The sequence below is a fragment of the Micromys minutus genome (assembly GCF_963924665.1).
Source record: "Micromys minutus genome assembly, chromosome: 10".
In the NCBI taxonomy this organism is placed as follows: domain Eukaryota; kingdom Metazoa; phylum Chordata; class Mammalia; order Rodentia; family Muridae; genus Micromys; species Micromys minutus.
Genome location: NC_137979.1, coordinates 26192925 through 26476943, shown reverse-complemented (window position 1 = coordinate 26476943; position 284019 = coordinate 26192925). Strand labels below are relative to the sequence as shown.

The 284019-nt window shown below is 47.6% G+C and overlaps 11 protein-coding genes and 1 long non-coding RNA gene across 19 annotated transcripts in view; 8 read left to right on the top strand and 4 right to left on the bottom strand.

Annotated features, from left to right (window-relative positions):
* Positions 1-3076: 3076 nt before the first annotated feature.
* Positions 3077-5075, bottom strand: TLCD2 (TLC domain containing 2; the record flags this gene model as incomplete). Its single annotated transcript, XM_080922411.1, has 4 exons — positions 3077-3577; positions 4312-4394; positions 4607-4689; positions 4903-5075. 4 exons carry the CDS (start codon positions 5073-5075, stop codon positions 3077-3079), a joined length of 840 nt encoding a protein of 279 aa, XP_080778537.1.
* Positions 5076-6576: 1501 nt separating this feature from the next.
* LOC308425699 lies at positions 6577-11283 on the bottom strand. The gene is made up of 3 exons (XR_013975166.1): positions 11178-11283; positions 9088-9252; positions 6577-8285 (listed from the first exon to the last, which is right to left on the bottom strand). It is a non-coding gene; the product is annotated as an uncharacterized lncRNA (long non-coding RNA).
* Positions 11284-19352: 8069 nt separating this feature from the next.
* Positions 19353-31798, top strand: WDR81 (WD repeat domain 81). Of its 2 annotated transcripts, none has more exons than XM_080922555.1 (10): positions 19353-23119; positions 23848-23955; positions 24219-24409; positions 24493-24683; positions 25373-25538; positions 25621-25777; positions 27179-27865; positions 28392-28537; positions 28796-28975; positions 30992-31798. In XM_080922555.1, exons 1-10 carry the CDS (start codon positions 19474-19476, stop codon positions 31310-31312), a joined length of 5793 nt encoding a protein of 1930 aa, XP_080778681.1. In that variant the 5' UTR covers positions 19353-19473; the 3' UTR covers positions 31313-31798. The 2 variants fall into 2 exon arrangements, with proteins under 2 accessions (XP_080778681.1, XP_080778680.1); XM_080922554.1 differs by having other exon boundaries at positions 25612-25777.
* Positions 31799-34453: 2655 nt separating this feature from the next.
* On the top strand, positions 34454-40321 carry SERPINF2 (serpin family F member 2; the record flags this gene model as incomplete). Of its 2 annotated transcripts, none has more annotated exons than XM_080922817.1 (9): positions 34454-34516; positions 34642-34680; positions 34795-34857; positions 35153-35336; positions 35794-35937; positions 36076-36279; positions 36582-36724; positions 39125-39329; positions 39909-40321. In XM_080922817.1, 9 exons carry the CDS (start codon positions 34454-34456, stop codon positions 40319-40321), a joined length of 1458 nt encoding a protein of 485 aa, XP_080778943.1. The 2 variants fall into 2 exon arrangements, with proteins under 2 accessions (XP_080778943.1, XP_080778942.1); XM_080922816.1 differs by having other exon boundaries at positions 35135-35336.
* A 9686-nt stretch (positions 40322-50007) lies between these two features.
* SERPINF1 (serpin family F member 1) lies at positions 50008-62245 on the top strand. The gene is made up of 8 exons (XM_080924265.1): positions 50008-50119; positions 53943-54030; positions 55496-55694; positions 56193-56348; positions 56812-57015; positions 57880-58022; positions 60458-60668; positions 61880-62245. The coding sequence occupies exons 2-8, from the start codon at positions 53950-53952 to the stop codon at positions 62137-62139; spliced, it is 1254 nt and encodes a 417-aa protein (XP_080780391.1). The 5' UTR covers positions 50008-50119; positions 53943-53949; the 3' UTR covers positions 62140-62245.
* Positions 62246-66609: 4364 nt separating this feature from the next.
* SMYD4 (SET and MYND domain containing 4) lies at positions 66610-259501 on the bottom strand. Of its 3 annotated transcripts, none has more exons than XM_080922740.1 (11): positions 259370-259501; positions 108441-108586; positions 87612-87756; positions 84174-84263; positions 80465-81626; positions 72063-72245; positions 71402-71565; positions 69589-69721; positions 68684-68800; positions 68396-68519; positions 66610-67179 (listed from the first exon to the last, which is right to left on the bottom strand). In XM_080922740.1, exons 2-11 carry the CDS (start codon positions 108572-108574, stop codon positions 67026-67028), a joined length of 2406 nt encoding a protein of 801 aa, XP_080778866.1. In that variant the 5' UTR covers positions 108575-108586; positions 259370-259501; the 3' UTR covers positions 66610-67025. The 3 variants fall into 3 exon arrangements, with proteins under 3 accessions (XP_080778866.1, XP_080778865.1, XP_080778867.1); XM_080922739.1 differs by lacking the exon at positions 259370-259501 and adding an exon at positions 109415-109550; XM_080922741.1 differs by lacking the exon at positions 259370-259501 and adding an exon at positions 109237-109256.
* Positions 109821-157786, top strand: RPA1 (replication protein A1). 2 transcript variants are annotated; one of them, XM_080922213.1, is made up of 17 exons: positions 109821-109922; positions 115852-115902; positions 116850-116928; positions 117545-117653; positions 128307-128395; positions 138145-138237; positions 141275-141407; positions 142505-142607; positions 143989-144057; positions 144181-144373; positions 144518-144657; positions 144989-145137; positions 147175-147307; positions 149755-149931; positions 150798-150905; positions 155550-155636; positions 156802-157786. In XM_080922213.1, exons 1-17 carry the CDS (start codon positions 109890-109892, stop codon positions 156898-156900), a joined length of 1845 nt encoding a protein of 614 aa, XP_080778339.1. In that variant the 5' UTR covers positions 109821-109889; the 3' UTR covers positions 156901-157786. The 2 variants fall into 2 exon arrangements, with proteins under 2 accessions (XP_080778339.1, XP_080778340.1); XM_080922214.1 differs by lacking the exons at positions 115852-115902; positions 116850-116928 and having other exon boundaries at positions 109866-109922.
* Positions 189375-259493, bottom strand: RTN4RL1 (reticulon 4 receptor like 1). Its single transcript, XM_080922742.1, has 2 exons — positions 259370-259493; positions 189375-192309 (listed from the first exon to the last, which is right to left on the bottom strand). The coding sequence occupies exons 1-2, from the start codon at positions 259380-259382 to the stop codon at positions 190985-190987; spliced, it is 1338 nt and encodes a 445-aa protein (XP_080778868.1). The 5' UTR covers positions 259383-259493; the 3' UTR covers positions 189375-190984.
* Positions 224360-224473, top strand: LOC308426413 (dolichyl-diphosphooligosaccharide--protein glycosyltransferase subunit 4-like; the record flags this gene model as incomplete). Its single annotated transcript, XM_080924151.1, has 1 exon — positions 224360-224473. One exon carries the CDS (start codon positions 224360-224362, stop codon positions 224471-224473), a length of 114 nt encoding a protein of 37 aa, XP_080780277.1.
* Positions 259502-263147: 3646 nt separating the features above from the next.
* On the top strand, positions 263148-274701 carry DPH1 (diphthamide biosynthesis 1). 3 transcript variants are annotated; one of them, XM_080922611.1, is made up of 13 exons: positions 263148-263235; positions 266542-266694; positions 266817-266880; positions 268441-268562; positions 269031-269188; positions 269301-269422; positions 271706-271774; positions 272025-272181; positions 272305-272405; positions 273205-273283; positions 273607-273747; positions 273901-274005; positions 274564-274701. In XM_080922611.1, the coding sequence occupies exons 1-12, from the start codon at positions 263172-263174 to the stop codon at positions 273988-273990; spliced, it is 1320 nt and encodes a 439-aa protein (XP_080778737.1). In that variant the 5' UTR covers positions 263148-263171; the 3' UTR covers positions 273991-274005; positions 274564-274701. The 3 variants fall into 3 exon arrangements, 2 of the variants coding, with proteins under 2 accessions (XP_080778737.1, XP_080778736.1); XM_080922610.1 differs by lacking the exon at positions 263148-263235 and adding an exon at positions 264498-264590; XR_013975153.1 differs by lacking the exon at positions 273205-273283 and having other exon boundaries at positions 263172-263235; positions 273611-273747.
* On the top strand, positions 274029-275201 carry OVCA2 (OVCA2 serine hydrolase domain containing). The gene is made up of 2 exons (XM_080922612.1): positions 274029-274333; positions 274564-275201. The coding sequence occupies exons 1-2, from the start codon at positions 274150-274152 to the stop codon at positions 275055-275057; spliced, it is 678 nt and encodes a 225-aa protein (XP_080778738.1). The 5' UTR covers positions 274029-274149; the 3' UTR covers positions 275058-275201.
* A 7840-nt stretch (positions 275202-283041) lies between these two features.
* HIC1 (HIC ZBTB transcriptional repressor 1) overlaps positions 283042-284019 on the top strand; it is a 4503-nt gene continuing 3525 nt past the window's right edge. The window contains exon 1 of the mRNA XM_080922320.1: positions 283042-283198. The gene's annotated coding sequence lies outside the window, so the exon portion shown is untranslated. The remainder of the gene's footprint in view (positions 283199-284019) is intronic.

Here is a 284019-nt window from a genome sequence, read left to right as displayed (position 1 = left end):
CTCTCTTTTACTGTAGCCCAGGCTGGACTTGAATACGTCACACACTTGAGGCTAGCCTTCAACTCCTCATCCTCCTAGATCAGCCTCCCAAGGGCTTAGATTACAAATGTGTGTCCTCAGACCTACCCTGAGTCTCCTAAGTGCTGGAACAGTTTGTTCTTTTAAAAATAATTTTTAGAAAAAACAAAGAACGAAAAGAAAAATAAATCTTTAGCCAGGCAGTAGAGGAACATTCTTTAATGTGCACTTGGAAAGCAGAGGCAGGTGGATCTCTGTGAATTCAAGGCTCATATTTCTTTTTTTAAAAAGACTTACTTATTTTATGTATATAAGTACACTGTAGCTGAAGAGAGAATCAGATCCCATTACAGATGGTTGTGAGCCACCATGTGGTTGCTGGGAATTGAGCTCGGGACCTCTGGAAGAGCAGTTAGTGCTCTTAACCACTGAGCCATCTCTCAGTCCCTGCCACCTTTTTAAAAAAATTTTACATTTATTTTTTTCCTTTGGAGAAGGGCCATGCAGCAGGGCACATGTGGAAGTCAGAGGAGAGCTGGTGAGAGTCTATTCTATCCTTAGTACCAGTGGGCACTGAGGCTCAAACTCAGGCAGTTAGGCCAAGTCTGGTGGTACATGCCTTTGATCTTGGTACTTGGTGGGCAGAGGCAGGTGGATCTCTATGAGTTCCAGGCTAGCCAGAGCTACACACACACACACACACACACACACACACACACACACACACAAACACACAAAAGAACAAAATGAGAAACTCAGGTTATCAAGACTGAAAGCAAGTGTTTTTACCTACTGGGACATTTCCCTGTCCTCTGGGTTTGCTTTCCGATCATAGAGGATCTAATAACACTCTAGATATTTGTAGGTCATGGAGAATGTTTTAGCCTGCCCTGGTGCAGTGGTACACTTCCACACTCACAGTGTCTAAGAAGTAGAGGCAGGAGGATCCAAAGAAATCTAATGCCAGCCTTCACTACATCCATGCCAACTTTCAACACACACACACACAGCCCAGAGAACCTCACAAGATAAACAAAACAAAAACAGGGAAGAGAGGGAAAAAGACTGAGAAACCTTAACAGGAAACCCTCTGAACTCAAAACTTCCACAACTTCACATCACATCGAAGACCAGGATACCATTGGAGCCAAGAAAAATGACTCAAAGCAATCACATTCACAATAGACTGATGAAATCATTTGCATAGCAATTTATTCATATACAATAGGGATAGTGTTCTGAGACCTTAAGGCTCAATGTTCTCTCTGCAGTAAAGCTCCTCCCTTTTGCTGGAAGAAAAAGACTATCAGCAAGTTGCTGGGCAAGATGGTTAGTTAGCTATGGTATTATCAGGGTAACCAGAACCTAATCAAACAAAACACTGCCAACCTGGGCATTGAACCCAGGACTCATGAATGCCAGAGAATGTTCTGGCTGCCATGTCCAGTTTTCTTCTCTTTTTCTTCTTTGGTTTGTTTGCTGAGACAGGGTCTTATATAGCCTAGACTGGCCTTGAATTCCTGATCCCTCTGCCGGTCATTCCCAAGTGCCACCTTGCCAGGCTCTAGTCTTTGTTATTTGCTGCCCCCCCCCATCCCTTTGATCCTCCTCTTTGCTTCCTTTGCATGTTACTTAATTATCAGGTCCCCATCCTGTCGCCTATCCCCCATAGTTCACCTCTCTTCTGGTTGTCCCTGTCTGTGTCTCACAGGCTTGTGCTTTGTCCTTCTGCCCATCCTGCTTCCTGTTCTACACAGCAAACCTTCCTGGTGCCTGCCTCTCCCACCTCGGCCCACTTCCACCTCTCCTCTCACTGTGAATCTCTCCATTTGCTACTGTCTCCCCATCTCTCCTGAGTCTGTTTTTAGTATTCTGATGTCTATGTGAGCTGGTCCTTTCTTGGGGTCCCTTTCTGCCTACAATCCTATTTTTCTTGCCTTTTGTGTTTGTGATCATGTTACTAATGCTATGATTTGGGTTCCTCTCAGCTTCTGTAACAACTTTTCTCAATACATCTGCTGAAGCTTTGCTTTTCCTTACCCTTGAGATCTCTTTGCCTGGATTCTCTATGGGATGGGTTTAATATTTCTTTCTTCTTTTCAGACCTCTCTCTGTGCACATGTCTTCATCATCCTCTTTGTCTTTCTCTCCCTTCACTTCTTAGCAGTGCCTTTGTTCCTTCCTTCCTTCCTTTTTCAAGACAGGGTTTCTCTGTGTAACTTCAGCTGTCCTGGAGACTACTCTGTAGATCAGGTTGGCCTCAGAGATCTGCCCGTCTCTGCCTCCCTGGTGCTGGGATTAAAGGTGTGTGCCACCACTGCCCAGCTTGGTATGCTTTTTAAAAGCCCTTCCTGCCTCTTCTTTTTGTTCCTGTATTTTTTTTCTTTTTTAAAGATTTGTTTATTTATTATATATAAGTATACCGTAGCTGTCCTCAGACACACCAGAAGAGGGCATCAGATTTCATTACAAATGGTTGTGAGCCACCAGGTGGTTGCTGGGATACTTTACTCCTTTCTGTGGTTCAGGGCTTCTGTGTACCTTTAGGAGACATACTATGTTCATCTGAGAATTTACATTTCTTAAAAAAAGGTCAGGAGAGACACAAAAGTTAGAAAGGCTTACACAGTAGAGTAGGGTTGTGTATAATCTGGGCACTTGTAGTCTGTCTAGGGGATTGGAAGTATCAGTCATAACTGCAGTGGCCTGGCTTCTTCTGTCACTGGCAAATGCTACGCCCCTTCCTCCTGCCAACAGATGTTTCTTGTGCTCTTAACTCATTTCCAGAATTTGATCATAAATGAGGTCTCTCTGCTCCTGGCTCTGCCCCCTCCATGGCAGGCCTCTCTGATTCTAGAAGGACTTCTTCTCTCATTGTCCATCCTTACATGGGAGCAAAGGAATTCAGGGAGCAGTAGCCTAGGTTCACACGAAGCTACTAACATTCACATTTCTTCTTGGATCTTGGGAAGGGGTGACAAATGAGTTAGCTGAAAAAGGTTCCCGAGATGTTGATGATACAGTCTAACCCTTGCTACACAGTAGATTGTGCAGTGGGCTACCATCTCCTCTTCCCAGCCCCACCTCCTTGAGGGCTGACAGAAGAGAAAACCTCCACACCTTTCAGACTGAGAGTGGAATTGTTCCTGGTGACAGGCTCATATGTCTTGGTTTGCAGAGACTCCTTGTGCATAAGGATAAATGGATAGGGCCGAGACTGCAAGACATCCTTGATCAGAATTCGGATTCCCAGTGAGATGCTTATGCTACCCACCGTGACCAGCCCAGTTCCACAAAGGATGACCAGAGCAAGAGGCACCTGGTAGTGCTGCTGAAACAACCACAGACTCATCCATCCCAGCGGCAGAAGGCGGAAGAGGGCCAGGGTAGTCAGGGTGGCCCAACTGCTTACTCTGAAGGCCAGGGATGAGGCCTTTCGGGAGAGCAACAGCAGCTTCCTTAGATGCAAACAGACGGAGTTCAGCTCCAGAAGTAGAGATACCATAGAGAAGCCCACAAACTGGCCAGACACAACGGCGGTGCTGAGGCAGCTCACTACCTGAAAGCAAGGTTCAAAGTCAGAGGGCTTTGCATGACCTGTACCCAACATGTCCCAGCATCCTAATCCTTCTACTAGGGATACCCAAGCATTTTTTCCACGTTCTGCCTCCTCTTTCCAGGTATCTGCTTTTCTTTTTTCCCCCCCAAAAATTATGAAACACTTCACGAATTTGTGTGTCATCCTTGCACAGGGGCCATGTTAATCTTCTCTGTATCGTTCCAATTTTAGTATATGTGCTGCCAAAGTGAGCACCAGGTATCAGCTTTTTAAACATTATATTATTTATTTATTTATTTATTTTTTATTTACTCACTTTATATTACCCAAGCATTTTTTTAGAACTCCTTCCAATCCTGACCTTTCTGCTGACCCTTATCTAGGGGGCATGAGCAGCCCTGGACCAGAGGCTCTCTTACCTGGAAGCCACACTATCTGCATACCACATCCTAGCTTTCGTCCCTGGTCTTTTCTGCCTCATCCCCACCTCCTAAACTGGATTCAACGATTTCATGATCAGCCGGAGGTTTGTGAGGGATCGAAACTCCTTGGGCAGTGCCCACGAGTGGTTAGCAGTCAAAACCGCCCTCCAATTCAGTCCAAGACCAGGGAAATAGGTTTTTGGGGGGGGGGGCTTTGTGGGAAAGTCAGAGGACAGAACACTCAAGAGAGAGGTTGGGCTCTTGAGTTGGGCATGCTCCCTTTCTATCTGGCCTCTCTCTTCAGAGTCTTACCACCAAATGGTGACAGAGAAGGTCCCAAGCCTGGGCCAGCGTCTGATTCCACAACATGTCAGCTCCATCTGCCATGAAATAGCCTGTGGGCACCGGAGAGGGTTATGAGGCTCCTTTCTAGGAGCCGGCCGCTGCATAACCCAGAGAGATGTCTCAAGTCCCACTTTTCTCAGGTCCTTAATTTCTTATAGCAAACCTCCAGCAACATCTGCTTTATTCCAAAGAGGAGGAGGAGGGACCTAGAATTCCCGTTCCAAAAAGGCCTTTCCTGATTCAGTCTTTTCTGTACACTCACCCACTGACACTGCTACTAGGACCCGTGCCCACGATGGGTGATCATGAATCGGGTCGGTGACCATCTGAGGAAATTGCCATAGCCTGGAGAAGAGGAAGAGCTAAGATCAATTTCTCCAAGACCTAGATCCATTCTCCCACTGGATACTCCCATCCATCTACAGCCCAAACCAGTTTCAGGCTTTGAAAACCTCTCATTCATTCCAAAAGGTACCCACCGGTGTTCCAACCTCAGTCTTCCAGGCCCTTTTCTCCACCCCCGCCCCTCAGTGCTTTGTCAGTCCCCAAGCTCCGCACCCGACCAGCGCTCCTACTCCAGAGAGTAGGCTGTGTATCAGCGAAACGAAAATGTTCCGCCACATCCAGCGGTCCCGAACGGATTCCGGAGTGGGCAGCAGCTGTAGTCCCCAATGCAGCCCCCGAAACACCGCGAAGGAGGCGCCAGCCACAAGGAGTCCCTCGGATGCCATCGTCTGGCGGGTCAGCTAGATTTCAGTCTGTGTCTTTGATCCTGGTGCCAAATGCTCGGGACCTCGAAGGGCCCCGGCGGAGTCAGGATCCGGCTTTTCCACCCGGCTATGCCAGGGGCCATCCTGGACTGCATTATCTAGAGTGTTGTAACTTTCCCCAGCTTGTCCACGCCCCTATCCCTTGGCTGCACACAGTGATTGGTGCAGCCGTGGGGCCACCGCCTGTGGAGCCATGGAAGTGATGGCGTCCCGCCCCTGCCTGGAGATAGCAGTTTGGGGGCTTCCTGGCATCAAGTTCGGCCACCGAGTGCAGAGGCCTTCCAACATAACAACTTCAACGCCACTAGTCTCCAAATCCCTTGGAGTTCCAGTAAGCCATTTAGTCTACCCCCACCTGACAAGTCTGGGGCTCCGCCTCACTACCTTTTACCTTTAGTTCCGGTTCCCTCATCTCTCACCGAACTGGTTGGTCATCCTTACCCACAGACCAGAAGGTACGAGGCCAAAGGGAGCCAACCCTTGAGGGCCCAAATCTTGCACCACCTCACCTTTACCTGAGAATACAGCAGTCAGGCAGAGCTGCCCTCTGCCTACCATATCCGGTATTCCCCAAACAGAGCAGCCCCTATCTTGGAGCAGTCTATTAGGGAATCCCTTTCTGAGTCCCACCTCCACCCCCCATCCCCACTAAGGATCTTTATTAGGTAGGGGAGGCAAATGGAATATACTACGACATTCCCCTCCCCTCCCCAGGCCTCAAGAAAAAGGCCGACTCAAATGAGAAAATCAAACAGGATATCAACAATAAGACTGTTCAGATTCTAGACCCCTTTGCCCTTAAGAGGAACATCCTTTCCAACAGCAAATCCCCCGAAGAGTGACAGGTTTTGAACATTTCCCTTCTTTCTTACTCTAAGGCACACCTACTTATCTGGCTGACAGCCAAAGTCGGAAGAGTGCTTCCTGCGTGTAGAGAGTAGGTGGATTCAGACAATTAATGAAGTTCATAGAATTGACTTTAGTGTGGTGAAGCACCTACCTTGCTTGAAAAGGCCCTGGACATGATTCTCAGCTCCTGGCGAGCGCGCGCTTGTGCACTCTCCCCCCTCCCCCAAGAAGCAATAGGTACCCCCAAGGAAACATTTTCAGTTGACACTTGGTACAGCCCATTCTCCTACAGCAAATTCTCCAAAGTTTAAAAATTACAATGAAGACTGGAGGGAGTGATGGCTTTAGTGGATAGGAGCACTTGCTGCTCTTCTAGAGGTCCTGAGTTCAATTCCCAGCATCCATATCAGAAGGTCCAAACAGCATGTAGCTCCAGCTCCAGAGAATTTGATGCCCTCTTCTGGCCTTTGCAGGTACCCACACTCAGGTGCCCTACCCACAAAGACACATAAAATAAAAATATTTTTCTGCTCTTGCAGAGGATTGTGTTGGATTCCCACCACCCACAGGCAAAACACTCATACACATAAAAAAGTAAAAATGTAAAAACATTCATCTTTTGTATTTTATTTAACATATGAAAGCAATATACAATTAATATTAAAAACATAGAAAGACAGGAAAAATCAGGGGGAAACTCACAATTGTATTGTCCCACCATACAAAAACAACCACTCTTAACATTTTGAATCTACTTTCAGTAGTTTAAAAAAAAACAACCAATCAACCAACAAACAACCCAACGTATTAAAAGTATGCACTCATATTTTAAAAACAAAATCAGTCACAAACTCATGCTTTTTATAATCTTTTTAGTATTCAATATTTAATATTTCCATTCAATTTTTTCTTCTACAAGACTTTGGATAGCCACGTAGTAATCTACTATCAGATGAATATAATAATTTACTCAAGCAATCCCCATAAATTTTCATGATAGTAGAAAAAGGAATGGATTTCTAAACAAACAGTTGCTTTTGATTTTTCTCTATTACAACCCTGAGATGAACATTTTATAGCCAAATCCTTATTTTAAGATACATTTCTAAGACAGAAAGTAACTAGGTCAAAAGGCATTTCTTATAATCATTGATACTGTCACACACAAAGCATAGGACCCTTCTTTTGGCTTTCATTTACTTGTATTATGATCAGGGAAAATGATTTCAGTGACATCTACTTTTTTTGAATTATTAACCAATGTTTTTAAAAAAATTTTCTTGACAGTTTCATGTAGTCCAGGCTGGCTCAGAACTCACTGTGTAGCAGAGGATGACCTTGAATGTAGGCTCCTTTGCCGTCACCTCCAGAGTGCTGAGATTGCAAGCCTGGGTCATCATGTCCAATTTTATGCAATGCAGAAGACAGAACCAGGGCTTGGTGCATTTTAAGCAAACCTTCTACCAACTGAGTTACAGCCCCAGACATAAATATATTTTTCCATAGTGTTACATATTTGAATATCCCTTTGAATTTGCTGTGTATTTCCTTTCAGAGATGGCTCATGATCCTTGAGGCTGCTTATATAGAAACTTCAGGGTAGAGAAGAGATGGGACCATAGTTCCTTGAGGTCCTTCATCTCCCAGAGAGGTAGGTCTGGAGAGGAGATAGTTGGAAGTGTGTCCTTCACTGAGGCTGGCTGGCTGTTCTCTAGGCTTCTATGTGCCCCTCTGACCAATGTTCAGTGACCTGTGGCTCCAGGCCAGGTCCTCCACTGGTCTTCTGTCTGCCTCTGCTGTTCCCAGGCTGCCTTTCCTCACCTCTGAGGCTCCGTGTTGGATGAAGACAGCAGAGCCATGCACCAAGTGCTGGAGGGACACACTGTGGCCAGTGAAGTGAGGAGGAAAGAAATCGAGGTCTAGGGACAGGGGAATCTTTGTTGCAGTGTGTGAGCAGACTCAGCCTCCCCTCCCTGTTTGCTACAGTCCCTTACACATCCTATCCCTCATCTTAGACTGCAGTGGGGCTAGATTAGATGATCTAGTATCCCCTATGACTTTCAGTTTCTCATAAATAGGGAATAGGCTAGAACTCCTCCTCCTTCTGCCAAATAGAACAAACAGCTTCCTGTACCCCCTGAACCCATCTTCTGTTAGGAAGACTGGGCCAAAGGTGAACCACAATCAGAGACCAAGCCCATACATGAGAATGAATCAGGAGCTAGAGGCAGCTGGAGGGACTCATATCATACAACCCATCTCCCCTGAAGGCTGCAGGAGACAATTTCTTGCCTGCACAGTATTGAGCAGAGTCTCACTATCCTGGAAAGCAAAGGCAGAAAATAAATGGCAGTGGTTGCTAGAACCCAACCAAGAGCTACAGTTTTGCTTTAGGTAGAGGGAAAGCCTTCGGCCACCCATGCATAGTGAGAGGTCAGTAGAGGGCTAGCCTCCCACTGGCTTGCCTGGGCCTTGACCACAGCCTTTCCTTCCATCCCAATCCCCCAGAGCTGGGTGAGTAGTCAGGGGACAGGGGGAGGGACAACAGTTCATGTGAAGAACTGTTTTGTTTCCATCCATAGAAGAGAAGAGCCCAGGCTCTGAGTCACTGAAGGTAGACTTCTGATGCCCTCCTGCCTATTTATCTATGGGATTCCCCATTGTACAGGTAAGCACCACTAAACCCAAAATCTGGGCCAGCCTAAAAATAAGTAGAGACATGTAAATACATAAATGACTAGTTAGATCCGAGTTTCAGTGTCCCCTTTCTCCAAGTTCATTTACTTTTGGACCTCATGGAAAGGAGAGTGTATGTATATGTGTGTGTGTGCGCACACACACACACACACACACACACACACACACTGGGGTGGTGAAGATAAGAAAGGCAGGCCTATAACGACATCTCAGGAAACAGACAGACTTTCCTTCTATTTCTTCCCATTGCCACACAGATAACTAACCTTGGGGAGGTGGAGCCACCTATTCCCCAATTTAGGCAGTGCCTTTAACCTAAATCTTTTGCTAGGCCAGTGTGGGTAAGGGCTCCCTAGAGGCCCAGGATTTTCCTCCCATAAAGCCATTACCCCAGCTGTCCAGACCTTCCCAACCCCAGTTCTGTCACCTTCCAGATGATAGGCAAAGAAGCTGCTCCTCCTCTTCCTCCTCGAAGCCAGGGGCAGAGGGCAACAGTTCTTCAACTGGCAGCTTTAGCTGGGTCAGGACATAAAGCTTGCCACTGAAGAACTACTGCGGCTCAGCCAGGTGAGGGTGTGGGAGGCACAGGTTCCTAAAGAGAAGGGGAGGGAAAACAGAAAAGCTGGGTGACAGGGACATCAACCCACTGGCCATCCAAACCTAGCTCTAGCTGACTTTTAGTACCTTCTAATGAGGGGTTCTTGAGTAAGAAGCAAGAGGCTTCTAAATGCACTTGCCCTGTGTCCCTTTACAGACCAGGAGACACTAGTAACTCTTGGCAACCTGCTAAAGACTCCAGCATCTTCAAAGGGTCAGTTCTAGAACCCAGGTCCCAAGTTAAAAAACTGTACTTCAGAAATAGGAGTTCTGTGATCATCTCAAATGACTTGTTCTTAGGGAATTCAGCTGCAAGGAGGGTTTGTGGAGGGTTAGAAAGGGGCGGGGGGCTATAGTTTGGAAGGTCAGCAGGGGCTCTCAGAAGTATAAGGGAGAGGACAGCTGACCAAAGGGAGGAGGGGGGTGATATGGGTAGGGTGGCTGGGCAGCTTCCTCATGACTTTGAGATGCCAGGCATTCCGCTTGCACATTCCGGGTACATCTGGTATGAATTCCAGGCTGTCTGCCGGCCCCTCCACGTCTGAACTTTGTTCCAAGTTCCAAGCCCCGCCCCCACAGTTCCAACGCGTGAATCAGCAGGAAAAGCTAGGGGCCCTGCAGCATGGTCCAGGGAGGGGGCTGGGGGTGTGGCAGGCTAGAGGGCTGGGAGCTGAAGAGGGTGGTTCTGCACAGTCAGTCCAAGGGCATGGCCACTGCCAGATAGAAGGGCCAAGGAGATTTTGCCTTGGGATTTCTATTTTCAGAGAGTGGAAAGATTACGGTAGGGTGGGCGACTTTCAAATTCCAAAAGCCTCTTGGGAAGCATAAACTTTGTGGTATCTTTCTTCTCCTAGGTGATCAGTCTCTGTCCACTTTTCTCTGCCCAGGATGGCTCTGTTCAGGCCACAGGGTTCACTGGCTGCTGAGAGTTTGTGCCAAGCAGGTGCCCTTGGCTGCTGGGCGGGGTGGGCCCAGGGCACTGACCCTCTGACCAGCAGCTCCATCAACTCTCTGGCACCATGACAGCTTCTAGCCTACTCTGACAGCCAGGATGACAGGCCAAATGAGTTGGAGGCTGAAACTAGGGCCAGAGGGAGGTGGGGACATTAGCCTAACCAGAGGCCGTGGGGAGGGGCCAAGAGTTGGCGAGGAGGTGGGGAGAGAGGGAGCCCAGCGATGACTAACCCAGGCGCCCCACCCAGCCAGCCGGCTTCCCAGGCGGTCAGGCCAAGCCGGGACTAGGGGCCTCTCTACCGGACATACTGGGGGGAGGTGCAAAGGTGACCTTCTCTCTGTCTAAGACGGCCAGTTAGGCTGGGAGGGGGGGTGCGGGTAGAGTTTCCAGGCACTCCTCCTGTCCGCCCCCCCAACCTCCGCCCAACCGCGGTGAAACCCTAACCTTTGGGTTGCATAAGGCCTCCACACCGCCGCCCCCTACTCCTTTCCCCTCCCCCCTTACATAACATCCGCGGGAGGGAACGAGAGGAGGGGCCGGACCGCCCAGCGACCCCTTCCCTGCCAGGGACTTGAACTGGCCCTGACCCAGTCAGCACCGGTGGAGGCAGTGTACCTCCGCACCACTTGCTCGCCCGGATTCTACCTAGGCTAAATGGTCAGCTCCCGCATCCTTAAACCAGAGGGCGTTGGGGTTAGTCGCCCCCGGCCCTCCAGCCTCTCATATTCCTCCCCAGTTACTTCTCCAGACCTTCTGCCACGACTCCTGTCCGGGACTCTCTCTTTAAACGTCCAGACACACTACTCGGACCAGTTCAGGCTCCTCTCTCAAGAGCGCCCCTGTCCCTGCCGCCCCCTCTCCCCTCCCCCAGAAGGGCAGGGTGTGGCCGTCAGGACCCTACTTTCCCCCTTTACCCGATTACCGCAATTCCCTCCGGAATGATCAGGTCCCCAGATCACACCCACCTGATGCTGGGTGCGGGGGTTGCTTAGGACAGAGGAGCAAAATCACTGCGACCTCTCCGCACGGCCGACCGCTCTGTCTCTTCCCAGCGCCCAGCACACACCGGCTCCAGTCTCCGATCAGCTGGCGGCGTCGTGACGCACGAGCTGCGAATGCACCACCCAGGGCCAATCACCGCCCACTGCTGGACAACGTGACCACACCCACTCGGGGCGCCAGTATCTCTGCTTACTCCCGCCCATTCAAGCGTCTAGGCTCTGATTGGCAATGAGGCCACCCCTTTGCCTGTAGGAGCTGTGCTAAACCACGCCTACCAACTAACCAGCTGGCCAATAGCTAAAAAGGTGTGGTTAGCCCTCGGCTAGGGCAACTTGCTTAGACCCAGTTCTACGTCCAACTACAGTTTAAAGAGCAGAAGGAAGTGAAGGCGTGTGTTTTTGCAATGCATCCTGGTCAATGAAGTTCTTACGGTGACACTCGGCTTCCCAGAATGCTAGGCGCTCTGTGAGTTGGCATTTTTAAACTGATCTCTGAATCCGTCGCGGGGAAGTCCTTAAAGGGCTACAACCCCTCCTTCTTTGAATTTCTTTTAGACAACCTCAAAACTGATTCACCAGCCTTCACTGGAGACCTAAGCTAGGCGAAGGTGGAGCATGTGAAGCAACCGGAGGGGGTAGAAATGAAAATGGAAGCCACTGATGCAGCGGAACTCCCGAGGTCTTCGGGGTATAGAGACCAGTCACTTGCACAGCCCCAGTCCTCACTGGAGAGCTAGCCCGAGGTCTTCGGGGTACAGAGACAACTGTTTCCCGCACAGGCCCAGTCACTGGAGATCTAGTCCGTCCTTCGTGGGTTTAGTGGAAATCTTTTCTAGTTAATGTCTCGTCCTAGTCGCCGAAGAGCCCCCGGCCTCTCAAGGGGCACCCACCTAACAAAGGATTTATATCACAGCCCTCGCTTTTAGAGAGAAAGCGTCTTTCCAGAAATTAGGGAATGATCTTTACCAAAGTAATATCAGCCATAAACCCCATCCTAAGATTAACACCCATTCAGTCCCGCCCTCCGAAGCTTTTTCTCTGACTCAGGCCTACTTAGGGAAGTGATTTCAAAGGTGGAGACCAATGAAGAGGCGGCTCCTTCCCTAGGGGCCAATCAGAGTCTGAAAGGCGGGGGATGGGCAAAAACTGAAATGAACTCAATGACTTGGCAAAAGCTGTTGAATTGCTTATTTAAAGGGACAAGCCTGGGACCACCTCATCACTCCCTCCCCACCCCAAAGAGAAACTTGTGGCCTGGAATTCATGACTTTTGGATCATCTCTAAGTTGAGGGTGAGAGCAACTGAGCAGAAGAAATGAGAGTGGAGCCTGAGATAGCTCTTTCTGTGTTAATTAAGTATGGGTTCCACTAAGGTGACTGCTAAGGTTCCTTCAAATCCTGAGTTCAACGTTCAGAATGTTGTGTCTTTAAGGAGATTTCCTGCCTTCCGCCCCAGTAACAGCTGATTGTTCGACCTCAGGGGACGAATCAGCCTTAACCACATCCTTCTTCTTGCAAGTCCTTCTCCATCTCCTTTCTCCCCTCACCCTCAACCCCGCCACGGGAGTAATGGAAGGTAATGGAACCCCAAGCATGGGTGTTAAAATTTATGCTTTTTCATGATCTTTTCTCCATCATTCCAAGAGTGCCACCTCTCCCCAACGTCTGTCCCTTACTTATTCAGAGTTCTGAGGAGATTGGAACAGGAGATATTTCCTGTCACCACCATGGTCATTTTAGTGGGGAGGCCACTACTGGGGAGCCTGTTATGGTGGCCAGCTGAATGTGGGTGCTCCAGAGGCTCCTGGGAATGATACAGGGAAACTGAGCTCAAGCCTAAAAAGGAAAGGTTGTGGAAAACAAGCCTAGTGAGTCAGAATCCTATTTCTTGGGCCAGCTCTCCACTGCTTCAGTTGCTCTCTTTCTTCCTAGGTCAGGTGATTGATGGGGTCCTCCTGCCTTTAGCCACTCACCCCGCTCCTAACTTCTCAGATGGCACTTATCTTTGACATTTAGCCCACTCCCGAAACAAGCATGCCAACATTCTGTTAGTTCAGGTACTATAGGAAGAACACACGGGTCCTAGAAGCCAGGAATTCCTACAGGAAGACCCAGGTAAATATGTTGCCCCAGCTCTGAGCTTGAGTCAGGGTCACTCCAGGACAAACTTAGTGTGATGTCCCAGGACTGACTTGGCAGGGTTGGGGGAAATTGAGCAGGGCTCTGGCCAAGCTTGGAAGAAAGAAAAGTCTCAACAAGCTGCCCTATTCTCCATTATCCCTAGCATAAGAGCCCCAGTCCCTCCTCATTCAAGGCCCTTGTGGTGGCCCTTCTGATTTTATTCCACTCTAACCTCCTTCCACTCACCTCAGGCCAAAAGCACAGGGTTTCCGCCTGAGACTTCTCAGCCTCAGCACTGGTGATGTTTTGAGAGAGGGAATTTTTTATGTATATGGCCATCCTCTGAATAATAATATAGGAATAATAATAATATCACCCTGGCCTCTACCCTAGGTGCCAGTCACACATGATCCCAATTATAACTACCAGAAGTGTCCCCAAATGTCCCCTGGGGAATCCAAATCCACCCTAGTTGAGAACCACTGAATTAGCCACACAGATTCCAATTCCAGGACTGACTGGCAGTGAGCTTAAGAATATGGCATTTTCTTCATCTACAAAACTGTAGATAATAAATCTGCGGTCTCCTGTGGGGGTTAAGAAGAAACTCCTTGAAACCACTTAGCACAGTACATATCCAGCAGACCCACAGTTGGCACACAGGGTGTCAGCTTCTTTCTTGCTGACCTCACTTGGCGCGGGCTAGTGGCCCACAGGCAGCTGCAGTTTTCCTCAGTGACTAGCCAAAATGGGTACTTCTGGAAACACAATATTGAAGGGAAGTGACTAACGTTCCGCTCCAGATTCTGCAAACCCCATGGGTGCTTGAGCAGGGATTCGCTAGATAACAGCCAGGGTGAGGGAGCGGGAAATGGGGAGAGCAGTCACAAAGCATTAATTATCGTTATTATATTCATGGGAAGCATGTCCTTTGTCACTGTTCATCAGAGTTCAACTACTACTGCCACCCAGGGCACTCAGCAGAAGTGCAGGTTCCAAGGTCTCACTCCATACTAAGTCAGAAGTCCACCTGTAATGTTTGAAAAGCCTTTCTTTGGGGTTGGAACTGGGGAAGTTAGTTCAATGGTAGAATACTTGCTCAGGTAGCATGTACAAAGTCCTGGGCCCCCATGATAACAAACTCAAGTTTCCTAAAGTTCAGATGGAGGAAGGCTCAGTGCCCTAGAATTTTCTGAGCCAGGTACCTGCTGGGAAAGGACATCTGAAGTGTAGACAGAGAGAGCCAGAGGTAAATTGAAACATTCAAGATCACCACTGTAGTATACAGCCAGCACCACTAGAGGGCAGGGAATACAGACTTAGAGGAAAGAAAAAGTAGTTTTTGATAATCTAAATGTTAGATAAACTGAGACCAGCGCAAAGAGCAAGCCGATCCAATTCTGTTAGTGGGAAGATCATACCAGTGGGTCTTCATGGAGGACGGTGATGAAGCCTGAGACCACAACACTTGATCTTGAATTCAAGATACACCTTGGATACATAATAATTTTTTAAAAAGGCTCTCTTCTGGGTTCCATCCCTTCTTCCAACATGTGTGTTGGAATAAGCAAAATCTCTGTGTCCTTTGGTTTCAGGCTCTTTTATCTAACATGAAGATGGAAAATTGTCTTGGGCCACCTTGTTTCTCAGTTGAAAGACAATAATGTACAAGTACAGGAATACTTTAATTGCTTAATTAAAATGTTTTAGTTAATTAATTTAAAGAGAATATAAGATTGCTTTTATGTGTTTTCTCTCTTTTCCTCTCACTCTGAGACAGGTCTTACTATGTCACCCTGGTAGCCTGGAACTTTCTATGTAGACCAGACTGACCTGGGACTCACAAAGATTCTCCTGGCTCTGCCTCTCTAGTGTTGGGATTAAAGGCAAGTGCCACCATACCTGGCTTTCTCTTTAAAAAGAAATTTTTTATGTGAGTGAATAGTTTGACTACATATGTGGATGTGCACCATGTATGTGCCTAGGGCCTATAGAGGCCAGAAGAAGGCACCAGGTTCCCTGAAACTAGAGTTACAGATGATTGGAAGCCACCTAGTATAGGTGCTTGGAACCAAAGCCAGGTCCTCTGTAAGAGCAGCCAGTACTCTTAACCACTGAGTCATCATTCCAGCCCCCGACTTGTTTGTTTTTATCGAAATGAAACAATAATTATTCCCATTAACTTCACTTTATTTTTAGATTTTAAAAATATTTGCTTTTATTTTATGAATATGGGTGTTTTGCCTGTATGTGTGTCTGTGTACCACATGTGTGCAGTGCCCGTGGAGGCCAGAAGAGGGGTCATCAGATCACCTTGAAACTGGAGTGATAGACAGTTGTTAGTCATGTAGTACTGGTAATTTGAACAGTGTTCCTCTGAAACCCCTTGGTGCTCTTAATCACTGAGCCATCCATCCCTTTAACTTCACTTCATAGCTACAGAAAAATATGCTTGGAAGTGACTTCAGCAGACTCATTGACTCAAGGAGAGCTTCAAGGCTTTCCCCTCTGCAGTGATTTATGGGTGGTTTCCTACGGCTAGTGTGGCTCTCCATGATTGTCTATGGAGTTGCATTAGAGACCTCAAGAGTGAGGAGAGGTGTAGGCAGATACAACCAGAGCAGTGTGATGTTTGAAAATCCACCTACTCCCACAGACTAAAACACCAACCTCTGCACACATTGAGAGACCTATTGATCCAGTTGCATATGTAGCTGAAGATACCAGTGTCTGGCATCAATGTGAGAAGAGGCCTTTGGTCCAGGGAGGGCACATTTTCCTAATGTAGGGGAATGCCAAGGCAATGGGGTGGAGAGGGTGATTAGGAGGGAGTGTACCTTCGTGAAGGCAAATTGGAGGGAGAGGGGGGGTGGGAGCTGGGCTGGGGGAAAGGGGGATAACATCTCAAATGTAAATACAGAGTATCTAATAAAAAAATCCACTTACTAGGTCCTACTTCAGCCATCTGTATAACAAATACCAACTAATCTCTTGACCTCCCAGGGCGTGTTTAGAATGAGAGTCATTATCTTTGTCACTTGTGCACAGCTTGAGCCTTTCACAATCCACTCCAAGGTCATAGGGATGTTTGGCCAAGCAAGTAGACTTAGTACATCTTTTTCTTTGTCTCATCTCTTTATTGAGGATACCCAATTTGTAATCGTTACTTTTTCTGTTGCTGTGTTGCTATAATAAAACATGGTGACCAAAGGCAGTTTAAGACAGAGTTTATCCAGGTATGGAGTCCCACACCTTTGATCCCAGCACTTGAGAGGCAGAGGCAGACAGATCTCTGTACGTTTGAGGCCAGCCGGGTCTACATAGTGAGTTCCAGGACAGCCAGAGCTACATAGAGAGACCCTGTCTCTCAAGAAGAGGAGGATTATTATTTTTGTTTTTTGTTTCCAGAGAGATAAGAGTCCATCCTGCCAGGGAGACTGCATAATAAGAAGCAGGAAGCATGAGCAGAATCAGGAAGCCAAGAAATCAATCAGACCTTTAACCACAAGCACAAACCAGAGAGAACAATCTGGTCTGGTAGTGAGGCTAAGCTTCAAACCCTCAAAGCCCATCTCCACTGAAAGGCTACACCTCCCTTCACCTCTCCAAACAATACCACCAACTAGGGACCAAGTGTTCAAATACCTGAGTTTATGGGGAACTTTTCTCATTCAAACAACCTTGTGGATACACCTGGGTTTCATAGCTGGGTAAGCAGAGTTGAGAGGACACTTAGGAAAGACACCATAGCATGTCTGCCATTACTGTTGAGTTTCACATTTTTGTTAAAGTCAATAATGAAGTCACATTTCATGATGTTCAACCAATGAATAACTACAATCCCAGCCCTTGGAGGGAGAAGACAGAAGAATCTGAAGTTCAGGGTCATCTTCATCGACAAAGCAGTTTCAGGCTAACCTGGAATAGAGGTTCCTCATGGCAGGGAAGTCCTGGGAGCAGGGACTTAAAACAAGCAGTCCCACTATCTGCAGCCAGGAAGCAAAAGACGATAGATATATTTATTTCTTTTTGAGCTAGGGTACCATGTAGCCCAGGTTGGTCCTCAAACTCAGGATGACTTTGAATTTCTGATCCTCCCACCTCCATCTCCCAAGTGGAGGTTTACACCACCAGTATATCATCCCAGCAGGAGGCAGAAGCAAGTTCAAGGCCAGCCTGATTCACACATTGAGTTCTAGGACAGCCAACACTACATCATACCTTGTCACAAAACAACAAATCATGCTGGCCTTGAACTTGCTTCTGCCTCCTGCTGGGGTTGCAGGTTTGAGTCACCATGACAGGTTTAACAATAACTTTATAAAGCCACTATGTCAAGCTGAATATGTTGGCACATGCTAGCAAAATTAACCTTCAAAGATTCCCTGAACGTAGTGGAATGGTCCATCAGGTAAAGTAGTTTGCTGCACAAACCTGCGTTTGATTCCCTGGTCCTATGGTATGAGGAAAGAATCAACTTTCCAAAGTTGTCCTCTGAGTGCCATGTGTGTGCCAGTGCACACTTGGAGCCTCCCACCCACACAAATGTACAGTCTTGTACAGTGAAAACAGCAAGCAAGCAAACAAGACACACAGAGTGAAATGAAACTAGATATGTAGAGCCCTTGGCAGGTGGCTTGCTCCTGGTAAATACTTTGTAAATGAGGAAGTTAACCACATGCAAGGTCATGTGATTAAGTACATCTGGGGCTTTCTTCTCTCTCTCTCTCTCTCTCTCTCTCTCTCTCTCTCTCTCTCTCTCCCTCCCTTCTTTCCTTCCTTCTCCTCTCCCCCTTTCTCTTTTGAGTTAGGTCTTGTGTAGCCCTGGGTGACATTACCTTAACTACATTGGCTTTTAACCTGCAATGATTCTCTGCCTGATCTGTCATTCATTTTAAGATAGGGTCTCACTATGTAGCCTTTGCTGGTCTGGAACTAACAGACATCTGCCTGTTTCTGCCGTACAAAAGCTGGGAATAAACTTGTGTACCACCACACCTGGATTTTAAGATTTAAAACCGATTTATTTTTATATATGTGTATATGTTTGGGTGTGTGGGTGCTTGTGGAAGTCAGGTGTCAGATCCCCTGGTGTGGAAGTGTTCTTAACCAATCAACCTCCTTCTTCCCTAACCCTGCACACAAACCTGCACGCACATACGTGCCTGAGCACACAAAGTGGTTTTATTGCTGGTCTGGACTGTATATGAACTGGAACCAAAACATTTGTCGGGACATCCAACGTTTGAGCACAGGCTGGTTTCTGTTCTGTCTTGTGTCGTACCTTGCCTAGAGCTGTAGTAGCATTTGCAAGGCTGTGACCACCACACTAGCTGGTTCTCTGCCATCTACCTTTTCAACAGGAAGTCTCGGGAGACTATTTCCTCTTAAGAACTCCAGGCTTTTGTGCCTGGGCCACTTCTCTACTTCCCAGAACACTGTGGGCCAAGTGGCAAGTAATTAACCAAGTGCTTTGGAAAATTAAACTTGTTTTGCAGAGTAGCATGGGAGCATTTCGAAGGTGTATGTCTAAAGGCCTGGTTCTGTTGCTGACAGAGCTGACACTTGGCTAAAGGGCTGCCATTTCTGAGATGAGCCTCACTAGATCCGCGTCTCAGAGCCTGCAGGAAAATTCAGAGAGGAAAAGAGATCCAGTGGCCTGTTCAGGATGGTCTTGCTCTGCGCCTAAGGGCGGCTAGTTTGTCCAGGTAGCCCCGGAACCAAACGTGGTTAAGACAAAGACCCCTGAGGGCAGCAAGAGAGAGCGCGCCTTGGCTTATCAGCCAGCAGGGGTGGGGACAGGAGCAAGAGGCGGGACCTCGCTCGGCCCTTCTTAGACACGTGCGGTTGTTTCCGTGTCTGGGAGATCACATGACCTGCATCAGCTGACCCGTCACGGTGGAGCTCAGCACTGGCGCTTCGCGCTCCCCGCCCTGCTGCGCCCCAGAGCGCAGGACCCTGCGGAGGGGTAAGAACACCCCCAGCTTTTCTCTCCTTTGTCGCTGGTTCGCCCAGTCACCTGCACCCCACCTCCCGCTCCTCGCCTATCCCAGTCTTCCCGGCCTGGCACCCCGGAAGCCACTGCGAGGAGGGCCGTGGCCAGGTTCAGCCTTGCGCTGCCCCCAGGTGGCCAGGACCAATGGCCCAGGGGAGCAGAAGGCGGAAAGTGGTTCTTACTGCAGGGACCGAGGGCTGCTCCCCCTCCTCAGAACCTGATATGGAGGAGCTGCTCCGGAGCGTGGAAAGAGATTTGAACATCGATGCCCGGCAGCTGGCCCTGGCCCCGGGGGGCACCCACGTGGTGGCCCTAGTGTCCACGCGTTGGCTGGCTAGTCTGCGGGAGCGCCGTCTGGGACCCTGTCCCCGACCTGAGGGCCTGGGTGAAGCGGAAGTCAGGACTCTACTGCAACGTTCAGTACAGAGGCTACCCCCGGGCTGGACGCGAGTGGAGGTGCACGGGCTGCGGAAACGGAGACTGTCCTACCCGCTGGGCGGAGTCTTGTCCTTTGAGGAGGGGTCCTGTAGCCCTGAGACTCTCACTCGTTTCATGCAGGAGGTGGCTGCCCAGAATTACCGGAACCTGTGGCGCCATGCATATCACACTTATGGGCAGCCTTACAGTCACAGCACTGCCCCCTCAGCTATACCTGCCCTAGACTCTATCAGACAAGCCCTACAGAGGGTCTATGGATGCACCTTCCTGCCAGTGGGTGAATCCATCCAATGTCTATCAAATGTCAGGGATGGGCCCAGTGCTCCTCGGGGTAGTCCTGCCTGCCCCAGCCTTTTGCGAGCCGAGGCTCTGCTGGAGTCACCTGAGATGCTCTATGTGGTACACCCGTATGTGCAGTTCTCCCTGCATGATGTAGTTACCTTCAGCCCTGCCAAGCTGACCAACAGCCAAGCCAAGGTGCTTTTCATTCTCTTCCGTGTCCTGAGGGCCATGGACGCCTGTCACCGACAGGGGCTGGCCTGTGGCGCCCTGTCTTTGCACCACATTGCTGTGGATGAGAAGCTTTGCAGTGAGCTCCGATTGGACCTGAGTGCTTATGAGATGCCTTCTGAGGATGAAAATCAGGAGGTCTCTGAAGAGAAAAATGGGACAGGTGTTAAGTCTGAAAAAGAGGGGGAAGGAAGGCCTCGCTGTCCCACCTGCCAGAAAGAACTTAGGGGCCTTGTGCTAGACTGGGTCCATGGCCGCATCAGCAACTTCCACTACCTCATGCAGCTGAACCGGTTGGCCGGTCGACGGCAGGGGGATCCCAACTATCACCCAGTGCTGCCCTGGGTGGTGGATTTTACCACACCTTATGGGCGCTTCCGAGACCTTCGTAAATCCAAGTTCCGACTCAACAAGGGAGATAAGCAATTGGACTTCACCTATGAGATGACAAGGCAGGCGTTTGTAGCAGGTGGTGCAGGAAGTGGGGAGCCACCTCATGTTCCTCACCACATCTCCGACGTGCTCTCTGACATCACATACTATGTGTACAAGGCCCGTCGCACACCGCGCTCGGTGCTCTGTGGACACGTCCGAGCGCAGTGGGAGCCCCACGAGTACCCTGCCACCATGGAGCGGATGCAGACTTGGACGCCGGATGAATGCATACCTGAGTTCTACACAGATCCCTCCATCTTTTGCTCGATCCACCCTGACATGCCTGACCTGGATGTGCCAGCCTGGTGCAGTTCTAACCAGGAATTTGTGGCTGCCCACAGAGCACTGCTGGAGAGCTGGGAGGTGTCCCAAGACCTGCATCATTGGATTGACCTCACTTTTGGCTACAAACTTCAGGGCAAAGAAGCTGTGAAGGAGAAGAACGTGTGTCTGCACCTGGTGGATGCTCACACCCATCTGACCAGCTATGGCGTAGTACAGCTGTTCGATCAGCCACACCCCCAACGCCTGGCTGGGGCTCCTGCCCTGACCCCTGAACCTCCACTCATCCCCCGGCTATTGGTCCAGCCTATTCAGGAGGCCACAGGCCAGGAGGACATTTCAGGACAACTTATAAATGGTGCGGGCAGGCTTGTAGAGGCCACTCCATGTGAGACTGGCTGGACTAGAGATAGGCCCGTGACAGGGGAAGATGATTTAGAACAGGCTACAGAAGCTCTGGATTCCATCTCCCTCCCTGGGAAAGCAGGTGACCAGCCAGGCTCTTCCTCCAGTCAAGCCTCACCTGGCCTGTTGTCTTTTTCTGCACCCTCGGGCTCTCGGCCAGGCCGCAGGAGCAAAGCTGCTGGGTTGGACCCTGGGGATGGCGAAGAGGGCAAGATTGTTCTTCCAGAGGGCTTCAGTCCCACACAGGCCTTGGAAGAGCTGGAGAAAGTGGGTAACTTCCTGGCCAGAGGCCTAGGGAGCCAGTTGGAGGAACCTGAGAAGCCTCAAGCCCATCCACCTGTGTACCTGCAGAGCCTCTTCCATCGAGACATGCAGGTTCTGGGTGTCTTGTTGGCTGAGATGGTGTTTGCCACCAGGGTCCGGATACTGCAGCCTGATGCACCTTTGTGGGTCCGCTTTGAGGCTGTTAGGGGTCTGTGCACACGCCACTCCAAGGACATCCCCGTGTCTCTGCAGCCTGTGCTGGACACACTCCTGCAGCTGAGTGGACCCAAAAGTCCCATGGTGGTGAAGAAGAGCAAGCTAGACCCACTGTTTGAGTACAGGCCTGTTTCCCAAGGATTGCCCCCACCCAGCCCAGCCCAGCTCCTCAGCCCCTTCAGCTCCGTGGTCCCCTTCCCTCCATACTTCCCAGCACTGCACAAGTTCATTCTTTTGTATCAGGCCCGGCGCGTGGAGGATGAGGTCCAGGGACGGGAGCTGGTGTTTGCTCTGTGGCAGCAGCTGGGTGCGGTGTTAAATGACATCACTCCCGAGGGCTTGGAGATCCTCCTGCCTTTTGTGCTGTCGCTCATGTCCGAGGAGCACACAGCTGTGTACACAGCCTGGTACCTATTTGAACCCGTTGCCAAGGCCCTGGGCCCCAAAAATGCCAATAAATACCTCCTGAAGCCACTCATTGGTGCCTATGAGAGCCCCTGCCGCCTGCATGGCCGCTTCTACTTGTACACCGACTGTTTTGTGGCCCAGTTGGTGGTGCGCTTGGGCTTGCAGGCCTTCCTCATCCACCTGCTGCCCCATGTCCTACAGGTACTGGCTGGGGTGGAGGCCTCCCAGGAGGAGGGAAAAGGCCTGGTTGGGACCACTGAGGATGAAGAAAACGAGCTCCCAGTGTCTGGGCCCGGCTCCTGTGCCTTTGGGGAGGAGATCCAGATGGATGGGCAGCCGGCTGCTTCCTCAGGATTGGGGCTCCCAGACTACAGGTCAGGCGTCAGCTTCCATGATCAGGCCGACCTGCCAGACACAGAGGACTTCCAAGCTGGACTCTATGTGGCTGAATCTCCACAGCCCCAGGAGGCTGAGGCTGTGAGCCTGGGCCAGTTAAGTGACAAGAGCAGCACTAGTGAGGCCTCACAGGGCGAGGAGAAGGGTGGGGACGATGGGGGTGCCCCTGTGGACAAGAACAGTGTGAAGTCAGGGGACAGCAGCCAGGACTTGAAGCAAAGTGAAGGCTCTGAGGAAGAGGAGGAGGAGGAAGGCTGTGTGGTGTTGGAGGAGGAGGAGGAGCAGGATGAAGTCACGGGAACATCCGAGCTCACTCTGTCGGACACAATGCTGTCCATGGAGACGGTTGTGGCTCCCGGTGATGGGAGAGACAGAGAAGAAGAAGAGGAGCCCCTGACAGAGCAGACAGAAGGCAAAGAGCAAAAGATCCTCCTTGGTGAGCCCTTGGGCTGAGGGGGCATGGGTCAGCTGCTTTTCCTTCAGTATTTCACGTGCTGGGCATGGGTCCATCTCTGTCCACTGTAGCACACACAGTGCTCACAGCCGTGGTCAATGGACTGTTACTGTGTAATGTGTTAGTGCTGTGTGTGAGTGGAAAGTGGGGCTTATGTTTAGCTTTCAGGAGTCAGAGAAGGCGCCTTTAAAAGGGGGTGGAGTTTAGTGGTAGAGCGCTTGCCTAGTATAGTGGAGGCCCTGGGTGTCTTATCTCTAGCCCCAGAAAAAGAATTAAGAAGTAAAAGTGGTGGTTGAGGTGCAACTGGAGCGGGACTTAGCAATAACAGGTGTGACGTGGGAAGAGTATTCCAGACAGAACAGCCTGTGGGCACCTCTGAAACTCTCATGGTTCCAGCAGAGAGGCGGGCAAAGGCTAAGACGGTTTTCTTAAGAGAGGCCAGAAGAGTAGTAGCTAGGGACAAGCCTGTATTCAAGAACTTGGGAACATTGCTGAAAGGACAACCTTAAAGCAGGTCCTCCCTGAGGAGCCTGTGTTATGGGTCATTGACTGGGGACTTCAACCATGGCGAAGTGAATGGGCCCAGTACAGTTAGGCTCAGACTCACTAGCAGAGCCACAGCCAGAATTAGCTGGGTAGGGTGGGGTGTAGCGGGTGGGGTGGAAAGGGTGAGTTATCTGATGAGCTCAGAACCTTTTCCTGCCCTGCAGATACAGCCTGCAAGATGGTCCGCTGGCTGTCTGCCAAGCTTGGCCCCACAGTAGCCTCTCGCCATGTAGCCCGGAACCTGCTGCGCCTGCTGACGTCTTGTTATGTTGGTAAGGTCTGTGGTTAGTGCTGGACACCAGGTTCCCCACTCAGGCTTCTGTCCATTCTTAGCCTTCTTTAGGGAACTCCTTCCCTAATTTCCCATTACTTCCTGGGCAGGCCCTGGGTCTCACCCGGTAAGATTCTTTTCTTAGGTTAAGAATGGGGAAGAGCCCAGTACAGAGTTGACTAGAAGCTGCCCCACAATCTCAGAAGGCCGACTTCCCTCCTGCCCTCCACTAGCTTCTCAAGGCTGCTGGCCCTTCCTTGGCAGGGCCCACTAGGCAGCAGTTCACAGTCAGCAGTGATGACAGCCCCCCACTGAACGCCGGCAACATCTACCAGAAGAGGCCGGTACTAGGTGACATCGTGTCCGGGCCTGTGCTCAGCTGTCTCCTCCACATCGCCTACCTATATGGAGAACCCGTTCTCACCTACCAGTACCTGCCCTACATCAGCTACCTGGTTAGTCTTTGGTTCATCAGGCCCTGGATTGGGAAGCCAGGGATCTAAGAACTGGCCCTCCCTCATCTATTCTATGGTCCTAGGTAGCCCCGGGGAGCAACTCAAGTCCCAGCCGACTGAACAGCCGCAAGGAAGCCGGGCTGCTGGCTGCGGTGACACTGACTCAGAAAATCATCGTGTACCTCTCCGACACTACCCTCATGGACATTCTGCCCCGCATTAGCCACGAGGTCTTGATGCCTGTGCTCAGCTTCCTCACCTCCTTTGTCACAGGGTAGGCTCCTGCTCTTGGGAGAGCCACCTAGCTGAGGGCCCCCAGGAGGGGCTAGGAAACTTAGGGGAAAGGAGATAATACAGGCCTGGGTCATGGTTCTGGTTGGGTGTAGTGGCACAGGCCTTTAATTCCAGCACCCAGAGGAGGGCAAGTTTCTGTGAGTCTGAAGCTAGCCTGCTCCAGGTTAGCTAAGGCTGCATAGTGAGACTCTGTCTTTAAAAAAAGAAAAGAGTAGGTTCTGGGTTGTGGGTGTGGCTTGGTGTTAGGACACCTTCCCAGCATACAGCAGGTGCTATGTTTGAGCTCTAGCACCTCAGAAAAACAAAAATGAGGGTGGAAAGGAATAGCTAAGGGCTTAGGAGCACTGGCTACTCTTACAGAGGATCCAGGTTTGATTCTTAGCAGCCTCGTGGCAGCTCACAACCACCTGTAACTGTAGGACCTGCCTTCCTCTTTTGGTGTCTGTGGGCACTGCAAACATGTGCCCAGACATACATGCAGGCAAAACACCCATACACATGAAATTAAACAAAAAATAATTCATGTTCTAGTCTACCTTTGACTAAGCCACACTCTTTCCCTGTGCCCGATCTGGACTGATCAGCCTTCAGCTTCTGTTGTTTGAAGTTCCTGGTAAATTGGTCAAGTCCTTCAGGGAAGGGCTTGGAACTCACGGGCTTTGTTTCTAGGTTCCCAAGTGGGGCCCAGGCCCGGACTGTCCTGTGTGTGAAGACCATTAGTCTCATCGCCCTCATCTGCTTGCGCATTGGACAGGAGATGGTCCAGCAGCACCTGAGTGAGCCGGTGGCCACCTTCTTTCAAGTCTTCTCTCATCTGCATGAGCTTCAGCTGCAGGTAGGCAGCTTCTGGGCAGGCCAGCCAGGGCACGGCAGTTGACCCACTGAATCTGTGGGCTTCCTACCCGTAGGATCTGCAGCTGGATCCCAAGGGCTGTGCTGAGGGCCAACTGCCAGAGGCAACCTTCTCTGATGGACGTCGACGGCCAGTGGACCCCACCCTGCTGGAAGAGCTGCAGAAGGTGTTCACCCTGGAAATGGCGTACACAATCTACGTACCTTTCTCCTGCCTGTTGGGTATTGCCCATCACGTTCCTTTGCACAGAGTTGGTGACTACATCTCTTCCCTGGGGGTGGGCCCCAATGCTTCTACCTCCAGAGTCAGCAGTGGATGCTTTTTTTTTTTTTGACTTGGGGTCTTGTTTAGCCAGTTGACCTTTAACTTCTGGCTTCCACCTGTTTCCTGCGGGCACCACTCAGCTTCTTCATGGTCTTTTCTTATCTAAGTGACTTTGGTGGGTGGGTACGGTATCTGTGTGAGTGTAGGTGCGTGCTGTGGCACGTGTGTGGAGGTGAACCCTGTGCCGTTTGTTTGTTTTTATTTTCTTAGACAGGGTCTCTCTGTGGAACCTGGCCTTCCTGGAACTCATTCTGTGGACCAGGCTGACCTTGAACTCACAGAGATTCACCTGCCTTTGCCTCCTAATGCTGGGATTAAAGGCGAGGCCAGGCTTTGTTTTTGTTTTTTAAAGATGAAATCTTACTGTGTAGTCCTGGCCGCCCTCATACATACCATTCTCCTGCATCTGGTGGGATTACAGCTGTGCACTACCACACCCAGATAACAGTGGATTTAAACATAGGAATTTTAGGATCAGAGCAAACAAATTTGGCCCCAGAGCCAAATTCCATGGTGATTATCTATCTTAGGGTTTCTATTGAGCACCACGATAGAACGTTATTACCAAAAGCAACTTGGGGAGGAAAGGGTTTATTTCATCTGACAACTCTCAAACTCAAAGATCCCCCTGCCTCTTAAAGACATGGCCACCACCCATGTGAGTGGGGCCACCTCCCACATCAATTGTTAATTAAGAAAATTCCGTCGTAGGCCAACCTGGTGAGGGGATTTTCTCAGTTGAGGGTCTCTCTTCTCAAATGACTGTAGCTGGTGCCAAATTGACCAAAACAAACAACTAACCAGGACAGTGACTTTCCAGCAGGAAAGGCTCAGGAGCTGGCCACCCACATCTGGGGAATGGAACGTAGGGGAATACAATGGTCTCCAGATCTACCTGCAAAGGAATGAATGGCCTGCCAGGTTTTGTGGCTTCCCTTATGGGATGGGCCTGGGTTTCTCTCTGAATAGGATGAGCAGCCCTGTGGTTAGGTGCGTTATGTTCCCACAGAATTCTAAGCCCCAAGAGGCAGGACACATTTGTCTTATTCTTCATCATGTGTCTTCTGCCAGAATGGTGCCTGGCATATATGTGTGTCTCTATAGACACATATGTCTACATATTGATAAAGGAAGCTGCTTTGGAAGGAAGAAACTGAGGCTTACAGACGAGGACTTAATTACCCAGAGTAGCCCAGTCAGTACCTTACCTTGGCTTCTGTGGTTTCTAAGCCCTGGGTAGGTGGTAGCAGCGACCTGCAATCTTTCCTGATCTTAGGACTTGTCCCACTCCCCTACAGGTGACATCATCCGGAAAATTATCCCCAACCACGAGTTGGTCGGGGAGCTGGCAGGGCTGTATCTGGAAAGCATGAGCCCAAGCTCTCGAAACCCAGCCAGCATGGAACCCGCCATGCCTAGTGCTGGCCCTGAATGGGACCCTCAGAGTGGGAGCTGTCTCCAGGACGATGGCCACTCAGGGACCTTCGGGAGTGTCCTGGTTGGAAATCGAATCCAGATCCCTGACTCTCAGCCCCAGAGTTCCGGGTCCCTGGGCTTCATCTCTGGAGTGGGCAGTGGAGGTCTCAGCAGCCGGAATGAAGACAATGCCCTGAAACGGGAGCTGCCCCGGAGCGCTCATGGGCTGAGTGGGAACTGGCTGGCATACTGGCAGTACGAGATTGGTGTGAGCCAGCAGGATGCCCACTTCCACTTCCACCAGATCCGCCTGCAGAGCTTTCCAGGCCACACGGGGGCTGTCAAATGTGTGGCCACCCTGAGCAGTGAGGACTTTTTTCTGAGCGGCAGCAAGGACCGTACTGTGCGCCTTTGGCCACTGTACAACTATGGGGATGGGACCAGTGAGACAGCTCCCCGCCTCATCTATGCCCAGCACCGCAAAAGTGTCTTCTACGTGGGCCAGCTTGAGGCCCCGCAGTATGTGGTGAGCTGTGATGGGGCAGTGCACGTCTGGGACCCCTTCACAGGTGAGCGGGCCCAGGTGAGGCCTGTTCTGTAGCTGCTTTACTGTGCCAGGCCTCCCGGAATGGGGCCTAGTGGGAAACACATAATGGCATATTTGACGGGGAAGATTCAGTGAGGCAGGACAGAAGAACAGTCAGGACTTAGAATCTGTGGGGCCCGAGTTCGAATCCACTCCCCCAACTTTCCAGCAAGTAGCTCGGCTGCTGCAAGCATCTGCTTTCCACCTGTGAGAATCCAAAGTTTAGAAGATTCTGCGAGTATGGCTGTGCTTGTACATTGTCACCTGCCATCATTGTAAAGAGAAATATGAACGGAGGGGCGTCAGGGCAGACAGCGGTGGCAGCTGGTTAGAGCAGGCGGCTTCGGGGGTGGGCCCTTGGCCTCACTGTGGAAACAGCTAGCCGAGAAGGCCCTGAAATTGTTTGCATTTCCTGAGGGTCACTGGGGAATGGGATGCAGGTGTGGGGCGAAGTAGCCAGGGCTCTTTGATAGCCACTAGGTCTTCAAATATATTGTGTCTTTTCTCAGGGAAGACCCTTCGCACAGTGGATCCTTCGGACAGCCGGGTGCCCCTGACTGCTGTAGCTGTCATGCCTGCCCCCCACACCAGCATCACCATGGCCAGCTCTGATTCTACCCTGCGCTTTGTGGACTGCCGGAAGCCTGGATTGCAGGTCAGGGGGCGTGCAGTTCTCTGCTGCTGGGGGTCCCTAGGCAACAACACTCAGAGGACTCCACCAGGAACACTGCAGTAGCAGCCCTGTGGGTGGAGCTCTGGAATGGACTGGATTTTCCCTTCATGGATGCAGTGAGAGGGTCAGGCCAGCTGGCTTTGTGGGCTCGAGTCGGGTGGGCTGCAGTGGGGTGGATGGGCGGCAGTAGGGTGGGTGGGTAGCGCTTAGCACTTGAACGCCATCTTCTTCCGCCTGCAGCATGAGTTCCGACTCGGCGGGGGACTGAACCCTGGGCTTGTTCGCTCCTTGGCCGTCAGCCCCAGTGGCCGGAGTGTTGTGGCTGGCTTCTCCTCGGGCTTCATGGTGCTCCTAGACACCCGCACGGGCCTGGTTCTACGAGGCTGGCCAGCCCATGAAGGGGACATTCTACAAATCAAGGTGACTGCCTGAGGTCCCATCCTTTTATTTCTGCTTAGGGCCTGGCCTGAGTGAGGACAGGTTTATACTGGTGTTCCTTATACCTACTCAGGAATGTTCAATCGGTGGGAAAGTGGCCCTTGTAGGCCAGCTTAGGAACCAGCTGCATAGGAGGCAGGCTAGGGGCAGGAACCAGGGCTAGAACTGACCCTGATACTCCATAGAGATGTTCTAATGAGTAACCCTTGTCCATATTTGTCTTGCTTGGAGGATCAGGGGTCGCGCCCTGTCCATGACCCAGTTCAGGTTAAATAAAGCTCAGCCTGGAGGCTGTTTACTGCCTAGAGACCACTGAGCAGAGTCCATGCCCCCTGCTGGGCTGTCCTGATGGGGGCAGGAACAGGCCTAGGTCTGGGCATCATTTCCCTGCCTCCTATATTCAATCACATGCCTCAGGGCATGCTCAGCAAGTTCTGGGAGGGGAGAAATAGAGATGCTTGTGGGAGGGTTTCTCCCAGCAGTTGGAACTCTCCTCCACAGCCCAGATGGAGGTGTAAAGGGCCTGCACTGTCGCTACTAGAGAAGGGCAGATCGCCCCCAGCTCTGTCTAGGACCCCAGGGGACCCTGAGTCACAGTGTCTCTAAAATTCCAAAATTCTAAGGAAGTGTCAGAATGGCTCTGGGGTGTCAGTCCCAGACCCCTTGGAGGCTTCTCTGAGCCTGTCCCCCCCTCCCCCACACACACACATAAAGTGAGGACAGTGCCAAGTACTCTTTCAGAGAACCTGAGTTTGGTTCTCAGCGTCTACACTGAGCACTGGGCAGCTCAGCGCTGTCTAACTCTAGCTCCAGGGGACTCAACACCCTTTATGGCCTGTGTGGACACATCCTCATGTGTCCTGCACACACACAGGAACACAAAGACAAATGTTAAAAGAGAACAGTGGCGCCTTGTACCTCACATGTTAGTAAGGTTAGATGTGGCAGTGCCTCATAGAATCTGTTGGATTTTTTTTTTTTTCCTTAAAAAATTTAAAAGATTGGTCCAGGAGTGGTGGTACACACCGCTAAGTGCAACACTCAGGAGGCCGAGGCAGGTGGATCTGTATAGGTTTGAGGCCAGCCTGGTCTACAGAACAGGTTCCAGGTCAGCCAGGGCTGCTCAGAGAAACCCTGTCTCCAAACACAAAAAGAAACTGTTTAAAAGATTTGTTTGCTTGTTTGAGCTAGGATCTCCCTATCAGCCCTGGCTGTCCCGGAACCCATTTTATAGACCATGCTGGCCTCAAAGCTCACAAAGATCCTCCTGCTTTTCCCTCCTAAGTACTGAGATTACAGCGGTGTTGTACCATGCCCCACTGTTTTCTTTATAGATTGGGTGGTTTGCCTGCTGTGTGTATATACACTACCTTCGTGCAGTGTGAATGGGGGTCAGTGAGCATCAGCTCCTCCTGGGACTGGATGGTTGGGAGTCACCATGTGGGGGCTGGGTCATTTGTAAGAGTTACAAGTAGTTTTGAGCCATCTCCAGCCCCCTATAATATTTTGGTCCCCCCAACCCACCCTGCCCCGGCTGTCCTGAAGTAGAATCCGTTCTTAAATGAGAGAAATGAGAGTAATAGTTACAAAATTTTTTCTTCTGTTTTGGTTTTTTTTTTTTTTTTTGGTTGATTTTTTTGTTTGGTTTCTTTTTATTTGTTTTGTTTGTTTGTTTTGAGACAGGGTCTTACTCTGAACCCCTAGGTGGCCTAGAGTTTGCTATGTAGACCAGGCTGGCTTCAAACTTGTTTTCTGAGTGATGGATTTATGGGTTTGTGCTATTTTGCCCAGCCTCTGATGGTTGTTAACAGAGTCTCACTGTATATCACCCAGGCATTGGCTGGCCTGGAAATCGCTGTGTAGACCAGGCCGACCTTGAATTCACAGAGATCTGTCTGCCTCCTGAGTTCTGAAATTAAAAGTACTGTGGGTTGGCTTTGGAATTTGGTGATTACCCAGGCCCTCATTGAAGCTCTCTGTCCCTCTTCCTCTCTGCAGGCTATAGAGGGCAGCATGCTAGTCAGCTCCTCTTCGGACCATTCCTTGACTGTTTGGAAGGAGCTGGAGCAGAAGCCCACACACCACTACAAGTCTGCATCAGATCCAATCCACACCTTTGACCTGTACGGCAGTGAGGTGGTCACTGGCACTGTAGCCAACAAGATTGGTGTCTGTTCCCTGCTTGAACCACCCTCTCAGGCCACCACAAAGCTCAGTTCCGAGAACTTCCGTGGAACACTCACTAGTCTGGCTTTGCTGCCTACGAAACGCCACCTCCTGCTGGGCTCAGACAATGGCATCATCCGACTCCTGGCTTAGGTCCAGGCAGGAGTTGGCTGAGGGCAGGATGAGATGACATCTCTCAGGTCCAGCTCCTCATCCTTGATCTCACAGCTGATTCTCCTAGGCAAACCCCAGGCTCTGGGTACCCACATGGCCTGCTGTCTGGGATTGCACAGCTTCTGAATCTCCAAAGCCATGAAGTGGCTTCATCATAAAACTTGGGAAATGCTGTTTCTAACCAGCAAGAAGGGGGACAAGGAAAAGTACTGTGATCCTCATTGCTTCTCAGTTCTGCCTTCTGGATTCACACGGGGGCAGGGAAGCTCTAGGAAATGAAAGGAGATGGGCCTTTGCTCAGCCAGCTTCTAGCCAAGCTCTGCTTAGGTCTGTCTCCCAAGGGTAGGAAACTGCTCCTATCTAGGGTTCTGATGGAACTGGACTCCAGCCTCAGGGCTGGCCATGACCCAGGAGTTTCAGGGCTTGGTCTGGGATTTTAGTATCTGTTCAGCCAGGTCTTCCCAGTGTGGGACCAGAAAAAAGGGGAGGGGAGGGGAACAGGGCCAGGGAAGGGGTTATATGGGCCCAGCTGGTCTAGGAATGAATCCATGCCTTGCCTTGGTACCCCTAACCACAGTGTTTGTGCCTTCAGCCGGGGAGGCAGCCCTTGGGACCAGCACCTCTAGGGAGACGAGTCAGCAGGGATCATCTCTGCATCTTGGGCTCCTTCCAGGGGATGGGAGGACCCTGGCATCTCTTGAGTCCCCATTTGAAGAAGAGAAGTCTGAGGTATGGCCCCTGCTGCCTTCCTCACTATTTGCAATCCATGTATATAAGGTCAATAAATTCTTTGGAAGATCCGTGGAGCTGTGTTGTATTTTGTTTTGCCTAGGCTGGGCTCAGATAATTCTGCCTTGGCCTTCTGAGGATCTGGGGTACTGGCATATGTCACCATGCTTGGCTTTTTTTTTCAGATGGTCTCATGTGTCTCAAGCTGGTCTTGATCTTAGGATGACCATCCTTCCTGAAAGAGAGTACTAGGCTTATAGGCATGACCCACCAGGCCCAACCTTTTGTTCTTTAAAGACATTTATTTTTGTATGTGTATGATTGTTTGGCCCATTTGGATGTATGTGCACCATACTTGTGTCTGGTCCCTTTGGAGGTAAGAAGAGGGCATCGTATTACCTGGAACTGGAGTTAATGAATGGTTATGAGCTACATCTGGATGCTGAAAATTGACTCTGATCCTTTGCAAGAGCAGCCAATGTTCTTGACCACCAGGCCATCTCTAGTCCCCATGCCCAGCTTTTTCTGATACAAGGTCTGGTAGCTCAAACCACTTGCCTTGAACTTGATATGTTGTGAGGGTTGACCTGGTTGGTGTTCCCTACCCTCTTACCTTTACCTCCCAAGTGCAATATAATACATAGGCTTCTATAGTCATGCCCACCAGTTTGTCTTGCCAGCACCAGAGTGAAGAAAGCCAAGACCTGGTAGTTTCCAGAGCTGTGAAGAGCATAGAAAGAGGGCAGAGAGACAGCTATTGTCCTCTGGCTGCCTTGGATGCAGAGCTTGGTTTGGGTTGCCTCAGGCCAATTTTTAGACAGCTCATCCTTGGGAAAAGTGAACACTGCTGAAGAGGTGGGACCCTGGGAGGGCCGGCCTCCATCTGAGTCTCTCCACCCCTCACCTTGGGGTCTAGGCTGAAGGGAGCCAACCAGGATTCTGGGCTTGCTACAGTTGGGTGCACAGGCTCCTGCAGCCTCCCCTTCCCTGGGGTAGCTGTGGTGGTGGTAGAGACTTCTGGTTGTGACTGTGGACCCAGTTCTGTGTACTTACACAGGTTACACAGCCTCTCTGAGTCCGACTGTGTACAATTCCCCCATGTTGAGGGATCACTAGAAGGCTTGCCAAACCCTTGAGCTCCCTAGATCTATCCCCTTGCCTGGCTAGATCCAGCCTCCTCAACTCTCGGCTCCTGTAATCCCCTTCTCGGGCTCAGGCAGAGTTCTGGGTAGCTGTATTAGGATTTGTAGCCTTGGTGGGAAAGGGGCTTCTGGACCCCATATCAATGTTTAACCGGATGTGCAGGTCAATATTTACCAGCACAGGACACAAGCTGAACGGGGGTTGGCTAAGAGCAAAGGTCCTGTGGGAGGAGAGAGCGAGGCCGTGCTGACTGCACCAGGTGGAGGAGCGTGGGGAGCAAGCGTGTCCAGGAGAACATCGTGTGCTGCACTAAGAAGCCTGAAGAGGTAAGATGGGGTGGGGGTGGTCTGGTCTGTTCCCTGCCAGCAGAGGAAGTGGGGAGCTGCCCCCTTGGCAAGGGTCTGGCTGAATGTATTCAGGGAGCCAGAAGCTTCACAGCATCCTGGGGTGGTGAGGAGCGGAGGTACAGGCAGCTCCAGGAAAAGTCTCTAGAACCTCAAAACCTGGAGGGCTAGTCTTGGTGGGAAGAAACATATTCCCAGATTGGAGATAAGGCCCTGGCTGAAGGTTCTCGGACACAATGGGGCAGGAGTGTCTGAGGATAACAGAAGGACCCATTAGAAGAGCTGGCCCTGAGACAAGGACTGGGTAGGGGCTGAGGGTGGGAAGGAAGCCTTTGTTGGAGGCCCCAGTCTGAGGGCCTCCCCCATCCACCAGCTGGGTTTCCCTGAAGCAGAACTTGGGACAGAGGTGGGATTGGGTTTGTGGTTCCTGTAAGTCCAAAGGTGTCTGGACCAGTCATTCACTGGTCAACAAAGCAGTTTCTGGCTGCCCTGCCACCCTGAGGGTGAGAAGCCTTCCCAGACCTATCACTGAGGGCCAGGCACCAGGCTCGGTACTTACAAAGGTTCTTATTTTCGTCCTCAAAATCTCCATGGGGGTAGGAAGGGCTTCTGCCATGAATTTACAAGACAAGGTAAAGCCCAAAGGCATTAAGGGAAACACACAAGGTCCTCTTGCAAGATTCAGAGTCTAAATTTGAACCCAGGACTGATCCACAATGTGAGATCTAAAGAATGAAGACTAAGTGAGAAACGGTACGGGTGGGAAGAAGTACTTATGGAAATCCCACCTCTCAGGGCGAGGTCCACAGCTAATGTGTTCTGAGTCCAGGTTGGAGGGGCAGTCCACTGCCTGGCCTTGGAGTGTGAGATAGGAACTAACCCTTCCTGTTCTGGACACAGGAACATGGCATTGCTCCGGGGGCTCCTGGTACTCAGTTTGTCCTGTCTGCATGGTCTCTGTTCCACGGTGAGGCAGGGCTGAGGTCTGAGTGGGAAGCGAGATGCTGGGGGCAGGGGCAAGTTTGGGAGAGGCCAGAGGGGTGGTGAGGGAGGAAGGAACACTGAGTCCTCTGCTCACCCTTCTTCCAACAGCTCTCTCCTGTGGGTGCCATGGATCTCCCAGGCCAGCAGGTACTCCAAAGCGAGGGGCTTGGGGGGAAGAGCCTAAGGGTCTCACCTATGTCTTGGACAAGATGGGGACCCATGGGGAGGGCCTTTTCTTCATCTACTTTTTCCTTTCTCCAGCCGGTGAGTGAGCAGGCCCAGCAGAAGCTGCCTCCACTTGCTCTCCTCAAGTTGGGCAACCAGGTACAACCAGGTGGGGCTGGGGACGAGTAGGTGGGGCCAGAGGGAGGAGGAGGACCAGATCAGTGGAAGTAAGAGAATGGGGGATGGGGAGAGACGTAGGTACGGGGCTGATGTTCAGGTGCTCAGAGAGATGGGGCAGGAAGTACTGTAGCGTGACTTCACACCTCAGACCTGGGACGAGACCATTACTGCCCTGTAGCGCTGCCCAGACTGTGAAGGAAACAGAGAACCTGGAGCTGACTCCTTGACCTCACTGACTTCTGATCTGTCTTTGTAGGATCTTGGTGACCATGCTACCCTGAAGAGGTCCCCAGGAGATTGCAAGAGTACCCCAACTCCAGAGGAGACTCGCAGGCTGGCTCAGGCCATAATGGCTTTTACTACCGACCTGTTCTCCTTAGTGGCCCAAACATCCATCAACTCCAACCTTGTCCTGTCACCCCTTAGTGTGGCCCTAGCACTCTCTCACCTGGCACTAGGTACTGGGGTCACACCGGTCCAGAAGAACTAGGAGACCACAAAGGGTTTGGTGCTGCAGAGGTTGTCCGTGGGTGGGTGGTTCTTCTGTCAGGAACACATGGATATTTGGTAGAATGCAGATGCCTGAGCTGTCACCACCCTCGATGAGTCAGAAACCTAGGGATAGCTTGAGAATGTGACTGGCAAGTTCTTTTAGCACAGGGATTTGATGGCTACCGTATCTTCCAGTGTCTCACTATGGGATGCTGCGGTTCAGAGAGGAAAGGTACCGTGAGCGAGGTGACATTGCTCAGCTTGTTAGCTGCAGAGATGAACGTAGAGTTCTATGGCTCTGAGGTTCTGGGAGGAGAGCAGAGCACTGATCTCTGTCCACGTTCATCGTGGGGATGTGGGAGGGTGCGGGTGGGCAGTGAAAGAACCCATGGCCTAAGCGTCAGCCTGCTTGGTCTCCTTCAGGTGCTCAGAACCAAACACTACGGAGCTTGCATCGAGTATTGCACGTGAACACGGAATCCTGCCTCCCGCATCTACTGAGTCATTTCTGCCAGAACCTAGGTCCTGAGACAATGCGACTGGCTGCCAGAATATACCTGCAGAAAGGTAGGTGCTGATGGCAGCCAGCTGCCCAGAAAGAGCCCCGCCTCTAGTGCACACGGGTGAGGGGGAGGGGCTCGGCCTTGGGTAGCACACTGGTGAGTGTGGAGGCTCTGGGATCAGCTTGTGGCTCATCGCATGCAGGATTTCCCGTCAAAGACGGTTTCCTGGAGCAATCGGAAAAGCTCTTCGGTGCGAAACCCGTGAAACTGACTGGAAGGCAGGAGGAAGACCTGGCGAACATCAACCAATGGGTGAAGGAGGCCACAGAGGGGAAGATTGAGGATTTCCTCTCTGAGCTGCCGGATAACACCGTGCTGCTTCTCCTCAATGCCATCCACTTTCACGGTGCACTGTTCTTTTTAGCCGCTCACCCTCACAGCCCCACCCGCCCTTTCGGGTGCAAGCTTTGCTCTGAGGTTGCTAGGCCATGAAGCAGGGGATTGTCTGGGAGTGTGAAGAGGAGGAAACTCAAGCTGTAGAGGCCACAGAGGGATGGAGAAAGGCAAATCCAGGTGTAGGGAAGGTTCCTAAGATCAACCGGCCAGCGCCTCTGGGAGCTTGGCTTCCACTCCTTGAATGGGCTCTAGGCAGGACAGGAAGGAGGCTGGTCTTGTGTTCCATGGTTCCCGCCCTCTGCCTGGCTGCAGGTTTCTGGAGGACCAAGTTTGACCCGAGCCTCACCCAGAAGGACTCCTTCCACCTGGATGAGCAGTTCACAGTGCCAGTGGACATGATGCATGCACAGTCGTACCCTCTTCGATGGTTCCTGCTGGAGCAGCCTGAGATACAGGTCATTCTGGAGTTTGGCTTTGGCTAACAAATTAGGCCTAGTGCTGGGAGGTAAAGTCTGGTCCCTGGGGTAGATAGATCCCAAAGGGTCTGTTAGGCCTCCACCCAGGACACCGCCTCTTTGACGTTCATCTGCTCAAAAAAAAAAAAAAATACACACACACACACACACACACACACACACACACACACACATATTGAGTTTTTGTCACATGCTAGGTAACTGTTCTCTGTGCTGGGGTTTTGGTGAAGCCCAACACCCGGGCTCTGCTCCTGAGGGAACATAGGAGTTCCCACACAGTGCTTCATATATGGGAGTTGGGTTTCAAAGCTTATTGTTCAGAACACTGATTGGGTGGAGCTCCGTGCCCAGCTGTCTCTGCTAAGGCTTCCCTTGGTTCTAGCCTAATCATGACTCCTTGGCTAGAATACTACTGACCCCTGGACCCATCATCTGTGGCTGAGATAACAGTATGGGCTAGTTTTGTTTGTTCGAGGGTCTGACAATGTTACACAGGCTGGCTTTGAACTCATGACCCTCCTGCCCCAGCTGTGTGAGTGCTGGGGTCCCAGGTGTGTAGCACACCTGCCCATCCATTCTGTTGGTAAGTTTTACTAGGCAAGCCAGGCACAGCATTGCCAATTCTGCAGGGAGGAGCCATGTGGGCAGCCAGGCTTCTCTCTAGCTGGCAATGGCCAGTTGAGAGCCTGCTCAGCTCCGCTTAGCTCCCACCTTCCTGTTGTTTCTTTCTTGACGCCCCGTGCTACCCACTGTTCCTTCATCCTCTGGCTCCTATCCTCCCATTGGCAGAGGACCTGCCTGCAGGCTCTGTGCTGGAACTCAGAGAGCCATGAGCCTAGTGATGTCTGTGCTGCCCAAACTCAGGGATTCTTCAAAAAAAGGTCACGTGAGCTGAGTGTGGTGGGTTACACCATAATCCCAGCACTTAGAAGGTTAAAACAGGAAGACTGAGGTTGAAGATAGTCAGGGCCTGTCTAGAGAGAGAGAGAGAGAGAGAGAGAGAGAGAGAGAGAGAGAGAGAGAGAGAGAGAGAGAGAGAGAAATCTCATCCCACATCTTGACATATATAGCAGACTCTAGGTGAGGGTGAAAGGTGAAAGACAAGCTTCCTACTCTCTGCTGTGGCTCCTTGTTTTGAAAGTCAGCAGCTCCACCTAGTTCATGCAGGGAGAACCGAGGCAAAGCCAGGAATGCCCGTAGTTTGTTTGTACAGCTAGTTGATAGCAGATGGAGAACTCAGTCTGCAGTGAAGACACTACTAGAAGATTCAAAAGTCTGGCTGGACATGTAGCTCAGTTGTTGAGTGCTTGCCTGGCGTGCACAAAGCCTTTTGTTCAACCCCTAGCAACACATAAACTAGGCACACGGAGGCACATCCGCCATCCCTAGTTCAGAGACAGGAGGATTGAGAGTTCAAGGTAGAGAAATGGCTCAGCAGTTAAGAGTACTTACTGGCTGTTCTTGCAGAGGACTAGGGTTTGATTCCCAGCACCCACCACACAGCTCACAACTACCTGTAACTCCAGTTCTGGGGTATATGGTGCCCTCCTCTGGACCTTGAGGGTACTGCAAGGACATGATGCACAGACATACACTCAGGCAAAATACCCATACACATCAATCAATCAATCAATCAACCTTAAAAAAGTTCAAGGTCATTCTGAATTACATAGTGTGTCTGAGGACAGTCTGAGTTACATTACCCTGTCTAGAACAAAACAAAGCAAAACAAAACTTGGGCTTGAGGTTCAGCTCTGTAAACCCAGCACTCAGGAAGCAGAGAGGCCACGGAGTCAGAAGTTCATAACCATCCTTGTCATTTCAAAGCCAGCTTGGGTTCCATGAGGCCCTGTGTCCAAAAAAGAGGGAGTTATGGGTAGTTATACACATCTTAAACCCTAGCACTTGGGAGGCAGAGGCAGGCGATCTCTGCAAGTTCGAGGCCAGCCTGGTCTACAGAGGGAGTTCCAGGGCAGTCAGGGATACACAGAGAAACCCTGTTTAGAAGAAACAACAACAAAAAGATGGCAAAAAAAAAAAAAAAAAAAAAAAAAAAGGTGGAAAGCAATGTAGGAAAAGAGCGGATGTCTACCTACTTCTGCCTCTTATACCCGTGTGCAAACACTGTCACAGCCATGCAAAGATGTATGCTGATATATGCACACTAGCGATGTAAAACCATTCTCATCTGGTCACGAGTCAACTTGCAAAGGGGAAAGTGGTATAATTTCACTTCACAGGTGAAGTGAAGGCATGCTGATGCTGACCTTGAATCTCTCTGGCTCTGGTCTCAAAAGTACAGAAGTTAATTTTGGCCCACACGCTAGACAGGTCCAGGTGCTGTCTGGTCCTCATGTTCTCTCCTTTTCTTATCTGTAGGTGGCTCATTTCCCCTTTAAGAACAACATGAGCTTTGTGGTCATGATGCCCACTTATTTTGAGTGGAATGTGTCTGAGGTACTAGCCAACGTGACCTGGGATACTCTGCACCAGCCCTCGCTGCGGGAGAAGCCCACCAAGGTGCGGCTGCCCAAACTCCATCTGCAACAGCAGCTGGACCTGGTGGCCACTCTCAGTCAGCTGGGTAAGGAGGTTGGGGATAGGGTGCCCCCAGGTGGTCTGGAAAGAGTATGTGAGCTGCCAGTGTGAGTCAGAGGTGGCCCTGCTTCGTGGATGGAAACATTTGATGTGCTCCCCTAGACTGGAGTAGATTGGGGTGAACTACTCTGCTGCCCGAGACTGATTCCTGGGTAAAGCAGTACAAGAGTAAAGAGTTCAGGGCTATGTGTGAACCTTGCTGGCTAGCTTGGAAAGGGGAGGAGAAGCTGGGGTCACCATGGTGAAGAGCCACAGATGTTCTGCACTAGGCACTGAGAGCTCACTGTGTACAAAGTCTAATGGAGTGGGCACCTGGAGTCTAGTATGAGTGGGAAGTCCGAGAGTGTCTCTCTAGTTTACCCCAGAGAATATCAAGTACCTGGTGCAGACCCTGATCAAAAAAAAAAAAAAAAAAAAAAGAAAAAAAAATGCTTCTGGAAGTGTGGTCTCGGCTGAGACTTGGAGGTTTAACAGATCCCAATCAATTTCTGGGTTCAAGGGTTCCCTTTAGCACATCCAAATAGCCTTGGGGCAGCACTGACTAGTCATCTGCTTCTCTGGGCAGGCCTACAGGAATTGTTCCAGGGCCCAGACCTGCGTGGGATCTCTGACCAGAGTCTGGTGGTGTCTAGCGTGCAACATCAGTCTACCATGGAACTCAGTGAGGCTGGTGTGGAGGCGGCCGCGGCTACCAGCACAGCCATGACGCGAATGTCCCTCTCCTCCTTCACTGTGAACCGACCCTTCCTCTTCTTCATTATGGATGACACCACAGGCATGCCCCTCTTTGTGGGCCGTGTGAGGAACCCTAACCCCAATGCACAGCCCCAGCTCCAGGGACAGCAAGATTCCCCTGACAACAGGCTCTTACTCCAGAATGACAAAGCTGACTTCCATGGAGACAAGACCTTTGGTCCTGACTTGAAACTTGCACCCCGTCTGGAGGAAGATTATCCCCAGTTTAGCACCCCCAAATGAGGAGGGGCCCTGGGCAGCATCATCCTGAGTCCCCACTCGGATCAGCCTCTCAATTCCTGTGACTCCTTCCAACCAGTTTTGTGGGACAGGGTGGGACCTGGGGACAGTCACCAGGGATAGGAGATGCTCTCTTGCAACAGCTCCTGGGGATAGGAGGTGGGGTGGGGGCTGGAGGAAGGCGGGCACAGGGAATCTTCATTTCTTCTGAAAGGGCTCAGGGGGTGACCTTTTGTGGGCTGGCTCTCATGGATACAGTTTTGGCTAGAGATAGGCTAGGCAAGTCTCTAGCTTAGAGTCCCTCCACATTTGTAAGCAGAGGCTGGAGAGGCCATCTTTAGACATATCCCCAGATACCCTGGGTGGGAAAAAGAGAGTCAAGTGTTGGTCTCCTGAGCGTAGACTGGCCTTACTGTTATACTCCATGGGTTGAGGCTGACCTTACCCTGCCTCTGATGTACCTAGCTGAAGACATTCAGGTCCTTAACCTGTGTTCTGCCACCCAAGTTACCCCTCTGGTTTTTGGAGATGCCAACACTGCCAGGAGCCTTCCTCTTTCACCTCTTTCTTGTCCTCCTCTGCTGGGAAGCTCAGGGGCTGAGGCAGGAAAGGGCCCCTTTCGCTAAGACTCTTTTGTAAAGTTTTTGTAGTGATTTTTATGCCACCCGAATAAAGAATGAATGGGCCGGGCCGGTTTGACGTCACAGTTCTGGGCAAGTGGATGTGGCTGGGAGGTACCCACAGGGCAGATTGCACTGAGCCCTCTCTGTGCCACGTTTGGTCTCTGGCCACATGCCAGTTCTCTCTAGGTCTACTTGGTCTATCTCCATGCCAGGCTGGCTCAGCTCTCAGCCCTGCCCTCTATGTGTGCCTCGGGCAGCTGGTAACAAGGACAGCTCAGAACTGGCAATTAGGGAGCTAGCGGGTTTCTAATTACACCCTAGCCGCTATGCCAGAAGCAGGCGCCCGCCAGCCGGGGCCAGGATGACAGCTGGAGGCTGGCAGTGTCTGAGGATTTTGGGGATGTAGTTGGGGATACTTGGCACCAGGCTGGCTACTTCCTGTGAGAGAGTAGGAGCTGGAGGCAGAACTGGGGTGCTTGTGGATGGTGAGGGCTTCCCTCTGGGGTAGGCACATCTCCCTCATGGGATCTCCTGTGTGTCCATGTGACAACAGCCCTCTGGAGCCCTAATGTTCCTGGGCAGGGTTGGGTGGGGAGGATGAGGAAGGTTAGAGGTCTCTGGTGGTAGGATCCTGATGCTGCTATGAATGTATGTGTGCATGGGGTAGGGGGTAGTAACACACTTCGGAAATGTGTGGTATGTCAGAGGGTGAGGGGCTCTAATAGAGACATGAACAGTGGACATCAACCAGAGCAGGAGCCAAGGTGATGGAGACGATCTCAGAAGTTTCAGGAAGAGAGCTGGAGAGCTGCTTGGGAGAGGAGAAGCAGGAGCAGAGGGTCTGGGCTAGGAACGTGTGCAGACGCTCACAATGAGCCGAGCATGGGTCTGGGGAGGAGGGAGAATGAGTTAGTAGCTGGGTACAGAAACTGCAGTACTCCAGGACCATGGAAGGGAAAAGAGGTCTGCTGCTTACTTTTATTCTGTGTGTGTAAGTATTTTATCTGAATGTGTGTTTGTGTGTCATATGTGGTCAATGGCTATAAAGACCAGAAGAGGACATCAGATCATCTGAAACTAGGGTTGCGTGTTTCTGATACACCATATGGGTGCTGTGAACTTAACCTGGGTCACTGAGAGAGCAAGTGCTCTTAACTGATGAGCCATCTTTTCTCAATTTCCCCCTCCCTCCCTCCCTCCCTCCCTCTCTTCCTTTCTTTTTCCTTTCGGTTTTCTGAGTCAGGGTTTCTCTGTGTAGCCCTGGCTGTCCCGGATCCTCTGTAGACCAGGCTGTCCTCTTGCTCACAGATCTGCCCGTCTCTCCCTCCCAAGTATCAAGGTTAAAGACTTGTGCTGCCACTGCCTGGTATTCTCTGACTTTAAAAAAAAAATATTTTTAATTATGTGTGTGTGTGGTGGGAGTATGTGTTCCTTAGGGGATAGAAGAGGGTGTCAAATGCTCTGCAGATGGATTTACAGGTGATTGAGAACCATCTGTTCTGGGTGCTGGGAACAGAACTCCAGTCCTTTGTGATAGCACTACACTAACCACTGAGCAAGCTCTCCAGACCCCTGGTTGCGTGTGTATTTAATTTTAATTTTTTACATGTATTTATTTTGTTTGTTTGTTGAGGGTCTTTTTAAAAAAGATTTATTTATTTTATATGAGTACACTGTAGCTGTCTTCAGACACACCAGAAGAGGGCATCAGATCCCATTACAGATGGTTGTGAGCCACCATGTGGTTGCTGGGAATTGAACTCAGGACCTTTGGAAGAGCAGTCAGTGCTCTTAACCTTAATCACTGAGCCACCGCTCCAGCCCTGCTTGTTTTGTTTTTGAGACTAGCTCCCACTATGTAGCCTTAATTTACCTGTTACTCATTATGTAGGCCTGGCTGGCCTCAGACTCACAGAGATCTGCCAGCTTCTGCTTCCCGAGTGCTGGGATTAAAGGTGTGCACCAACACAGCTGGCAATTTACTTACTTATCTACTTATGATTGTGTGTGTGTGTATGTGTGTGTGTGTGTGTGTGTGTATGTGTGTGTGGGGGGGAGGTGAGAGATCAACCTGCAGGTATTAGTTCTCTCATTTTACCATGTGGGTTTCAGGTATCAAACTCAGGCCCCTCAGCCTTGGCAGCAAGCTTCTTCACCTGCTTAGCCATCTTGTCATCTCTTTCCTCCCAGCTTTTTGTTTTGCATAAATGAATTATGCATTTATAATTTATAATCTGTCCCCATGCCCTCTCCCCAGCCTGGCAGATCTGGGGACTGGACCCAATGCTCTACCACTGAGCTGTGGCAGGTTTCTTGCCTCACAGTTTGGAGGTTAGCCATGTTGTGTATATCAAGGCCCCTTCACCTGGAAGTCTTGGACTTGTGAGATTCTGGGTCTGAGCCTGGCTGTGGAAGGCCCGTGTGGCTTCCGGATGGGATGAAGTGGGAACAAGAAGACTGGGTGGTTTGCCCACCCAGGGTGCAGATCAAAGTGATAGAATCTGTGGCTAGACCACAGGGGATAAGAGAAGGAAGGACTCAACGGTGATGGAATTTGTCCTTGCAATTCCTAGGTTCTTGTAAGAAATGGGTAAGGGTGGTGCTTTTGACCAGGCCAGGAAGCAGGAAGATTGTAGGGTGGTTGGGAGATTTGCTCTTTAAACACTTTATAATGGCAGTGTTATGCTAATACAGGCCAATCAGATGCACTATTTTGCCTGGGAAAATTAGAGTTATTTTTATCGCTTGAGCTAATTAGTAGCATCCAGACTTGCTGTTTGAAGGGTTGATCCCTGGGCTACCCTGTGGATCTGGAAGGCACGGAACCGCTGACTATGGCTTCGAGGTCACCCATTTTGAATGTCAAGGAGTTGACTGAATATTTTGGTAAGGGCGGGAAGTGTATATTTGATAGTATAGAGATGCTTTAAGTCTTGGAGCTGGGGGTGGGGTGGGTGGAGCTCCTGCTGAGCCCGTGCAAGGTCCTGGGTTTCATCCCCAGTTGGGGAGGGGGCTCTGAACTAGAAGAAATCCCTTAAGGGGAGATTCTGTTTATAGAAAAGAAAAGGGTCCAAGGATCAGCAAACAGACACAGGAAAGATAGGGTGCTTAAGGTGGGAGAAAATGGCGACTAGAGAGAAGGGGTTTGGAGAAGAAGGAGCTCTTTGCTCTGCTGCCTGCTACTGAGGAGAGTTTCCATGTGGCAGTCAGCACAAGTCACTTGTTGCAGCAATTTCAGAGGAGACGGACACAGAACCACAGAGGTGAGGAGGAAGTGGGAGCGAAGCTTGTGTAAACCTAAGAGCAAATAGCTTTTCCTATCATGGAGGTGAGGGAAGTGAGCAGTGATGTTAGGGGTGTGTCATAAAAAGGGGAATTTGAGATAATCAAAGTTCGTTCCCCCCTCCCTTTTTTTTCTCAGTGGTTTGGTGGACTTCCGATGTTGTCTAATTTCCTGGAATCCCACGGAACCAATATTGGAACAATGAGGTTCCTCCACCCTTCCGGTAGAGGGAGCTCTCTTGTCAGAGCCTTAGGCAGCCAGTTGCTTCCAGCTGGCTTTCCCATCATGCATCTGTGGAGGTTGACTTGGTCGGAGCCATGGTGGACACAGAGCCCTCTTAAGCAGTCCCCCTTCTTCAGGTGCAGCCCTCAGGAGGCACTGGGACTGGTAGAGCAGCAAGTGTGAACACAGTGAATCGAGGGCACTCTAGACAGTTACGACGTTCCTGCGAATAATGCCTTGTGTCCACAGATCCGTTTTATTCTTCGGCAGAGTGGGCGATGGAATCTAGGGCTTCATGTGTACCAGGCAAGGGCCCTATCACAGCGACACCTCTGGTCCTGTGGGAGGCTTTTGGTGCATGCATTTAGAAGTAGGACATTGGGGGTGGATTGAGAGGACGTCCTCGTGGAGATGGGAAGGAGGGGAGGAGAGGAGGCATGGGGTGTGGAACAGTCAGAGAGTGGACTGAAAGGGGGTTAAAATCTGGATTGTTAAAAAAAAGAAGAAATAAAATTTCACTTCGGGGTTGTCTACTTTTAATGGTCAGGGTTACTGCCTGCGATCACACACGATGTGTGTCACATTTTTCTTCCCAGTTATGAACATACCCTTGTGATGGGTAGAGTTCTTCAGTTTTCACACCCATGTAGACAAGGGTGTTGTTGTCATGTAATTAAAATTTATCAATTCGATAAGAGCAAACAACTGGGACTGGAGAGATGGCTCAGCGGTTAAGAACACAGACTGCTCTTCCGAAGGTCCTGAGTTCAATTCCCAGCAACCACATGGTGGCTTACAACCATCTGTAATGAGATTTGATGCCCTCTTCTGGTGTGTCTGAAAAAACAGCCACAGTGTACCCACATAAAATAAATAAATAAATCTTAAAAAAAAAAGGACTGTGTAACAGGACTTCTTGTGGTTTTAATTTGTTTATTAGCAATAACATTTTTTTCTTGGTGATTTGGAAAATCAAACCCAGGGCACCTTTTTTTTTTTTTTTTTTTGGTGGTGTTTAAATAGGGTGTTTCTATTATAGTCCTCTGGCTGTCCTGGAACTGGCTATGTAGACCAGGTTGGTCTTGAACTCACAGAAATCCTTCTACTTTTGCTTCCTGAGAGCTGGGATTAAAGGTATCACACCCGGCTGAGGGACTTCTCATATACCAGGGAAAGTGATCTCCACTCGGCCACATCCCAGCCCCATGGAAGGCCTTTGTGTAAATTTATTGTCGCCTTGGGATTCTTTCATGAAAGACTTGGCCTTATTTTTCTCTTAAATTATTAGTTTAAAACTTTTTGTTAAATTTGTTTTATCTTATCAATGTTTTGCCTGTGTGTATGTCTGTGCACTATATGCAGTCCTGGTGTCCACAGAAGAGGGCATCGGGTCCCCTGGAAGTGGAGTCATGATGTTGTGAGCCACCATGTGGGTGCTGGAAACTGAGCTGGGGTCCTATGCAAAGGCAGCACGTGCTCTTAACTGCTGAGCCTCTCCAGGTCCTCCTGAATTTTTATAAGTATTTTGTACAAGTTCTTTGAGAATTCCATACAATGTATTTTGATTGTATTCACCCAATGCCTCTCAGCTCCTCCCAGGTCCACCTCCTTATCTCCCCATCCCCAGTTTTGGTTTTGATTTTCATTGATGTGTATGTGCATGTACCTGTGATTGATGCTGGTGGAGTCCGGAAGTGAGTGTTGGCTCCCGGGGAGCTGGAACTACCGATGGTTTTGATTCTCTAGGCTTGATTCGGGTACTGAGAAGGAAATTCAGGTCCCCTGCATGGGCCACAGTGGTTCCGCCCACTGGTCAGCCCTCCAGCCTCCTCTTGATTTGTCTCTGGTTTTCTTGTTCATTTATAGTTCTGGGTGTTGGCTGCATTTTCTCTTCCTTTTACATTGTCTCTACAGTGTAAAGAGCGATTTTTAACTTTATTTTTTTTTAAAGAATTATTCATTTTATGTATATGAGTACACTGTAGCTGTCTTCAGATACACCAGAAACGGGCATCAGATCCCATTACAGATGGTTGTGAGCCACCATGTGGGTGCTGGGAATTGAACTCAGGACCTCTGGAAGAGCAGTCCGTGCTCTTAACTGCTGAGCCGTCTCTCCAGCCCCGAGATTTTTAACTTTAATGTCACATTGGTTGTCCATCATTTTTCTCAAAGTTTGTACATCTTTGGGCGTAGGCCTTTCCAGCTACTTATTGTTTGTATGTGTGTTTCTGTATATGCCATGGATTGTATGCATAGATCAGAATATAACTGTGGGAGTCATTTCTCTCCTTCCACCATGTGGGGCCTGGGGTTGACTCACATCCTCATGCTTAGTGACAAGTACTTTTCACTTTCAGAGCCATCTCTTTTCTTTCTTTTGCTTTTAAAATTTTTTAAATTTTTTTTTTTTTTTTGAGACAGTGTCTCACGTAGCCCAGGTTAGCCTCCAACTCTTTTTTTATTTAAACATTTTTTTAAATTAATCATTCCATTTGTTTACATCTCAAATGATATCCTTCTTCTTGGTTATCCCTCCACAACCCTCTCCATCCTGTCCATCCTCTCCCCCCTGCCCTTTGCCTCTATGAGGGTGCTCACTCACACCCACTCCTGACTCACCGCTCCAGCATCCACTGTGCTGGGGCATCAAACCTCCACAGGACCAAGGGCCTCCCCTCCCATTGATGTTAGACAAGGCCACATGTATCGGGAGCCATGGATTTCCTCCACATATACTCCTTGGTTGGTGGTCTAATCCCTGGGAGCTCTGGGTAGTCTGGTCAGCTGATGTTGTTGTTCCTAAGGGGTTGCAATTTCCCTCCCCTCCTCCAGTCCTTCCCCCAGTTCCTCCACTGGGGTCCCCTAGCTTAGTCTGATGATTGGCTGTGAGCAACTGCATCTGCATTGGTCAGATGCTGGCAGAATGTCCCAGGGAACAGCCTCACCAGCCTCCAACTCTTATGTGGAAGATTGATGTGAACTCCTGATCTTCCTTTTCAAGTCCTAGGACTTCGGGAGTGCGCTGTCCTGCTTGCCTAGACTTGGTTTGTAGAGCATTGCGTAAGTAACGTGTTGGACATGATGGGCTCATTTTGCGGAAGCAAGAGGATCGCTGTGAGTTCTAGGCCAGCCTGGGCTACATAGTGAGGCACGGTCTCAAACATCTGATCAACCAACCAGGAAAGAAATCAGTGCCACCGGTGCTCAGAGTGTGGCACTGGGCGATGGGAGACTGAATGAGACATTTCTACAGGGCGTCTTTTGTTGCTTTTGACACTGTGCGTGGGTGTGCGCATGCACATGTATATGCATGTGTGCATGTACACATATAGATGTGTGTGTATACACTTGCACATGTGTGTGGATCAGAGGACAACTTTGTGGAATTAGCACACTCCTTCCACTTGGGTTCTAAGGATTGAACTCACGTCGCCAGGCTCAGACTGAGAGTGTGTTTGCCCTCTAACAGAGTGCTTTGCCTGGAGGAGCTCCACAGGCTTTAGTGAAAGCTGGACTCTGACTGTTGACACTCTCCTTCCTACAGAGCTGAACCTTGCCCACTACAAAGTCTCACTGGCTCAAGCTTTGCTTTCTGTGCTGTTCCGGAGGATGGTTGTAGAGTCTCCTACATTTTCTGTCTTTTGAGCTTTCTCTGAATGCCTTTGTTAGGTAGTCTAGAAAACATTTGTTATATAGGTTTAGGAAGGAAGTTTTTTTTTTTATTAGTGGTTTTTAGAGACAAGATTTCTGTGTAGCCTCTAACTCACAGAGATCTACCTGCGTCTGCCTCCCAAGTGCTGGGATTAAAGATATATGCCACCAGTACCCAGCCCAGAAAGCAATACTTTTAATCAGAGTAGCTGTAACATGAAGCGTTCCAAAATCTTTACCTTCCTGGAGCAGATCCCATACTACACAGCTGACAGTTCAATGTACACAAACTTTGCTCCCTAAACAAGATTAACAGAAATATTTTTCTTTAAAAACTAATCATTATGATTATTTATTTATGTAGTGTGCGTGGGTGGATGTGGGTGTGTGCACAAGCCATGGCAGCACACACACACACACACACACACACACACACACACACACACAGAGGTCAGAGGACTACATGTTGAAGTTGGTTTTCCCCTTCCATGTGGATGCCATGGTTACACTCAGGTTTTCAGGCTTCGTGGCCAACACCTTTTATCTGATGAGCCACCTTACTGCTCATTTTTCCTTTTCTTTCATTGTTTTATGACACAGGTTTTCGTGTAGTTCAGGCTAGCCTCAAATTCACTTCATAACTAAGGCTGCCCTTGAACTTCTGCCCTATCTTCCAAGTGTTGGAATCACGAGCCAGTGGCACCAACACCAGTTATGAAAATATTGATTACCGTCAGCCGTCAGCCTTTGTGTATTCAGCGGTGTATGAAACAGATGAATTTCAAGTTTAGAGTTGGATTTCATCCCCAAGATCTCTTATGTAGATGCAACTGTTCCGGATCCCACTTTTGTCTGTCTGTTTAGTTGGTTCCTACTCATTTTGTATGGGGGAGGGGCTCAACCTGGGGTCCCTGTTACCACTCATGGCAGTGCTTTAGATTTGAAACCGCATTCTGAGTCCTAAGACCCCAGGGCAAGCTGAGGGCAAGTGTTCTCCTGTGCAGACGGCCTTGAGTGAGTGCTCCTCCGAGGATGGGTGTTCTGCACACCCCGAGCTCTTCCTCTGCTCAGATGTTTCCCCACCAACCTTTCTTTTTTTCTTAAGATTTTATTTGTTTGTTTGTGTATGTATTTATTTCTTTTCAAGACAGGATTTCTCTGTGTAGCCCTGGTTATCTTGTAGATCAGGCTGGCCTCAGACCCATAGAGATCCACCTGCCTCTGCCTCCCCAGTGCTGGAATTAAAGGTGTGAGCCACCACCACTGGGCTAAGCTTTTATTTCTCTCTGTCTCTCTCTGTCTCTGTCTCTCTCTCTGTCTCTCTCTCTCTGTGTGTGTGTGTGTGGTACTTGAGGAGGCCAGGAGATGGCGTCAGAGTCTCTGGATCTGGACTTACGGGCAGTTCTGAGTGCTGGGAATGGAGCTCAGATTCTCTTCAAAAGCAGCCAGTGCTCTCAAGCGCTGAGCTAACTCTAGTCCCCACCCCACTCTTCTTTGCAATCTTCAAAGAGCAAAGAACTTCAGAGCAGTCACATTTTCCAGGAGAGGGAGGAGAATTATCTTGCTCCCCAAATGCAGGTAGAGCCAGAGCCAACCACCCGGAAGAACCCAGCACCTTCACAGTGGCTCCTCTCTATGTAACTTGCCTCTCAGCCAATCCTCTCAGATGTTTAAGTTCAGACTCATGACCTGCCCCAGGTTGGTCCAAGTGGCTCTGAAGTTAGCTATCATGTGGAGGGTCCCTGTGAAGAGAGACAAAGGTCCAAGGGAGATGTGGCAGAAGAGGAGGGTGATGTGAATGTGGTCTTGGGACCACATGGCAGAAAGGCAGCAGTGGGTTAAAGTTAACACTAGACAATGATGCAATCACAGATTCCAAATGGAGTCAGGTCACTTTAAGAAAGGAGTAGCTGTAATCTGAAGCCTGCTGGACGCTGAGTAGAGAGGCAGCTACTCCCTTCACTGCTTCCTGGAGCCCCTCAGAGTGCAGGGTGTGTGAGGAGCTGCAGCAGACCACAGGTAAGGCAGCTCCTGGTCTAGCCTGGGGAAGCCAGATATGAGAGAGGCTCCCTGGCTAGAGGGACTGAGAGTGGCAGGGGCACCCCTGAGAGCAAAAAAGAGGGGTGCAAGGAGGTGGAGGTAGGGTTGTAGTAGCCCCTACAGTTTAGGAACCAAGGTGAACAGACGACAGGGAAGAGAGACCTGGGGGACAGAGGGCCAGGACTCACTATATACCACTGTGACAATAGGAGAGGGTGGATGGGGTGTGTGTGTGTGTGTGTGTTTGAATGGAGTTGGGAAACAGTATGGTGGTGGGAAGCAGGGAGTTAAGTTTGGACTGGACTCAGCAGCACCCTGAAGGGGCTACAGTCCTACGGCAGGGCTCTCTCTGGAGTTGCTTCCACCAGCAGTGAGCAAGGAAAGTGATCTTCCTGCAGCCTGGCTCCGTTCAGATCGCTGCTTTTCAGAGCCATGGGTGCTGCTTCCCTTACAGCAAGGAGCAGCAGGCTGGGATGGGGTGCCCGCTAGGCTCTCCGTCCAGCTTCCTCGCATTCTCTTTTACCAGGAGCTGGGAGACCAATGAGGTCACGGCCTCTAGCAAACAGGAAGCACCGTTTAGCCTAGCTGGTTTGTGGGGTCTGGCTGCCCTCCTGGAGCCCTTTTACCTCCTGAGGCAAGCCATGGCAGGGAGTGGCCTTTCCAAGAGCCAGCCACTGTCTGGACCTTAGCTGCCCATCAGTTCAGCCCCCAGGCTGAGGGGGATGGGTGGGGACCAGAGAATTCTGTACTCCAGGGCTGGCTTTTCTGGGGTGTTGGGAGGTACAATTATGGGATGTGTCAGGCTGATTCAGATTCCAAGATTTCAGGGAAAACACACACACACACACACACACACACACACACACACACAAAACCAGTCCCCGGGGGTGAGTGGTGTAGCCCTGAGCCACCCAGACTGAACCCCTGGAAACAGTTCTTGAGCCAGTGGAGAGGGAGGTGTCCTCCCCTGCACTGTCCGCAGCTTGGCTCTGGCAGGAGGAGGAGCAGCATGTTTGTCTCCCGCCTGGGTTTAATCTGAAACACATGTACTGGCTCCCATTTGTCTTCTCAGCTTGGATGCGGGGCCACAGCATCCCAGTTTCTGTGCCTCTTCATTTGGAGCACATGAGAAGGCCGACCTTGGCTCAGAGGGAAGATTCTTGAACCCCTCCCCATGCCCTCCTCCACCTGTGGGCTAGAAATCCGGCTTGGACACTGCCCTTTGGACAGGATGGCATCATTAGCTCGGTGCCTCTGGCTAGCCGCTGACTGTCTACCCAACTCAGTTATTGCAACCAGGGCTTTGCAAGTGTTCTGTACAGCCCCTGCTGCAGAACCTCACTTTCTGCCCTTTAGGGTCTCCACTTCCCTTACTCCTGTGGCTTGAGGTGGGGGTGGAACATTCAGACACTCCCCTAGCACCTGTCCCTGCTTACAGCTCTTGGGCCAGCACTGGACCGCTGTGTCTCCCCATGCACAGCAGGTTTCCCACCTCAGATTCAGTCCTCAGCTGAACCACGTGGCAACAATGACCTGTGACTTAGACCCTGGAGGAGCTCCAGGAGAGCCTACCCAAGAGTGTACCTCATTTACTTCCTGGAAGAGGATGCCAAGGGAGACCATCTCTTCCCTTCTCAGTTGTTACCTACCCAGAGGGACCAGGGGTGCTTTTCTGTCTGTGCACCTCTCTGATAAATCAGCCTCCTGAGGCTCAGCCTGTGATGGGAGGGGCTAAGGAGAGAGGGCTGTAAGCCTAGATCTGCATTGTTTTTTCTGTTGTTCTAATGGGATTCCGCCCTGAGCAGCTGGGTGGCTGTGGATGGGAACACAGAGGTCCCTAAAATTCTCACTAGGAGATCTGCTATAGATGAGGGGTCAGAAAGAGTCAGGTTGGTTCCTGCTGGTGGTACTACCAAAAGCAGAGTAAACACGGAATCTTTCCCTGGTTGCCCTTCATGACTACAGCTGTCCTGTGTATTATCTGACTTAATTTTAAGGACTGTAGCCGACAATGGTAGTAGACTCCTAACTTTTCAGATCAATTTTTTTTTTTTTTCTGGGAAGTCCGAAAAGTGAGGGACGGAGCAGAGGGGCGCACTACAGGACAGGTGGAGAGCGCACTAGAACAGTCAGTGGTCTTTTCTGACTGGAGGACTCTGCCCCCCTCCCCTAGACCTGACTCTAGGGGATCACAGGAATAATGTACGAGGACACACAGCCCAGGTTTCAATTTTGTCTTGTGGTCCAGTTGCCAGGCCAGAGTCTGAGCAGAAAAGGTCATTGTTTAGGGAGAGAGGGGGAAATGGGAGGTCCCACCAAAAACCTATGTTGTTAACCTGAAGGAATGATGGCTCTGAGGTTAAGAGCTGTTCCCATGCTAGGAAGGGGAAGAAGACATGGCCTTTCACAAAAAGCCATCTGAAGGGGCAGTTGAGGGCTTCCTGACCCCTGGCGCTGCTAATGGCTGCTAAGACATTGTCTAGGCAGATGTGACTGTGCATACCTGTAACCTCAGCACTTAGGAGGCAGAGGCAGGAGGGTTACATGTCCAAGGCTAGCCAAAATATAGTATGTTTGTCTCAAAAAGGCAGGAAAAAAAGAGAGATGTTCTAAAAATTAACCCTCATAGAAGTAGGTCAATATTACTATATTATATACAGAGAACTCTACTATATGCAAAGAACTTTATAGTATACTATACTATATACAGAGAACTTTATACTATACTATACACAGAGAGCACATACTATACTATATACAGAGAGCACTATACTATACTCTACACAGAGAACTCTATACTATATACAAAGAACTTTATACTATACTATATACAGAGAGCACTATACTATACTCTATACAGAGAACTCTATACTATATACAAAGAACTTTATACTATATTATATACAGAGAACTTTATACTATACTATATACAGAGAGCACTATACTATACTATATACAGAGAACTTTATACTATACTATATAATACTATCCTATATACAGAGAACTCTATACTATACTATACTATATACAGAAAATTCTATACTATACTTACTATACTATATATACACTATACTATACTATACTATACTATACTATACTATACTATACTATACAAGGAGAGCTTTATTCTTTAGAAAGCTATGAAGACCCAGAGTCAAGGTTTGATCCCAGGCAGTGGGGCCCTAGTTCCCACCCTCTTAACTAAGAATTGCTCTTGAAATAGAAGAAGGGAGTCAAGCCAGGCATGGTGACTCACTCCTGGAATTGCAGTACTCAGGAGGAAGAAGGTAGCTGTAACTTCAAGGCCAGCCTTGGCTACATACACCAGCACTTTCCTAAAAAAGGTGTGTGAGGGGAGGGCAAAGAAGCAGGACCACATATCCTTACCACAGCCTTTGGTCAGAGAACCATTGGTGGATAGCAGGACTAGACCAGATGTTCTGTAAGTCTGACCGGGGCTCTGCTCCCATCCTGAGACAGGGTTCCAAAGCCTCCCAAATGAGCTGACTGTATGCCTCTGTGGAAAGCCTTGGTGTGTGTTTGTGATAGAGCATTTTCTTGAGGTCTGGAGAGCCTGCTGCTGGGTCTTCACTGCTCTGCAGCTTAGATTGGAAGGTGGGTCTTCTGATAGGAACCACTATGGAGGGCAGGGGCAGGTTAGGGATGGCAGGCCTCAAGGTAAGGGTTCACTTTGGGGCTGAGAGCTCCGGGAGGGGAAGTGCTCACCCCGCCTGACTCTTGTCCCTGTGCAGTGGCAGGGTGTGGGTGAGGGGAGTCGTTCGCTCTCTTGTTTCTCTTGTAGTCCCGGGATGCAGGCGCTGGTGCTACTCCTCTGGACTGGAACCCTGCTTGGGCACGGCAGGAGCCAGAATGTCCCCAGCAGCTCTGAGGTCAGTGGGTAGGTGGGGCAGCAGCTCTCCCAGCTCCTCCTCAGCAGTCAGCAGGAGAGACAGCGCAGGGAGGGAGCCCTGGGTCCGGGGTGGGTTCTGGCCTTCACTCTTCTAGGCCTTGGTTACTTTAGCAGCAAGACAAGATATCTCCCTTCTCCTTTTAGGGTCTGGAGAAGCTACCACTATATGGAGGAAGTAGGAGTGGGGTCATGCCACACAAGGGACAAGGCAGCTGAGCATATTAGGCCTGGGTTATGGGCTCTAAGTTTGGATTAGGGCTTAGTGACCTTAGATGATACTGTCTTGCCATTGGCCATTCACTTATGCCTCACCTACTAACTCCCGCCTCTGTTGGGGGTAAAACCCAGGACCCCAGATGCTACACACATGCTGTAATGCTGAGCTCTATTCATGAGCACTTACTCTGAGGTTGGTAGGTATGGAATGAAATATAAAAATCCCAGCGCTCAGGAGACAGATGGATCTTTGTGAATCTAAGGCCAGCCTGGTCTACATAGTGGGTTCCAGAACAGCCAGAGCCACACAGTGAGGTCCTGTCTCAAAAAAACCAAAATCAAGAGAACAAACACAAAACTAAAGCAAAAACCCCAAACAAAAGGGCAACAGGGACAGGAGATAGAGCTGCGTAGCCAAATATTTCCCTAGTGTATGTAAGAGCTCAGCTTTGATCCAAAGCCCTGGAAACAAAACAGAAAGCAGAAGGTCCCTCGCAACAGCAGCTAGATAATAGGGAAGAGGCTGACGCTGAAAACAGGTCAGAAAACTGCAAATTCCCTCAGGTCTGGTCAGAGGAGATGGCTTGTCAGGAAAGAAAGGGAGGGTGTCACAGATTAGGACCAGTCAACAAGCTGAGTAGGGAAGGGTGGTCTGAGGACACTCTTTGGTGATGGTGGTGGGGAGGTCCCCTGCAGAGGGAAGGAGGGATGGAGGGAGACAGACAGACAGACAGACACAGATACAGACAGACACCTAGTGTATTTGTAGGCTAGAAATCAATCCAGTCATTCCTCAGGTCCGTCTGCCTCGGTGTCTGAAACAGGACCCCTCACTGACCCGGAACACACTGATGGGTTTAGGCGGACTGGCCAGTGACACTCAGAACCTGCCCACTTCTCCTCCCCAGTGCTGGGATTATAAGCATGCGCCCTCATGCCCAGCTCTTTTCCCATGGCTTCTGGGGATTGAATCCAGGTACTTTATCAACTAAGCCCTACTATCGTTATTTTAATGTAGGCCAGGCCTCAGGATCTCAGGTTAAGTTCAAGTCTGGCAAGCCATTTTCGTGTTGCCCCCACCCCCTCCTCACCTCCCAGCACAGAGGTTATGTAGTCAGAGAGCCACACTCGTTCTGACCTCAGCCTAATGGCCCCAGGGAACAGAGGACAACTCCGGGAGGTGATGCCATTTACTGTGCCTCCCCACTGGTCCTTTTATTCTAACCCAGGGTTCCCCAGTCCCTGACAGCACGGGGGAGCCAGTGGAGGAGGAAGACCCCTTCTTCAAGGTCCCTGTGAACAAGTTGGCAGCAGCTGTTTCCAATTTTGGCTACGATCTGTACCGTCTGAGATCCAGTGCCAGCCCAACTGGCAATGTCCTGCTGTCTCCTCTCAGCGTGGCCACAGCCCTCTCTGCCCTCTCTCTGGGTGAGTGTCAACTGAGGAAGGATGTGGGTGGGCCTGAATTTCCCCTACCCAGAGTCTCCATGCCTCTGCTGCCAGGGGAGCAGGAAGGGGGTGGTGGGGGCTACACACAATCCCTACCACTTTGTAAGTGGCACTCAACCCTTGGTTCCTTAAGTGGCCTCCTATTGTGTTTTACGTATTTAACCAGGTTCTAGGGGCAAACCTGCCATGAGCAGACCTGGGCTCCTCCTCAGAACAGTGTAGGTTATGGCAGGAGAACTTCAGGACCGAGTCCCACTCTTCTCTCTGTAGGTTTGATGACCTTGGCCTATCGGAGAGATTTTCCTAGCAATATGGTCATTGTTTCTCTCCATGCCCCGAAGCTCTTGTTCAGCTAGAACATCTGCAATACTGGCCTCCTCAGGCTCTCAGAGAACAAGATGACCGGTGTCTAATATCCCTACCCTGATGTGGCCCCACGGGCAGTTACGAAGCTTGACGTCCTTTCCTCTCCGGCAGGAGCTGAGCAGCGAACAGAGTCTGTCATTCACCGGGCTCTCTACTACGACTTGATCAGCAACCCTGACATCCACAGCACCTACAAGGAGCTCCTTGCCTCTGTTACTGCCCCCGAGAAGAACCTCAAGAGTGCTTCCAGAATTGTGTTTGAGAGGAGTCAGTAGCCCCCCTCCCCCAACACCTCTCAAAGTCTATGGAGTCCTAGCTGGTCCCCCAACTCACAATGCTGCCTCTGCTTCTGAAGTGCAGGCACGCACCATTATGCCTGGAGCTCAGTTGCTTTTCTGGCCTGGCTTGCCTGTGTGCTCCATGCTGTCTAAACAATAGCCTGTGTGTGCTCAGGCCAAGCCTGGCACTGATGGGCAGGAAAGGGCCTGTGAGACCACAGGGGAACAGAAAGAGGAAGTGGGCTGTGGGAGACAGCAGGAGGGTCAGGGAGCTCAGTAACATGAAGGGGAAAGCAACGGGTGGAATCCATTGTTCTCTAGCCAGGGTTTGGGCAAGCGGGCAGATGCCCCAGCAAGTCAGGGGAAGATGCTGGGCAGGAAGTTGGGGTCTGGCATGCTTTCAAAGTGAGGGTGCTGGTTCAACTCTCATCTTTGATCTGTTTCCTCTTCAGAACTTCGAGTAAAATCCAGCTTTGTTGCTCCTCTGGAGAAGTTATATGGGACCAGGCCCCGAATCCTCACTGGCAACCCTCGAGTAGACCTTCAGGAGATTAACAACTGGGTGCAGGCCCAGATAAAAGGGAAATTTGCCCGGTCCACAAGGGAAATGCCCAGTCCCCTAAGCATCCTCCTCCTCGGCGTGGCTTACTTCAAGGGTGAGGGCTTTCCCATTTGTCTTTGGCCGAGGTAGGGCAGTGTGTGTGTGTTGATGGTAGTGACCATAAGTGCAGGTATGAGGCCAGATAAAAATCTGAGTGCCACACATGCTTATAGCATATGGGCATATCATACCAAGTGTTTCTGCATCATCTGACCACTGAAGTGGCTGCAGGGGGCTGGACGCAGATCTCTGGCTTTTGAATCAGACCAGGTATGATACTGGCTCTGCCCCATGAGCTGCGGAACCCTGTAGACATTTCTCCTGAGCTCATCTCCTCGTCTTTACTGTAAAGACTACATATCTACTTCTCAAGACACTCCACAATACATGCTGTCTTGTTCTCAGAGCAGCCCTGTACTCCTGGAGTCCCACCCATGCTCAGGAACTGCTGTAACTTACCTGTTTGTCAACATCCTTCTAGGCAGTGGTAACGTGTCAAGGGACCCTTTACAGGCCTCATCTGAGATCTATTTTACTCAGAAAAGGGCTTGGGTGCAGGAATGGTTTGACCAGTCTCACAAATTGCTTTGTGACCATTCTATGGAGTAATAGCAAGAGTGGGTCCTAACCTAGAGGAAAGCCCTGGAGCTTCCTACACCAGGTCCACATGGGATGGGAGAGCAGGCATACACTAGCATATTGAAGGCTACTTTAAACAGAAGGAGCTTGGTGATCCAAGTCAGAGAGAGAACACCCACTTATTTCTGGCTAGGGGAGAGAAACCACACATGCTGGGACCCAACAGCTCCTGTGCTTTTGCTGCTGACAGCTCAGGTTGCTTTGGCCAGTGGGGACACAGCATGGTCCTGTGGCCTTTCTGGTGACAGTGGCTCAGGATGCTCCCTCTGTTTCCTTCCAGGGCAGTGGGCAACCAAATTTGACTCGAGAAAGACGACCCTCCAGGATTTTCATTTGGATGAGGACAGGACTGTAAGAGTCCCCATGATGTCAGATCCTAAGGCCATCTTACGATATGGCTTGGACTCTGATCTCAACTGCAAGGTCTGTAGGGATGGAGGTGGGGAGGTCAGAGAGGGGCAGGGTGGGTATGGAACAGGTGGCCACCGAGATCTGCAGGCTATCTGAATTTTGCTGTGTGACTTTGGGCAAGTTAGCGATGTTTCTGGGGCCTTCTTTTTCTTGAAGAGGAGTGAGAAGTAGTTATCATAACTCATTCTCCCAGGGTTTGTTCTAAGGCCAAGGTCATGAAAATGGGTTTTCAAGATCTGGCACTCAGAGATGAGGACAGTGATACACACCTGTAACTCCAGCTGTCAGGTGGCTGAGGAAGGCGATCAGAGCCCAGACTTTGAAACCATCTCAAAACACAAAAATGGGCTGGAGTGATGGCTCAGTGGTTGAGAGTACTAGCTGCCTGCCTGGAAGTGGTGTCATACAGCTTGAACCCCAGTACTTGGGAGGCAGGGGCAGGAGGCTCTCTGAGTTTGAGCCTGGAGAGCAAGTTTTAGGACAGCCAAGGCTACATAGAGAAACCCTATCTTAAAAAACAAAACAAAACCAACCAACCAACCAACTCCCCACTCCTCAACAAAACCAACAACAAGAGCACTGGCTGCTCTTTCAGAGCACCAGGTTCAGTTCTCAGCACCCACTCAACATCCTCTTCTGGCCTCTGCAGATACCAGGCATGTCTGTACTGTACTGATAGACATGTAGGCTGCCACTCATACAAATAACAAACAGACAAACAGACTAGGCGCTCACCAGGTTGTGCCTCAGTGGAGAGTGCTTGCCAAGTATGAGCAGGGGGGGTTAATCCTTGGTACAGTCAAAAACAAAGCAAGCAAGAAAGAAAAAGACTCAACACTCAAATGTTTTACATTCATTCATTTCTTCCTTCCTTCTTTCCTTTCTGAGACAGAGCCTCATGTGGCCCATGCTGGCCTCAAACGTACTAGCCAAGGATGACTTTGTACCCTGATCTTAACTCTTCCTCCCAAATGCTGGTATTGTAGGACTGTATGTCTTAGTTAGGCTTTTATTGCTGTGAAGAGACACCATGACCAAGGCAACTCTTATAAAGGCAAACATTTAATTGGGGCTGGCTTACAGTTTCAGAGGTTCAGTCCATCATCATTTTGGTGGGAAGCATGGCATTGTGCAGGCTGAGTTGGTGCTGGAGGAACAATGAGCTCTACCTCTTTATCTGAAGGCAGCTAGGAAACTATGTCTTCTGCAGATAGCCAGGAGGATGCTCTCTTTCTACCCTTGGCAAATTGACACAGTTCCTCCAACAAGGCCACACCTCCAACAAGGCCACACCTCACAATAGTGTTATTCCCCACGGGGTAGTGCTCTACCAACTGAGCTACTGTCCTAGTCCAAGCCTTTTAACAGCTTCTCTCTTTAGAATTAGGAGCAAAATTTTGACAGCTTGTCACAAATGCCACACGCTGACATTCTACAGCTCTAAGTGTACCTAATTTCTTTCTGTTCTAAATCAGTACTTATTAACCTTTTCTAGGCTATGGCTTCTTTGGAAATTTAAGTGCTTGAAATACTAGGGTGTGGTGACACATGCCTTCAATACCAGCACTTGAGAGGCTGGATGGATCTCTATAAGTCTGAGGCTAGCCTGGTCTACATATAAAGTTCCAGGGTAGCATAATAGAGACCTTGTCTCAAAAAAAAAAAAAAAAAAAAAAAAAATCCCAAAACACTCTAGAGAAATAACATTTCTACTTATGACTCCACGGGGCTCCAGGAAGCCCTGATACTGTTTCATGGGCCCGAGGATCAGCACCTCTGTTCAAAGGATCTACTTTACTGTTTATTTGTAGTCCAATGCTCTGCACAAAGCAAGTGGTCAGTAAACACTGGTAGGCAGGCTCTGGAGGACATTCAATTTCAGTTCCTAAGAATCAATCAGGTCCTGGTTAGTGTGGTCAACTTGATACAAGTTAAAAATTCATTCAGAAGGGTGAAACTCAATTGATAAAATGCTCTGACCAGACTGGCCCCTGGGAAAACCTATGGGTCATTTTCTTTATTAGTGATTGATGTGGGAGGGCCCAGCCCATGATGGGCAGTGTCACTCCTGGGCAAGTGGTTCTGGATGGTATAAAAGAGCAGGCTAACAAGCCTGAAAGCAGTGTTCCTCCTTGGCCTCTGCTTCAGCGTGGTAAGAGGGTGACCTGTAAAACCCTAAGTTGCTTTTGGGCATGTTTTATAACAGCAGTAGAAACTGTAGACAAACCACAAGCAAAAACGTGTTCATTGAACTTCTGTGGATTTTAGGCTGAGAAAAAAACTGCCTACTTATAGAAGGACTTCCAGTAACCAGTGGCCTGTAGCACAGGCTGGGGCTGGGGGAGCACAAGGCTGGAGCCCCATCACAGGAGAGGGGAAGGCAACTGCTGGTGTACAGGGTTTTTTCCTGGCTCAAGACTAACCCACATGCACCTCTGTCACGTTAGATTGCCCAGCTGCCTTTGACAGGCAGCACGAGTATCATCTTCTTCCTGCCCCTGACGGTGACACAGAACTTGACCATGATAGAGGAGAGCCTCACCTCTGAGTTCATTCATGACATTGACCGAGAACTGAAGACTATCCAAGCTGTGCTGACTGTCCCCAAGGTGAAGCTGAGCTATGAAGGCGAAGTTACCAAGTCTCTGCAGGAGATGAGTATGTTTGCAAGACCACTTTGCTCTTGGGGCTGAGTCTTGGAGCCTTCCATCTTGCCAAGAGAACTGAGTCCCATGACTTTGTAGGGTGGCTCAGGGAACATGTGACATTATTACAGGGGAGGGAAACAAAGAACCACCTTCCCATTAGATTCAGTCCTTGGTGTACTTGTGTGTGTGTGTGTGTGTGTGTGTATTCCCATATTCCTGTAACAGCCTAAAACATTCTCTCTCAGTAGGCCAGGTCTGGCTGTATGTTCTCGGGTAGGCCACTGAGTCTGTCACAGAGTGCCTCATATCTCACAGGTCACTGTGTGAGGTGCTCCACTCTTAGCTTTCTTTCTTGAAAATCAGCTTACACAAACCGGAAGTGTGTGTGTGTGTGTGTGTGTGTGTGTGAGAGAGAGAGAGAGAGAGAGAGAGAAAAGAGAGAGAGAGAGAGAGAGAGAGAGAGAGAGAGAGGGAGGGAGGGAGGGAGGGAGGGGGGAGGAGAGAGAGAGAGAGAGAGGGAGGGAGGGAGGGAGGGAGGGGGGAGGAGAGAGAGAGAGAGAGAGGGAGGGAGGGAGGGGGGAGGAGAGAGAGAGAGAGGGAGGGAGGGAGGGAGGGAGGGAGGGGGGAGGAGAGAGAGAGAGAGGGAGGGAGGGAGGGAGGGAGGGAGGGGGGAGGAGAGAGAGAGAGAGGGAGGGAGGGAGGGAGGGAGGGAGGGAGGGGGGAGGAGAGAGAGAGAGAGAGAGAGAGAGAGGGAGGGAGGGAGGAGAGAGAGAGAGAGGGAGGGAGGGAGGGAGGGAGGGGGGAGGAGAGAGAGAGAGAGAGGGAGGGAGGGAGGGAGGGAGGGAGGGGGGAGGAGAGAGAGAGAGAGAGAGGGAGGGAGGGAGGGAGGGAGGGGGGAGGAGAGAGAGAGAGAAAGAGAGAGAGAGAGAGAGAGAGAGAGGGAGGAAGGGAGGGAGGGAGGGAGGGGGGAGGAGAGAGAGAGAGAGAGAGGGAGGGAGGGAGGGGGGAGGAGAGAGAGAGGGAGAGAGAGAGAGATAGAGAGAGAGAGAGAGAGAGAGAGAGGGAGGGAGGGAGGGAGGGAGGGAGGGGAGGAGAGAGAGAGAGAGAGAGGGAGGGAGGGAGGGAGGGGGGAGGAGAGAGAGAGAGAGAGAGAGGGAGGGAGGGAGGGAGAGAGAGAAGGGCATTGTGTGGTGTTAATGGAATCTCTCTCAATCTCCACAGAACTACAGTCCTTGTTTGAGTCACCTGACTTCAGCAAGATTACAGGCAAACCCGTGAAGCTCACCCAAGTGGAACACAGAGCTGCTTTCGAGTGGAATGAGGAGGGGGCAGGAACTAGCCCTAACCCAGGCCTCCAGCCTGTGCGCCTCACCTTCCCACTAGACTATCACCTTAACCAACCGTTCATCTTTGTTCTGAGGGACACGGACACGGGGGCCCTCCTCTTCATAGGCAGAGTCCTGGACCCCAGTAGCACTTAACGTCCCAGTGCCCTACAGAAAACCCCGAGGGAGGGCTAATTATGCATTCCAGGAAGGTGGTTGATAGCTTTAATGTAGCCTCTGCAATAAAAGAGATTTTCCTTAATTTTTGCTTCTTCCTTCTCCTGTCTGAAGCTATGTTTAGTATGGAGAGAAACTGGTCTTTATGAATTTACATACTTGTAACTGGAACTGGTTCTGCTTAAGGTCTACAAAAGTCACCATTTCCTGCTCTCTGAGTGCTGGTGAATTAGGATGAACATCCCACCCCAGGAGGGCGCCTCCACACACAATTACTAACTCTTGCTGTGGGGTTCCTCATCTTTCTCTTCCTACCACAAATATCTGTGGAAATCAACAGCTGTGTTAGAGGCCCTAGCCATGACCACTCCTCTTGCTTTTGGGCATATGGGGAAGCAGCCTTGTGACTTGTCTTAGGATCTGAAAGCAAAGAAAAGATGAAGTCAGAGATTGCCCTTGGTTGGCATTGCCTTTCTATCTACGGCCTCTCACCACCAGGCCTAAACCCTAACAGTTCTACTGTTTTCCAACAGTGCTACATTGGGACTCAATTTTTGCCTTGGGGGACACAATCCAAACCATAGCATATATTCCATAACAACCAGAGTAGGTTTACTTATGTATTTATGTGTGTTTATGTAGGTATGTTTATACATGGGGTCATGTAGGGGCCAGAGGACAATGCTGGGTGTCATTTCTCAGGAGATGTCTGCCTTTGAAAGTTAAAGAAATAGGCAGTGGTGGTGGTGGTGCATGCTTTGAATCCCAGCACTTGGGAGACAGAGGCAGGTGGATCTCTGAGTTTGAGGCCAACCTGGTCTACATAGTGAGTTCCAGGGCAGCTAGGGCTGTTACACAGAGAAACCCTGTCAAAAAAACAAAAACAAAACTACCAAACAAAATTATAAAAACCTTGGAATTAAAGAAATATATATTATTTTTTTCTCTCTTCCAAGTTGTTGCATTAACCTTTGTATCAGTTTATTTTATATATATATACACTGTAGCTGTCATCAGACACACCAGAAGAGGGCATTGGATCCTATTACAGATGGTTGTGAGCCACCATGTGGTTGCTAAGAATCAAACTCAGCACCTCTGGGAGAGCAGTCAGTGCTCTTAACTGTTGAGCCATCTCTCCAGGCCCTGAAATATGTATTGTTGAGGGAATGGAGAGATGATGGCTCAGTGATTAAGAGCCTCTTTTGGAGAATCCATGGTTTTGTTCCCAGCATCTGTATGGTGGCTCACAACCCTGTGTAACTCTAGTTCCATGGGATCTGATGTCCTCTTCTGGCCTCCATAGGCATTGCAAACATGTGGTGTACAGGAAGATATACATGTAGGCAAAACACCCATACACATAAAATTAAAAATTTAAATTATTTGTATGCACATGCATGTATACAGTGTGTGTGTGCCACAGCATAAACATGTGGTCAGGAGACAGTTCAGTTGCTTCTCTTCTTCCACCTTTATGTGGTACCTGCGAATTGAGGGTTGCTAGGATTGAATGCCAAGTATGTTTTCCCACTGAGCCACTGTTACCTCCTCTTCTTCTTCTTTTTAATTGAATATTTTCTTTACTTATATTTCAAATGTTATCCCCTTTCCCGGTTTCCCCTCTGGAATCCCCCCATCCCATCCCACCTCCCCCTGCCTCTATGAGAGTGTTTTCCCACCCACCTGCTCCCTCCCATCTCCCCGCCCTGGCATTCCCCTACACTGGGGCATTGAGCCTTCACAGGGCCAAGGGCCTCTCCTCTCACTGATGCCTGATAAGGCCATTCTCTGCTACATGTGCACTGGAGCCATGGGTCCCTCCATGGGTCCCTCTGGTTGGTGGTTTAGACTCTGAGGCTCTGGGGGTCTGGTTGATTGATACTGTTGTTCTTCCTGTGGGGTTGCAAAGCCCTTCAGCTCCTTCAGTGTTACCTCTTCTTAAGTAGACTAGCTAGCTGGCTGGCCAGCGAGCCCCATGGATCTATGTCTCCACCTTGACAATGCTGGATTTTAAGCAAATGCCACCATACCTTGCTTCTTTTTACATGGCTTCTGGAGTTGACTTTGGGGTCTTATGCTTGAAGGGCAAGCTAAATTTTAGCAACTGGATCTATTTATTTTTTGAGAAAGGGTCTTACAATGTACCTTGCTAGACTGGAACTCGCTATGTAGATAAAGCTGGTCTCAAACTCAGATGTCCATCTGCTTTTGCCTCCTGAATTCTAGGATTAAAGGTATGCACCACCATACTTGGCCTCAGTCCCTATTTTTTGACACAGGGTCTCATGTAGCTCAGAATGGCACTGAACTCCTGATTCTCTCCAGCCTCTACTTCCCACATGCTAGGATTATTGGCTTGTGCCATTATACCTGGCATGGTTTTATCTTAAAAAAGGATTTATATTTTTAGTTATATGCATATGTATGTGTCCGAGTGTGGACACATGCAGAGGTCAGAAGCATCTTCTTGGAGCAGGGGTTACTGGTGGTTTGAGCTACTTGTCACTGAGGCCAGGAATTGGACTTGGATTCCCTGTAAGACCAGTATTTGCTGAATTGCCCCCTCTCTAGCCCTTCCATCCATTTGTCTGTCTGTCTGCCTATCTGCCTGCCCACCTACCTACCTACTGACAGGGTCTCTTTATGCAGCCCTAGCTGCCCTGGAACTCATTTCTGTAGACTAGGCTAGCCCAGAACTTAGAGATCTGCCTGCCTCTGCCTCTTAAATGTTGGGATTAAAAGTGTGCACCACCTTACTAAGCTTAAATGCATAGTTTTGTTTTGTTCTTCTTTTTTACTCTGAAAGATTTTCTTAAAATTATGTATCTCTTTCTCTCTCTCTGTCTCTCTCTGTGTGTATGGAATTGAGTATACAGGTACTTATGCAGGTCAGAGGTGTTGGATCTCATGGACCTGGAGTTACAGGTGGTTATGAGTCACTTAGTGTGGATATTAGGAACTGAAATGAGGTCCTCTGGAAAAGCAGTGTGTGCTCTTAGCTGCTGAGACGCCTTTCAGCCCTTTTACTTTTAAGACAAGGTCTTCTGTGCCCCAGATTGCCCTCTAACTCTTGACCATCTAGTCTCAGATGATATTATAGTGATATAATATATAATGATATATATATATATATATATATATCTGATATAGTGTCTGATTGCTGACAGTATAGGTGCGTTGCTACCAGGGCCAGCTCACAATACATTTTAATATAAGCACATTCTCAAGTTAGGATCACATGAGACAACGAGACACTTTTGGATTTTATTTTATGTATGAGTGTTTTGCCTGCATTTGTCTGTGCACAATGTACATGTAGTGTTCACATAAGCCAGAAGAGGGCATCAGATCCCAGGAATTGAAATAACAGATGGTTGTTAGCTGCTGAGAATCAAACCCAGGATTTCCAGAAGTACATGCTCTTATCTCCTGACTGTAATGCCACAGTAACCAACAACTAGTTCTTGGGCATAGCTAGGATGAGCAAGTTCCCACTAATTCATCCAAACCAATTGGTCAGCATCAATAATGTAATAAAGATGAGTCAGAAAACCCCATAGCTATCTGTCTCTGGTGGTCTGGACTACCACTAACCATCTTTGGGGAAAGGGACAGCCCTTTCCTCTGTCTTGGTTGGAAACCATAAGCAGCAGTGTCCACAGCACAGCACTCGGGGCATCTGGAGATGAGACCACAAGCCTCCCAGTTACCAGTGAGCGACACCCACGCTCCTCCTGGAGTGCCCTGTAGACCCTTGACCCCATTCTTTGTACTCCTATAGTTTGTACTTCATGTGTGAGCCTGAGGAGACATGGCAGTAAGAAGTGGTCTCAAACTCTTACCCTCTTGCTCTCCCACCCTTACCCCTCCTCTCCTCCTTCCCTTCCCCACTCTCTCTCCACGTGCTCATGGCCTCTACTCCTCTACTTCTCTACTCCTCTCTTCCCTCTCTCTGCCTCTACTACCCTCTTAACTCTCCCCATGACCTGAATAAACTCTATTCTGTACTATAAAAAAAAAAAAAAAAAAAAAAAAAAAGAAGTGGTCTCAAGCTGGGCAAGGTGGTCTTTGCCTGTAAACCTAGTACTTGGAAGGCTGAGGCAGGAGGATGATATGCTTGAGGCTAGACTGGCTTACAGAGCAAGACTCTGTCTGCAAGTGAGACAACCCAAGTAGTTTGCTTTCAGGTGTGCTAACAAGGAGGCCTAAGAGTTATAAAGTCAGGCCTACAAGGGTGACTTGCACCAGTGCTTGAACAGTGAGTGCAGAGAAGATTCAATGAAAGCCACTGAGTAAGAATTAGGACACTGGAAGGAAACAAATGGAGTTGCCATCCCAGGAAGAAACTGCCCAGATTTATTTCTCCATTCACAAATTACACATCACCAGTCTTAATGAAGAATTTAAGAAAGCAGGATATGTAAGTGGAATTGTGTGTCTCTTGAGGTGAGAAATCATACTGATTTCTTGCTATATATTACCTTTCAATTATAACATAGACTAAGAGTTGAAGTTCCACTGAAGTGGAACACAGCACTTCATTACCACTAGAAACCATAGGAATGTTCCAGGGAAACAGACTCATCATCTAGGCTAGCATCAGCTGCCTGCAGATCAGTGACAACCCTTTAAAGCATGCAGCCTCTGCAGAGACTGGATTTAGTCTTTTCTGGGGATGGGTTTCCATCAGAGGACAGTTAACTCCTGCAAGCAGCAGCCAGCAGGACAGGGTGAGTGTCTCCCTATGCCAGACACCAGGCTAGGGTCAGTGGGGTAGGTCCCGTCCTTTCTGATGAGTGCTCCAAGTCAACAGACCTCTAACTCCTCATCAGATCTCTTTCTTGAGGATGAGAATGTACACTTTACACCAAGGGCCCCATGGGGATGAACGCTGAGTCCAGTAAGCAGGACCTCATCTCCCGGAGCTCCCGTACCTCATCACTCTCGGGACCACAGTGCACCAACAGGATCTTTTCTGCCTTCCATATGGCATTCAGAGCTTCCGGCACTGCCAACCTGAAGCAAGAAAAAAAAAAAAGCCTGTCAGTCCACTCCCTCAGTCCAAGTGAAAGCTCACTCCTTTCTGTACAGAGGACACAAAGGACCAGGTTCACTGCATCCTCCAGGGTCTTATGGAGAGCGCAAAGGGTCTGAGGTCCCTGCCCTTCAGGGTCTTACCATCTGAAAGTATAGATAAGAAACTTTTATGAGCATACTGAAAGCAAATTTGAGAAAACTGTATGTGTGTGATAGACTCTGGGATCCTGAGAAAAATGGGTAACTTCAAAACGTTTTTAAAAAGCTTTATGCAGAGGTGTGCATTTTGGAGTGCCCATGCCTAACCTGACTGACTCCCTCTCTGACCAAACATGTTGTTTTCATGTCTGGGTATCAGGTCTATGCTTCAAACCCTTCCTCTTACCAATGTACACCATGAGATTTTATCAAGGCTGGAGGTGTGGCAGCCACATAAAATGCTAGACTGGGGATATACGTCACTTCAAGTGACCTCAGTGGCTCACAGGATGAGGGACCAGCTTGTTAGCACTACTTGTATTCTGTTTTTTTTTTTTTTTTTTTTTTTTTGTGCAGAGCTAGGGACAGAACCAGGGCCTTGTGCATGCCACCAAGTGTACTACCAACTGAGCGGCTCCCTCAGCTTCTTTTCATAATCTCTAAAGCAGGAACTCTCACCTTCCACATGACTTGGATCTCTCCACTGTGGAGGCTGCCCTGTGCACTGTAGGTTTAGCCTTTACCCACTAGATACTGGCAGTACCCTCCTCTCAAGCCATCACAATCAAAGCTGTCTCCAGATATTGCCAAATGCCATCTGAAGGCAAAATCCCCTCTGGTTGAAAACAACTGCTTTAAAAGGAATAGGAGGCAAACCAGGGAAAAGGCAGAGCCAAGGAGCTGAGAGAGCTGGGAATGAGCCAGCCAAGCTCCCTTGTGATTATTAAGCAGGGAGGAATGCTAGAGTCGGGTGAGGTTGCCTGGAAGTCCTCCCTGGGACGTTCAACACAGACCTAACTGTTTTCTCCACATCTCTCAGGAGGAAATTCAAAGCTTAAAGTCTATCAGTGAAACAGAGGGCAAAGATATGTCTTAAAGAGGAAATAAAAGAGTTTCAACATGCTTCAAAGCACTGTAGCAAAAAACCATACACAGAAGCACTTAGTAAAATACAGAGCACTGTGTACCCTGGCCAAATGGAAAAGGAAAGACCTACCCATTGAACAAGACTTGTGCCAGTTTGAAGAGCTCATGGCCAATTTCAACACTGGATGGCCCATGGCGAGCCTCAACCACCTGGAGACTCTTCTGTATATGGGCAGCAGATTTTTGCCAGTCTCCTGTGAGAAAAAAAGTCTCATTCTAGAAATGAACAGACTCTGAGGGTGAGAAGAAAAGAATGGGAGGGAGAAGAGTACCAATCTGTATGGCAAGAGAACCAACCAAACAGACTAGGCAAGGGCCGTACTGAACACATGGCAGGGAAGGAGAACTCTGGCCATACCTAGGGTAGCATAGGCCTGGGCCAGGCTGTCTTCAATTTCTCCCAGCACAGTGTGTTCTAAGGACAAGAAGTTCTCGGCAGCCTCCTGGCACTCCAGCAACTGTTGAATGGCTTGCTCTATGGATTCAAAGGAAAAATGCTTCACAACAGATATTGACCCAGTCCTGGACATGAGAGACCAGGTCACAAGGTCTCTATCGGCCAGGCCAAAGTGAAAATGCCCTTTATCTCAGAGTCAACAAGCCAGAATTTCAGGGAAGCTGTTGGTTGCTTATGTTTTTTGTTTCAGTAGAAAAAAGTATTAAAATAAGGCCTCCCCACATTTACTCTGGACTCCTAACATCCATTTTCCAGTACAACCAACTTTACATTCCTCCTGTAACCATTAGTTTTCTTGACTCTAGGCTAAAGGTCAACTTCAGAATCTAGGCTAAAATAGTCAAAATAGATTCCTACCATGTGAGGGTCTAATATCAAGTTCTGCAAATCCCTTTCTGAAGAGAGGAGTCCTTTCCTTCCTTCTCTCAGCTCAGGCTAGCGACCAAGCTCTACTCCCGAGCTACACCAACAGCCAGAGCAGGACTGACAGCTGTTGAGGGCAGAGCAACGTCTAGGAGCTCAGGTTGTTAAGATGGGAATTACAATGATGACATGGGACTTCTGGAGCCACACAAAGCCCATGGTGGTCGGACAGCCTCTCTGGTGCTCAAGCTGCTGGAACTGGCTGGTGAACAGAGTAGCAGCTGGGCAGAGTGGTCTCACTGGCCAACATAGCCATCTTGTGGCTGGTGCTGGGATAATTAAATTCAAGTCCTCAATCATTGAGGATGCTCAGTAAGGCAAGATGATACAGAATAAACCAGGGAAGGGCTGAGGCTTAGTTAGGGCAGGGGAGCCAGGCTTACCTGGTTTACCACTTCTGAGAAGCTTCTGGGCTATGCAAACCTGTTCCTGAAGGTCTTGCAGGCGAGAGACCAAAAAGTTCCTGCTGACAAATTTTGTGCAAGATTCGTTGCTACAGCTCAGCACATCATTTCCCTGTGGAAGTCAGTTCTATTTTTATTCCTAAGCCAGAACAGTTATCAAAACTGCATGTTGCATGTACATGAGCTAAAGGGTCACTGACCTGATGAGGAAGAGACTTCTACAATAACATGCAAACAAGGCCTGAGTGAATTTGGTCTGATAGCAATTCTAATGAAAGCAGTAGCGGATCCCACTCTGAGATTTAACTTTTGAACAGAACTGATATATTTTGTAATCCTTTTCATCCCCTCTCACCTCTTTTTGGGACCAGGCTTCAAGACAATGAACACATGTATAATAGTTATTTTTAAAAGCCATAAGAAAACCAATATAGAAAGCTGGAGGGGTGGTGGGAGCACACACCTTTGATCCCAGCACTCTGGAGGCAGAGGCAGGCAGATCTCTGGGAGTTCAAGGGCAGCCTAGTCTACAGAGTGAGTTCCAGGACAGCTAGGGGTACACAGAGAAACCCTGTCTCAAAAACAAACAAATAAACACAGAAAGTTGGATGTGGTGACACACTGCAGTCAAGTGGTACTTGGAAACTAAAGGCAGTAGGATGGCAAGTCTGAGGCCAGTCAGAGCTATAGAATAAGTTCTAGGTCAACGCTGAAGGGGAAGGAAGAGATGATGAAGAATAAGAAAAAAAGAGAGATAGAGCTCAAAGGATAATTATCTTTCTAAGAATCTATCAGAGAAAGCTAGGTATAGGCCTATAAATATTGCTGTACTTGAGCAGCTGGGACATGGGGATCTCAAGTTTGAGGCCAGCTTGGGCTCTGAAGTGAACTGTAGGTTAGTTGGGGTTATACAGTGGAAGCCTGTCTCAAGAGTGAGCAGGAATGAAGGAACTCAAATACAAAGGGCACTTGAGCCCAGCATGGTGGAACACTGGGATGCAGAGGGCAGGCCAGCCAAGGATACACAGTGAGACCCTGCCTACAACAACAAAACAAAACAAAGTGCTAGAGAAGGCTTCGTGTTTGGCCCTTGGGCTGACCATTTTAGCTTTTCAACACAGCCAGTTCTACTTACTGCATCCTAATGAGAAGGCCACGTGCTGGTGTGGAGACCCAGTGCCTACTCCATTACCTGGCAATAGCACGTCTAGAAGGCTCTGCTCTCCTGCTCTCCACTATGGCTCTTTCTTCTGGGTCGAGGGCTGAGGGAAGACTGTGTGGGTCAGATTTTCTACGGTTACTACAGAGTGTGTCTGATGAAGCCAGCACAGAGAGATGGAACTGAGCAGTCAGAAAAATCCATGATCTGAGTCCCTAGATGAAGCTGTATCTGAAACAGTTCCTTGGAATGTTGTTCTCTTAGATGGGGTCTCACTTGAGATTGGCCTGAGACTGGAGATCCTCCTTCCTCAGTTTCTTGGGTGCTAGGATTACAGGCCCGAGCTACCAAGTGCCAGGCCTGATATAGAAGTTTTGATGACTTATTTAAGCAGGTAAATTTCTAGTGTTTTTTTTTTTTTTTTGCACCTTTGAGCAAGTTAAGATTTTGTGTCATTTATAAGGAAAATATTAGGAAATCCAGCCCGTGGTTGTTTGTAGGGTCAGGGGATATGTGGATGAGCTACAGGAATGGAAGCAGTAATAGTGCTCGTTATAAACCTGGGTGGTTTCCCCTACTGACTGACAACCTTCAGCTGGAGCACTGGCCCTACGAACAGTAGAGAAGATTTACCTGCATGGGCATTCTGCAAATGTCACAACAGAAGGCTTCCCACCTGGGTGCTGCAGCTGTTCTCAGTGTCTCAGTATGACAGGCTAGACAGCTGCAGTCAAAGAAGTACTGAGAACTCAGCCTCTGTTGCCTCTCAGTAACACCCATCCGGCTCTCATGAGGCCCTGGAGAGAGATTAGCCACAGTTCCTATTCACATCAAGAGAGTCAAAGCCTACTCACCAGAGGGGCTGGGATAGTCATCATGTGACTGACACGGTGGTGCTGGGTTGTGGTTCTGACTCAGTGATAGACACTTGCCTAGCCTATGCAAGGCTGGGTACTATCTCCTGTCATCTCAAAAGAAACAACAAAACACGGGTAGAAGTGGATAAGTTTGCAAGCTGCTGGGGCAGGAAGAAAAAGAAGCTGAGAAAGTGCTCCTTGCCAATTTTCAGGATAGGCAGTCTACAAGGCTTCAGCATGGAGGGACATAGCTCACTGCCCTCAACAGGCCTTTTAATGACAGCCAGAAGACCTTTTGTATTGGCCTAAGGATGCATTGTCTTTCTAGGAAAGATCTAGAGGATGAGTGGAGGCACCGGTCCAGTACCTGCTGATTCCTGTCCCCTATCCTTTTCACATGAGACACGGCAGGGCAGTGGAAAGAAAGGCTGGCTCACCATAGCAGTGCAGAATCTCTTGTCCTTTTGCGATCTGCTGTGCTGCCCGGATGGTGGCGACAGTGCTAGTGAAGGACACACTGGTGTTAGGGCTGCAGGAGTGGTTCAGGAGACTGACAACAGGGAAGACGCCTGTGGCAAGGCGTACCTGCCTGCTGTTGGTAATGATGCTCTCGTTAGACCCTGGAAGTGCAAGAACAGAAGGAAATATGCGTCAGGACATTTGTCCTGTCCTTGTCATCTATTCCTTAGAAGATGAACTGAACAGCTGGGCCTGAAGCCCATCTGAGTCATGGCTCCACAGCCGGATCCAATATAATCAGATGGAACATGACTCATAGCAAACTCTGGTCCCCAGGAAGCAAAGTGAATGAGCACACAAAAAGCCCGCTGGAGCCCAACCATTATGCCTGCATGCCACTCAAAACCCCAAGATTAAAATTTATAAAAAAATAATCAAAAAAGGATTACCAGTAGGGTGCTTTCTAGATAGTTTCATAATGCTCACAGGACACAGACCATAGCACTCCAAAGATTATGTCCCCAAGATGTTTGAAGTCCAAGTGCTTTGGTTTAACTGTTCTTTGGATGGTATTTGGAATGAGCATTCTGTTAGTGTAGCTCACTTTATTTACTTATCAGCCAAGTGTGTACACAAAACCCACAGCCTTCTTCATCCTGCCCTTTGTCTAAAATTTTTAGAAACTGCTCACAGTCTCAGGTAAGCAAACGGTCTGTGCATGTTTTACTGAAGGCAGTCTTATGCCCCAGACAACCTCTTTGTAGTACAGTCAGCTAGCAAGACAGCTGCAAATCTGGAAGGAAGAAAAGGGGCCTCTAGGCATGATGCTGGTCTTCATGAACTTCCATTCACACATATGTGAGTTAGGCATACCATGTGCATAGCTATGCTTAGTTAGGTTACATTTTTGTTGCTATGGCAAAAATTATTTTTAAAAAAGCAAAGGAAAGGTAAGCTGAGGGATGTATGCTTGTAATTCTAGCATTGAGAGGCTGGGAAGAGAGGATAAGCCTGGGTCATATAACTGATCTTGGCTTAAACAAAATCTCAAAAAAACTCGGGGAGAGGGAGGGCTGAAGAGATGGCTCAGTGGTTAAGAGCATAGACTCCTCTTCCAGAGGTCCTGAGTTCAAATCACATGGTGGCTCACAATCATCTGGTGTCTAAAGACAGCTACAATGTACTCATATAAAATAAATAAATCTAAAAAAAAAAAAAACCAAAAAAGACAAAAACAGGCAGCAAAAGAGGAGTTGGGGAGGTTTCCTCCTCTATACTCTCCTGTCAGAAGTTAGACAATGGTCAAGGCTTCAGCAAACAGGCCTGGGTGACATGTAAGACCTAAGCTCTAACAGCCTACATGTTCTTCAAACAGAAGGCTAATTGATTTGGTTATATAGTTTCTCAGGCCAGACAATTCAGAAGCAGAGAACCCCACATGGGAACACACAGCCGGGGTTTCTAGCAATGGCAGGAGAGTGACAGACTAGAGGAGGCAGAAAACACTGTGTAAACACAACAGCCCTGGGACAAACAAAATGCCACGCCCACTCCAGGTTTATCACATACACATTTCACTTAACCAGAGGCCCCTAGGAAGACTGCATACCTACGGGGGCTTTTGTAGTAGGCAAACATATGCCAGGAACAGGTATGTAAGATTGGCTACCTAGAAAAGCTTAAATTATGATCACAACCTTGGTTTAAGCAGGAGGGAAATAATATTTCCAATAAACTGGGTGAAATGTGCAAAACACTGATACTTAAATGGAAATGGTTTTCTAAAAAAGTGGAAAACAATCAGATAACTGTGGTGTCACTGTCCTCGTGCCAGGAATCCTAACTAATCACTTATCAGAAGTAACTAGTCTGGATATAAATGTAATGAACAAAGACAACACCACAAACCATCATGTGAAAATGTTCAACAAAGAAAAAAATTAAATATAAGAATTATGTTGTCTCTCTGCAGACAATCCTGTTATCTGTTGCTATGGGGGACGGGAACAGGACATGTAAATACAATTCACAGGGAATCCAAATGACTCAATTTTAGTCAGTAATTCTACAAACTGCATTAACATCTTTCATCAGAGCTTCTCTAAGTGTTTAGCTGGTTTGAGTGTCTGTCCGCGCCTCCAATGCCTACCTTCTGGAACATGTGCTAATGAGGACTGAAAATGTTTAAAGGTAAGCAGCAGGAAGGATCTGTGCAGGCACCAACAATTTGTCGTCTGAATAATCAGCGTCTGCATAATTAAAAGTTGACTTGCATTCTCAACTACTGATAACTGGCAGGCTCTATTAGAACAGTTGCTAAAATTTTCTCAGAAAAAAATGACTGCAACACAGTGAGTAATGTCAGCCTCGTGAGTTATTTATAGATTATCTTCCAGCAGAGGAAGGCTCAGGAACTGAGTAGGGTGCTGGTGTCAGAGTTGAATGTCTCTCTAATTATTTCTAAAAAATTGAGTATTGATTTTTAAAAATTACTCAATATTTCCCATTAGTCATCTATTAGTGGATAATAGGAAGAGAGAATATGTATGTACCATATCAGCCACAATTAATAGGTGACATTTTGTATATAAAAATAAGTGAGTGATTCTTTAGCAAAAGTGTACCTTGGATTTAAGTGTCCCTGGTACACTTCATATGGGATTTAAGTAAAAGAAAAACAACATAAGGACTCATTCATACTTCCAGGACACAGTTGCCCTGGTAAATAGTCTGCAAAATGAGAAATGTGTGTAGGTGTCAGGTAATCAAGGGAAAGCAAAGGGCAGTTAGCTAACTCAGGACCACAGAGAGCCTTCGCAAGGCTTGTTAGACAGGAATCCTGAGACATTACAGATGTACCCTCCCCACAAGCACAGGGTCATACACATCTGCACCATGGTCTGGACACTTGGGATGGGAACACAGAGAGGCTGTTGAGGAACTCTGATGAAAAAGAATTTATGCAAAGATAATAAGATACATTCTTACGGTTCTTTGTCAAAGTCTATCCTAGTTAACACTGTAATCCCTCTTCTGTGCTACTAATGAAACAGCTGCTAATGAAATTCAATGAGAACACTAAACTGAGGGTGTTGGAACCCAAGGAAACAATAAAAAGGGATATAACAAGATCAGAACCATGAATAGACTGAAACAGAATCAGATGGTAGGGGAAAAAAAGAAAGTGAACATTGCTGGTGCCATGTAATTGGTACGACTCACCTGGAGGGCAAATCTGAGGTATGTATCAAGTGCCTTAAAACTGTTCATATGAAAATATTCTTAGCACTTAGATTGTTTCTATTATGAAAAACTAATTAAAATTACAGAAGAAATACATGGTAGTTATATAAAAATTAGAAAGTAAAAATTACAGAGACAAGAGACAAGGACAGTTATTTAAAATACAACTAGGCAGGGCCAATGGTTTTGTTGTATTGTCTCTGCAGTGGCCTCTTCTAGTTCTATATATGAGATTATTACTGTTGTTATTATTTGGACAGGTTCTTGCTATGTACACAAAGCTGGCCTTGGTCTACATCTTCCTGCCTCTGCTTTAGGCTCATGAGTGCTGAAGTTGTAAGCATGGGACTGATGTCCATACTTGCTGTTTGGAAATTTTAACATAATTTACGACAAGGGCACATGGTGATTTGTAAGCACTTGTTTTTACATTGTATGTCATGGCCATTTAAAAAAAATATCCCAATCTAAAATGCATTAAAATGTAATTAAAAAGAAAACCAACCAGCTCAGAGCTTCCATTGTTGAGATACAACATCATGACCAAAAACTATCTAGGGAGGAAGGGATTATTTCTGCTTACAACTCTCATGTAACATGCCTTCATTGAGGGAAGTCAAGGTAGGAACCTGGAGACAGGAACTAAAGCAGAAGCCATGGAGGAATGCTGCTTTGTGGTTTTCTCAGCCTATGTCTTATATACCTCAGACCATCTGCCCAGGGTGGCAGCATCCACAGCGACCTTCCACATCAATCATTAATGCGACGTGCCCATGGGCCTATCTCATGGAGGCACCTTCTCATTTAAGATTCCTTCTTCCAAGACATGTCTAAGATTTGTATCAGGTTAACAAAAACTAATAAGGACATTAACAAAGTAACACTGCCAATCTCACAGACAAAATGGTACTTTTATTTAACTTCTAGAGAGAGGATACAGACTGTAATTTTTATCATGATAATGTGTTTGATAGTGTGCATTTATGAAGTTTTGTGAAGAGGGTGTGGGTGTAGTTCAGTTGCCAGGCAAACATCAGGCTCTGCATAGATTTGAAAAGTCTCCTTTATAAAATAAAATCATTTATTTTATTAGATATCTTGAGTTCTGCTATTTCATATTAACACCAATATTTGTAATTCTTTTTTTGCTTTTTTTTTTTGAGACAGGGTTTCTCTGTGCTGAATTCACTTTGTAGATACTTGAACTCAGAGATCTTCCTGCCTCTGCTTCCTGAGTGCTGGGACTAAAGGTATGCACCATTACACCTGGCTGTTTGTGTTTCTTTATTTTTTTTAAAGATTTATTTATTTATTATATATAAGTACACTGTAGCTGTCTTCAGACTTACCAGAAGAGGGTGTCAGATCCCATTACAGATGGTTGTGAGCCACCATGTGGTTGCTGGTAAATTGAACTAAGAGCAGTCAGTGCTCTTAACCACTGAGCCATCTCTCCAGCCCGCTATTTGTGATTCTTGACATGCTCACATACTCCTTATTATTATTATAGCAGACACTTTCGTGGAACACAGAGGATCTTTTGTTTGTTTTTCAAGACAGGGTTTCTCTGTGTAGCCTTGGTTATTCTGGAACTTGATCTGTAGACCAGGTAGCCTCAAACTCATAAATCTACCTGCCTCTCCCTCCTGAGTGATGGAATTAAATTTGTGCACCATCACACCTGTCGAAAATACATTTTATGGGGCTAAGCAAGGTGGCTTAATGGGTAACTCTCCATGTAAGCCAGATGTCCCTAGCTCAGTCCTGGTGCCCATGCTTATGTGGTGGCTGGCATCAGTAAGCTCAGCATGCTTAGGGCAAGATGAGAGGTGGAAATAGAATGATTATCTTGAAGTTCATGTACAATGTGTAGGGGCAGGAACAAGAGAGACTGTGCCTTAAAAACAGGTAGAAGGAGACTCAACTCCTGAAAAATTGATTCCTAACCTAGATACATGTGTGGTAGCCTTTCTGTAGCCTCTCTTTTTCTCACACTAAAGTTTAAAAAGCCTTTTCCCCTAGAATGAATGGTGGGCTATTTTAAAGTTTCCTAGTGTACTGTTGCGCCTTGTGAATAGTGTTCTTAATTCACAGACACAGAGGACCTCAAAGAAGATAGTAACAACACTTCCTATTGCAGAGATTTTTGGATATTCCTCTGTTCTGTGGGGGCAGGAACACATGTCATGATGTGTATGAAGGTCAGAGGACAGCTCGTATAGAAGGCACTGGTTCTCTCCTTCTACCACATGGGTCCTAACCACATAACTCAGGCCCTCGTGTTCCGTTCTGCAGCATATATAATAAAATTGAATGTAAAGAGACAATTAGCATGGCCCCTGCACAAGGTGACACGAAAATTTGTAAAGTGTGGCATATTTTTTTTAAGTTGGGCAGTGTTGGCACACAACTTTAATCTAAGCACTCAGGAGGCAGAGGCAGGTGGATCTCTGAGTTCAAGTCAAGCCTGGTCTACGGAGTGAGTTCCAGGACACCCAGGCCTATGTGGAGAAACCCTGTCTCAAAAAACAAAAACCAAACCAAACCAAACCAAAATAATTTAGGTCTTCAGGCTTAGAGGCAAGCACCTTTACTAGCCAAGCCATTTTTCTGGCCCAGTTTTGGATATTTTTGTAGCAGTGGCTCAAAGAGCCAAAGAAGGCAGAAAGCACACTTGTTGGGCCCTGCTAATTAAGGTCAAAGTCTATCATTGTCTCGATAGCCTTCTGAAGCTTGGCTCAAAATGGGAGACTTCCTTTACCAGCAGGGCTTCTTCTCTGACTTTGTCTGGGAAGCCTATATCCTCTGCCATACATAGCCTTGGTGAAATTACAGCCACTCCCCCAACACCTTAAAAACCTGTTCAGCAAGCAACTACGATTCCTGGAATGCCTTCCCACACTGACTAATCTCAGTACTTTAGCTTTTAGCCAATGACCTTTGCCCATCCTGGATATTCTTATTCTCTTTCCTAAAACTATACAACTCTTGAAAGAGCTGTAACACTAAGAAGGTCCTTGGAGAAGGCCTCTCCCCATCCCCTCTTGCCCCAGCATTCACTCCCAGCTGGACCAGGATGCTGCACAATTCCACTCACTCTGGACTGCACTTCATCCTTCCAGCCCAGGGTACAGCAGCATCTGGACATCCTTAGAGGGAAAAGTGTTAAGATGCAGAACCACAGACACTGACTTGAAATGTGATTCGATAGGACCATGGGCCACATAAATGCTAGTTTTCAAATCCCATTGCTTTAAGATGAGGAAAAGATCCATGTCACAAAGAATACCTACATATTTTGTAAATTGGCAGCTGAATTAAGATCATACAAAAAAGGATATCAAAACCTGGACAATGTAATGTGAAAAGTCTGGGATTTGAACTCAGGGCCTCTGGAAGAGCAGTAAGTGCTCTTAACCGTTGAGCCATTGCTCCAGCCCCAATGTAAAAAGTCTAAAGAGTAAGCTTCTTTTTTTTTTTTAAAGTTTTATTTGTTTTTTTTTTTTTTTTTTTTTTTAAGATTTATTTATTTACTATATATAAGTACACTGTTGCTGTCTTCAGACACACCAGAAGAGGGCATCAGATCTCATTACAGATGGTTGTGAGCCACCATGTGGTTGCTGGGATTTGAACTCAGGACCTCCGGAAGAGCAGTCAGTGCTCTTGACCACTGAGCCATCTCTCCAGCCCAAGAGTAAGCTTCTATAGTTAGGCAAACGGTAATAACCTCAATAAATCCTAGGTTTAGGTAGCATCTACCTTCCTCCCTTTCAGCATTAATTAACCAGAAGAGGCGATAGAGAGATGGTCCAGCAATTAAGGATACTTACTGCTCTTCCAGAGGATCTCAGTTTGCTTCCTAGCACTCAGACAGCACTTTATCAGTGTCTGGAGCTCTAGCGCCAGGGGATCTGATGTTCTCTTCTGGCCGAAAAGGGCACCAGACATACATGTGGTCCACAGATATACATGCAGGCAAAACACTCAAACATAAGATAAATATTTTTTGTTTGTTTGAGACAGGGTCTGTCTATGTTATCCTGGCTGGTACGGAGCTTGCTAAATAGACCAGGCTGACCTCCAATTCACAAAGATCCTCCTGCCTCTTTGTCTCAGGTGTTGAGATTAAAGGAGTGTGCCACCACAATGTGGGGGTGGGGGACAAAAAAACAAAACAACCTCCCCCAAAACACAACAAGAAGAAAACCTTCAGAAGAATGTTTTTTCTTTGTGCATGTCTGTGGGCTCAGGCGTGTGCTTGCCAATGGAGGAGGGCCATTCTCCACTATACACAGTAAGCCAGGGTTGCTCCATTCAACACACAACTCAGCTATCTGTCTAGCCTGGCTAGCTAGGGATCCTGTCTGCCTCCACTGTCCTGATATCACAGGCAGGCCACCATTAGCTCAGCATTTGCCAGGGTGCTAGGGATCTGAATTCCAATCTGCATGCTCACACAGCAAGTGCGATGCCCACAGAGCCATCTTCCCAGGCCCTCAAAAGCATTTGTTGATAAATAAAAACTACTTAATAAGAATACTAGAAATGATTGGGGAGATGGCTCAGGAAGTAAAAGTACTTGCTCCCAAGCCTACCAACCTGAGTTTGATCTCCAAGACACACACGGTAGAGGAGAACTGACCATGGACTCATATTAGAGTGTGAATACCACACACAAAATAGATAAAAGTTTAAAATGCTCTAGCTTTTACATTTTAATTAATTTCTCATTGTTATTATTATTGTTCTTGTTATATATATTTATTTGAAACAGGATCTCACTATATAGACCAGGTTAGATTTAGAGATCTGCCTGCTTTTGCCTCTTGAGTGCTGGAATTAAAGACATGTTCCTTTAACTGGCTCTGGCTCAAATTTTTAAGAGACTAACCTCAAACTTGCTGTATAGCTAAAGCGGTCTTGAACTCCTAATCATCCTGCCTCCACCTCTCAAACTCTGGGATCACAGCAGTATGCTCAAAGCTTCTTAATAACATAACAATGTATAAGACACCTGTGCTTTCCTTTCAGGTCACTGATTTGTTTGATGAGTCTTCCTTTATAGTTTTTTTCACCCTAAACATTAGCTCTCACAATACCAATAATATAAGTAAAACCTAGATTTCTGACTTACCTGTGTGGCATATGGAAGTTATCGCCTGGGCATTACACTGCAGTTGTAGCATGTGTCGCAGCATGGCTACTCCCCAAATAGTCAAATCCGCACACAGCCCTGGAGTCACTGCTCTCAGCTTGGGGGACTTGAAGCCTGTGGTTTGGGCCTGCAAGCTGGCGGCTTTGAGCTGTCTGCACAGTGCGGAGACACTAATGGCACAGATGAATCTGTGTTCTGGGCTATGTTTTTCAGTATGGGGCAAAAGGCTGAAGACAGCATTATAATTACTTTCATACTTCCCATTGACATTACAACCAGGAATTGGGGGTTCACCTATTTTGCTGTTCCCTTCACTCTCCCCCTGATTTGTGTAATCAAATGTTTTGACCAGATTCTTGTTTTCAGGTAAACAGGTATCTCTGCTGCCAGTCTTGTCACTAAGCATCCTTACAACTCTGTCAACATCTTCAAATCTGGCTAAAAGAGTCATCCTCAGGGCAACATGGCAGAAGACCCCAAGTGTGAGGAGCAGCCCCCCTAGAGAACACTCTGTGCTATGGTAGTGGTCCCATGCTTGCTGCATGCATTCCTGGCTGCAATACTTGGCATAGCTGCAGCCACCACAGGGTACAGTGGCCAAAGTGTGCTTCAGACATCGGTGACAGTAGAGGTCTCCACTGGTAACTCTGGTATCCCACTTGTTCTCTAGGCAATGACGCAGTGGTGGCATTTCTCCTGGGTTAAGGACGCTTACAAAAGCATCTTCCTTCACCAGGAGTTCTCCTGGGAGAATGTCTTTTGTGGCAACTAGATGGCGGCCTTTCAAAGGGTCTGTGCATAAGCCGACAGAGAGGGATGCCCCAGAAATCTGTTTATTCTCTTCCCCCAGAGCCATATCCTCAAAGGCTTTGGTGAGAGCTGCAGGGAACGATTCTGGGAGAGTCTCCTTTTCTTGGATCTTCATTTTCAGATGCTGGACATTCCTCTGCAAAATCTGATGAGAGGAAAGCACCAGGGTTGGCTTGGCAGTGAGGCAGCTTTCGAGATCACTGATGGTCTGTCTTGCCTCCTGGAGTCTCCCCAGGTTCACCAGGCATTCTGTCTTACGTACCATCATCTTGGGCTGCAGTCTTTCAGGATACCCATGCATACCTGCTCTCACTATGTCTTTAAGGCATGCCTGAAAACAAAAGGAGATTCCAGGATGACCCTTGGTCTCTATTCTTCACTATGTACTGAAGACGGAAAACCACGGGCATGTAAAGGATCATGAGAAATGGGCAACTTCAGCCGAGAGCTTAGGCCTTAAATTACATCCTGTGTTCTGCTTTGTGATCTTTCCTTTTTCTCTTTTCCTTCTTCCTTCTCTCTCATTCATTTCCTTCCATACCCCCTTCCCCTCCTTATGCTGTGGATGGACCTCAGCTCCTGTGTGACCTTTTAATTGAGTGACAATAATACTTGGTTATAATATTATGTCTGATTTTTTAATTAAGCAGCTCTGCCTTTTTGTTTTTGAGATAAAGTTTTGCCATATAGCTTTGGGGCTTGAAACTCTGTATATATAGATCAGGCTGCCCCGAACCCTTGCTTTGCCTCCCAAGTGCTGAGATTAAAGATTAAGTTTGTCTCACCATGACCAGCACAATAGTTCCATTTTTTAAGAGGAAAAAAGTCTTAGAAAAGTAAAAAGGTAGATTTTGCTGGGCTTGATGACACATGCATTTAATCCTAGCACTTGGGAGGCAGAGGCTATCAGTTCTCTTTGAGTATGAGGCTAGCCTGGTTTATATATATTGAGTTCCAGGACAACCAGAACCACATAGTGAGATTCAGTCTCGGGGGGCGGGGGGGGGGGGGGAGAAAAAAAATTCACTGAGTGTGAATCTTATGCAGGTAAGTTAGGTTTTTCAGTGTCTTTGTTTCTCATCTGAAAAAGAGATGACTTATCAACAGGTCATTTTAGGATGAGATAAATTATATATCTAAAGCAATGAAAGGATCTCCTGGATATGTTCAATAAATAGTCATTGTTATTAGAAGTAAAACACATGATCAATATAGAAAGTGATGAAGGGATGAATTCTTCCTAAGTTTTTCTCCACTGTCCTTAGGAGTCTAAATCCTTAGGCCCTACACTCAGATTCTTGGATCTGTTTTTCATTATTTAGAGAATACTTTGTTAGTTTCTGTAATCAAAGCCATGTAGATAAGACTGAATGTTTAATGTAGTACATTACCTCTGTATAAATAGAAAAATGAAGTTTAATGTGTCTAGACTAATATGGCTGTTAATTTCTGTACAGTGCCAATTTAAAATGATAAATTGAGATACTTTTTTTTCCAGGGTTGGCAGTGCTGCTAAGGCATACCACAAAATTGATATACATACAGTCAAATATTAGCAGTGTGCTATACATCAGCAGCTTCTCTAGGTTCTGTGGCCGTCTGAACAAAATCAGAGGCATTCTGCACACTCCATTTTTAAAAAAAGGGGGGAAAAGATCCAGATTATTGGATTTTTTTGTTGTTGTTGTTTTTCAGGTTTTAGTAGTAGCTCTGACTGTCCAATACTGACTATGTAGCCCAGGTTAGCCACAAACACACAGCATGCCTCAGCCTTCTACATGTTAGAATTACAGTTGTACATCACCACGCCCAGATTACCCTTGTTTTCCTATTTAATTTGCATGGCAGAGGGTGTGAGCATTCAACTATTCCAACAGTCCTTAACTTTAGTGTGTAAGCAATTTCCGTGAAATGCATACATGTGGAATATTTTAGAGCCTGTCCTTAGACACCTCTATTACACAAGTCAGACAGCTCATAGGTATCTTCCTAAAACAGATCTGATTTGTTGGAGATGGAATTTCTCTGTATAGCCCTGGACTCTTTTTGTAGACCAGGCAGGCCTCAAACAGACAGAGATCCATCTGCCTCTGCCTCCTGAGAGCTGGGATTAAATACGTGCACTAGTGCCTGGCCATAGATATAAATTTTCATTTCCTGACTTAAAAATCCACAAACATAATGCTCCACAGCTGTTGCAGCAGTTAGGGGATGAGAAGAAAGCCACTTACAGTAAGCTCCCTCACTGGTGCTCCTGGGTGGGGCTGGGCACCTTTTACTTCCACACTGCCCGTGATTACTTCAGAAGAGCTGTATCATCAGAAGGATAATCTCAAGCATGGCTTACTTATTTATTATCTTCTTCCACAATGTTATTTTATGTGTATGTGTTCTGTCTGCATGTATGTCTGTGCTTTCTGTCCATAGAGGCCAGACCAGGATGCCAGACCCCTTAGAAATGAAGTTACAGCTGCCATGTTGGGGCTGGGAGTAAAACCCAGCCACTGGAAGAGCCATCAAGCCAACTTTCCAGTCTTTGTGCCCTGCTTATTTTGAAGAAACAAATGAATAAGGTAATATCTGGATACACTTGGAATCTAAAATGCCATTAGCAGCACATCTGGCTGATATGGACATTGAGGAGAGCTGGCCTATTGGATCCAGTCTATGCCCTGTGGACAATGCCACTGCTTTTTTTCTTGTCAATTAACATTATTCTTTGTGGTCAACTATGAGAGGTGACATGAGTCAGATAGCAGAATGGGGCTGGGTGGATATCAGTGCTTCCAGGCTAACTAATTTCAATGTGTGCAGAACAGAGGAGGAGCTCATTTTCCACTGAAGCCACAGGCAAGACACCAGCTACTTCAATACTCACTTCATACTGACCCAGATGGAAGAGAGCTGCAGAGCGATTGGCATAACACAGTGAAATGTCCTCGGTGTTAGGCTCTGAATAAGACACTCCCTGAAAAACAACGAGCTGGTCACCGGAATCAATGGGACTCGGCATCTCAGATAATGAGGGATCTAATACTAAAGACTGAATAGAATTGGGGAAAGATGCTGAACCTTCTGTTTTACCTACTTCTGTTAGCAAACTTCTGAAGATCAATGAGGAAATAAAGACCCAACACTGAATACAGCAGTATCAGACACAGCTTCTGCCATCTCTGCCAGTTCACCTGGGCTCACCTTGAACTCATGATCCTGCTGCCTCAATTTCCCAAGTAGCTGGATTACAGGCCTTTGCCACCAAGACCAGTGTAAATGGGTCAAATTCTTAATATAACAAATGAAAGTGTAATAACTCTGGAAGAAACTATGAAGAGTCAAAAGTAATGCTGGAGGAATTTCTTTCTAACTCCAATAAAGAAACCAGATACTGTTGGGTGTGGTAGCACATGCCTTAATCCCAGCACTTGGGAGGTGGAGGAAGGAAGATCAGAAGTTCAAAGCCAGCTTCTGCTATAAAGTTTAGGCTATCTTTGGACACATGGAACCAGTCATAAAAAACAAAAACAAAAAATAAAGAAAAAAAAAGAGTAAGAAAAAGTAAAACCAACCAACTAAACAAACCCACAAAAACAAACCTCCAGAGATCATAAAAGGATAATAAACTTGAGTCTATAAGGGGATTTCTGTGTGTTCTAGGCTAACTGAAATACTTTTTTTCACCCATCAATTTGGTAAAGAAAAATAAAACCTAGAACAGATGACTTGACCAAGGAGTGGGGTAATGAACATTCTCATGATGTTGCTAGTGGAAGGACACAGTAGTCTGAGAACTAGCAATACAATGTAGCAAGACAGCAAATGTTTTGCAGTAGGCACTAGGTTTAGAAGCCAGAGCTTCATGCTTGCTAGATAAACATTTTTAACACTGATCTATGTCCTCAATTCTTAAAATTTAATATAAGTATTATATTATTTATATTATTACAAATAAACACTATATTATTTATTTAGTTTTGCTCTGCATCACTCTCAAAGGCTTGAAAATATTCTCTTTGACCCAGCACTTTGCTCTTCTACTAATTCATCCCGAACAAAAGTCAGTTGTGCATAAATATTTATACAGAAAGATACTTATTATAGCATCATAATGACAAATAATATGCCAATATTAGATCTTAACTTAAGTACATTTCTTCTCTGTAATAGAACACAGAGTTAGCTATGGGAAATTACTTGGAGCAAAAAATTTAATACTGTGAGAAAATGGGTAGAATAAATCGTTGAAGGGAAAGAGTAGGTTACAAAACAGTAAGTGCAGCCATTATCCCAATTTTGTAAAAGAAAAACACATTCTCACAGAAAAAACTCTGGCTGGCCGGATAGAAGCAGAAATGTTAACAGTACTTATCACTGGTTATGACTTTTTTTTTACTCTTTATACTTCTCTATATTTTCCAAAGTAACATTTATTACTTTTACAGACAAAACAACAAGCATTACTTTAAAAAAGAAAGAAAATAGCAGCTCTCTATAAAATTGCAAAGTACCATAATCACCAAAATACCAGCTTCACGGAATAGGAAGTGTATGTCCGTCTCCAGCCACAGCAAGATTTCATCTCTTTTCTTCTTGAGACAAAGTCTTGTGTATCCCAGGCTGATGTCAAACTCATTCTAGAGCTCATTGTAAAAGATTTATTTTTAAAAATACGTGTGTGTGTTAATGTGGGTGCCTGTGGAGGCCAGAGGAGAGCTTTGGATTCCCTGCAGTAGGGAAACCCACTGCCTGCCATGGTCTCTGCAAGGGCAAGTGCTCTCGAGCCCCAAGCATCTCTGCAGCCCCTCCTTTCTAATCTTTACCTGTTTTTATTGACAGGGATAATGTTTAGACTATAAAGGCATAAGACTGAATCCAAATACTTTCTTACACCATTACAAAGAAGGGCTTTTGTTAGCAGAGTGGATGTTGGAGCTTTGATATTTTTAAGAAAGTTAAGTCTAAGGGTTGAATATTGATTTTTAAAGATGCAGGACATGTACAACATTCTCAACCCCATAGCTGGGAACAAAAACCTTGGGCAACATGCTTGCCAGGTAAGTAATATAGCTTGGAGCTACACCTCACTTTTACCTCCTCACATTTCTTTCTCCCCTCCTAAAGAGGGTCTTATATAGCCCATGCTAGTCTCAAACCTGTTACACAGCTAAGACTGGCTAGCCTTCAACTCCTGATCTTCTTCCCTTCCTGAAACTTGAATCATAGGAGTGTGCCAACTTATTAAGCTCTCACTCCATTCTTTTAATATATAAAATCACAGATCAAGAATTTGACATATTCTTGCTTTAAGCTCTGAAAGAGCAATAGAAAGAATTTTCTTAGGGTTCCATGGAAATAAGTCAGTAAGAGTAACACAGTGTTAAAGCCTCAGTTCTGCTTCAAACTCTAGCTTGGTGGGGCTGAAGAGATGAAACAGCAGTTAAGAATATTGGCGGTTCTTCCAGAGGACATGGGTTCGATTCCCAGAACCCATACACAATCTGTAACTCTAGTACCAGCGGATATGATGCCCTCCTCTGGGCTCCTTGGGCACCAAGCATACATGCGGTGCACATACAAGTAGATGAAAACTCATACATATAAATAATAATTAAAACATATGGTTTGTCGTGGTTATTGTAAAGTATCTACTGATTGTTATTAATAATAATAAAGTAATATATTAACATATGACCAAGAAAATATAGTTTGACTAGGCTATGGCAAATCTACTAATTTTCTTTCTTTTTTTAAAGCAATATTTAAGTCATTCTGGTTGTTTACTTTATTGAGACAGAGTCTCACTACATATCCCTGGCCAGTCTGGAACTTGTTATGTAGACCAGGATGGCCTTGAACTCAGAGATTCACCCGTCTCTGCCTCCTGAGTGCTGGAACTAAAGGCAAGTACCACCATGCTCAGCCAAAGTCATTCTAGTTTTAAGTTAGAAAGGTGGCTAGCTAAATATCTAGCTATTCACTAAGTTAGGACTGTCAAGCTAAAATTTTCATCAGTTCTTCAAATAGTGCACAATTCAGTGAGAATACCTGGCAAAGGACCAGTAAGCTTGTTGCTGCTATGGGTCTGAAGGAAGAGCAAAGAATCTTGCCAAAATTCAGGAAAACTATCTTTTGTTTGTGAATATAATCAACAATGGAATTCTACTATATTTTCCCCAAATCCAATCAGACCTATAAACAAAAAGAAACAAAAATAAAACAACAAACAACCCAACCACCAACCAAAGCAGTTGACTGGCTATGAGCTGCACTTTGACTCTATCTTCCGTCTTGTTCAGCTGCTGGGTCGGGCGCACGTTACCTTAGAGTACAGCACTGCAGCACCTGTATACTCCTTTTCGTGGAATTTTTTGTTTCCTTCTTCTCTGTAGAAAAGGGGAGCATGAGAGTCCTTTTCCACAGAGTAACTACCAGAAAGTTGCTTCAAAAACATCTCATCTTCAGGTCTTTTCGAAGAAAGAAGGAAACAAACAAAAAGGAGAAATCTGTTATTTCAAGGAAGACTCTGGAGTCACTCACTGTACTTGAAATGTCAACAAGTGGCTGAGATCGCGGTGCACACAGGGCTCTGTGCACCATGTGATCCAACAGGAGAATCCACCCTGATCTCAGAGTCACAGGACAGGGAGACCCATTCAGAGCAGAGAGTGCTAATGTCTGACTCTATCTCAAACTTTGTGGCCAATAAATCATCGCTTAGATCACACATCCCAGTGAAGCTTGGGTGTAGAAAATGATAAAATACACAGAATCTTTGGCCCAAGGAGTGCTCTCCAGTTTACACTATGTTGAAAATACTGAGGAGGGCCAAGGGGCTAGCTGAGCAGTTAACTGCATATACTGGAATTCTAGTTGTAAGCTAGCAAAGTAGTTCAGAAGACCTGAGTTCACTTGGTGCTTACCCCAGATGGCTCACAACCATCCAAAGGCATCTTACATCTCTGACTTCTATGCGTACCTGCACTTATGTGAACATATCCACATACAGAAACATATGCGTAATTAAAAACAATAAAATAAATTGCGAAGAGACCTATATAATCCCAGTCATCAAGAGACCGAAACAATAGATTACCACTAGTTGTACGGTAACCTGAGCAAGACAGTAAGTTTATTCCAAACATATGAGCACACCACACACACACACACACACACACACACACACACACACACCATCCCATACCACACCACATGAAGGATGTTAAAAGTGTGTGTATGGGAGAAGGTGGAAAGATGGCTTAGCAGATAAGAACACTCTTCTGTTAAGACTGCTCTTCCAGAGGTCCTAAGTTCAATTCCCAGCAATAACATGGTGGCTCACAACCACCTGTAATGGGGTCTGATGCCCTCTTCTGGTGTATCTGAAGATAGCTACAGTGTACTCACATACATAAAATAAATAAAATCTTTAAAAAAAAGTTTGTGTATGTGTGTGTGTGTGTGTGTGTGTGGAGAACTAGTGGCTCAGCTCACAAAGACACTTGTTACCAAACTTGTGACCTGAATTTGATCCTGGCATCCCGATGATGGTTGAGTTGAAGAGAACTTCTACAAGATGCCTTCTGATTTTTAAATCAATGTGTACACACATAACTACAAAAAATAAAATAATAATAATAATAATCACTTGCTGAGTGTGGTGGTGCATGCCTTTGATCCCAGAATGTGGGAGGCAAAAGCAGGGGAATCTCTGTGAGTTTGAGGCCACTTTGGTCTACATAGTAAATTTCATTAATAGCCAGAGAAACACAGTGATATCTTGTCTCACAGTAAGTAGATAAATAATAACTGAGGGCTGGAGAGATAGCTCAATGTTTCAGTTCCCAGCACCAACACAGAAGCTTACCATCAGCTATATCTCTAGTTCCAAGGGATCCAATACCCCTTTTCTGGTTTCCACAGGCACCAGGCATATACAGAGAGCATACATACCTGTAGGCAAAACACTCATACACATAAAATAAAAATTTAAAATGAAGTACAATAAAACCTTTTTTAGTTTGAAATAACTAGGTTTACTCACAAACACAGCATAGGAATTCCTGTGTAACCCCTGCAGACTGGATAAGGATTAACACCCAGCCCTGTCCGTTTTATGACTCGCTGGCCTCTGGGATCCACGCAGAGATTGTTGGCAATTTACAAGGCATGTGCTACTACTCCCAGCTTCAGTTATTTTCTTGACATGTCTTTATACCTAACACAGGCAGGCCTCAAACCTAAACCCTCCTTCCTCGGCCTCCTAAATGCTGGTAAAAGGTTTCATTTATTTTTTATTTTTTATGTGCATGTATGTGCATGTGTGTATAAGGTTCCATGGAGATTAGAAGAGGATGTTGGATTTCCTGGAGCTGGAGTTACATGTGTTTGTGATCCAACTGATGTGGGTGCTGGGAAGCGAGCTCAAGTCTCACAGAAGAGCAGCAAAAGCTGGGTGGCAGTGGTGACACTTGCCTTTAGTCCCAGAATTTGGGAAGCAGAGACAGAAAGTTTTGTGAGTTCAAGGCCAGCATGTTCTACAACGAAAATCTATACAGAGATACCCTGTCTCAAGCCACCCCCAATCGCCTCCCCCCTCCCAAAAAAAGAAAGAACAGCAAAGCCTCTTGGCCATTGAGACTCTCTTCAGTCCCACAAATGGTTTATTTAGTTGAATTTGATCTTATATATAAATAAAAACTACACATATTTATAATATCAAATGTATTTTCTTCTTCTTTTTTTTATTTTAGATTTATTTATCTTATTTATATGAGTTCACTGTAGCTGTCTTCAGACGAACCAGAAGAGGGCATCAGATCCCATTACAGATGGTTGTGAGCCACCATGTGGTTGGTGGAAATTGAACTTAGGACCGCTGCAGTCAGTTAGTGCTCTTAACCACTGAGCCATTTCTCCAGCTCAGAATTTATTTTCAAATGAGAAGAAATTATATTGCATAACCTATATTATATTTTTATCATAATGCCAAAGTATTATATGAATAATAAAAGTAAGAACAAAAAAAGACAAGATACTAAGTGTGGTGGCATACAACTTTAATTCCAACACTCAGGAGGCAGAGAGGCAGAAGCAGGTAGATTTCTGTGACTCTGAGGCCAGTCTGGTGTATAAAAGAATTTCAAGCCAGGCATTTTTTTTTTTGTTTTGTTTTTGGTAGTGGTAGATAAGTACATAAAATAAATTTAATAATGAAAGTATACATTTTTGTTTTGTTTGCAACAGGATTTCTGTATAGCCTTGGCTGGTTTGGATCTCACTATGTAGAGAAAGGTGGCTTCAATCTCAGAGAGAATCTCCTGCCTCTGCCTCCCAAGTATTAGAACAAATATCATTCCTTATCACTGTGGCTGAGAGTATAAATTTTAATGTGTGCTGCTGAAATGAGCATGAAAGTATACATTTTAAGAATAACTTATTTATTTTAGGTGCATTGGTATTTGAGGGTGTCAGATTCCTAGGAATTTGAGTTGCAGACATTTGTGAGCTACCATGTAGTTGCTGGGAATTGAACTCAGGACCTATTGAAGAGCAGCCAGTGCTCTTAACCACTGAGCCATCTCTCCAGCCCCTGAAAGTATAAAATTTAATGTGAAGCTCCACAGCTTCCATCCTAAATGCCTAGTGTAGCTGTATAGAAGTTTACTGAGTTGTATAGACCTTGGGTCTGGTTAATTTTTGTGTATGTACTGGCTGGTTTTGTGTCAACTTGACACAAGCTGGAGTTATCAGAGAAAGGAGACTCAATTGAGAGAAAGGAGCCTCAGTTGAGGAAATGCCTCCATGAGATCCCGCTGTAAGGCATTTTCTCAATAGTGATCAAGCGGGGAGGGCCCAGCCCACTGTGGGTGGTGCCATCCCTGGGCTGGTAGACCTGGGTTCTATAAGGAAGCAAGCTGAGCAAGCCAGGGGAAGTAACATCCCTCTATGAAGCTCTGCATCAGCTCCTGTTTCCTGACCTGCTTGAGTCCAGTCCTGACTTCCTTTGGTGATGAACAGCAATGTGGAAGTGTAAGCTGAATAAACCCTTTCCTCCCCAACTTGCTTCTTGGTCATAATGTTTGTGCAGGAATGGAAACCCTGACTAAGATAGTGTATGATGTTTTTATTTATTTGTAAGGTATATTAAAATAAAATTTATAAAATTATTATTTAGGGGAATTGTTTTAAAACAGGGTTTCTCTGTGTAGCCCTGACTGTCCTATAACTTACTCTGTAGACCAAAGTAGTCTTAAACTCAATGATCTCCCTGCCTCTGCCTCCCAAGTACTAGGATCAAAGGTGTGCACCACCACCTTTGACTACACTGCTGTCTTTTTTTTAAATTTATTTATTTTGTGCGTGCACATGTGTGATATATGCCTTGGCACGCATGTGGATGTCAGAGGACAACTTTCAGGAGTTAGTTTTCTCCTCCCACTGTGGGCTCTAGGGATCAAGCTCAAACTGTTAGATTTACATGGCAAGTGCCTTTACCCACAGAGCCATTCTGCTGGCCCTATTATAGGTTCCATATATATAAAGGAATCATAAAACTATTGTGGGTGAGTAGATAGAAATCCTGAATTAATGTGTTCTGTTGACATGGCTGGACTTCAGGTCCATGGGAATTGGCAAAGCCTTCCTCTGGTCCTGTGAGAATGCTGATAGTGTTTAAAAACTAGAAACTACAGCTTTCTCCTCTGGGATGACTATAACCCCAGACTGCTCTTCTACAGAGACTGCCCACCAAGACGAGCTAACCTGCCTACTTAAGCTGTACACAGTAAGTGAGCTGAGTTTGCAGACTGTGGCACAGTAGAGACCTCCATCAGTGAGGGCACAGAGTACCCTAACAGCTTTTCTGTACACATGTCTGCTCTTTATTCAGGTCTTCAGAACCAAGCCTTGCTGGATAAAGCATATTTGTCTGTTTTGGGTTTGGCTTATTTCACTTGATAAAAAGGTTTCAAGCTTTAGTATATTGCTTATATATTAAATATGTTTATTATAGTTATTAATATAAATATATTACATAATATATTTAACATATCACAGAATTTTAGTATTTAAAAAATGGCTGAATAATATTTCATTATCCACTCATGTATTTATAGACATTTATGTGTGTAGTAGTTTAAAGAAAATTAGCCCCCATAGGTTCACACAGTTGAATGCTTAGTCATGGAGTAGCACTACTTGAGAGGGATTAGAAGAAGTGACCTTGTTGGAGGAAGTGTGTCACTTTGAGGTTCCAGGAACAAGACTGCTCTGATCATATCCAAAGACCTTCTAGGTCTATGTGATCTGGCTGGAATTCAGATACACCCTTAACATACACCTTTAATCCCAAACAATGAAGGTAAAGTTAGTTTGTAAAAGGAAGCACCCATGTTTGAAAGTGATGTGTAATTAAGAGGCAGCCAAAGTGACAAACCAGAGGAAGATCTGACAGAGTAGAGTATGACCAACTCTCACAAGAGCTGAGAGGAAAGAGGGGCAGCATAAGAGGGAGCATCACAGAGGGAGAAAAGAGGAGGTGGTTTCAGTGGGGCATTTGTACAGAGACAGGTTGCAGAGCTAAAACAGGTGAAGACAGAACAAGCCAGAGAATGAGAAGGAGCCAGAAGATTAGGACAGATTTCCAAAATTAGTAGGCTAAGCAGAGCATTTTAGTCAAATTGAATCAGTCAGCTTGGAGAGGAGTTTGAGTAACAACAGCTGAGTTAAACTAGCCTACAAAATTCAGGAAGAGCTAGAAAAGGTGAGCTTATTCAGCAGTAAGTCTCAGAGGCTAAAAATACTCTAGGCCTAGATTAGACTGCATGGAGGCTGGAAGCTTCCAGGACTAGGCCTAGGTTAGCAGACTGGCAGTGAGCCTGGAGACAACAGTTACTACAGGAGAGTATGTTACAGATATGGATAAAAACCTCTCCATCACTTCTCCAGCAGCATGTCTGCCTACATTGTCAGAAGCCATCTAGGAAAGGCTAAAGGCAAGCAAGTGACTTTCCTGGAGATGGTCCACCATTTTTTGCATGGCCTTCAAGGGGTGAGCTCTGAGAGGCAAAGTCCCAAGAGACTTCATCCTAGCATTGCTTCTTACTGCTGATATGCCTTTTCCTGTCACTATTGCATAGTATAATGATTCCTATTGAGATTTCCTGCAGATCAACATAAAGATGAACTTTCATGAATTAATGCTGTTTAGATTAATTAATGATTTTATAGAACTCCTGACTTGATTCAAATAATTTTAGGAAGAAAGTTTTAGGAGATGATTTTAGTTGTTTTGCCAGAAAGATGTAATAAAGTCAGAATCAAGAATAAAATGTGCCCATCCCTCAAAGAATAGAAGTAAAGGCTGCATAAAAAAGAATATGAGGAGCTTTCACAACTACACTAAAAAGAGAGGCGTGCTTAATGTGCTTGGAACAAACTTGTGATCAAGAAAAAATATTCATTCAAGGTCAGGTCCAAGGATGAGGCCACACGTGTGTGCTATGATAAAGGGAGGCCATGTGAAACTGTTGCTTTGAGCATATAATGAGCTTATAGAATGAAACACTGCTTTGAACTTAACTATCAACATCCTTCTATAACTCCCCTCTTGTATAAAATTTTATCTATGAGGTAATTTTCTAAAGAACTTTTGTCTATAAAGGTATAAAAAGGCTGAGAGAAAAGAAATAAGGTGGTGGCATCTGGGCCTCTGCCCCATCCACCCAAATGTATGTGTGTGTGTGTGTGTGTGTGTGTGTGTGTCTATCTATCTACCTACATGTATGTATATACATATGTATGGGTAGGTATATGTGTATGTACATAAGTATGCATGAACACTTTGTGTGTGTCTGTATATGTCTATGTGTGTGCTTGAATTCTCCCTTTCCTCTTTTTCTTTTCTCTATCTGGTTCACCAAGAGTTAACAAGTTCTAGGCCTCTTGCCTGGCCAGCAGGAGGTCCTCGAACTAGAGAAACCAGGCATAAGATTATAAGGCCAGGGATCAGATTATAAGGCCAGGGATCGTGGGTCTTTAGCCTTCTTCAGACTCTGTGTTCTACCTCAGCTCGTTCTCCAGCGGGAGGCCACTCCAACACTGGATGGCTCCATGCTCCTCCCAGTGATAACAATAACCCTCCGAAACTGTAAGCCAGCCCCAATTAAATGCTTTCCTTTATAAGAGTTGCCATGGCCGTGGTGTCTTTTCACAGCAATAAAGCACTGACTAAGACAATGTGTTTCCCACTTCTGACTATTGTGGATAATGCAGCTATGAACACTGGTGTGCAAGTATCTGCTCACATCCTGCTTTCAATTCTTTTGGGTATAAACCCAGAAGTGGGATTACTGCATCATACAATAATTCTCTAACTTTCAAGCAATTTTCCACAATGGTTGTATCATTTTACATTCCCACTGGCTATGAGAAGGGTTCCCCCTTCTACACATCTTCACCACGTTTCTGTTTTTGTTTTTGAGTAACAGCTGTCTAACGACTGTGAAGTGGTATCTTATCTCAGTGTTGATTTGCATTTCCCTGATCATTAATGTTGTAAGGCATCGTTTCATATGTTTATTGGCTGTTTGTGTATCATCTTCTTTGGAGATGTTGATTCAAGTTATTTGCTTGTTTTTTTAATTGGAGTTTTAAAAATTGTTGTTGAGTTGTGGGAGTTCTTCATTAACTCTGGATATTAATACTCTGATGAAAATGATTAACAAGTATTTGCTTTGCTTCCATTTTTGGGCTTTCATTCTGGGCCATGTTTTTATTCTTTTGATTCTCAAAAGTTTAATCTGGATGAAGTCCAGTTTATTTTTTTCTTTTAATGGCCATGCTATTGACACATCCAGTAATCACTGCCAAACCCAGACACGAAGAGTTTTCTTTTAAGAGATTTATAGTTTTAGCTCTTTACGTTTGTAATGTCTGTTTCATTTAATTTTGTAAATTGTATAAAGTCTAACTTCATCCTTTTCCATATGGCTTGTAACTAGTATACAAAGAGCTAAATTTTTCCTTGAGTCTCAACCTCTAATGTGTAACAATTTCTTCAGAGGAAAACGTCCACCTTGGTGGGAAGCTCCTCAAACAGAGGATGTTCCATGGAGGTGAAATACTCTATCCTATAAGGAAGCTTGTTAAACAGGAAGTACACAACTCAGTAGCTCTAATAAGTGTCTGAAACTGACTAGAGGAACTAGGTCCCTCCTTCCCTACACATATAGAGACTGTAAAGATTGGAGAGAGACACTGTCAGGTCAGCTCAGCTGCCTAGCTGCACAGAAAAGGCTCAGACCCACTGGGCTGGGTGCACAAGACAGTCTCCTTCCTGTTGAGCTGCCTGTAGGTTGTGCCGTGAACTCTAGGTTTCTAGCTTTCATGAGTTTTCCATGTAAGGTGAGCTTTTAGATATGCAGGGTGTCACACAATGCCCTTCCTCATTCGTTGTCTTAGTTAGGGTTATGTTGAGATTTTACTGCTGTGAACAGACACTATGACCAAAGCAACTCTTATAAGGACAACAATTAATTGGGGCTGGCTTACAGGTTGAGAGGTTTAGTCCATTATCATCAAGGTGGAAACAAGGCAGTGTCCAGGCAGACATGGTACAGGAGGAGCTGAGAGTTATACATCTTCATCTAAAGGCCATTAAGAGAAGACTGGCTCTCACATGGTTAGGGCAAGGGTTTCATTGCTCACCCCCACGGTGACACACCTACTTCAACAAGTCCACACCTCCTAAAAGTGCCATTCCCAGGTCCAAGCATATTCAAACTGCCTCAGGTGTGAAGAGACACCATGACCAAGGTTAAGTATAAAAGAAAGCATTTAATCAGAGGCTTGCTTACCGTTAATTCATGATCAGGTGGTGGGAAGCACACAAGCTTGGCACTAGAGTAGTAGCTGAGAGCACTACAGCCAGCAGGCAGAGACAGACAGACCCCCTTCCTCTCTCTGAGAGACTGGATCTGGCATGAAAATTTGAAAACTCAAGGCTCCTAAGACATACTTCCTAATCTTTCTAAGTAGTTCTACCAACTTCGGACCAAATATTTAAATATATGAGCCTACTGGGTATTCTCAAACTACCCTTATTGTAGCCAACTTGCAAAGTGGAAAATCCCAACTTTGGCCTTAGACTAGGTAGAAAGTTTGACTGGAAGTAACAATTTAGTAACTGACATTCATCTGTATTTATTCTATTTTTCCTCTATTCGTCTTGAAGCAAGTGTAGCTGGATGTGGTAGTACACACCTTTAATACCAGCAGCACTCAGGAGACAAAGACTAGCCTGGTCTACATACATGGTAGGTTATAGGCTAGCTAGGGCTACATAGTGAAATCATGCCACAAAAAAGAATAGAAAAGAAAGAGGAGCAGCAGCAGCGCAAGAACAAACAGCAATTTCCAGTGTTTAGATAGTTTTAGGCATCTGCTAGGAGTGAAGATATTCTTAGATAACAATAGTATAGTTTGAATGTGGCAAGTACCCCAAAGGCTCACATGTTTGAACATGGTCTCTAGCTCGTAAGACAGTTTTAGAAGGTTGTGATGGGTACCCTTTGTATGTAAGGCCTAGCTGGCAGAGACACAACATCTTTACATTATATAAGTGACTTAAGAACAGAGAGACAGATGAGAAACTCCTGGTTCATTCTGAGACTACCACACTCGAATTCTAAGAGTTGACAAAGAAAACAAGAAATATGTAAGCTAATATTAATCATAACTATCATTATAAAAATCTTACATTAACAGAATAAGAAAAATGGTCATTTCTCTCAAAATATTCACAAAAATTTGATAAAGGTCAATGTGTATTTGTGATGAAAAAATGTTAGTGTTAAGGAACATAGTTCAGTTCCTTGAACTGAAGCACACTGCATATTATAAGCCTATGGTAAATACCTTAAATATGTATTGGTACTCAACACAGTATAAGATGTGTATCTATGCTATTAAAAAGTAAGATGTGTAAATACTGGATCAGAGGATCACTTTGTACAGATATCATCATTTAATCTAAACGTGCCAAGTAGATTGGCATAAAAGTGAAATGATGTTGACATATAGCAAAGCAGTCATTCATATATCAATTTAAAAAAATTCTACCTTTTATTTATAATCCTAACTATCAATTATGGTATGTAATTGGGGAAATGTTTATATACAATACTAACCAAGGAAACCTTACAAGTAAAAATAAATCTAACAGGAAATGTGTAAGACCGATATAAAGAAAACTATAAACCTTTACTTAAGGACATAAAAGAAAGCCCAAGTAAGTGGCAAGACAACCTTTTCCGGGGATGAAAACATTTAATATTGTAAAGTTGTCAGCTCTCCCTAAATGAATCTATAAATTTAACACAATCCCAATCAAGAGCCCAACAACACTTTTATGAAACACAACAAGCCAATTCTAAAGTTTACAGGGCGAAGTATACATGACATGACAAAGGTTCTGAAGTAGGGTAATGGCTGTGGCTGTGTGCATCCTGGCTTAATTATATAGCTAAGAAGTCACACTTATACAGGAGGGCTCCCTGCTTTATGAGTGTCCCTTTCTTCTACTAGTAAATGTCAGTGGGAAAACTGTTCCTTGAGAGGAAACAGGGCTGACCTCCAGGGCACAGAAAGTCTGGACACTCAAAGATGAAACTGAGTATCTTTGACCAAAGGGCTATGTGGGAGATCAAGGTTAGGTTAATCTACTCCCAAGGCCAAGCATAGTGGCCAACACCTTTACTCCCAGCACTCAGGAGGAAGACCTCCACGAGTTCAAGACCAGCCTGATCTACAGAGTGAGTTCCCAGACAGTCAGGGCTGCCTAGTGAGACCCTCTCTTGAAAAATAAAATAAAGACTTCCCAGAACTTTTCAATGAAACTCTCTTAGTTTGGTAATCTATGATTGTATCCTGGGCTAAGTATGGGTACAACTACCAAATGCAAAGTCTGTTGGTTGTTGAAGAAATATGAAGTCTAGCAGCATGCTCTAAGCCTCAGCATACAAACTGGCCTGAAAATATATATTTGCTTTTGAAAATTTTAGTTTTGAGCTGGAGAGATGGCTCAGTGGTTAAGAGCACTGACTGCTCTTCCAGAGGTCCTGAGTTCAATTCCCAGCAACCACATGGTGGCTCACAACCATCTATAATGGGATCAGATGCCCTCTTCTGGTGTGTCTGAAGACAGCAACAGTGTACTCACATACACAAAGTAAATAAATAAATCTTTTTTTAAAAAAGGAAAAAGAAAAATTTTATTTCATAAATTTCAAATTTGAGCTGGGTTTCTGTTAAGCTGAAACTCAAAGATTATAAAATGAATGAAGTTATAGTAATTAAAACTCTTTGTTTTAGTACACAGAACCTAGAAACAAATTTAGAAAGTAAGCAGTAACTTAATTTTCAGTAAGATCAGCATCTTTTTTTAAAAAAAGATTTATTTACTTATTATATATAAGTACACTGTAGCTCTCTGAAGAGGGCATCAGATCCCATTACAGATGGTTGTGAGCCACCATGTGGTTGTTGGGAACTGAACTGAGGACCTCTGGACGAGCAGTCAGTGTTGAGCCATCTCTCCAGCCCCCAAAGATCAGCATATTGAAGCACTGGGGAAAGATGGGTCGTTCAATAAATGCTGTAGAAAACTGTCTGGCTCAAAAAAAAAAAAAAAAAAAAAAGGTAAAATACCATCTTAGCTTGTTCTCTGTTGCTGTGATAAAAGCAAGCTGGTGAGTAGCAGGAACATGGAGGAATGCTGCCTACAGGCCTGTTCCCAGCTTTATACAGCTACCTTTTTTATACCTCTTATGATCTCCTGCCTAGGTATAGGGTTGCCCACAGTGGAATAGGCTCTCCTACAGCACCAGAATCAAGAAAACCTCCACAGACATGCCCACAGCTAATAAACTCTGATTACCTCTCCTATATGTCTAGGTATGTCTGATCAATCATACATAACATTAATTTGAGATGTGTATGCATATTGTAACATCACATTGTGCTTTGAAGAAGAATGGACTTCATTGCTTAGCCTCTAGGGAATGAAACTGTTTGAGAAGAATTAGAGAAGATATGTCATTGGTGGTAGGCTTTCAGGTTTCAAAAGCCCACACCAGGGCCAGTATCTCCTTCCCTCCTCTCTCCCCTACTTGTGGTTCAGGATGTAAAGTTCCCAGCTCCATGCACCTTGCTTGTCTTCATGCTACCACACTCCTTGCCATGATGATAAAGGACTAAGGCCTCTAAAACTGTAAGCAAGCCCCCAGATAAATGTTTTCTTTTATAAGGGATGTCTTGGTTATGGTGTCTCAGTGCAGCAGTAGAACACTAAGACAACACCTCAGATACACATAATTTTTATCTATTAGTTATATGTCAAAAAGATAGAAAATTTTGGATGGATTGAAGAGTTGAAAGTATAAAACTGTCCAAAAGCATTAGAAGAAAATACACTTTTGTAATCTTGATGTAGAATAGATCATAAGCAAGACATATAATTCAGAAGCTGTAAAAAAAAGACAAGCCAGCCATGTGGTGCACACTGGTAATCCCAGTGTTTGAGGTTGAGGCAGGAGAATGGCGATCAGTTTGAGGTCAGCCTGGGCTATATGACAAATTGGAGACCAGCAAGGACTACACAGCAAAACCTTATCTTAAACAAACACCAAACCTGGGTATGGTGATAGTTTAAGTACTAGAGAGGCAGAGGCAGGATTTCTATGGGTTCAAGTTCAGCCTGTTTTACACAGCAAGTTCTGGAACAGGTTTACATAGAAAAACTTAGCCTCAAAAAACAAAGACAAACATAAACAAGCAAACAAACAAAAACCCCAACCAACCAACCAACCAACCAACCACCAAAACTAAGAGACTAGAAAGAATGATCAAGGGGGCTGGAGAGGTGACTCAGTGGTTAAGAGCACTGACTGCTCTTCCAGAGGTCCTGAGTTCAAATCCCAGCAACCACATGGTGGCTCACAACCATCTGTAATGAGATCTGATGCCCACTTTTGGTGTGTCTGAAGACAGCTACAGTGTACTTATAATAAATAAATAAATCTTTAAAAAAAAAAAAAAAGAAAGAATGATCAACAGTTAAGAGCAGTTATTGCTCTTGCAGAGGACCTGAGTTGAGTTCCTAGTACTCACAATTGTCTGTAACTCGAGTTCCAGGGGATCTAATGATCTTTTCTGATGTCTGTGGGTTCCAGACACACATGTGCTGCACAGACATACATAAAATAAATCTAAAAAAATACATTAGAAAAATCACAACCCAGCCCAAATAACAGATACACTTGTGTGAATACACACACAGACACACACAGACACACACACAAAATTTACCAAGGTTTAAGTCCCTATATAATATAGTGTAGTATTTGCATGTAACATGCACATCCTTGTTTATTCTTTACAGCATGCCTATACAACATGTGTAAGGGATGTGTGTGGGGGTTGGAGGTGATGGTGCTGGAGACTAAGCCCAGGCTTACATATGTTAGGTAAGACCTCTACCATTGGCCCCATATGTTACAAGACCTAAGATAACAAATACATACATAGTTATGTCATATGGTTCAGTGCCTAATAACAAGACAAAAGAGCCTATACATATCCAGTACAGACGCATCCTAAGGCTACCTACACATATCACAAATGCTAAAACAAATGCAGAGAATAAGAGGCTAGAGAGATAGCTCAGTGCTTAAGAGCACCGGATGCTCTTTCAGAGCACCCGGGTTCAATTTCCAACCCCTAAGTTGTGGCTCTCAATTATCTATAACTCTACTCCTGGGGAATCTTTCAACTTTCCCCAGTCTACATGAAATCTGACACATACATGGTACACGACAACACATGCAAATAAAATATTCAGACACAAAATTTTTTTTTAAAACGTCAGATGCAGAGAATAGCGTTCAGACGTGAAGTGCTGGATAGAGGATGTATGTTCTAACTGGGTGTGCCTACACATGACAGGTGCATGCACTTCGTACAGTGTGATACAATTCAAGTTTGGCTCATGAGGAGTTGCTTGGAATCTTTTCTCTGCTTAATATTTTTCATCTAAGGTCACATGCAGAACCTGTGGATATAGATGGTTGACTGTACAATGAAAGACACCATTAAATTTTAAAAGATTTTTAAAAACCAGAAAAATTAGTAACATACATTGTGAAGTATATTAAATATTTAAATAGCCAGGTTTACAGATAGACCAACTAACAAAATAGACAAAGGACACAAATCAAACTCACAAAGGAAATGCAAATGAGCCGTAATGGCAGAAAAGGAATACTATTTCACTTGTGGTCAGAAAGCTGTGGATTAAACACCAGCCTTTTTTGCCTTTGTTCTTTTCATATTTAGTGGTTCTGGGGACTGAACCCAAGGAAGGACCGCTGCTTTGGGATGTTGGAAACATCTCTCACACATTGTTTATGGTAAGCTGACAAAGGCTTTCTAAATACATATAGCAGTATCTATTCACTTTATGATGCCCATAACCATGGGTGGAGCAATTCTCTGTCTAAAAGTCTATCTGGATTTCTTAAGTATGTGCTCAAAAATACACATAAAGATTGTTTACTGAAGCATTATTTGCAACAGTGAAACAAAACCAAACAACAACAAAAAGAACTTAATTGCTCATCAGTAGGAAAAAGAACAGCTAAATTGGGAAATAATTATACTACTTTGGTTCTATTATACGACTATTAAGAAGAGTAAGATGTGATGTTGAAAAGCCCTTGTAGAACAGTGCACACAATGTAATTAAATAGAGAATAAAGAAAAAGATATATAATGTATTTATGTACAAACCTATACAAACACACAGGACTAGAAAGCTCTTTGACTATATATATCTTTGGAAAAAATTGAGCAGAGTGTTATGGCTTACAAATGAAAAGTCCCCCCAAACTCTTGAATTGGAGGCTCAATGCAGAGTCCAGAGGTATACTCTTAGGAAGTGACTAGATCAGGCTGGATCAGGAATGCTCTGATCTAACCAATGGATTAATCAACTGAGAGATTAATAATCTTAAGGCAACACTTCCAGGAGGCAGAAAACAAGGTAAGGCCTAACCGGAGGAAGTTTGTCACCTGAGGCATGTCCTTGAAGAGTTTACCTAGTTCCTGATTTTTCCCTTCTTGGCTTCCTGGCGGTAAAAGTATTTATTTGACTGACGTAACTGTCATCTCGGAGGTTTACTGCCTCCACTGGCTAATGTAGGCCCAGTCCTGGAAGCTTCTAGCTTCCATACAATCTAATCTAAATCTAGAATGTTTTGGCCTCTGGGACTTGTTGCTGAGATCACCCTTTCTAGTTCTGAACTCTAGCTGGCTAGTTTAAACCAGCTGTTCTGGCTCAAACTCCTCTCTCAGCTGATTTTATTAATAATCTGTCTTTTCTCTTGGCCTCTGAATTGTTCTGCTTGGCTTCAAACTAACTCTAGCAGTCTTTTCTAATCTCTCCCGTCTCCTTCCCATTTTCTTGCTTGTTCTGTCTTTACGTGCATCTAATTTGTTCTCTCTTCCATCCTGCTCTGTTAAACTCTCCTGGTAACACTGCCTCCTCCTCCCTCTCTACGCTGCTCCACTCTCCCTCTCAACTCTACTGCCCGGCTCTCCACGAACATGACCGTATTCCTGTTCTGTCCTCTCTCCTGTACTGTTGTCTCTCCCTTAAGTAGCTTCCCTTTCCTCTCTTCTCTCCTGAGAGTGGGGCAGATCTTATTTTGTCAAATCTTTTTCTGATTCTTCACTTTGTCTGCCACTCAAGTAGACATCACTTTCAAACAGGAGTGCTTCCTTCTATAAACCAACTTTACCTTCATTGTTTCAAATTAAAGGTGAATACTAAAGGTGTGTCTTTCCCAGCCAGTGAGATAGGTGTGTGCTAAGGCTGAGCCATACTCTAACTATAGGGTTTTTTCCCCCATAAATAATAGTCTTGGGGTATGATCAAATATCCTGAAACACCTGACTGCCATATGGTGAGCAGCCTCTTCTACCACAAGCCCCTATTCACATGATAATCTGATTTCCTTCAGACTTCAAGCCATGTGGCCAAATGACCCTGTACTGAAATTGTAAGCCAGAACAAACCTTTCTCCCTCGAGTTTTACCAGGTATTTTGCTACAACAATGAAAAACTGAGCAACATGAAAAGTGGTGCAGAATGTAGAGATGCTGCTATGCTTTTAGCTGATGATGGAATTCAGCTGTTTGGAATTGGTTTAGAGGAGGTGTCTAGAAAAGTCTGGAGCAACGGACTACAGAAAGCACAGAATGTTATAAACTGAATTTACTGGACTATTCTAGTGAGAACTGAGAACAGAATGCCGATAGTAAAAGGATGTGCTCCTGAAGTTTCAGATGGGAAGAAGCACTTTCTTGGGAGTTGGATTAGAGTCGTTCCTGTGGCACTGTGACAAAGGACTTGACTACATTTTGCCATGCCCGGAGACTGTAGAAGTCTGAGCTTAAAAGTGATGCATTAATACACTGCAGTGAATTTAAGGCAGCCAAGGGTGTGGCTTAAATGTTACTGGCTGCATTTAACTGGATTTATATTAAAAATTTGGAACAAAAACGCAGAGTAGAAAGGACAGTTTTGGCAGAAAGGGGGCTCTTCATATACAACTTAGTTTTTGCAGTTATCTTTTGTGTTGGTGTGACCAAAATACTTTCAGAGGAAAAATGTATTTTGCCTCATGGATTCAGGGGGTTTCCCTTGGCAACTGCAGAAAAGACAAGATGGAACAGCTCACCCTGCTGGCAGGAGAGTGTAGGAGAGGACAAGTGTTGTATGGTGAACAGGAAACATCTGCCTTACAGCCTTACAGGCCTACATTCACTGATGTACCTCTGTCAGCCAGGCCCTATATCTTAAAGGATCTATAGTGTATCTAAAGAACACTACCAGTTAGGAACCAAGTATCAAACCACCAGTTAGTTTGTAGAGGATAAAAATACAAGGAACAAATCTCAATAGGAGTGCATTCCAAGATGTGGACAAGGAAAGCACAGTCGTTAAAAAGATTAATACTGGCCAGGAGTGCTGTATACCTTTAATTCCAGCACTTGCAAGAGAAGCAAGTTGACCTCTGTGAATTCAAGGCAAGTCTGGTCTATATAGTTCTACGTAGTGAGAGTCTGTCTCAAAACAAACAAAACCAAACATTTAAAAACAGCATTTCTGAGGCTTTGAGTTCAATCCCCATGACCCCAAACAACCAAACAGCTCTCCTCAACCCAAACCAAACTACAAAATTGGTGCTAGTGAGATGGATCAATGAATGAAAGTGCTTCCCCAAAAGACTGACAACTGTAGTGTGAGCCTGGCCACACATTTGGTTTTCAATATAGAACAGATCTGTGATGACTGCCTTCACTTGTCAATTTGACATAACCAAGAATCATCTGAGAAGAGTCTCAATGAAGTGACTGCCTACAGGGGTGGGCTAAGGGCAAGCTGATAAGAGATTATCCTGATTGTTAATTGATACAGAAAGACCAAGACTCCCTGAGCAGAGGTCTTAGGAAGTATAAGAGGAGAAAGCTTGCTAAGAGCCAGCAGGCAAGCATGCCAGGATCCATGTGTTTATTTTCTGTCTGTTCTTGACTGCAGATGTGATGCTGCCTTGGCTTCCTGGGAAACATGGACCATACTCTGGAATTGCAAGGCAAATAAACCTTTTCCTCTTCCAAGTTGCTTTATGCTAAGATATTTTATAACAGCAATAGAAATGAAACTTAGAACAGATCCATAATTTCCAACTTTGGAACTGAACCTATGGGTGTTATAATTCATTAGGATAGGGACTACTGGAAGGAAATCTAATTTTGATGGTAAAAATCATGTGTTTGTTTCTGGCTATGCTTGATTTATAAATCTGAGACTCAGAAAAGAGGTCAGGACTTGAGATACGTTTTGGAGACATTCCAGAGAAAACTGATGTCATTGGTTTGAATGCAAGTACCTCAGCTAAGAATCCAAAGCACACAGGGAAGAAAGCCCAGGCTAGAGTCTGAAGGAACTCCTCTATTAACAACCAGACAAACCTTCCTCTTTAATTAACTATTCCTGCCAATGTACCAAATAGTCAAATGATTCCTGTTTATTTATTACATTTCTGTTAGTAAACCAGAATAATTTATCCAGCCAAAAGTCTGCCTATTAGCCATAATTTGATCAGTTCCCAACTAGTTTTGGAATTCTGTAAAGGGACTCCACAGACCCTGTAGACCACTTTAGACATTTCAGCTTTTTTCAAATTGTAAGTCTTGATTCAGTGGGTCATGAAATTAATTTAGTGGGTTCTGATGAGCATTTCAAAATGAGGCAAGCAGAAGGCATATTGTCACAGTATAGCACAGGTAGTAAGCAAACACATTCTTGCTTGGTGGTTTAGTCAGTTTTATGGCTCTAAATGCCACAGAGATCCCCAGGTTTTTTTTCTCTATCCTAGGCCTCGCTCTTAAATTCCAAACATAATTAGACATTACCAACAGGACATATACAACTCAACTACGAAGTGTGGCTCTTCTTCCCCCCTCTGCAGTTCCCAGATTTGGCAATGTCACCCTCTTCCCTTCTCCATGGGTCAGCTTTACTTCTCACACTCCACAACATAACACCTCTCATCTAAAGAACTGCTAATAAATCTACCTCAGAGTCCAAATGCTTCTTCCTCTCCTAACTACACTCTCGCTGACCTAAGTCTAAGTCTACCTTCTTATTAGGGTTACTGCATTGGCTTTATAGGTGTCTGTACTTCTACCCTGGCTCCTTCTGCTGTCTGTCTAACCACAGCAGACAGGTGGTTCTTCAAAACAGACTACTCATCTGGGGGCACTTCCTGCTAGCACCCACATGGTAGAAGGAAAGAACTGGCTCCCCAAAGTCATCCTCTGACTGCCATGTGTAAACTGAGCATGTATGTGTATGCACATGGCACATACAAATCAACAGAAGTGAAAAGAAATTTAAATTGAAAATCATTCAAAAGAAAAACCAGGGCTCATCAAACTTTCCATGTGGAAGGCTACAGTACTTGGGCTTTGTAAACCAAGAAGTAAATCTTAATTATAGTAATAGTATAGTTAAATCTGGCTATGCTTGATTTATAATCTGAGACTCAGAAAAGAGGTCAGGACTTGAGATCCATGATGAAGACATTCCAGAGAAAACTGATGTCATTGGTCTGAATAACAAAACTAAAAATATAATAAGTATAATTTTTTGTAATGTAAGTCTACTAGTGATAACAGTGGGATCCGTTTCTTTTTAAAATTATTATTATTATCATTATTATTAGTAGTAGTGTTTGTATTCATATTCCACAGCATGTTCATGGAGGTCAGTGTACAACTCTGTGGAACTGGATTTCTGCTTTCACCCCTGTGTGGGTTCTAGAGATTGAACAGAAGTCATCAAGCTTTCACAGTAGGTGGTCAGGCTTGCACAGTAGGTGGTCATGCTTCTATCTTAGAAAGGCAAGCATTTTACTTCCTGAGCCAGCTTACTGGCCTTTTTTATTTAAAAAAAAAAATCTTTGTTTAATTAGGGTTCAAGGCCAATGCTCTTTTTATCTTAAAACCAACTGCAAATGTTTATCTGGTAAAACCTTTCTTAGCCGGGGTCCAAAGAGGAAAGCATACAGCTGGAGGGCTTTATCCTGCAGGCTTAGTTTGCCCATCTATCACATCACACTCACGCCTCTGCCAACCAGTTTCCAACGCTGTTCAACAAACTACCCAAGCTGAGCAGCCCCAAACAACAGCCATTTATTATCCTCACAGTCTTTCGGGTCAGAAGTCTAAGCAGACACGGCTACCTCTCTTGCTATTGCCTGAACCTGCTCTGTGCATCCACATTCACATCCTTTCCTAGTGATCACGGTTCTTTGACTCTTTTGTTCCAATTTTTAGTATACTGATGCTGAAACAATTTTTTGTTTTTAAGACAGTGTCTCAATATATTGCCCTTGCTACTTGCTGGCCTGGAATTCTCTACATAGACCACCCTGGTCCTGAACTCACAGAGCTCTACCTGCCTCTGCCTCCAGACTGCAGGGATTAATATTCTTGATTGACAGAGAGCAATAATATTTACAGAACATGTGGTGCTCAGCACTCTTGCACCTAAGGCTCAGGGGACATGGAGGAAGAGGGAGTGGAGAGATTCTAAGAGCCAGAGGAACAGAGCGTCGGCTATGAGACTGCATCTTCCAGAAACGTCAGGAAATGTCAGGTAGGCTATACCTCGGAAGTCTCAACAATGCCTGAAGGTCTTGTTTGCATAGGTTAACTTGAAAGGAGAAAAATTCTTACAGGGGCCCAATGTTAGACAAAGAACTATAAGCAAGTAAGGAATGTTTAGAGTAGAGTAGGCAATAGTCTTTCCCAGGGAACACTCCTTAACCCTCACCCACCAAGTTGGTTATCCAATACAAAGTGTCAGTCCTGAAGTCATATATGCACAAGTATTGGCTGGGAATATTGTATTTATAAACACACACACACACACACACACACACACACACACACAACTTATAAAAAGAGGCCATGAATTTGAGAGCAAGCAAAGTAAGAAGGGGTACATGGGAAGGTTGGAGGGAGGAAAGGGGGAAATGATGTAATTATATTTTAATTTCAGATAATTATTAATAAATAGTATTTGCTGACTAAATAAAACCTGGGAAACTCCAGTGTTTTCTACACATGCATACATTTACTATGTTGTGATAGAAAATGTCTATCTTACCAGTGAATGTAGTCCATAGAATTTGAAATTTTCTAGGGTTCTTTCTCATTTTTAGTACTTAATAAGTTTCTATGGGCAGCTACACAATCTGTACCATACCCTTTGAGTGACAGCAAGTGACTACAGCAAGATACTAAATGACTGAATTATAACACATATCAACGGAGGAAATAGTTGTGCCTACCCCATTCTATAATCACACACTAGGAAGAAATATGAAAACAAACCATAACTGCCAATGGCCCATAATATAAAAATATAAAGCTACTTGTTCCTTTAAAAAGAGATATTCAGACCAAATGACCAGACAAAATGTTTTCCAGATCAGAATTTCCCCGATTTCCATTCACTTACTGAAGAAGGGAAGAGGAATGAAGAAAGATGTCGCTCAAAGTCTCTGCTGTAGAAATTGTGACCTGCACAGACTTCGGAAGTAAAGCCCACTTCTCAAGTAGGTAGGATTTCCACTCATCCACTGGCAGATCCATGCTACCTTAGCTCTGTAAAGTTAGAACATAAGGATTCAGCTTCCCACAAATACACAGTTCTAGAGAATCAAGATTTCATCCTGTCACCCAGAAATATTCTTTGGAAGGCTGTTTGAGAAACTACAGTAGGTAGTGGCTGTACAAATACCAGTAGATGGTTACCATCGAAGTAGTGCTAGACCCGTTTACCCTAGTTGCCCAAAGCCTTCCAGACCTATCCACTCCCTCCAGCAACTAAGAGGTTAGATATTTTCATTTCTTAAGGTTGTTCAGTTTTCTGTTTCCATTTCCAGGTCTTTGTTTCAGTTCATAGCCTCGCTCCCTTTTTATTATTATGATTTTAAAATTTTGAGACCGGGTCTTCTTATGTAACCCTGGCTGGCTTCAGACTCAGCGATCTCCTTTATTTTACCTCTTGAGGACCACGACAGGTCCTCAAATTTTTATTTTTCAGGGTGTCATTTAGTCCAGGCTGACGTAGACCTCAAAGGTGTTTTTAAGGATGACCTTGAACTTCTGCTGCCTCCACATCTGGAAGGCTGGGATTACAGATAAGAGTCAGCAAGCCAGGCTCTTCAGTAGTTTTGCATGGGCCATTTGGGCTTTTAGGAACATTGCTACCTTCACTGAATCCACCTGACAAGCTTCCACACATACTTAACTCAGTTCAAACCGCACCTCCTCTCGAAAGCCTTACTGATTTTTTTTACCCTCACTCTTGGATTTCCACCACACGTGTGGCCCATATCGCGTCGATCAACCATGAGGCTGGGCTCTTAGCTGCCACAACTCTAAAGTGGAACTAAGATCTTCTGAGGGCGGAGACTGAGTCTGATTTACCTTGTTTATCCCACAGTGCCAAGCTCTGGGCCTGTCACGGGCGCCGGGCACGCACTGCGTGAATGAAGGAGGCAGGTCACTGCTTTGATTATATTTAGCTGCAGTTACCAGGGAAGAGTTCCGATTGTCCCCTGGGTTGCCATACTGTCCATCTGCCAAACGACTAGGCGGGCAAAGTTCCGACAGCTGGCGGGGGACCAACTCAGCCGCACCGCGCCCTCAAATCCCGCCCTCAGGTCCCGCCATCCCGCCACTAGGCCTCGAACCCGGCCTCGGACGGGTCACGTGCTCCGCCCGCCTCGCGGTAGCCAATGCGGTGGCTGCTCGAGTCTAGGCCCGCCCCTCGTACCGCGCGCACGTTGGGGGCGGAGCTGCACGCACAGTTGCTCTAGCCAATCATTGAGCAGCCCGCCGGACCCCGGCAGAGAAGCTAGGGCGGTGCAGGATCGCGAGCGCGGGAGTTAGCGGTGCAACCATGGTGGGACAGCTGAGCGAGGGGGCCATCGCGGTAAGGAGACGACCCGGAGCGGGGTCGGCCCTAGCAGCGCGGGCTTGGAGCGGTGCAAAGAGGACAGGGGGAGGGAGCGGCTGTTGATCGGGAGAGCATCAGGGAAAAAATTATACGGCCATGGGGGTGGGCATGCCGCCCCGGGTCTCTAAGACCATCACCCGCTTCAAAAGGCATCCTGGTCCTCGCAGACGAGCTCACGTTTTTTTCTACTTAAGAAAACAAGACAAGTAAACATGCCTCTGTCTACCTTTGGCGACCTCTTTTTCCTTCCTTTCTCCATCACCTCCAAACTTTTCTGAACTTGTTTGTTTTCGACTGTTTGACTTCTTTAACTTCTTGTAACTCTTTTTACTGCTACTAGACATTTCTTTGGTCACGAGAGAAAAAGCCGACGAAGTCACCAGTGGCCTCCCAGTAGCCAAATCGGAAGACATTTTAAAGTTTTTAGCAGACCTAATTGTTTGGGCTTGTTGGCTCTAGCTTCTTTCTGCTAACACTCCTCTCTTGCTAGTGTTCTGTGATTCACGTAGACTGCTCTTTCCCTGTCTTACTTGCAAGCCCGTCTGAATCTTGTTGGCCCAAGGCCCTCACCTGCATGTCAGTGTCTAGTTAATTTCTTCCTGCTGAAGCTGCCTTCGATCTGCCCTCTATCCTCAAAGTTATTTTCAACTGAACATGTATCAGAGCAAATCCATTATGTCCCGAAGACTGGATTTTAAAAATAATATGTGTGTATTGTATTGTGTATACTTGAGTACATATGCTTGCCATGGTGGGAATGGTGCATGTGGGTCGGATGCCAGAGGACCACTGTGGGAAGTTGTTTCTCTCCCTACTTTTCTGTGCATTCTTGTATTGAATTCAGATAGCTGGGCTTACACTGCAGGCTCCTTTACCCACAGAGCGTCATTGTACCTGACTCTGGATGCCTAGTCTTGTCACCAATTGAGATAAATTTTAACTCCACACTTTCTATTCACACTGGAATAGTCATTGCCTAAACCAGTCAGTTCCAGTCTTGCCAGGCCTTGTTTGTCTTTTAAAAAATATATTCTTGCTCTAAAGACCACCTGATCCTTGTTTCAATTTCTTTTGCTACCACTGTTCCTGTTCAGCTCAGTTGTTACTGAGTTGATTGACAAAGTAGCCTGAATCCACCCATTTTGAGACAACTCCTTTTTGTTCACTTTTGTGTGGCTTTGGGCAACATTCCAAACTCTTCCCCTTGTCTGTAAAATGAGGTTAAAGCTGAGCAAGGGGCTAGTTGGAGGACTGAGTTTCTAAATTTAGTGTTTAGCTTCTGTTAGTGCAGCTAGTTATCTATATCACAGATGTAAATGTTTATGTGGGAAATATTAGCTACTTTGTATTCCCTACAGGAGATTGTAGAGACCACGAGCCCTACAGCTGCTTTCAGTCCCCCTTTAGGGTGATATCCCTAATCTCTGGCAGGTTTTAGGTACCTAAATAATGTTTGCTAGTTGTATGAATGAATAGAGCAATGGAAAACGGGACAAAAAGAGAAGGGAAAAAAGAACCAGTTTAGAAGAGGGAAAGCAGTTGCCAGAATCAAAGGGTATACATTAGGGCTGTAGAAATGGAGCTTAGAACAGATACTTCAATTGTTCTGATTAACATAGTTGGTACCTTGTCCCCCTAAGTCAGTTACAAACAATTTTTTTACTTTTAGAAAGAATGCTTATAAGGTTATTTGAAAATTTTGTTGAGTTTTCTTTAAATATACATATTTTAGAAAGAAAGCTATTTCTAACATTGGGTGAAGTATTAAACTTTGTTCTTAGACAAAGTTGTGAGGTTTCTTTTTTTCTTTGTTTACATGCTTTGTCATAAATCAAATGGAGGTTTTTGCTTTGTTTTTCTTTGTTTCTTTTAAAGACTATCCTAGCTGTCCTGGAACTTGCTATGTAGACCAGGCCAGCCTTGAACTCAGATCCACCTGCCTTTGCCTCCCACGTGCTGGGACTAAAGATGTCCCACCATGCTGGGATCCATAGTGTTTTGTTTTATATGTGTTGGTGGTGATGGAGTGTGGAGACTTAAAACTTCAGGCCCCAATGATTAAGCAAACGGTGGAAAAATGGAGGTATTAGGGCCCATAGTTTCAAAATGTGATAGGTAGAAGGCTCTATTTACTCACTGTTCCCAGGGGTTTGAGATAAAACCCAGGACATCAGCTGTAGTGGGCAAGTACTCTACGGCTAAACTGTACCTCTGGCCATCCCGTCCTGCATATCTTACATAAGTCAGCTATAGAAAGAAAAAGGCAAGGAAATTAATATTTTTGATGATTTCCAATGTCAGTCCTGATTTTTTATAAACATCAGATTTTACAGTCAAATATATTACAGTGCAAAGATGGGCAAAATGCCCATGACAGATAGGGTTTCACTGTGTCCTGGAACTTGCTATGTAGACCAGGCTGGCCTTGAACTCAGAGATCCACTTGCTAGGATTAAAGGGAAGCACCACTACCCAGCTCCTGGTATACATTAAAAAGATTCATTTACTTATGTATCTTATGTATATGGGTGTTTTGTCTACATGTACATCTGCATACCTGAAGCGAGCGTCAGATTGCCTTATTATAGACAGTTGTGAGCCACCATTTGAATGCTGGGAATTGAACTCAGGTCCTCTGGGAAGAGCAGCCAATGTTTTTAATCCTTCAGCCATCTCTCCAGCCCCAAGTTAAAGTACCTTTTTAAAAAGCTGGTTGTTTTATTTTATTTATTATGTTATGTCCATTGGTGTTCCGCCTGCATGTATGTGTGTGAGGATATCAGATCCTCTAGAACTGGAATTACAGACAGTTGTGAATTGATAGGTAGGTACTGGGAATTGAACTCCAGTCCTTTGGAAGGGCAGCCAGTGTTCTTAACTGCTGAGCTGTCTCTCCAGCCCCTAACGTACTTTCAAGTGTACATGTGTTCCAGGAAAAAATTTCCCTTTGCTCATTTATGATACTTTTAAAATTAAAGACAAGTAATAGCCTGCATGTGGTTTTAAAGTCAAATAGAACTTGAACGAAATTATTGACTTTATATGAAATTAATTGACTTTTGTTCCACCATGCCCAGTGTTTTAAAATGGGTTCTTGCCATGTAGAGAGTATATGGTCTCTGCCTCACCATGTAGCCCATGCGGGGCTTCTACCTGTTAGTCCTCCTACCTCTTCCTCCTGGTGGGATACAGGTGTGAGCTGTCACACCCAGGCCAGAAACAACTTTTCAAAGAAAAAATTGTTTATGAGGCCTACAAGTTGGCTCAGCAAAGCACCTACCACCAAGCCTGATAGTCAGAGTCTGGTCCCCAGGACCTACACAGTGGAAAGAGGAAACCGAGTTTTAAAAAGTTGTCCTCTGACATACACAAGACACACACACATGCACGCACACACAACAGCAAACAATCTACCGGCTGGGTTCAGTGGAACATTTCCTTAAACCAAGAACTCTTAAGGCAGAATTTAAAAGTTGAGACTATGTAGTAAGATCCTATCTCAAAAAGGAAAGTCCAAGGTTGTAGCTCAGTTTGTAGCATACTGCCTCGTTTGCATAAAACCTTGGACTCCATCCCTAGCACTGCACAAAAGTAATTTGATGGTTGGTCCAGGTCAGTGATTGCAGCACTTGAGAGGCAGAAGTAGGAGGATTGGTACTTATCTACACAGTGAGGTTACCCTTTTATACAGATTGGCTTTGAACTTCTGGCCTCAGTTGTTTCCTGTTTCTGCCTGCCAAGTAGCTGGGACTACAGACTATATATATATATATATATATATATATATACACACACATATATATATATAATGGCTATTATAAATGGCTATTATAAATGAAGATGCTTTGAACATTTATATACAGATCTTTATGCATATAAATATTTAAATATATTACATAAATTATTCATAATATATACATAAATTATGTAATATGTATTAAATTTCTTGTACTTGCAAAGTAATCCAGATATTTACAGATAAATGCCTGAGAGTGCAGTTGCTAGGTCATATGGTGACTGAATGCTTAATTTGATAAGAAATTGCTAGCTTTCCCAAAGTGTTTATGTCAGTCCTCATTGCTGGTGCTTTGTGTCACCCCTCTCTGGGTTTTTACTATGCTGATGAGAGTGTAGATGTGATTCTGGCCCACTGTGGTTTTATTTGTCTTTTCTTGATTAGGAATGACACTGAACATCCCTCCATTTCTTTGTTGTCCTTTTGTGCATCTTGTGAAGCGTCCTCGTCTTTTGAACCTTGAGTTTGGGCTTATTCTGGAATGTGGTAGCATGTGACTCAATCCGGTGCCGGAGAAACAGGGACCAAGAGCTCTAGGCTGGCAGAAGCTGCAGAACAGGAATAGGTTCTGAAGAACAAAATCTTGGGGTATAGCAGTAGTGAACTGCAAACATTTTCTTGTCTCCTGTTAAATACAAATACCTCAGCTATCTTCTCATAAACTGTGTTGCTTTTTCATTTAAGTTTTTAAGGATCAGGTTCAGAGACTCCCGTGTCAGACTAGAGCTCGACTACTGAGCTACAACCCCCGTCTTGCCTTTCTGGGTTTTTTTTTTTTTAACATTTCTTTATGTGAGTGTGGGTACCCGTGTGCCACTAAACTTGGGTAGAGATCAAAGAGCTACTTGGAGGAATTGCTTCTCTCCTACCCTGTGGGACCCAGGATTAAATTCAGGTCACCTGGCTTGGCAGCAAGCACCTTTACCAATGAGCCATCTCATTGGCTTTGTCTTTTAATGACCCTCCTGCCCCTTTGAGACAGGGTCTCACTGTATAGCCCCGGCTGGCCTCAAGCTCCCTGGTCCTCCCTTGCTTGTCCTTGCCTCCCCAGCACTGGAGTTCGAAGTATGTGCCACTGTGCTTGGTTTTTTAAAGCACAGGTTCTGGGGATCAAACTTAGTTACTAAGCTTTGCCAAGCACATAGCCCATCCCTTGAGTTTATGGTTTGTATGTGCGATTTGTTATACCACTTTTTGTTCCACTGAGGTATTTTGTTAAGTTTGACGGAGCCAGTTGCGTATGTAGGTCTATTTTTTCTGAAACCCTATGTTAAGGCTTAACCTAGTCTTGAATTCATGATCTTGCCTCAGCCTCCTGAGTTTTGAGATTTACAGGCTGTGTGACCATGCTCGGCTGTGTCTTTTAGCATGCTTTAGTCATTTGAAAAACATTGGCTCATGACACTTTACAGATCTTCCATGTTTGATATGGCTTATTTAATCAAAAGTAATTCCAACACCGGAGGCTGAAACCGCAAGATCTCGAGGGCCACAACTAGAGATACATAGCAGGAGCAACCCACCCTGATATGTTAATATTCTCACTGGTTTCTGGAGAAAAGCCTTAAGTGTTGGGGGCTAAAAGCAGGAGGATCAGAAGTTCAAAGTCATCCTTAGGAGCTTAGCAGACTTGAGGCCAGCTTGGGCTTCCTGAGACCTGTCTTTAAACCAGTGAACAAGTTTAAAGAAAAAAAACATAAAGCTTGAGGTAGTTAATATAAGTGTTCAAATATTCCTGTTTCCACAAGAAAAAAAACAGTGTTACTTTTGGCAACAAATATGTACTTTCTTTGAAAACAAGGCACTTTCATGACTTGTCATTGGACAAATGATTTAATTGAGACTTTTCTACTGGTTGCCTCTGAAGAGATTCTTTTAAATTGAGTTGGATTTTATCTAATTGTTAGTGTGGTGCGCTTGTGTGCATGACGGAGCACATAGAGGTCGGAAGGCAGCTTTCAAGAGTCAGTTATTTCTCCTCCACAGCTCCTGGAATCAAACTCAGGTCTTTACCTCCTGAGCTGTCATGATGGCCCTTGCTAGGCAAGCTCTTAGGACAATATTATCTGTGGTTTATTAAGTTTATAAGAATCTGTTTTTCTTTTTCAGGCCATAATGCAGCAGGGAGATACATCCATAAAGCCCATCCTGCAAGTCATTGTAAGTGCCTGTGTTAGGTAGAATCCGCATGTTCAACTCGTAATTAAAAATTGCATTCGATGAGAGACATACAGTTTTGTCTACATCCTAGAAACACACACGCACATTCTTCCTTCCGCTTCTAGAACACACATTCCCCACTCCTCTCTCTAACATGCTCACTTTGTCTGTCTCTCACTTACCAACAGATACTATCTTTTTTTTTTTTTTTTTTTTTTTTTTTTTTGATGAGTTTTTAATTTTGGGTTTTCGAGTCAAGGTTTTTCTGTGGCTCTGGCTGTCTTGGAATTCACTCTATAGACCAGGCTGGCCTAGACCTCATAGAGATCCACCTGCCTCTGCCTCCCCAAGTGCTGGGTTTAAAAGGCCTGCACCACCACCACCCCACTTAAATTTCTTTTAGTGAATGGACCCATCGTTTAGTGGATTCTAAAAAATAATGTGAATTTCAGATATCAACAGATGAGAGACTCCAGGATCATTCCTGCAGACTTTGAAGCAGAAGGTGAAGATGGTCACCACTCCTGGGCCAGTCACCTTCCGGCTCCGTTTACTTAATTAACTTCCTTTAGAGGCTGCCCCACCCTTTCCAGCTGAGTCAGTGTCTGCTTCTGTCCCTGCACCAGCTGCGCGATGCCATAGGCAGATTGTTTTTCTTTCTGTTTTTAATTTTACTTCCTATTTTCAGTATGTTCCCCAAACAGTTCTTGCATGTGTTTGTTACATGCACGAGAAAGAACAGGTGATTATTGATACTTCGGTTTATATTGTATTTAATAATGTCAGCTCAATCCAGTGTTCCCTCATTTGTATTTAGGTATCGGGAGGATGGGCAAGCAGTTTGTCTTGTCTTAGACTAATGGCAAACCCAGTCTCCTGCCACGTAGCTTTGCTTACCCTTAGGGAGAGCCTGCTTAATGAATCAACTTTTCTATCAACTTTCCTAGAACATCCGTCCCATTACCACTGGGAATAGTCCACCCCGGTATCGACTGCTTATGAGTGATGGGTTGAACACTCTTTCCTGTGAGTATGATGAATACATTCAGGCTTTGGGAATACTTAAATAACAACAGCCCTCCCTACCCTTTGATTGCACTGTTTAGAGCCCCTGAAGCCTGCAGTGGCTGCGGGCTTTGTTCAAGCAGAGTTGCCACGGGCAGAGCCGTTCTGACAATAGACTGGCTACAGTGGGAAGCTGCCATTCAGCTTAATTAATTTTCTCTAACTGGTGTTGTATGTTTTCTTTGATTAATTTCCCTGAGGAGAGTATTGACACTTTGTGGGTGTGATGGGTGAGCTGTCCTGCCCTTCCTTTTCAGGAGTTTTATTTCTGTCCTAGAAGCTTTAAAAAGAATATTTTCTGGAATATTTGCCTGTTGTCTCTAGTCACGGTGCTAAAAGACCTAAAAAGGATTACCTTCATTTTTCCCCAGAAACTAGAATGACAGTAAAAATGATTTCGAGACTTTGAGAAACAAATTTAGGAGTAGCCGCAGATTTTAATACGGGCAAATTGCTGCTGCTTCCTCTCTGCAGGGTCTGAGGAGTTTTAAACAGCTGCATTTAATGGGTCTCCTTGTGATGAGCTTTCAGGTTCAGGAAGGGCTTGGAGACTGAGCTGCTCTCTCTGCTTTTGCAGCTTTCATGCTGGCCACACAGCTGAACACCCTGGTAGAGGAGGGGAAGCTGGCCAGCAACTGTGTCTGCCAGGTCCACCGCTTCATCGTCAACACCCTGAAAGACGGAAGGTATGCACTTCTCCATTTGCTTGCACTGTAGAGCAGGAACTGCATTTCGAAGGTTCAGGTCGGAGCTTTAACAAGGCAGTGAAGAGCCTCCGCTGAACTCTGCCTAACACTGGCATCAAGGGAGAAATAACAGGAGAAATAAATTGGAAATCTCAGAGAACAGACTAAAGTAGAATGTATAATTCTACTTATTTCTGGCTTCTTCAGCATTACTGTAGTATCTTTTAAAGAAGAGGTCACTTACTGCAACAAAAGAAATGTTTAATTATCCAGTCTGGTTCCTTTTTTGTGATCTTGAGTCTTTGGTAGTAAATGTGTTGAGCTGATATAGAATATGGTTAAGTACTTGCAAGATGTTACATGCTAGAAATACAGCGTAGCAGAAATGTTATTCCTATTTCTTAAAAAAATGACGTCAAGAAAACTTTATTTTAGGGAGAGGTTTATTTTTTTTTTTTTCTAATTTTTTTATTTTCTGTGATAGAATGCAGCCAAAACCAGTGCTGAGGAAGTTAAACCAGTGTGTGTGTGTGTGTGTGTGTGTGTGTGTGTGTGTGTGTGTGTGTGTAAGTGTAACTATTTTTAGAATTTATGTATTCGGGTGTTTTGTCTACACGTATGTCTGCACACCAGAAGAGAGCATCAGATCCCACAGGACTACAGTTAGAGACAGTTGTCAGCTGCCTTGTGGTTGTTGGGAATTGAACCCAGGACCTCCAAAAGAGCAGCCAATGCTCTTAACCACTGAGACATCTTTCCGGCCTTGTATATTTTGAAACACTTTTTCGGTTCATTTATTTATCTCTGTTGTGTACATTGTCTGCACTTATGTTTGTGTGAGAGTGTTGCATCCCCTGGACCTGGAATATGGACAGTTGTGAGCTGCCATGTTGGCGTTGAGAATTGAACTGGAGCCCTTTGGAAGAGCGTCCAGTGCTCTTAACCATTGAGCTATCTCTCCAGCCCTATTACCTGAATATTTTGAAACACTTTTTTTTTTTCATTTCATATTAACTTGCTGTGTCTGTATTCTAATTTTATCATTTAGCCTTTCTGTTGTCAATTTTAAATGTCTTTTATAAAGTCCAATTTAAGATTTGATTGGTAAGTTTATACTTGGTGTGTTAAAGATTTATTTATTTTATGTATGTGAGTACACTGTGGCTTTCTTCAGACACACCAGAAGAGGGCATCGGATCCCATTACAGATGGTTGTGAGCCACCATGTGGTTGCTTGTGCTGGGAATTGAACTCAGGACCTCTGCAAGAATAGCACATGCTTTTAGCCATTGAGCCATACCCGCCGCCTTTGTGCATGTGCCTATTTACTGTGGCTTTGCTTTGCTCTCTTCTGTCTCTGTCTTGAACCACGTGTTTTATTGAAGAGCTGAGGGCAGCCAGGACCTGGAGGCAAGCAGTGCACTACTGAGCTATGCTGAGCCCGGATCTCATGCTTCACTATGCCACTGTTTACTGCATTGTCCGTAACTTACTTTGTAACTTACATTGTCTGTACTTCCTGTTTGTTTGTTCATGTCCGGGCCTCCCATCTTTCTCTCCCTCTCCTTTTCTCTCTCTTCACTGGGTAACCTGGTCCAGAACTCATAAAGATCCGTCTCTACCTCCTTGCACTAATTAAAAGTCTTTTACAAGCATCTTTTAGCAGTTGTTAAAGAGAAATTTTGGAATGTTAGCACTCTGATCTTTACTAGGCTGAAGATAATAATAGCTTTGATGATAAATTGCTTGCTAGGCAAGCGTGAAAATCTTGAGTTTAATCCAAAAAGCCGGGTACAGAGGCAAGGGTTTGTAATCCTAGTAGGAGCCAAAGTCCCTGGGGTTTCCTGGTTTGTCATTGTAGCCTAATTGGGAATACCCAGGTCTCAGTGAATGACTGTCTCAAAAAATAAGGTAGGTGGGTCAGTGGGTAAAAATGCTTTCGGAAAGCCGAGAAAGGTCCTTGTTCAGTCTCCATGACCTAATTGGAGGGAGAAGAAAACAAGTTCCCCAGAAGTGGTCCTCTGAACTTTGTGCATGCATGTACCTGTGCACAAAGTAAGTGAATTGTGTAAAGGAAAGACAGGCCGGGAATCGGTAACGCACCTCCATCAGTGAAGTGCTTTTCTCCAGTTCATGCTGCTCTGGGTGTGGTTGGCAGCACCAAAAACCATATGTATGATTGTAACCCTGGTATTCTTTGGTCATCAATAGGATATGAAAAGCAAGGTCATCTTCGTATACAGCAAACTCTGAGCCAGCCTGGGCTGCATGAGACTTTGTCTCAAAACAAAGGAAAAATCAAGGAGGATGGCTCCTGAACACTGTCAACTGAAATTGACCTCTGGCCTCCACTTGCATGTCCTGCACAAATGCACTCAAAACACATAGACACCCGTGTCTGCTTCCCCAACGAAAGAACCTGTGTTCTAAAAGTGTGTATATTTGATTCTCAGTGAAACCAGTATACTTTGAGAATTTCAAGTTTATAGTTACCATTGTGTATCTCTCGTGATCCTTCTGAGAACTGTCTAGTTAGGTCAGCTCCTTGCACGAACTCAGTGTGGCTTCTTGGTGCAGTAAGGAAATGCGTTGGGGAGCACAGACTTAAAACAGCAGTGCACAATACTGTAGTAAATACACGTCATCAGGAAGCGTCACTAAGTACGATGTGGCTGTTTTCAGACACACCTGAAGAGGGTATCAGATCTTATTACAGATGGTTGTGAGCCACCATGTGGTTGCTGGGATTTGAACTCAGTACGTCTAGGAAGAGCAGTCAGTGATCTTAACCACTGAGCCATCTCTCCAGCCCATCTGTGGTGCCTTTGCTGCTTCCACAGGAGCTGGAATTATGGGTACGCACTCTACTCTCACCCTTAGCCAGCAGACCTTGTGTTATGTATAACTGGCCTGTGAGCTTCAAAATCCCAAGCATGCAAACCAAGTTTGTATTTAGGTTTTTAAGTATTGTGTGTTGTATTACCTACCTTTCTCATTGGTATGACCAAATACCTGATGAAATCGATGGAGAGAGAGGTTATGTTGGTTCACAGTTTGAGGGTGTGGTCCGACCTGGCAGCTAGGACATGAAAGTCCTTGTCACACTGCAGCCACCGACAGGAAGTCAGAAGCAGTGGGTACTGATGCTCAGCTGCTCAGCTCACTTGCTCCTTTTTATTCAGTCCATAGATGGTGTCACCCACATTTATGGATCTTCCCGCCTCAGTTAACCTAGTCTAAAGACCCCTTCAGGGGCGTGCCCCGAGGTTTGTCTGCTGTCGTTCTAGATCCTGTTAAGTTGTCAGTATCAACTGTCAGATGGGTGATGTTATTTTGACCTGTTTTCCGTGGGCTTTTGAGCTGACTCTTTCAGTTTATCTTTGGCTCTGGTTTTAATGAATTCAGTCTATTTTATGACTCCCTTCTGGGAAGCACCACTCTCCGCTTAGGCTTTCTTGAGTGCCAGGTTCTTTGTTCTTTGTTCGCCTCATTCTTTCGTTTCATACCCTGTGTGTCGAATTGTTCCTGTGCCATTTCCTCTTATCTGTACATGATTAATATGAACAGTCCTGGACAGCTCTGCCAGACTTGATGTTTGTTCTGCCGTTGTCTAGGCAAGGCACGTCTTCTTGCCAACCTGCCTGCCTGGGATCCAGTATCTTCCACTTAGTGCTTCTGGCTGCTAGCACATGGCTGTGGGAGAGCGCACATGCGCTTACCATGCTGCACAGCTTTGGGGCTGGTTCTCTCCTTCCAGCTTGCCAGGGATTAATCCCGGGTACTAGGCTTATATGGCAGGTGTTTTTACCCACTGAGTTATATTTTAATGTTTGTAAATTAAAAACAAAAAGTGTGTGTGTGTGCGGTGTGCACCCTCTCACTCATAGAACCCCGATGTCTTCCTCTGCAGCTATCTTACTTATTCCCTTGTGAATCTCTCACTGGCCCAGAGATCACTGGGTTTTTTTTTTTTTTTTTTTTTTTGACTAGACGGGTGGTCAAAGTGCTCTACCCACCCCAACTCCAACTCCGGCCTTCCTAGACTGGGGTAATAGGTACCACCAATTAGTTAGCTTTTCAGATGGGTGGGTGCTGGGATCCGAACTCAGGTACTCTCACTGAGCTGTCTCCCCAGGCTCTTCTTTGTTCTTTAAAAAAAATTTTTTTTTGAGATTTTTAAAAATGTTTTATGTGGGGGGGGTTATCTGCTACATATATGTCTGTGTGCCATGTGTTTGCCTGGTATCCATGGGCCACATAAGAAGACACTGGATCCTTTAGAACTGGAATTATAGATGTTTATGAGTCATCATGTGGATGCTGGGAACCAAACCTGGATCCTCTAGAAGAGTAACCAGTGCCCTTAACCTCCGAGCCAACTCTCCAGACCCTGGTACTTTGACCTTTAATTTTTACTTATTTACTTATTTTATTTTATATTTTTACTTACAGAAGCTCTTAGTAAAGTAGGCGTATTGACTCTGTTGTCTGTTTTACCTATTTATCCATTCTAACTTGGCTTGTTTGTATATGGTATTTTTAGGTATAAATCTGTATTTGCATTTGTCCACTTTCTACATTACAGCCTCTGAATCATAATGCTGGGGAAGCTTCCTGACCAAACTTAAGACTCTTTTCATACTTCCAGTGAGGTTTGCTTTTATATATGGCGTGAGCAAGGACTGTCACTTAGGTGTTTTTCCAAATGGGCGGTACTTAAAGGGCCAGTGAGACTGTTTTATTCTGAGTGTAATGGAAGGCATAGAGTTTGCTCAGGAGTTTATTTATCTTGTTTATGAGAAGGGGTCTCATTTAATGCAGCCCAGGCTGGCCTCTAACTTATCTAAGGATGACTTAAGCTGGGATCCTCAGTAAGCCCCCTGCCTGATACACACGGTGCCGGGGATTGACTGCAGGGCTTTGTACACAAAACTACATAATCATCCCCGAGTCGTGAGTGGTTTTTACTCTTTCTCACAAGGGCTGGGCATACAGCCTAGAGCCTCACACGTGGTAGGCACCCACTCTAGTGCTGCGTTACGTCTTCTGTTTCGTTGAGATGCTAAGGCTTGCACAGATTACTCTGATAAGGCCTGGGGCGTGCTTGCTGGGCATAGTGGTGCACCCCTGTAATCCCGACACTTGGGAGAGGGAAGCAGGAGGATTAGAAGTTCGAAGTCAGCCTCATATCTCACTGTATTGAGATTCTACCAAAAGCAACAAATAAGATGAGACAAACCGAAAAGTTCTCTGATAACTATGGAAAACTGATAGTTGGCGGCAGACACAGAAGAGGTTGGTATCCCGAATGTGCCACGTTCCTCTCCCCATTCGATTGTGTTCATGCGTCACTGACAATTTTTAAAAGTACGGTTTTGAACACTTTGGATAGTTATTATTACACTTAAGTTTAGAACATTTTCTTAACCCCATAAAGAAACCTTTAGCTACCAATCCCAAATCGCCTAAGTCCCAGGGGCTCACTGGTCTTCTCATTTCTATAGATTTGTCTACTCTGGACATGTAAATGAAGTCATGCATTACCTGGTCCTCTGTGACACTTCTTTATTTACCATAGTATTTTCAGGGCTAAGTTACAGATGTGTTACTATGTCACTCCCCTTTATGGCTGTAACATCCTGTTGTGTAGACAGATCACATTTTACTTATTTTTTTCCTTTGTGGTACCAGGGTCAGCGTACATGCTAGACAGATGCTCTACTCTGAGCTGCATCCTCAGCCTCTTTTTGTTTTGAGACAAGGTCTTGCTAAATAGTCTAGGCTAACCTTGAACCTGAGATTCTCCTCCTGCCTCGACCTTAGTTGGGATTACAGACCTGGGCCTCTAGGCCCGGCACTTTTTGCTTATCTTGCTTTTTCAGTTTATGGGCTGTTGGGTTGTTTCCATCTGTTTGCAGTTTGAATAATGCACTGAATATTAGTGTACATGTTTTTATATGGTTGGGCCTCTTCCTGAGGATTCTTGGTCTGTGTAATCAAACAACGACTGAGGAGAAGTATTCAGTGGAGCTGCTGCATCCGAACTGAGAGAGCACACACGTTTTCTTGTTTTGCCCCAAATAATACAGTGTAACATAATTTGCGTCATCTTGGCTATTGTAAGTAATCTAGAGGTAATTTAAAGCATATAAGAGGCTATCGATTAAATGCAGATAGTGCCTTCATCCATGTACAGATTCTGCTAGGAGTGCTAGCCTGGAGATGTAGAAGCTGAGGGTGAATGTGCTTAAGCGAGAAGTTGCTAGTTCAGGTTCTGACTTTATGATTTAATTTATGAGGAATTGCCAGATTATTTTCCCAAATAGCTATACCCATCCGCCTTCTCCCTAGCACGGCATGGATGATCTACACATTTTTCACAGCCCTTGGAAGTATGTGCTGCCAAAATACCATCTGTGAAGTATTCTACTAATGTCGGCAGTTTTCATGTTTTTTTCTTCCATATGAAGTTCAAAAGCCAAGCAGAGGTCTTCTGAATATACATAACTGCATTTAAATTGATATATTTTGACATTAGATCTTTTCATCCAAGAATATGATATCTTACCATTTAAAGCCTTGGATTTTTTTTTAGACAATTATTTCTTTATTATATGTATTATTTATCTGGCATTTGTTTCTTGAATTATCTTTTTATGTATAGTTTTTTTGTGTTATGCTATAACATAATTTAACTTAAATTTCTTTATCATCGGGAGGGGCAGTGTGCTTCGGGTACTGTGTGTGTGGAAATCAGAGGACACCTTTCAGGAGTTAGTTCTCTTCGTCCTCTATAGCTTTCAGGGATCAAACTCAGCTGTGAGGTTTGTGCATCGAGCGCTTTTGCCCGTTGAGTTGTCTCACCAGGCCTGCTTGGTTTTTTGTTTTTTGGTTTTTTTTTTTTTTTTTTGTTTTTTTATGATTCTGAATCAATTCTCACCATTAAAAAGATGTGGATGGTACCGTACCAGCAAGTACCTTGTCTCTACCTGGCCAGTAATAGAAGCCTTTGGTCTCGGAGCTACGCATCATTTATCTTGGAAAGTGCACACACTGCATGCTCACAACTGTTTAGGTCCTTAAGTTGCCTGGGGTTTTCTGGGAATGGCTCTTGGAATTTTTGAAAAACTTTTACTACAACTTGATATAATCATATTATTTTTAATCCTTTTGTAGTATGAATTCTTTTAACAGATTAATATTGAACTGTTCTTTCATTCTTACATAATAAATCCTGCCTTAAAAATAATCCTCTTAGCTTCCTTTCTCTATTTTCAAATCTGTTTTATATTTTTGCATGATTTTGAACATTTATAAGGCAGACAACACAGTAGAATTGAGTCCCCATATAACTGTGCCCATAGCTTCAGATTGTCACCTGACACCAGGTCCTGCTCTGTCTCCGTTTTCTCATATATACTCCTGATAAATTTGAAGTATCAGATATGTTATTTCATAAATGGGGATGTTCTACCTGGTTTTTGGTTTTAAGTAATGAACTATCTTTAACAAAACTAGTACTGGACTGGGAAGACAGCACAGTCATGTGTTTGCCTCACATGTGTGACAACCAGAGTTGGGATCCCCACCACCTGCATAAGAGGCTGGGCATGGTGGCACTAATCTATAGCCCTGGTGCTCGGTGAAAGCTTGGAGGCAGGTGGATAGGCAGAGCTTACCGGCAGCAAATCTGCTCAGTTGGTGAGCTCTGTGCTCAGACATCCTGTATAGCAGAGATAAAAGAGTGGCAAACACCTTTGGTTTCAGTGCTTGGGAGGCAGAGGCAGGCTGGTCTCTGTCTTAGTCAGGGTTCCTATTCCTGCACAAACATCATGACCAAGAAGCAAGTTGGGGAGGAAAGGGTTTATTCAGCTTACACTTCCATATCGCTGTTCATCACTAAAGGAAGTCAGGACTGGAACTCAAGCAGGTCAGGAAGCAGGAGCTGATGCAGAGGCTAAATGATGATGCAGATGATAAAGGGATGTTACTTACTGGCCTGCTTCCCCTGGCTTACTCAGCTTGCTTTCTTATAGAACCCAGGACCACCAGCCCAGGGTGGGACCTTCCACCTTGATCACTAGTTGAGAAAATGCCTTACAGCTGGATCTCATGGAGGCATTTCCTCAACTGAGGCTCCTTTTTCTGTGATAACTCCAGCTTGTGTCAAGTTGACACACAAAACCAGCCAATGCAGTGACCATTAGTCTGGCCTACATGTCAAGTTGCAGGACAGCCAGAGGTACCACCTACTGAGACTATCTCAGAAATTAATAATAACAACAACAACAATAATAATAATAATAATAATAATAATGTGAAGGAGCTGGTGAGATGGCTTAGAAGGAAAAGGCACTTGCCACCAAGCATGAAGCCCTGGGACCCACACTATAGAACTAACTCCTGCAAGTTCTCAGACCTCCACTTGTGCACCAAAGCACAAGTGTGTGCAGACACACACACACACTAAGTAAATAAATGTAAGAAAACTGGGTATAGTGACACTGGTCTTAAACCCAACATTGGGAAAGAGTGGCAGGAGGACCTCTGAGTTTGAGACCAGCTTAGCCTCCACAGGGAGTTGTGGCAGCCAGTCCTCAGGCACGACAACATATACTCACTCATACTGCACTCCTCCACACTCAAATGAAAAATAGGTACCATTTACACCTAAAGTAAATACCCAGTTAGTGTTCTGTTTCCAGCCACTCATATATATTGATGTATAAATGCTTAAATATGTGTCTGTGTATGCATTCATATTTGAGTCAGGATCCAAAGTAAATTTACACAGTAGTAGGTTGATGGTCTGGTAGCCTTCTGACACCTGTATTTTTCTCCTTGTATCCTTTCCCCTCTGCATTTATTTCTATAACAGCAGGCCATTTGTCTAATCCTGGTTTGCTGATGGTGTCCTTGTAGCAGTCACCTATGCTCTCTGTAAAATGGCTTTGCTGTGCTATTTCAATATGTTTTAATTTTATGTTTATGAATGCGCCTGCGTGTATGTGCACCATGTGTGTCTGGTGTCCACAGAGCTCAGAAGAAAGTGTTAGATGCTTGAGAACTGGAGTTGCAGATGGTGGTAGTGAGCCACTATGTAAGACCTGGGAACCAAACCCAGTTTCTCTGGAAGAGCAGCGAGTGTTATTTCTCCAGGCCCCAAGATGAAAATTTTAGAAGACATTATTATTATTAAAGTACTTTTAACTTATATGTACATGTCTCTGTAGTTACGAATGTGTGTGTGTGTTGGTAGAGGCTGGGTGTGTGCTGCGTGTTTGCCTGTTGGCATGTGTCCATGAACATCTTAGCCCATGATTTGGGACTTGTCCTTTTACTTGGGAGTTACTCGTGGCGGCAGGGTGTCAGTCAAACGCAGAGCTCTCTGATATGGCTTGTCTTGCTATCTGGCTTGCTCAGGAGGGCCGCTTCTTAAAGAAGGAATTAGAGGTGGAGTGCCACACGCATATTGCATTTATGTAAGTTTCTGAGCATCTGAACTCCAGCGCTCACACTCAGCATGCCCAAGCACGTGCTCCTGAGCTGTCTCCTGACACCAGTAGTTCTTTATCTGCAGATGACATTATGGCATCTTGTCCCACTATATATTGAATGACATCTTTGGGCTCTTGCTTAATTAAGCACGGTGGCTGGCTACCTGCCTTTATTGAAAGTGCAGTGGAGCAGAGAGAAAGAAAACAATCCCTAATTAATATAAAACTTCAAACTAAGACAAGTGTTCCAAAGGAATGAAGTCATGGTTGCAGGACGACAAAGAAACCTGATCTAAATAAGAGGCCAAGAAAATGTCTTTTGCAGTGATATTTGAGATGGGTGCTGGAGGGGCATAGCTCCATGGTAGAGCATTTGCCTAGCATGGATAAGTCCCTGGTTCAATTCCAAGTGTGCGATAAGAGCTGAAAAGTGCATATTAAATGAAGCAGAATTGGGGGTGGGGGTGCAGTCAGAGGACCATGTGTAGGCTTAGGAAGCATAGCATGTTCAGGATCTGAGAGAAAACAGCTGGGCTAGAGGGCAGCAAGCTTGGGATTGTGAGATGAGCTGGAGGGGATAGCACAGGCAAAACAGACAGACCATGGAAAGGAAGAGCTGGGGTGTGGCTGCACATGTGCACAAGCACCTGCACTGGTGTGTTTCAGATGGTTGTGCTAGGCTCGTGACCCAGCAAGTCCCAGGGCTCCACCAAGTGTTTCTCAGCCCCCAGTAATTAAAAAATTAAAGTGTCTACAGCTGTAATTGTTTTTCACTGGGAAAAGGTAATGATTTGGAAAAGTACGTAGTTCTGAAAACAGGTCATCTTTTTGTGTTTTAGGATTTTGTATTTAATAATCTAAACTGTATCAGTGCCTCCATGAAGATAATGGCATGTAGCAAGGTACACTGTTTTAATTAGGGAACTAGATGGGAAATGAATGCCACCACAATAAATTAAAAACAGAAACACTGATGATGTGGGAAAAGAATAAGTGAAATATCTACCTAGGAATTTACGCTCCTCAAGTTATTCAAGAATGAGAAAAAGTTGATAATGGATACAGTTTTAGCCGGACAGCTATTAATGTGAACTTCTCGGTAACTCATCTGAAAGGCTTCAGAGTTCTTAATTCTAACTTGTGTCTGTCTTTGTAGGAGAGTAGTTATTTTGATGGACGTGGAGGTTGTGAAATCTGCTGAAGATGTTGGATTAAAGATTGGGAATCCAGTGCCCTATAATGAAGGTAAAATTCTTACAGGTTGTATCTCTCAATTGGATATTGCTTTTTGGATCCAGAATGCTACCTTGTGGCTTACTAGTCTTAATAAAACAGATTGGGGGTGTGTTTCTAAAAAGGTGTAATGGTCATTCTGTGTTTTAAGAGTTGACTGAAACTACCTAGAATGTTCTGATAATGCAGGATTTACATGATGGCTGTAATGTGAGAGAGCCAGGTGCATTCTTTGTGTGGTGAGGGAATGTCTACGTATTTGTGCTCATGTGTGTGCACGGGGCTAGAGACCAAAGTCATGACTTCCTATTGATCCCTTATTTCTGAGAGAGGGTCTCCTCCTGACCTGGCAGCCCCAGGAAGTATCTTTTCTTAGGTTTTATCTTACAGGGTTTTGTTACTAGTTTGATTTATTTATGGCTTGCTTTATTTTTAAGTGGATCTTGTTGGTCTTGAACCTACTGTTGCCTCCTGAGTGGTGGGATTGCAGATGTGTCCTACCACACCTGGCTCACAGTGCTGCCCTTTGGCCTCAAACTCTGTGTAGCTGAGGATGACCGTGGACTACTGGTCTTCCTGCTTCTACTTCCCAGATACTAGGATCATAGGCCTATACCACCATGGTTAAACAGCCTCGATCTTAATAGCAAAAGTATTATATTCCTGTGCAAGTTTGAGACCTGCCTACACCAATGGAGACCTAATCTCAAATCAGAACAGAACCATTTAGCCTGTGATCTTTGTCTTGGTATTTCCAGTCAGCCCTTAACCTTGTACTGTTATATATTATTAAAACTCTGTGAGGTGATTCATGATTGTTTCCTAGCACTCTGGAGCCTGAGGCAGAGGAGTTTTGAGGCCAGCATTGACCCCATAGTGAATTTCAGGCTAGCCTGTGCCACAGAGTGAGACCCTGTTTCAAGCCTGCTCCTCCCAGAAATTTAACTATGGGTGGGTGGGTGTGTGTGTGTGTGTGTGTGTGTGTGTGTGTGTGTGTGTGTGTGTGTGTAGCATGGATGTGGAAGCATATGTGGAAGTCAGGGGACAACTCTGAGGAATCTGTCATGGTGCTCCGGGATGCAGGAATGGAAATCCCTAGATCATGAAGTGTTTGGGAGCCTCTTACCCTTGGCTTTCATGCTAGCCCATTCTGACCTCTGCCTGTGCGCTGGGGTTTCATTGTGAGCCACTGTTCCCAGCCAGTGGGTTCCTGCTTATCAGGTTGAGGAAATTTTACTTCTTTCTCTTGTTTGTTAACATTTTTGTTAAGAATGAATTGTGAACTTTGTCAAACGCGTTTCCTGTATCTATTAATAATCAAATGCCTTTTCTATTTTGGTTAGCTAATATGGTGAATTATGATGATTGATTTTTGGATGCTAAAGCAACCTGGGGCTTCTGGGATAAGTCTGGATTTGCGTTGTATTATCCTTTTCACATATTTGGATTTGCTTTGCAGAGTCTACCTGATAAAATTTTTTCCAGTATTTTTTGCTTGTCTGTCCATGAGATTTTTTTAAAGATTTATTTTTATTATTTTTAATTATGTTTATGTGTGTCTGTGCTTGGAGGACAGAAATGTTTAGGGTCTCTGGTACAGGCAGTTGAACTGCCTGATGTGGTGCTGGGAACTAAGCTCAGGTCCTCTGCAAGAACAGTGCGTGCATGCTCTTAGCCCCTGAGCCATCTCTTCTTCAGCCTGGAGTCAGTTTGGTTTTGGTATCTTAGTACTGACTTTACAGGGCGTCTGGAGAATATTCATTTCTGCATTTTTTAGGTTCATGTAGAATCCCTCTTTCTTACTTAATATTTAGTTGAATTCACTAGTCCTTTCTAGTCCCAGGAGCTTCTCCAGACTTGATCCTGCTGTCTCAGCCACCGCTGTGCCACCAGACCTGGCTCAGACAACAATTCTGATACAAATGTATTTGGTGTATAAATGTGGAGATTTTGTAAAGATCTTTTCTGTTACCTCTAACTTAATTCCCTTAGGATCAAACCTGCGTGTTTGATGTCTCAACTTCTATTAAATTCTCAACATGCCTCAAATTCTGTTAAATTACAGTGTTATGTTTGTGCTTCAGAGCATCATAATACCTTTTGGTAAACTGTGTCTCCACCTGAAAAGAGTATGTGTAGTTGTAGGTGCTTCAGATACATTCTTCCTGGGTTTCTCTGTCAGTTGGGAGAGGAATACTGGACCCTCAGATTGTCTTTGTGGGTTAATGTTTCTCTTGTGGGGCTCTTTGTCTTCTTCCCCTTCTTTCTGTGTTTCTGTCTGTTGGTTTATTGCTGTGACCTTATCACTCTGGCTGTGTGTGGTGTTTGCAGTGTGCATCTTTTTGCTGTGCCGATTGGTAAAATGTAGTGCAAGAATCCCGTTTCTCCTTCCCAATGTTTGTGGTATGCCTGTCAACCTATCTGTCATAAAGCTGACAATTTATTGCTAGTATTTTGTTGAAACTGTTTGTAAGAGGTTGTACCTGTGTTTTGTTTTGAAATGGTTCTCAGTTCAGCCTTCTTGCTTCAGGCCTTTTGAGCTGGGTTTATAGGTGTGTGCTGCCCAGGGCCAACTTCCAGTCCTGACTTTAAATTCATGACCTCCTTCCCTCAAACTCCAGTTACTTGTATTAATGATTAGCTTGTGTCTATTGCTTTTTTTAAAGTAACATCTCACTATGCCAGGCCGACCTTAAATTCAGGCTACTTTAGTTTTGTCGTTTGGATAACAAGCATGAGACAGCTAACACCAGTGATTATTTAAAGGGATTTAAATGATTTTTAGACACTGTCTTCATTTGTTTATACTTGCCTTTTCTGGCGTTTTCTTTGATTAGGCCCATCTTTCCTGCTGGGGTCATTTAGTAACACTGACGTTCAACTCCCTTCTCTCCCTGACTTGTTCTCGGATCCACTTCCTCCCTCAGTCTGTCTCAGTTGAGACCGGGCTTCTCTGTTGCCCTGGCTGTCCTGGAACCCACTCTGTAGACCAGGCTGGCCTCACACTCACAGATCCACCTCTGCCTCCTGAGTGCTAGGATTAAAAGTGTGCACCCCCGTGTCTGGCCTTTTTTTTTTTTTTAAGCAAACATGGTCTAGGAAGTTTTGTTAAATAAAACCTTTTGTTTCCTTTTCTCCGGTCTGGCTTGCTTCTAATAATGCCAGAGTCACCTGGGTTGATGATAGTCAGTGTGCATGCTCTGTAGTTTATGTTTCCTGAATGTTGTGCCCAATTCAGTGACTGCTGTTGTAGTGATGGGCACTGGCTTGGACCAGCATGTTAGTATTATGTTTCAGATTTCCTCAGATGACCAATCTCTCTTTATCCTGTCCTGATCACTTTCAGAGTCTGCATCTATCTGTCCCAGCTGGTACTTTCCACTCTTCATAATAAGCGGAGCCTAGAGTTGATCAATTCTAGAGACCTTTGTCCTCTTTGCAGCCACACTCTTTCTGCCTTAAGTGTGGGACCACGAGCGGCCACTGTGGTGGACAGGGACTTTGTGTTTTATTGTCTTGCCAGGTCCAGTTTATACTGTCCTCATTCACTAGAGCATGGTCCATGCCCACAAAGAAAATGGATTCCCGCTACTTTAGAATTCATCAACTCTACAGCTTCTCGTTTAATAACAGGACCTGGAGAGCCTATCCTTCCTCCGTGTTAGAATTGTCCCTGACATGGTTTTGTATGTACAGGCAGCTGTAGCCACTAAGAGTTGATGAGAGTAGCAGCCCTGTCTTGTCCAGAGGACACAGTTTTGTTCAGATCCTTCCTGGACCCTTATTTTTACCCTACTTCCCTTTTCACAATGGTCACTAAGCCTAGGGGTGTGTGTGTGTGTGTGTGTGTGTGTGTGTGTACACATACACATGTATGTACTCTATCTTTTGAGTTTCTGTTGCTACAAGAAATTCTAATCGAGGTAGAAAGATGGCTTAGCAGTTAAGAGCTCTTGATGCCTAATGTTGAAGACCAGAGTTCCAGTCACAGCAGCCATGTACCAACCCGGATGCCCACACACACTTACAACATTGGCTTCAAAAAAAGTGAGACAGGAGGATTGCTAGGATTTGCTGGTTTGTAGCCTAGCCAAGGAACAGGAGCCCCAGGTTCGGAGAGAAACCCTGCCTCGAGTGGAATAGGCAGGAAGTGATAAAGAAGAGAACTTCTAGGCAAATTTGGACACATGCACACACTAATGAATCTTGGACAAAGAAATGAAAACCATCATTTGGGATTTCCAGGACAGGTTTCTGATATATCCAGAAGTCTTCATTGCAGAGCTTTTCACTACTGTGAAAATTGAATTTAAGTATATAAGTTGTGCGAGTGAATCTATTACAGAACGTTATGTATATATTTATTTCAAATTGGTATTTTTAACTGTCATGTTTGCCTATAAAACTATGTAGTTTTAAATTGAAATTTAACAAAATCTTAAATTTTTTTTTAAAAAGGAAGAGATAGATAGATGGATGGATAGATAGATAGATAGATAGATAGATAGATAGATAGATAGATAGAATGTGTGTGTCACACACCTTTAATTCTAGCACTGGGGAGGCTGAGGCAGGCAGGTCTCTGAGTTGGAGGACAGCCTGGTCTACAGAGCAAGTTCCAAGACAGGACTACATAGAGAAACACTGTCTCAAAAAATGAAAGAATCTTAAGATGATCGTGTATCTGGCATTTATAACATGTTGTATTTTTCTTTGTATGAGTGCTTTGTGGCATGTTTGTAAGCGTACCGTGTAAGTGCAGTGCTCTTGGAGACCAGAAGAGGGCGTTGGTTCCCCTGAAACTGGAGGAACACATAGGATGGCTGTGAGCCTCCATATGGGCACAGTGCTCTTAACCACTGAGCCATCCTCTTTCCAGCCCTGTGTCTTTAACAGGCATTACTGTTTGTTTTAATTTTTGAGTAGAGCCGTATGACTTTGTAATCAAAACTACAGGGTACAGTGGGTGTGCTACTGCCCACTGCATCGTGCAGCGTAGGTGCGCCCACGCTGCCCTTTATAGACAGCGGATTTTAGGGTTTCATTATCCTACTAGAGCTGTTCGCCAAAGTACCAAATGCAAACGCTCCTCCTGTACCCCACACGGTTTACATAAAAGATAGTTTATACTTTATATACTAGTTCTCTGCCCTGTCTTTCTCTGTCCTCTTTAAAAGATTATTTATTTTTGTGAAATAAAGTCTTACCTTCAGTCCCAGGTGATCTTGAAACTTGTTTGCCCATCTCTCCATCCTGAATGCAGGGGTTACAGCCTCTCCCTCCCCATCTCCTTCCCTGCCCTCCTCCCTCCCCTCTGTCCCCCTCAGCAGCTCCTGTGTAGCTGTTCTGTTGTCTTGTCTAACCCAACTCTGTGGTTAGACCCTTTTGTCTCCATGCTCTGGCTGTTAAATATATGCTTGATCCTGATTTGAACCCCAGTGCTGCAAGAAGGAATAAAGATCAACCAGAAGCTGCAGTGGGTTACTTCCTGAGTAGACCAGTATGTGGGCACAGTGGACTTTTTTGCCAGAAATGATTGTTGGGTTAACTGGGAATGTGCCTGTGGTTGGCAGAAACAGTTAGATACTTGTCTTTGCTTGCTACAGCACCCCCAGCAATGCATGAAAATGCTGGTCTCTTCCCAGTCCTGCCAGCAGCCCATCTTCTGTGTCTTTAAGAGCCGATGGGTGAAGAAGAATAAAGAGTGTTGTCCTTTGGCTCAGATGTGAGCTCCATGCCCCTCCACCCCTTTTTTATATTTTGGCATTGTCACCAAGCCACTAGTATTGTTACTTGAACCACCATGGAAATGTCTTGGTTGCAGAGACTGTTCAGTATAGCGCGCTTCACCACAGCAAAGGTTTCTCAGTAGGCCGAGAACCAAAGTTAGATTTATGCCCTCTGGAACCTAATCCAGAACCTCTTACGCATCAGAAGACCATTAGGGTTAGTGAACAGATGCAGCCCAGACCAGTAGGAATCCCAGCATGCATTGGAATGCCAATATACATTTTATTACTGCTGCCACGGTGAGCAGAGATAGATGACCCAACGTGTGCGAAAAAACTGCAAACAGTTCATGCTGCAGCTGCATTTGTGTGTGTGTGTGTGTGTGTGTCCGTCCTGTGTATCTGTGCTATTGGTGATAATAGCTTGCTCAGACTTCAAGTACTGTATAATATATTAAAGTGTATTAATTATTCACATTGGTATTATGTCCAGCCTAATTGTGTCCATTTTCCGTCAGTAGGAATTTAGGAATATATATTGATCCATATCTTATTTGTGGTTTGGGAGTTGAGACAGGACCTTACTATAGAGTTTTGTCTGTCATGTAACTAAATAGACCAGGCTGGCATGAAACTCCAGGCAGAGATCCGCCTGCCTCGCAGGCGCTGAACTAAAGGCGTGCACCACCGTGGCAGGCTCTGTTTATTTGTTCTTTGTGTTTGTTAAGAAAGTACTTGCTTGGGAAGCTAGTGGGTTTGTTTGAATTTTTCTCTGCCCACAGCTCACTTGCCTTAATGGTAAGAATGACAGGTATGACCTCGGTCACCTGAGGGGCGGAGCCTGCAGTAATCTAGTTCCTTTCTCTGCTGGCCAGTAAGTAGCCAGCAGAACCTAAGAATTACATCTAGCTCCCTAGAATGGCTTGATTTGCATGTGGCCCAAAACAGGTTAAAATAAATGGAGCCCACAGTACTGCTTTGTAGAATAATTTTGGTTTTAGTTTTTTTTTTTTTTTTTTTCCTTAGCTATAGACTGATTGATTCGAGGTCTTGTGGGCAGCTGCTGCGTTACAATGCGTTAATTGAAGGGCAATTGCTGCTATTTACAATGCTCTGGAATTCTTGCCATCGTTTGATTCAGGACTGTCTCTTGTACCAGATTTGCAAGAGATAAAGGTTACTCTATTAAGTGGATTAGTAGCTTTTCCTAATTACCACATCTTATGTTCTATATAATTAGAGTTATTGCTGCCAGGATTGGTTGTTTACAAATTAGCTTCATGATGATGAAGCGCGTGAACTTAGCCAGACAGAGCTGAGTAATATCAGGTTTTCTCTTCTCGGCTATGTTAAAAGATGTAGTACTGTCTCCATCATGGTTTGGACAGTTACCGGAATAATGCACTTAACTCTTGTTCCTGGTCCAGAGTGAACACTCTCAAAACCAAAAAAACAGTAGTTGCTGTTACTGTTGTCTCGGGAATCCTAGGCTGGTCTCAGACTCCTTGTTAGCTGAGGAGGACCACCTTGAATTTCTGGTTCTCCTCCTACCTCTACTCCCTGAACGCTGGGATTACAGGCAAGGCACTTCCTGGGCTTAGTACTCTACCAAATGAGCTGCACCCCCAGCCTCAGACAGTTAACAGTTGGGAACTTATCATATTATGTCCCGCTGGAAATTATAACTAACTCATATGAAAATTATGTTAGAATAGGTACATAGGTTGTATATATGCTTTAATTGTAAAATATATAGTTACTGTTTAACTTTGAGATGGGTGCCTATTCTGGCCTTGACCTCTAGTTTCAAATGATTCCTTCTGTATAGCTGTGGCTACAAGCAGATGCCATTACAGCCAGCCACTTACCATTTTTACAGGCATAGCACGGTGACTTTAAATCAGTGCACTGTTTACTCTCCCCAAGTGAAGCTGCGAATACATTCAACACTCTAGTTCCCACTTCTGCCCGTCTCTGGTTACTCTATTTTACTTTCTGTCTTTGACGTTCCACATTCCTTCTGAAGGTCGGTTATCTTTGTGTGTGTGTCTGTTTATTTGTGGGGTCGGGGGAGCCAAAGATCCACGTGAAGCGTCTTCTATGGTTACAGGCTTTCTCACTGAGCCTGGAGCTCAGCGGTTGGGCTGCCTGGTTATTGAGGCCTGGGATCTGCCTATCTCTGCTCCCTAGTCAGTCCTCACCTCTCCAGCATGCCCCACGGAGGACTAAATGCAGGTCTTTATGCTTACTGTACCAACCGAGCCGTCTCCTCAGTCCTCAGTTATCTTTTTATAGAAATTGAATGTCTGCCCACTGACCATGTCCAGTTCAGTCAGACATGTTCGGCAGCAAAAACGGCTCTGAGCATGAGACTTCTACTTCAGGTAATTTGAAGACTGTAGAAAAGGAGAGGCTCATGAAATGGCTTCAGCGGGTACAGCATTTGTCCCCAAGCCTGATGCCTTTGTTCCCAAGCCTTTGTTCCATCCTTAAGACTCTGGTAGAAGGAGAGAACTGACTCCCTCAGGATGTTCTCTGTCTGACGTCCACATAGGTATAAGCACAGTCATGAGACACTCACACAAGCAAATACATTATTTTTAAAGAAAGGGAGAATTTAGCTGGAATATGGGTTACTTTTCAAAATATGTCTTATGAAGCAGGTAAATGTACTCTTCTTTTCTAACTACTTTCCTTCAATGTTATTTACTGAGCAACTTACCTCTCTCGCGCTGATTTTTAAAAAAAGCTTCACTTAAGATTAAACTGAGCTAGGCGACTCTGAATTCAACAATAATGGAAAGACTAAGCTGTAAACACAAGGTCTCACCGTCAGTTCCTGTGCCCCTTTCCTATGCAGATAGGTGTCTCAACTCTTCTCCTGGTAGGAATAATCAGTTCTGTTTAATCTTTTAAACTTTATGCTAAATGTGTTTGTCTCTGGGCACAATTACATCTCATTTCCCTGAGCTACTTAAGAGTAATTTTGCCAAAAATGAATTAAATGGGTATGCAGCATGCCCAGTGAGTTAGGGCCTTAGCCCAGCAGCAGTTAAAACTTACCGTTGGAGAAGGGAGAGCCTCAGTGGCCAGGGAGGTTTCCTGCCTGTGTGCACCATTTTTAGTGTTTCAGGAACTCTGAGACATATTTTTTAGCTGCCTTTGTAATGTGCAAGCCCTCTAGGTGAGCAGCCCAAATGAGGCTAGCTTCAGCCTTCAGAGCCAATCACAGAAATGAAATCAAACCCCATAAACTTGTTATTTGAAAACATAGTGGTAGGCAATTTACAGTGCTAACATTCTTCAACTTCATAAACATTTGTATAAGGGGGTGAAGGGCAAATACATACTCAGACGGTGTGGCGTTTCTTATTTTCTGCTTGAGAGATGTGTTCCTTTCCCCTCCCTTTTATCTCCCTGTTGCCTTGACACGGCTGCTTCTGAACTCTGTTCTCATCTCTCCCTGCTGTGACAGTTCACTAGCACTTCACGGTACCTGAGACTCTTTCAACTCATATTTTCCACCAGCTGTCAGTTATAAAATAAGGTTGCTTTGTTTGGGGGAAAGGGTAGAATCCTTTCTAAACGTCTCCTTTTCCTTTGAAGCCAAAGCACTTGAGAGACAATTGAACTGCTTTTAGGTTTTCCTTACCACCCTGCTTTCTCTTCTGATGGATCCTGCCATGAACACACTGTCCTGTTGATGACATCGATTTGTTGCTATGGAAATAGTGGTAGTATCACAGATTCAGCCCAGTGACTTTACTGCAGGTTCTTGAAGGAGAAATGGGCAAGGCTTTAGGGAGAACCTCATTAAAACTGAAAGCTGTCAATTCTAAACAGTTGAAAGGTAAATGGAACCAACCTTTACTATATACAGACAAAAAAGTGAGCCCTTTGCAGACGCAGGGTGTGCAGCCTGGTGCATTCTGCTCCTCTAAGAGCTAAAGGTGGGTTTTCCTAAGGTATTTACTGCTGGTGTTGAAATCTCTTGACTGGGTTAGCATTGAAATGGCCTGTTTTCATCTCCAGGGCATGCGCAGCAGCAAGCAGTCCCTTCCCCAGCCTCCGCAGCTACACCACCAGCCAACAAGCCCCAGCCGCAGAATGGAAGCTTGGGAATGGGTAAGATATGACATAAGAGTATTGAAGTTATGGGTCAAGATTGAAATAATGTTTGAAAATGTACTGAGACCAAGCAGTTTCAAATTGCATGAATCAAGCAGCACTTGAGAGGTGGAGGCAGGGGAGTCAGAAGTTCAAAGTCACCATCCACTACATGATAGGTTCAAGGCCAGCTTGGATTACATGATACTGTCTCAAAAAAACACAACACTTCCATTGATGGTAGAATAATTCCAATTACTGTATTTTTTATGAAGGTAGTTAAAATACACTGTTCCTGACCCAAAGATATTCTCCTCTGTTCTTTCTGGTGGTTGCTCATTTTTACCTTACAGTCTGTGCCTTTTTGTGAGTTTCTTTTAAATTCTTACCTTTCCCACCTACCATGTACTTATTACATTTGGCTTTTCTCTCCAAGTTTCTCATTTGACTTGACAGCTCTCTTAGGACTTTATCATCTCTTTAGACAGGGCATTGCTTTGGCATGGAGACCCCCCTACCTCCAGAGTGCTGGGGTTATTGGCCATGGCTTCTGTTTCATCTCTCTTTCCTTACTGGTTCTTTGTAAACTTGACATCATGCACCCCAGCCCCACTCTTCTCCCTGTTCCCTCGTACCTGCCCTCCACCCTTGAAACCTTTCTGCTAAAAGAAAAGAACATCTGATTATGCAAGCTCTAGTGTGTAGCAGTGTGTCCCAGAGTGCATCTTTTTATCCATGCATCTTCACTTACAAACGCTCATTGCAATGAAGTCTTGTTCGAGGCCTCTGGCTTCTGCTACGTCATCAATACTGTATCCTCTCGGATATCCTGCCCTGTCGGGTATCAGATGTCCTGTGTCAAGGAGATCCTGTAGTTCTGAATGTGTAAGACCTCCCCTTCACATGCTCTAGTGGGGATAGATAGGGTAGATGTTGGGGTGGACCAACTCAGTTCCTGAGTTTGGGCGTGGCTGTTAACTGAGCTGGCATGGTCCGCACCCATGCCTCCAGGGCAAGCTCTCCAGCAATGCCCTGGCTAAGCTTATCCAGTGCTGCATCCAGCAAGGTCAGGAACTGCTCTCCTGCCCCTGGGGCTGGCTGACCCATGCCCGTGTGTGCCATCGGGCTCAGTTCTGCTCTACTGTTCCCCTCACCCCCTAGCTTTCTCTTGAGCAGGTCTTGATGGGATCATTTTGTTTACTTTCTGGGCTTTGTTTTAGGACCCTCATCTGGGACACTGTCCTTGAACACTGTGATCTGTGGAACATGGCCAGACTTGCTTCTAGATTTTGTTGTGGCTGGTTTTTCTTACCACAGCATACTTGCTTTCTCTCCTCCCTCTTCAGCTCTGCTTTTATATTTTAATTACATGGATTTCTTCTCTTTAACCAACTTCTATTTTTGGGTTTTGTTTTGTTTTGTTTTTGTTTTTTTTTTAAGTTTGGTGGCCCACAAGATAGCTCAGCTGGTAAAATGCTTGCCGACCCTGTTGACCCTCCAAGGACATACAGTGAAAGGAAAGAATCAACTTCACGAAATTGTCCTCTGGCTGTCACATACCAGCATCCCATATATACTTCAAACACATATGCATATGTTATAACAATACAGTTTTTAATTGTTGGTTTATTAAGACAATGTATCTTCTGTGTAACCCTGGCTGTCCTTAATCTCTCTGTATAGACCAGGCTGGCCTTGAGCTCAGATATCCGCCTTCCTTTTCTGACTCCTGAGTGTTGGAGCTACAAGTGTGTACTGCTATGCCTGAATATATATATGTGTGTGTGTATATATATATATATATATATATATATATATATATATATATATATACACACACACATATATATATACACATACACCAAGCATAGTGGTATTTACCTTTAGCCCAGCACTTGAGCCAGCCATGGCTACCTAGTGAAAACCTGACTCGGAGGGCTTGGGGCAGGGTGGAGAGATGAGGTGACTCAGAAGCTAAGAGTATAGACTGCTTTTGTAAAGGACCTGATTTTGATTCCAGCATTCATGCCAGGTGGCTCACAACCACCTATAACTACAGCTCCAGAGGATCTTAGAACCTCTGAGGCAGCCACACACACGGCATACACATACATATGAGTAATAGGTAGAATCTTTTTGAAAAGCATTTTGGTATAAAGGTGGTAGGCTTTTGACACTAGAATTTGGTATATTGAAAGTTTAAGCGTTATAGGTAAACCGTGTGTATATGAAGGACCTTACTTGGCAGTAGGCTTTGGCATGTGGAGAAGAGCTGTGTAGCTCGGACAAAGGGAAGCAAGGAGGTCATAGTACCAGGCTCCCTGTTTGACCAAAAACTGGTTCTTAGTCTCTGATCTCAACTCAATACCCCCTGTAGATTTCATCCTAGATTTTCCTACCCTGTCTGGACAGGGTTGAGATAATACAGTGGTGATAAGTGTCCTTCACTGGCTCCTTAGCTCCCAGCTTTCCTGTAGCATGTTCATAATGAGAATTTTAAACTTATAAAAGTTTAATAAAGGGGCTGGAGAGATGGCTCAGTGGTTAAGAGCACTAGCTGCTCTTCCAGAGGTCCTGAGTTCAATTCCCAGCAACCACATGGTGGCTCACAACCATCTGTAATGGAATTGATGCCCTCTTCTGGTGTGTCTGAAGACAGTGTACTCACATACATAAAATAAATAAATCTTTTTTTAAAAAAAAAGTTAAATTAAAAAATGTTTGTCTGACAGGGGAGATGGCTTGGTGAATAAGAACTTTGCTATATAGCCATGGGGATCTGAGTTCAAATCCTCAGAACCCACATAAGAGGAAGATGCAGTAGTCAGAGCATCTCTAATGCCTTAGGAGATCAGAGGTGGAAACAGGACAGTCCTTGGAAACTTGTGCCCACTAACCTGACCAGTGTGGTGAAGAGACAACAAAGGGAACCTGCCTCACAGAAGTTGGATTTTTTGAGATTATCATCTGACCTCCAGATACGTGCCATGGCACGTGCCCTGCACTAGGAGGACTCAAAAGGAGCTGCCTGCCCTTCTTCTGTGTGTTTATACAGGTTCCACTGCAGCTAAGGCTTTTGGTGCCTCAAAGCCATTTGGAAAACCTGCTGGAAGTGGCCTGCTGCAACCTTCAGGTGGGACACAGTCCAAAGTGGTGCCCATCGCCAGCCTCACCCCTTACCAATCCAAGTGAGTTGTTGCACAGGTCCCGTGTGGGGCTCCTTACCAGTGGTCTAGTTACTTACGTGTAAACCTGGGGTCACCACCACGTAGCCTTCTAAGCTAAAGAAGGATGCAGAGTAGGACAGCCTTTAATACTTTCATCAGAAAGAACTACAAAAATGGCGTTCTGCCATAGCCTGTAGAGGTTTTGCTGTTTACAGTTAAAATTATTTACTGCTTAAAGAATTATTTTGTAGGCTTAGGAATAAAAAGGGGTGTGTGTGTGTGCGCGCGCGCGCACTTGAGCCCATGTGCACGCGTGCATGCACATGCTAATTCACATTTGTTACTATAGTTTAATTTGGCTAAGATAATCTGTCCTATTTGTATTAACCACATTAATATGCCATAGACATGGATTTCTTTGATATTACTTTTTTTCCATTAAAAATTAATTAAAACATTGAACATTAGTGGGCTTTTCTTCTCTCTAGAATTCTTTAAGCTATGTTCTTATTTATCCTGCAATGCTTGGTAAAATAGGGGAGTTAATTTCCCCTGTAAAATTCTAAGTAAGGGAACCAGTGTTCCTAAGCTTTGTTGTCAGGATAGGCACTAGGTCAAGGTTTTGGGTCTGGGGATTCTTTTTTTGGTAGCCTCTCTCTAATCATACCATTTGGGGACCATGAATACCATGCTTTGTAGCCTTGTGTTTGTATTTGGGGTGCATGAGAAATGGGGCAGACATTTGATGGTAGCTGTGTCAGTCCTGTAATAGAAAACAGTGGCAGAATATAATTGTTGTGTAACTGCATTTTCCCCTTGGAACCTTTCATTAAAGGGATAGTGTTGCCTTGGTGATGGTGTTTTTTGAGGAAGGGAGAGGGCTTATAAATTTAGTTATTTGACAGGAGAATGAGTTAGTGTTAAACTACCTGGTATATTTTACTGTTTGCTTATTCTGTAAACTGTCAAACCTTTATGTCATCTTGGGGTTTTAATTAGCTGGATTAGCATTGACAGACTGCAGAAGAGAATAGAGGCCATGGGAAGATGGCTTCCTGCGTATCTTTATTCCACAGGAGAAAGACTCCAAACTCTAATGCTATCTGTTTGGTTTTTAGGTGGACTATTTGTGCCCGTGTCACCAACAAAAGCCAAATCCGTACCTGGAGCAATTCCCGAGGGGAAGGAAAGCTTTTTTCTATAGAACTTGTGGATGAAAGTGTGAGTGTGAGCCATTCCATTTGGGAAGCTCCTTGGCTCATGATGGTCATTGTGGCTTTCCTTCTGTTGGAGACCTTTGATGCTATCTGGGGCACAGTGTTAGACATCAGATAAACTGCTCCTAAAGGAAAGCATCTAAGTATTAACATACTGTAAATAGTCTCACAGACTGCAACAACTCTAATTACATTGCTGGGGGCACAGTTGAAGCCCTGGGGTGATACCTGCAGAGCGGGGAGTTTGTCTCCAGCAGAAGCAAGCAGGCAGCAGCTACTGCAGCTTTAAGTAGTCTGTGGGGATGGTTTCTGACCATTTATACTCACTTACTTAAAGCAAAATGCAGGGGCCAGAGAGATGAATCAGCAGTCAAGAGCACTAGCTGTTCTTTGAGAGGACCTAGGTTCAATTCTCAGCACCAACACAGTGGCTCATAACCATCTGTGACTCCACTCTGAGTGATCCAGCACCTCTAATGGTCTCCCTCAGGCATCAGGCACTCAAGTGATGCCAATATATACATGCTGGCAAAACACCCCTGTGCATGAAATAAACAGTGATAGCCGTGAGGTCAAAGCTTTGGAGCTTTCTCCTCCTCTTCGGTTCTTCCTGTTATGATGTAGCATGGCAGATCTCAGTATCAGAAACTAATTTCCTGCAGCTTGTCTGGGTAAGATTTTAGCCATTTAGTTAAGTTTCTTATCCATCTGTAACATATTGTCTGACAGAAAAGCAACAGTGAAATCAGCTTGAAAGCATGACTTGTTGGAACATTTTTGGCACCAGCTCCTGACTGTGAAGTAAGCCGTCACTTAGGTTGCAGGCATGAGGAGGACCGCTGAATCATTGGAGTTGAGCATGCCTTCCTGTGGGCTTCCAGCCCGTCACTCAGGAACCAGAACCCTATGTTTTCGTTATCAGAATACTAAACTATTCCTCCTAAAAAAATGTTTTGATAAAATGTAAGAATTATTTTAGTGTGTGTGCACGCATACATGTGCAAAGGCTAGAGAACAATTTGGAAGAGTGATTGTCTTCTGCATTTACATGGGTTCCAGGGATTGAACTGGGGTAGCCAGATTTGCTCAGTAAACACCTTTATCTACCAAATCATCTTGTAAGCTTCCTTATTTTATGTTATAACGTAGATGGTTCAGTCATAACTATAGGCTCAGGTCGCCGAGCTTCTCTTGTTTTATCAGAACTAATAACTTGAAAGTGTAACTTTCTCTGGGCTTCCGGAATGTGTGCAGCCCTGTGAGGGTCTCTTTATGCTTGGGCTATTGCTCCAAAGATGTTGTCTAACTATCAAAATGGCCTGCTGCTGTTGTTGGGAGTGAGGGCCAAGCAGTGAGGTTGTAATGTGCTCTCCCTTGCTTCGCAGGGTGAAATCAGAGCTACTGCTTTCAATGAGCAGGTGGACAAGTTCTTTCCCCTTATCGAAGTGAACAAGGTAAGAGTGTGCGTGAGCGCTGACAAGCTGAACAGTGAGGGCCATGAGCACCGTTGGCAGGCACAGTGTGGGGATGGGTTTTCATGGACTGACTAGCATTTCCTGACTTGGCCTCTTTTGCAGGTGTATTACTTCTCAAAGGGGTCTCTGAAGATTGCTAACAAACAATTCTCAGCTGTTAAAAATGACTATGAGATGACCTTCACTAATGAGACTTCTGTCCTTCCCTGTGAAGATGGCCATCACTTACCCACAGTTCAGTTTGATTTCACAGGGATCGGTGACCTAGAGAGCAAGTCTAAAGACTCACTTGTAGGTGCGTCCAGGGTTGAGGGCAAAGAGCGGTGATTTTGTCTCCAGTATTTGGGGTGATTGCAACTGGTGTGCTTGCCTTTCGACCCTTGGCCATGTTTTAAGAGGAGATGTGATGTGAGCTGTTACAAAGTGTTCTTTGTTTCAGACATAATTGGAATCTGCAAGAGCTATGAAGATTCAACTAAAATCACAGTGAAGTCTAACAACAGAGAAGTTGCCAAGAGAAATATCTATTTGATGGACATGTCAGGGAAAGTGGTGACTGCGACTCTGTGGGGAGAAGACGTGAGTCCTTGCACTGGGCAGAGTCCTGGGGTGGGGTGCTTGTCTCTTAGCTGTTGGGCTTTATCTCAGAGGGTGGTGCTGTCCGGCAAGTATTTGAAGTCCTTCACTCGTGTGAGATGATCAGCTATTGCAGCTTCCCATAGTGCAATGCTTCTTACTCTGTCTCGACACAGATTAGCTTTCCTAGAAGTCTAAGCAGATTCTTGAGTATGAGGTCTGTCTTACAGAGTCTACAGACATTGACTGACTTCACTCTATCCATTGACCGTTGTCTATAAAACTGCCCTGTATATTCTTCTTGCTGGTGATATTGTGTGCATTTGCCTTGCAGGCTGAAAAGTTTGACGGTTCTAGGCAGCCTGTGATGGCCATCAAAGGAGCCCGAGTTTCTGACTTTGGTGGGCGGAGCCTCTCGGTCCTATCGTCTAGCACCGTCATTGTGAATCCTGACATCCCAGAGGCATATAAGCTCCGTGGATGGTAGGTTTTGTGGAACTCAGCTAAGGGGTTACTTGTGCTTAGGCTTTAGGAAGAGCTGGGTAGTGTCAGCATGTGGGCTTCTTGCCAAGCTATTTTGCCAAACCTTGGCTATTGAATGGAGTGGTTCCTGTATTTCTTGGAGGCATTATGTCTTCTAAGATGGTGGCCTGAAAGCCCTCTTAAACCAACAAACCCACGATCCCCTGATGAACCTAGGGAGTCAGAGAAAGCAATTAGAATTTAAGTGCTGCATGCTGACCTTGATCCCACCAGGTACAGCAAGGCTTTCACAGCTGCGTGCTAAAGAACGGTGCTGAGAGCATCTGTGGCAGCTGCTGTGGGGGTAGAATGTACTTTCTTCCTCTGTTGAGTCTCTGGAGCTGGTCACATCTTCTGTTGTGTAGTCACTGGACTCGGATGGAGTGCAGTGAGGACAATGGGCTCTTTGTTGTCTGTACATTGTTATTCCCAAAGCACTCGAGAGATGAGGAGAGCTTGTTAGAATCTCCACACCATATCTAGCTTTTTAAGACATTAAACTCTGCCTTGGAAGAGCACTTCATTCTGAGAGTGTCGTGTGGGAGAATTGAGGTGGTAAAAGAAAATACTTTACCTAGCCCAAACTTAAGGAAATTATATAGCTGTAGTCACAGGGTGGGCTTGTGTGGTTTCCAGCTTAGAGTTTAGGGGACTTCAGAGAAACAGCTCATATTTCATGCTCCTCTTTTTTGATTGGAGTCTGATATAAACCAGTAATGATATTTAATACTTAGATAGAGCACCTGAAGTGTCTTGTCACATTGGTCATCCTCAGTGGTGTTGGTCTGTCTGTGTGACAGTGCTGATAGCTAGAGTTGTATTGTAAGACAGAATTCCCTAGTAGTCTGACCAAAGACAACCATGGTATTGGTCTGGTTTGTTGGTTGGTTTTCCTCCCAGGCTTTGAGCATAATTTCAGCTTAATTGTTTGCCTATATTAAGGTGTTCATGTTTCACTGTCAGTACCTGTGATCACAGAAAACACAAACAGGCATGTCTGTCCCCTGAACAGCATACCCTTGATCTACGAGTTTAGTTCACACACAACATCCAAGCAAGGATTAGCGATGCTTAGACCCTGGCACTAACAGAGGGGGATTTTTACTGTAAGAGGAGCTGCCTGTCTCCTTGCTCTGTTGACTCCTGATGGGCTGTCTGTGGTGGCAAATGCCTGTGTGAAGGTTTTGAAACCTTAAACTTGTGTGACTGGTAGTGGTGAGACAGATTTATGGACCTTGTCCTCTGACGGATATGGCTGCTTACCTGACAGAATGAGAAGGTGGTATCTGCAGCCACTGTTGGGGAGTCAGTCCTGTGGGCTGGGGGCTTTCATTACCTCCCACTGGTGTGGTTGATCCGTTTTTAATCTCAGCCTTACTGTTCTCTGCCACTAGCCTGTCCTTGCTGCCTTCTCCCTGGCCTGGTTTCCTTCAGATTAGCCAATAGATGGTCAAGAAGTTAATCAATTTTAATAATAGTTTTATATATAAATTAATTCAACCTTGATATTTCCATAAACAAATTCTCACTGCAAATCTCTTAACACGGCAGATATAATGCCTTCTGATGAAGTGCACTGAGTTCTATAACTGATTAGGCTTAAAAGATTTTTCTCCCATAAAAACATTTTTGGCAGACTCATTAAACAGAAATGTCCCTTTTCATCTGATTCATTGTGGTGATTGGGGTGAAGGCTCGAAGCCTGGGGGACTAGGCCAGTGTTGCTTGCTGTTGCTGACTTTGCTCATGGCTGTCAGTATGCAGCCCAGTTTGGGAAACGGGTCTGTGGTGCTTTGGCACTGTTTGTCTGACTTTGTGGGTGGAATGTGAGGGGCATCAAAGGAAATGAGATGGAAAGAAAGGCACTGCATTTCTTCAGTGGATTGGTATGGCTGGAACCCAAGTGAGAGCTGAGGGGACAGCTCGTGGCTGGTGTATTTAGCAGCACATTTGAGAGGGATGTAAGGTTCCTATCAGCAGTACCTTTTTTCTCCTTAGGTTTGACTCCGAAGGACAAACCTTAGATGGTGTTTCCATCTCTGATCTCAGAAGTGGAATGACCGGAGGGAGCAACACCAACTGGAAAACTTTGTATGAAGCTAAATCAGAGAACCTTGGCCAGGGCGACAAGGTACCGCACCCCCTCACTTCACAGAGGGTTGAGTCTTTACACCTGTTCTCTGGTGCCAGTTCAGGGCTATGCTTTTATCTGGAGGCCTAGATTTCTCCTAGAGGCCTGCTCCAGAGCGCCATGTTACTGCTTTTCAGTCTCGGCCGGAGTAGAGGCTGTGCATGCCAAGGGATGTATTGTAGCCTCTGGTGCGAGGCAGAAGTGGCGTGAAGAGTTCTTGGATACGAGGAAGTGGTGATGACCAGGCTTTCTTTGCAGTATAGTGTGAACTGACCTCAGGTCCATGTTGGGTTTTGAACAGACTGTAATTCGTGCTGCCCTGCCACGGACCGGCTCCGGTGTTTAATTTCACTTGCATCTTCCATTTCAACGTGTGCTTAATGATCCTCTTCCTGCCTTGGTCTAACCTTCGTTCTCTTGGATATTTGAATCATTTATTTCTATTGTACTTCCGAAATGCCGCTCGCCGCCATTTCTTTATTGCCATCGTGTACAATATAGGTTTCTTTCCTCGCTGTCTCATTCCACTGTGCGCCCGATCAATCACTGTCATCCATGGCTACTTCTGCTGCTTTTATAGGACATCGTGAGAATTAAACACCGGCTAGATTGGGGTTTTCATCTCACCCAGTTGCTCTCTTAAACTAAAGGCAGGTAGTCGACAGCCCGGGCAGGGCATGCCGCTCACCTGTCTCCACTCAGACCTTTGAATCAGGCTTTGAGTCAGAATCTAACCTGGAAATGCAGAGAAGCTCTTTAGGCATTCTCCTAAAATGTATTTCTCTACAGCTTTCTCTTCCAATTTTAAGTAATTTTTTATTTGGGGTTAAGGCACGAGTGTTCCACCTTGGTGTGTAGAAATCAAACTCCCTGTGGGTCCTGGGGATCAAACTCTAGTCCATCCAGCTCGCCAGCAAGCACCCTCACCCCTGAGCCAGCAAAGTGGCCTGAGGCACCCTGCATGAGAGCCTGCATGTGCCCAAGGAGGTCAGAAGAGGACACCGGATCCCCTGGAACTGGAGTTATGGATGTTTGTGAGCTGCCATATGGGTGCTGGGAAGTTGATCTCTGCAAAAGCAACCAGTGCTCTTAGCCTCTAATCCATCTCTTCACACGCCCACCCCCACCTCAAGCCTTCTTATGCATTCAGTTCTGTTGAGCTGAGGGTTAAAACCAACAGCTCATGCATGCTAAGCAAGCTTTTTCACTGAGCTACACCCACAGCCCTAAAGCTGTCTAAACTCATAGTCTCTTTAAATGGCCATATTGTTTTGCTCCTCTGGTACAACCAGTATGAGCCAGGCCTAGTGGCAAATGCCTTTAATCCAACACTGGGAGGCGAGTGGGTCTTTGAGTTTAATAGCATCCCAGTCTGTATAGAGAGCTCTAAGACAACCAGGACTTCGCGCTGAGACCTGGGCGGGGGTGTGGGTAGGAAGCCTATCTCTGAGTTCAGGATATACCTGGATTCTGCAGTTACTTGACATAACTGAACAAAAACAAGAGCTTCTGTGTGTGGTTCTCTTAAACTTCTTCAGTCCAGGGGTTGCCTGTTCAGCCTGTGAACTAGCCGTCTGTTACTGTCAATGAGATTTTATTGGCTCACCATCCTTCATGTTGTCTGGGTTGTCTTGTCCCACAGCAGCAGGCTGAGAAATGGCAGTGGAGACGGACTGGGTGGCTCATTGGGCCTAAAGGGTTTTCTGGCTGGTCTGGGGAAAGGCTTTTACTGGTCCCTAAAGATAAGGTAGAAGTCACTGTTGTAAAGAATGGCGTGCTTGGCCAGCAAGGTGACGCAGAGAGCAAAGGAGTCTGACCGCCTGAGTTGGCCCTCCCGTACTCACGTGGTGAAGGGAGAGCGCCAGCTCCCGGTAGTTGTCTTCTGACCTACACACGCATGCTGTGGTATATATGAATACGGGCAAAACCACGGTGTACACACTGAATAGATGCGTGTAATTTTGAAAAATAATTTTAAAACGTTATGTGCATCAGGGTAGCTGAGCTGTGAGAAGCGCTTTTCCCTGCTATCTTGGAAACCTGAGTTCCCTGAAACCCACAGTGGAAGGAGAGAACTGACCCTGAAAGTTGTCCTGACCTGCACACGCTGCATACCTTACGTTCATACACATGTGGGCATCATACACACAGATACACACATGTAACAAATAGTAACTGTAAATAAAAAGAATTAAGTGGCCAAGTATTAAAGGCTAGTAGTGAGCTACTGTCTCCAAAAAGGGAAAAAAAAATATGTGCTTGCGTGTGGGTTTTGCATGTAGCACGTGTGGTTTCTGAAACCACATACTTAGCGGTTCTCTGTGATTGCTTAGTGAGTATGGAAGCTAGAATATACATGTGCTCACCACTTGCAAGGAAGAGCCGCTTTGAGTCACCTGTCCCAGGCCCGTGTAGCTTGCTGATGCGGTCTTCCTTCTCTCCTGCAGGCTGACTATTTCAGCACTGTGGCAATGGTGGTGTTTCTTCGCAAAGAGAACTGTATGTACCAGGCCTGCCCAACCCAGGACTGCAATAAGAAAGTGATCGACCAGCAGAATGGGTTGTACCGCTGTGAGAAGTGTGACCGGGAATTTCCCAATTTCAAATACCGCATGATCTTATCGGTGAGTGGATCATGAGAAAGCCTGGTGTTCATGTGCTGTCAGGCAAGACACTGGAGGGTGTGCTAGAAAGAACCGTGGTGGTTCATGGTGAGCAAATCGCAGATGAGTCTGGGCTGGAGCACTTGGCAGCTGCTTCGTAAATAAAGAAGGCTTTGCCCTGCTGGACAGCAGTCACTTATACTGAACATGGTGGCGTGTCTGTAATCACTGCACAGCAAGTGTGAGGGCAGATTGGGCTGCATTACATGCTGTCTCAAAAAGCTAAAAGATGTAAAGCATGGGGGTGAGGGGCGTTGGACATGAGTAAAATAAAAAGAAAGGAACCCACTATTACCATGCAGGCTCATTAAAGAACGTGCAGTGTGAAGCCTTGTGCATCGAGAGGGAGCAGCTCTAACTGATGCTTCTACGTCTGCAGAAGCTGAGCTGGCCTATCTCCTGAGGTCTAAACTCACATCTCTAGCAGATTGAGCTAGACCACATTTTAAACTTCTTCCTCTCGACTAAGTCTGGCATAGCACCATCTGCACTTAACAGTGCTCACGTAGCCCAGCCTCCCTCCAGTGTGCTCACCCTTGGTCTGAATCACCCAACACACACCCGGCTTCATGATAAAAGTATCGAGTAGCTCCTGTGATGGACTGGATACTGTACTAAAAGTGAGACAGGGGATGACTGTAAGTGGACCCCTTCTCATATAAGGGGGACCGTTAACCACAGCACGGAGATTTGGGCGCAGTGTGCGATGGCAACGTCTTTTCTCCCTTGGAAGTTACTTTAAATAGGAAAAGATAATCTTCCTCCTCCTTGGTGTATCTTCCTTTTGTTATTTATTTGCTGAAATAATATAGAGTTCTGTTTTTTAGGCAAATATTGCAGATTTTCAAGAGAACCAGTGGGTGACATGTTTCCAGGAGTCTGCAGAGGCCATCCTTGGACAGAACACTGTGTACCTTGGGGAACTCAAAGAGAAGGTTGGCTGCATGTTTATCAGTGTTGTGATAGTGCTTGCCTTGTGCCATTGGTCTGTTGAGTGCTTGCTTTGAGTGTGGTGTCTGTTCTCACCGCACTGAGTGAGAACTTAGCTTTGTCCGTTCCGCGTGTATCTAGCGTGAGGTAATGCTCCGGGGAATATAGAGCGCATTGCACACAGAAGCACAAGCCACCTTTGCCGCATTGCTGGTTGTCCCCTATCAGAGCTGGTGAGCTTCCATTCACTCTAGAGCTTCGAGGTGTCTTTTGAAGGCTCAGAGGTCGAGCGTGCTGCAGCCCAGTAAACGCCTTTTAGGAAAGTGGAGTTAAATCTTGGAGCAAAAGGAAAGAAAGAAAGAAACCCAAGTGCACATCCAGGCACTTGCTGTTCCCAGTTATCAGGTGAAGGTCATAGGAAGCAACTGGTTTAAAGGGAAGAGTTCACTTTGCCTGCTGCAGTGGTGGTTCCTGCCTGTTGTCCCAGCACTTGGGCTGAGTCTGGATCACTCAAACCTCCTGGCCAAGCTGGTGCACGTAGTGAGTTCAAAGCTAGCCTGGACTATATAGCAAGACCCTGTCTCAAAAAGAGATACATGGAGTTAACAGATGAATTGGAACCCTTGAGGCAGCTCAGTGAGTGAATGAAGCCCTTGCCATGCAAATCTAACCACATGAATTCTATCCCTGGGACCCCTGGGACCACCAGGACGGTGGGAGGCGAGGACCTGCTCTGTGACGTTCTCCTCTGACCTCCACATGTGCGCCTGGCATGCACATCACACAATCAAAACAAATAGTTAAAAAATAGCTAATTTCGCCTTTACTGCATTTGCCCTTTTTTTTTATTTTGTTCTTTTTTTTATTTATTCGTTTACTTATTCATTTTTACAGTCCAGTCTTTGTCCCCCTCAACATCCAACCTCCGACTGTTTCATAGCCCATGTATACTCCCCCAGTCTCCAAATTCCCCATTCCCCCCCACCAACCCACAAGACCTCTATCTACACTCTCTGGGACCCCAAGTCACTTGAGGGTTAGGTACGTCTTCTCTGAGTTATTCCAGACCTGGAGGCCCTGTACTGTATAGGTGTGTCAGGCCTCATATCAGCTGGTATATGCTATCTGATTGGTGGCTCAGTGTCTAAGATATTCTGGAGATCCAGGTTAGTTGAGACTGCTGGTCTTCCTATAGGGTCGCCCTCCTCCTCCTCCGCTTCTTCCAGCTTTTTCCCTAGTTCAACCACAGGGGTCACCAGCTTCTGTCCTTTGACTGGGTGCAAATATCTGCAACTGACTCTTTCAGCTGCTTCTTGGACCTTTAGGAAGTCAGTCATGACAGGCCCTTGTTTGTAATCACAGGATAGCATCAGTAACAGCATCATAAGATGGGGCCTCTCCCTGAACTGGATTCCAATTTGAGCCTGTCACTGGACCCCCTTTCCCTCTAGCTCTTCTCCATCTTTGTTCCAGCAGTTCTTTCAGTCAGAAAAGGTTCTGGGTCAGAGTTGTGACTGTGGGACAGCAGCTTTGTAACATTCTGGTTCACAGTGGTGAGCTATGTGCATTAGAGGTCACTCATTATGTTCCGAGTATGTTCTCTGGTCCTGATCCAGCTTCTGCTTTATTATAATAATAAACTCCTGTCATTTGCATGACCCGAGTTTGAGTTGTGTAGGTTTGGAGAGGACCCCATACCAAAAGGCTTTATTTTATAGCATACATTTTCTACAAGGGGTTATTCCCATATTTAAAGAAAGCAGGAAGAACTCTGCTTTTACACACTGATTGCATTCATAAACTCGGGTATCATTTGAGTAATACTACATTTGGAATATGAGCCAATGCAAACAGAAACATTTCTACTTCCTTAATTCTCATACTGATTTCTAGCAGGTTCTGTTGGTAAATGTCCCCAGTAATGTTGGGGTACTACTTATAAACTTATAGCACATTTAGAATGTCAACTCAAAGGGGGTGTAGTGCTTAACTTCTACTGTTCTTCCATGGTTCTGGGACTTTGAAAATGTTCTTCAATAGTATGATCTTCCCAAATGTAGCCTATAGCAGTGAGGCTCCTATAGGTCTCCAGCATCACATCTTTATAGAGGCTCTTCTGAGATGGGTCCAGCAAGGCCCTCTCTTCCTGAGTGAAGTTCACTTGCACATCATCGTAGGTCACTACGTCCCAGCTGGCGAGAGAAAAGACGCCGAGAACGGCCCCCATGGTGTCGCTGGGGCGGGGACCCACCACCCCGAGCGGCTCCCTGAGTGGTGGCTCTATATTTGCCTTCTTATACATTAGATTTATTTAATGCAGAGTAGGGATTATTGTGCCAAACATAAGAAAGATACTTTGAGTTTAAAAAAAGACTAGTTAGTAAAAGTCATATTTTCTAGGCCATGGGAATTGGTATCTACATGTAGCACCCCTTCTCCCTCCCTTTCCTCCATGCTGGTTGGATACTTGTAAAGGCCACAAAGGAGGCATTGCCGTTTGTTTCGTGTGCTTTCCTTCCTCTTTCTGTCCTCTATTCTGTTTGTGTCTGCCCTCCCCTTCTATTTTAAATCATCCAAGAAGTCCTTGCACAGAGATAACTGGTGCTGGCTTTAAGTGCAGTCTGCCTTTTATCTGTTTTGCTGCCCGGCCCTCTATTTTCATATCAGATTTTCAGGCTTGGCAGCCTTTCAGGATTTCTTATGGGTTTATTATAGTTGGCTGTTCTTGGTGCTGGTGACTGATACACAGGACTTCCCTCGGGAGCCATGCTGTTCTGGGAGCAAACACACACCCAACGCTTCCCTGACCCGAAAGAGTAGTGGCACCTGATTGAAGTGGGGTTTTTTAGATTTAACATACTGTTTTGTTTATATATTGAAAGTCCAAAGAATGTCTTTTTTTTTTTTTTTTTCAAATAACATCCTAAAAGAAGTCTGTGATGAAGTTGTTTCCATGCCCGTGATCTACAGGGTACTCAGCTTATATCAACCGTTAGTTATGTGTAAAGTTGAAGTTCGTGCTTTTTGCTGTTTTTTGTTTGCATGGTTGGGTTTGGTTTGGATTTTGCAGTCTGAGGCAGGAGAAAGCCAAGTTAAAGGCCAACTTGCAACTTAGTGATTGTGGTAGGGGAGGGCTGAGTGTCCCAGTTTGATATCATCCCACACACCCCAAAGAAATATCCAGCTTTAAAAAAAATTATATCTCTGTGAGTTAGAGGCCAGCCTGGTCTACAGAGTGAGTTCCAGGATAGCCAGGCCTACACAGAGAAACCATGTCTCAAAAAGCAAACAAGAAATTACCAAAAAAAGTAACCAAATCCAATAGCTTTTAAGGATTGGGAGGAGGAAGGCATTCGTAGCCTTAATTATGTGATAATGTGAACATTTTTTGGTTTGTTTTGAGGCCAGGGTCTTACACTGTAGCACAGACCAGCCTGTGTAACTGAGGCTGGCTTACTTGCGGTCATCCTCTTGCCTTAGCCTCCAGAATACAGTGACTACACACATGTACCATCAAGTGCAGCCTTCCCCCAGCCCTTTCCAATTATTTTAGTGGTTTTTTTGTTTGTTTGTTTCTGTTTTGTTTTGTTTTACCTTGAGACAAGTTTTTACTGTGTAGACCTGAAACTCACAATACCCACCTGCTTGAGTTAAAGGCTCACCCTCCAGGGCCAGCTTCTGCTCAGTTACTATTTAATTTGGTGTGAGCATTTTACCTGCAGTTGTACAGGACCATGTTCCTGCCTGGTGCCTGAGAAGGCCAGGGGAGGCTGTCAGATCCCTGGAACCGGAGTCGGTGCCTGGAAAGGGCTGCCTTTCCTTTGTAGGAGCAATATGTGCTTTTAACCACTAAGCCATCTCTCCAGCCTCTCCCACCGTGTCTTAATTTACGCTGGAGAGATGCTGGGGCTCAGATATCTCCCCCACAAGCATTGCAAATTGTAGAAATGTGTTCCTAAGGGTATCTAAATTTAATTGTGGTAAAAGACACATAAAAAAAAGTTATAGGGTTTTTTAAACCATTTTGGATGTATACATTGGCGTTAGCCATATTCACGTCAGGCCTCTGGCTCCACTTCCCATCGCTAGAGTGTTTGCCCTTTCCCGCTGTGGAGCTCTGCCCACTGAGCAGCCCTCCGTTCCCACACCGGCAGCAGGGTTCTGCTTCTGTGAATTTATAAAGTCTGTTCTCAGTGTCCACAGATTCAGCCAGCTGAGGTGCAGAAGTGTTTGGGAGTAGACTGCACATTATTGACCGTGTGCAGATTATTTTTCCTCATCGCTCTTCACTGGCCAATCCCCGTAGTGCTCGCATGGTATTTATGTTTGGTATTATAAATAATCCAGAGCCGATTTACAGCATACAGGAGAGTGTGTGCAGGGTTTGTGTAAACAGCCATCTTACATAGCAAACATGATTATCCTTGGAATTGGGTGTCTGCTGGCAGTGGGGTTCCAGGTACAGCCCTGTTCATACTGAAGGGAAAACTACTCCATAAGGAGTTTTATTTTTTTAATAAAATTCTCCTTAAACAGTTTTGTGAGATAAAACAACACCTACAGATGGCATTCCTAAGTGATTCCGACCCTCAGTCTCTTGAGCTGTGTAATGGGTGTTTTCCAGTGGTTCCCCTGTGTTGTTTTTACAGAACGAGCAGGCGTTTGATGAAGTTTTCCAGAATGCCAACTTTCGGTCATTTACGTTCAGAATCAGAGTCAAGCTGGAGACCTACAATGTAAGTAGTGAGGTTCCCGGGGTGGGGGCTGTGGTGGGAAGCTGCTGTTTGTTGCCCACAGTGAGGCCTGTGTTGGGTATGCTCGCTGCCTGCACTGGGGTGCTGACTTAGGGAGGAGACGGTGTACAGCCCTTTCTCCTACAGCCTTCAGAGATCTTTGTTGTCTGTGTACTTTCAGGAGATGATGTGTGTGGACTCTTGATTTCCCAGTTTAGGTTCTAAAACCCAAAAGATTAAACAGATTCCACGTGCTGGTAAAAGCACCCCGACAGGTGTTTAAATTAGTCCTGACTAATTTAAATTAGTCCTGTCATTGAGCTGCACAGTCCTGATCAACCCCGCTTACTGTCCTGCCCCGTCTGCCCTGTGTTGGAGCTGTTGTTAGCCAGCTTTACCGATGGAGAAACAGGCATACAGAGAATGACTCTAAGCCTAAAGCCATGGAGTGACAGAGACAAGAGGCCAACCCAGGCAGGCTGGCTCCTAACCATGCTTGTAAACATGAGTACCTGCAGTTATTACTAAACACATGGAAGCATGAAGCCCCCAGCTAGACTCGTGCACCTCTGGGTGTCACCGTGTTCTGCCTCAGAGACACTGTTTAGTTCCTGGAGACAAGCTGAGGAGGAATTCTGCCAACTCCCCTGCAGCCACAAAGTTTACACATTCTGAATTATCATCAGCTTAGTACCTGTGAATAGATATTTTGGTTGTTGTGTTAAATGAGCATTAGTGTGATGGTGTCAGAAAGTCAGGTAGATTAAGGGAGGTTGCAGGGTCTTTTCTCTCTCTCTGGTACGGACATGGATGGTAAAGAGCAGAGAGGTAACCTTGCCCAGAGCTGCAGCAGAAGCCAGAGTCCCTACTACCACGAATGCTTTTCTGGATGAAAGTGATCTTTAGGGCGAGTTACCTGGGCCCCCGCTGCACCCACATAAAGACAGCCTACTGCAGGAGGATGCTAGGTCTGAGCACAGGGTACTTAAGATGGAGATAGGGTCTGTGGAAGGGGACCTGGCCATCTCCGTGAATTCACAGCACTTCTCTCTGAAAATGTTAAACTTCCCTCTTCCTGCTGGACTCATGGAAACCACTGAAGCATAGGTTACCTCCACCACCCCACCACAGGCCCTGCCACTCACAAACCGCTTTTCTCTTTTCAAAGGATGAATCTCGAATTAAGGCCACCGTGGTAGACGTGAAGCCCGTGGACTACAGAGACTATAGCAAAAGGCTGATCATGAACATCAGGAAGAACATGTGATGTGAGCAAGTACCACTGGGGGATGGCCAGAATTGGAGAGTGAAGAGTGGAAATAGAATGACTTCCTCCCCACCCCCCATGCGACAGCTCCACAATGAAGATCCTCTGGGCCGCTCTTGGGACTCATTGATAGGAAAAGACAATGTGCTCAGAGGGCTGTGTATAAACCTTGAGAGCCAGCTCTCAGCTGGCATGGGGGTAACAGCAGTCCTGTCTTCTAGCTGTGTCGGATTTAATAAAATTGTGTCATCTTCAAACAGGAATTATGTCACAAGTCATTGGGCCCTACTCTGGATAATGAGGTAAATTATGTAACCTGGAGTTTGCTTTTCCGGTGGTGGCACCTTTTTGTCTTGGGGGAGGAGGCTCAGGTGTTTCGAGGGTGTGTCTGCCTGGAATCAAAGGCCTGATTTTGCAGAGGTACTACATGGTTGTTAATGCTTGGAATGGCAAAGAGGTAGAATTACTAATCAAAGGCCTATCGTTAATATCTGAATACCCTTCCTACAGGGTTTAATAGGTTTAATAGACTGAGTCAGATGGATCTGATATTAATCAAAATTGTCTCTTCTGAGGATGGCTGATAAGCATTGACTTACTGTCCCCTTGGGGAAAAGCAAGCCCTAAATTGCATAATTTACCTCGTTATCCACAGAGTGGGGTCAGTTACTTGTGACATAATTCCTATTTGAAGATAACAAAATCTTGGTAAATCCGACAAAGGAAGACAGAGGAGAGACTAGGACATCCAGGCCACTACGGAGCATTGCTGGGGTTTCCGTCAGTTACTGTCACGTTTGGGTGCCAGGTGAACCTGCACCTTTATTAAGCTGTGTTAAATAGAGAATTTAAGAAAGAAGCCCTTTGTTTCCCTTGCTTTGTTTGAATAAACATTATATCTTTGTGGATCCTACTTTCTTTGACTATAAAGGGTTCTTGTAACTAGAAAGCAATTAATTAGCCTTCATAATAAATATTCACTAGGGAAAGATGTTAACTCGTTACAAACTCAGAGATTAGAATGAGGCCTGGAGATCATTCTTACTAATGTTTGCAACCCTAAAATGCATCTTTAAATGAATGAAAACACAAAAGGAAAAACCATTGAGCCCAGGAATGCTGATGATCTGGCCCTTTGGGGTTGTATTGATGTTTACACAGCAGCCTAACACCAAGCCAGCTCTGAAATGTGGAGACAGTAAGCGAGGAAGAAAACAGTCATTATGCTGTGAGGCTTTTCATTCGGCAAGAGCATGCTTGCTCAGTGTGTTCCTAATCATATTAATTATCTCTGGTTGCTGCAGCCCACCTCTTGGCATCTGCTGCACATCTCTGCCAGGATCCAGGCAGCATTGCAGTCCTCCTGCAGCTGCAGGCCTAGCTTTTAATGTGTGCACTTAAGCTTGTGGTGGCTTTGTGGAGCCAAGGAGTCACAGCACCCTGTGTTTGGGTTGCTTTTCTTGTTGCTATGACAGAATACCTGTCAAAAGCAAGTTACTGGAGGAATGGCCTCTTCTGGCTCACAGTTTGAGGGTACCAACCTTTATGGTAAGGAAGGTAGGGGACAGTAACAGCTCTTGCCATGACAGCTGGACACATTGTATGCTAGTGCTCAGCTCACTTTCAACCTGGGGGGGGGGGTGGGGGGGTGGCCAGCAAATGCCAGGGATCCTCCTGTTTCCACAGCCAAGTGCTTTTTAATGTGGGTCGGGCTGTGGTCCTAACACTTGGAAACTACCAGTTGAGTTTCCTCCCTTTTCCCCTCTTTTCTTCTTTATTTGGTCTGGACCGCTGGGCCATCCATGGATGTCATCCATACTCAGTTGGGGACGGAGGTGGTCCTGTACTTGGTTAAATCTCTGGAACGGCGCTCACAGACCAGTCTCCCAGATGACTTTAAATTCAGTTACGTGGATTTAGATACCCTGTCTTTTCTCCTCAGCTGTCCTGTTTTTGAGATTCTGTCTTCCCTGTGTAACCCAAGCAAGTCTCAGGCCGAGCTTCCTTCCTTTGCCTCCTATACACTAGAAATGTAGGCGTCTACCATCATACCCGGCTTGTTCGTTTTGTTTTGTTGGGACAGAGTCTTATATTTTATAGCCTGAGCTACCTGAAGTCATGATCTTCCTGTTTCTGTCTCCCAGCTGTTGATACTACAGCCCTGCACTACATCTCTGGCTCTTAGCTGTTGGCATCTCTAGGCCGGATGGCTCACCTTGCTAAGAACAGACTAACTTTGATCGAGGTTCGCAGGTTTGGGAGACACAGCCTTCCTTACCCTTCCCTAATCTCAGGAGATAAGAATTGAGTTACACTTGATTCTCTGGCTGAAGCCTTGACAAGTTTTATGGAGCTTCTATCTGACCTTGCTTACAAACCATTGACTAGAAAATCACAGTCTTCAGTGCTGTTTGAGATTGACAAATTGCAGGTTAGAGATGGTGATCTAGCTTTCAGTCTAGTAACGGGTCTTTGATATCTCCTGCTCGCAGCACTCGAGCCTCTCCCCAGATCCGGAGGGCTAATGAACAGCGTGTCAAGTGAGGTCACTGAACCAGTCCCCACACCTCACCGACCACGTCAGCAAATCTAGCACAGCTTTGTATAGAAACCCGTGGGGAGTGGAAGAGATGGGCTCCCTTGTGGGACGATGTTTAACAGATTTCCCTACTCAAAAATCAGATCACCAGCAGGGCTGCCTTGGAAATTGGTTCCACTGTTAACGCCTGTGAGAGATTCGGGTCCCAGAGGACTGCCTGAGTAGATTCTGGCCTCCAGTTGTTTGAATTCTCTTGGACACATTTTTCCTGGAAATGCTGTTCCTGTTCTGATTCTCCTCTATCACTTAGAGATCAATGCTTATTTGCATCCACCATGACACCGGCGTTGAGCGGTTGGGGGCAGGGGGGCCTCTAGTCATTTTGCCTTTATTTTAAATAGTTTCTGAATTCCCTCCAGTCTCATTGTAAAAGAGGCAGAAAAATGAAGGCAGGGATCTGATTTCTGTCCATATTTCCAGTGCTTTATGCCTTCCATTAAACCCTTGCTAATCTCTAGTGTACTATTCTGACTTTTTTCTTTTTTTGAACTAAAGGGTCAGATTGTTCCCCCTCCTCCCCCCACCATTTTTTTCCTGAGTGGCCTGTCTTCGAAAAGTATAAATAATATTGATCGTGGTATTTAATACACTAATGAAACCCATGGCTATTGACTACATAATTAATAAACTGTCGAAAAGTGAAGTTTGGCAGCCCCATGTCTAAAGGTTTATATTGACTTGTGTTCCTTTAGTGATCGCCTGCCAAGGACGTATTTATAGAAAAAGAAACTCACCCTCTCCTTTGTGCTTGTTACAACGGCTGCTCTGTCCCTATTAGGTTGATTGTTCGTCGAAAGACAGGTTAGTGTGAGTGTCCCCTTTTCAGTTGAGTAATCTTTGTCGAAATCTACTCTGTAGGCGGTAGCCCTAGGAAGCCGCTGGTTCTTGGCTTTTTATGAAGCACATTTGGAAATAATGGTTTTCTCTAAGACTGTGGGGTCATTTTGGGGTCAAAAGACTCTTTCACTGGGGTCGCCTAAGACCGTTTGCGATGCAAATATTTACATATAATTCACAACAGTAGCACAATTGCAGTTATGAAATAGCAGTGAAATAGTCCTGTGGCTGGGGGTCACCACACCGTGAGGAGCTGTATTAAAGGGTCACAGCATTGGGAAGGTTGAGAAGCACTGCTCTAGGAGAGCAGAGTTCTGGTGAGGTTACACAAGTTATCCACATTCACTGTAGAAAGATAAAACCAGCTAACCCTGGGATCCCATCTCCTTGAGGCAGAGGCAGGAAGATTGCAAGCTCAAGACCAGTCTGAGTGACTTCATGAGACCTTGTCCTAAGTGGATAGATGATACAAAGAGGACTGAGTCAGTGATAACGTGGTTCAACTCCCACTACAACATGAATGAATAAATAAAATTAACCAAAGTTACCCATAATCCCAAGCAGCCGGCTACAACCCTAGCTTAGCAGCTGGCTGCCATACAAGTTACTTTTCATTGCTGTGGTAAGACACCATAACTGAAAGCGACCAGGGTAAGAGTCTAGCTTATAGTTCTAGAGGGCCAGGTATCTATAATAATGACAGAGGAAACATGGCAGCGGGAACCTAAGAGATTACATCTTGGCTGCACACACGAAGTAGAGTTAACTGGAAGAGGAGCAAAGCCACAAACTCTCCAGGCCCACACTCAGTGACATACTTCCTCCTGCAAGACTTCACCCCACTAAATGTTCCACAGCCTCCCCAAACAGCGCCACCAACTAGGCACCATGTGTGCAGATGTATATGAGGTTTCAGGGGACTTGATTATTCATACCTCCACACATATGTGTATAGAGATGTTGTGGGTGTGGCTTGGTGTTTGCCTTGTAGGCATGTATGAGGTTCTGCGTTATCACCCTAGCACCACATCAAAGACAACATAAGATGATCTCTTATATGCCCTCCTGTAACACTTAGCACTCCAGAATAGGCATCTTTTCTATTTCAATAAAAGTGGATCTGGATCACTTCAAGTGGGTTTGGCTGTATGGATGTGTAAATTTATGGGGCTGACTCACACTTGCCAGCTGCTTCTACTTGACTCGTTAGCATAACCCCGGTTCCAATGGGCCTGAGCGGTGCTTTGCAGCGATGCAAGTACCTGCAGGTGCTTCTCTTCCGTGAGGGTCTTCGTCACCCTGTCCAGCGCTAAGCCGGCACGCCTGGGGCCCGTCAAAGTAGATTCTTTAGAACAGGTCAATAGAGGAATGCAGGAAGGGGAAGAAGGCATTGTGGCTACCCTTGAGTTTATCCCACTTGGCTCTCAGGCTCAGGTTACAGCCTAGAATCTCCTAGATGTATCTGTGATGTCCTGATTAGATAGTGGAGTAAGGGAAAGAGTCAGTGGTCTTTCTTGACCACCTTGCGACGGGATTTGGATCAAGAGAGCTGTTTTGGTTTCGAGACAGCTCCTTGCTGTGTAACCTTTGCCTAGCCTCAAACCATGCAGCCTTCTTTCTGCCTCTTCCAGTGTGTGGATCATGCAGAGCCACGCCCAGTTAGACCAAGACACCTTGTCCCCCAAAACTCTGAGCAGGATTCAGTAGTCAGCACAGTAAAATCCAAATTCAGTTACTGGAAACTGACATCAACAAGGACTCAAGGGGCAAGTGGGGTGGGGGTGGGGGACTGAGACACAATTTGTAGCCATGACTTGGGTCCACATGAAGAGACCCACACCTAATTCACCCTGCACTGATCACTGATCGTTGAAGCAACACAGAAGCCATGTTGGGAGATGCTGTTGAAGGTAGACTGTCCTGTGTGAGGAGTGATTGTCATGAGTAACCTAAGTGACCCTTATATTAACTCTCCAGGCCCTTTGAAGGCTTGTCATTTGAGCTTGTGACTTGGAGCTGGCCTCCAGAGGATATTTGAGTCTTGGAACCTCCCAACCTTACCTGGCCATTTCTTAACCTTTCTGCGTTACCCAGAACCTCCACTACTCCTCAGCTGTTGACAAATCTCAGAATGTATAATGCTCACGAAAACGCTATCTGTTGCAGCCCCCAGGAAAGCACCCAAAAGTCCCTAATCCCACCTGCCTTGAGTGAAATATTTATAGTCAACTCAAACGAGATTGTGTAAACTTTTAATAATGGCGAGCTGTTCTTCCAAAACTACCTGCTCCCTGGTGGATTACCCGGTTGGTAATTGGAGGTTTGTGCCATCATTAAAAATGACAGCTTCTTCAGATAGCTTGCTCGGAGCTTGTAAAATGCAGATAATCTAGCCTATATTTAACTTGTGTGCGGCGCTGCTTCCTTTCAGTGGTTAGGTAACCAACCGATGGGCTGCTGCCTGTGAAGACAGGAGCCTCTTGCTGCAGGGAGCAAAGGCTCTACTCACAAATGCCCTGCCTCTAGGTGGGTCTGGAGCAACCAGACTTTAAAAAAAGACGCTCCAATTGGACTCTTGTTTGCTCTTACCATTGACTCTGCTGCTCATGAGGAGGTTTATTTATAACTTCAGTCAGCTGTGGTGCAGAGGTCATTTCTATTGGCCTAAAATTTTAGAGGCTTGTGGGCTTGCCTAGGGAAGTTGATCTCCCCTGAACGTGGGTTTGGGGTGCAGGGCTAGCCTTCTGCAGATATAATTGTTTTCTTGCTCCCCCCCCCCCACCACTTCTATCCCTGGCCTGCACTGTTTGTTTAAAATCTGAATAGCTTTATAAAATACATCTCCATAAGCAAGCTCTCTTCTGGTGGGCTCTCCAGGCAGCAAGCCTTCCATAAATGAACCGCTAATTAAGAAAAATAATAATAAAATGGTTTGCCCAGCTTAGCCATGTTTCAAAATTCCCATCAATTCTGAAGATGGCGCTATCCTCCATAGCCAGGATATTAATATTCTTTTGTCTCATATCTGAGTTAGCCTAGCAATCGGGGTGTTGGCTTGTGTTCCCATTCCTGTCTCACGCTCTTAAGAGGAGATTTGTTCCCATGGACTCTTCTTTCTGTGAAAATCCTTATTAAAGTTACTCTTGAAAGATCAGACCCACGCCAAGCCTTCCTGGTTGAAAGCCCGGCTGTGGGAAAGCAGGTCCATTTGTAGTGTAGGCACGCACCAGCTTTCCGGGAAGATGCCTGTCAGTCAAATGGGGCTCATGGCGTGAGGGCCTGAGCCGAGCTCTCTGGGCTCTATCTGAGGACGAATTGAAGGTGTTAGCAGGCTTAACTGGGCTGCATCACTCACGGCCTATGTGCACAGCCGTATGCCACACGTGCTCCTAATGGAACCTTTCTCGGGTGACTGGGAAATGCAGAGCCCTCTTAATTAGAGAGCAACATTCTTGCATAGTGGTAGTGTTCTGTTTCTGTTCGTGGCATAATTGTCACAGCAAATTACCAGTTAGGTTAAATATTGAGCTGGTAACTCTTGGAGCTTCAATTACTTGCTCCACCCCCCCACCCCACCCCCACCCCCGTCCTCCCCATCACCTGCTAGCCTGCACTTCTAACTTGATCTTCTGCCAAGTGGTAGCTTTTAAGTGAGGCTTAGAGAAGATACACTTTACAGCAGGAGCAATAAATCTGGCTTTGGGAGAGGTACAAGATGCCAGGAACATCTGAAGTCAGGGTGGGTGCAATTTTTGCTTGGTGCGTGGTGGGGGGAGGGGGTGTTGCTGGGTCATCAAACTCCAACTATAAAACTACCAGGTCCCTCAGTATATCTAACCTGGGTGTCTCCCATGTGAGATGCTACAAGAAATGTAAAGGAAATAGAAAATGTGATTCCTTCTCTCCGTTTTAATCCAAGAGCAGAAGACTCACCACTTTTGATAAACAGGTAGTTCCAAAGAGAGTAATCTGTGGTTTGAGAGAGTCCAGTGGAGGGGGGGGGGGTCTTGCAGATTACAGGCTATCATTGTGAAGCCCCAAAGCATCATGGGCAGGAGACAGAAGCCCATTTCAATGCAGGATGGCTTACTGAGCAGGAGAATGTGAGGCAGGTACAGGCGATGCGGGTGAGATTGAGCGGTGGATCTTTGTAGAGAAATAATAAATGAGGTTGCTGGGCGCCAGGAGAATGGCCTAGACCTTGATTTCTTTGGGCTTAATACTTAAGCCCTGTAGAATTCGGGTCTCTATGAGCGTCCTTTGTCATTAATTGGCCTTTTGGTAGCTCCTGGAGCTGGTGGTGTTCTTGCAAGCCAGGTACACAGGCAGATTGCTCCAGTGCGGTTGCCTCTGCTTCGACAAGGAAATCGCAGAGGCAATCCTGCAGGGGAGGTACACTCAATTCCTCACAAGCTTCATGCTGGGCTGCTCATTTCCTTTGGACAAAGATAGACTGGCTCCCTCTCTTGTTGATGGAATGAAAATTCTCTTGCATTATGGCTCGTGTGATAACTTGGGTGGCGGTGGTGTGGGATAATGAAGAATCTCTTAATGGCTCTAGTTAAACCCGGTAATATCACTCTGTCAAACTTCAGCTGACTGTGGGAATCCAACCTACTTTTATATTCCTAAATGTCTAAAACCCCGCCATGGGCGTCTTCAAAGCGCTAATAAGGAGGCAGACCTCATCTGTCTGTTTCTGGGAATGTACCTATAAACCAGAGCTCATTTCTTGATCCCAGAATTGTGCCTCTTCTGACAGCGGTTCCCCAACCCAAGGTTAGCTTCTGCCCACAGACTGGGGCTGCCGAAATGGTTTTCAGCCACATTGCCCATCTCAGGCTTCTAGCCACTGGCATGCTGGTTTAGCACCCCCAAAGGAAGAGAACTCATTTTATTCTGGAAAAGGGGGAAATGAATTTGCTTCAGGAACTGCCTAGGCCTAATTACTCTGCAAGCAGGGTTTGCCGTATAAGCGCATGTGCGTATGTCTGACGGTGTATGCACGCGTGTGTCTGAGCTCGCTCAGAGATGGCCGCTGTGTGTTCACGTTGCTCTACCTCTCTCTCGCTCTTGAGGATGACTGGCGGACAGGACCTCCTTGCAAACCCAGAAAACTCACCACACCGGCTCCCAGATGAAGAAGTATCCAAGCGGGGTGGGACGATCAAGGGTACTTGTCCCCTATATTTGGACCAATCAGGAAACGGGGGCCACAAGTTGAGGAAGAGGAAATGGGAACAAGGGAGAGAGACTCGGAGGGTAAGAGGTCATTCAAACCTAAATCCAATAATGCGGATGAGAATTATGAACGGCCATAAGAGCAACGAGTCGGCAGCCAGAACTACAAGACCATGACAAACGCAGCTCTGGAGAAACGGGGCCGCCTCCTCGCCTGGAAATCAGGGAAAGGGGTCTCTTCACCAACCCGGGGCTGGAGGCAGCGCCTGTGGCTGCCTGATTTAGCCTGGAAGTTAAAATCGCTGAAGCAGTTTATAGAAACACCAGAGTGAGCTGCCGCGCACAATCAGTAGGCAGGATCCAAGATGATGGCATAAATGTTTCAAATGTGCTCAGGGTAATTAGTTTTGAATTACCATGTGCATATTTTAAACATTTAAATGATCATCCCAGGTTTTCGAAAACAGTTTCACGAAGCTTGATGTCGCTCCCCCTCCCAGCGCGGCCTCCCCACGGGAGAGCATAGTGCGACAGGGTGGGACTGAGCTAGGTGAAGCAGAGCTGTTCTGCAGCTCCTGCTGGGATTGGTGAGCGGCAGGAGCCGCACTAAACCCTCGGATAAAGGCGGATTAGGCCTCAGCCCTGGGTCTTGGTGCAGCTGACTCGCCCTGGCCGTTCACAGTGTCAGCTGTGCCAGTTTCCCCAAAACGATTGGCTCAGCCTTTAAGTTTTCCATTGTGCATAAAAACGCAATTCCATCTTGAGCACACGCACACACACATACACACCCCACCCTCCGTTTCTCCTCCCTGCCATATTTTGTGAAGCCGCAGACTGCTGGGAAACTTGAAATTTTGACCAACCAAGTAGGAAATGCGTTTTGGTGTTTTCGAACAATGACCTTGTCCTCTGGTCACCTGGGGCCAAACTACCTTGGAGCAATTTCAGTCCTCCCCGTAAGCGAACAGCAATTTCTAAATCCCTGATTCAAGAAAGCAGTGAGAAGGGCAGAGGTCCACGCTAGCATTCTCTAGGACCTTCCTTGCCTGCGAGAGAAGTCCAGGAGTCTTTGGGGGCGATCCACTCTGGTGTCTTACAGAGCCCCTTTCAACCTCAGGAGAAACTGTTAAAGTCAGGTCTGTAACTTTACCTGAATTGAGACCAGCCGCTAGGACAATGCTGCCCCACTGCCTTCTCTCCCTGTAATACGCGTTTTCTCCAGCAGGTGGAGCTGGGAGATAAAAACTATGAGCCTGTGCCGGGTTCCTTTGAATAGGAGCTATCTCTGCTGAGATCCTGATTGAATGAAAATTGTTCATTATGCAAACTGTCTGGTTCAGTACACAGAGGCAGCCCCCAGGCGCAAACCCCAAGTAGTTGCTTTTTTTTTTCCTCCCCAGATTAAAACATATGAACTGCTTTGATGTAATCTTATAACAAAGCCTAATAGAAATTTTATTTCTTCTGAAGTTGCCTGTCATTTCTTATTGCCCCCCTTCGTCTGTCCTATTAATACCCTTACAGTCAAGGATATGATGCTCTGAGTCTAGACTGTATCTGCGGATGAGAACAGTGTGTTTTCCTCTACAATGGTTTGAGGTATTTAAATAGAGCGACACTGCTTCAGATATGTTTAATCTCCTGGTTTTTTGCCCCCCACCCCCATTGCTATTTATCATTTTAATGGAATGCTACCGAATGCCACATTATTATGCAATGTGTTTAAATTGATAAATTATATTAGAAAAATATCGGATGGGGGTTCTTAATGGTAAGTGGGTTTTTGTGGAAATATTTTCTCATTAGTAGATCAGCTCCTTGCAGGGTAGAAATTCTAAGGATTTGGGAATAAGCTATATTTATGACCTATTTGGCTAATTAAAATTAAAGCATAATTTTAGCATGAAGTTCCTGCAAGACTTTGCAGAGAGGGTGGAGAAAGAAACTTGCCCAAATCCTGTTACTTTTAAATGTCAGTTGCCATAACAACTTCGCATGAGCCATATTTTTTTTTTTTACTTGAACATTCCTTTTAGGATTCGGTTGCTATAATAATTTGACTCGGCTCTTTTTAGGAGGCATATTTTCCTATTTTCCTTTTGTGATCATTTCAAAGCTTTCGTTACTGTAACAAAAAAAAAAAAAAATGACCATGTAAACCTCAACTCTCCATTTTTCCATGTGCAAGACCAGAGTGATCCCCAAAATAGAAACGTGGTCTGTGGAGAATTCCTTTCCAGGGTGGGTTCTCCAGACCAGAGGGGAAGACAGAGCTCTCGGGATCCATTGTTGTAGGAGCTAGCTCCCTCTGCCTAGGGATGATTAAACCCACAGATTTGGGGTTTTTTTGTTTTGTTTTGTGTTTTTCTTTTTGAAACAGCATCTCATTCCATAACCCAGGCTAGGCTCAAGACAAAAATCTCCCTGCCTCTGCCATCTGAAGTGCCAAGATCATCACTGGCATAAGCCATCACATCCCGATGGAGTTTATAAAAATTATTTCATATGTATGAGTGCTTTGCCCGGATGTATGTTTGCACCACATGTGTTCTTAGTGCCTGAAGAGGCCAGAAGAAGGCAACAGATTCCCCACTAGGACGTGTGTTATAGACAGTTACAAACCACTATGTGGTAGCTAAGAATGGAACCTGGGACCTCTGGAAGAGCAACCAGTGCTCTTAACTGTTGAGCCAGCTCTCCAGCCTCCTCGACAGAATTTTTTTTAAGATTTATTTATTTATTATATATTAAGTACACTGTAGCTGTCTTCAGACACACCAGAAGAAGGCATCTGATCTCTTTACAGATGGTTGTGAGCCACCATGTGGTTGCTGGGAATTGAACTCAGGACCTCTGGAAGAGCAGTCTTCTGAGCCAACTCTCTTGCCCTTTTTACAAGCATGACTATTAAGTTTTCCTGTGTGACCTATAGGGTTTTGGATTCTGATGGGTATTGAACTCAGGACGCCACACATCCTAGGCCAGCACTTGTCTTGATATTGATACCAACCTGGTGCCTTGGGTATTTTGCATTAGGCAAGGACCAGACCAATCCTCCCAAGAAAGGATGGGTTTTCACTTCTGAAGGCCCATTGACATATTGGTTGGCAGAGCCATTGGTTCTTGATGACCGAGTAGAACGACGTCCAAAGTACTTCCTTAGAAGCAATGCGGCAGCAAAGCCCATCACCCTTCCTTCTACAGAGCGGCTGTTAACCCGAATTAGACACTGTGGCCTTGGAGAAGCACCTGTAGATTGAGACCTGTTCAGGCAGCAGGTACACTAGCGTCGATGAGCCCTGCCAGCTCTGCAGACTCTGCAAGACAGCTAGCTGTCACTGCTGACAGCTTGCCTGTGGTCTAAAGAAAGAGACGCACATTTCATTTTCAGGTTTGTGGCTCCACCTATGACGTGGAGCCTGGCTGCTCCTGCTAATCTCCTGTGTCCCTGGCCAAAGCTGTAAGCAAGTCTCAGTAGCTTTAATGACACAGAAGCTTCCCATGTTCATATCAGGGTTGTTTATCTCCCTCTCCTGTCTTTTCCCTTCCCTTCCCAACAATGGATTTTGAGTGGCCATTCATTCCTTATTTATTTACCTTGTAACATCCATCCATGTATCGTGTGTGTACACATTCATGCATGGGCCATGGCACTTGTGTGGAATTCAGAAGACAATGTTCAAGACTCAGTTCTCTCCTTCCAACATATGGCTCCAGGGGTCAAACTCAGGTTATCAGACCTGGCAGCAAGCGACTTAACTCACTGAAGCATCTCCCTGGCCCCTCTTGTTTTTGTTTTTAAGATTTATTTATTTATTATATATAAATACACTGTAGCTGTCTTCACACACACCAGAAGAGAGCACCATATCCCATTATAAGATGGTTGTGAGCCACCATGTGGTTTCTGGGAATTGAACTCAGGACCTCTGGAAGAACAGCCAGTACTCCTAACCACTGAGCCACCTCTCCATCCCTGGCCCCTCTTGTTTTGTTTAGTTAAGACAAAACTTCAAGTTGCCCAAGCTAGCTTTGAACTCACTATAAGTGCAGGGATAACCTTGAACTTCTGATCTCCCGGTGCCTTTGTCTCCCAAGCACAGAACTAGGTAAGTAGAGCTTCACACCATGCTTATACTGTGCTGAAGTTAGGAGTGTTCTGCCATACTGGGCTTATACCTGTGCTGAAGGTGGAATCCAGAGCTTTGTGCATGCTTGGTTAGCATGCCTCTAACTGAACTACATCCCCAGCCTGAGTGGTGGTTTCTTTTCAAGTCGGAAACTGATTTGGTCAGAGGGAATTCTGTAAGGAGGGTAGTTGAGGAAAGGGGGCTACATGATGGGCTTCCTGCCTCAGCCCTCGGGACCACCTCGTCGCCTTCCATCCTCTCCTGTGAGGATGCATCTATTTTTTTCTACTTCAAAGGATGGAAGTGAAGAGAGGCCTCGGTGATTTGTAAAGAGAAAGCACAAAACCTTCTGCAATCCTGCAGGGGATAACAGTCACAGTAGTGTCCCCCCTTTTCCCGAAGGTCTGCCCTCTGTGCTGTTACCCAAGGTCAACTGGAGTCTGAAAATATCAAATGACAAGTTCCGGAAATTGTATGCCAATTTCAATAGCGCACCGCCCGGAGGAACACTGAAATGCAAGCACTGGAGGACCACAGGGGGCTGTCTAAGATGGGCACTCAGTGACCTCCAAGCATCTGAGCAGCGCTGCATGGGTATCCTGGGAAAGGGAGGTTTCACGTCCTCTGGTGGGACGGAGTGGAGCACTGTGAGATCTGATCATGTCACTAGGAAGGATTTCCCAGGGGCGGGAGTTGCCTAATACTAGGTCACAATGTCTATGTCATTTGCTTCATCTTATCGGGGAGGCTCTGGGTCACATAAGAAGTCAGACATCAGACAAGAAGGGTAGCTTTTAGAACAGTAGGTTGTTACGGTTGTTTTATTATAGTTAACCTCATTCTGTGCTTGATTTATGAATCCGGTTTTTAAATTGGGATCTACTTTTCTGTATATGGCTGTTTGTGTGCCACGTGCATGCCTGTTGACCAAAGAGATCAGAAGGGGTTGTCATGTCCCCTGGAACTGGAGTTATAGACAGTTGTGAGCTGCCATGTGGGTGCTGGGAATCAAACCCAGGTCCTCTGAAAGAGCGGCACTATTGACCACTGAGCCATCTCTCCAGCCCATGATTGCTTGCTTGATCGATGGACTGGTTGACTGATGGCTGTTTAATTGATTGATTTAGAAGTGGTGTCTCTCTGTGTAGGGCTGGAATGTCCTGGAACTTACATTGTAGACCAGGCTGAGCTTGAGGTCCTAGAGATCGGCCCATCTCTGCCTCCCAGATGCTGAGACTAAACGTATCCACCAGCAGGCCCAGCTGAATCTGATTTTTATAATAGCCATGTATATGACAAAACAAAATATGCATGGACCCAATATTGTCCACAGTTGCAGACACTCACGCTCCGTTTCTGTTTCTTTTGGAGTCAAAGTCTTATGCAGCCCAAGATAACCTTGAATTCTCTTCCAGTACCTTCCCCTGGCCCCCCAAGACAGGATTTCTTTATGTAGCCTTGGCTGTCTTGGCACTCACTCTGTAGACCAGGGTGGCCTCAAATTCAGAGATTCCTGTTTCTGCCTATCAAGTGCTGGGATTAAAGGTGTGCCCCACCACTGCCTACCTGACCTTGAACTGATCCTTCTGCCTCTACCTCCCAAGTACTTCCATCGCAGGCAGGTTCCACTCATGCTTGCTAGGCAAGGACTGTACTAACTGAGCCATCTCCACAGCCTGTGGGAGGCTGCCCCCCATAAAAAGGATGACTACTATATTTTCTCCTGGGGCTAGCAGCCCTTGGAAGTCTGAGCTCACACGGGAAGGAATCAACGGGCCGAAACATGTGTTGCTCTTTTCAGTCCCGGCAGTGCCTTTGGAAAAGACTTTGAAGCAGGTTTGTATCTGTTTGGGGATGTTCAACATTTTGATTGTTCTATACACGTCCACCGAAATGTAATACTTGACATTTCTCAAGAACCAGTTGTGTAGGTTTTTTTTTTTTTTTTAAACCAAGTGTAACTGAACTATATGTTCAGGGAAATGGAAATAAAACATTGCTTAGTTTAGATATGAAGCTGGCTAGGCTTCCACTCCATCCTCACCCTGTTTTGAGGACATCCATCTTCTCCCCACTTCTAGCTCCTGAGCATAGGAGGTGGGGGCCCCTCCTCACCCTGTGCTTGAGAGGGAACTAGCACAAGCAGAAGTACAGTGAGAACTCTGGCCAGACAAGCCTGTGTTCAAATCCCACACCTGCAGGATTTACCTGAGGGCAAACCAGGGATGATATTCCTGCTGGTCTAGCTGCCTACTGCAAGGGTTAGAAGTAACTCACAGCACTGAGCCTAAAGCAGGGTACATTTCACAAAAAGCACTGATGGCAGTTAAAGCTGCTCCAAAGGACAAGACTCCCTCGGTGGAGCTGGCCCAGCTGCAGTTCCAGGAGCCACTGCAGGGCTATTTTCACAACCTCCACTGATTAGCATGAGCAGCTTCTGGAGCCGGCTGGTGACTTTCATTTCAAGGCCCCCAAAGGCAAATCTGGGACAGCAATGGCCTTGCTCTGGGACAGTGGGTGGACAGTGCCGCAGCTAGGCTAGTTCTGACTCAGCCTAAGAGAGTGGTTTTCTGATGGTCAGAAGCAAACAACAGCATAATGGTGTGTGTGTGTGTGTGTGTGTGTGTGTGTGTGTGTGTGTGTGTGTAAGAGAGAGACAGACAGAGACAGACAGAGATAGAGAGACAGACACAGAGAGATAAGTAGAGAGACAGAGAGAGTCTCTTACTATATATAGCCCAGGCTGGCTTTGGTTTCCTCCTCAGTCTCCCAAGTGCTGGGATTATGGGTATATGCCACCACACCTGTCTTAATAGGATGCTTTAGATTATAATGGCTATTCATTTTTAAAAGGCTAGAGATCTCTGTGAGTTCAAGGCCAGCCTGGTCTACAGAGCAAGTTCCAGGACAGCCAGGGCTACACAAAGAAACCCTCGAAAGAAAGAAAGAAACAAAAAAAAAAAAAAAAAAAAAAAAAAAAGAAGGAAGGAAGGAAGGAAGGAAAAAAGGCTAGAAGCCATGGCTCACATGTAATCCCAGTCTTTAGAAGGCTGAAGTGGGAGGATTCTGAATTTGAGGCTCATGTGTGCCATAAAGCAAGACAGTGTCTCAAAGAAGAAAGAAAGAAAGGCTGGGAATATAGCCAAGTTGGTAGCATGCTTACCTAATATGCATGAAGTCTGAAGCTTGAACCCCATTCTCAAATAAAGCTGTGGTATGGTGGCTCATACCTGTCCCAGGACTCTGGAGGTAGAGATTCAAAGTCATCCTCAGTTACATAGTGAGTAGAAAGCCAGCCTGGGCTACATCTCAGAAGAAGAAGAACGAGGAGTTAGATGGAGAGGAGGAAAAGGAATAAAGACAGTAAATCATTTATAGAGCCTGGCTTGGTCCTTGTAACCATCAGTTTAGGTGAGACACAATGTTCTCAGTCTCAGGGATAGTTCAGCACTTGCCTTTGGGTCCCTCCTCCCAGGACATCTTGTGGGCACAGTGAGACCTGCCTCTCTAAAAATCACCCCAGAGAAAAGGGCCTTAAGGCCGAGTAGCACTCCAGAAGAAGAAAATGGTTTTGGAAGATGTGGCTTTGCAGATCCAAAGTCATCGGGGCCCCTAAGGACCACTGGGGAGTTACCGCTAGCAGGCAGGGAACTCAATGAAGTCTGAGCAGATACTGCAAGTCTGTACCTGAGACAAATCTCCAGATAACTCTGTCACATAGTAAGTTGGATGGTGGCTCCTCAAAAATATGTCTAGAACCTGTGAGGTGACCTCATGTGAAAACTAGGTCTTTTCAGATGTAATTATGTTAAACATCTTGAGACAAGATCATTTTGTTGTAGAGCGGCCTATGCATTTGATGACATGTGTCCTTAGAGAACAGGGGAGTCAGACACAGAGTTAGGTATTAACGCAAGGCTTCCACGGGCCACAGGTTGTCTGCAGCCCTAGAAGTTAGGATAAGGGGCAGTTTCTCCTTCAGAATTTCTTTCTTTAAAGTAAGTGGAGTGTGTGTGTGTGTGTGTGTGTGTGTGTGTGTGTGTGTGTGTGTGTGTGTCCGTAGAAGAGGGCTTTGGATCTCAAAAGTCATAGTTGTAAACTGCCCAACATGGATGCTAGGAACAGGACTCAGGTCTTCGGGAAGATCAGTAAGCGCACTTAACTATTGGGCCATTTCTCTAGTCCTTCCCTTTGGACTTTTTAAAAGCATGTCTGACCTGTGGTCCATGAATGTGTCCCGGGATAGCTATGAATTCAGCCTAACACATTTGCAGACCACAGTATCATGCCACAATGTGAAAAGTTTGAGCACCCAGGAGCCAACCCTGCCACAACCTTGAGCTAGATTTCCAGTCTCAGTAGCATGGATTTCTGTCTGTAGTTTTTGTCTACTCTGCTTGTGACCATTTATCTGGGCAGCCATAGGAAATTCAGACAACCTGTCCCTCTGCCATCTTGAATTCTCTTTGGTTGGGTCCACCAGGGGGATCCATTGTATTTGCTGGCATTGGGAGCCCTGCCTCCCAGGCAGAATCCTCATCTCTCTACCCCGTCCTTGCCCTCAAATGCCTCCTGCTCTTGGCTTGCTCCAGTCAGGTACAACCACACTGTGTGCTTAGTGCCTGGGTTCCTATCACTCAGCGTCACCTCAGTGGCAGCACCAGGAACACAAGGCCATCAGCACAGGACCCAGGTCCTTCATGGAAAAGGCACATCGCCAACAGGAAGGTCATTTTCCAAAAGCACCTTGAAAAGAGAGAGGCAGGAGGGAAGGAAGCCTACACCCGCAGCTCTCGGCCATTTTCTGCCAGCAGTGAATCTAATCTGTTTGGACCTGGGCACAGCTGTTGTCATCCACTTTCTTCTGAACCACAACAGCCAAGTAGCCGTTGTCACAGGCGGTGAGTTGTCATGCTGTAAAACACTTTGATGAGAGCTGGCACCACATTCTGCTCTTGAAACAAAGTTTTTCCTTAGTTTTGGGTGTTTTGATCTAGAAAGCACCGGGGAGATACGCTGGCAGAGCCAGCGGTGACACGATTCGGTGGCAGACTTGAGCCAACACTGTTTTCCAGGAGCAGAAAGATCAACCCAGGAGGGGTCTGGAGACTGGCCACGTGGGGGGAGTGGCAATGCTGGATGACCCCCACCCCACCCTCTGCTGCCTACCAGCAGAACACCAGCTCTCTGATACCCTGTCCCGCTGTTCAGAAGCTGCTGCTCTGGTGAAGCCCCAGGATTAGCATGGAAATAGAAACATACTCTTTAGGGGACCTCTGTTGACATCTCCTTCACACATTAGTATTGGAGAATCAGTCCTGGGTTGTGCTCTGAGGACAGACATATCCACTCACGCTGTCTCCTGGCAGGTGGCAACTCAAGGAGCCTGTGTACCGGACTCTGTTGCTACCTGTTGCTACAATGTCATACACGTGGACCACCATGGATTCTCTCAGCCAGGGTCGGATATAGATCCAAACCTAATATTAATTTTTCTGGCCTTCTCTTTGGTTCCTCTTCTTTCTTATATTTCTTCCAACATTATTTTCTGGGTATGAGCAACAAACCCTGTCTACTGCTGCCAGTGAGGGAGCTGTCAAGAGCCAGGAAAGAAGTGTGTGTGGGGGCGGGAGGGGGGACCCAGAGCTGCCCAGCGACAATTACCGGAAGGTGTGTCCCCACCCTCCCTCAGCTCAGCAGGTGAGCTCTTCCTGTGCCAGCCTAATTGCCACCCGTCCACGGCCCTGCATGGTAACAAGGAACTCAAGCACCAGGACACTCTTTAAATGACGCAACATTTAAATAACACCCATTTACCTTTCACACACCTATGCTTCGCTCCTTAATTACTAGCGGAGTCTGATTTCCTGGGAAGCCTTTTACCTATGGAATTCATTTCCTCAGCCTCCCCCACGGAGAGGCTGCAGCCTCCCCCTCCCCCTCCCCTGTACAGTGGTTTTCGGGCAGGCGACAGACCTCAAGGGGTAGAAGGTCAGGGTCTGCAAGGCCAGGGTGAGGCTGAGAGGAGGGCTGCTGTGTTCACTGGGCAGGCAGAGTGCTTAATGGAGTCTTCAGCAAGGGAGAGGGAGGGGGTGCTGCGGCGCCACGCAGGAAGCTGCGGCATGAAGTGTAAATATGATGATTGTTGTCTCTTTCACGGGAGGTAAATAAATCAGCTCCGTGTAGACTCGAGAGGTGGCTGGTGATGCTGTGTACTTACATGGCATCCCGAGTCTGGCCTCTTCAGCGCGCTTCGAGCGTTGATTCATTACGCTTTCCACCAGCCCACCGGAGGAGGGAGATGGGGAGAATTATCATCCCGGCAAGAAACCCGGGGACTTGAGAGGTTAAGAGACAGTAAGTTGCAGGGAAGGCACGGCCCTGGCAGCCCATCCCTCGCGACCGCCACCACATCTCGCTCCACTTAGAAACAAGTAATTGTAAGATAACCTATTTTTCGGGGTCTAATTTCAGCATAGGAGGGCTTTGTCTCCTCTGTATCTGAAAACTGTGTGAGCTCAGGGAGCATAAAAAACCATGATTTTAATCATTCCCACTCTTGTTGGGGGGAGCCGAAGGGTCCAAGAGTGAGCAGAACATTCTAACCTTCCCTGGTCCCCAGCCCCACATGATTGAGGGAAATGCATTGTGTGAAATCCTGAGACCAGGAGCTTTCTGTTTCATGAAATCATGGATCTGTCACTGCTCCCTCTTGGAGAATCTGTTGCCCAGGTGTCCCCTTGAAGGAAGGGCTCAACCCAGGAGATGCCCAGAGGCAGTTTCTGGTACTGCTGAGGTTTGCAAATGGGCCAGAAACAAAGGCTTCCTCCTCAATTGTGGAATGGAAAAGCTGGACCACGTTAGAGTTCAGAAGGGTAGGCAATGACTTCCTGGAGGACCCTCCATTCACCCTCACTTCTGGGCCTCTCCTAAACCTTACAGTTCTTGGGGCATCTAAGAATGGGAGTTGAGAACCAGCAAGTTGCCACTAGAGCTCTGTCACGTGGGTTTCCAAGGAACCACTGAACAGAGGAAACTGCCTTCAGTGTCCCTAAAGACCAATTTCTTCCAGGCCAGCATGTGTGGAGAACCTCTACGAAATCCCAGTGGCCTCTCTCAGGTGGCAGTCATCACGACAAATGGATGCATACACAGCACCTCTAGGCACCCAGGGAAGGAGGGGTGCCTGAGATGTCTGTCTCCTCACAGAGGGATGGCAGCTGGGCATGGCTGCTTGGCCACTGCCTCCTACCCCTTGTCGGATGAGGAGAGAGAAGGGGGAACTGTGTCTAGCTCTTCTCTGTTTACTTAGCCTGAAGCTACAGCACAGAGACTGGGTCTCAGCTGTATTGGGTAAACCATGGGCGTCAATTAGTGTAGTTACAAGGACCTTGTGATCATTGTCTTGTTCCCTGATTCTCTCTCTCTCTTCTCCTCCCCCTCCTCTTTTTTCTCACTCAGCCACTCTGCTGAATCCTGCATTGACATCAGCACTTCCAAAAACAACAACAGAAGAAAGTAGGTCAAGCCAGATCAGAGCTGGCCCTGGGTGGCAGCTGAGTCTGGGGTACAGCCCATCTCATGGAGAGCACAGGAGCATCCCAGAACTCTATGCCTGCTGTCTTGCAAGGCACTTGGTCCCTCATACCTATACCTTTAGGGGACGTGCTAGCTTGAGTGTGCAGCCTGTTTGTTGGCACATGGGCTCCTGGAGAAGCCAGGTTGGGGTTTCTGCACTGTGAGCAACACCCCACCACATGCACACAGTCCCTCTAGTCCTAATAAAGCTTTGAGAATCAAGAGGTCTGGGGTACACACACCTTATCTTGAGAATCAGACGCCAGCTTCCACAAACCACATGCTTGCTGACATACATGTGTGCACAGGCCCATAACACCTCTCTCTCTGGGGCTTTATGCTGAACATTGCCTCTGCTCTCTGTGACCATGGAACTCCCGCTCTACTTGAAAGATTACCCAACACGCTAATTGGGACTCCTGCTATGATTAAAAAGAAATTTCCGATTAGAGCCACCACCAAGCTGTAGAGCTTGGGAAGAAAACAGCTCTTTAGAAACACAGCGGGTGCACACTTCCGGGTTGTGTTGTGGTTTGGGACTTCCCCCCCCCCCCCCCTAAGTTCGAGAACCTACATTTTGCTGTTATTTTGCCTAGGTCAAGTCAAATGCAGACAGTAACAGGTAAGGCCCAAAGCATCAAAGAGAGGGGCCATCTGCCAAGAGATAAAACTGTTGCCTTTCCCCAGCCTTTTCTTGCAAGCAGTAAAGGAGCAGTTTTGGCACAGCTAGGTCTCACCCTGCCGGCACCTTTGGCCTTCTGATTGGCAGATGCCATGATCGGTCTGGGTCAGTCCTTGCCTGGAATAAAGGTTTTCTGAGCAGTAGAGGGTGAGCAACACATTTCAATCTGGTTTTCTGAAGCGATTAGCTCCTAGAGCTGGCGGTCTCCAGAGAGACTGGGGGAGGGAGGGCAGGAACTGTGGTCAGTCAAAGGCAGACACTTCTGAATGCTTCCACTCCTAGAGCCCAGCTCACCCCTGCTTTTAGATTTCATTAGCTTGAGGAGGGAGCGCCCCCCCCCCCCATCCTTTCACCTCCCCTGGGCTGCCTACCTTTTCAAGCAACATCAGAAGTGTATCTCAGTCTCTTTTCTACCCTGGCCAAAAGCCCACTACACCCATCCTCTAGTTAAGATTTTTTAAAACTTGGATATTGAACCCAAACCCTTCTAAAAGGGAGCCATTTGACTTTATGTAAATAAAGTATCTCCTTAATATCGACTTCATTAAAAGACCCAAGAAAAGAACATCGGTGTTTGCCGATGGAAGAGTATAATTGTCTTTAAGGGTAATTGGCTAGTTATTGAGGATAATTGTCTGCAAATGATGGGAAGACAGGTAATGGAGGAGGAAGGACTCCAGGTGAAAGGGCTGGCCACAGCAAGCAGCCCGGATTTGAGTGCAGAGGGGTTGGGCTGGAACGAGAAAAGGCAAGAACTGCAGGGCCGGACTTCCCAATCTGTCATTCACTGAGTCTAGAGATCCCACAGAAGAGTAAACTCCCAGAAATAATTTGGATGGGCTACCTTGTGTGCATTCATGTATGCACACACTTGTATACACACACACACACACACACACAGAGGCATGGCCACCATTATGTTTCAATGCTATTAGTTCATAAGAGAAATGTCTTTTTTATAACATCTCTGTTCCTCCAACAACATATAAAGATGCACTTTCTGAATAAAGGATTATCTTTAGATTGAATAAATCTGGCTTAATGAAAAGCCCACTGCATTAGTGTTTCATTGCAAATCAGTGGAAATCATAATCACAGGCTCCCCTTGTCTTCTGATAAGCGGTCTGAGGGCACTGGCTGGGGCTTTGCTTCCCCGGCTGAACAGCAGGCCAGGGAAGGAGCAGAGTGCCTGGGCTGCTGTTGTCTGGTTAGGCTACCAGTCTCCACTGTGGGGCAAGGGGGGGCCGTGTGTGTGTGTGTGTGTGTGTGTGTATGTGTGTGTGTGTGTGTATGTGTGTGTGTGTGTGTATATGTGTGTGTGTATGTGTGTGTGTATGTGTGTGTGTATGTGTGTGTGTGTATATGTGTGTGTATGTGTGTGTATGTGTGTGTATGTGTGTCTGTGTGTATGTGTGTGTGTATGTGTGTATGTGTGTGTGTGTGTGTGTGTGTGTGTGTATGAAGATGCTTTGGTCTAAATCAAACTGGACCTGGACGTGCTGATGTCTCCGTGTGTGTACTCTTAGCATGAGAACATGAGGAAGGCTGAGGCAGGAAGTTGAGTTTAACAGCAGTCAGAGCTATATTTAGTGTGTGTGTGTGTGTGTGTGTGTGTGTGTGTGTGGTGTGTCTATCTGTGTATGTTTCTGTGCATGTGTACTCATGCACATGTGTGCAGAGGACATATGTTGATGTCAGCCTCTTCCGTCAGTCTCCACCTTATTTTTGAGACAGGATCCCCACTGAGTCTGGAGCTCACCAGCTGGCTGAACTCTCTGGCCAGTGAGCTCCGCTGAGCCCCATGTTTCCACCTCCCAGCACTGGGATTACACGTGCTCCACCTTGTTTGCCTGCTCCCTCCTCCCTCCCTCCTTCTCTCCCTTCTTTCTTTCTTAGATCAGACTGGCCTCAAACTCAGAAATCTCCCTGCCTCTGCTTCTCAAGTGTTGAAACTAAAGGTTTATGCCACACCACACCACCATACCACTACTGCCTGGTTCTGATTTGTTCTTGATGTGTGTGTGTGTGTGTGTGTGTGTGTGTGTGTGTTTGGGTTTGGTTTGGTTTAGTTTCAGTTTTTTGAGGGTCTCACTATGTATCTCAGGCTATCTTTGAACTCACAGAGATCTCTTGTCTCTGCCTTCCAAGTGCTGAGATTGAAGGTATATACCCACCATACCTGGCCCCTTTCTTCCATCTATCTATCTATCTATCTATCTATCTATCTATCTATCTATCTATCTATCTAAAACTTACCCTTTGTGTGTGTGTGTGTGTGTGTGTGTGTGTGTGTGTGACCGTGTGTACATGCCCCAGAGCCTATGTGGTAGGCAAAAACCATTCCTCAGAAGTTGGCTTTCTCTAATACTTGAGTCAAACTTAAATTATTGGGCTAGCCAGTGTGTTTACACACTGAACTATCTCTGACCACAAACCCAGCATTTTCCATGGATGCTGGGGATACAAATGTTTACAGGACAAACACTTAACCAACTAAGCCATTTCTCTAGCCCCATCCTCACTCCCTTCAAGTGTCATTTCCCCCAATCTAGGGCCAAATCTAGGCAATGTCCGTACCTAACCAAACTGCCAAACCGCTCCCTTTCCTCTCCTTTCCCTTCATTTCCTTCATTACTTTTTCTTTTTTTCTTTCTTTTTGAGACAGGCCCTTACTCTGCATCCTAGTCTAGCCTTGAACTTGTGATGTAGCTCAGGCTAGCTTTGAACTTACAGCTTCCCTCTCACCTCAGCCTCCCAAGCGCTGGGATTATAGACCCATGCCACCACACCTGGCTAATTTTTCAAACGAACAGAAATAATAATAAGAAAATAAAAATCCCTCGAACATTCACAGGATTCACAAAAGCTTTGGAAGGAGACTAAAAATGGATTTAAAAAAAAAATGCTTGAAGTACAAAGAGCCGTTGAAAGAAGAAAGACGAGGAGAAGTTAGCTTAGTAGGTAGAAGTCAAGCCTGACTCCCTGAGTTCAATTCCTGACCCCATGGTAGAAGAAGAAAATCAGTACCAAACATTATCCTCTGACCTCCACACATGCTGTGGAATGTGCATGTGTGTGCACACACACAAACAGGAACCTTGGAGTCGGAAGGCCTAGTCTCTCATTGAAGCAGTTCTACCAGGCCCTGTAGTCAGCCATTTTATTTTTCTGTTGTGGCTCTGGGGATGGAACCAGGCACTGGTATACCCAGACTCTCTTCATCAATGCTGAGGAAGCCTTTGCCCTCCCTTACTTTTACACGGTGGCAGCCTCATGGTGTCCTTGAGGAGGAAAAATGTGCCCAAGCCTACTCTCTCTTCCCCATTCTTGACATCTAAAACAATTAATCCCAGGTCTCATAGAAACCAGGACCTGGCCTTAACTACCCAGAGACAGGAGGACACCTTGGCCTGTTGGGGACTTCCTGTCACTGTGCCTCTACTCTTGGTGAGAAAGACAGAACTCTTGCCAGCTCTTTCTGTGATCTGAGTTGGAGGTTCCAGTGATGTATCTGAGGAAGTCTGAAGGTCAGAATAGCAAAGAAAATGCACAAGGAAACCTCAGACTGGGAACTGACCCCAAGGTATCCAACACCCTTCCATGAGTCTGAGAGGAAGTGCGGTTTTCCCAGTGTGCACCTGCCTTACCCTGGGTTACTTAGATGGGGTCATGTAGTGGTAGCCTTGGTGTGGGGAAACTCTATCCACTTAGAGAAAGAGGAGAGCACAGGTCTGAGTAGCCAGTAGACCTGCGTCTTTATATCTGCAAAGGGTGTGGGGGGACATAATCAAATCACTCCTCGGGGGTCCTGTTATCAGGTTGTATTTACAAGTGTGTGTGCATGATCCTTTCAAATCTTGACACATCATCCAACTCCAAGTTGCTTTCTCACTTTTCCTTGCCAGTGGTCTCTTGGAGATGAAATGGCTGAGGAAGACAGAACTGCAGAAAGACAGGGCCATGGCCTGGCTGCAGGCTTTCTCTGAGTCTGAAGAGGGTCAGCGACTCTGAGAAATGAAGCTATTTCTGAGTGAGAAAGGGCAAAGAAAGACTAAGGCAGAGGGAGAACCCCTGAGGAGACAAAAGCAGGAGGGGGACCCCGTGGGAGGCTGGAGGGGAGGAAGAGGAGAGGAGGAATTCAGTGAGACCCACCCTCCACATGCTTTACAGGTGAGGCAGCTGTCGGGCAGAGTGGGGCTACATTCATCTGTAGTCTAGTGTAGAGGTGACAAAGAGTGATAGCAACAGGACAAGTTTGGAGCTGAGGAGCAGCTTGTAGGGTTGGTGGTCACAGTCGCTGTACCCCCTAGTACACAGCTAGGTAGAGTACACAGTAACTCCCAAAATTCCCTGGATCCACGAAATCCCTGCTCTGTGCACGGTAAAACCCGCACAGGGTGGATTTCAATCTCCCCCTCCTGTCCCCGCTCCCCCAGCTCTGGTCACAGCCAGCCACAGTGGGGGCAGGGCAGATCTTGTAAAAGAGGCTGGTGAGGACATCAGAAAGTCTGTACCCTCCACTAGCAAAGTGCCAGACGCTCGGTGACACTTTAAATGCCTCAGATAAAACAGTGAGAGACTCTCCTGGTGGCAGGCAAGATGAGGGGTCAGGGACCTCAGCGCCTCTGAGGCTCAGACACCAGGATAAAGAATAAAAACACCATGGAGACCCCTGTGACCCTCTCATGCAGGGGGAGAATGCCAATTTGGCCCAGCTAGCCACTGGAGTGCACGCCTCAAGGCCTGTACTAGTTATGAGTGTACCACTGCTTCCTTCCCGGGATTAGTGGGCATCCCTTGGCTCAGGGTGCGTCCCTGATCTGCCACCTTATCAGAGAAAAAAAAAAAAAAAACTCTCAAAGATGGTCACCAGCCCGGGACAAAGCCTCATCCTCTGCTCATCTCCAGCGACACTTGTGTCTCTCTCCCGACCTCCCGATGACAACCCTTACAATCCAATAAAGGGGAACTCAGGTTTTTGACAGCTTCTTCTTTGCTTGTAGAAATGTACTCTGCATGTGGGGAGCCTGCCTTGCTCACCCAGAGATCTGGCGGGGTTGGTTGGGGCTGTGCACATCACTGGGACTCAGAGCTATTGACTACATGAATGTCCCACACTTGGTTGCACGAGACAGAATGAGAGGATGCACTCTGTGTGTGTGTGTGTGTGTGTGTGTGTGTGTGTGTGTGTGTGTGTGTGTGCTCAAAGCACCTCTCTAAGGAGCCCTTTTGTCTGTCTGTCTCTTACTCAATGACTACACAACTGCTCCGTAGAGCCGTGCTTTCTTTCCAGGGACTACTGTATAGGTGCGTCCTTCATTCAGAGCCTCTCCTCTGTGAGTTTGTCCTGTGAGCCCCTGTCACTGAGAAAGTCTTTTGTCTGTCCTTGGGTCGTCTGGCTAGAGAAGAGACATCATTGTCTTGTCCATGACTGCTCCCCAGAATGATGGGCAGGAAGACGTGACACACAGGGGCTGGGATACAACAACATCTTCTACACGTGTAGGTCTTGTGCACTGGCTTTGCTTTCTTCCTCCAAGCAGGTCTCCCAGGAAATGGCACTTACAGAGATTGAAGAGTTTAATACGTGTCTCGCTGCCTCTCTTTTTGGAAACCCCCCAGAGGGAGCAGCAGAAACCAAGGCTGGCAGGGGCTCTAAGCTGCCTGGGCAAAGGAGCAGGGGGTAGCATGGAGCCTTAGCCAATTTGGGAAGCACCGTGACCCAAGCACATTCTGCAGCAGTAATGTCAAATTCTGCCGTTCGGGCATGCCGTTGATGTGCGAGCTGCCACACAGAAACCAGTGACACAAAGGCACAGCCTTCTCCACCCTCCTGGTGCTTAGAAACTAACGGCTCTAATGAGAAATGAGAGCTGAAACGGGAGAGATGGGAGGCGGGCCACAGCAGTGCAGGCTGGCACTGTGTGTTGGAAGAGGATGACCCACTTCTTGTAGAGGTAAGGGGCCCAATGAAATGTCACTTAAATTAGCCACCACTCCCAACACTAGATCTCCTTTGTCCCCATACCTCATTTCAAGTGGCAGGAGCCGGTCAGTGAGCCCCACGTTACTTTCTTTTTTTCTTCTTTTTCTTCTCCTCTGGGGCAGCCTCAAGCCCAGCACCCACTCAACTGTTTTTAGAGCCATAAAACCCCCTGATTCCAGAAGCCCTCTTATGTTAGGGGAGGACAAGGAGGTAGAGATCAGAAAGGAGGAAGGGAGGGAGGGAGGAAAGGAAAAGGGAGGGGAGAGAGATAGAGAGAGCACACATTCATCAGGAAGAGCCCTCTTTTCTGGGTTTTTGACTGCACTGTGAGTTATTTAGCCAACAATAGATGTTTATGTATTTTTTTTTTAGAACCTGTATTTATTAACAGCCTGAACGGGGGGGGGGGGAGACTGGGAAGTTTATATAGGAAAAACTGTGAGGTAAGAGGGGCAGTTAAGAGAGCAGGAAGAGATGCTGAGCACAGAATAGTAAAGGGTATTTTAACACTAACCCCAATCAAAGGTTCTCCAGGTATTTTCCAAGGAGGCAGAAGGTAAAAGAAAATTCTCCCATTAAAAGCTGGTAGCTGGGGATTGGTGACACTGGATAGAGTCATGGCCGACAAGCTGAACTGCTTAAAAGAAGACAAAGAAGGGAGGGAGGGAGACCACACATCAGTGAACCAGACTGTGGCCATAGCTGAGTCACGATGCCCAGCATTGTAAGGGACCCAGTAAAGTATGCACCGGCCTTTTGTTGACCAAAGTATGCACCTATAGCTAGGTGTGGTGGCAAAAGGTTGTTATTCCAGTACTTAGGAGGCTGAGGCAGGAGGATCACCATGAGTGTATGTCCATATGCATAGCAACGTCCTGTTTCAAAATAACAACGAAAAAAAGAAAGGGGAACAACATTTGGAATGTAAATAAATAAAATGATTTTAAAAAAGAAGGAAGAGGATCGGGGCAGGGAGAAGAAGAAAGGTAAGAAATACAAGGCACAGAGATGAACTGGATATGAAAACAGACCTGTAATCATGGCATGGTAGGGGTGGGGGGCTGCTACAGTGAGAGTATCATGAGTTCAAGGTCAACCTGGGCTACATGGTGAAATTCCGTCTCAAAAAATACATAAGCAAATAAAAGGAAACAGCCAGGCACAATGGTACGCACTTATAGACCCAACACTTGGGAGACCAAAGCAGGGCAAAGGGGACCAGGAATTCAGACCAGGCTATATGAAATCCTGATCTTATCCCCTAACACACACACACTCATACACACACACACACTCACACACACACACACACTCATACACACACACACACTCACACACACTCACACACACACACACACACTCACATGGAAAGGGGGGGGAAGGCCCTTCAGATAGCTCAGCAATTAAAGGTGCTTGATGTTCGGACTTGATAACCTGAGCTCCATACCTGGGACCTGAAGGTGGACTGTGAGAGCCAACACCACAGAGCCTATGATCTCCACATGCATGCTGTGGCATTTGCCTACACGGCAAATTGTGCATGGCAAATGTTGTGCATACATGTACACAAGTAAGAAAAGGAGGAAGAAAAACATACGTTTTTTTTTGTTTGTTTTTTTTTTTTGGGGGGGGGGTTGTTTTTTAATCAAGAAAAGAAAGGCTGGCTTCTTTCATTTCAGTGTGACAGGAGGGCCTGGTCCCTTTGTAACCAGGTCCTTCCCTGTCCGGAGATGGGGTTGGGGGGCTAAACTGAGGCAGTGGTGACTTGCTGCTAGTCCAGTGGGCAATAACTGAGAGCTCCCAACTTAGTGCCCAGCAAACTCATCTCTCCAGCCTGTCCTGATCCACAGAGAAGCCTTCCTGGCCCCTCACCTATTCGTACCGGCTCCCAGGCGCCTGGGCTCCTCTGCCTGTGAAGAGCTAGGTGATTTGCTAATGTTGGGCAACATCTGCCCACGTGGGGTTTTTGGCTCTTCATAATGAACGTTCCTAGCAGGAGGGGCGGAGCTTGGAGAAGGGAGTCCAGAGATTGCCTGTGACTTCCTGCAGCTGAGGTGTCTGGCCAGCGGAGGAAGGACCCATGGCACTGGAGTGGGAAAGCATGGAGCAGAGGCTGTGGACGATGAACGGTATGGGAGGCAGTCTAAGCTTGGAAGCAGCAGGTGTCTGGGAATGGGACTGTGGCCCAGGCAGATTTCCAGTGAGCACTCCAGTTTTTTGGCACAAGGAAGGAGCTGGCTGAGCCCAAAAGGCAAGTGGTGATAATGAAACCCGCAGTTGAGGAACAGCGGTAAGGGTGCCATGGGAGCCCATGTGCTCATGAAGAGGCTGGGGTGTGAAGACGAGCCCAAGCAGGGAAGCCACACATTCCCTCTAACTCCAGGCAGAGGCAGAGCCCCTGAGTGGGGCTCCCTTGCCCTCCCCCTTGCCTAACCAGTCTCCCAGCACCTCAGCAAACAGCATCCCATCCTTAATTCACAGCTGTTTATAGACACCTCAAAGTCTGAGCTACTGTGTGCCCCTAGCCAGCAGCCTGACCCTCCCCGACAGTCTTCTCTGGATGTTCCTCTTTCCTCTGAGACTGTTACAGCAATGGCTCCTCCTGGAAAGACCTCTGACTGTCCTACCCAAGCTGAGCTGCAGCTCAGTAACACAGTAACACAGTAACTCAGGGTCAGTTCTATACAGGTTGAGAATGCTCACGTCTCTCAGCTCCTTGAGAGCCTGTTTTCTCATCGGCCTGTCCCCAAAGCCTAGACAATGGCTGGTCCATTCATAAGCATATCTGAGAATGCCAGGGGGCCACCCTATGTCTCCACTAGGCTGGTGCTGTCCTCTGTCACTGTAGAACAGAAGACTGCCTGGCAGGAGGTGAGATAAGGGAAGAAATGTTCTCCCCTCAGGTTCCCAAAAAGTGCTGAGCAGAAATGGTAGAATGGGCTGGGGATGTAACTGTTGCTAGAGAGCTTGCCTAGCATGTACAAGGGCCTGGGTTCCATCCCCAGCACTGCATAGCCCAAGTGTGGGGAGACACACTTGTATTCTTAACACTCAAGGCCATCCTCGGCTACATAGCTAGTTTGAGACCAGCCTGGGCTACATGAGATTTTTGTCTCCAACAAACGAAAAAGCAGCAGAAGGTCAACTGGCAAGAATAATATTATGTAAAGTAAACCCATCTCAAAAAGTATCATGTATTTTCTTTCATTTGTTTTTCTTTTATATAGGCCTATAATATCCCGTATGTATATTTGTATGATACGAAAGTGGGGGCTAGAGAGATGGCTCAGCTGAGGGCATCGGCTGCTCTGTCAGGTCGAGTTCAGCTTCTTACACCTACATGGCAGCTCACAACTGTCTGCAATTCCAGTCTCAGGGGATGGGGGCCTCACATAGACATCCATGTAAAACACCAAACAATTACTTTTTAAAGAGAAAGTGAACGTAAAACTGTCTAAGGAGACAAAGGCAGGAGGGGCGTGAAAGAGACAACACAACTGTGTGGTGTACATGTACTTAACACACAGAGTACACTTCTATAAAAGCTTCGGGGTTCATGTGTGTGTGTGTGTGTGTGTGTGTGTGTGTGCAGTATGTGTGTTGTGCATATGTGTGAGGGCCAAAGGTATCTTCCTCAATCCCTCTCCAACTTATTTTCCTTTAAACTTATTATTAATGAGTTGTGTAAGTGTGGGTGTGCCCTCAGAGCGGTCAGAGGATATTTGTGGATCTGATGTCCTCCCCCCCCACGTCCAAGTGGGTTCTGTGGCTGGAACTCAGGTTTGCAAAGCAAGTACCTGCGGAGCCATCTTGCTGGCCCTTCCCCTTATTTTTTTGAGAGAGGGTGTCTCATTGAACCTGGAACTTCCTGAGTTGCCTGGATAGCGAGTCCCAAGAACCCTCCTGTTCCTGCCCCCCCAGTGCCGGGATCACAGGAGCACACAGTGCTTAGCAGTTTCACAGAGTACTGGACACTGGCAGGCAGGGCCTCCTGCTCTGATGAAACTTTACCAACTGATATATCTCTTTTAAAGTCCATGAAGCCAAGACTGAGTGCCTTGGGAAATAGAAGCAGGAAGATCGGGAGTTCAAGGACAGCCTTGGCTACAGAGTGACTTCAAGGTCCTGTCTCAAAAAAAAGAGAAAGGAAGAGGGAGGGAGGGAAGGAGGGAGAGAGGAAGGGAGGGAGGAAGGAAAAAAATCCATGAACTTAAAAATAAGTCAGAGGGGCAGTTTTGTCTTGTTTTTTCTAAAATCAGGAACAGGAGAGGATGACTCCCATCTTTAGAGAAGCAAGACTCCACAGCACCCTACCCGGACTGGCTGGAGGCAGAAGTAGCTGGTCTTGCTCAGTTTAGCTTCTGAGCATCAACCGTTTTGATGTTTGGGACAATGGTGTCATCCTAACTGCATAACATATGAGCTGCTGAGTGACAGATGATGTCATCAGCAACAGCCTCCGATCCTTTCCATCCTGGGGGAGAATGCTCCAAAAATACACCCAGTGTCCTGGGCCCCACAGCCCAGCCTTTAAGGCCTCAGCCACAGGGATTATGCTGGCACATAGTGGCAGAGCCGTTAGGAGACATTACCGTCCCTCCGCCTACCATCACTTCTTCCATATAGGACTTGCTAAGTCTTTTTTAAAAAATTTAATAAAGAGCTCAGACTTCTGATTTTCCCACTGAGGGCCTTGCTGCCTGGGGTTGGAGATGAAATCAACAACATAACAACTTGCTTGAATTTTTAAGGGACATGGGCATTGGCCTGGGTAAGAGCAAGCAAACTGTCAGGCGCAGAGGCAGGGTGGCAGTGGTGTGTTTGGGAGCACAAGGCCCTCTTTCATTAAAGCACTGAATCTTGTACTAAAAACAGCTCTCTGCTTTCGATCAGCAGAGATGCCGGAGAGGCAGACAGAGCTTCCAGGCCCTCTGATATCACGGTCAGTCCCTGGACTCATGGGAGATGCTTGAGGCCCAAGAACTGGCTGTTGTTGCTTTCCGGCTGATGCCAGAATCAGCAGCTATTCAGCAGCTGTGGCTCTTGGGAACAAGATTGTAAGGAGCTTGTTCCTTCCTTCTGCAGGGGGAAGACAAGGAGATGGTACTGAGCCGGGTAGCCAGGGTGTGGGAAGTGAATTGTGTTCTCTGGGTGAGGGAAGTGCTGTGTGTGTGTGTGTGTGTGTGTGTGTGTGTGTGTGTGTGTGTGTGTATGTGTGTATGTGTGTGTGACAGAAAGACAGAGAGGGAGAGAGCATGTTCTTGTGTGTTCCTGTGAGTCAGTGTACCACTGTTCCCTTTGGCTCCTCCTGCCAACAAGCATGCTGTGTTCTCAGAGTCAATCTTGGCCAGGCTCGCCCACCCCACCAAAGCCCAGGATCTGCCACCCCATCAGGAATGTGGGGTTATGAAATAAAAAACAGGGTTCTTGTCCAAGAGAATTTTTATTATTTTTTTTTTCTCTCTTAATTGGATCCAGCATTTCTTACTCCTCATGTATCCTCTCTGGTAGGGAATTCAGCTCTCAAGAGACTGTGCTTGCCAGAGACCCTTGGGTCAAACGCCCCTATTCCCTGACTGGGCTTGCCTGCATGCTGCCTGTCCAGGTTGACCCCTGAGTCTGGCCCTCTGACCTCTGCCCATCGTGGGCTCACCCAGGATGATCAGGAGGATCAGGGCCACTATGATGCAGGGTGCCTGAGATGGCTGCTGAAACACCCTCATCTGCTAAGGCCACTAGATTTTTTTTTTTCCCACTGCCAGACTACTCAGGGCCCTCAGCATGTCACTGGCCAAAGAACCTAAGCAGCTAAGCCTCTCCTGAGGCCAGAGCTCAGAGCCTCCCTGGCCTGCACAAACCATAACTGGCAAAATGCTAGAAAGACATAGTCCAACCCATTGGACTAACACTGTAGATGCTGCCTTGTTGGCCGGCTTGAAAACCCCAGAAACTTCTTCCCCGGCTCCACCTAGCTTGCCTCCAGCACCCTGACATCCATTTCTTTCACTAACATCTGCAGCTTTTACAGTAGGGGTGCTCTGGGGTGCCAGACAGGCATGTGTTGCATATAAAAAAAAACGAGGTGATGTTCTAAGTATCTAAGAATGTTGGTCCCCTGAAGTGATTCTCGCTGCTTCTTTTCCTTCCTGACTCCCACTGACACCTTTGCCCCAGCAAGCCCAGGGACTATTGTTTCCAGCTGAGATTCTGAACAAAGGTGCCACAGCTTTTTTTTTTTTTTTTCTTGCTAGAAATTACCAATACAGTCCTTAGTTGAGCAAATATAGGTTCCTGTATAGTTATAAACAAGATAAGACATACAGTTTGGTAAGGAGAGGACTGGGGGACCTGTGCATTTATATATTTATATATATATATATATAATGTGGATGTGTGGGCAGAGTGAGAATATATATATAAGTGGACACAGGTATAAAACTGCACCTTCTATGTGACTCTCATTTCGAGTAAAGTTCTAAATGTCATTCTCTGGCGATCTCTCCTTTGGTGATTGGTTCTTGGACCCCAGCAGGTCTGCCAGGACTGCCTGAGACATCAGAAACGAGAGGCATTACCCCCATGGGTAGGGACTGGGGGAGGCATAGGGCAGGTTAACTAAGTGATCTCAGGCAAGATCCACGAGTGCTCTGAGATTGCTGGTTGCCCCAGCTAGCTCTGGGTGAGCCTTGTTCTGAGTCCTGCTCCTTCCAAAACCATCAGGGTCCTTCAGCCCTTCTTTCCAAACGACCAGGATTCCGCAGAGCCCAGCTTCTTCAAGGGGCACATGTCCCGGCACTACTAATGACTCACTTGTGTGCCTTTGACCACTGTGCTGAAGTGGAAACTGAAGTGGAAACTGTCCGGAGGTGCTCAGTCAGGACAGCCGGGTGAGATGTGCTACCCTTCCTGTCTACAGCTGTACACTTTGGGCTTATAATCCACCAGGAAGGGTCCAGACTGTGGCTGAAGGCTTTAGCAGCCTTTTCCTGAAACCCAGCAGATCTTCCACTTAGAAAAAAAACAAAAAGAAAAGAAGAAAAGATTCTGTTCCTCGCTGGACATGTGGCAGTGCTGGGTGATACCCTGGGTCCTCAGCGGAGAGATACCACCAGCCCCAGTATCCAGGCCAGGAGTGAGACCCCAAGGGCTGTGCCTGAGGAAGCCTGCTGCACCCCACTGGGGGCACGGATGGGGGTCCTGCGGGCACACTTGCCCTTCCTCTTGGGTCGTGCGGTGGGCATGATGTCAAAGCTGAACTTGTGCTGATAGTCAGGGGCATAGTCCTGCAGTTCAGGAAGCTCTTTCCCAGTGCCCACCTTAGAGATCTGGTTTCGGTTCCTGTGGCTGGTGCAGTTCTTGCCTGGCTTCTTGTAACCTGACCTGGAGCCAGGCAGATGGCCATGTGGGTGGCCTTTGTCCCTGGAAGCACCATGGGATGGATGGTGCTCCTTGCGGGCAGCCCTGTCAGAGGTGGTAAGCGTGTGGGACTTGATCTGGTGAGGAGATGCTGGTCCTGTGCAGTTCCGGAAGTCCTCAACCCTCAGCAACTTCAGGTCCTGGCCTTGCCGCAGCTCGGGAGTGGCACAGGGGACAGCAGAGCTAGAGCCACGGAACCTTCTCAGCCATTCCCACAGGGAACGTGCCCGGCAGCCACAGTCCCAAGCATTCCCATTGAGGCGAAGAAACTCCAAGGCCACCAGGGGGGCCAGACAGTCACCCTGCAGCTCAGTGAGGCTGTTGTTGAAGAGAAAGAGGGTGGTTAGCCTGTGGAGGTCATGGAAAGCCTTGTGGTGAACCCACTGTAGCTGGTTCTCATGCAGCAGCAACCGGTCCAGGTTCACCAGGCCCCGGAAAATGCCCTGGCCCAGGCTCCATAGCTTGTTGCCATGGAGAAACAAGTGACTGAGGTTGACCAGGTCCACAAAGATGTCATCTTGGAGGTACTCAATATGGTTGTCCTGCAAGTAGAGGTACTGCAAGCTGTGCAGGCCACCAAAGATGCCCGCGGGCAGGGCGCTCAGTCCACACTTATAGAGGTAGAGGGCATGAAGCTTCACCAGGCCTTGGAAGGTCTCGGGTGCCAGCGTTCGCAGCTGCCGGTTGTCTCCAAGGTCTAGCTCCTCCAGATGCACGAAGCCCTCAAAGGTGTCGGGAGCAATGAAAGTAATGTTGTTGGAGTAGATCCAGAGGGTGACCATGGCGGGGCTGAAGTGGCCCTGCTGGAGGAAAGTGATGCGATTGTTCTGCAGGAAGATGCGCTCGCTGTCCTCTGGGATGCCCTCTGGGATGACGGCAAAGTTGTGTGCCTGGCAGCTGACAGTCATGGGCGAGGGGTAGCACACACAGTCTCGAGGACAACCACCGCCCAGAGGTAGCTCTCCAGCCAACAGCAACAGCAGCAACTCCACACAGCACCCTGGGGGGTTGGGGGGGGAGAGAGAGAACAGCTATGAGGGGCTGCCCAGCGGAGATACATGGGGAACAGAGGGTGGGATGGGGGTTAGTGATGACCTTCTTGTCTTGCAGAGGTTCTGTCCTCTGGACTGGATGCAGGGGTTCCTTAGGCTGGGAGGTTGGACAGGACATTTGGGGACAAGGCCCACATTATCTTCACACCTCTGGCCCTAAAGTCTCTAATCCCATCCAAACACCTCTTCAGACTCTGTCAGCCCTCTCTCCACCAGGGTGGAACACACCCATGAACAAAAGGGTGTCGGCCTCCAGTTCTGGTCACAGCTCTGTCCCTTGCTAACAACTAATGACTGTAACCAAGCGGACAGCCCATCTGCAGTCCTGAATGGTCACTTTATTTAAATGGTTCCTCAGAACAAAGAAAGCATCGCGTCCATAATACCAAAACATGCCTCAGTAAACGCCTCATTCGCACTGTGGTCCAAACACTTCAAACCTCTTCCTCTGTGGCTCCGTTCCCTCATTTGTTAAATACAGTTCACAGGACCGAGCTGGCGTACAGAGAAGGCACGTTTCTGTGAGGGACTGTGAGTGACACCAGGGCTGACACACGAGGCTTCCCCGGCATTCACGGTACTGCCAGATCGAGGCTACCCCCCTCTGATTCACCTTCTGGCCCTCTGCCTCTCTCTACCATGCTTGAAATTGCCAGGCTGTGGCTATAAAACCAGGCCTTGCCTCTTGACTGTCCGGAGCATTTCCTCTGTAGCTTCCCTCTAATTGGGCATTAATTAGGCATTCGTTAATGGATCCTTAAAATAATTATTTTCGGATGTGTCCAGCCTGTGGTCCAGTAATAGGTCTATGCTCATTATTGAAGCAGCCTCATTATGGACGATTGTCATTACCTGCCTTTTTCCAGGGTCACAACTGCCCCAAGCGGCCCAGCAGGCGCGTCAAGAAGATGGGGACAGGCTCCAGGCCTACAGACGCCCGCCCTGAAGAGCCAGGCAGCCATGACCTGTTCTACCTCAGTTGCCCTATTGCCCCTTCTTTTCTAGCTTGTTCAGCTGGGACTCTTGGGAGAGCCAGGGCCCCTGGGGCATACCAGCTGAATCTTCTTGCTTCTAGCTGTGCTCAGAGCATGTGGAATAAAAGAAGCCACCCTCCTGACCAGACTTCCCACTCAGGGTCCCAGGCCCAGGAACTGCCCAGGCTCATGGCAGAGTAGGGTCTCCACCTTGACTGCCACCCCAACCCCTCCCCTTCCTGACAGAAACAGCATCATAAGTTGACAGCTCCCAGCTGTTGGGAGTTATGGGCTCCCAGAGAGTGGCAGCTGCTTCTCGTCCCCTGTAATCACCCGGCTTCAACTGAATGTTTCCAGCACATAAAAATCATCGCATATAATTTAGTTTTTGCATAATTGGGTTCAGTTGTGATTTCAGAGCAATTATGACCTCAGCGGCAGTGGCGGCACAGCATAAGACCCTTTCTAGGTTGGCCCATGCTCTGCAGGCCCTCTGCAGTGCTTTCTGCCAACCAGCCCCTAGACAGCATGTGGGCTATAACCACCTCTGCCTCAATTTCCCACTCCAAAACGGGTCTAGATGTTACTCTGTCAATCTTCCTCCTTAGCGTCCTGGGTGTAGCCTCCAGTCTACAGCCTCCATCCTCCGGCTCCTCGGCTGCAGAGGGAGGCGAGGGTGAGAGAGGTTCCAAGTCCCAGTTGGCTGGAGGGCAGCCTGCCTGTACCACCGACATCTAACTCACACCGGCTGCACAGTCCACAGACGCTCTCACCCCCTTGCTTGGTTTGCACCCTCTCTTCCAGGAAGGCCATTCTTGCTGGAAACTTCCCCAAGAAAAGGCCCTGTCCCTGTACCCTGAGAAAGCCCAGGCCCTAGGTTCAAGGACATTCACAATGCTTGTCCCACATTTGATGCTGGATGAGAGTGGCAGAGCCCTCGCTGGGGGATCCTGCAAAAACCAAGCGTTTCTTCCCCTGCCTGCAGCTGCAGGCAGGTAGGGGCTACGGTGGGCTTATCACTAATACCATTCGACATTTGTACAGCTCATCGGAGTTTGCAGAGGGCTTTTGCCGGCACCCTCAACCTCCCCTGTGTTCTCTCACCTGCTGTGGCTGCTCTGTCTCTGTGCACCCCAGAAGAATCTGGGAGTCCACCCCTTACGTGTGGGCCTCCAGGGGATGCAGTGCACAGGGAAAACCAGGCCAGGGCTCTCTTTGGGCTAAATAAATAAATAAATAAACGAAGACAAGTAAATAATTAAACTGCACCAAACCTCAGGCTGGGACTTAGTAGCCAATTTATGAACACACAGTGGCAAGTGGAGGAGGCGGACCGCAGAGGCTGAAGGTAGGACTGGGGCTTTCCCTCTAAGAGGGCAACAGGAGGACAAAGGGACTCTAGCCAAGACCTGATGCAGAGGCAGGCTCAGTTTCCCTGTTACCTCAAGGAAGAATAGGTTACCATCACTAGGAGGCCTAAGGCAATGCGACCACAAGGACCTTGTAGGACAGTCACTTCCTGCAGCGAGGGCTCTTCTGGAAGCATACTAATAGGATGCAGGCTCAGGACAGCTGGTCCCTGTCCTTTCGTATTTTTCCACATGCCAGGGACTTTAGCCTTCCAGAACCTCCATCTCTTCTACCGAGAGAGGTGTTGAAGGGCTCAGCCAATCTGCATCCGTGCCTTTGAAAGCCAGTGGTATTACTCCAGGACCCCGAGCTAGCTCTCCCAGTCAGTCCTGGCCACTTCTGGATTCCTTGCCTGAGCCAGCGGGTGCCCATCCCTGGATTGTCACCCAGCAGGTTTCTTCCCAGGGAGCCAAGCACTGCAGCACCATGGCGCCCCCTCTATGAGGCCCTGGGGAGCCCCGCCCCACTGATTGCCTGATTAATGTACCAACAACGAGGACGAGGACGGAGTCTTTGCCGTGCATTTTAAAATTGCAAATTAGCAGGAACCCAAGTCTCTATGGAGGGGCCCTGCACCTCTCCTGCCAGACCCATCAGGCCCCTCCTGGGCAGGGCTGCTTTCTACTTGAAGGGGTGGAAAGGAGAAGATCCGGCTCCGCTTTCCTGTCCTCCACGAGATGCCCTTCACCATGTTCTGCTTCGCTACTCCCAAACCTCCGGCCTCCCACGCACGTGAGCGCCACCAGCAACTGCATAACCTCAGTCATTACTTCTTCCATTCATACTTGCCCCCTAGGCAAGTCATGGAAACCAGTGTGGCGAGGGCTTGGCAATGAGGGTGATGGCCTATTTGCACATGGGGGTGTCAATACCCTGGTAGGCATTAGGAGTGTATGGGAGAAATTAAAGGAGGGGCCTAAGGAAAGCCTCCGCCATCCCTGGGCCACCATTCAGCATCACTTGGTCTCCCATCCCTTGTGTAACATCAGCCCTTCTTCAGCCTCCCAGAGTATTTGACCTTTGAACTAGGGCTGAGAAGGGTCCTGCTCTGTTCAACTGCCTTAGCCGTGAGGGGAATCTGCCCAGACCTGCTCAGCAGGGGGCGTGTAAGCAAGGGAGCTAGCAATGGCCTCACGTCAGCTGGCAAACCCCACACTCCTCCTGCCAAGCTGAGCACGAACAGCCACTTCGTCATTGTGCCATGGGACCCGACCTGTTGGGATGGGTGGTAAGGCTAAGCAGAATAGAATGCGCAAAGGCACTGAGGTGGGAAAGCGCCTGTGTTTCCCACCCCCTCTAATGGTGCAGAGGCTCTAAGGAAGACCGTAAGCTGGGCTGAGGTGGTCAGAGGGCTTAGAACCAGAACCAGCATCAGCAGGGTCTGTCTGCTGCACCCTGGCCACCAAAAGTAGGAAGAGACCTAACGAGAAAGGCCCAACACTGTCATGTGTCTTTAACTGAAGCCTTCAGCAGCAGCATTTGCACAGGAGAAAACGAGGTGCCCACAGCATCAGTGGCTGGTCACAGTTGGGGAACACAGTGGCGGGACAGGTCCCACCAAGCTACCTTGCCTTTAGGCTGGGGCTCTAGCATCAGCTTCCTGATGCCCAGAGTGGGCAGAGCATCCTCAAATAGTGTGCTGGTCAGAACAGCCTCTGCAGCTTAGCACCCAAGGGGCTGCTCCTCTACCCCTAAGTAGGGACACCCCATGGCTAGTTTCCTCATGTCCCCTGGGCAGGTCAGTGGGTCTCTCTGAAGCTCTGCAGGCTGCTCTGCCATGGAGCCAATCTCTCTGGCCTTCAGCCCTCTCTCCCCTGCCCCCAGCCTGGCTAGCAGCTCTTCTCTGAGCAATCAATGCTAACCGAATGCTCTCTTGCTGTGGGGATGGCGGCCTCAGGCCAGGCCGGCTGCACTCCTGGGGCTGCTGGCGCCTCAGGCCACTTGGCTCTTGTGCCACTTGTGTTCTAAGCACAGGCTCCTTCCTGGCTTAGCCCTGAAGACAAGAAAGCTGGCCAGGGGACAGCTGGGCTTCCCTCTCAGGCTCCTCTGGTGTGCAGCATGGCCTCAGCCTCCTATCCACTGGTGTGAATAGAGCAGGGTTGTAGAGCCTGCTGGAGTTGAATCCTGGCTGCTCCTTTCAATGCTTGCAGAAGCCTCATTTTCCCCACCTGAAAAATGGGGCAGTCACTGAAAGCTCAGCCTGTCCTCCAGCCCACAGATACTGGTACCCACCTGCCCTTCCCACATCTCCATCTGTCTAACTGAAACCATCCAAACCAAGCTCCTCTCTTCTTCCACGGCCTCCTCCGTTGTTCACAGCTTCTCCATCTTGGGTAAAGATGATCCCTTCGCTTTAGCTGCCCAGGAGGAACACCTCAGAATCAGAGTGGCTCATACACCACTCTCTGGAAAGTCTGCTGGCTAAATCTTAGAATTTATCCAGTGTCTATCCACTTTTCATACCCTCCACTGCTACCATTCACCCAGGGGGTTGCAGCAGCAGTCTCCTGGATGGCCCCCCAACCCCTACAGCTCCTTCAACAGGATCTAGGGTAGTCCAGGGAAAGTCTGAGTCAGAAAGTGCTGCTCCACTGCCTAAACACTCCTTGGCTCCCATATAACCCTAAGATGCCCCCAGGTCTTTATCACCGCCCAGAGGCCCTGCCTCTCCCTGGCCACACAGACCTGGCTGCTGTTCCTCCCACAAGCCAGCACTCAGCCTCCTGCCTTTGTCCATGCTGTTCCATCGACCTGGAACGGTTCCCAGTGTGTCTGCAGGGCTTCTCAGTGAGGCTACTCTTGAGCAGTGACTTTCAAGGTGCTTCTTCCCTGGTACACTTTAATCTACAGCACGCAAGACATGTCACTTGTTTATTTTCTGTCCCCTGCTGCTGCTGCATCCTGAGGAGTGTGCTCCCTGCACACAATAGGTACTCATTAGCAGTTCTCAGGGAAGGAATTACCTTCTCAAGTCTCTGGAGAATTGAGTGATGACACTCAGAAAGCCCTAGGCTCAGGCCTGGGGCCTGGATCATAGTAGGTGCTCAATAAACATTAATTGTATTTGTCCTGGGGAGACTGGACCCTTCAGGATGAGAGCAGACACCTGAACTTGGCTCCTTAGGCCCATCAAGGAAGTGCCCTTTTGGTGGATGAGCTTTCTGAGAAGGACCCAATACCAGTCCTTTCCTGGGTAAGGGGGCATAGACTGGGGCTGGGGAGTTTCCCAAGTTATGGGACTTTCAGTGCTGAACTAGAATAAAGCTGAACAAGTTAGCCACTCTAGAAGGGGCCAGGACCAGAACCTTTCAAACAGAAATGTCTGGGTTTAAGAAGAGAAGAAGCCCGGTATGGTGGTGCACACCTTTCATCCGGGCGCTAGGAAAGCAAAGACAGGCAGATCTCTGTGCATTTGGGGTCAGCCTGTTCTACAGAGTGAGTCCCAGGACAGCTAAGGCTACACAGAGAAACCTGCTTGCTCCCCCCCATTAAGAATCTTGGGGGGAGCAAGTCATGGAGGAACCACATACATATATCGTAGTATAATAAGACATTATTATGACTATACTATATTATTACTATAGACACTGTGGCTCTATACCTGCAGCCCAGGAGTGAGGGCTGGAGTGTGCTAGTGAATCTGTGAGCACTGTATGTGCATGCGTGTGTAGATGTGTACCTGAGGTGTTCGCGTATGCACAGGTGTTGGCCTGTGTGCTTACGGATGTAGACATAGTTGTGTTCTTATGCAAGGCATTCTCACGTGTCTGAGTCCATGCACATAAACTCACATCTATCTCTAGAGACTAACTATCTCTGTGAGTAACAGCCCGGGCCCCCTTTACCCTGCAGTACCCCAGGCACAGCACCCCAGAAGGATGAAGGATGTCGCTGGGGTGTCTTATCTTGGTCCTCACCCTCTTTGCCTTCAGCACCTGCTTTGCTCACACTCTCAATCAAACACCCTCTTGCAGGTTCTCCTGGTACCAGGATCCCTCTCAGCTGAGGAGTGGGCAGCTACCGTACAGTCGGAATAACATAACGGATTGACTTTTGTCTGCCTGGGGTTGGTCCCCTGAAACAGGTCTGGTTGGCAGCACCATGCTAATTGGACTGACAATTTCTCCTGAGAGCAATTTGGGTCTCTCATATCCTGCCCATTAGGCCTAACCTTTCCTGCAGGGGTGCGCTGTAGGGGGCAGGGATGGAGGCTACCCAGTACAGCTGGGTATGAAGGCAATACCCCAACCTATGGCCCATGCTGTAGTGGGAGTCATTTCAGCTAGGCAACTCCAGATGGGCACAAAAAATCTTTCCAGTTAGGGTAGGTATGGAAAACTCAGTGAGCCTGCTGGGCACCTCAGACCTGAGCAGCCTGCATGGGAGATTGTGTCACTGTTGTTCACAAGGGATATTGTTCCCAGACTGCCAAGACATCTTGGCTTTCACCCCAACTCAGGATGGTCCAGAATCCAGAGCTCTTAACGGAGCAGGTGCTGAGAGGCACTTAACCCAGGGCTAAGACTCTAGGAAGATATCTTGGCTTTCTTTGTCCAAGTCCGTCATCCCCATCTGTGCCTAACAGCTCTCTGTGGAAAACATGAGGCTCATGAACTCTCTCTAATTCTCTCAGCACCCCATCCGTACCCACACTCCCAGCTCATAATGTACGCCCTCCTGTTACTTAGATCTTCTGCTAGGTTTGAGGGCTCCAGGTTGAGGTTGTGGGTTTCTCTCCATCTGTCCGTCCCTCCCTCCCTTTCACTACCACCACCACTAATCCTCTTCCTCCTCCCTCTTCTCTTCTTAACAGGATCTATGTAGCCAGGGAAGGCCCTAAACTTTGGAACTCCTAATCCTCCTGCGGCCAAGTTCTGGAATTCAGGCACGCGCCGCCACGCCCTGCGGACAGGGCTGCAGGTTTCTGAGCATCCACCCTCCCCGGGAGCTTTTCCAGACTTGCCTCTTGCCCAGGAACTTTGGGAAGGCAATCACCACACTCCCATAAACAATAGCAAATTGTGCGTGTACCTGGAACCGGAGGAGTAAGTGAGGATATTCAGGGTGTGTGAGGTAGGGCAGGGAACCTTTGAAGGAATGACAACTATCTATGGAGATGCCTGTATGGGGGGGTTCCAGGGACATGCAGGAGAGGGTGTTGGGAGGGGGGATGCTGCCACCCCCCCCCAGCAGCCAATGATTCAGAGAAGAAGCAGCTCCTTGCCAGCAGTCCTTGTTTCCAGCTCCTCAGAACCACCCGTCCCTGGCTGTCAGTGAACGGCATTCAGGGCTGATACCCAGGTTTAGAGCATAGCCTATACCTGCTGACCACCCTGTTCTGTACCTGTCCCTCTACTCCCTTCCATTTTAGAGAGAGGGTGGACTCATGGCTGTCTCATTAGGAGACACAGCTCCTTACTCCTGGCTCCTCCATCGTGGGGAGAGGGAGTCGAACACAAAGAACCAGGTATGCACAAAAGACCAAGTATATTAAGTAAGTGTTGGAAGCTCAAAGGTTTAGATGAAAGAGCGGGGCGGGGTGTCACACACCTTTAATCCTAGCCCTTGGGAGGCAGAGGTAAACAGATCTCTGAGTCCCAGGCCTAGCCTGGTCTACAAAATGTGTTCCAGAATAGCTAGGGCTGTTACACAGAGAAACATTGTCTCCAAAAAAAAAAAAAAAAAAAAAAAGAAGAAGAAGGAAGGTAGAAGGAAAGAAGGAATGATGAAGGGGAGCTATGATAAACCAACCACTGTTTGGTTTAGTTTCCCTGTTTGTTGCAAAAGACAGGTATAATCCCTGCTCACATCTTGCTTGTTGGTTGACATCATGCATGTGGCCCCTGCATGGCATCATGGGACAGGGGTGACTCCTCTTATGGTGGGGGAGAGGGAGAAAGGAGTATGTGGGCCCCAGGAGCACACTCACACAGGAAGCTCTGGCATTAAGTGGCTGGACAAACAGGAAGGACCTTGTGGGGGTGGGGGTCAAGGGCAGTTATTTTCTTCTGTTTTTAGCTTTTTAAAATTATAGTTTTTATCTTGAATCGCTACACAGTAATTGTACATATTTATGGGGTACAGCCTGACATTTCAAAACATGTATACAATATGCGGTGATCAGATCAGGGCAATTAGCATACCCATCGCCTTGAATGCTTATCGTTTCTTTGTGTTGGGAACATCCAAAATCCTCTCTACTAGCTATTTTGAAATTTACAATTAATTGACAACCACAGTTATCATACTGGGCAATGGAACATTAGAAGTTACTCTTACCCAGCTGAGCCGGGGCACCCATTAACCACGCTCTTTATCTCCCACTCCCTCCCAGTGTTTGTTTTTTGAGATGGAAGAAATAGAGCCGGCTCGCATGCCAACAAGCATGATTCAGGAGGAGAGAGACTGTCAGAGAGACACTGAGACAGCCTGAAAGGGCAGAAAATAGGGGGAGATCTGAGGAACACCTGCTCCGAGTAATGGGGACCATGACACAGTTAGTAGGCTCTAGTTTCCCCATGAAGCAGGAGGGCCCCTCCCATGAGGTTGGAGGTAGAGAGGGTGGGGAGAAGAGAAAAAGACAGACAGCTAGTGATGTGGGCCGGCTCTCGAGGGCCCTCTGCAGGAGGGTGGAACCTGTCAGGAGCTCCAACCAGCCTGGTCTTGGGACTTTCTCCATTGATGTCAGCTATTAGGTGTGGCTAGAATCGGGGAAGGGACACCCAAGGGTGGGGTTTCCAGTGTGTGTGCATAGGTGAAGGATTTGGAGTTTGAAAGTATTTGCAAACAACGCCTTTCTAATCCCATCTGACCATCCTTGATCCAAATGTTTCCTGCCTCTTGTTGGACTTTCGGGGCTCTGTCTCTGGGCTCTTCAGGCCACAGCCCTCATACCTGTGTTCTTTGGCTCCCACACAGAGTATCTTCACAGCCTGAAGAGCCCTGCTGGCCGGAGGACTGCACATTCTCCAGGGTCCCACAACCTTGAGACCCCAGGCCTGGGAGACGTGGCCCAGATTACATCTAGCCTGGGTTTCCCGGTGGTCTCCAAGCCCTCTTTTCACTGATCCAATTTTCCTTCAAAGCCATCTATCACTATTTACTCTCATTTTAAAATAATACTTGCCAATTGTGGAGTAATATAAAAAGTATGGAAGTAAAATGGAAGGGAAAAAAAAAAAAAATCACTTCACTCCCATTACCCTTGACAGCCATTGGCAGGTCCTTGTGAACCTTCAATAGTTTCTCCGTTTATACAGGGCTGTATAAAATTTAAATAAAATTTTTATTTAAAGAAATAAAGTTGAGATTGTGTTATATATGCAGCCCTCTTCTTCCACCCAGCTGCGCAGCTCTGCACTGAGGATCCAGACGGAGTCCCGTGGGCGGAGTGGTCCCAGCCACAGGGCAGTAGGGAAATCAGTTTTCATCAATCAGCCGGGGCCAGTCACCCAAGTCTGAATAGAAGGAGGAACGAAGGAGTAACAAGCAAGATTCCCAGAGACTGCAGATGATCCCACCTTATGCATACATTATAATTTATTTATCTCTAAAACCATTTATGTCTCTCTTTTCTTATTGTTATAAATCATGGCTGAGCTGAGCATGTGGTACAACATCTAATCCGAGCAGCTGGTAGGCAGAGGCAGGAGAATCTTTAATTTGAGGTTAGTCAGGGCTACATAGTAAATTTAAACTTGGGTTAGACACCCTGTCTCAAAAACAAACAAACAAACAAACCATGGGAAGGGCTGGAGATAAGGCTCGGCTCCTAAGAGTGATTGCTGCTCTTTCAGAAGTCTCAGGTTCAATTCTGAGGACCCATGAGATGGCTCACAACCTTCTATAACTCCAGTTCCAGGGGATCTGATACCCTTTTCGGGACTCTAAGAGAACTAACTCTGCATCCACATGGTGCCCACAACATACATATAGGTAAAAACCCATAAACATAAAAATAATAAGAAGAAACATTTAAACTAGCTGGGTTGTGACAGTGCATGCTTCAAACCCAGCACTTTGGCGGCAGAGGCACATGGTTCTCTGAGTTCAAGGCCAGCCTGGATTACAAAGTGAGTTCCAGGTCAGCCAGGGCTGCCTAGAGCAACCCTGGCTGGAAAAACAAAAACAAGAAAATTTAAACTAAAACAGAATGTGGCTCAGGCCTGTAGTTCCCCAGTACTTAGGAGGCCCAGGCCGACATGGGCTACATGAGATCCTGTTTCAAATAACAGGACAAAAATCATGGCAGAAACTGGTCATATCTGTTGCCTCCTGGGAGGCAAGGCTGATGGGAAACTGTGGGACTGAGGTGAAGGAAACTACCCTCTCTATATGTCAGGGCCTTTTGATTTATTACTGTGTCAATGTATCTATTAATTCTTTAAGGTCAGTTAAATTAAATTAAATAACACTGAGAACATCTTTGTCTAAATTCCTGATCTTTCTTTAGACCAATCTCATTGAGATCAAGTTATCTTGATGAACACTGACAAGTTACCTTCTGGAAAGTTTAGCTTCACAGCCTTTAGCTTTAAGATCCACACAAACAGACTCCCAGCTACAGGGACTTTTAGAGAGGCAGCCCTTTCCTTTGCTGTCTTTCTACCCAAACTGAGAGCTACTCAAAGGAGACCAGAGCTCTGCCTTGGAGATCCTGGATTGAAGTGTGTGTCAAACCACCTCTGTGTGCATCCTGGGGATACTCACATCGATTTCTTGAATAGCTCCTCTAAATCATTACACATTCATGTCCCCATTTTATCAGTGAGAACAACGAAGATCAACACACAACAGCCATTTGCCCAGGTTGGTAACTATTGTGATTCGGACAAGATGGGCCTGGCATCCATGATTCGAGGATCCCTGGCTCTTTGGGATGCTCTATCCCAGCATCACTCTCTCCTAGACTGTGCCCTGGCTCCCCTGTGGACAGTCTCCCTCCTCCCCAGTCTCCATTATTTACTTCCACTCCTTAGGCTTCAGGCTCAAGAAGCCTGAGAAAGGACAAGGCAGACGGAGAAGGAAGTGGAAATTCTATGTAAACCCTCATCTGTATCACAAAACTTGTCTTAAGTGCCAGCCCAGGGGATTTGCTGGAGTTGGCATGACAGAGGTGGGGCTGAAGGTCAGATTAAATTGGACTAGTAACCCCCAGAGGGATACTTGAAAGAGGTTGCTAAAGAAAGAGTTTCCGGCAGGGACTCGGTGGTTGAGGCAGGCAGTGGCTGTGTGCAAAGCTGACCTGACCAGGTCAAGCCTGCTTAGCAGGGCCTGGCGGTGACAGGTTCTGGAGGTTCACAGGAAACCTGAAATCTTGCCTTTTTCTCCCAGTAATGAGTTGGTATAAAAATGGATCCTGAATAAAATTGTCTGCAGTTTTCAAATTTCAAAATGCATTAGTCAAAATATATCAAATTTCCATGTACTGGCTTACCACCTGCTCTAAGTGGGATCCCTTTTCAGCTGGAATATATTGAAATATGAATCACCCCGAGAGGCAAAGGGGATCAGAGGGAGGGTAAGGTCCTCTTAGAATGCGCCAAGTCCTGGGCTTCTCTGGACCCTCAACACTACCCTTGGACCAATGATAACAGTTCGTTCCTGGGTGGCCCAGAACCTTGGCCACTTCCTTCAATCTCAGATCCCTAAGCCAGGCAGGCCCTTACACTCTGTCCAGCCCTTCCTCCTACTCTAGCCTCAAATGAGAGCCACCGGGAGCTCTCAGGCTCACTGGGACGACAGGCCTGGAATCCTAAGGCTACTTTGACCTCATTTGCTCCCTGGTCTTCATTTGTATGAGACAGATCTCCCATAGTCCAGATTGCCCTTAAAGCCAAGAGGCCCCCTGTCCCTTCCGGAAACACTTCCTTCCAAGTGTCACAAGCAGGACTCTGCCGTTTCCGTCTATCTTGCTGGCTGCAGCTCCTCATTCTTCTTTTGCTTCGTCTCACCTCCCTGTTCTCTAGGCCTGAGCCCCAGCTCCCCTCCCCGACAGTCACACCTGTCCCCGGGGAGTCTCACAAAACATGCTCAGCACCATCTTCACAGAGTGAGGTCTGATGATCATCCTTAAGGACAGCGCGGTAGTCCACTAGACTGTCCACTGATGTCACCGCACGGGAATCTAATAAACAGGTCAGGTTTACTGCATCCTCAGCGTGTCCCCTAACAGGCTTCCCATCCGGGCAGCTTTTGGTTGCTCGGGTTGAAAGTGCAGAGACTGTTTCCCTGTTTCCCTTTCCTTTATCCTCTTCTCCTTTGGTTCCCTGCGTCCCCGTCACACATTACTCTGTCTCCTCCACACCCACTCTGTCCTCGGCACTGTCTCTCTTCCCCTAGACCCTAAAGTGGCTTCCTTACTGGGTCTTTTTATTCTCCTCCCATCATCACCACACTCCACACAGGCCAGAAATCTTTTCGAGAATAGTAAGTACAGGAGCTGGGCGTGTGGCTCGGTGGCAACAGCACTGTCCTTGCCTGTGCTACCACACAAACACACAAGACAAAGCAAAATGGTATTGCCGTGTTACTTTCCTGTTTAGAACCTTCTAGTAGTTTCTCCTTGCACCACAATGAAACACAGCCTCCTATCAGTCCACCATGCTCTCACGAGTACCCGGATTTCCTCTCTAGACCATCCTGTGCCTCCCCTGGCACTGGACACCCGAGGTCAAAGCAAGCTCTGTTGCCTTGGAGGTTTGGCTCTGCTTTATGGTAAACTCCACCCATGCTTCCTACATGTGAATACCACAAAATTCGACATTTGAAAGCACACATTTCAGGGGCATGTAGTGCATTCACAGCATTGTACCAGACACCACCATTACCGAGTTCCGGAATATTTCCCTCACCCCAAAGGGAGACCACATGTCCATTAGCAGTCACCCCCACACTCCCTCCCCCAGCCCTTGGCAGCCACAAATCTCCTTTAAGTCTCTGTGGATTTGCCTGTTTTGAATAGTTCATAGAATCAGAATCACATAACCTTAGCTTCGGAGTTTTAACACTGGCTGTTTCTACAAGGCCGCTTGTCCCAGGCAGGGCCTTTGTAGGGCCATCTCTGTTTTGGCTGTCAGATCAGACATCACCTCCCAGTTTTAGAACACCCTCCTCCTGCCCCCAGCCACTGTTGGTTTCATAAGAACCCTGCTCCATTTATTCTCCTCTCTGCGCTTCCATACTCCTCGAGTACCTGGTTTAATTATTTGCTTATGTGTTCCCTGTCCCCAGGACAGTGCTTGGGCCCTCAACAATTACGGGTGGTCTGAAAGAGCCAACACACTATCTATTGCTCTACATAGAGCCATCTCGCTTGCTACAGGAACCAGGAGGAGAATGGAGGAGTGAGGAGGAAAGCCTCAGGGGAAAGTCAGCCTTGGGGGTGGGGATGGGGTGAGCAGGGAGGATAGGAGATAGCTTTTTGGAATGTACTTGGGCAAGTCCAGAGGCCAGGAAAACCTGCCAGTTAGGAGCCATAGACAGTTTAAGCCCACCCCATTGTTTCATGAGCCTGCACAGAAACATCACAGGCCTCAGAGTTGGGGTTGATACAACATAAAAAGTAGAGCAAAGAGGATGGAGTCTCTTATTTGTTTCTTCTCCACCACAGCATCCCACCCACTCCCCAGGTCCTAGCTCATTCACTGTTTCACCAACAGAGAACAGACTAGGTCTCAGCTGCTTTTACAGCATTGTACAAACAGCTTTTAGAGACTTGGGGAAGGGGAGGCAGGGGGGGGGGATGCATTACAGGCCGCAGGGGGGGGGGATGCATTACAGGCCACCGCAGCCGTACTCCAAGAGTTGGGGAACATCTGCCCTCTGAGTTGCTCTCTTTAGGAGATGTGCAGGGCCAGGATAGGCCTGGGACCCGCCCACCCAGACCCCATTAGCTCTCCTTATCTTTCTTAGTTGAGACTCCAGTTCCTCTGGGCACAAAGATGTCTGTGAAGCCACTGTTCTTTATTTCTCCTGATTGAATCAAGCCCAGATGGTCCAGGCCCTGTGGTTCTGGGAGTCCAGCTGAGCTCCCAAGAGAAGAGGCCCTTCCCCAAAGCCAGAGGGCTCAGAAGGGCAAATTCAATTGTGTACAAAGCAGGAGCCATTAACCTGTCTGTGGACTGTGGCATCCTCTGCTCCCATTTGCCAGTAGGGCTTATGCGGTCCTCCTTTCTACTTCTATGGAGTCCTAGCCCACGGCCTCCTCAGCTGTGCCCCTCCTCTCTCCTCTCTCTGTGGTTCACACTTCTCATCACTCAGACCCTGAGGACCAGAATGGAGTGTGAGCTAACAAGAACAACAACAATCCCGTGGGAAAAGTGGCTGGTACAGCTCACGGGCAAGGGGCTCTAGATGCAAGGAACCATCTGACTACAGAATTCTGGGATCTCAAGTACCCAACACATGATTTGAAGCTGTGATCTCCTGGATCACTGAAATACAGCTTCTTCAGCTGGCAGCAATGCACACATCTTTAATCCCATCACTGACTCGGGAGGCAGAGGCAGGCAAATCTCAGAGGTTGAGAGAAGCCTAGTCTACAGTGTGAGTTCCAGGACATCCAGGGCTACATAGAGAAACCCTGTCTCAAAAACAACAACAACAACAACAACAAACCAGCCAAACAAACAAACAAACAAACAAAAAACCAACCAACCAACAACAACAACAAAAGAAATATGGCATTTCAAAGATTTCACACACACACACACACACACACACACACACACACACACACACACACATAACAAAAAACAAAAAGCTGTAGAATGTCTCATGGGTAGCTTTTATATTAATTTATGAAGAGGTGATTTTTTTTTTAACTTTTAGATGTATTTAATGTGTCTGACTGGAGTTATAGATGGTTGTGAGCTGCCGTATGGATGTTGGGAGCCTCGGCAAGAGCAACAAATATTCTTAACAGCTGGGCCACCTTTCCAGCCCCAAGAATGATGAAATATTTTAATACATTGAATTAAGTTAAAAATATTTTAAAGCCAAGCAATGCTGGCACATGCCTTTAATCCTAGTACTGGAGGCAGAGAAGAGAGAACAGGCATCTAAAGATTTACTCATTTTAACTGTAAATGAGTAACTGTGATTCTCTTCAGACACACCAGAAGAGGGCACCAGATCGCATTACAGATGGTTGTGAGCCACCACGTGGTTGCTGGGATTTGAACTCAGGACCTTTGGAAGAGCGATCAGTGCTCTTAACCACTGAGCCATCTCTATCTCTGTTCTTATCCTTTGCCTACTAGCTTAAAGTCCATCAACTTGCCGTCTATTGGACAGAATTGGTGCAAAGCGAAGCCACTGGCCTGACCTGAGGTTTATTGCCTTCCGAAGTGAGAAAGAGTGGAAAAGGTCTGTCAGGAAGACTTCTTGAGGCTGCTACTTGGAGGAAGCCAGTTCTGAGGGCATCTCAAAAATCCCCATTTTCGCATTAGAAAGGCAGCACCTATCCAATAGAGGGGCCTACCCAGGAAGTGCCCGAGACTGGAAGGGCGTGGCCTGGATAGGGAGGGGCTTGTAGTCATTTCCTCTTTCCTATAGCATAGGCATTGACCCTGGCAACAGTAAGAGTCGGCTTCAGTGGCTTACACTGTTGTGGGGAAGCAGCAAGATAAGATCCTGTTCAGATGTTTCAGAATCCAGGATGCAAGCCGAGCGACTGTGGCTAATACCTTGAATCCCAGCACTCAGAGGCTGAAGCAGGCAGATCTCTGTGAGGTTAGCCTGGTCTACAAAATGAATTCCAGGACAGCTAGGGCTACACAGAGAACTCCATCTCAAAAAACAAAACAAAACAGAAAAACGAAGCCAGGATGCAGCTCTTGAGCTGAGCAAAGGAAAAAGCGTGGAGGCTGGGGGTGGGGGGCGACGACGACGATGACAGGGCGAGGTCGCTGTTCAGTGGTAGATGGTTTATCCATAAGTGAAAAGCCTTGGGTTCCATCCCTGGTAGAGGAGAAGAGAGGGTGCAAAGACGGACAGTGCCTGAGGTGGGCAGACCTGATGAATTAAAGAATACCCACCGGAAGTGTCCGTCTAAGAATGAGGACAGGCTGTCGGGGGAAACAGCTTGTGCAGCGGTGGAGGGCTTCGGGTAGGATTCTATGATAAAACGGTGATCTGCTGGGAAAGGAGATGTCCTTGGACTACTAGGCAGCCCAAGTTGAAGCTTTTCATACCTCCATGGGAGGGTAGGACAGGTAGAGGACCTTAAGGAAGTCTGGATGACCCTCAAGGATCCAGGGGGCATTGGCTTAGAGTGGTCCAGGCCTGAGCTCTATGGCTGGTCTGTTAGTTAACCTTCCTGGTGAGGCCCTCTGACTACTACTCCCTGCTTCCCTGGCCTGGTCCTGCCCTCAGCCCTGCCTTGCGCAGTGAGTTCAAAAGTCTGTCCAAGGAGCTTTTCTCACCTGGGTGTGGCTTACTTACCGCCCCCACCCCCCAAGCCTGGGCCCTGGTTTCCTGTAGCCCAGCCCAGAAGGAGACAGCTTGCTTGCTTGCCTACTTTAAAGCTGGAGGCAGGCTTTCAAGCTCTTCACTTTGCCCCCCCCCCACACACCTCCCCACACACTTAGGAACAGGCCTGCTCCTTTATGCAGCCCAGATCACGGGCATCTCCGAAGCTAATGAATGCTCCGCACTTGGGCTCAGGTCAGCAGCCCCTGCCAGCTTCCCCGGTCCCCGTCTTGATGGCTCATTATTGCAGCATTCCCAGGAGACGGATGGAATGTTTTTCCACCATCACCTAATTACATTCCAGCTCAACATGAGACGGTGACATGTGTCCAATCCACACATGATTCCCAATAAGCCTGAGAATGTCCCCACAGAGAGTGTGAATGGGGATGTTTTAATCTTGAAGTGTGTGTGGAGCTATTTCCTGGGGAGAGGCCCAGATGAGAGCCCCTCTTCTGTCAGAATCAGACAACCCCACCTGAGTAGTGGACAGCATTCACTGCAAAGAGAAGCAAAAGGGGGTATGGGAAGGTGCTTCCTGAAGGCCTGTCACAGAGACAGGTGGCGACTCTGATGGTCTCGAAGTCAAGTCTCTAAAGGCACAGCCAAACTGTGCAGGGGCTCCTAGACAGGACTCCTTCCCCATGCTAAGTGCAGTATCTCTCAGTGTGTCCCATCCCTGAAGCATCCTTGAGGGGAGCACAAAGTTCTGTCTTTAGTGGTCCTGAGGCCTGGAAACTTCATTATCCGTCTATTAGAGAGACAAGGGACACATGCTCTGTCTCCAAGAAATGGAAACCAGAGTCACTGCCCATCCCTAGTTCATCCTGAGCGGCTCCAGCTTTCTACAAGCCCCGTACTGGTTTGACCGCTTCTGGAATGTTCAGTGGCGTTTCCCACACCCATCTCACTCAAGCTTTCTGCCCCTCAACCCTTCTCATATGCTAACAGATGGAACCATGCAAGAAACAGAAGGATGAGATGGACAGGTAAGAGGGTACGGGTGACAGCCAGGCCCATCCAAGGCCCTGGGTTCCAGCCACCGCTGCCTTGGAAGGAGTGGGAGTAGGACTCTGGTTATCACATCTTTGGGTTTGCCAGAGGGTAGCATTCCAGATTTGTACCTGCAGTTAGTTAACAACCGTATTGGAAAAATAAAGCAAACAAGAACCAGTGTGTGGGCAAACACCACTTCACCTGTAGCTTGGATTCTGCCTGAGGCCATGGTTACCAACAGCTGCCAGAGGGAGCGCTTTCCTTCCCGCCAGCCCCCACTCCATGGCTCCTTTGCTGGTGACCTGTTTCAGTTGCTCCCATTGAACAACAAAATCATGCAGAAATGAAATACCAGCAACTGCCCTCCTCCATCCCTTCACCGGAAGCAAGCACCACCTCCCCCACCTCTTGGAGCCCTGCACTCAGACCGAGCCTCTTTCTCATGCACAAACGACCAGACCAGATAGTACACAGATTAGTACCGAAATCCCTGTTTCCACTTTCCACCGTGCCTCAGGTGCCCCTGAGGTCACAGCCACCTTAAAATCTTCTCCCCAAATTTCTCTACACAACACCTCTCCTAGAAGTGTTCCAATCTTTCTGGACATTCCGGTCAGGCCCTGTTCCAGGCACCCTTCCTAATCAGTCCCTGTCCCAGGTACCTTGCTTACGTTTTACCATGGGTGGGGTCGGGGGAGCACATAGCAGATCCTCTGCAAAGCTTTCCCTTACTCTCCTAATTCCAGATCTGTACCAAATGATTTGTATGGTTTGTAGGTATGTCCTGTTGGGGTCTCCATACCTTGGCCCTCTCCTAAGCTCTTCTCCTCCACCCCTGTCACTTTCTAGAAACCACAAGCAGCTCAGTCTTCCAGGAACCTGGGACTCTTCTCTTGGTGGCTTGGGCTTCCTGTGCTTTCTTTCTCCTGCTGGCGTAGGTACTTCCTCAATCTGTGTGCATCCCATTCTCCTGCACCTCCTAGTGTCTCTGAAACTCGGATCATGACATCACTCAATACCTGTGACCCTTCCTTCAGGAATATGTCTAACTCTCAGCTCAGTACCCCGGACTCAGCCAACATGCAAGGATAGTGCCAACACCTCAACAGCAGGCTGTTGCAACTCCTGGCACATGCTGAGTTCCCCCCTAACTCCAGCCTTAGGCCACGCTGTCTCCTCCATCTGTGATACCCCTCCCTCCCTCACCTGTCCAAATATCCTTTTGTTGTTTTTGGTTTTGTTTTTGTTTTTTTGTTAAAGGGTTTCTCTGTGTAGCCCTGGCTGTCCTGGAACTCGCTCTGTAGACTGTGATGTCAGAGATCCACCTGCCTTTGCCTCTTGAATGCTGGGATTAAAGGCGTGCACCACCATGCCCAGCTTTGAATAACTCTCCTTTTAAACTTGGCCCAGGCCAAATGTTTCTCTTTCCTTTGAGCTTACCCAGAACACTGTGTTCATTCAACATGGCCTCAAGGTGTCTGTTTTCGTGGAGGTATCTATAGGCAAGTGGGAGACTAAATAGATGGATGCTGCCAACCATGGATAAAAATAACACTCGGACCCACAGTCTGTGGCACCCAACCAAGGAGTCCAGCCTAGTTCTCTGCAGTAACCAGCCTAAGAGATCGACTTGATGGCTATAAATTAGACTAGACTGCCACTGTCCGGCAAAACTCAGCCTTTTTACCTTGTGGTAAAAACCAGCCAGATCTTGACTAACTTCCTTTTGTTCCTGCTTCCAACTTGGGACAGCTAGAGAAACCAACACTTAGCACTAGCCAATTATATTTGGGTTTCTGGCTGCAACTTCACCTACCTACAGATTCTCCATTGTTAGCTGCCTCCAAGGAGAGCTTACTGGTGCCTTTCTTCCCAGTCCTCTGTCTTCCTCTGGCTCTGGTAAAATACAAGTGACGGCAGCCACCCCTTGGCTATAACCCACTTTGAATAAAAAGCCTTTATTCTTTGATTTGTTATTCTTCATTTATTACCATACACGTAACAAGCCTTGCTGAAGGGAACGGTTTGTGATCCTTTGAATACGGTTTGTACCCACCAAAACACATGGTGAGACCTGGTCCCCAGTGTTGGAGGCAGTCTGTAAGTCTCCAGGATGGGCTAATGCCTTTTTCACACAGCTGAGTTCCTGCTCTCACAAGACTGGGTTGGGTGCTACAAGCATGAGATGTAATAAAGCAAGACAGGCCCTCACATTCCTTCAGATGTAACCCGCCCCCTGCTCTTCCACCATGAGTTGAAGCATCTTGAGACTTTCTCCAAAAACCAACAAAAAGTCAGTATCTGCTCTCTTGGACTTCCCAGCCTCCATAATCATGAGCCAAAACTGTTTCTTTTACATATTAACCAGTCTTGGGCAGTCGTTATAGAAACAGAAAATGGACTAAGACAGGGTTTGAAACAAAACTAATTCATTATCTTAAGTAGACTCAGCAGGACAGCCATTCCCATTGGGAGTGTCCCATGTGGCTATAGTCAGATGGTAGCAGATATTAAAGCCATCTGGGGACTGGACTAACATGCTGGACATCTGAGCCTGTCTTCCTTCCATTTCTCTTCTCAAACTGATGTCTCTCATAAACTGGCCTCTTTATTGGGGCTCCCAGTTCCCCCAAAATACACAAGTTAGGCTGCTTCTATTCATTTTGTTTGTTTTGTTTTTTGAGACAGAGTCTTTCTACATAGCTCTGGTTGTCCTAGAACTGATAATGTAGACCAGGGTAGCCTCAAACTCAGATCCACCTGCCTCTGCCACCCAGGTGCTAAGATTAAAGGCATATATCACCATGTCTGATTTTGATTTTTTGAGGTATTTATTATTTATTATATATAAGTACAACGTAGCTGTGTTCAGACATACACCAGAAGAGGGCATCAGATCTCATTACAGATGGTTGTGAGCCACCATGTGGTTGCTGGGATTAGAACTCAGGACTTCTGGAAGAACACTCAGTGCTCTTAACCACTGAGCCATCTCTCCAGCCCTGATTCTTTTTGCTGAGATGGGGTCTCACATAGTCCAGGTTGTATGTAGCCAAGGCTGGTCTTGAACTCTGGATCCTCCTGAGTGCTGGAATAGAAGCATGTGTCCCAATGCCTGGCTTAGGTTGCAGCCTTCTCAAGGCAACAGGGACCTGTTGTAATTTCAGTTTCACTTTATTTATGAGCTAAAACAAGTCACAGGACCAGGTGTGGTGGTACTTACCTGTAAGCCCAGAACATGGAGGACTTAGGTATGAAGATTAGGTATTTATATCAGCCTGAACTAGAAAGCAAACTCACGTCACAAAAAACAACAACAACAAAGAAAAAAAAAAAAAAACAAAAAAAGCACTAACATGGTCTGGGAAGAGGAATGGGGTAGGCGCACTGGCTGAGCAAGTCTGAGGACCTGAGTTTAGTTCTTAGCACCCACAGGAGAAGCTGGGTGTGGCTGTGTGCACACAAGTGCCTCTTCTCCCAGTGTTGTCATGGGCAACAGTCATGGATCCTGAGGGCTTTCTGGCCAGCATGTCTAGATGAACGGATGTGCCCTAAGGCCTATGTCAAGGGAATAAGGCAAAGAGTAGTGGAGCAGACACCTTACCTCTTCCTGTGGTTTCCACAATGCACGAATACACAGCATAACATACACCACAACACTCCCACATGCACATATTTAATTAAAAAGAGGGAGATATTCATGATCACACACTCCTTTTTTTATACCACTTGAAAACTGGAAGCAGGAATCTGGAATTCAAGGTGAACCTTGGGTTGCATAAAACCCTGTCTCAAAAAACCAAACACCAAAAAGCCAACTAGCCACCTCGCCCACCGAACACACACAAACCAAAATAATAAACTAGGCTGCAACCTCAGCCCAGATTCGACACAGGAAGGGACCTCATGCAGGCATGAATGGCCGCAGGGTGGGGTCCTCTTTGGAGATTGGCACATGTTCCTTTTCCGTGGACACTGCTGTTCTTGACTCTGCCCCCCGCGCCTGGCAGGGGGCCTGAGCGAGCTGCCTCTCAGCAATGCTCAGAAACCATGGGAAGGAGTGAGAGATGTCAGAGCCAACAGATGGACAGAAGGGCTTCATGCAGGCTTCTCTGCCTTCAGGCCCCGCCATCACGTTTAGTTCACATAAACACTGCTCTTTACTGCTGAACGCGCCTCTATTTTTAAACCTCTCGAGCAGTGAGTGGTGCTTAACATTTTTTGAATCAGGGACCCCCTTAAGCAATCGTACTGCAGCTGTAGGAGACCCCTCCCTAAGGAAGTGACAACACAGTCACTCGTAACTCTGGAACAGGTTAAGGACAGATGCCCTTTACTAAGCCCTCACCAGGAGGCTCACTGTGAAGGGAAAGCCTCCACTGTCCATTTGATACTACCAGGTACTTCAGGGTCCAAACTGCCATCTTGGCACCATTCTTTAGGCGGGAAAGATGATGCTGATGAGGTTAAAGAGACCAGATGTGGTAAGCACACACCTTAATGGCAGCACTTGGGAGACAGGCAGGAACAGCTCTGTAAGTTCAAGGATAGCCAGAAAACATAATGACAGGGGTAGAGGAGGTGGGGAGGAGTGATTATTAGACAGCGGCAAAACCTGCATTCTGAGAAGATGGGTTTGATGGCAAAGCCCAGATATTCTTGAGCACAATTTCAGAAGCTTGGGAATGTTCGAAACCGTGAGCCTCAGGTTAAGAATTTTTTTCTCCAGCCATTCCATGTGGTGCACACTTTTAATCTCAGCACTCAGTGGCAGAGTCAGGTGGATCTCTAAGTTTGAAGTTAGCTTGGTATAGAGTGAGTTCCAGGACAGCCAGGACTACACAGAAAAACCATGTTTCAAAAAAAAAAAAAAAAAATTCCTTCTCAGGGCTCAGTAGGTAAAAGGACTTACTGCTGCTACCAGGATTGGTGGTGCACTTTTTTAACCCTTGCTCAGGGGAGGCAGAGGCAAGCAGACCTCTATGAGTTCAAGGCCAGCCTGCTCTACACATTTGCAGGCTAGTTAAGATTACATGGAGAGGGGGCTGGAGAGATGGCTCAGCGGTTAAGAACATTGACCACTCTTCCAGAGGTCCTGAGTTCAATTCCCAGCAACCACATGGTGGCTCACAACCATCTGTCATGGGATCTGGTGACCTTTCCTGGTGTGTCTGAAGACCCTGTCTCAAACAAAGGATTCCAGATGAAATCAGACATGGTAGCTTATGCCTGTAATCTTAGTACCTGGGCAACTGAGGTAGGAGACTGGAAAGCCCTGAGAGCCACCTGACCCTTCCTTTCTATGCTTGGGCCCCGCTGTTCTCAGAACACGGGGCCCGCTACTTCACCTGTCCCCTCATTATGACTCTCCTCTGAAATGCTCTCCCTTCTCCAAGGTCAGTGCTTCATTTTCTAGCTTTGAACTACCTCACAGTAGCTTTTGTTTGCCCCTCTCCTGTTGGGGGCTTTCTCCTCTCCTAAGCAAGTGTTATCTCATAGCCTTAGCAATGGACCCCATGGGAACAAAGATTCCCCATAACTTTCTCACTCTACTCTCAGACCGGCTGCTATCCATTCTATCAGTGTGGAAACCTTCCCTCTTACTATGTTGATCCTCAGATGCCAAATCCTCAAGTGCACATGCTACAGTGGGCTGCCAGGACTGGACATGTCCCCTTCATACAGCAAACTAAGGCGGGGCTTCCCTGGCTTTATTTTGTTTTTAATTTTTAAACATTTATGCCATTTTACATGTTTGAGCATTTTGCTTGCACACCTGTGCGTAGCATACCATACATGTGCCTGGTGCCCAAAGAGGTTAGGGAGAACGTCAGAGTTGGAGTTACAGATGCTTGTGAGCCAAGTTGGTGCTGGGAATAGAACCCAGGTCCTCAGCAAGTGTTCCTGACTGCTGAGCCATCTTTCCAGCCTTGGGCCTTATCTCACCTACTTCTGCTCACTGGGATAGCTTGTCATCTGTTTAGTTTTCTCAGGAAACACAATGTTACACAAAAGCTGTATTGTTTTGTTTACCCACAACAATACTATGAATGAACAGCCTCTATGGGAACTCACTCAAAAGATACTGCCTTTTTCATCTTCTGTCACCTTTTTTATCTTGTCTTCTGTTTATGTTTTTTTTTTTTTTTTTTTGGTTTTGGTTTTGTTTTGTTTTAAGGCAAGTCGGAGTGTCTCTTTGCAGCCCACGCTAATTTTGAACTTGCATAGAACTCAGGTTGGCCTCAGACTTGCAGACTTGTGCTAACACAGTCAAATACCACCTTCTGGAGTCCCCAGTGTCAGTCTAAACCAGGCCACTCATCAGCAGTCCCCACCTAATACCCAGAAAGCACCAGGTTAGACAAGAAATGTTCCAAGGACAGAGGTTCTCAACCTCTTGGGGTCAACTTAAGGGTCGCCACTGCTGTCCTGCAGGCCCTGGTTCAAGTACATACTTTGTAAGTGATGTTAAGTTTAGTTCTCAATACTACCACAAAAGCAAACTGCTCAGTAATAAAATGCCAGGTCTGGGGTGGTGGCATAAAACTGTAATCTCAGCACTAGGGAAGGCTGAGGCCAGAAGATAAAGCATTCAAGTCCAGCCTGGGCTACACAGTGAGATTCAGGGTAGCCTAAGCTATAGAATAAGACCCAAAAGAGGGGGGTTTTGTTTGTTGTTGTTGTTGTTTGGTTTTGCGAGACAGCATTTGTGTAGCCCTGGCTGTCCTGGAACTTGCTCTGTTGCCCAGGCAAGCCTCAAACTTAGAAATCCACTAGCTTCTGCCTCCCGAGTGCTAGGATTAAAGGCATGAGCCCCCACTGTCATACAGAGTTTCCAAAGCATTTTAACTGAAGGGGAGAGGACCCCATAAGTTGGAGGTCTCTGGCTAAATAAAAATGAGAAAAGGGGAAAGCTAGCTAAAGCCTGGCACACCCCTTCCTTTGTTTCCTCAGACCAAGCCACTCCTGCAACCAGACCTTTCCAGTTTTGATGGACTGTTTTCCTCTGAACTGTGAGGCAAAATAAGCCCTTCCTTCCTTAAGTTGCTTTTTGTCAAATGGCTGCAGGATGAGGGAAGTTACTAATACACCTACCTGGGTTCCCCTACCATCCCAAGGGCTGACACTTGCTTCCAGCCCCAAGCTGGGGCTTACTCCTACCCTTACTGTATAGTTCTGAGCACCAAATGGACTTGCCAATTCTTTGAGAAGACACAGTGTGGGAAGTGAAGGAAGTCCCTGACAGTGGGGAGCTGTGATTGTACAATTAACCTAAAAGCCTCTTATTAGCAACTTGGCCTAAAAGGCCCCACACACCCACACACAAATCAGTCTCCCTTCCCCACCACAGTTTCCAGCTTAGGGTGGAGAAAGGGTTTCAACAAAGGTGTGGGCTGATGCTTACCCTGAAGTTCAGAGCAGCAGAGAGAGCACAGCTCACTCAGGGCGGGGGTGGGGTGGGGTAGGGGGGATTAGGCTGCACCCCTGTGACAAGAGCTCAGAGAGAGCTAACACCACATCATCTCAGCAGCCCCTTCACCATGTGCAGATTTATTAAATCGAGAGCCAATTCTGACACAGTTTCTTTCAGGCAACTCTACCTTGCAGGTGTGCAGAATTTATTTGAGATAAAGAAAAACCATTAGAGAGAGAGAGAGAGAGAGAGCACTCACAATCTTCAAAGCCCACCTCTGAGACCAGAAAGAAATAAAAACAGTAGCCCGTACAAATGTGCAATTAAGTTTCCAAATACTTGGGAGCCATGAGAAACGCCAACCCCGCAGAGAACAGGTCTTTAAGGCAATTTTCTTGAACTCTATTCAGCACTCACTCAAAATGCCTTTTAAAAATAACATATGATTTTCCTCCCTCTCCAAATGCACCCCTGTTCTTTCTTTTCCAGGTAAGAATGAAGCCAGCTCCAGGGTGAGAAAGGCAGTCACTCATTTTGACAAGAGATGGTGGACTATGTCTCCAGGAGGGTAGATAATAAAACTAAACAAACATCCCTGGTCAGCAGTACAGGAGTCTTGCTGAGATGTGGGGAGGCCAAGGGGGTCTTTGCCCACTGGGAGAAGGCCCATGGTTAAACTTGGTTCTAAAGAGGTATTTGCCCACAGCCTGGGCTAAGTTCAACAAATCTCACTCTCCCCAGGTGGAGATTTGGTTCCCTGCAAGAAGAAGGGCTCAGTTCTGCTGTAAGATTTGCTAAGAATAAAAGGTTCTCCTCTCCACATGAGGCTGAATGAACTACAAAGAGGCATAAGAGAATGTAGCGTGCTAGCATTGCAAAGGGACATGAGGCCCACACCCCAGCCTTACCACAGCAGCAGTGTGACTCTGGTAGCTGAGCCTTCCCAAACCTCAGGTCCTAAGCTGTAAGATGAGAGTAACTTAGGGCTGCCAGGAAGCTGTGTGGTTTAGCTGCAAGAGTATCCCCGGGGCCAAGCACAAACCACAGCAGATGGGGTTCAAGCCGTTGTACCAATTGAAGATTGCTCCTCATCCCTTTCCACCAACACTAAGAACTGACACCATGTATGGAGGCAGCACACAGGTCATGGTTGACAGCCCAACCTTTGGATAGGACTCAACTTTGAATTCGGTCATTTAGTGTCTACTTGCCCTTCACCATAGATAGCCCTTAGAATCTCTGAATATTCCACTTCCTCATCTGTGAAATGGGAATACTAAGGAAATGAGATCTAACGCATGCAAAATGCTTAGCTAGTGCCTGGCCCATCGTAAGTGTCAGTGAGTAATAAGCAATTATTTTGTTATCATTTATAGCTCCCTTAGATCAGCCTCCATGTGCTAAAATTTAATAAGGTTTTGCTTCTTTGTATTTATTTTTACAGCTACTTTCTATTTATGGCAAGTGATACTGAGTCTCCATTTACAGAAGTGTTATCAAGTTTCCTTTTTGGATACATTTATTTAAGCTAAAGTGGGTCAATCCACAGAAGAAGAAAAAAAAAAGAAAGAAAGGGAAAATATACTGCAGGTGGTACACAGATGGGTGAGATACTGGGAAGGTGTGAGGCAGGAACCTAAATTTTGGGAAGCCCCCAGATAACCTGTATAAAGCCAGGAGGCAGGCAGAACCAGAATGTGTCCCCCTCTCCCGTTGCCACAGGAAAGGTCGTCCTGAAGCCAGCAAACTGTGACGGTGACCTTGGAGCCTGCCTTTCCGCATCTATGAGGGCTCTTCCTAGATTCACTATCTGGACTCTGGCCGAAGTCCCCAGCTCCCCTGAGGGTGACATTCCCAAACACAGAGAGCTGTACACAGCCCTCCAAGACCCTTGCCTACCTGAGATCCCTTAAGTAAAAGAGCCTTCTCAGATCCCCAGGCAGATTTGGCCTGAATCCTGGCTGGAATTGGGAATTGGGGCCTGGGGACTGAGGACCAAAGACTAGGTGAAGTGGGGTTTCTAGGGAGGGAAAGCAAATGCTAGCCTTGTACAACTTCTAAGGAAAGACTCAGAGCAGCTAGGAAATAAAAACACCCTCCTGGCTCTTGCCAAGGTGTTACAACTCAGTCCCAGTTGCCTGGCAACCGTGCAGGTGCGCGATAGGACAAATAGCGTTCCCAGGGAGCCAACCAGTGCCTGCGGGGCCGGTCCAGGTGGGAGCTGGCGCGGGGGCGTTGGCCTGCATCCTGCAACCCTTATCAGCAGGAGCACCCCACGACCTTGCTGCCCCTCCCAGAGGAAGCAGACAAGGCCTCTGGAAGTCCAGATAGGGGCGGTTTACCGAGCCTTGCTGAGCTGCCTTTAGTCTCACCCGGCCCTTGCCTCCTTGGCCACCTTCAGGTGTTGGATTAAGGGCTAAGAAATCAGTAGCGGGGAAACTTAACCCAGTGCACCTAGCTCCCACCCCACTCCCACCCAGACCATACTGAGGAGCACCCTGAGAATGAAGACAAGTGACATATTCCTCTCCGGGACCTAGGCTCTCTTTGGCACGCTGATGCACTCTCTCCTGTCCCCAGAGGAGTAGCTAATGGAGCATAGCCTTAGGGGGAGATAACTCCAGCAATAGCCATCCAAGCGGAAGCATCCAGGTGGGTTCTGCCTGGAGCCTCCCAACAACAGCCGCCGCAAATAGCCACTCCGAGCTTGGGCTTCAAATTAGACCGGCCTATGGATTTCGACCGGGACTAACTGGCTGTATAACCTTGAACTCGTCCCTTAACCTCTCAACCTGCTCATCCATAAAATGAGGGGAAGCAGAGCCCACTTTGTGGGGCTACTGTGACGACTGAGCGCAGTCATGCACTTAGAACACTTAACACAGAGCTTACCCAACATGGAACCCTTGAATCATGACAGGAAAACAAACGGTTCCATTGAGGTGTGAAAGCTGTGGCCATGGCACAAGCCAACACAATTGCCGGAGAGACTCCCACTCAGATAGCAGTGTGTTGGGTGCCCAGCTAGCAGGTGTAGTTGCTGCTTCCTGGCACATGCGAAACATTACAAAAGAAACAGCAAAGCTGAGTGTGGTGGTGTGGACCTGTTCCCCAGCACTTGAGGAGAATTTAGAATTTCAGGCCATCCTGGGCTATGGAGCGACACATCTCAAAGCAGCCTAGGATGTACTTCCGTGGAGTGATCGTCTAATATTCGGGAAGAAGCTCTGGGTTGTATCTTCAGCATAAAACTGGGCACAGTAGCATGCCCCTGTAATTTTAACACTCAGGGGCAGGAGAGTTGACTCAGTGGTTACAAGCACCGACTGCTCTTCCAGAGGTCCTGAGTTCAAATCCCAGCAACCACATGGTGGCTCACAACCATCTGTAATAGGATCCAAAGCCCTCTTCTGGTGTGTCTGAAGACAGCTTCAGTATACTCATATAAAACAATATAAATCTTTAAAAAAATTTCTAGCAGTCATAAGTGGAGGCAGGGGGATCAGACTATTCTCAGCTACACAGCAGTGAGGACATCTAAGCTTCCTGAGACCCTGTTTCCAAAAAGGGGAGGAGAGGAGATGGCTCAGTGGGCCAAGGGGCTTGCCACTAAGCTTGATAATCTGAGTTCCATCTTCAGACTCCACCTCCAGACACATGTGCACACATCACAAACACACACAGACACACACACACACAAAGAAATATGGTTTACAACTATAACTCCGGGATTTAGAAGCTGAGATAGAATTGCAGCAAGTCCCAGGAAAGCCTGGACTGCAGAGGAGACAGGGTGACAAAAACAAAACAAAAACCTACAACAGGGCTGTGCTCGTGGTAGCATGTGCTTACAATAAGCAATTAGGAGGTGGAGGTAGGAGGAATGGAAGTTCTAGATTAGGGACTGAAGAGATGGCTCAGAAGTTAAGAGCACTGGCTGCTCTTCTCGAGGACCCAGGTTTTGTTTCTAGCACACGCATGTCTTGTGAATCATAAGTGACTCCAGTTCCAGGGGATCCAGTGCCCCTTCCTGGCCTCTTCAGACCCGAGGCATACATCTGGTGCACAGACATGCATGCAGACAAAACACCACCCATGCACATAAAACAAAAATTAATAGAAGAAGTTTTGGATTATCCTCAGCAGCTACCCAAGTCTGAGGCCAGCCTGGAATGCATGAGACTGTCTCAGAGAGCAAAATGAAAAGAAATAAAAACAGAAGATTAATTAATTAGTGGGTCGGCTAACTACATAGGTTCCTTGACAGGGGGTGGGGATGGCCCCTTCCATAGCTGCTTTCTGGACCCACTTTGGCTCCCTGGGAACCTCCCATTCAGGGTGCAGACCAGAACTTGCAGAGGCCAGTGATGAATCAGATTCTGTTTAGGTGTTTTCTCTTTGTTAAACTTGTCTTTTCAAAGGCTTTAGGGAAGGGGTGTAGCTAGGATTGTCCTGGCTCACCTGTGAGGGGACTGACCAGAGCCCATCCTGAAAGCTCTAGTACATCTCTACTGACCGTGTTTCCAGGAAGGAGACTCAAAATGCCAGAGAGAAAAGATTGTAAACTCCGAGAGGCTGGAGAGATAGTAAGAGCAAAGCTTTACAGTGCCAACCCTGTGCTCCACACCACACCTGTAGGACCCCAATCTCAGGAGCCCAGCAAGGGCTGTCATCACCATTTTCTAGCCAGCAAAAGAAGCCACAGGGGCTAGCAATCAGGAAGCGGCAACCAGAGAGCTAGATTAAATCCTTTGTCTCAGCTTCTTGCTCCCAGCACACTGCCCGGCACCTAGCTACAACCCAACAAATATCAGCAGGAGAGTAAGGCAGGTAGAGGGGCAGCCCACAGCCTCCACGCCCTCCCATTTCCCAGGGAATTTGTCCAAAGTCTGGCGCTGGAGTTATACGAAGGCAGTGGTCTCAAATACATGGCCCTACTTTGGATGCCCTAGAGGGGGCGCTCTCCTCCTCTTGCATAGAGGTGGATACATGAAGCAGCCCTGAAAGCAGATGAGGGGGGCACAACCATTGGTTGAGAGGAAGGAACAGGAAAGAGGGCACTTCAGCAGGTGTCAGAGAAAAACCCCAGGGAGAGGGCAGCACCAGGTCCCCTTTATGAGCTCCTGGGGTGGTGGTGGGGGGAGGTTTTTCCTACAGTTCTGTATCAATCTCCCAACAGCTTGCGAACAGAAAACTGGGCAAACATCTAGTGGGGATGACACAGTGAGTCCCAAGAGGCCATTTGGTGAGAGAGCTATAATGAGACCCCATGTACCTAGAGGATCCCAGAGTCCACTAATGCCACATTATAAAATAATTACACTGTTCTTCCCAAGGCCTTCTTACCTAAGGACTCATGGTTTGCTAGGCGTTTTTATAAAAGCAACACAAACACACACACACACACTCATCTACACATACACACATATTCACCACCACCACCACTACCATCACACCACACACACCAAATTAGACTTCATGAAATCTGGATCTGGCCCAGTTGCCAACATCTGGAAATTCCTTTGCCAAATGGAAAGAGGCCAACACCCTGCCGTTCCCTGGATGGCACTTGTGAGCTCTGTTCCCTTGACGGAGACACGAGAACTGGGTTAGACTAAGGGTTGTCAGGGGACCCTAAATCCAAGGAAATCCATGCGTTTCAGCGGTGAGGTAAGAGTGTGTGGGCAGTAGCTTCCCATCCATGACACTGGCTTACAAGGAATGTCCTAACCCTTTCGGATGGGGAATCCTTTTGAGAGCCTGAAGGCTGTTGTTCCTACAGTGTGCCTGCACGCAGAACAGAGTTCTGGGCTTCTATACTTCTTTGGTTGATTGATTTGAATCCGAGTCTCACTGTGTAACCCTGGCTAACATGGAACTTGCTATGGAGACAAGGCTGTCTTTAAACTCACAAAAATCTGCCTGCCACTGTCTCCCAACTTCTGGGATTAAAGCCACCATACTTGTCTTTAGTTTTTGTTGGTTTTGTTTTGTTTTTAATGAGAGGGTCTCTTGTAGCTGGGACTAGCTGTAAAGTTGGCATGCAGCCAAGGGTGACCGTAACCCCCTGATCCTTGTGCCTTTACTTCTAAAGTGCTGGTGGTCAACCATGTGCCACCACACCCAGTAATGGTGTAGCCCAGGCTGGTCCCTTATTCCTGCTTTTCAATTGGTTTTAGGGAACCATGGACTGCTGAGATTGACAGGAGATAGGCCATTTTGTAGGAGTCATAGAATCAAGGCCGAGGATCCCAGGTCAAGGCCTTGTGAGTGACAGCCAAGAGAGGCAACACCCCAGCTCCTAAGTCCGTTCACTTTCCTAACCCTGTACTAGGTTTTTCATTAGGAGTCACCATACTTCCTTCCAACTCAAGAATCCTGATGTTTCCTGTAGCTTTTATCCCTCAGGCCCATGGGGAAATCAGAAGGGGACTCACTCATGCTGACCACACCCACTGTGGGCTGTGTGTGTGTGTGTGTGTGTGAGAGAGAGAGAGAGAGAGAGAGAGAGAGAGAGAGAGAGAGAGACTTGCTTATCTATTCTCCCAGAGGCCTCTGGGCCAAGTTACTCTTTTCTCTTTTACAGATCAAAACCCTTTGTCCTTTGGTGAAGGTTCAGGGTAAGTGGTGGGACCTGGCTTTGAACCCAAGTCCGTTGGACTAAGCAAGTAAGAGTTTTTATTATCGGAGTTTGTGCAGCTGTAGCGTCGGAGTCGGGTGGAGCTAGTCAGGATGATCACGGACGTGCAGCTCGCCATCTACGACAACATGCTGGGCGTTTTGCTTTTCTTGCTTGTGGTCCTCTATCACTATGTGGCAGTAAACAACCCCAAGAAGCAGGAATGAAAGTGGCTCTTTCTCCGCCCCAGGGTTCCAGGACATAGTCTGAGGCAAGATGAAGGGTGTGAGGGGCCTTCACACTTTACTTCATCTCTCCTACCCATCACAGCATACAAAGCAACTACACCTGGATTTTTCCAAACAACTTTTATTTCCTCAAAGTCTTCCTTAACCCTATGGAACAAGAAGCTGCCACTGAATAGGGCCCAGTATAGGGGCTGCTTTCTTTTCTACTCCCTTCCCCCAATACTATATATATATAAAGACTTTTTATCATCAGAGACTCATTCACTTGTATGTCTACTCCACAGTCACAGTCACTGCCCCTCCTTCTCATACCCACTGCCAACTCCATCTTAAAAAAATAACTTAGCTCTCTGCCTCCACCTTTGTACCTGTTGGCCAGAAGCCACATGCCTCCCACTCTGTCCCAAGGGCCTGCTAACCACCTGGCTGATGGGAAATGAAGACCCTTGTCCCATCCATCTAAATCAAATCCCACGGATCGCAGCCCCTTCTGGGACCACTGCTCCATCGGTGAACAATTAATGGTTATGGTTGATTACGTGACACTTATGCACGGAGCAACATAAGCCTGGTGTGTGTTCCCAGCTTAAAAGCCCAGATTAATCGCCCTGGGCTGGCTCTGTCACACACAGGGATATATTTTCTTCTTGGAATTTACAAGTAGTTCCATCTGAGAAATAAACAACCAGAGATAAAAATTACATTGTCACAGCGCAGGTGTGATAGATGTAGGAAGCAGGACATCTTGGTCGCTGAGGAGGCTCTCCGCCAACAGAATGCACCAGATGAGACGGGGAGGAGCCCCAGGTAAGGGGACTGAGATGCTGATGGGATCCTGGCTGCACAGGGAGCCAGGAATCTCTGAAATTTACATTTCATGGTAACTGTAAATCACAGCAATCCCAGGCCAGCCTCCTGCAGCCAAGGCGAGGGAAGACATGATTGGCAGACCTCCTCCTCCAGGGGTCCAACCTCTCAGACCGAAGGAACTCCAGGCCTGACAGGACCATGAGAAATCCCCAGGTGAGGAACAAGCAGGTGGTCCCTCAACAGAACCTCGACAACTCTGCTCAAGAGACACCAGCCACCCCTGTGTTCTCTGTACCACTACTGGCTAACAGGAACCAGGTTTACCTATGGGAAAAAAAGCCATCGAGACGGCCACAGAGAGACCATGTGTGGTATTAATAATCAACATTTATTGAGTGCTTGCTAAGCGCTCATGGCTATGTGAAGTACTCAGTGGGATTATGTATTAACCCTCATGGCAACCTTATAAAGTAACACCAGGGGATACAGAGATGCTCAGTGAGTACCAGTACGACAGCTGAATTTGCAAACATGAGGACCAGAATTTGAATCCCTGGCACCCACAACATAATTTTGTGTGCCTGTAATCTCATGGGTGTATTGTAAAAACTCACAGGCCAGCCAGCCTTTAGGAAACACAGTGAAATACACACACACACACACACACACACACACACACACACACACACAGCACTATTACCCACTTTTGATTATTTTGTTTTATATTTCCTTATTGGAGAGGCAGGTTCTAGAGGGCAGAGGGCAGAGGGCAGAGGACAACTTTCAGGAGTTGGTTCTCTCCAACCATATATATTCCCAGGGATGGAACTCAAGTCCTCAGGTTTGATGGCGAGCTCTCTTACCCACTGAGCCATCTCTCTAGCCCCTGTCTTTCTTAGGACAGGGTGTCATGTAGCCCAGGCTGGCCTCAAACTTGGAATGTAACTGAGGATGACCTTGAATTCCTGGTCCTCGAAATCTGGGATTACAGGCTTATGCCATCACACCCAGCCATGACCTTACAGATGAAGAACTGGAAGTCGAAAGAGGATAAATGTGATGGAGGTCCCTGGACAGATTTGGAAAGTGGTGTGCCCCAAAAGATATGTCCACATCCAAATCCCTGGATCCTGTGACTGTGACATTATTTAGAAAAAAGGCCCGTGCAGATGTAATTAAGTTAGGGATCTTGAGAAGAGATGATCCTGGATTACCCAGACGAGTCCTAAATTTAATGGCAAATGTCCCTGTTAATGACAGAAAAGAAGCATGTGAAGGCTGAGATGGAAGAGACAGCCACCAGAGCTGGAAAAGGCACGAACAGATTGTCCCCGGCCTCTCCAGAGGGGGCATAGCTCTGAAGACATCTTGATTTCACATGTCTGGCCTCCAGAGCTGTGAAAAAATAAATCTCTGTGGTTTTAAACCACCGAGTTGGTGGTAATTTACGGCAGCCGTAGGAAACTACTAGAACCCCACAGCTGACAAATAGCAGTGCTAGGCTCTGGCAGGCTGACCCCATACTCAGGCTCTGCCTGCCGTATACAGAAGCCTAGGCTCCATCCTGCTGCCTCTGTGACCTCGAAGAAGCCATTTAACCCCAGCTTTCTCAGTCATGCGAAGCCAGTGGTGTCTCAAGGGCTGCCACACCAGCTGAAAAGCGTTCTGGGTAACATGGAGTGGAAAAGAAAGGCTTAGAAAACTGCCTGAGAGAGGACCTGTATGGGGCATTGGTCCAGCGTGACTGCTCTGCCTACTGGTCACAGGAACAACCGTGCCTTTAAAAATTATTATTAAAATCTTATACCTGCTTTTCCTGTATGCACCTGTGGGTATGTGAACACGCATGCACTTGCACATGGGTCATACTATTTGTATGGAAGTTGGTTCTCTTCCTCTGCCCTATAAGTTTCAAGGATCAAACTCAGGTCATCAGGCTTGGCAGAGCCATCTTGCCAGCCCAGAATGCTGCTGCTTTCTATTCAGTACTGACCCTTTGAACCCACCACTCCATGTTTTGATGGAGCCCCCTTAGAGTGGACTGCTACTACACTCACATGTCCGAGTCTCAGTGGCTGCTGTAAGGTCCAACATGAGCAGAAACTTCACACTTGCACCTTTGACTCAGACTAGTGAGGGGAGGAAAGTTCTTCCTGTGAGATTGAAGAATTAGCGAACTGGACTGTGACAGCTTCCAGAGACCTGCTTGGGTACTGGGCCAGCAGCCTGGGATGTATCTTGGGGTGTGTGTGTGTGTGAGAGAGAGAGAGAGAGAGAGAGAGAGAGAGAGAGAGAGAGAGAGAGGGAGAGAGAGAGAGAGGGAGAGAGAGAGAGAGAGAGAGAGAGAGAGAGAGAGAGAGAGAGAGAGACTGAGATGTATCTTGGTGTGTGTGTGTGTGTGTGTGAGAGAGAGAGAGAGAGAGAGAGAGAGAGAGAGAGAGAGAGAGAGAGAGGAGAGCAAGCTTCACTATGTAGCTCTGACTGTCCTGGAACTCATTATGTAGACTATCTCTGGCTTTGAACTCTCAGATATCCAACTGCTTCTGCCTGTGCTGGGATTAAAGGCAGGCATATGTCACATATGTCATCACTGTCTGGTGGGCTATGTCTTTAAAAAAATGGCAGTGCTCAGGCGACTGAGAAAAGAGGATTCCCAGCACAAGTTGGGGGCCAGCCTAGGCTACCTAGTATGAGGCAACTCTGGAATACACAGCAAGACTCTTTTTGTCCAACCACAAAACAAAAATAACCAGGTCATGGTAACATTGTGTGAGGTATGTGGGTTGGAAGATTGGAGGGGTTTGTATTTATAAAAAAGTCTATCAAACCATGAGTCCATCTGCGTGCATTTCTCTCTTGTGTGTGGGTACCTGTGCGTGTACATATTTGTAAATCTGCATTTAGGGGTTCAAAGTTGACATTGATGTCTTCCTTAATCACTCCCCACTTTGTTGAGGCAAGGTCTCTTTCTGAACCCAAAGCTCATCCACGTTCCTGCCTGCCTGGACACTGCATCGGCCCTGCCTTTACCTGGGTTTGGAGGATCCAGTGCTTTACCCACTGAGCTACCTCCCCAGCCTGAAAGTTCCTTTGTGTTCTAGAGACAGGGTCTATGTAACCTTGGCTGTACTGGGATTTGCTGTGTAGACCAGGCTGACCTCGAACTTGCTGAGATCAGCCTGCCTCTGTCCCATGCATAACAGGCCTCCTGACCCCCAAAGATAGAATCTCTCTTATGTAGCTCAGGCTGACCTAAAAACTGACAGTGATCCTTCTGCCCCATCACCCTGGGTGTTGAGGTAACAGATACACAGCAGCATGCCTAGCCAACTTGCCTGGTCATTTAGGGTCATTTAAAAAACAAATTTTTATGTGTGCACTTTGCCTGTATGTGTGTATGCGCACCATGTATGTGTCTGGTGTCCAAAGGCCTGAAGAGGGCATCAGATCCCCTAGGACTAGAGTTAAGGATGGTTGTGAGCCACCATATAAGTGCTGGGAATGGAATCCAGGTCCTCTGCAACAGCAACAAATGTCCTTAACTACCAAGCCACCTCTCCAACCACATATACTTTTCAAAGCCAGAAAATATGGGTACCAGGAATACAGATGTGAGTTTCCAGATATGCACACGTGTATTCTTCCATGTAGAATTTCCCCCAACATCGCTGACCAGAGGTAATTAAGACCTAATTAAGGCCTCTCCACAATGTGTGATCAGTTCCCTCCAAGAGGCAGCTGGCTTGCTCAACAATAAGGCTTCAGCACTGGGGAGTGTACCTGGCACCCTGCTGGGGTCATTAAATGTTTGCTGACTGAGTGGATGTGGAGTGCTGTCCTCACAGATAACTGGGGTCCTGACCTAGTCTGGAGGGCTCAGGGCCACTTCCCAAAGAAGCATCGTTGGACAAAGAAGAGAATTACCTGGGTGAGAGACAAGGCAAGACTCAAGGCAGCCTTCCAGACAGCATGGCCAGCATGTTGTACATGGGTGGGCAGACTGACCCATGTTGAGAATCAGGAGAAAAGAATGTCATGAAGTGAGTCTGGAGGGAAGACTGGGGCCTGTAGGGCTAAAGAGTCAGTCAAGGGTACTTATTCCCACAGTGACATGTGAATACTTGGCTCCCTGTTGATAGATATGTCTGAGGAACGCATAGGAGGTGTGGCCTTGCTGGAGGAAGCTGTCACTGCCGACTGCCTTGTGTGTGTGTGTGTGTGTGTGTGTGTGTGTGTGTGTGTGGTGTTTGTGTCCTGTCCTGTGCCCCTCACACCTGCTTTGAGGTTTCCAAAGCTAGCCACCATGTTGTTCCCAGCTCACTCTCTGCATCCTGTTTAAACAGGTGCTCTGACCTCTGTTCTAGGTACTGTGCTTACTGTTTCTGAGACAGGGTCTCACCATATAACCTTGCCTAGCCTGAAGCTTCCTATGTAGCCCAGGATGACTTGGAACTTCCAGAGTGTTTAAGTACGGAGGGCTACCACTTCTGCCTGTATAGAAGTCTTTGGGTCTGGTTAATTCTCTCTCTCTCTCTCTCTCTCTCTCTCTCTCTATATATATATATATATATATATATATATATATTTATTTATTTATTTATTTATTTTTATTTTTTTTTTTTTGAGGCAGGGGCCTCTATATAACAGCTCTGGCTGTCCCAAAACTTGTTTCTGACCAGGCTGGCCTTGAACTCACAGAGATCCACTTACCTCTGCCTCCAGAGTGTTAATTTTTTTTCTTTTTCTTTTTCCCTTTGGTTTTTTGAGACAGGGTTTCTCTGTGTAGCCTTGACCATCCCGGGACTTGCTTTGTGAACCAGGCTGGCTTCAAGGCTGGCCTCACACTCAGAGATCCACCTGTCTTTGCCTCCAGAGTGTGCTGGGATTAAAAGCATGTGACACCACACCACTGCACAACTGTTAATCCTATTTTTGTATTTTATGTATGAGTGCTCCGTCTGAATGTATGTCTGCATGTCAGAAGAGAGCATTACAGAGGGTCGTGAGCTGCTATGTGGGTGCTGGGAACTGAACCTGGGATCTCTGGAAGAGCAGCCAGTGCTGTTAACCGCTGAGCCATTCCCTAACCCCTAAGTGAAGGGGAACAATGGATAAAGGCACTTGCTCTCAAGCCTCATGCCTGAATTTCAACCCCAGGATCCAATGGTAGATGGACAAAGTGGACTCCCACAAGTTGTCATCTGACTGCCACATGTGCACGTGAGCACACACACACACACGAGCACACACACACACAATAAACAAATAAATGTAAAAACAAAACAAAACACGTAAGGGGTGGGGGGAGAAAAGGTGGATTCTAGGAACCCAGAGAAGCCACGGGACGATGGTAACACGTCGGAATGCTATGGTCAGATTGTCTTTCCTGATGCCACACTGCAGTGAGGAGACGGGAGACAAGAAACTCAAAAACACCAATTAGGAGTCTCCTGCCATGTTCTGAACAGGAGCTGTGGTGTGGGTTTAAGCAGGCAGTAGCAGGAGACGTGCACAGATGGGGGTGGAATCGGACGCCTATGGTGGACGAAGACGGTGACGGTGGCGGCGAGATGAGTCAGTAAGCACTCCACAGGAGCAACCAGATCCCTCCCCGTCCTAGATTTGGACATTTCTATTAATGTGGTCAAAAATTATAGATGCTTTTTTTGGGGGGGAAAGGCACATCAAACTTTCTGACTCACTGTGCTCCCAGGCAAATGCTTTCTCATCATAATAACTCTTACCGGGACAAGAAGTCTCTTCTGTAAGCAAGGGAGCGGGCAGGAAGAGCCTGGAGCTCAAGCCAAGTGGCTGCCTCGAAGGTTCCAGAAATGAGTTCAGAGACACTGCATATAAGCTAAGGCCAGAGAACCCAGAAAGGTTTTATTTTAAAAAGGACAAGGTGGTCATGGGCCATGCTGCCTGAGTACCTCTTCCTCCAGCCCCCAGTCTAATGAATTCTTGCCTTTCCCCTCATCCCCTTTCTTCTATTCTTTTCCTTCCTTCCTCCCTTCCTCTCTTCCCTTCTTCCTTCCTTCCTTTTTTGAGACAGGGACTCACTATGTAGCCCTAGCTGATCTGGAACTTAGAGATCGGCATGCCTCTGCCTCCTAAATGCTGAAATTAAAGGTATACACCACTATTCCCAGCTTTTTTTTTTTTTTTTAAGATTTATTTTTAGGTATATGTGCTTCATGTGCATACATGTCTGTCCATCAGGGGCACGCCTGGTGCCCTCAGAGGTCAGGTTCTTTAGAACTGGTGCTACAGAGAATGATGAGCCACCATGTGGGTGATGGGAACTGAACCCAGGTCTTCTGAAAGAACAGCAAGTAAGAAATGCGCTGCTTCACACCTTTAATCCCAACACTTGGGAGGTGGAGGCAGGTGGATCTCAAGTTCAAGGCCAGCTTGGCCTACAGAGTGAGTTCCGGGATAGCCAGAATTATGTCGAGAGACTGTCTCAAAGAGATAAAAGTGTTCTTAATCACCGAGCCATCTCTCCAGTGTCCCTCCCAACCTTTAATAATGTGGTTGTATGAATGGCTGCATATGCATTCATCATGTGTGTGCCCGGTGCCCTCAGAGGCTAGAAGATGGCATAAGATCCCCTCAAACGGGTGTTAGAGGTGGTAATGAGCTGCTATGTGAACTCTGGAAACCAAACCTGGGTCCTCTGCAAGAACAACCCCCACTCCTTCCTCAAAGGTGGGGTTCTCTGTAGTCCAGGCTTTCCTGAAACTCAGTATGTAGTCTCAGGCTTTGAGCTCATGACAATGCTCCTGCCTCCGTCTTCCGAATACTGTAGTAGTAGGATTATAGGCACGGGTTAACCCAACAGATTTAGGCTAATGAATTTCTAAGATTCAAAAAAGGAGAAACAAGATCAAAAGGTCAAGGTTATTATTGGCTACATACCAAGTTCAAGGCCATCCTGGGTAACAAGAGATCCTATTATAAAACAAACAAACAGAACAAAAACAACAAGAGCAACAACAACAAAACAAAGCCTACAGATTCAAGAAGTGGCTCACAGGCTAAGAATGCAAACTTCCAGGGGACTAGAGTTTGAGTCTTTGATTCTCAGAACCCACATCACATGACTCATAACTACCCAGGACTCCAGCTCCAAGAGATCCAATGCCTTCTACCCCTGCAGATCCCTGCGCTCTCACACACAAATTCACACATACATCCATAATTAAAAATAGTAAAATTAAATCTTAAAAAAAAATAAATAAAAAGGAATGATAAGGGCTGGAGAGATGGCTCAGTGGTTAAGAGCACTGACTGCTCTTCCAGAGGATCTGAGTTCAATTCCCAGCAACCACATGGTGGCTCACAACCATCTGTAATGGGATCCGATTCCTTCTTCTTGTGTGTCTGGAGACAACCACAGTGAGCCAGTAAGATAGTTCCCACACAAGCCTGACAAACTGAGTTTGATCCTTGCAGCACAGGAGTTGAAAAGAACTGACTACCAAAAGTAGTGCCCTTACTCACATAATATACAACGCACACACACATACACACACACACACACACACACACACACACACAAAAGAGAGAGAGAGACAAAGACAGAGACAATCTGGAAATGTAGCTATTTGGAGAGTCCAGGACTAAAGTGTTGGGAGAGCTAAATACTTAATTTTTGGTTTTGCTAAATACATTTAACAATATGTAAGTCACTACCATATTTAGCGGAGAACTCTATATGTCTAGTTACAAGTTCTCGGGATAAAATTAAACCTCCTAATATTCAGAGTAAAAGAAAGTGGAGGAAGGGAGAGGAAAAGGAAGAGATGGGCAGGGGTGGAGACAGGAGCATCTGAGATTACAGCTCACTCAGTAGGCCAGGCTCAGTCATCCCCCTGCCTGTACCTTCCCAGGGCTGGGGTTTCTGTGTGAGCCTTTCCGTCTGGTCTCAGATACTCTTCTGAGTCACAGAGCTTCCAAAGCTGGGTCTCTCGATCTGTCACACTGTTACTCTGTTGCTTGCTCACGTGGCTCTGAGCCCTGACTCCAGGAGATGAGCTCTGCCCTGAGCCCCCACTCTCCTTTCTTGTGCAGACAGAACTCCCTCCTTGTGACATGCAGCCACAATGGAGCAAGGGGCCAGACTGCAATGAAGAAGAAAGCTCCTCTCTAAGTTCCAAGAGCACCAACCCGTGTGGGCTTTGGATGCCTGACCTTGGCCAATTAGTCCCTTGCTCAGTGTAACCAACCGAGTCACAGATTCAATTGGATCTGCAAACATTTATCGAGCACCCCGGTGCCAGCCGATTTCTGTCTGCTCTGTGAGTGCAATGAAGCTCGTCTCTGCAGATTGGAGTTACTTGTATTTCAAGGCAAAAAAGGTAGGTTTTAAGTACCTGTAAGGGGCAGTAATGGATGTGAAACCTTAGGGAGGGGAGGGCATGGGCGGAGGCAGAGGGCAAGGGGCTGGGAAATGGCCTATGAGTCAGGATAGCACAACCTATCTGGACACAGACACGGGAAAGTGGACCGAGAAGCCAGATAAAGCCTGAGGACTTTTCTTCCCCTTAAGTCCCCACCACTTTCTTTTTAATCGGAAAAAAAAAAAAATGCATTCATGTAGGAAAAAAAATTAACACAAAAGGATACCCAGTGAAAAGTAACTCTCCTTTTCCTCTCTCAGACCTCCAGTCCCCAGGATCTTTCTTCAGAGGCGTCCTACTGTTCACTGTTCCTTTTGTGTCTTTCCAGAAAACGTCTATCACGTACAAGCAAATCTTTCTCTTTTAAAATCCAAATGTTATCACAGTGTATTAGCGCTGCTTTTGGATTCGGCAATACATCCTGGCACTCAGCCCACAGCAGCGCAGACTCACCCATCCCTTGGATTGCAGAATTCCAGTGTTCAGGGCGATACACTTTTTACCAACCAGTCCTCCCGCTGATGGGCGTTCAGTCTGTTTCCAGTTCCTGACATAATGAGGGGTGGTATTCCTCATGTCTTCTTATTCAATTTCTGCTCCCAGCCTGGCAAGAGTGTGTCCAGGGGACAAGCCCCCTGGGTGAGGACCTGCTGTATAGAGTCCAGCTGTGAACACAGCCGTGAAGTTCTCTTGGAGATGTCTCCACAAGTCTCAACTCCCTTCCTTGTGTGCTCAGTGCCCGAGTGACATGTGACCACATCACAGCAAAGGAAAAGAATCTTTTTCTGGATTTAGAGAGTCAACTTATGTATTTGGGGACCCTGCTGTAGCTAACTAAGAGTCTATAGCATCCCCAAGTTGTGGGCTAAGAGCGAAGAGAGAGATCAAAGTTTAATGATGCAATCAATGCCTGGCTTATCACACATGCTCCCTCAGCTCAGACTTCATCAGGTACTATTATTGCCGTCCTGATGCAGGGAGAGCCCCGCCTCGCCAAGGGCAGAGAAAGCTCCCTGTATGGATTGGCTCCGTGTACCCAGTTGCTTTGAAGGCACCGAACTGGGAGCCCCCTCAGCTCTAGGAACGGGGCGAGAGCTGAGACAGGCAGTTCCCACTTATCATGGCTTGGCATCTGGAACTCCCAGGCCTTTGCCAGTACCTAATAAACACCATACTTCATGCTTTGCCGCTGTCACCCACGCATCCCCTGGTGCCTGCCGGTGACGGCTGCCACTGCACACAGTCAGCATTTCATTTTTATGACCTGTTTTTTTTTTTTTGTTTGTTTTTTCCTTAAGTGAATTTATCCTGAATGATGTCACTGTGACATAATAAAACCACAGTTGTGTGTTGGAGGCGAGGGTGAGTAGGGCAAATGTATAAAAATTATACTAAAAAAATGAATCTGGATATGGTAGTCTAATCCCAGCACTAGGGAGGCAGAGATGTAATGAGACTGTCTCAATAAATCAATGAATAATAAAGCATTGTCTTAATTTTGGGGGTCAATCAGACCTGAATTCAAATCCTGGGCCTGGCATAACTGTCTGATTTGGGAAGTCATTACACTTCCTTCATTTTATCACCTGTTGAGTGGGCTAAGAGCTTGCTCTAGTAGGGATAAAATGAGGAGTAAGAAAAATAATAAATTAATTATTTAAGAAATTTTTAATAGATGGGCCTTACTCCAAAAATGACCTCAGTCAGCTGCTGTAAAGAGTCTGGCACATAGCAGCAACTCAGTGAAGCATCACTGTCCTTCCACTGCTTTCTTGTCAGCAGTGGTCACCAGAACCTCCTCAGAGGTTCCGTGGGGAAACCTGGCCCAACTCTTTAGGGTTCCATCTCATTTTGAGTCCAGACAATTTTTTAAATCCCCAAACACATGCAGCTCACACTCTGAAAACCCCTTATCCCCTTTATTCACAACACAGCTTCAAATTACTTTTGGCCTTTTCAAAAAAAAAAAAAATCAAAACCCACCCTCAAAGGTCAAGGATTCGACAGTCAATGCTATACGAGGAAAACGCTGCAAAATCTGAGTTTTGGAGTCAGCTCTTCTATGGAAGTAAGGCAGAGCTGAAAGAAAAGCATACACAGGCGCGCACACACACAACCATGTGCACACATAAACTCACTCTCACACACACATAGACACAGACTCTCACACATGTATATACACACAAACATACATACACACATAAAGCACACATACACAGACACACACATATACACACATACATATTCTCACCCAAATACACTCACACATACACACACAAACACAAATACAGAAAGCCAGATTTGGTGGCACATGCCTTTAATCCCAGCATTCAGGAGGCAAAGGCAGGTGCGCGCGCGCGCGCGCACACACACACACACACTTTAAGCCAGCCCATTCCTTGAGACATTCGCATTGGGCCTTCTCAAGTATTTCAGCCCTCATCAGTCCATAGCCTGAGTCCAGTCCTTAGGCTCAGGACTAAGAGCAGAGTCAGTTGGGTTTGAGGGCTGCGGGCTCCGTGGAATTCTCAGATTGTAGGCACAGGAACATCGTACCCAGATGAAAGTGGTAGCCAGAGATGGAAGATGGAGTGGCTGTCCCTCCTTTTATAGCAATGATAAGAAAGGAGTTTGGGGTTTGGGGTCAAAGATGGATACCTTGGGAATAGAATGGGGGTCTCCCCTGTGTCTGATTCCAGTGTTTTCACTGAGAGCTGCCGTTTTGTCTGGCTGACCCTCAAATCCCAGAGTTCACGTGATCCTTCTGCCTCAGCCTCCCAAATAGTCATAAGCCAATTTTATAACAATGTGATAACAGGACCTGAAACACTCCAGCAGAGATCACTGGCTCACTCAGAGGGGAACGAGTAGCTTGAATACCATGGCCTTACCTCAGAATGCCCAAGGGCCCATTCCACCTTCCTGTACACCTCGGGAGCTTGTTTTCTTCCAGCCCCACTCTAGGAGAAGTCCCCACCCTCCCTAACTTCCCAGAAAACCTGGCTTCACTGGGAGGCCAAGTAGAGAGACCCCAGGCTACAGAATCATCCAGGCTGGATTTAAACCCTGGCTCAATGGACATGGTACCACATACCTGTAATCTTAGGTCCTGGGTAGAGGCAGGAGGATTAGGAGTTCAAGGTCAGCCTGTTGGCTTTAAGGCTAGCCTGAGCTATGGGAGACCCTACCTAAAAAAACAAAATCACCATGGTCTACACAAAGAAATCCCAGTTCAGGGACCTTGGACCACACAAGGAGATCCTGTGCTGTTGGTCAGGTTGCATCAGCATCTGGGGATTAGAGAGGGAGAGATGCTTGTGCCCAGCTAGCTCTCCCCCTTTTCCACCTTTATCGTGTCTGGGACCCTAGCTTGTAGGATGACACCACCCCCATTCCAGGTGGGTCTTCTGTTAAACCCCACAGACAAGTCCAAAGTATATCTCCAAGGTGATTCCAGATCTGGCCAGTTTGACGATGAAGATGAACGACATATGGATGAAAGAACATATGGATGTAGGTCCCCCTAAAAAAGGCTCAGCACACAAAAGCACTTGCTGCCCAAGCCAGACAAACTGAGTTTAATCCATGGAACCCAGAGAAGGTGAGAGGGGGGAACCAACTCTGTAAAGTTGTCCAGTCTCCCCAACATGTGCTACGGAGCATGTGCCCCACCCCCATTACCCAGGCATACAAAAACATAAAATAAAAATTTAAAGATGGCAGCCAACATTCCCAAGGCACGTGACTCTTCTGTTCCTGAAGGGAGCCTGACAGGTGCTCTGCCAAGCTAACAGGGATGGAGGGGAGCCCCCCCCCAAAGCCCGAGAGCAGCAGAGTTTTGATCTTGAAGGCTGCAGGTATAAAGGGTACCAGCCACTGGTAGGACCTAGGACAGGCTCTTGGGGACAAGACGTTTGACCTTCCCTCACTCTCCCTCCTGCAGGCTTAGCACACAGGTAAGGGCCTCTGACCACTGGAGGTCCCACCCTTGGGAAGGAAAAAAAGCACCATGGACCGCCTAGCCCTTGGCACTGAGGAATCCTGTGTACCAACGTCCCTCACTAGGAAGGCTTGCTATAAGATCCAGTCTGCTCAAGACGAGTCCTTATCCTTAGCTAATTGGTTCACATCGATTGACCTTACAAGTGGGTCTAATGTATAACTGGTAAGAGTCGACCTGCGTGCCAGGCAACCCATGCATTTAACTAGCTGCCACTCAAACAACCTAACCCGGATTTCACAGAACGCCTCTGATAGGCTTCGCAGTCACATCTCCATCAGTGGTCTGTCTGCCGGGGTCAACGGTCCTGTTCAAAGGGCCCAGGTCCTCTGAGACTGTGGAGATAACTGCAGCGTAGATTCCATGGGGAGGTAGGGCGAGTGCTCAGCCTGTGAATCTCCCAGCTCTGTGCTGGCTCAGGCAACCACAGGCAGAGGGGCTGAGTCCCAGTGCAGGCAGGGGAGCAGCCAGGCAGCCTTCTGGGTCTCCTGCGAGCTGGTTTCCACTTGCCTTCTGCTCCACATACCCCTCAGCTGCTCTCAAGAAAGCCGGGAGTCAGCCTCATCCAACCCATCACTGTGTCTGGGTTGCCTCTCCCTCTAAATGGGAGCTGATGTTGTCTCATTGTTATCAGTCTCTGAAGTGGAAACCCGTTAAAGACTCCAGAACATTCTGGAAAACCTTGCCAGAGTATGGGGCACAGCGTTTCTCCCCAGTGTTCCCCCTGGGGAAGACTGGCAACCTGCCAGGAATGCCTCCCGACCATACCCCACCCCAGAGGGACCGCCGCCACCCCTAGCTTTTCTGGGTCGGTTAATAAGCCTTAGCTGAGACCCTGAGTCCCCGTCCTCAGGCTTGATCCTGGCTGCTTTGCCTTATCAGCTGGGCTTTTCACAAGCACTTAAATTCATGAGAGAAGAGAAAAAGTGAAATCAGATAGAAATGCAGGTCTGTTTGCTGTTTTCTCCAATGAAATAGTTCTGAGTAAACAGCAGACGCCTTTGATGAAATCCCAGCAGGCTTAAACAATAAAGCTGGTTACAAACTCAATCTGGCGGAGATATCAGATCTGAAATTGTTTCAAAAAAAAACATGTCAACATTTTCTAATGCTCCTGGAAAGGGGGGAAAAGATTTCCTGGACTGTCCATCTTGGGGTTTGGGTCAGGGAGACAGAGCAGTGACCATCTCAGTTTTAGTCTCTGCTCAGACCCCTATGAATCCATGGGCGGTGCACCAAGAGCAGGCTGTTTCTGGCTGGGCCCTTCCACCTGCTGGAGTATGAATGACCACTTACAGGCATTGCCCAAGCCAAGCACCAGCCTTCCTCCTGGCTACCATTAGACCATCCCCCACCAACCAATGCCCTTCTCTTAACTCCCCACCTTCCCTTTTCTGCCCCCTGCCAGCGGAAGCTTTTAAAACAGGTAAACCAGACTTGTCATTCCTTTGCTTGAAATCTCTGCTGTCACACAGCACTTAGGACAAAATACAAGCTCCTCCCTCAGCCCACTGCCTACTTCTCCGCCCTGCTTACTACATTCAACCTTGCAGGCCTCCCAGTCCTGGAACAGACCAGTTTTGTTGCTGCCCCTGAGCCTTTGCACTTGGTCTAAAATCTGTTGGGATGATTTTACCCCAACCCACAGCCATCCTAACCACCTCAGCTGAAGTTCTTTCCCTAGCCAAGCACAGTATCTTATTACAACCACTAGCTGAAATCATCTTTTGGGTTTAGTTATCAATCTTCTTTGGAATGCAATCTGTCTGCGACTTGGGCCTGTGTGTTTCTAGGCTGGCAGCTAGTGGCTCAGCGCACAGTAGGTGTTCAGAGATTACTATGTAAATGGAGCATCTAGGACGTCATCAGCTCCCTTAGGTATCCTCTAAGCCAGTACAGTGTAACTAGGAGCCCGGAAACCCACTGGCTTTGTTTCTCTCTAGGGGTCTCTCTGTCTCCTCCACTCTCGCCCCCATCTCCCATAGCTTCAGACATCATTAGACCTTGAAGGTCAGGTCCGGTCTTGGGGCACAAGCTCAGGCATGAGCCAGGCATGGGACTCCCTATTCCCTTATAGACCCCCACAACCTACTTGCTCACATTTGGCATCTTAGCAGGAGTTCACCAGTGAGAGCCCCCTCCCCTTCTTGGAAAAGCGAGTATGCGGGTAGGTGCATTGAGTAGGCTCCCCAACCTGGTGCTTGGGGTGGATAGCGATGCCACCCCGAGGGCACAGGGAGTCCCACCCCCACCCCGCCCCAGGCCGCGATCGATCCCTGCCGTTCCCGGCCTCATTACCGAGGAGAGCAGCCTGGGCTGGCAGAGGAGCCAGACGGCTGTGGAGGGGGCGGGGATGCCTCTTTGGCTCCCTGGCCCGGATTAAATATTTACTATGTTTTGTTTGGCCTTTGGGGGAGGAACAGGAGGGCTGTCGCATCGATCTGCAGCTGCCGGGCCGGGCAAGGGGCGAGGGCGATGCCAGGCCCCACGCCCAGAAGCGATGCTCCTGAAGTGGCAGCACCCCCACCCCCAGGCCACCAGCTGCGCTGACAGATCTGGGTTGCAGCGCTGCATGGTCACTGGGAGCCGCAGCAGGCGCTAGAATCCCAAATCCCATCCCAGTTCCTGTGCCCATACCTAGCTCGGGACGGGCTAAGCCACCTCACAAGCCAGTTAACAGCAGCCTGGATGGCATTACGCCCCCCTTTTTACAGATGCGGGCTAGGTACACGGCTAAGTGACCTCCAGGGATCTGGTCACCAAGGTCGCCCTGGTACTTTCCTATCCGAGGCAGCGCTGCGAGTTCGCCCTGGTGCGCGCTGCCCCACTAGGCCAGGTTTGCAGCAGAGAAATGGAAAGGGGAGTGTTCTTGTTCCCAAGGGGCTCTGCCAGTGCTCTAAAAACACTTGCTAGGTGTGTACTCAGATAGGATCCCAGGGGCCCTTTACACACACACACACACACACTCTCACTCACTCACTTTCTCACACACACACTCTCACACACACACTCTCACTCTTTCTCACACACACACACTCTCCACTCTCTCACACACACTCTCCCTCTCTCACACACTCTCTCACACTAACTGTCACACTCATTCATACTCTCTCACACACACTCTCACACTCTTTCTCACACACACTCTCTTTCACACACACACACTCTCACACACTCTCCCTCTCTCTCACACACACACTCTTACACACTCTCTTTCTCACACACACACTCACTCACGCTCACACACTCACACACTCATTCTCCTCCCCAAACCCTGCACCTAGTCAACTCTTGGCATGAGAAAGAGCCCAAGCCTCATGCAGTGAGTGCAGTCACTGTCTGGCCCTTCCCCCTCCTGGTACCATGGGCATTGGTTCTGCTGGGTGGAAAGACCTAACACCCTGCAAATCAGCTGGCTTCGAGTTAGGCTCAACCTTGGTCCCCCATCTCTGCACACGTATGCACACATGCCCCTCCCCCAACACAGAGAAAGGAGTGGCTGTACCATCCCATGATGTGTATCCACTTGTTTACACAAGCCTGGAGTGGTGGCTCACACTTGTAATACTCAGAAGACGGTGGCAGAAGGATTGGGAGTTTTATCTAAACCTTGTCTCAAAACCAAAAGCCAAGAAACCTGTTCATAATCAGAACTGCCCCATTCCATCTTTATGTGTCTATGTATCTATGGAAGGACACAGCATTACAGATTACCTCTGCAATGGCATGTACACACACATACACTCATACACATACACTCATACACACACACACCATGTGTTCATGTGCACATACATATACACATTTCCATCCCCATCCTTTTCTTATACACTTGTGCACACATTCACACCTATGGACTGACATGCATACTCCTACCACATCCCTATACATGTGTCAACACAGCCACACACAGACACACACAAACACAGCCATACACAGCCACACACACACACACACACACACACACACACACACACAAACACACACACTTGCGCACAATGACTGCAGGCGGGTGCTGGGGAAGAGCTGCAGCCTCCAGCCCTGCTCCTATTTAAAGAGAAGCATTGCTGGAAAAGGAACAAAAGCAAAGCCAGCTATAAATAGCCACCTCCCTCCTGCTTTTCCTGCCCTCAGGCCGAGCCTTGCCTTTTCTCTCCAGCCTTGGGCCCAGAGTAGCCAGGGCAAGCCTGGGGGGGTGGGCAGCAAGAGACCCAGAAGCCATTTGACCAACCACTGAGCAGTGAATAGACCAGGGGCGTAGAACCTTGGTGGGTCCAGGGTCACAGCTCTGGCCACCTGCAGCCAACCCAGGGTGCCTGAGCCCAGCACAGGGGGAGGAAGGCTGCGCTGGCCAGGGCTGCTGCATCAGCAGATCTGTAAGGCTGCCAGCTGCTGTGGGAAGGCAGGAGCCAAGCAGAGGTTCGGCTGCCCTGGTGCCACCTTCCTGGCCAGGCCAGAGCTTTCTTGGTTGGGTTCCTACAAGGCACCTGAGAGTGACTCTGGGTTCTTGTCAGAAAACGGAATGGGCTGGGTATGGTAGTGTTTGTCTGTAATCCTGATCCTAATATTTGGATGGCAAGAACTGTCATGAGTTGGGAGTGGTGGTGTTTACACCTGTAGTTTCAACACTTCCGGTTCCTAGCACCCACATGATGGCTCACAACCATCCCAAACCCCAGTTCTAGAGGATCTGGTGCCACCTTCTGACCTCTAAGGGCACCATGCACATGTATGGTGCACAAACATGCATACATACATGCGGGCGAAATATTCATATATATAAAATAAATCCATCACTTGGGACGTGGAACTGGCTGGGGATGAGCCAGATGTGGTGACAGCACCCCCTACCCCCAGGAGGAGGCGGAGACAGATGGGTCTGTAAGTTCAAGGCCAGTCTGGTCTACACTGTGAGCACCAGCCCATTAGGACTACACTGTGAGATCTGCCTAAAGGAAAAGAAATACAGTCAGGGCAGGAGGATAAGAGGGTATACTTCTGCCAGTCTTAGGCAGGGCCCTAAATACACCTTCTAGCCCTCTTGGCTGACAGGAATGAGGCTAAGCAGAACCAATGATGGGCCCAGCAGGCCCTTGGGTGCACTGGTGAGTCGTGGATGGGAGAGACGACAGACTACCCTCTAAGTCTGAGAAGATTCCATTAAAACAATAATAGTTCATTTACTCTGTTTTATCATGTGCCAGGCACTGGGCTGTCTTCGCTGAGTCTGATCCTCTGTGAGGCTGGTTCTGTTTATTTTTCCATTTTATAGATAAGAACACAGAACCAGTCTAAGGATACACAGGTTTCCAAAATGCTGAACCAGGTGCAAAGCGAAGCTACAGCAGAGGCCAAGGTGGTCTTCCTATGTCCTTCAGGGGTCTGGGGGGACACAGCTCTCAGGCTAACCCTCGGGTACCAATGGAGACTTCTGCTGCACTGGTTGCTGCTCCCGGGTTAGCAGAGGCTAGGTAGGCTGCAGGGAGGGAGCACTACAGGGGTCCTTCCCCACTGAGCTCCTTACCCAAGATCTGCAGTCTCCACCCACACCCCCAACCCCAGTCCTTGGTTTCCTGAGGGGCCTTTCCACGCCAGGCCTGGGGGGGAGGGGAGGAGAGAGCGCAGGCAGACCTACTTTCAAGGCTTTAATCCTTTTTTGCTTAAAGGATTTTTTTTTTTTTTTTGCTTGGGGAAGACTTGGTCTGATCAGAGGAGAGACGCAGGGAGCTGACAAGCTTCGGAGGATGGGGGTAGGGAGGAGAAAGAAATACATATTTATTACCCTCAATTATTAAAAAAACAGATAGTACCAGATCTCAGGTCCTCGTAGACAGCAGCAGCATTTGTTCAAGGGCCATTTTGTCTTTTCTTTTCTTTTTTTTTTTTTTTTTTTTTTTTTTTTTTTTTTTTGGTTAATTCTGTTGAGATGGTAATTCGGCGGTTAGCTTATTAGTAGAAACACCCGGCCAGTTCCCAGTGGGGCAGATAGGTCACCAGACATGAGGCACACAGGACCCGTGACCTCGGAGAATCCATGTTCTTGATATAGGAAAGGTACAGGCTTCAACTCAGCAGAGAGAGAGGGTGGCGCAGAATAGGAGGGTCTGTGCTCTCATTTTTGGTCTCCCCAGCTGTTTCTGTCCCCAGTGCTCTCTGGGACAGTAAGCAGCTTTCCCTTGGGGTAGCTCTTCTTTTCACAGGGGTAACAAGAGACAAATCAATCGCTCTCAGCTTCCTTTGCCTGGAAGGTTATAGCTCTCCACCCCAGCTGCTGAGAGCTTCACAGGGGGGACACTGCCTGCTCCCAGGACACACCTTTCTCTGCCAGAAAAGTATCTCCCTGCTAAGAAGGCAGGCCATCAGCTCAGACAAAGATGCAAGTGCCTCCCCTAAGAGACCAGAAGCCCACTGATGCCAGACCCTGGAGGCTGGCAGGCTCTTTGTTGTAGATCCTGTAGCAAGGTGGATGGAGGGCAAGGCAGGCCCTGCAAAACGGGGAAGAAAATAGCAAGAGAGGGGAACGCTGAGAAAGGAGCTGTGCTTGCCACACACAGTAGGGCCTCAGTGCAGGGCTGCTGAATAATTCAAAGGCAATACAGAAAAGAGCCACCAAGGTTGCAAGGAGCCCAGCTCCTTAGGAAGGCATTTGGAGCTCAGTCACCATTCCCAAATCTCTACCAGGCAGGAGGCATTAATCTATGGATTCGGTTCAATTTGCTTGAGACTGTCTAATTTAACATAGGCTGGTCTTGAACTTGTTTTGTAGCCAAACCTAGTCTTGACATCCTGATCCTCCTGTCTCTGCTAAAAACTGAGCCTCAGTTAAAAGCATGCGGTCACGGTTAGACCAGAGGTCAGTGTCTGGTTCCACAGGGTTTCTACCTGTCTTTCTTAGCTTAATCTGCAGAGACTACAAGGGGAATCTAGCAGGTCAGCCATAAGACCCAGAGGCACCATTCGGGAAGCTATGTGCACTTCTCAGCCACAAGACCAAGGCGCGAGGCTGAGGCTGGGTTTGCTTTCCTGGTCATGGTCCTGTTTTCTGAGAGAAGACACAGATGAGAAGTTAGAGTAGGCAGCAGTTGGTAGAAGTGGTTGGTAGATAGGCCCCACCCCCACCTTGTGGTTTCCTGGCCGACAAACAGTCCAAGGATGTCCACAACATCTCCGCACCCTTAATGGACAGGGTAAGAGGTTTAGATCAGAATGGAAAGCCTCGTTCCAAACAGCTAGAGCCTCCACGTTAGGTAGCCCTCTGTGCTGGCCCTGAGATTCCAGTCCTGGCTACTCTCAAGTCTCAGCTTTGGACTGTTAAACTTTGGGCAGGAGGAAGACAACACAGGAATTCCTCCGGGAAGGAAGTTACTGCTGCTACTATTCACATTGATGGCTGTGCTCAGAGTCAGGCCACAGTGAAGTGCCAAGAGCTTTGTATGAGACATCTTCTTTAATCTTTTTAACTCCATGAGGTGGGTACTATTACAACCCCATTTTGTGGATGGAAGGAGCTCAAGTTCAAGAAATAAGGTTAACTCCCAGGACTTGAGTCTGGTTCTGCCGGGACCCAGTGTTTAACCACTAACACACCCCGGACACACACACACACACATACACACACACACACACACACACACACAATACAGGCTTAGCCCTCCCAAACCCTCCCATGGTGGGGAGGAAGCTTTTACTAAGAATCAGCCACTAGCAGACCAAGTCAGGGAGGCCAGGGAGGCTCTGAAGAGAGAAGTTGGCAAAGAGGTACTGAAGAGAAGGGTATATTGCCAGTTGGTTTGAATATTCTTTGGAATCCATTGGCCAACTATTATATTTTCCTTAATGTTTATCTGATGTGTGAGTCTCTTGCCTGTGGGTGTGAATGTGCACCCCGGAAATGTCTAGTGTTCAAAGAGGGCCATAAAAGGCCATTCCCGCTAGAACCAGAGTCACAGGTAGTTGTGAGCTGTCATGTGGGTGCTAGGGATCAAACCCAGGTTCTCTGGAAGAGCAGTGAGTGCTTTTAACCTTGAAGCTATCCCTCTAGCCCTGAAGCCAACTATTTTCAATGCTGTGTAACTGTGGGAAAATCATTGTAACTCTCCAAGCCTGCTTTCTCGGCTGAAAGATCAGATCGCTCCAGCATCAAATTTTGAAGAATTTACAATTCCTGCCATCTCCCTTGTATCCAGGATGACCTTGAACTTGCTCTGTAGTGAAGGATGACCTGAACTTCTGACCTTATGGCCTCTACTTCCCAAGAGCCGGGATGAAAGGCATTTCCCACCGCATTCCATTTGCGTGATGCTGATGAAACTCAGGACCTTATGCTTGCTAGGCAAGTACTCTAGCAACTGAACTACATACCCTCAGTTAAGGAACCTAAAAATCCATCGAATCCCTCAGCATGAGTCAGTGGCAAGGGGCATATTCCTCTTCATCCACATCCTCAAAACTCTTCTATAGTCACAAACCACCCAGCACCAAAGAAAATGCATGCCTCCGTAAATCTCCCTCTTGGGTTCCCCAGCAATAATCTTTACCCAATACTAAGGGCATGTTCACAGTATGTACGTATACACACACACACACACACACACACACACACACACACACACACACAGAGAGAGAGAGAGAGAGAGAGAGAGAGAGAGAACACCTCCTTTCTGATTCTTGCCTTGGGTTCTAACTGAATGCTCATGTGTCACAATGGATGCCACTCACCTCCAATGATGGCTTCCACCCACTCAGCTAGCTCCCTGCAGGGCCCCACCTCTTTCCTCCAGAGGCCAATAAGCACAGAACCAAATGTGGTCTCTACCAGTGGTCTTGCCAGTCAAAGGGGACTTTGCACGACTTATTATAGAGCATTCGACTTTGGCCAGTTGTGGTGGGGTACACCTTTACTCCTAGCCCTCAGGAGTCAGAGACAAGAGGATTTCTCTGAGTTCAAGGCCAGTCTGATCTACATCGTGGGTTCTAGGTCTGCCAGGACTATATAGGAGGACCATGTCTCAAAACAACAAAGGCTGTGATAACTGAGCTAAGTGGACACAATGGCCGAAGCCTGGGGTCTCAGCCACTCAGAAAACAGAAGAATCACTGGAGCCCAGGCATTACAATACAGGTCAGCCTGGGTTACATGAAACTCCTGAGCAGTGTTCAGGATAGGCTTAGGTAAGCCAGGACACATTTATAGGCTGGAGGAAGGAACCGCTGGAGGAAGCACCAAGCCCTCCAGCCGGCTGTGCTTCCTTGCACTTCTTCGAGTTGTGAGATTTCAGTGATTTTTCTCCTTTTTGAAAGCCTGTGGTTTTCTACCTTGGGTATGTACTATTTGGCAAGTTCAAAAAAAAAAAAAAAAATGACTTTGTGGCTGTTGAGCTAACCAACCCTCCTCCTCCTTGGTAATTAAGGTTCTGCAATAATAAGGTCTTGCCAATCTCTCTGACCACTAATCTGCCACCACCGATCTGCCACCTGGTGACACAGACAGCCATGACCGCCTTAGGCTGCACATCCAGCCTTCCAACGTCTTCAACCTCTTCTTCAAAGGTTCCTTGTCTCAAAGTCCAGCCAGGCGAGCTGGCGAGGAGGACCTTCTCCCTGCCCCCACCACCTGACTCAAAACCCCCTGCCTCAACACCTACAGCTTCTTCATTTCCCTTCTCTCCAGCCAGTGGCTTCTCCCTGACATGGAGTTTTTCCCATCAGGCTGAGTTCCCTGAGAGAAGGGACTCCACTTAAGACTGCCACCTGCTTCCTTCTGTCCCACAGTGAAATTCAGCTACCCAGGAAATGGCAGGGGATGTGTCTAGTGGCAGAGTGTTGGCTTAGCATTCATGGGGCCTTGGGTTCCATTCCTAGCATGGCCAAAACCAAACAGCTAAGCAGGAAATGATGACAACACACTGGGGCTCAAGGCTGTAGAGACAGAGGCTGATTGATGTTAGAGGTAGCAGGTGAACGAACAGACAGACTGCATGGGAACTCAGTTCCATACATGTGCTTTGCAGTATAATGGAAGGGGAGTGGGACCCAACCGTTGACCACGTCTCAGACCATTGCTAGGGCCACAGAAATAGCCAAGATGTAAGGGGTTCAGTAGATCCACCAAACCTCCTCTACTCCATCATGACAGTTGCCTTGGTCTCTGAGGTGACTGTCCAAGTTGACAAGCTTGGGATGGGGTCCCAAGCCTTCATCTTCTCCAGAGGACTGTGACGCTAACTCTAGGGCACACCTCAGAACACTGGTCATACTCTAATTCCCTAGAACAGTCAGCTAAACCAATAGACACACCCGTGCCTCAGGGTCTTTGCACTTCGATGTGGGGAGACTTCTTCCCAGGTTGAAGAGGCTCTGATGGCCTACAGAGCCCTCTTTCCCTCTGCGTAGGCCCTGGTTCCAATATCGCCGTATCAGGAAGGCTTCACAGCCAATCTCTCTAAATCAAAAGCTCTCTGGTTACCTTCTATCCTTTAATTAACTCTGCAGATTTTCTGCTAAGCACTTGGCCTTACTGGAGAGATTATAATCAGGGGTTTATTACCTACTTCCCCACCCCCTACTACAGTGTATGCTGCATAAAAGCAGGGGGCATAGTTTAGTCAGTGCATCATCTCCTGCTCAGATAGCACCAGTCAATAGCCACTACAGTACAGTGCCCTACGTAATCACAGCATTTGGGAGGTAGACCCAGGAGAACCATAGTGAGTTCAAAGCCAGTCTGGGCTACATAGTAATTTTGAGGCTAGTCTGAACTACAGAGACTGACTGTGCCTCAAACAAAACAAAATCCAAAATTCCAACAGTTGCGACATCTATCCTTGCGAAACGACAGAGACCTCTGCCATCTTGCCTCACCCTGTGATGGGAACCTCTAGTCATAACCCATTTGTGTGTCCTGACAAGAGCTCTGGCCTGGCTGGCTCAATCTGCAGCTCTCTTCTGGTAAATACAACTGGTAACCCTAACAACGAAACATGAAGCAGTGCATTGTGGGAGGGGAAGCAGAAAAGCTGGCTTAAAGAGTAAGCCTTGGGTAGCCTTATCAAGCCGTGGGCAAGATAACAATCCAGGGATGTCAAAAGCAGGGTAAAGAAGGTGGGGCTGGCTGGGCAGAGGAAAGGCCAGCAGGGGGACTGCACAGAGGCTTGTGTGAGCCATCTTCTTCCTGGAGGCTTGGGAAGCATGGGTTGCTCATCTTACAACATTTGCCCATTTCCAACAAGTGTTGATTCTGCGATCAAATGTGTCCTCAAGGCAGGCTCACTGGCCCACCAGGGGTAGTAGGCCAATTATAGGAAGAAGAAAACCACCACCACCTACAGCCAGCCCCTGGCCAGCCTCAGTTCCACCACTGGATTGGGTGATAAAATGTACCCCTCAGCAGTCTCCCTCTGTCTGACCCTGTGCAGGGATGCCAGCCTCTCTCCCTCTGCTCATATTTTCTATTGAAACCACAGGCCTGGGCAACAACCCTGAGGCCTCCTGTGAGGAGAGGAGAGGATCAGTTCAAAGGAGCAAGTCATTTTCACAGACAAAAAGAGCAGCCTTCTCACCCCAGGCACCACCTGCGCTCAGCTTCGGTTAGCAATTTCACCTCTTCGTGTTCGGTCCAGCCTCATTTAAACGGTTCAGATCTCGGAAGCCCAGAGTGTCCACCAGAGATTTTCATTTGCCACAGAATCAATAGTGCAAATTTTGTTCCAAAAAATCTGCCAAATCCAAGCCTAAACTTTTTGGAGTGAGCCTGTGTGTGTCATGTGTAACAGACACCCATAAGACAGACAGACAGACACGCATGCACATGAACCGGGCACAGGCACGGGTATGATCACACACTCCACCATCCCCCAGAACCTGTCCTGCTGGATGCCTCTCTGGTCTACACAGTCTCATTCTATACCTGGGAGGAGAAGGAAAGCCTTGGCAGCCCAAGCTGTTCAATTCCTCCAACCTATAAACCTTCCCATGACTTAGAGCTAATTAGACCTGCTTTGCTGCTTGGGGTGGGGGTGGGAGTTGCACAGGCAACACCATAGGCCTCCAACCTATGGCTTCTCCTGGTTCCAGGAACTGTGTTCTGAAAGCTCTATAGTTAGTCAGGTATCTGGAATCCCAGTTAGAGACCAAGGCAGTAGAGAGGTTAGAACCTTTGAGTTCAAAGCCGGCCTTGGCAACAGAGCAAAGCCTTCTATCAAAGAAACAGAACAAAAACCTCAACGATTTCATGATTTAGTCTGATGGCTACAAAATGATGTGAATTAAGTTTTCCTGGTAAGTTGTTTGTACTTGAGTCTATGTGTGGAATCAACTACCATTTATTAGTCAGTCACATATCCCATAGAGATTTATGGTTAGCTTATTGACTTGGACTTGTTTTACTGAATGTCATTATGTAGGCCTATACTTTACACAGGATGCTGATTTAGTTGCATCTTGGTAGGACACCAAGTATCTATGGATTGAGTAGTTTGAAGAATCTATAAAGTAGGAACAGGGGAGTCAAGAAACCCTGAGCCACACACCGGGACTGAAGGAGAGGGTCTTCTTTCTGAACCCCAGCACAGTACAGGGTGGGCAGGACCTAGGTGGCAGATGTAGCTAGGACCTGCCTTCCAACCCCTGCTTTGACACAGGCTTTGTCTGGCGATGGAGCTGTCTTTGCTCAGCCCTGGAGCAGGTTGAAAGCATTAATACCGCTCTAGAAGTTTTAGTTGGCCCCTGAATGCTTGGGGGTGAGATAAAGGAAATGCACACTTTTTAAGACTGTACCCCAAAGTTTCCCCAGTGAGCTTAAGTTCTGGATAGCCACAGTGGAAGTTGTGCAATAAGGTGGGGTTTTTGTTGTTTTGTTTTGGCTTCTTGCCTTCCCTCTGCTGACTCACCTCTTGCCCCTGGCATTTCCCAGGATTGCTTGCCACATAAACTACCTGCTTGAATCCTTATTGGCTGTACTTCTGGGAAAACCTGTGGGTGACTTTTATGTGGGGTACAGAGAAGTCAGGGTGGCTCGCCTCTACTTGAGCAGAAGTCCATTGTTGAACCGGATAAGCTGACCTTGTGGGGCAGACAGTAGGGTCTGCATGAGTTTAGTGGGACAAGAAGGAGCGTGGTGGCCAGAGTTCTCATGGAGCTGAGCTGACAATAGAAAAGTCAAAGTCACTGCTATAAACTGGGGGAGCAGGGGATAGATGCCAGCACAGGAAGATACAGGAACCCCTCTCTATTCCAGGCATGAGTTCCCAGGAGGCAGCTGGGCTGGGGTGGAAGCTAGGACAGTAGCAAAGGAGGAGGATTAGTGAAGGGACTCCAAGACCCCACTCCAGGATTGCTTTGGGGAGGGGGCTGGGGAGCACATCACCTGTGACTTCCAAGTGGTACATGGGAAAAAGCTAAGGTGTGTGTGTGTGTGTGTGTGTGTGTGTGTGTGTAAGCATTTTGCTGAGAGACAGGGACAGAGGCAAGTAGAGCTTCAGGGATTCGAGATTTTGAGATACTAGGGAGGCAATTTGTGGGGTCAACTGTGTAGGTGGCCGTGGGCATCAACAGCAGCGTATTCTCTGAGGTAGGTAGAAGGGTGGTGAGAAAGCCTCCAGAGCAGAGTACAGGGAGGCACATCCCAGGGCAAAGGAAGGAGATGAAGCTGAGAGGCAGCAGCAACAGGTAACTGGGAAGACACAGGAAGTGGCCATCATGGAAGTCAGGGGAGACAGCACAGCCAACAGAGTCAAGGGACACTGACAAAGCGAGAAGTCTAGCTCGGGGAATGATGGGGAAGTGGGAACATGGAGGCTGCTAGCACAGATAATCCCAGGACACCAGGATGGGAGAGCCAGAGCCAAGTGGTCACAGAGTGCAAACAGAAATATAGGAAACAAGCCTCTCCCTGCAGAGTCTGTTCTCAAGCCCTGTGCTCCAAAGAGAAGGAATGTTCTCCCCATCAACACACTAGTTAGTGGCCTTCCAGTGTGTGAAGCCTTGCTAGGAGAGATCCTAGGAAACCCACAAGCCTCTAAACTGGAGAAGGAGGCAAGGCTGTGGGAGGAGAAGGCTGTGGCAAGGGCCCCACTCTTGTGCTGTGTCTTCCTGCCTCTGACACTGGGGACACTGAAGACACTGTTCTCCTGCTGAAAAGTATCCTGAAGACGATCCATCCAGACACATTAGCAGTGGGCAAACTGAAGCTTAAAGAGAAAGAGAGTTGCCCAGGGTTCAAGTGACTCTCAGTCAGAGATAGACCCCCACCCAGTCCCAGGACTCCAATTCTGAGGTTCTCCTTCCCGTGATTCCACAGTTCCCAGAAAGAAAGGGGTGTTGCCAAGGCCAAGGTTGCCAGAGGCTGCAATCAGCTCGTGGGGAGAAAGAGACAGCAAAGTAAACGCACATGTGTCACACATAGCACATGACAATAAGGTGGCCGGCAAGCTGCCTGCAGTAAGAGCAGAGCCGCTCTCCTCCAACACCCAGGCTGTCCCCACACTGGCCACTAAGTGACCTCCTCAGGCTCCATCTCCCCTGAGACTGGCCAGCTCCAGTCCCTGGTCCGTCTCACCACATGTTCCTACTTTCCCTCAGCCTGCCCAGACAAGTCCATGAATAGAACATTAAAGGAAAAACCTTCTAACAGAAAAAGCAGCTCCCTGGTAGGAGTCGCCCCACTAAATGTCAAACGCAGAGCAAGGCTTCCTGCCTTGTGTGCTTCTTGCTAATGGAGGCACCTTGGCCTCCATATCCCATCATCCAATCGCCCTATAAATAAATCATCGTAAGAAGAATGCCAATTTTCCCCCCAAGGGCCTCATGAATCTCTCTACATAAGCCTATGTAAAGGCCTCCTTCACAATCAGCTGGTCGTGAGCCCAGAGAGAGAGCCCTGATCATTTGGAGGCAGAAGCAACTTATATGTCACCGCCATGGGTTGAGAGTTTGGAGCCCAGCTTTTCTACTGACTCAAGGAAGGCTTTTGCTGTTTCCTGTAGACTAATAAAATTGTCACCATGATGCTAGCACCCTCTGGAAAAAAGCCAGTAAACTGACAAGAGGCTCTGTCTCTGGGGGCTGCGGTGGCTCGTCCCCTGGCAGACAAACTTTAAGTCGTGCCCACCCACCCCCTTATAGGGTGAGCCACACACCCACTCACCAAGCTTTGTCCCCAACATGTGGCACACAACCACACTGGCCCACCCACTCCTGGACCCCCCAAACAAGTGTCTCACCATCCTGCCATGGCATCAAGCCATGCTAGTGGATGGGAGCGTGGGTGCCAACATCTGTGCCAGTGCATTTGGGGTGCGCCGCTTTGTAACAGCAAGCATGAACACTCTGAGAGCCTGTTGAATGTTCACCAGGTATACATGCGCTCATGCTTGCTAACGTACACACACAGACACACATTTACAGGCACTGCTTTGGACCAACCCTCTTGCTGTGCCAGCACAGAAGTCCCCAAAGTGACTGTCATGAATCAGATAGATGGGGCTGCTTGCAGTTTCATCTCCAAACTTTGCTGACTGATATGGGCTCAGAAGCACCCACTGTATCTATTAGATCATCTGCTTCCTGAGTGGAGGGAAGCCTCCCCTCTCGGGAAGGATTTTGCTCTTTCACACCTCAGGATCCAGATAGACTCTACCTTGCTTCCTGTGGGAATCTGCTGTGATTGGAAAGGTACAGAACCATCCCTGAGTCCTGCAGGTGGCATCCTGGCTGGTAGGCTATGGCTGGACCATAACAGGAGAAAAACCAGTATAGGTGGCATCATTTCTCTCAACCAGCCTGTCAGCTGCCACCTACCCAGGCCAGCACATTGCTCCAGAGACCACCCTCCCACCAGTGTGGGTGCGGTTGTGTTGCTCCGTCCTATTAGCCTGGGAGAAGACCCAGAGAGAGCAGCCTCTAGGGAGGGCTGAGAGCACATGACCAGCCTAAACAAGCCATGGACTTGGGCCTTTCTCAGGAATTTGATGCAGGCAGGAGAGCTTCTGGCCTACTGTCCCACGTCTGCTGGCAATAAAGAACCCAGAGCAAGAGCAAAGGGAAGGGATGTATTCACAGGACTCAGAGGGGGCATCAAATAGAAGATCCAAGAGACAGTGGTTGAAGGCTCTGGACTCCAGCCAAGAAACTTTCTGGGGGAAACTACCAGGACACAAATGATTCATCAGCACCCCACAAAACAAATGGCACAGAAATGAAGACAGATGGGCACATGAGCTGGTGGAGCTTAGGGGTTAAGAGGGTGCGAAGAGTGTGGGCTCTTCACAGAGGCTTGGACCAGGCCAGATGCAGCGAGAGGCCAGGACCCAAGAACTATATGAATCTTCCTGGTGTGCTTCCTTTTCTTTTTGTCCTTATTTTAATTATCTGTGTGTGGGAGTGTGTGTATTGCATACAGGTGCCTACAGAGGCCAGGAGATGTCAGATCCCTGAAGCCAGAGGAGCTACAGGTGGTGGTTGGGAATGTTGGGAACTAAGCTCTGGTCCTCTGCAAAATCCACAAGCACTCTTAGTGGCAGAACCACCCCTCCCCAGCTTCCTCATCTTTAAAGTGAGAATAAGTGTACTTGGGTCTTGCTGCAGATGGCACATAGCTTAGCCCATAGTAAGTGTTAAGCAGATATGAACAGCTTTGGCTAACGGGAGAGCACCGGTTGGCAGAAGTGGGGCTGATAAGTTAGGAGAGACAATCTATCCCCTGCTGTCCTGATGACATCTGAGATCCTTCCCAGCTCTCTCCTTCAAGTATGCCTGGAGATCCAAGGTGTCTTTGACTTGCTCTGGGGAGATGCTGACCCCTCGTGCATGAGAGATCCCTCCCTCACTCAGTCCTATTTACTGATTTCCTTTTTCATTTCAATTTTCCCTCCCATATTGCAGTACTAGATAAGATAAATGCTCTACCACTGAGCCACATCCCCAGTGTTCTCCCTCCTTCCCTCTCTCCTCTCTCTCTCTCTCTCTCTCTCTCTCTCTCTCTCTCTCTCTCTCTCTCAATCCTCCTGCCTCAGTCTTTTTAAGTACCAGATTATAGCCATGTGCCACCAGCTAGCTCCCTGACTCACTTCTACCCAGGGTGGCCTGGCCATCACACTCAGAGGAAAGGGCTGCTTCCGGCACTCAGTGCTGAGGTCCTGCCTCCTGCTGTCCCTGGAGACTCTGTTCCCGGTTGCCAGCTATTTTGCTTCCTTGGCCATCTGTTCCCTCCCTGTCACCTCCTTTCTGCTTTAACCTTAGCCACTACTTCACTGCAGATGGTACCAAACAGACCCGTTCCTGACATCCTTCATGATGCCTGCTCCCTCTTTCTCAGTTCATCGGCACAAACTGCTCTGTCCTTTCTCAGGCCCCATCCAAAGATGTGTCAAAGAGCTTAGAGGTGGATTTACCCCACAGGTTCCCCTTATTTGTGTCCCATCTGTTGGCAATCCTACCTCAGGTTAAGAGGCCCAACCCCTACCCTTCCCTTCCCTGCCTTTTCCTAAGGAGACTTCCTCTTGTCAGACTTAACCAAGAACATCTCCTGGCTCTAAACACACATTCACTATGGTTCTCTACCAGCCTTGCCATAGTAATGTTGAGCTTTCTGAAGGGCTAGGGGCCAGTGGGTGGAACAGAGCCCAGATCTGGGGCTCATTCCTACAGCGAAGGCACAGTATTCATGTCGGAAGTTTGGGTCTTAGACAATTTCCCTATAGAAAACAGACCTAAAGGAACTGACCCCAAGCTGTCATGACAGGAACTGGATCAATCACTGTCTACCTTGTCCAAGCTCAGCTCTGTCCTTACCTCCCTTAACTCTGGGTGTATAGACACTGCCTTTGACTCAGCATGCAGGAGGTTTCTGTGAGTTCAAGGCCAGCCTGGTGTACATGGAGAGTTCCAGAACAGCCAGGGCTATACAGTGAGACTCTGCCTTAAAACAAGGCAAAAACTGCACCTGCACGCCTTCTTTCCAGCTACAGATGAGACCAGCCTCCCCACTTCACAAGGCAGTTCCCTCTCTCTTTCCTCTCCTGTAGGGTGCCCTTAAAACAACTCCTTTTTAACTTTTGTGGAGTAAGGATCAGGAGCTAAGAAGGGACACAATCCCCCAGTAGGCCAATTACAAAGGAAGAATTTTGGTGAAGTTGGTTCCACCAGGCTGCATCCCTAGACTGGGACAAAACAGGTTGGGGACATTTAAATTCTACTTTTGTGCCTGGACTTGGATTAAAGAGGCCAACTCTCTCTAGAAAAGAGCTCATATGTCTCTCCACATCTTTCCCCCAGCAGAAGACTGTTTTGGTCATCCTTGCAGTCCCTTTTCTATCTCCACTGGGGCTAAGAAGACCCAAGTTGCCACAGCCCTGGGTCCTCAGTGTTCTCAGAGAGATGCAAAGATGAGCACCTCCTTGGAGAGACTCTCACATCACTAAGAGAACTCTGTGGAATCCACCAGCCACCTGACAGCACCACACTGTTTTCTCCCTCTGCCTTCTCCCTCCCCCTCCCCCCAGTGAAGAAACCCACTCAGCTACCCAGCCAGTCCATCTGGGTATGGGCACCAGGAAAACACAATGCATCTTACTAGGTTGCAGGCCTTAATCTAGCACTTACTGAATTATTTAGAGATGGCATTAACTTATAAATGAGTGTGTTTGACTGATTTTGTGGTTGATGTACAGATAAATCCTAATGAAAGACAACTACACGATTTTAAATTATTAATTAGACTGCCACTTAACAAAGCTTATTTGGCACTCTATTTCCTTGCTTAACAAGACAAAAACTTTAAGGAAAGGGCCCTGTATTAGCCCAGAGGCTCTCGATTTGCATTCCGTTTTTATCGCTCTAAAAATGAAAACCATAGATCCCGACCTTAAGCAGGCAACCCTGGCACAGCGAAACCCCCAGCAGGCCGCTCTTCCTTCCTGGAGAATGCTGGATTGCTCAAGGCCTTGCTTGCCCTGATGCCTCTCATCTCTCTTGACCAGAGGCCTGCTTTTTATATCTCAGGTTCTGTGGAAACACTGGCAGAGCAGCTGCCGAAGCCTTCAGCACTGTCAGCAGCTAGATTTCGCTCCAGAGGTGGTGGCCAGTGGAATCCATTTAATAAGAGATAAAGATATCTCCCCCAAACCCCCAAAAGACCCGACAGGGATAACTCTATTTGGACAATCAGAAATCAGATTGATGACTCCCATGGTCAGGGGCTTATTTACTGCCTCTTCTCTAGGAGAGTCCCTTTTTTTCTTCCTTCAACCCCCCTTCCAAATCATAAACGATAAAACTCACTCTAGTCCAGGACCCCACGTAGGATCCTGCATCAGTTAGGCAACTATCTTCTCAAACCAACCTATACACCTTGCTGTTTGGAGCTTTTGGGAACAGATCTACAAACAGAAACTTCAATGGCCGCCTCCCTTGGCCTTAGCCCGAGGCATGCTTTGGCTTTCGGGCACACACCTAGAATCCACACAAAGAATCTGAGCTTTCTCCACATGTGTGCAGAAGAGACAAATCCATGGTATTGGATCAGCGCCCCAAAGAGGAAATTGACCGGGAAAGGACCAAAACAAAAGTCATTTGCTCACAGTGTCCCAGGAGCAGGCTCCAGGCCACCCACGCCCCGCCCAGCCTTGGCAAGGGCTTTCTCTGCTCTGTTTCCCTCAAGCCAACCCAGGTGTGAACTTCAATTGATGGAATCTCTCTAGCCAACCTCTTCTGTGCTGGGAGAAAGAGCCCAAGCCTCCAGTGGCCACCTCTAGAGCAAGGAAAAGATCCTTCTCCCAGGGAGCATCGCCCCAGAATGCACTAGGCTTATCTAGAGCTGGGCTAGCAAGGATACTAGAGAGCTACTGGAGGCTGCTGGAGCCTCCCCTGGTACCTAAGCCATATAAATAAAGTGTGTGGGCTGCTTTGTGGCTCAATCTTAACTGTAAACTGCCAAAAGACAAAAGACCAAAAGGGAAATGAGATGTCGGTTCTTCCCCATTATCTCCATCACAGACCTGCAGCCCAGACATGGCAGCCTTTTCAAAATTGTCTGGAAAGCTTTCCCCACTAGAGCGAGTCTACATGCTCCATGCCCAGACTTCTCAGACTCCACTGTCTCCAGCTCTGTAAAAATCACCTTCCCTGTGCAGACACACTGGCCTGCACTCCAACACTGCGGAGTGGCTCAAGTGACTTTCTGTGTCTTTCTGTAGGAAAAGGAATTGGTGTAAAGCGGTTCTTCTAACTAATGCAGAGACTTGCCACACACCACAACGAAAGGCAGTGTGTCGTCCACCCCTTCCCTCTTCGTACTGTACCGACCCACGTGGAGGGCACAAGTCACACGCAAGTTTGTGATTGTTCTTACACGATGGGGCAACCAAACCTTCACGGTTGCCTGAGGCTGGACCACCACTCAGCCTTTTCGCCTCATAACGAAGGCGTGGCTTTTTCACCCACCTGTCTGACCTGCTTCTCTGGGTCCCTCCCATCTCCCGGTATCTGCTTCTCTCCGCCCATCTCAGGGCTTCGCTCCCCCCCTACCTCTGCCACCACCCCCTGCCCGCTTTCTCCTTCCCCATCCTGCTGTGAGGTCAGAATCCTGTGCTTACGACACCTCGGTCTGTTGCCATGGAAACAGGGGCGGATTAAGGCTGGAGCGAAGGGATCAGGCCCCTCCGCTACCTGAGCTCCCGCCTCAGCTGGTTCCCGCAGGGCGGGAGCAGCTAGCTCAGGCACCAAGGCTCAGCAGCCACGGGGCCGAGGCAAGGGACGCGGGGATCCCAGCGGGGCGCCACAGCTAGCACACTGGGACCTCAGAGCAAAGAGATACACAGAGGTGGGGAGCAGAGGGTAACGGGTCCACGGGCTCACGTGTGGTCACCTGCCCTTTCTGGGCCAGAGGGACAACACCTAGAACGGCAACCACGTGGGGGCGCGGCAGGACTTCCCCGACACCCGCGCCAACTTTGCTCTGCTCCTGCTGCCAGGGAGTCTGGGCGAGGTGGTCGCCGAGCCAGCGCCCGTCAAGTAGAACCTGGCTCCGGCCGCGCACACTGCCAGCATGGCCTTGGCGGTTGAGTCTCTCTAATCCAGGCTTTAGGAAAGTTTAAGGAACGGGACTTCAGGCACTTGCCACTCCCCACCCTCGGTCGCTGAGTGCTCAGCGCTGGTCCCCGGGGATAAGGCTAGAATGCTGGGAAGATGCCTGCGTCCCGGCGCGCCTCCTGAGTTTGGAACGGTGGTGAGCGCCGGGGCCGCGCGGTGACTGACCGCTGCCTGCACCCAAGCGCGGGTTGTACTCGGTGCTGAAGCAGCAGAAGCAGGGGCGGATGCCCGCGCAGGGGATGGAGCCTGCAAGTGCAAAACTTTATAATGGCGAAGCAAAGGTCCCAGGAGGCCAGCTCCCTTTTTACCAAAGGTTTCTCACTCTAGGCTCTGAGCCCTCAAGACAGATCCCTGAGGCCTGGCAACTCGATCCATGAACAAACCCCGTGTCTCGCAACAGGCCACCAAACGGGAGCTCAGCTCCAGCAGCAGGCGCACGGCGGGTGCCTGTGACAAAAGCCAGCCAGCTAGCGGGGGGCTGCTTCCAGGACCCATTTCCCTGACGTTCGACGGCTCCCGGGGCTTGTGGCTCGGCCCGGTTTCATCTAACTCCAACTTGCCCCTGAGGTTCCAACTCACCTTTGCGAAGCATGTTGGCCACGGGGCCGCCGCTCCGAGGTCGGCCTAGGCGCGCTCCCTCCTGGGGTCCAGATTCAAATCCCTGGGCGCCAGCTGCAGCTAATCCGAGCGCGTCGAGGCGGGGGCAAGCCGGGAATCCGCTTGTGCCCGGCGGCCCGGTCCCGCAGGGGCATGGTGAGCCCAAGCCCGGCGCCCGGGGCACCGGCGCCTGCTTGCAACCACGGCGCTGCCAACCAACGCGGTGCGCTCGCTCAGCCCCGGGGCGAGCGGCTTGCTCGGCCGAGCCGGCAGCCTGATTCTGCCCCCTCAAACACTTAGCAGGCGGTTTTGAGGGGGACGCCGCCCCCTGGCCGGCCAGCCGATGTCCCCTCTTCCCCGCCCCCTCGGGCAGCGGTTGCTGCAAAAGGGCGCTCGCACGCACAGCACAGCTCCGGGAAAGCGCCCGGCGCGCGTTTGCAGGACCGAGCGATCCGCCGAGCGGGGCGCCTCCCTTCCTCCCCCCGGCTTCCCCCACCTCTCTTCCTCCTCCCTCCCTCCCTCGCTCTTCAGCTCCCTCCCTCCCGCTCCGCTCCCCGCCCCCGCTCACGGAGCGCCTCCCATACAAAATTTATGAAAGTGCTCTCAGCTCGCGGTGCGGAGCGCCGTCCTATTCCCAGGGCAGCGGCGCTCAGCCGTGCGGCGCCGCCTTCCAAGGTGTTTTCGCTGCACCTGCCCCCGGGGACGATCCTCGGCCCGCGTCCGTCCAAGTACCTGCCCCAGTCCTCCGCGGGTCGTCGGGCCACTGGTCGCCCTCCCCAGCCCCGCAGGCTTCTCCGAGCACGCACCCGCAGCCCAGCCCCCTCCTGTTTGCCCTTCGCGGCTGGAGGTCATCAAGAGAAGCGGCTGGAACCGTGTACCGGCTCTGAGCCCCGATGACAAGTCCAACACCCCTGCCCCGTCTCCTCCCTGACCCGTTTCCCTTCCTTCCTGTGAGGCTCGACGGCTCTTCCCTGCCCAGAACTGCTCCGGTGACATAGCCAGCCGTACCCCCATCCAGAGTCCCACTGTTCTCCGGGGGGTGGGGGGGAGATGAGCGGGACAGCTAGCATTCGGGGATGTCCATTTGAAAATTGTATAAAGAACTATGGGAGTTCAGGTGGGCTATCCCCTGCTGGAAAGTCCCCTTTAGTCCTACACAGACCCCGCCCATGAGAGCATTCTCCAAACAGGGAGGAGGTACCGCCTGGAAAGCGGGTCGGTCCTGCAAGGGGCCCTTTGGGCCAAGTGTGGAGAAGGTTCAAGCCAGTAGAGATCCTAGGTGGAGGCCGGCACCCCCTACTGGCCTGCGATAAGAAGGACTCCCTATAGGAAAAACACTGGGCCAGGTCACTCGTGGAACATATTAAGAGTTATATGTATTACACTATGTGGACATTCAGCCAGTGAAAAAGAGGAGGTCCCTGTCCTCTTTAAGTTTATATTCTTACAAAGTATAAACCAAAAGAGAAAAGTTCAGATGATGGAAGTCTCTGGAAGAACTAGGAGCAGGGTGTTGCCCTGGAGCTGATCCGGGATTCCGAGTGGGGGGTTGGAGTGGGGGCGGAGCTGATGTGACAGCTGTCTTCTAAACAGATCTAAGTTCTCTGTGGAGTAAACTTGGCGACGTGATAGGAAGATCAACAGCAAGGCTATTATCATTCATGCCCCGGTACAAGACAGAACCCTAAGCGGACTCTCCCCACACACACTTTGAGCTGGGTGTGAGGGAGAATCAGGGGCTCTTGAAGTCTGGGTTCAACAGGTTGAGAGGAAAGGACACTTAGGACAGAATGCACAAATGTTTGAAGATCCTAAGTAACTTTATTTAGGACACTCTTCAGCTTGGTTCCTCTAGGGTTGGGAACACAAAGTGTTCCTGCCTGACCCTGACCACCTGAGCCTTGGCAGACTAAACTCTCGGAAAGAGCTACGGGAGACACTCCATCAAACTAAAGCCCAGAGAGGCTAGACAACTTACTCAACAGCACCCAGTAATCAGTACTAAAATGTGGGCCTGGATGAGGGCTTTGCTATTCTTTTCCCATCTTCTCGTGCCGCCTCCCCATGACCCCCTAGCCCCATCAACTCCAATATGTTGGGCAAACTTGGGCGGTGTGAGTGTGAGAAGCAGCTATTTTGGAGGATTTAGGAGGGCTGGATGTTGACTTGGAGTCCAGCCAGGGGATGGGGGTGGTTGTTGGTGGGTGTGGTGGTGTAATGGGGGAGGGGGTTACATTGAGCCTGCCTTCTCACCAGGTGGTAATTACTCAGACTGCTGAGTAACTTAGGAAGGGGGACCCTCATGGACAGATGGAGGTGTCCTCAGCCCAAGCTGATTGACAGTTACCATTGTCCTGCTTCTCTGCAAGGTCTTAGGGACACAATCATGATGGTTTTGCACTGCAGTTTTCCAATCACCTGGTTTCCTAAGTGGGGGCAGGGTCCCTCGTGTGACAGAAGCTATTCAGCAATGTTAGGAGATGGGGCATACCTCTAACCAGGTAAAGGTCCCAGGAGATGCTGGGGAGAAGCCACAGGGCCATTGGCACCAATCTTTCCACCACAGAACGTGAAGCTAAAGCTAGACCGGTAGCTGCTCACAGGCAGACTAGGCTTTGGTATGCCGAGATGGCAGAGTGGGCTCCAGAATGTTCTGAGGGTAGGGACGGATGTCTAGAAAAGCTGAGAGACACAGGAAGCCCAGGCTGGACTCTTAAGGTGGACAATTGTTCCTTGATGGGCACATTCTGGGTCAAGCTGTACCTGCCTTAAGAATTGCAGAGACTGACGGGGCACTGACCCTTCCCATCCCTTCCTCTGCTGTTCATTCCAGTCTGCCTTGCTCTCTCCTCTGAGCAGCCTCCTAGGCAAGGCCGATACCCGGCTGCTTGTTTTTACATCTCTCTGCACTTTAATTAGGGGTTTCCAAGCAGGGAGGGCCTCCAGGGGAGCCTGAGGCCACAGAGCTGTCTTAAAGGGACAGCCATGCTCACCATTGCAGGGGGTTGGGAGTGGGGGTTCAGAGTGCTGGTGACCGTGTTGCAGAAGGCTGAGGGTAAGCCCGGCAGGTGCTTTGTTCTTCCAAAGGTCAAGGCTGTCTTGCTGACTGCTCTGCCTTCTCTTTGGGGTCCCAGGAGTGCTGTCCACTGATCAGGAAAGAGGCTATAAAGCCTGAAGGACAGACTGGAGAGGGCAAAGGCTTCCCAGGACCCAGGTTTAAGAAATTGAGGCTTCAGGCTGCCCTATGCTTCCAAGAAAGCTGGTTTAGTTTCTAGCTTCTCCCTTGAGTACCAGCTTCGTCTACGTCGACCCTCCACACAATGGGTATGTAGAAATTCACACCAAGCTTTCAGCTTGGGAGCTGGGCTGATAGGCATTAAGAATCCATCTTGCTGGGACAGCAGAGTTCTCTGAGGTAGAGAATGTGCCCATTGTCAGCTGACAGACTACACCTAACAAGGAAAGAAACGGTGAAGGTGGGGAGCAATAGGAAGGTCCGGTAGATCACAGAACTCCTTCAGGCACACTCATCTGGGAGTAACAGCTTTGAACTAGGCTATAGAAGAGCGTGAGAACAAAGGGGACCACTAGGGGACGCAGAGAGGCTTGAGAGTCCAGACCTTTTGTACCAACCAGTGCCCATTGTAGTACCCCCTCATCTCTTTTTAGTCTCCGCCCTGCTGGAATCTCCGCCCTCGGCTCGGCGACTCGGCGATCGATTGTGTGGCCTGCACTCTCCGCGCTCTCCCAGCGCTGTCTATTTGTTCCCCACGTGGGTTCTTGAATGATGGCGGCGCTGGTTGTGTCGGAGACTTCCGAGCCAGGAAGCCGAGTTGGCCCTGGCAAAGGTGAGTTCAGCAACGCTGTGGCCTCCAGACCTCGCATCTTTAGTGGGATCCCCTAGGTCAGAGATAGGGCGGGAGGTGACGCCTTTTTCCTTGAGACCCGAGAGTGTCATGCTGTTCCAAGTTCTGAGCTCTTATCACCAGAGACCCAGGAACCGGTCTTTTCTCTCGGAAAGACAAAAACTGTCTCTCCTGGGAATTTATTTTCCTCAAAGCAAAACTACGCCCCATCCCAGCTAGCAGGCAGACCCCGTAAGAGTGACGGGATAGGATAGATCCGACAGGAGGGAAGGGACCACGGTGCGTTTTACAAGTGGACTCGGGGGATTTGCTTTTATGTATGCGAAGAGGAGCTTCGTGTCCATTATCAGGCACGGCGCCCAGTAAATTCCAGCTTTGTGCTAGGTGTAGAGACTAGAGTACTACCCTGGCCCAAGGATCTTTACTCAACTGGAGGGGCGGGGGATTCAAATTCAAACATGACAACTTTGGTAAAGGAGGAGGTGCTCACTTGCTCACGCTAGCATCCAAAAGCCCACAAGAGATTTGGACCTGTTTGAAGAGATTATGTAGGGAATCCGACGAATCTAAGCCCGTTGTCCAAGGCCATGAAACTGATTCAGTGTTCTAACTGGTAGTATTCAAACATGATGTTAGGGCCTCAACTTTTCAGGCTGTACAGTTCTTCAGCGCACCCCTGTACCATAGTAGATAAACCACGGGTCTAGGAGGATCCTTCCTATTATAGGGGCCCTAGCAAGAAGTTCTGGAACAGAATACAGGTTCTGTAGGTATGGGATGACTTTTCCAAACTTTTTGGCTCCTAGTGAGATGGAATAAGGCCTTGCTGAAGAGCTTCATTTTGTGTTTTTGTTGTTGTTTTGTTTTGTTTTTGAGACAGGGTTTCTCTGTGCAGCCCTGACTGTTCTGGAATTCGCTCTGCTGAGTGCCTGTCTCTGCTTCCTGAGTGCTGGGATCAAAGGCGTGTACCACCACTGCCCTACTCAGTATTTTTCAAAAAATGAATTAGAGAAAAACTGTTTTACATTATGTGTCACAGTGCCTGTGGAAGTCTGGAATGAGTTTCCTCCCTCCATGTGGATAGATGCCCAGGGTTGGAGCATCCATAGGTCCTGAGGCTTGGCACCTTTACCCACTAAACTATCCCTCTGGCTTTAGTATTTTCTGTTCAAGGGCTTGTTTGTATCTCTCTACTCAGGCTAAAGTGTCAACTCCTAAGGTGTAAGGTCACCCTTTGACCTTATCTGTTGTCCATTGGGACACTAAAATGTGTTCTTTCTGTCCTTCCTAGGTTGGACATAAGGACCAAGGACTAGGGAACTTACTAAATCAACTCAGTATGTGGTACTTATTTCCTTTTAGTTAGAAAAGTCAATGACTTGTCTTTTGTCTTAGTATTTTATTTATGTGTATGTGTATCACCTGCGTGCACTGGAATTGGTTGGCAGAAATTATCAGACTCCTGGAGCTGCCCAATGTAGGTGATGGAAATCAAACTCTGGTCCTCTAGAACTGAACTGCCCCACCACCGACTGTAGTTGTTTTGAGACAGGGTCTCAAACATGGTGGCCTAGACAACCACCATGACCACCACCATCTCCACCAAAACTAAAAATTTATACACACAGCGAGAGCGTGAAGGGTGTAGGGAGAGGTGCATGCATGCATTCACACAGACTCACACTGATTGAATCCAGGGCCTTGTCCGTGCTAAGCAGGTAGTCTGAGGTGTACAACTAAGCCTCTTTACTTTTCATTTTGATACAGTCTCATTGTATCATACCCAGCTAAATTGTGTGTGTGTGTGTGTGTGTGTGTGTGTGTGTGTGTGTGTGTAGAAGCCAGAGACCAGTGTCAGGTATCTTGTTTCTTTAATCCCAGCACTCTGGAGGCAAAGGCCAGTCTGGTCTATATAGTGATTTGCAGACCAGCCAGAGCTACACAGTAAGATCTTGTCTTTAAAAAAAGAGAAAAAAGCGTTTGGTGTGTATGTGTGTGTCTGTCTCTGTGTAAGTCTGTGTGTGAGTGCATGTGTACATGCACACACTTGTGTGTCTGTCTTTGTGTATGAGTCTGTGTCTTCCTGTGTGCATGCATGCCTGCTTGTGTGGTGACACATGTGGAGACCATGGATTCAGGAGCTTGAACTCAGGTTCGGAGGCAGGCACTTGTACCCCTAGTCATTTTTCCAGTCTTCAGTTAAGACTTACATTTTACTTGTGTTTCTGTGTATGCACATGTGTGTGTACAGGTATTTGATCCCCTGGAGCTGGAGTTGCAGGCTGCTGTCAGTAACAAGTTCTTGGAACTGCTGAGCTGTATCTCCAGCACCCCACCTTTATTTTTTGATTGTCTATCTCTGAAACTAGAGTTCATTGATTCTTCTAGTTTGGGTGTCCAAACCTCAGCACTGGGGTCACAGGCCTGCCATTATGACCACTTTTTTGCATGGGTGCTGGAGATCTGAACTTAGGTCTGCATGCTGTGTGACAAGCACTTTGCCTTTTCTTCACCTCCAGTTTTTGTTTGAGATTGGAACTCGATATGTAAAACAGGTTAGCCTCAAACTCAGATTTAAAAAAAAAAACAAAAAAAACTTTTTGTCTATGAGTGGTCTGTTTGCGTATATGCCTGCAGACAGAAGAGGGTATCAGATCCCATTATAGATGGTTGTGAGCCACTGTGTGGGTTTTGCAAATTGAATTCAGCATCTCTGGAAGAGCATCCAGTTAGTGCTCTTAACTGCTGAGCCGTCTCCCCAGCTCAGATTTTTTTTTTTTTTTTTTTTTTTTTTTTTTTTTTTTTTGAGGAGAGGAGAACAGGGTCTTGTTGACTTTACTGATCTTGACATCTTGATCCTCTTGTCTCAGCTTCTTCAGTGCTGGGATCATAGTTGTACACACTGTACCATGCCTGGCTTTATTATTTTAAATGAGGAGAGGGACAAAGCCATGGGTTAAGAAACTCCGGCCAAATCAGTGGGACTTGAGTTGTGTGACTACTTTGCTTTTTAGTCTGTTTGTGTCATCTCTGGTCCTGAAGGGTGAGCCATACCCCCATTTATGACTGTTAGTAACCTCATATCGTAGGCGACAATTATGCAGATTTCCCCCCCTGGTTTATGGGCTGTCTCTATTTGTATGATGAAATAAATCAGTTAGGGCAAAAGCTGGTGGGTATCCACTGTGTGTGGAATCCAGGCCTTCAATTTAGAGTTAACAGATTAAGTAGCTCTGGCTGCCTGTGGTCTAGGGCAGATGCAGACTCAAGACTTAATGTTTTTTCTAGGTCGCATCTCTCGGGGGCGACTGGCCAATCAGATCCCCCCTGAGATTCTGAACAATCCCCAGCTACAGGCTGCTGTCCAAGCTCTGCCTTCTAACTACAACTTTGAGATCCCCAAGACCATTTGGAGAATCCAACAAGCTGAGGCCAGGAAGGGTGAGCCCTCAGACGGTGGTGATGTGGTGAGGTTGGAGAGGCTGCTGCCCAGATGTGGGACCGTGTCCTGTCCTGCCTCTTCTAGCTCTCTGCCTTTCATCTTTCTTTCTTTTGTCTTGCAGTGGCCTTACAAATGCCAGAAGGCCTCCTACTCTTTGCCTGCACCATTGTGGATATCTTGGAAAGGTGAGGCTTGGGCATTGCAGAGCCAGCTGAGCCTTTGCCCAGTATAGCTATGCCTGTTGGCATACTTTTCCTCTTCTGGACCACTAACTGATCCCTAAGCCACCTACAAGCTTGTATATACACACAAAGAAAAAAAAAATCTCGAAACAAAATTCCCAGGTTGCCGAGAACTTGGTTTGTCCATTTCCCTTCCCCTATATGGTCCGGGCAAGGGCAAAGAAGTTAATTTCTGTTTCTAGGCCAGAGCAGATGGCAGCATCTGGGAGGAATCTAAAAAAGCTAACCCTAAATGGGTGAGGGTCTGGCTATCAAGGGTTGGGGCCTAGTGGAGGGATGAGAGACTGAGGAGTTGAAGAAGGTGCATCTTTCTCTCAGGCTCAGTTTGGGTGGGAGTAGGTGGGTGGCAGAGGTGAGAGGTGCCTAGGGAAAGATACTCTGTTCCTCTGCCCCCTCCTTCTAAGTTTCTCATGACAATGAACCATTGCTGGAGGGTGGGGGGAGCAGTGCTCAGCCATCTGGAGCCAGCATGAGCTCAGGGAGGGGGAATGCAGAAAGGGGAGGTCATCTCATGCTGGGAACCTCCTACTTCCCTGCTGCTGCCCTCACCCTTCTCTCCTGAACCACCACAGACCCACTTCCCTGCTCCCACCCTCTTGCCCCTTGGGGATGCTCTCTGGGGCTCAGGCCAATTTGCATACATTTTAATCTATAAAAAATTAAGTGCTCTGGCTGACTCAGAGCCTGGGCTGCATTCTAAGGAGCTGAATAATCTGCTTCTGTGCACAGCCTGATTTGGGGAAGGGGGTGGAGGAGGGGGTAGACTGGCAGCAGTTCAGCTTCTCCCGCTGCACCCCAGAGGGAGAAAAGGGAGGTGGGGGTGGGGAGAACCCAGTCACAGAGCCAGCATCTATGCCCAGGTATGGGCTCTGAAAGCTAAGGCTCCTGTTCTGTCCCAGCGGTGAGTTTGGGGGTGCAGGGTCTTTTCTACCACCCTGTACCCCACCCCCCAGTGATTCAGTCCTGGCAGCAGATCTCATAACAATGTGCTGTCCAGAGCCCACTCTTCCTGATTGCATGAGGAGTGTGGGCAGCACCATGTGCTGTGGGGGAGATGCGCATGGGTCCTCCCCATCCTGGGTACCCATGGCCTTACCTATGGGTGGGGAGCAGGTGGGGTCTGGGCAAGGGGAGGCCATACCTCCATATACATCCATGCCTACATAAACAGTAATGCTAGGGCTTGTCAGGGCGACCTTTACCTGCCCTGGGTAGGATGGTCAGAGTCTCAAGGGTCTGTTTGGACTATGCACATGCACTTCTGAGGGTTAGGGGTCTGCAGTCTAAGGCTGGACAGGGTGCTGCAGACATCCTCACATAGCAACTGTTCCAAGGAGCTGCTGCCAGGGCTGAGGGAGGTGGCAGATGTACCCCTCCTACTCTTGGTTGGCAGCTGCCAACTCAAGGAGATCTGGGTCCTGAGACACCTCCAGAGTGAAGACTGTCTCCCATCTCATACTGTGTCTCTCTCTGCTCCATGGTTCCCCAACCCCCTCCCCACAGGTTCACAAAGGCTGAGGTAATGGTGATGGGTGATGTGACCTATGGGGCTTGCTGTGTGGATGACTTCACTGCAAGGGCCTTGGGAGTTGACTTCCTGGTGCACTATGGCCACAGCTGCCTAGGTATGGTGGGCTGGGACGTTGGCAGGGAGGCAGCCGCAGGCTAATCTATTGCAAGCACAGAGTCCCTTCTGGTTTCCAGGGTGGCCTTAGTCTTTCTGCTTTGCAGATGGCCCTTTCCTTTGGCTTTGGCTGCCTTGGAAAGCATTCTACTGTCTCAGATGTGCATGTTTGATGTTTTTGTTTGGTTTGGTTTGGTTTTTGAGACAGTCTCACTCTCTAGCCCAGGGAGGCCTGGAACCTAACAGCTGCTGGGATTAGGTGTGAGTGAGCACACCTGGCAGATACAGGTGGTAGAACAGGCTGGGTACTCAGCTAACAGGAGAATGTTCCTGGAGACTGGGACCCTCCCTCATCCCCTAATGCCTCACAGGCTGAAGCCAGTGCCCTAGCTGCTCTTAAGATTGGGACTGGCCCAGGATCCTTGCTCCTCCTGCCTTTCAGAACCTTGTTTTGAACTCTTCTCTCTAGTCCCCATGGATACCTCGGTTCAAGACTTCCGTGTGTTATATGTCTTTGTGGATATCCGGATAGACACTGCCCACCTTCTGGACTCAGTCCGATTCACCTTCACCCCAGGCAGCTCACTCGCTCTGGTCAGCACCATTCAGTTTGTGTCAACTTTGCAGGTAAGAGTATCAGCTAGCATCATGTGGGTGGAGAGACTACTCCAGGGTGCTCTGGGATGTTTCCTCTGGCCCTGGCTTTCTCCTAGCTTCCCTTCCTTCATTATCAATACAGGCAGCAGCACAGGAACTGAAAGCTGATTATCACATCAGTGTCCCACAGTGCAAGCCCCTGTCCCCTGGGGAGATTCTAGGCTGCACATCCCCTCGACTACCCAAGGAAGTGGAAGCTGTTGTGTAAGTGAAAAATGGGGCTAGTTTGTAGAGACATTCAAAATATGCATACTCAGAGAATGAGGCTAAAGTTTCTAACCTGCGTGCTCAAGGTCACCTTGGAAGATGGGGCCCAAGCGGGGACCACACTTGAGGTTTTTACACTCTCCAGCGATCCATCCTTCATCCAGAAGCCTATGCTGAGAATGGAGACTGGGCTCAGAGGGCCCTATGGGGGGATCAGGATGGGTAGAAATGGAGAGGATGTAATTGGAGAAGATGGATGGGCACGCCCAGGCTTCAGCCCCATTAATTTAGCATCCGGACAGCTAACAAGCAGGAGCAGTGTGTCTCCTGCTGCCTAATTATTTTAGGTAATGGAAATGCTTAATGTCGTGTGAATGCAGCCAGCCTCTCAGCCGACAGCTCCTTTGGCTGGAACTGGGGATGAGAGTCCTTTCCTAGCTCGTGGCAAGAAAGGAAGGAGGGGCACTGTGACTCAGTCCCACAGGTTTGGCTACACCCACATAGGATGCTTCTGCCCTTGGGCCCACATATAGGACTTTTACAGCCCAGACCTGGCAGCCCTGTCCCCTGGGGGCCATTCTCCATGTACCTGTGCCAGCATAATGGATACCCATTATCTGAGGCCTCAGGGTGCATGTTGAGGGAGGTACCCCAAGAGAGAGAGAAGCAGCTGCCATGGGTGACTTCCTGTACAGGCGGGCACTGTGAGTGAGTGTGTCTCTGAAGGGCTGTTCTGTGTGGCCTAGTGCTGAGACCTGGTGTCCAATCTCAGATACAGTTTGATAGCGTTTGAGTTTTAAGCAAGTGGGATTTGTTTTGTTTTGCTTTTGAGACATGGTCTTACTTTGCTGTTCTGAAACTCACTGTATATAGCCCAGGCTGGCCTCAGTTTCATAGAGATACCCCTGCTGGGATTAAAGTCACTGTCCCTAGCTTGAGCAAGTGTATTGAAGTCCTTGAAACTTGGATTTATTGCCTGTAAAATGGCGATACCAGTATAGGTGTTTTAGGTATTTACTTCAGGTCTGGAACTCAGAAAGTACAGAAATAGTTATAACTCCATACTGTGTCGGTTTAAGAATAGTCAGTGTATACCCTGTAACCTCTTCTACAGCCTATAGATCATATATTTTTAATTTTTATATTTTTATTTATTTTGGATTTCCTAGACAGGGTTTCCCTGTGTAGTTCTGATCATCATCTGTAGACTGAGCTGGCCTCAAATTCAGAGATCCTCCTTCTGTCTTCTGTGAGGTACCACCCCACCTTGCAGACCACCACCACTTTTTTATTGCATGAATGTTTCGCCTTCATGGATGTTTGCCACGCGTGTGCCTGAAGAGTCCATTATATCCTCTAGAAAAGGATGTAAGCCACTGTGTAGGTGCTGGGAATTAAACTCAGGTCCTCCAAAAGAGCAGCAGTGCTCTTAACCAATGATCTGCCTATCTGTCCAGCCCTGAGCTTAGACATCTTAAATATAGCCTCTATGTCTTTATTGAGCTAAATAAAAAAACTCTCCCTCGGCTTTCAAATTACAATCTTGAGCCCAGGTGGCCTTTCTTTGGCCTTGGCACTTTACTTTTGCCATGGATCTCCATGGCATCCTACTATACAAACAAGAGGCCTGAAGAGTTCTGCAGCCAATTAAGCCGACCAGGTTCCTTTCCTCATGGGATTCTGGTGTGCAATGGTTGCAGACAGTATCCTCCTTGGTAGTGTATGCAGCCTGTTGAATGTGCAGGTTGCCCAAAGGGACCTTGGAGACAGTTTTCAGGTGCATAGTCATGAGTCATTTCAATGCTGTTTCCAACCTAGGCCCTACATAAGTATTTGGGGGTTTCTGGGAAGTTCCAGGCCCTACACAAGTGTTTGGGGTTTCTGGGAAGTCCCAGGGCACAGTGGGCAGTGGCACGTTGGTCAGGTCATCAGTCTATACACACCAATCTGTGACTCTGTTAGAGCCAACTTCAGCTTTCCTGACAGCCAGAAGATCTACAGCCTAGAGAAATGGGGCTTCACCACGTTTAGTGCAGATAAATTTAAAGTCATGGTAGCTGACAAGCGGCTTGTCCCTGATGGATGTAGGATCAAAATATCCCCAATTTTGTTCTGTTAAAATCTTTAACTTAATTTTATTTTTCTTTTATAGAAAAAAAAAAAAAAAAAAAAAACAGGCCTGAAGAGGTGAATTGGGGACTGTTGTCTTCAGGACCTGTAAGCCAGGGAACCCCCTTTGCTGTCCCATTACCACACTTACACACCCTTCCCACCCTGCAGGTATCTTGGAGATGGCCGCTTCCATCTGGAGTCTGTCATGATTGCCAACCCTAATATACCTGCTTACCGGTAAAGGCCGGGGAGGGCTGACCATGGGTGGAGGGCTGAGTCTCTGCCCTGGAGACCCTCATTAGCTGGCAGCTCTAACCAAAGCACATCTGGAATTTAAACCCAGGACTGCTGTTGCCTACCTGGGCGTCGTCCCCAAGCTCTTAAAACACTCCCTTGCTACCTGGTTACTGATCTCAGTTAATCCTTGTTCCTAACTAGGGCCAGATTTCCTAAGTCCCTCTTTAGAGCCTATGTTATACTTTTCTAGGTATGACCCGTATAGCAAAGTCCTATCCAGAGAGTACTATGACCATCAGCTCATGCAGACCACTCGCCAGGAAGCCATTGCTGCTGCACGCTCAGCCAAGTCCTGGGGCCTTATTCTGGGAACTTTGGGCCGCCAGGGCAGTCCCAAGATTCTGGAGGTGAGAGGGCTCAGCATCAGGAGAGGCTGACAGGAAAGTAGCTGGAGAAACCAGTAGGCTGAAGTACCTAGTTTTGGCTACTTCATCTCAGAAAACTCCTGCTTGGCCTCCTTCTCTCCGCAGCACTTGGAATCTCAGCTCAGAAACTTGGGACTTCCTTTTGTGAGGCTGCTGCTCTCTGAGATCTTCCCCAGCAAGCTCAGTCTACTTCCTGGGGTGGATGTGTGAGTACCCCCACCTTACCTATGTATGGTGATCTAAAGGGAGCTTAGAAACCAGGTTCTGGCCAGCACAGACTTAAGGTTACAGCTTATGGGGTGGTAAACTTATCTAGCAGGGGCCAACCTTGACTGTGGGCCACCTGCATCGTCTGGCCATCATAGTAGTCTGGTGGGATGAGTGTCAGAATTCTGTGTACAAACCTTGGTTCTGGGTGTTACAAATGAACTATCCCCAGAAAGCTTTTAGGGGGCTGGGGAGATGGCTTACGGAGTTAAGGTCTGATGACCACTGTTTGATTCCACTAAGGTAGATTTTTTCTTTTGCACGTGTGTTAGCTTTGGCGTCCACCCTTTTTTTTTTCACTTGAGACAGGATCTCTCACTGGAGCTTGACACGTAGACTGGCTGTCAATTCACCTGTCTGGATCTTCTCAGTGCTGGCGTACAAACATGTATCATAGCACACATGCACACACATTCTCTCTCACACTCACTCTCTTGCTTTCACTTCAGATGGTTGGGAACCACTATGTGGGTGTTGGGAATTGAATCCTCTACAAGGGCAGCCAGCTCCCTTAACCACTAAGCGATCTCTCCAGCCCCACGTTTGCTTTTTAATGCAATGGTTTTAGGAGTTAAGGTCAAAGTCCTTGGTTTACAAGGCAATCCCTTTCAGCTACCTTCCTATGTAGTTGGATCAATACATCCTGTTAACAAATGGGCATAATGGACACCTTTATGTTCTTCAGTGTGGTACCCTAGACAGGTGGCCTTGTCACATCTTACTGACTGACCTTCTTAGGTGGGTGCAGGTGGCATGTCCACGCCTCTCCATTGACTGGGGTTCAGCCTTTCCCAAGCCACTGCTGACACCCTACGAGGTAACAACTACGTTTTGAAAATCTGCAGGGTACTGGGCTATGTACTTCCTGTCGAGGGAGGGCTATGAAACGGCTAGCACGGGTGAGCAGCACTTAGGGTCGCGGGTTCTGAAATCGAGCCACCATCTTGCTGTGTAATTTTTGTTTCTGTACAGTCCAAAATGGTCTCAGTTTCCAGAGTTCTGGGAAACACGAGCCATCACATGACTCCTTCACCTCACACTTCCTTTCTAAAATAGAATGATAATACACACCCTTCATAGGCCCTAGTCAATAATGCAGGAACAAAAAGAGTATTAGCACCATTGTCTTTTCTTCCCTAGGCAGCTGTGGCCCTGAAGGACATTTCTTGGCAGCAACCCTACCCTATGGACTTCTACGCTGGCAGCTCCTTAGGGCCATGGACTGTGAACCATGGTCGGGACCGAGCACCCCGCGGTCTCTGCCAGCCTGCATCAGGCAAGGTAGTGGGGCTTTAAGGAGGGCTGAGAGGCAGCCCACAGGCGCAGCCTTGGTGTGATGTGATCCACAGCCGCCGCCCTGAGGACACTGGGGGAAATGCAAGGGAGCCAGGTGGAGGTTGCAGTGGAGAGACTTGGATTTGTCGGCTACTTCAGGTGCAACAGGGATCCGGAGGCTGCTCTCCAGCCCCGGCCTGTGAGGGTTGCAGCTGCGCAGACCAGAAGGCTACACCGCCGGCTCCCTGAGATTTGGAGCAGCAGGTATTTGCAGCCACGCCCCACCTTTTTGTTTTAAGAGTGCCCCGCCTTCTCGGAGTCCCGCCTTAGGGGTGTTGCCGGCACGAGCTCTGCCCCCTCGCAGTTTTACTTCCGCTTGGGAAGACCTGCTTCCGGTTCTTCTGTAGTATGGCTGCACGGCGGACCCTGAGAGTGCTGTGCCTAGCCGGCTTCCGGCAGAGCGAGCGGGGCTTCCGTGAGAAGACTGGAGCGCTGAGGAAGGCGCTGCGGGGTCGCGCAGAGCTCGTGTGCCTTAGCGGGCCGCACCCGGTCCTCGAGGCAGCGGCTCCCGAGGGCGTAGAGCCTGACTCGGGTGAGACAAGCTGGTCCCCTTAGTACACCCGGAGCCCTCAGTTCTCACCTCGCCCCTTTAACTCAAGCTCTGATCTGAACTCCAAAGTTTCCTCCTTTATCTGTGTCCAGTCCATTCCAGGTCCCTCCAGCTCCCCAAATCCCCTGGCTGCGTGTTCTATAAGTTCTGCCTTCTTCCTCTCACCCTGTTCTCTAATCCTGATCTTGTGCTCTTCCCCCATCTGCTTCTAGGGCCCTGTTCTCCGGAGGAGCAACCTCGAGGCTGGTGGTTTTCTGAAAAGGAAGCAGATGTGTTCTCTGCTCTGGAAGAGCCCACAGTGTGCAGGGGTCTGGAGGAGGCCCTGGAAACGGTGGCACAGGCCCTTGACACGCTGGGGCCTTTTGATGGACTTCTTGGCTTCAGCCAGGGGGCTGCACTAGCAGCTTGTGTGTGTGCCCTGGGTCAGGCAGGCGATCCTCGATTTCCCTTGCCAAGATTTATCATACTTGTGTCAGGATTCTGTCCCCGAGGCCTTAAGGAACCCATCCTGCAGAGCCCCATGTCACTGCCTTCACTTCATGTTTTTGGGGATTCTGATCGAGTCATCCCTTCTCAGGAAAGTATGCAATTGGCTAGCCGATTCCTTGGAGCCGTCACCCTCACCCACTCTGGTGGCCACTTCATTCCAGCAGCTGCATCCCAGCGTCAGGCCTACCTTAAGTTCTTGGACCAGTTTGCAGAATGAAGGATCAACAAATGCTCCCATTTTCTCTAGCAGCCGGTTGTCTAATGCCCACCTGTGGCACTCCTCACCGTGGCTAGTTAAAAGACAGCTGTCCGTTCTCAGGACACTTAAGACCAGAGAGCCTGTGAGAAGACTGGTAGGCAAGCAGGGGCTGGCACCCCTGTGATTGCCAATGAATAAACTGATGGTTTAGATTTTGAATGTCTTTCTCCTGCATAGACCCTGCAGACTAGCAACTATGTGCAGCTGTGAGCCCCCCAGAACACATTTTTCGTGGAAGTCATTGTTTTGTATCTTGTGTGTATGGGTGTACACTTGTGGGGTTCAGAGGATAACTGCAGGGAGCTGGGTCAGCCAACCAGGCTCTGCTTGGGTCCATCTGCTCTTAGATTTCCTACATTCTGATCCCTGAGAATTGGGAGTTGGCTTTCTTTTGGTTCCTGGCTTTGGTCTTTGCTTTCCCCTCCATAACAGTTCCATCACCTCTGAACTCTGAGCTTGAAGACTTGGGTAGTACCGTATGTTGGATAGAGGGCAAAGGCAGCACAGAGTAAACCCCCTTTTCCTAATGAACCATCTGCAGGGTTTCTGAGATTACTGCTATTCATAATTGATGTGTTGAGAAAGCCAAAGCTTAAGTAGCCTGCCTGGCTTAACCTCTTGCCATTTTTCTTCTCATGTTCAGTGCCTGGTCTTGACACACACACACAGGCACACTTCCTGACTCTGCCCCTGAAAGACAGTTTTTCTAAGATATCACAAGGTACCTATTCTAGTCCCAAGCTTCAATATCCTCTAGGGAGCTTAGTCACTAAGCAGGAATTGAAGTTGGCCAGATACCTCAAATCATTCTTGGAATAGCATTTAAGTTACCCAGAGTTACATGTTCCTTGACAGGTATTAAAAGTCAATTACCCAATGGTTGTACATGTAGGCAGAGGTAGAGGACAGTCTGGTCTACATAGAGAAACTCTATTTAGAAAACAGCCAGGTGGTGGTGACACATGCCTTTAATCCCAACACTCTGGAGGCAGAGACAGATCTCTGAGTTTGAAGCCACCCTAGTCTACAGATGGAGTTTCAGGACAGCCAGGGCTACACAAACATTTTCTGTAACTTTTGTTTGTATCAAAAAGTTAGATGAACAAGGCAGAACCTTCCCAGGCATCCTCTTCCCCTGAACTCCACTTACACAAAGTCTGACTCAGTTAAAAAGACCTCTGGCTTCTTTAGGGCTTAAGACTTCCACCAACAGACAGTGAGATGGATCAGCAGGTAAAGGCATTGGTTGCCAACACATGCAGCCTCATACACACTAAATGTAGGACAGACTGAAATTGTAGCCAGAAGTCCCATTCACTGATTCTTAGATCCCTTTGTAAGAAAGCTGGGATGGGAGGTTGGGCTTTGTGCTTTGCTCTTGTCCTCTAGGGATTGCTTCCCTGACAAAAGGAGATTGAACAGAGGGAAGTCTCTACATCCCACTAGCTTTGGTCTCTGCTTTTCTGTAATTTGATGAGTCTGCAATCAGTACTCAGACCCACTGGCAGTCATAGGCTGTCCTCGTAAGTCGGCTCCAAGCTGGGGAAAGGGGTGACTTGTACTCTTGGTAGCCTATAGAGGCTTGGTGGCTCTACCAGGAAGGAGGGAGGAAAGGGCTCAAGTAGAACTGCATTAGGTGGAACAGAAGTATTCATGCTTGAAGTAAGGATCCCTCCCGAGAATCAGAGCAGTTCTGATTCCTAACAAGTGGAGTGTCACCTCCCACCATGCAGAATGAGCTTCTACATTACATGTGCCTCCTGTGGACTACTTACATGAGGAACATTTGTCAAACTTGGAATTCCTAGAGAAACCTAGAGACCTGTCTGTCTGCCCCTGCTCATTCCTGAAGTAGCTATTTGCAAACTGCAGCCTTGGGTAGAACTTTAAGTCTCTGGTAAATACGTGCTATTAGGAAAGAGCCTCTAGTGTGACTCAAAACCTGGGGAGGAGAGAAAAAAGGCCCCCTGGGGAACCAGTGCTCTAACATTTATGTATTGCCCAGGCAGATAAGGTTCAGAGGTAGAAATAACATTTATTGAGAATTAACTATGCCAGACAATGGGACAAGTAGAAGGCTGTCATCTAACTTAGTTTTGAGACGGGGTCTCACTGATGTTCTGGCTAGCCTTGAACTCACAGAAATCTGCTGGGATACAAAAGCATGCCCCACCATAGCTTAACTCATTTTTGGTGCCAGGACCTTAATCATGCTAAGCACAGACTCTACCACAGAGCTCTATGCCCAGCACCCCTGTCCCCATTGTCTAATTTCACGAAGAAAACTCGTTAACCTAACAACTGGGCTTTACAATTGAAACAGGCACAGAAAGGCTAAGTGCCTTACTCAAGACTGGATGATTCAGATCTAAAAGTTCACATTCTTGCCTGCTGTCATCACCTACCTCCCTTGTTTTGAGACACGGATCTCAAGTTTATTGTCCAGGCTAGCGTGGCGTTTCTGGGCTCACGTGCCCCAGCCTCCTGAGCAACTAGGACTGCAGGTACACATTGCTGCTTCTGGTTTTGGTTGGCTTCTCTGCTGTCTGATGGGTAAAGACAGGGAGGGAAACACAGCATTGTATAGTCAACCTTCTAACCACATCTTCTGATGGGTTCAATCTGCAAAAGGTTTGTCCTCTCTTCAGAATATCCATTTGTTCTCTGCATCTTGATTACACCCAGGATTTCTAAAGCTCTGTGGAAAGACAGTACCACATCAGACAGGGTCTCTTCAACAGCCCTAGCCACAGTATTTACCTGCAGTCTGCGTGATACTACTCCTTTTGGGGGGCACATGTGAAGAACTCCAGTTGGGATGTATTACTTAAGAGACCCGGCTGAGGGGAGACTGCTGGCTGGTACCTTCAGACAATAAATATGAACCGGGTGAACTTTACTAGCCTGCCAGCTTCTTGCTGTGTTAAAGACCCTTTTAATTATGGCTCAGGAGAAAGTTGGGGGACAGGGTTATGGGGAGGCTTGGCTCTATCAGGAAATGGATTCTTTGCCCTTTCCCCTCTGCCTGCTCACCTAGGGTTTTCTGGAAGAAAGGTGTGATTAAAAACGTCCCTCTCCTCCTCCCCCTTCAGCTCTCTGCAGGTAAAAGTGATGTCTTCCTTTTTTATAGGACTCCATTTCTTCCCTTTTATAGGATCCCATCAGTCCACCACTCATGAAATAAGAATCTTTATCGCAGAACCACCCATTTTCTCGCCACCTTAGGCAGCGATACCTCGACTGGGAAGTCTGGACAGTCACTGAGGAGGATGTTTAGACACGCCATGGATCTTGCTTCTGTGGCTGAGGAAGATGCGCAGCAGCCTAGCAGGCCGCCTCTCTGAGCACATCTCTTGCCACCTCCGCACACATCGGAAGTTGCGTCGCCGCCCCGCCTCCTCTTGCTCTGTGTCTGCCCAAACCCAGGCTGGCAGAACTCGGGAGTGGTGGGGAGCGTGGGCGTGCTGCGGGGCGACCATGGCTGTAGACTGTTACCTCCGGTTCCCACAGTAACAATCGAAAGCCACGGTTGCCCTGGAGACGCGGGGGCGGGGCTTGCAGGCTGACGTCAGCACCGCGGGCGGCGGGGGTGGTACCAGGTGTCTTTGGGGGGGCCAGCGCCCACCGTAACCCACGGGGACCTTGGACGGGCGTGCCCAAGGGAGGCGCCTGCGCTGCATCAGCACCGCGGACAGCGGCGCAGCGAGACGCGGAGGGGGCCGGGGTCGGCGGTCCTGGGGCGGGGCCAGGCGTCGGTGGCCGTGACTGGAGACTGTTACTGAGGGCGGCCCGGGCAGTAAGCAGTCTAGAGCCAAGGTGCCGGCGCACTGCCCGGGCGGGGATATCCCGTCGCCCGCAATTGAGAGTGCTGCTGCTTCTCAGCCCCCCCCAACTCCGCCCAAGCGCGCGCGGGCAGACACGCGACCGTGACGTCAGAGTTCTGTGACGTCAAAGATGTCCCAGCGGGGAGGCACTTCCGGCGGTGGGGGTGGGGCGGGGCGGCCCGGTCGAAGCCCCGCCCCCGCCTGGTCCTGAGAGGACAGCTCCGCTTGCAGAGGCGGGAAGTCCTGAGCTCAGTGGGACAGTCGATGGGACGGGACGGGGACAGGGAAGGGGCGTGTGGGCAGCATGCAGGACGGGGGTCCCGAGAGAGCCGCAGGGCCGAGGTGTGCGTCTGTCTGTCGTGGGCGCCCTGGCTCAGCCAGTCGGGGCCACCTAGGCTGAGTCACCGCTCTGCGGACAGGGGAGAAGATGAGGGGGCGCGTCTCCTGAGACGCCAGCACCTTCTCCCCACTTTCTTGAAAGGATGGCGCAGGAGCCGCTCAGCCTCGGGAAACGGGGCCGGGGGCTCGGTTGTCCGCTTGATGTTTCCCCAGAGTGTCTGCGTCTGCGTTTGGGTGCCGGCAGGTGCTGCATAGGGTTGGGTCAGCCGGCGGCCCCTGCTCCGCCACGCTGAAAAGGAAGCTTCGTCCCTCCCACTCTGCCCCCATCCTCACTCCGGAGTCACCCTCCAACCCGCCGCCCCTCCGGTCCACCCCTTGCCCTCCCATGGTGTCCGCGCACCGGCCCACCTCCGACTGTCGGTGGGTCCTTACCTGGGCCGCGTCGCACCGGTGCCGGCTTGCCTCCCGCAGCCCGGCCGGCGCCGCCGCTTTTATAGGCGCGCGTAGTACTCGTGCGGCGGCTCATTCATGCGGCCGCGGCTCCTACACACTGACGCGCTGCCGACGTCAGCAGAGAATTTAGGAAACGGGAAAAGAGGCTATTTATAGTGGCAAGCGGGGAGGGGGGGCGTAGGGGAGGACGGGATGAAGCGACAGGGACTTGGGAGCGGGAGGAGGGTGAGCACGCGGAAGCGGGCTTGGGTAGGGGGAGCACGTAACCCCAGGCTTGGCCTCCAAGGGGTTAAGTTTCCGGAACTGCAGGCGACGGGCTGGGGGAGAATAGTGTAGGGAGGGTGCGGCCCCGTTACGTGTTTATTCCCTCTCCCCTTCCGGGGCTCTGCCAATCCTAGGATCTCCGTCCTCTTTCGCCTGGACATCAGGGGTCCTCCTTTGGTAGCCCCAAACCACACTGCTCATTTCCTAGACCCGACAGCATTATGACGCCAGAAGATGCCCCGCGATGCTGTCACTCCCATTTGGCCACTGTAGTGTCCTGGTTGTGTGTGTGTGTGTGTGTGTTGGGGGGGCGAGCAAGAAAATGACACTGGACCGGTTTAGGAGGGGAGTAGAGTGCACCTCAGACTTTGACATCTAGGGGCTGGGGAAAGATGGGTGGAGGAGCCCAGGAGTTTTGGAAGGCTTCCTGACTGGGCCATAGGAGGAAAGGTACTAGTCAGAAGGTGGAAACCACAGGGAAGATGAGGGATTTTAGGAGAGCGGTCTGGACTTCAGAAATGTGCAGAAGATCCTCTATAAGAGTTTGAAAAATATGTGTCCGGAGTATCCACAAAAGGAAGGGCTAGCCTGACAAGCAGGAGTGTCCAGCTCGGGCACGGAGGGGGCCACCTCAGCTTAAGTGGAATACTTATGCATAGGCAGAGCCTGTGAGAGGGCATGACACTAGGGGCTCAACAACTTATCAGGGGGTGGCAGGGACCCCTTTCTAGAGTCAGAATTGACTAAAGGGCGATATGATGGGGAGCAGGTTCTCCAGAACAGCCCAATTCTATCGCCTCGTGCGTTCACAGAGGAGAAAGCGGCTCCAGGCAGACGGAGGAGCTCAGGAGGAAGGGAAATCAGTTAAAAGGAGGGGACGGTGGTGCGCATCCTACGTGGGAGGTAGACAGATCTGTGAGTTCGAGTCTAGCAGTAGCTACGGACCCTGAGACTGTGGTATTGGGGGGCGTGGAGGAGAGGTGGGGACTACACGGAGAAACTTGGGCAGGATGATGTGGTTGGTCTCATCCCATTGCAACAAGGGCTTAAGTCAGTGGAGAGGGATAGAGGAAGGAACTGCAGACCCAGCCAACCTCGTGGATAAACTTCAGTGTAAGACACACAGAAGGTTCTCTCCAGACTCACACGATCTAACCTCATTAAAAAGAGAGAAGATTTAAAACAGACATCAGAGACACCTTTATTTGCCGTTTGGGATGTGGCCTCTGATTTGGTGGGAGAACTCATAATTGTCAAAACATCCCTAAGAGCACTTCTGGGGAGCCTCCTTATCCCCAACACTCCATGACATTTCCGCTTCAGCCCCAGGGCATATTTCTCGACAGAGATACCGAGATACCCTGTTCACTTCTCCTAGAGCTCAGAAGTTGCGGAGCCCACCGTGGGACTGCAGTGCTCGTTTCGTATGGACTCTGTACGTAGATACAAAGTAGTAAGTGGATCAGGTGGAGGCGGACACACCGCTGCGGAAACCTGGTGAGTCTTAAGGACTCAGAAGCTTAGGCCAGGCACTGAAGTCTCCTGCCAAAGAAACGCGGCCTCTAGGGGGCGCCCAATACCTTGGTGTCTCACTGGTACAGCTAGAGGCCCGGCCGGCGGCCCCGGGCGAGTGACTCAGCCACTACCTCAAGCGGGGGAGTGGGGGCTCGAGGACAGCGTGGGGTGCGGCGAGCGCAGCTCCAACCCGTCCTGCGCCCCGCGCGGTTGCTAAGCTCTCCAAGGCCTCTGAGAGATGAGATCCCGGGAACCTCATTGGTTACCATAGTAACTCTGCGCCCCAGCCTCTCCGGCTTGGCCACGGAGGAAGGCACAGCCAATAAGAAGCTGTGGGCGGTTTGGGGGGACCCCCCCACTATGGTGTGGGCGGGGGTCAGGAGGTGCGGGGAAGAGGCGGAGCGTGGGCCACGGAGGCGCGGTGCTTGCAACGGTGCTTGTGCCTCCGCCCCGCTATGCAGGGACATTTCCGGTGAGCACCCAAGAGCTGGAGCACCGTCCCCTCCCTCTTAGAGGAGGCGTCGCCAACATGAATCGAGCCCTCCTCGTGTGGCGTGTAGGATTTTTTTTTTGAGGGGGGTCTTAAGCTGCCGGCTCTCGTGATATCTCTCGAATGGTGTATTGGAGGGAAAAGAACAATTTAGGACCCCTCAAAACTGCTTAGATGGGGGAAGGGGGAATTGAGAGGCACGTCCCAAGGGGGCTCTGTCCAGCTACTTCCAGTGGAGGGTTTTAGGGTTCTTCTGGAGACTCACAAGTTTAGGGAGGCCTCTTTGGTAGGTTCTCTACCCTGTTTCACGTAGTAGCCTCCGTAATAGCCCAAAAACTCGGGACTCCGGGAGGGGGCGGACTCCCTGTGTAAACATGCGCGCCCTAGAGTGTCACTGCTGGGACGGTGTTTGAGTGCGGACGGTTTGTGATGTGCATACTGATAACATGTGTCTGAGGGAGAGTTGGAATTTTTCTCCCCACTGAGTCCAAGTGAACAATATGCTAAGAAATGCCTAATAAAAGCCACCCCCAACCCGCTCTGAACTTACCTAGGATTTCCAAAATCACTTAGGATTTCTAAAATCGCCTTCTCACAGCCTACTGTCAGTAGTGTTCCATTCCCATCCCCCTTTTAAAGATGGGGGTCTCATGTAGTAGAGGCTGACCTTGAACTCCTGATCCGACTCTTGCTTCCAACTCCGAGTGCTAAGGTGATTACAAGAGTGCGTCACCACCTCTGGCTTAAGAGTTCCCCATTTAAAGACAGACCCGTTTTTCCCCCTAATTGGCGCAATATTACATATAAATATGTACTCGGGAGCACTCGGCACAAACCCCAAGGTTTTTGGGACTCCCGGGTCCGATATCCGGGTCTCCAGGTGGGCACATCTGGAAGCGCGTGAGCCTGCAGTTGAGCTCCGCATCTGCAAGCCTCCAGCCCAGGTGCGCACCAGAGGTCGCAGCCCCGCCGTACACAGCCACGCGCGGCCGCGAGGTGGCGCCATGGCCGCGGCAGCGTCTGCCGGTCCGGGCCGCTCCAGATAAGAGTGTGCGGAAAGCGCGGAGGGGCTGAGACGCGACCAGGACGCGGGGAGGACGGACCGGCCAGACAGACCGACCGGGGGCCCGGCGGGCGGAGGGCAGCGCACCGCAGCCACGTCCCCCCCTGGATCCGCCGGCAGCCGGGCCCGGGGCTTCCGACATGCTCCCCAGGTGGGTCCTGGAGTTGGCAACAGGGAAGGGCAAGGGACCCGGGACAGTCTGGTCCTCGCGCACCGGCCGCCTCCGGAGCATCCTCAGGCGTGGGTGCCTGAGTCCCGGCTGGCGTTTGGGGCTCTAAGTGTCTTTCCTAGAGGACTCGGGATGGCTGGGCCGCCGCTCCGCGCCGGGTTCACGGCGGGGTCAGCGGCCCGGGGCCGGCTCTGCCCGCACATGGGCTGGGGAGGAGAGGGGAAGGCAAGGGGAGCCGGCGGGCGGGGCTGGCAGGGGCGCTGCCCTGGCACAGCTCGGCGCCTGGCAGCGGGGCGGGTGGGGCGCAGGCTAGGAGCTGCCACCGCCTCAGGGAGGGAAGCCGGGCTGGGCTGCGGCCGCAGGTAACGGGCCCGCGAGGCCCTGCGGGCCAGGCGGGGAACAGGGACTGGCGTGCTCGCCCGAGGGCAGGGCGGCTTCAGATTTGGTGTGGGTCCCCCTGGCCACCAGGCTGCTGAAATTGGGGGCCTAGGAGAGAAACTGGGGTCCGAGGAGGGGGGAGGGCTGGGGCCGGCGCGCTCTTCCCGCCCTATCTGAAGTTGGGAAAGTTTTCCCCAAGTTTGGGGCGGCAGAGTTTCGGGGGAGACGGGGCGGAGGGGAGCTGGGGAAGAGATGTAGACCGAGGCCCGGGCTGGGTCCAGAACGCGGGTGGGGCGCAGGCCAGGGTCAGGGCCGCAGCCGGCTGTGCGCCGTGCCCGCCCGGGGCGCTGCCCCCTCCCTCCCCTGGGAGCTGCGTGGCTCCCCCCTCCCCCCCACCTGCTTCCTGCCTCAGCCTCCTGCCCCGA

Coding starts and splice junctions, on each gene's coding strand:
- WDR81 (XM_080922554.1), top strand. CDS start 19,474: ATGGCCCAGGGGAGCAGAAGGCGGAAAGTGGTTCTTACTGCAGGGACC. Junction 24,684..25,372: donor CTCACCTCCTTTGTCACAGG/GTAGGCTCCTGC, acceptor CTTTGTTTCTAG/GTTCCCAAGTGGGGCCCAGG. Junction 28,976..30,991: donor GGGACATTCTACAAATCAAG/GTGACTGCCTGA, acceptor TCCTCTCTGCAG/GCTATAGAGGGCAGCATGCT.
- SERPINF1 (XM_080924265.1), top strand. CDS start 53,950: ATGCAGGCGCTGGTGCTACTCCTCTGGACTGGAACCCTGCTTGGGCAC. Junction 55,695..56,192: donor CCTCTCTGCCCTCTCTCTGG/GTGAGTGTCAAC, acceptor CCTCTCCGGCAG/GAGCTGAGCAGCGAACAGAG. Junction 60,669..61,879: donor CAAGTCTCTGCAGGAGATGA/GTATGTTTGCAA, acceptor CAATCTCCACAG/AACTACAGTCCTTGTTTGAG.
- SMYD4 (XM_080922740.1), bottom strand. CDS start 108,574: ATGGATCTGCCAGTGGATGAGTGGAAATCCTACCTACTTGAGAAGTGG. Junction 72,246..80,464: donor AACTTCCATATGCCACACAG/GTAAGTCAGAAA, acceptor TTGCACTTCCAG/GGTCTAACGAGAGCATCATT. Junction 68,801..69,588: donor TCTCAGAAGTGGTAAACCAG/GTAAGCCTGGCT, acceptor TTGAATCCATAG/AGCAAGCCATTCAACAGTTG.
- RPA1 (XM_080922213.1), top strand. CDS start 109,890: ATGGTGGGACAGCTGAGCGAGGGGGCCATCGCG. Junction 109,923..115,851: donor TGAGCGAGGGGGCCATCGCG/GTAAGGAGACGA, acceptor TTTCTTTTTCAG/GCCATAATGCAGCAGGGAGA. Junction 145,138..147,174: donor GCATATAAGCTCCGTGGATG/GTAGGTTTTGTG, acceptor TTTTCTCCTTAG/GTTTGACTCCGAAGGACAAA.
- DPH1 (XM_080922611.1), top strand. CDS start 263,172: ATGATGGCGGCGCTGGTTGTGTCGGAGACTTCCGAGCCAGGAAGCCGA. Junction 268,563..269,030: donor CTATGGCCACAGCTGCCTAG/GTATGGTGGGCT, acceptor TCTTCTCTCTAG/TCCCCATGGATACCTCGGTT. Junction 269,423..271,705: donor AAGGAAGTGGAAGCTGTTGT/GTAAGTGAAAAA, acceptor CCCACCCTGCAG/GTATCTTGGAGATGGCCGCT.
- OVCA2 (XM_080922612.1), top strand. CDS start 274,150: ATGGCTGCACGGCGGACCCTGAGAGTGCTGTGCCTAGCCGGCTTCCGG. Junction 274,334..274,563: donor GGGCGTAGAGCCTGACTCGG/GTGAGACAAGCT, acceptor ATCTGCTTCTAG/GGCCCTGTTCTCCGGAGGAG.